This window comes from Rhinopithecus roxellana, chromosome 20 (assembly GCF_007565055.1).
Source record: "Rhinopithecus roxellana isolate Shanxi Qingling chromosome 20, ASM756505v1, whole genome shotgun sequence".
NCBI classification, from domain to species: Eukaryota; Metazoa; Chordata; class Mammalia; order Primates; family Cercopithecidae; genus Rhinopithecus; species Rhinopithecus roxellana.
In genome coordinates, this window is record NC_044568.1 from 73,576,729 (window position 1) to 73,865,086 (window position 288,358).

General features: G+C 46.0%; 4 protein-coding genes across 12 annotated transcripts in view; 3 read left to right on the forward strand and 1 right to left on the reverse strand.

The window, feature by feature from the left end:
• The first annotated feature begins 4,702 nt into the window (after positions 1 to 4,702).
• On the forward strand, positions 4,703 to 17,107 carry LOC104668287 (mpv17-like protein). Of its 2 annotated transcripts, XM_010370954.2 has the most exons (4): positions 4,703 to 5,126; positions 9,123 to 9,193; positions 16,122 to 16,151; positions 16,233 to 17,107. In XM_010370954.2, exons 1-4 carry the CDS (start codon positions 4,841 to 4,843, stop codon positions 16,410 to 16,412), a joined length of 567 nt encoding a protein of 188 aa, XP_010369256.2. In that variant the 5' UTR covers positions 4,703 to 4,840; the 3' UTR covers positions 16,413 to 17,107. The 2 variants fall into 2 exon arrangements, with proteins under 2 accessions (XP_010369256.2, XP_030780975.1); XM_030925115.1 differs by lacking the exon at positions 9,123 to 9,193.
• A 25,618-nt stretch (positions 17,108 to 42,725) lies between these two features.
• On the forward strand, positions 42,726 to 208,383 carry BMERB1 (bMERB domain containing 1). Its single transcript, XM_010370945.2, has 6 exons — positions 42,726 to 43,013; positions 136,165 to 136,288; positions 187,459 to 187,532; positions 202,209 to 202,323; positions 204,134 to 204,216; positions 207,028 to 208,383. Exons 1-6 carry the CDS (start codon positions 42,908 to 42,910, stop codon positions 207,138 to 207,140), a joined length of 615 nt encoding a protein of 204 aa, XP_010369247.1. The 5' UTR covers positions 42,726 to 42,907; the 3' UTR covers positions 207,141 to 208,383.
• Positions 208,384 to 224,966: 16,583 nt separating this feature from the next.
• On the reverse strand, positions 224,967 to 273,564 carry MARF1 (meiosis regulator and mRNA stability factor 1). Of its 6 annotated transcripts, none has more exons than XM_010370914.1 (27): positions 273,417 to 273,564; positions 269,449 to 269,650; positions 265,735 to 266,421; positions 264,812 to 264,986; positions 263,672 to 263,898; positions 261,465 to 261,582; positions 260,428 to 260,600; positions 256,160 to 256,588; positions 255,806 to 255,963; positions 255,559 to 255,717; positions 253,751 to 253,943; positions 252,547 to 252,725; positions 251,269 to 251,349; positions 248,138 to 248,374; positions 247,893 to 248,012; positions 246,673 to 246,848; positions 243,975 to 244,195; positions 243,012 to 243,154; positions 242,714 to 242,847; positions 241,243 to 241,445; positions 240,017 to 240,244; positions 235,927 to 236,157; positions 232,890 to 233,102; positions 231,522 to 231,582; positions 231,309 to 231,434; positions 229,415 to 229,585; positions 224,967 to 227,515 (listed from the first exon to the last, which is right to left on the reverse strand). In XM_010370914.1, the coding sequence occupies exons 2-27, from the start codon at positions 269,590 to 269,592 to the stop codon at positions 227,271 to 227,273; spliced, it is 5,232 nt and encodes a 1,743-aa protein (XP_010369216.1). In that variant the 5' UTR covers positions 269,593 to 269,650; positions 273,417 to 273,564; the 3' UTR covers positions 224,967 to 227,270. The 6 variants fall into 6 exon arrangements, with proteins under 6 accessions (XP_010369216.1, XP_030780403.1, XP_030780404.1 ...); XM_030924543.1 differs by lacking the exon at positions 273,417 to 273,564 and adding an exon at positions 272,838 to 272,963; XM_010370922.2 differs by having other exon boundaries at positions 224,976 to 227,515; positions 253,751 to 253,940.
• Positions 273,565 to 280,845: 7,281 nt separating this feature from the next.
• NDE1 (nudE neurodevelopment protein 1) overlaps positions 280,846 to 288,358 on the forward strand; it is an 83,769-nt gene continuing 76,256 nt past the window's right edge. Inside the window, exon 1 of one of the 3 annotated variants that reach the window (XM_030925659.1) lies at positions 280,846 to 280,927. The gene's annotated coding sequence lies outside the window, so the exon portion shown is untranslated. The other 2 variants (XM_030925660.1, XM_030925662.1) reach the window with 2 other exon arrangements.

Consider the following 288,358-nt stretch of genomic DNA (forward strand, 5'->3'; position numbering starts at 1 on the left):
TATGTTATAATGAATAGGCAATATTAATTTGGCCTGATGAGAATCGGAAAAACTAATTTAAAGTTCACGTGGAACCAAAAAAGAGCCCCCATCGCCAAGACAATCCTAAGCAAAATGAACAAAGCTGGAGGCAACACACTACCTGACTTCAAACTATACTACAAGGCTACAGTAACCAAAACAGCATGGTACTGGTACCAAAACAGAGATATAGACCAATGGAACAGAACAGAGCCCTCAGAAATAATACCACACATCTACAACCATCTGATCTTTGACAAACCTGACAAAAACAAGAAATAGGGAAAGGATTCCCTATTTAATAAATGGTGCTGGGAAAACTGGCTAGCCATATGTAGAAAGCTGAAACTGGATCCCTTCCTTACACCTTATACAAAAATTACTTCAAGATGGATTAGAGACTGAAATGTTAGATCTAAAACCATAAAAACCCTAGAAGAAAACCTAGGCAATACCATTTGGGACATAGGCATGGGCAAGGACTTCATGACTAAAGCACAAAATACAATGGTAACAAAAGCCAAAACTGACAAACGGGATCTAATTAAACTAAAGATCTTCTGCACAGCAAAACAAACTACCATCAGAGTGAACAGGCAACCTACAGAATCGGAGAAAACTTTTACAATCTACTCATCTGACAAAGGGCTAACATCCCGAATCTACAAAGAACTTAAACAAATTTACAAGAAAAAATCAAACAACCCCATCAAAAAGTGGGCAAAGGATATGAACAGATACTTCTCAAAAGAAGACATTTATGCAGTCAACAGACACATGAAAAAATGCTCATCATCACTGGCCATCAGAGAAATGCAAATCAAAACCACAATGAGATACCATCTCACACCAGTTAGAATGGCAATCATTAAAAAGTCAGGAAACAACAGGTGCTGGAGAGGATGTGGAGAAATAGGAACACTTTCACACTGTTCGTGGGACTGTAAACTAGTTCAACCATTGTGGAAGACAGTGTGGCAATTCATCAAGGATCTAGAACTAGAAATACCATTTGACCCAGGCATCTCATTACTGGGTATATACCCAAAGGATTATAAATCATGCTGCTATAAAGACACATGCACATGTATGTTTACTGTGGCACTATTCACAATAGCAAAGACTTGGAACCAACCCAAATATCCATCAATGATAGACTGGATTAAGAAAATGTGGCAAACATACACCATGGAACACTATGCAGCCATAAAAAAGGATGAGTTCATGTCCTTTGTAGGGACATGGATAAAGCTGGAAACCATCATTCTGAGCAAACTATTGCAAGGAAAGAAAACCAAACACCACACGTTGTCACTCATAGGTGGGAATTGAACAATGGGAACACTTGGACACAGGGCAGGGAACATCACACCCCAGGGGCCTATTGTGAGTTGGGAGGGAGGAGGGATAGCATTAGGAGATATCCTAATGTAAATGATGAATTAATGGGTGCAGCACACCAGCATGTCACATGTACATATATGTAACAAACCTGCACGTTGTATACATGTACCCTAGAACTTACAAGTATAATAAAAATAAATAAATAAATTGGGCAGATGAATCATATTACAGCAATCCAGTATTTCGCTTGTAAAGTTCCTGAGGTTTACAGAGGAAATCTTTTCTAATAACAAGAAGAGTGAGGCATGTGCTTCAGTCTTTGTTTCCTAGTTATACGATCTTGGGTAAGGAGCTCAACTTTTCTCTGCCAAAATTAAATGAGGATTAAATGAGATCATATATGTGAAGGTGTAAAGGACAGTGCCTGGCACATAGTAGGATCAATCAATGTTAGTATCTCTAAAATAGAGATTGATTCTGAAGATCCATAAAGTGGTAGAACCGATCTTAAGATTCCCAAATGATAGAATTGTTCTTTATTTGCCTAAGTAGTGGGGGCTTACTTATTTTGTATGTCCAAGGGATCCTTTTTTTTTTTTTAATAATTTTTGTTTATTTATTTTGAGACAGAGTCTCACTGTGTCCCCCAAGCTGGAGTGCAGTGGCACCATTTTGACTCACTGCAACCTCCATCTCCCTGGTTCAAGTAATTCTCCTGCCTCAGCCTCCTGAGTAGCTGGGATTACAGATGCGCACCACTATGCCGGGATAATTTTTGTATATTAAGTAGAGACAGGGTTTTGCCATGTTGGCCAGGCTAGTCTTAAACTTCTGACCTCAGGTGATACAGCTGCCTCAGCTTCCCAAAGTTCTGGGGATGCAGGTGTGAGCCACTGGGCCTGGCCTTTTTTTTTTTTGAGACAGGATCTCACTCTGTTGCCTAGGCTGGCATGCAGTGGCACTACCCTGCCTCACTGCAGCTTCGAACTCCCTGGCTCAAAATTCTCCCACCTCAGCCTCCTGAGTAGCTGGGATCACAGGTATGCACCACCACACCCCGTTAATTTTTTTTTTTTTTTTTTTTTTTGAGATGGAGTCTTGCTGCGTCACCCAGACTGGAGTGCAGTGGTGTGGTCTCAGCTCACTGCAACCTCCACCTCCCGGGTTTAAGCGATTCTCCTGCCTCAGCCTCCCAAGTAGCTAGGATACTACAGGTGAGTGCCACCATGCCTGGCTAATTTTTTGAATTTTTTTTTAGTAGAGACAGAGTTTCACCATGTTCACCAGGCTGGTCTCAATCCCCTGACCTCGTGATATGCCCACCTCGGCCTCCCTAAATGCTGGGATTACAGGTGTGAGCCACCACGCCTGGCCCTAATATTTTATTTTTTTGTAGAGATGAGGTCTTACTATGTGGCCCAGGCTGGTCTTGAATTCCTGGGCCCAAGTGATCCTCCCACCTTGACCTCCCGAAGTGTTGGGATTACAGGCTTGAGCCACCGTGCCCAGTTCCCTTCTTAAATAGTTTTAAGGGGGAGAAGCAAAAGACTGATTTTCTTCCCTTCCACTACCAACACAGGCAGAACACACCAGAACACTTTGCTTAGCATTTCTTTTCGGTTTTTTTTTTTTTTTTTTTTGAGATGGAGCCTTGCTCTGTCACCGAGTCTTGCTCTGTCCACCGAGGGTGGAGTGTAGTGGCGCGATCTCGGTTCAATGCAACCTCCACCTCTTGGTTCACGCTATTCTCCTGCCTCAGCCTCCCGAGTAGCTGGGACTACAGGCGCCTGCCACCACTTTCGGCTAATTTTTTATATTTTTAGTAGAGATGGGGTTTCACTGAGTTAGCCAGGATGGTCTCGATCTCCTGACCTCGTGATCTGCCCGCCTCGGCCTCCCAAAGTGCTGGGATTACAGGCGTGAGCGACCGTGCCCGGCCGTCCCTTCATTGTTTAAGATAAATTCACATACCATAAAATTCACCATTTTATTTATTCTCTCTCTGTCCCTCTCTTTTTTTATTTTTATTTTTTCCAGGCTGGAGTGCAGTGGCCCTATCGTGGCTCACTGCAACGTTGAATTCCTGGGCTCAAGTGATCCTTCCACCTCAGCCTCCCGAGTAGCAGTAGCTGAGACTATTCTCATGTTTCCATGTGAAGAGACCACCAAACAGGCTTTGTGTGAACAACATGGCTGTTTATTTCACCTGGATGCAGGTGGGCTGAGTCCGAAAAGAGAGTCAGCAAAGGGTGGTGGGATTATCATTAGTTCTTATAGGTTTTGGGATAGGTGGTGGAGTTAAGAGCAATGTTTTGGGGGCAGGGGGTGAATCTCACAAAGTACATTCTGAAGGGTGGGGGAGATTATAAGGAACCTTCTTAAGGGTGGGGGAGATTACATTGATCAGTTAGGGTGGGGCAGAAACGAATCACAATGGTGGAATGTCACCAGTTAAGGCTATTTTCACTTTTGTGGATCTTTAGTTGCTTCAGGCCATCTGGATGCATACGTGCAGGTCACTGTGGATATGATGGCTTAGCTTGGGCTCAGAGGCCTGACAACTATCAGTGCACACCACCAAGCCTGAGTAATTACAATACTTTTTTCTTTTCTTTCTTTCGTTTTTTTTTTCCTTTTTTTTCTTTTTCGTAGAGATGGAGTCTTGCTATGTTGTCCAGGCTGGTCTGGAACTCTTGCCCTCAAAGGATCCTCCTGTCTAATTCTCCCAAAGTGCTGGGATTACAAGCATATGCCACCGCGCCTGGCCAAATGCACCCCCTTTTTTTTTAACTGTGCAATTCAATCGTGTTTAATATATTCACAAAGTCATGGAACCATCACACCTATCTAATTTCAAAATGTTTTCATCACTCCAAAAAAATAACTCCATATGGGAGACCGAGGCGGGCAGTTCACTCGAGACCAGCCTGGCCAACATGTTGAAACTCTGTGTCCACTAAAAATACAAAAATTAGTCGGGCGTGATGGCGCATGCGTGTAGTCCCAGCTAATCCGGAGGCTGAGGCAGAAGAATCCCTTGAACCCGGGAGGTGGAGGTTGCAGTGAGCTCAGATCGCGCCATTGCACTCCAGCCTGGGCGACAGAGCGAGACTCCGTCTCAAAAATATCTAATTAACTAATAAAAATAAAAATAAACAAGTAAATAAATAACCCCACGCCTTCTGCCTCTGTGGCTTTGCCTGTTCTGTATATTTTGTGTGAATAGACCCACGCATGGGGGTGGGCCGGGCACCTTTCAAACGTTCACCCCCACGACGGCCCGTGACCTCCGGATTGGACGGCGGGAGCTGAATGTGCGGGTCGGGCGCCCAATCGCTCCGGAGCATCTGGAGGGGGCAGGTGCAGGTGCGGGCGGCGCCAGCTCAGGGGCTGCTGGAGGCCCAGGAGGCTCGGACACAGTGCAGGAAGCTGCTGACCACGCTGGCTCCTGATCGCGGGCGCCCACAGCGCGGACATGGCGGGCTGGTGGCCGGCATTGTCGCGCGCGGCCCGGCGCCACCCGTGGCCCACCAACGTGTTGCTCTACGGCTCGCTCTTCACGGCCGGGGACGCGCTGCAGCAGCGGCTGCAGGGCGGTGAGGCCGACTGGCGCCAGACGCGGCGCGTGGCCACGTTGGTGGTGACGTTCCACGCCAACTTCAACTACGTGTGGCTGGGCCTGCTGGAGCGCGCGCTCCCGGCCAAGTTGCTCTGCGACCAGGTGGTCGCTGCGCCCATCGTGATCTCGGCCTTCTATGCCGGTGAGGGGCCGGGAGGGGGCCTAGAGGGTGGGACCCGGTATTGGGGGACTGGAGGCAGGGACTCGGGATCAAGCGGCTGGAGGGAGGGCGCTGCAGGAGCCTGGGGTCCCGGGGAGCTGGGGCTCTGAGACCAGGGCTGCATCAGGGGCCTGGAAGGCCAGGGCAAAGGCTGGAGGCTGGGGTGTTTGATTGCGAGAAGTTGCGGGGGGCACTGGCTGGGCAGCCGGGAAATTGGGGAGCCAGAGGTCCACCGGGTCAGGGGCTAGGGTCGGGGCTGAGACTCGGGGGTTGGATGTAGGTCAAGGCTGGAGTAGGCAGGGCTGGGGAGGTCTTTTCCCCTGAAAACGGGTCCACGGGAAAATAAAGGAGATCCCAGTTCAAGGCCATAGCAGCTGCGTGACCATGAACCAGTCGTGGGCAGGGAAGGGACCGACCTGCTCTTCAGAAAATCCATGCCTGGGGCTCCGGGGCCAACACAGAAACAAAATGCAAGCGGACCCGTGACCCTGGGGGGCAGAGCAGGTGGAATCTGAGGTTGGGCCTGGATCTTCAGAAAATTCATCCCCAGGGGCCTAGTCCTGCTTTGGTGACAAGATTTTCCCCTGGGGGTCCCACGGAAGACATCAAGGGACCTTGGATCCTTGCCATGGAGGACTGTATACCTGTAAGGGTTCAGGGAACCCTCTCTTTAGAAAATCCGACCCAGGCCTGGGGCGTGGGGGAGGGGGGCTTGACTGTGGAAACCTTCTCTACTGCCTACAATAAGAGCAATGGAAATATTACCTGAAAAATACCGGGGTTCATTCCCCTAACGAGTCCCAGATGACTCCATCAAGAGGCAGGTTTTGGTCAATGGGAGTTTTCCTTGGCACAAGTAAGGAAGACACTGGGCGTGTTCTCCAAAGTAGTATGTGCCCCCGAGAAGGAGACAGGAGGGTTTTCTGGGGTGATGGAGAAGGGAGAGGGTGTGTGATTGCATGCAGAGTAGGAGTCCCAATGAGTCATGATGCTAGCACATAGATTGCATAGGTTACATAGGTTATAGTCATGAAGCTATAGCTTCTCCTGGGCTGAAGACTTTAGCATGGAAATGAGGAGAGTTAACTTGGGTTCATCTGTAAGTAACCTGGGGTCACTTCGGAGCTGGTTTAAACAAACAGGGTGACCTCATTCCACCCAGGGTTGGGGAAGAACAGGTTGAGGGCAGGAGGCTGTAAAACAGGCTGATTGCTCAAGCTGGTTAAATTCTTGTGATCTTTGGAGATCTTCCGTCTGCTTACAGAAGGGGCCCTGTGGCCTCTATCATCATTGCAATTTCTATAGCCTTGAAGGGGATGGGGTGGGTAACTGGGGAGAAAATCTCTATGGGTCTTAAGCCTGACCTTGGGATTGGGGAACACAGATTTTCCCCCAAATGGGAGGGAACTTCTCCTAAGGGCTGTTGGTGCTTTCTAAACCAGGTTGAGGTCAGATAAGCCACCATCTTGAAGAGAGCTCCCCTGCCCCCTGAACCTTATTTTGAAGAGTTGGATTCACTTCCTTTCTCTACAGACCCCACCAGAAACACAAACCACCTGATTGCCTGTTGCCATTGCGGCCAACTACATGGCTGATGGGATCAGTGTGTCAGGAGGACAGACAGCCTGAGAGCTAGGGCCTCATGTTTTATCAGAAGGTCTTTCCCTGGTCCCACGGTATGATTTCCAGACTAGATTTGCAAACAGCTTCCCAGCACCTGTTACAGAAGCCTTGTACACCGGTGACGGGGTAGGGGACTAGAATCCAATTTAATCCTGAAACAACTAGTGAGATTGTTCTCTTTTTCTTTTTCTTTTTCTTTTTGGAGACAGAGTCTCGCTTTATCGCCCAGGCTGAAGTGTGTAGTGGCTCAATTTCAGCTCACTGCAACCTCCATCTCCAGGTTCAAGTGATTCTCCTGCCTCAGCCTACCGAGGGGCTGGGATTATAGATGCACACCACCACGCCCAGCTAATTTTTGCATTTTTAATGAAGATGGGGTTTCACCATGTTGACCACACTGGTCTCGAACTCCTGTCCTCAAGTGATCTGCCCATCTCGGCCTCCCAAAGTGCTGGGATTACAGGCATGAGCCACCTCGCCCAGCCGGTTTTCAGTTTTTCTGGTTCAGTTTTGGTCACCTCAAATTTCCATGAAGGAGCAAGTGGAAGGGGATGGATTAGAAGTTTGCATGAGGCTCTACGTGGAAATTGCACCAATCAGATGATCTTTGTGCTGGGGTCACCTTGGGGAAACAGAGGTAACAGATTAACAACTCTCGGCTGGGAATCAGACACCTTGGTTGAACTCCGTCTGCTATTAACCTCTCTCTAAGCTCTTTTCCTCTTTGTAACTCTACCTACCTTAGCGAATTGTAAGGAGGGACACATGAAATGAGGCGCATAAAGTACTTAGCATTTAATTAATGCTAGGTAAGTGGAACATAGTATTACCAGTATTTTGCTAGGTCATGTAAGAATCTTCTGTAATTAACTAATAAGGCTCTTATTTCCCCTATCTCCTAATTGGGGATTGGAAAGAATTTTTAAAGTACTCTCAGTTTACAACCCTTCCTAAAATAGCAGAGCTTTGCCTTGCTACCTGAATTTCATTTTTCTTTTTTCCTTTCCTTTTTCTGAGACAGGGTCTCTCTCTATTCCCCAGGCTGAAGTGCAGTGATGTGATCACACGTCTTTGCAGTCTCGACCTCCTGGGCTCAAGCAATCCTCCCACTTCTGCCTCTGGAGTAGTTGGGACCACAGGCGCGCACCCCTACACCTGGCTGGTTTTTAAATTGTTTTGTGGAGAAAAGGTCTTGATATATAGCCCAGACTGTGAATTTCGCTTCAGGAATGTTGAAGATCAAAGTTTTCAAAGTGTTTTTAGGAAGGCTCAATTGGTGTTCCACTTTCAATTTTTGGATAGGGTAATACTGATGGGAAATTTGTAGTTGCCAGAGTATTTGGGTCCACTAGCCTTTTTTAATTTTTATATTTTGAGATGGAGTCTTGCTCTGTCACGCAGTCAGAAACTCAGTGGTGTGATCTCAGCTGACCACAACCTCCAAATCCTGGGTTCAAGCGATCCTTCTGCCTCAGCCTCACAAGAAGCTGGAATTACAGGCATGCACCACCACGCCCGGCTCATTTTTTATTTTTAGTAGAGACAGGGTTTCTCCATGTTGGTCAGACTGGTCTCGAACTCCCAACCTCAGGTGATCCATCCGCCTCAGCCTCCCAAAGTGCTGGGGTTACAGGCGTGAGCCACCACAACCAGTCCACTAGCTTTTTTTTAAAAGACAGAAATTAAAATGTCAAAATGTTCAAATGTTCGACATTTCACAAAATGTTTGGAAGGTGGAGAAAAGTAACCAATAGGCCCACTATTGTAACTTGATTCTTTTTGTGAATTGCCATAGTTTTTGAAAAAATAATTGTTCTGCTATAACTTTTATACTCTGCTATTCTCACTTCATATTTATCATTCCTTTAAAATTTATCTAGTTTTAGAGTGGAGATTATGTTCTATTTTCTTTTTTTTTTTTTTTTGAGACAGGGTCTTGCCGTGTTGCCCAGGCTGGAGTGCAGTGTCATGATCACAGCTCACTGCAGCCTCCACCTCCCAGGCTCAAGCAATCCTCCCACTTCAGCCCCCTGAGTAGCTATGACTACAGGCACGCCACCACACCTGGCTAATTTTTATATTTTTTGTAGAGATGGGGTTTTGCCCTGTTGCCCAGGCTGGTCTCTAAACTCCTGGACTCAAGCAATCTGCCTGCCTCGGCCTCCCAAACTGCTGGGATTACAGGCTTGAGCCACCGTGCCTGATTATGTTCTCTTTCCACTGTTGGATCAGAAGGGTCGTATCGATGGATGATAGTGATGGTTACTTTGCATTTTGGAATGGAAAACTGAAACCTGCACTGTTATACGGTACCCTACTGAATGTTTTAAAATTCTTTTGGTGTTTTGCAAATAGGTATGAGCATTCTCCAGGAAAAGGATGACATATTTTTGGACCTGAAACAGAAATTCTGGAATACCTATCTGGTAAGTCAGGCATTTGAAAATGTAATCAGTATCGTTTTCTGTATATATGTGTGTGTGTGTATATATATTTATATATATTTATTTATATTAATATATAAATATATTATATATATTTTTATATATAGTAAAGCCTCTCCTCATATATCTATCAAAATAACTTGATTTCTCTGTCAAAATATTGGACCGTTCTGCCAACCAAACTGGAGCTCTAATTTAGGAATAGTTTAATAGAAATGGACTTAATGTTGAGGTGGGAAAATTGCTGGAGCACAGGAGTTCGAGGAGTTGTGTATATATATATGTATACACACACAGAAAAATACTTTCTGTGTATATATTTATAAACATTAAAAAATCTTTGACACATATATGTACATATTTTCAGTATACGTGTGATAATTTGATACATTTGTATAATCATAAAAGGATTCTTTGTGTGTGTGTGTGTATGTGTGTGTATATATGTATATATATATATGTATTTTTTTTTTAATTAAAATTTTTTTGAGACAGGGTCTCATTCTGTCACCCAGGCTAGAATGCAGGGGCATGATCATGGCTCACTGCAGCCTGGACCTCCTGAGCTCAAGTGATCCTCCCACCTCAGCCGCCTGAGTAGCTGAGACTACAGGCATGTGCCACCACACCCAGTTAATTATTTTGAAATTTTTTGGTAGAGAGTGTCTCACTATGTCGCCCAGGCTGGCCTCGAACTCCTGTGCTCCAGCGGTTCTCCCACCTTAACATTAAGTCCATTTCTGTTAAACTATTCCTAAATTAGAGCTCCAGTTTGGTTGGCAGAAGGGTCCAATATTTTGACAGAGAAATCTTCAAGTTATTTTAATAGATGTATGAGGAGAGGGGCTAAGAGTATCTGTGCTTCTCATGAATTGGAAAGAAATAATGTCTCCGGGCCAGGCGCGCTGGCTCACGCCTGTAATCCCAACACTTGGGAGGCTGAGGCAGGCGGATCACTTGACGTTAGGAGTTTGAAACCAGCCTGGCCAATATGGTGAAACCCTATCTCTACTAAAAATACAAAAAATAGCCGGGCATGGTGGTGCATGTCTGTAATCCCAGCTACTCAGCAGGCTGAGGCAGGAGAATCACTTGAACCTAGAGACAGAGGTTGCAGTGAGCTGAGATCGCACCACTGCACTCCAGCCTGGGCAACACAGCAAGACTCCATCTCAAAAAAAAAAAAAAAGAAGAAAATAAATAATATCTCAATGTTGTCAATGATTTCTGACTTTATTAACTCTTACTAATGATCACAATTTATTTTGTGAATTTTGCAGCCCAAGACACAACAATTTATTCTGTAAATTAGGATTCTATTTGTAAAATAGGGACTACAGATTGTGAGTGGCTTAATGGAGTCATTCCCACATTCAGAGCCAGTGTTTTCAGGTGAGCTTTCTGCAGAGTCCTGGTGAAGAGAACTTTAACATCACAAAGGTATTGATAGCGAAGGAGAAGGTTTCCAAGGGTTATTCCAAGGTTTGAAGCAAATCAGCCGTTTTACTGTTTGCTCGGCACAAATATATACAGTTCAGTCCAACATGTATTTATTCACTGATTCAGTTAATATTTATTGAACAGTGTCCTTAAGGCCTGGCAAAGTCAGGGATACTTTTCATCTCTGCCCTAGAGCATGTTTGATTGTATTCATCACAAGGAGGTAAATCTTTGGGATTACAGAATGTTCACAGACTGGCCTAGGGCTTCACATGTTCTTCATTCCCTATCCAAAGCAGTGTTGAGCCACACCCAGCTATTCCCTCCACAGCTTCTAGCATCATCTGTTGGATGGTACCAATGGTACCAAGCCCCTGAACCAGCATTACTTGATGGCTAGAGACAGAGGATGGAGAGGTTTGAAGTCAGAGGCTTCCCCTGAGCCTCTATACTCGGGTATAGAGTATAGTAACTACAAGGAATGTGTTCAGAACTCTTGTGATTTCTCTTAGGGCAGAAATTGAGGACCCCATGATGATAACCAAATGTGATTTTCTTCTGTTTGTTATGTGTGTGTGTGTGTGTTTAGATGGAGTCTTGCTCTGTCCTCTAGTGGGGAGTGCAGTGGCACCATCTCTGCTCTCTGCAACCTCTGCCCCCTGAGTTCAAGCAGTTCTCCTGCCTCCAGCCTCCTGAGTAGCTGGAATTACAGACTTGCACCACCACATCCAGCTAATTTTTTGTATTTTTCAGTAGAGATAGGGTTTCACCATGTCGGCTAGGTTGGTCTTGAACTCCTGACCTCAGGTGATCCGCCTGCCTAAGCCTCCCAAAGTCCTCCCAAAAGAGCCCAGGAGTTTGAGACCAGCCTGGGCAACATAGTGAAATCCCATCTGTACAAAAATAAAATAAATTAGCTGGGCATAGTGGCATATGTCTGTGGTCCCAGCTGCTCAGGAGGCTGAGATGGGAGGATTGCAAGCCTGGGAGGTCGAGGCTGCAGTGAGCTGTGATTGTGATTGCATAGCTGCACACCAGCCTGAGTGACAGAGTGAGACCCTGTTTCAAAAAAAAAAGCAGGAAGTAGAATTGGGAAAGAAACAAGCTTCAGGCAGGGATTTGTATATGAACACAGGAATATTTGCATACTGTTTTAAAAAAAACAGTGGTTACAATGAGTGAGTCTCATCTACCTTCAGGAAAAGAAAGAGGGTAAACCAGCAGTCTGAAGCCCAGCCCATTTGGAGATTTTGTGGGAAGATTTCCTGTAATAAGAAACTGTTGACCAGGCAGGATGACTCAAGCCTGTAATCCCAGCACTTTGGTAGGCCGAGGCAGGTGGATCACGAGGTCAAGAGATCGAGACCATCCTGGCCAAGTTGGTGCAACCCCGTCTCTACTAAAAATATAAAAATTAGCTGGGTGTGGTGGAGGGCGCCTGTAATCCCAGCTACTCAGGAGGCTGAGGCCGGATCATTGTTGGAACCCGGGAGGTGGAGGTTTCAGTGAGCCAAGATCGTGCCACTGCACTCCAGCCTGGCGACAGAGGGAGACTCCCTTAAAAAAAAAAAAGAAAAAAAAAAGAAAGAAAAGTGTCTTCCAGGTGCTGTCTTAGGTGTGTCTTAGGTGTGTTAGTAGAAGATACCCAAAAAACTATATAAAACACAGATTCTGACCTAAAGGGATGGGATGGATAGATAAATAGACAAGTCATTAACTAGAGTTTGACGAGAAATGCTTTCAGATTCCATGGGTACTTAGCACAGTGAGGAGGTGTATGGGATCAAGGAAGTCTTGATGGGGCCAGGCACCAGTGGCTCATGCCTGTAATTCTAGCACTTTGGGAGGCCAAGGTGGGTGGATTGCTTGAGCTCAGGAGTCTGAGACCAGCCCGGGCAATATGATGACAAAACCTCATCTCCAGAAATACAAAAATGAGCTGGGCATGGTGTCTCGCACCCATAGTCCCAGCTACTCAGGAGGCTGAGGTGGGAGGATCTCCTGAGCCCAGGAGGTTGAGACTGCAGTAAGCTATGATTGTGCCACTGCACTCCAGCCTGGGCAACACAGCGAGGCCCTGCCTCAAAATAAAAAAGTAAATAAATAAATAAAAAGATCTGGAGTTATGTACATACTGGGGGACAGGGCACTCCAGGGGCAGAAGAGCTGAGTAGAGTTGACAATGTGTGAAGCACCATGGTATGCCTGGAGGGGAGAAACCACAGGCAGTTTGGTGTTCACAGAGTATTTGTTGAACAACTTGGAATGAGTTTGGATCCTGGAGACTGTTGAACGCCTGGAGCTGAGGATCTTGAACTTCACGGTTAGGTAATGGCAGCAAAGGAAACCAAAGGTGGGAGTTATGGTAACCAAGTTCACATAAGAAATAAGGAAGCACATCGGGTGTGGTGGCTCATGCCTGTAATCCTAACACTTTGGGAGGCTGAGGCAGGAGGATCCCTTGAGGTTAGGAGTTTGAGACCAGCTTGGGCAACACAGCAAGACCCTGTCTGTATTTAAAAAAATAAAACTGGCCTGGCATGGTGGCTCACGCCTGTAATCTCAGCACTTTGGGAGGCCGAGGCGAGCGGGTCACTTGCGGTCAGGAGTTCAAGACCAGCCTGACCAAAATGGTGAACCCCGTTCTCTCCTGAAAAATACAAAAAATTAGCTGGGTGTGGTGGCATGCACCTGTAATCTCAGCTACTTAGGAGGCTGAGGCAGGAGAATCACTTGAACCTGGGAGGCGGAGATTGTGGTGAGCCGAGATCGCACCACTGCACTCCAGCCGGGGTGACAGAGCAAGACTTTTGTCTCAACAACAACAAAAAAAAAAAAAAAAAAGAAAAGAAAAGAAATGAGGTGAGTTCAATTTGGGAAACGTTGAATGCCAGATGTCTTTGGGCTATTCAGAGGGAGATTGCCGAAGCACAGAGGAGAGTTCATGGCAGTGTTTAATTATCTTTAGTGCTCACATGTCCCAGATTTGGCCAGTGGGAGTCCCTCTAAGCTGGTTCCTGTGTCCTGTGACATCACCCATCTTCTTTCTCCTTTTCTTCTTTCGTAAGTCACTTCCTTTCTGGCATGACAGTATGTTCCAGAACCATCTTGTACCTTGCACCTGCCCTGCCCTGCCCTGGCCCTACAATCAGCCAATTCTCTGAGGCATCCTGATTTCTTTTGGTGAGAGAATGGTTTGAGAACAAAATATACTACTGCATGATACTACATTCTGACAAGAAAAAAACACAGCCATAAGAAATAAAGCCATGGACAGGTACAGTGGCTCACGCCTGTAATCCTAACACTTTGGGAGGCAGAGGCGGGAGGATTTCTTAGAGCCAGGAGTTCAAGACCAACCTGGCCCACATAGTGAGGCCTCGTCTCTATTAAGAAAAAAACCAAAGAAAGAAAGAAGGAAAGCCATGTTTGGATGAGTTTAGTCTTCTGATTATTTTTGCTAAAGTTTTAAATTCTTTTTTTTTTTTTTTTTTGAGATAGAGTCTTGTTCTGTTGCCCAGGCTGGAGTTCCACGATGTAGTCTTGGCTCACTGCAACCTCCGCCTCCCGGGTTCAAGCGATTCTCCTGCCTCAGCCTCTTGAGTAGCTGGGATTACAGGTTCCTGACATCATGCCCTGCTAATTTTTGTACTTTTAGTAGAGACGGGGTTTCTCCATGTTGGTCAGGCTGGTCTCAAACTCCCGACCTCATGTGATCCGCCCGCCTTGACCTCCCAAAGTGCTGGGATTATAGGGGTATATTTTATATTTAAAGTATATTTTAAAATTAAGGGCTAGGCTCTGTCTCACGCCTGTAATCTCAGCACTTTGGGAGGCAGAGGTGGGTGGATCACCTGAGGTCGGGAATTTGAGATTCCCAACAAGAGCAAAACTCCGTCTCAAAAAAAAATAAATAAATAAATATAAAATATACATTATGGCCAGGCGCGGTGGCTCAAGCCTGTAATCCCAGCACTTTGGGAGGCCGAGATGGGCGGATCACAAGGTCAGGAGATCGAGACCATCCTGGCTAACATGGTGAAACCCCGTCTCTACTAAAAAATACAAAAAACTAGCCGGGCGAGGTGGCGGGTGCCTGTAGTCCCAGCTACTCGGGAGGTTGAGGCAGGAGAATGGCGTGAACCCGGGAGGCGGAGCTTGCAGTGAGCTGAGATCCGGCCACTGCACTCCAGCCTGGGTGACAGAGCAAGACTCCGTCTCAAAAAAAAAAAAAAAAAAAAAAAAAAAAAAAAAAAAAAAAAAAATTAGCCGGGCATGGTGGCAGGCGCCTGTGATCCCAGCTACTCAGGAGGCTGAGGCAGGAGAATCGCTTGAACCTAGGAGGCAGAGGTTGCAGTGAGCCAAGATCTTGCCACTGCACTCTAGCCTAGGCAACAGAATGAGACTCCATCTCAAAATAAATACATAAATGAAATAATTCGGCCGGCTGCGGTGGCTCACGCCTGTAATCCCAGCACTTTGGGAGGCTGCGGTGGCTCATGCCTGTAATCCCAGCACTTTGGGAGGCTGCGGTGGCTCATGCCTGTAATCCCAGCACTTTGGGAGGCTGCGGTGGCTCATGCCTGTAATCCCACCACTTTGGGAGGCTGCGGTGGCTCATGCCTGTAATCCCAGCACTTTGGGAGGCTGCGGTGGGAATATTGCTTTTGCCTGGGAGTTGTAGACCAGCCTGGGCAACATAGAGAGGACATGTCTCAAAAAATAACAATAAATTAAAAAAAAATTAATTGATGATTTTGTATTTACAGATATATTTCTGCATCATTTTTTCATGGTATCCAGGAAACTGCAATGCATAAATATATGTTGTCATTTCCAAAGAGATTGTCTTCCAGAATTGGTACTGATTCTAGCAGACTTTTCATTCTGGTGTTAAAAATATAATTAATACAAATGTCTTGTACCTAATAGTCTTTTTCCCCACAACTCCCCAACCCCCTCACTCTAGAGGCCTTAAGTAGTCTAATTTAATCAGCTTAGTCTGAAATGTAATACTACCTCGGCATCTTTTTGGCCTAATATTTGTTACTCTTTTATGGAATGAACTGTGCAATTGTTTTGTGTGGTTAAAAGGTATGCTAGGCTAGGTATAGTGGCTCACACCTGTAAGCCCAGCACTTTGAGAGGCCGAGGTGGGCGGATCACCTGAGGTCTGGAGTTCGAGACCAGCCTGGCCAACATGGTAAAAACCCATCTCTACTAAAAATACAAAAATTAGCCAGGTCAGATGGTGTGCGCCTGTAATCGCAGATACTCAGGTGACAGAGGCATGAGAATTGCTTGAACCCAGAAGGCAGAGGTTGCAGTGAGCTAAGATTGCACCACTGTACTCCAGTCTGGGCAACAGAGTGAGACCGTGTCTCAAAAAATAAAAAATAAAATAAATAAAAAATAAAAGGCATTCATTCCAATAAAGTTGTTGCTTTTTTTTCTTTTTTTTAAATTCCAGAGCGGACTGGTGTACTGGCCCTTTGTACAGGTAAGTTCCGCCTACTCAGTAATATTAACTCAGGGCTTTGGTTTCCATGTGGCCCTAACGAACTCTCTCTCTCTGTTCCAGCTGACCAACTTCAGCCTTGTTCCTGTTCAATGGAGAACAGCTTACACCGGAGTCTGTGGTTTTCTCTGGGCCATCTTCATCTGTTTTTCCCAGCAGAGTGGTGACGGCACATTGAAGTCAGCTTTCACCATTTTTCGTACAAAGTGGACCAGTGCCATAGAAGGGTTCCCGGAGAAATGAGACGTCAAGGACTCTCTTAAAGAGACCACATATTTGACCTAAAATGCACAGAATTGCCTGCAGACAAAATACTTGATGTGCCAATTATGCATTTCATTTTGAGGAATTATTATTTATAAACCCACTCAAAAAAAATTATGATTATTTTTGAATTGTATTCAGATACTTTTTCCTGTTCTAGTCTGAAATATTAATTCTCTAATTTTTTGGTTGATATGAATAATAGTGGCAAAATGGCATTTCAGAATTATTAATATTTCTAATATTTTAACCCAAGTTTCGGGAAACTTGGTTTTGATGTTTACATTTCTATTCTAAAATCTCAGGTTTATCTCCTGAACACTTTTGGGCAGATGAACTTTTATACCAGAAAATAGTTCTCATAGTGAATTTTAATTTACATAGAACTCAATCGAAATGAAGATTTAAAAACAAGATTTCTTTCCCCAAAGCATACATAATTTGTTATTTTTTTACTAAAATTCAGTAAATGCTTTTTTTTTTCTTTTTGAGATGGAGTCTTGCTGTGTTGCCCAGGCTGGAGTGCAGTGGTGTGATCTCAGCTCACTGCAACCTCTGTCTCCAGGTTCAAGCAATTCTCCTGCCTCAGGCTCCTGAGTAGCTGGGATTACAGGCATGTGACACCACTACACCACGCCCCACCTGATTTTTGTATTTTGTTTGTTTGTTTTTGTTTTTGAGCTCTACCTCCCTGTTTCACGCCATTCTCCTGCCTCAGCCTCCCGAGTAGCTGGGAGTACAGGCATCCACCACCACGCCTGGATAACTTTTTGTGTTTTTGGTAGAGATGGGGTTTCACCATGTTAGCCAGGATGGTCCCCATCTCCTGACCTCGTGATCCAGCCGCCTCAGCTTCCCAAAGTGCTGGGATTACAGGCATGAGCCACCGTGCCCGGCCTAATTTTTGCATTTTTAGTAGAGACGGGTTTCACCATGTTGACCAGGATGGTCTCAATCTCCTGATCTCGTAAGTCGCCCGCCTCGGCGTCCCAAAGTGCTGGGATTACAGGAGTGAGCCACCGCAACCAACTTTTTTTTTTCCTTTTTTTGAGACAGAGACTCGCTCTGTCACCCAGGCAGGAGTGCAGTGGCATGATTTCCGCTCACTGCAACCTTCGCCTCCTGGGTTCAAACGATCCTACTGCCTCATCCTTCAGAGTAGCTGGGATTGCAGGCGTGTGCCACCATGCCTGGCTCATTTTTGTATTTTTAGTAGAGACAGCGTTTTGCCGTGTTGGCTAGGCTGGTCTCCAACTCCTGGCTTCAACTGATCCACTCAGCTTGGCCTCCCAAAGTGCTGGGATTATCGGCGTGAGCCACCACACCTGGCTCAATAAGTACGTTTTTTTATTATCAAAAAAAGAGTAGTGTATGATTGGTGTATTCTGTATAGAATGTATTTTGTTGATCTCTTCTATTTTTATAATTTCTGAGTTAAGTACTTTTTAATGAATGCTTTTTAGTTTGGGCAGATTCAGTTGACTAAAGCACCTCATTTCCCAGCTACATGAAATAAAATATTTGGCTTCTTTTCCAGTTTCACACGGATGTTATTTTGTGAAAATCAGTGCTTTAAGATAAACCTTTATACTTCAAGGTAAACATGAGAAACTTGATCTAATATTTAATATTTATTCAGTTCATCTAACTTCTAAACCATCAGATTTAAAAATTATGTACCTATCTCAAGAAGTTTCACTTGGATGTAGTCGTTCACGCTTGTAATCCCAGCACTTTGGGAGGCTGAGGTGGGAGGATCGCTTAAAGCAAGGAGTTCGAGACCAGCCTGGGCAATATTGCAAGATCCCATCTCTATTTAAAAAAAAAATTCACTTTGTGAGGCCGAGGCGGGCGGATCACGAGGTCAGGAGATTGAGACCATCCTGGCTAGCATGGTGAAACCCTATCTCTACTAAAAATACAAAAAATTAGCCGGACGTGGTGGCGGGTGCCTATAGTCCTGGCTACTCGGGAGGCTGAGGCAAGATAACAGCATGAACCTGGGAGGTGGAGGTTGCGGTGAGCGGAGATCGCGCCACTGCACTCCAGCCTGGGCGACAGAGCGAGACTCCGTCTCAAAAAAAAAAAAAAAAAAAAGTTTCAACAAATTCCACCTAAGAATTCCACCAGAGTTCTATTGTCTCCAATGTCATGTTCCACGGATTTCAAGTTGTGAAGGCCTGAACTGTTCATTTATCTTGAGAATTTATATTTAAGCTTAATTTAAGACTATATACCTAAAAATTGAGCATATAATTTGTATAATTTATGTAAGTTTCTATAAGTCATAAGCATGTAGTTTCCAAGTGTATAATTTATCTGAATGTAATAGGCATTAATATATTTTACATTATTGGGACCATAGTAAAGCAATTTCTAAATGGTTTGTCAAATAACTTGTTATTTGTATTGTTGTAAAAGTAGTTAATAAAATGGAAAAACTGTTTCATAATAATAAGATACATTTTAAAATCAAAATACACCAAAAAATGTACCCAAGGTAATTGTACGTACTACCTGGCAAACCTTTACAGAAGCTGTGGTATCACTTTTATGATGGAAGAATAGTGTTTGCATTTTGTATAAAAGTACTTGGGGCTGGGTGTGGTGGCTCATGTCTATAATCCCAGTGCTTTGGGAGGTGAAGGCAGGTGGATCGTCTGAGCTCAGGAGTTTGAGACCAGTCTAGGCAACATGGCAAGAACCTCTCTAAAACATACAAACATTAGCCAAGCATGGTGGTGTGAGCCTGTAGTCCCAGCTACTTGGGAGACTGAGGCAGGAGGATCTCGAACCCAGGAGGCCCAAGATGAATACATCAGTGGATGCAACTGAGTGAGGTGAGGTCTCTTGAAGGAGAGAGCAAAAGAGATTTAAATAATAACAATTATAATAAGGCTGGGTGCGGTGGTTCACGCTTGTAATCCCAGAACTTTGGGAGGCCAAGACAGGCGGATTGGTTGAGGTCAGGAGTTCAAGACCAGCATGGCCGACATGGTGAAACCTCGTCTCTATTAAAAATACAAAATTGGCCAGACATGGTAGTATGTGCATGTGGTCTCAGCTACTCAGGTGGCTGAGACAGGAGAATCGCTTGAACCTGGGAGGCATAGGTTGTAGTGAACCGATAAATACAAAAAGTATTAAAGTACTAACGGGAAAATTTCCACTGATCAGCCTTTAGCTTTAAATAATGCAGAAACATATGCCCAGTTTACTTGTAATTAAAAATCACGCATCATTCACAATTTATCAGTCTTGCTTATTTGTGCAAAAACTAATACAAGTCGACAGAGCGAGACTCCGTCTCAAAAAAAAAAAAAAGGCCGGGCGCGGTGGCTCAAGCCTGTAATCCCAGCACTTTGGGAGGCCGAGACGGGCGGATCACGAGGTCAGGAGATCGAGACCATCCCGGCTAACATGGTGAAACCCCGTCTCTACTAAAAATACAAAAAACTAGCCGGGCGACCTGGCGGGCGCCTGTAGTCCCAGCTACTCGGGAGGCTGAGGCAGGAGAATGGCGTGAACCCGGGAGGCGGAGCTTGCAGTGAGCTGAGATCCGGCCACTGCACTCCAGCCTGGGCGACAGAGCGAGACTCCGTCTCAAAAAAAAAAAAAAAAAAAAAAAAAAAAAAGCTAATACAAGTTATTCTCTTTTATCTGTATTGCGATTGGTTTGGTGAGAGGGAATTGGGCCACTTGAGAGTTTGTGCGTGTTTAAAATTTTCTGGCCAGGCATGGTGGCTCACGCCTGTAATCCCAGCATTTTGAGAGGCCAGGACGGGCGGATCACTTGAGCTCAGGAGTCAAGACCAACCTGGGCAACATGGTGAAACCCTATCTCTACCAAAAATACAAAAATTAGCTGGGTGTGGTGGCTTGCACCTGTACTCCCAGCTGCTTGAGGGGCTGAGGCAGGAGGATCGCTCAAGCCCAGGAGGCGGAGGTTGCAGTGAGCCGAGATCACGCCACTGCACTCCAGCTAAGGCAACAGAGCAAGACTGTCTAAAAAAAAAAAAGAAATAAAAGAAAATTAACTTTGGTATTTCAGGTTGAAATTAAATGGGGACTTCACATCAACTGTGTTCACTACAGTGGACCAAATTAAGTGTAGTCTCTTTAATAGAGAGATTATCTGGAACTGCAATTTCTAACTCATACATCATTGCTGTAAACCTTATCTGTTTAGTTTCTCTTCCAAGGACCGTCATTCATCCTTTACAATTCATCTGAAGCTATGAAAAGGTATTTTTTGTTATATGGGCAGTTTACTTTTAGTACAGTAAAATGTTATGTGAATTTCTACAGAATGTTTGCCAAAATGAACTATATCTAGAATATGCTTAACAATATATTCTGGAGGCAGCTTTCATTTGAAATTAGGTTCATCTTCTGAGAGTATTAAAAAGTTAATGGGTTTTTGTGCCTGAAGGTTCTGATGCTGCATTTGGCTACATTTAATCCACTTTTACCCATAAGGTTTAGCATCTAAAAAAATTAAATCACTGCTAATGCAATTAAAATGATTGAAAGTTTCTTTTTATGCTTTCAACAGCTGATACATAAAAAGGGAAATCTGGAATTTAAAGATAAAGTACGTACTGGAATTGAAAGGTTAGGAACACGTGAAGATCTGTGAAGCATAGCTAACCATGTGAATAGAAGGCAGTAATTACCGAGTCACATTTTTGGTATATATCAAGTAAAAGCTTGTCTTTTCCTAGTTCTCTTCTGCTTTGTAAGTGTATCCTTCTCTAACTACATCTTTATTCATCCACTTCTTCCTTCCTCTTTCTTTGTCCACAACCCAACCAAACCCACTGCTCTCTCCTCTCACCCCCTGCCCACGCCATGACCCAACCAAACCCACTGCTCTCTCCTCTCACCCCCTGCCCACGCCATGACCCAACCAAACCCACTGCTCTCTCCTCTCACCCCCTGCCCGCGCCACGACCACTTGAACATTCCAGGAGGGCAGAATAATTGTAATAAGGCGAAGGGCTTATTACACGTGTTACAGTTAAGGACTCGAGAGCCTTGCTTTAGAGAGGACGGTAGCGGAGGATCCTCTCTGTCCTCTGGGAGAAGAAAAGGAGAAAGGACCGTCCCAGGGATAATTTATTTTTATTTTTATTTGAGATGGCATCTCACTATGTTGCCCAGGCTGCAGTGCAATGGTGTGATCTTGGCTCACTGCAACCTCAGCCTCCTGAGTAGCTGGAACTACAGGTGTGTGCCACCATACCCAGCGAATTTGTGTATATTTAGTAGAGATGGGATTTCACCATGTTGCCCAGACTGGTCTTGAACTCCTGCCCTCAAGTGATCTGCTTATCTGTCTATGATATTTTAGATTGGCAGTTGCAAACTAGTGGTCCACAGTGTGCTTTCTATGACACCTCCAAGGTTTGAAGACTTTGATTTCATATTAAAAATCTGGGTTTCAGGCTGGGTGTGGTGGTGCACGCCTGTAATCCCAGCACTTTTGGAGGCCGAGGTGGGTGGATCACCTGAGGTCAGGAGTTCAAGACCAGCCTGGCCAGCATGGTGAAACCCCATCTCTACTAAAAATACAAAAATTAGCTAGGTGTGGTGGCATGTGTCCATAATCCCAGCTACTCGGGAGGCTGAGGCAGGAGAACTGCTTGAACCAGGGAAGTGGAGGTTGCAGTGAGCCAAGATCGTGCCACTGCACTCAAGCCTGGGCAACAGAGTGACTCCATCTCAAAAATAAACAAGTAAGTAAATAAATAAATAAAATCTGGGTTTCAGGCCAGATGTGGTGGTGCACTCCTGCAATCCCAGCACTTTGGGAGGCTAAGATAGGCAGACAGCTTGAGCTCCAGAATTCCAGACCAGCCTGGGTAACATGGCGAAACCCCATCTCTACAAATAATACAAAAATATTAGCTGGGTGTGGTGGAGTGCGCCTGTAATCCCAGCTACTTCGGGGCCTGAGGTGAGAAGATTGCTTGAGCCTGGGAGGCTGAGCCGAGATCACACTCCCACACTCCAACCTGGGCAACAGAGCCAGACTGTCTCAAAAAAAAAAATAAAATAAAATAAAATAAAATATGGTTTTCTGGCATCTCAAAAAAAAAAACAAAACAAAACAGGAAAGCTCTGGGCGCATGGCTGCTACAGTCCTCTATTAAGCAATGTGCTGCAGTACGGGTCCCTAACCTCTGGGCCATGGACCTGTACTGGTCGGTGGCCTGTTAGGAACTGGGCCACAGAGCAGGAGGTAAATAGCGGGTGGACGATTGAAGCTTCATCTCTATGTCTGGCCACTCACCATTGCTTGCATTACTGCCTGAGCTCTGCCTCCTGTCAGATCAGCAGTATCATTAGATTCTCACAGGAGCATGAACCCTGTTGTGAATTGCACACATGAGGAATCTAGGTTGCATATTCCTTATGCGAATCTAATTTCTGATGATTTGAGGTGGAACAGTTTCATCCCAAGACTATTACCTTCCAGCACCCCACCCCTTGCTGCCTGTGGAAAAGTTGTCTTCCACAAAGCAGGTCCCTGGTGCCAGAAATGTTGGGACCGCTGTGCTTTAGAATCTGCCATGAATCTGCAACCTCTGTTATATAGTTCCCTGTAGACTTCGCTTCCTACCGTCTTACTTTCTGCCTTACAGGCATTTGAGTTTGCAGTCCTCGTTTTTGTTAGTATGTTACGCTGGTAACATTGGCCAAATGACCACGCATTAATTACAAGCTTAGTTGATAATGACCTCAATGGAATAACGTGACATAAGTACTGTGACAATACTTCTTGCATGTATCTGCAGGTGGAATTGTAATCCTGGTGGCCCGAGATGATCTAATTCGATTTTCCTTTGTAGGTCGTTATATTAATAGTGGTAACATTTGAGGTGGTGATTCAGCCTTTCAATGCCTCTTTTCATGGCAACAACAAATGTTTTCCTTCTGAATCAGCATTAACCTAGATGTTACTGCGGATCAAAATTAGACTCTACATTTTCAACCACAGAAATACCGGGTAGTAAAAATTTTTCTTAATATTGATTGCCTACGTAGGTTATGTAATTAGCATATGTTTATAGTTCTGTGATTTATGCGTGGCTGCTACACAGCAGGGAGGGGGTAAAGCAACAGCGTTTTCTCAGTTGTGCGAGCAGCATTACATTATAATGAATAGGCAATATTAAATTGGGCTGATGAATCATATTACAGTAATCCAATATTTCGCTTGTAAAGTCCCTGAGGTTTACAGAAGGAAATCTTTTATAATAACAAGAAGAGTGAAGCATGTGCTTCAGTGTTTATTTCCTAGTTATATGATCCTGGGTAAGGAGTTCAACTTTTCTTTGCCAAAATTAAATGAGGATTAAATGAGATCATATGTGTGAAGGTGTGAAGGACAGTGCCTGGCACATAGTAGGATCAATCAATGTTAGTATCTCTAAAATAGAGATTGATTCTGAAGATCCATAAAGTGGTAGAACCGATCTTAAGATTCCCAAATGATAGAATTGTTCTTTATTTGCCTAAGCAGTAGGGGCTTACTTATTTTCTATGTCCAGGGGATCCTTTTTTTTTTTTTTTTTTAGTAATTTTTATTTATTTAAGACAGAGTCTCACTGTGCCCCCCAAGCTGGTGTGCATTGGCACCATTTTGGCTCACTGCAACCTCTACCTCCCTGGTTCAAGCAATTCTCCTGCCTCAGCCTCCTGAGTAGCTGGGATTACTGGTGCGCACCACCATGCCCAGATAATTTTTTTATATTTTTTATCTTTTTATTTTTTTTTGAGACGGAGTCTCGCTCTGTCTCCCAGGCTGGAGTGCAGTGGCATGTTCTTGGCTCACTGCAACCTCCACCTCCCTGGTTCAAGCAATTCTCGTGCCTCAGCTTCCTGAGTAGCTGGGATTACAGGTGCGCACCACCATGCCCGGATAATTTTTTTATTTATTTTATTTTTTTATTTTTTTTGAGACGGAGTCTCGCTCTGTCTCCCAGGCTGTAGTGCAGTGGCATGTTCTTGGCTCACTGCAACCTCCACCTCCCGGGTTCAAGCAATTCTCCTGCCTCAGCCTCCTGAGTAGCTGGGACTATAGGCGCATGCTCCCACATCTGGCTAATTTCTTTTGTATTTTTTAAGTATAGACAGGGTTTCACCGTGTTAGCCAGGATGGTCTGGATCTCCTGACCTGGTGATCCGCCCACCTCGGCCTCCCAAAGTGCTGGGATTACAAGTGTGAGCCACCACGTCCAGCCCTAGTATTTTTTTTTTTTTTTTTTTGTAGAGATGAGGTCTTACTATGTGGCCCAGGCTAGTCTTGAATTCCTGGAATGAAGTGATCCTCCCACCTTGACCTCCGGAAGTGTTGGGATTACAGGCATGAGCCACCGCACCCAGTTTCCTTCTTAAATAGTTTTAAGGGGAAGAAGAAAGAAAAAGACTGATTTTCTTCGCTTCCATTACCAAGACAGGCAAAACACACCAGAACACTTTGCTTAGCATTTCCTTTCTAAAGTGACCAAAATTTACAAGAGACACTTAAAATATGTACTGGAATATATCCCAATCATGTCCCCAGTCTATAACTCAGCTGTATGCAGCTCGTTTATCTTATTAATGCTATGGATCAGCAATAGTTTATGTTTTCATGTTACCTGAGGCCATGCAATCCTCTTTTTTGGTTGTTGAAATAATTTCTGTAACTTTATTTCACCATTTCAATTGCCAACATTAATTCAACAATATTTAAGCTATCTGTCCCAGACACTATGCTAGCCTTTGGAGATATCCAACGTGAATAAGATAGGACCCTGCTGTCTGTTTGCCTACGGTCTAGCAGACAGACCTTTTTTTAAATTTTATTTTTGAGAGGGAGTCTAGCTCAGTCACCCAGGCTGGGATGCAGTGGTGCAACCTAGGCTCACTGCAATCTCCACCTCCCGGGTTCACACCATTCTCCTGCCTCAGCCTCCCGAGTAGCTGGGACTACAGGTGTCCGCCACCACGCCCAGCTAATTTTTTGTGTTTTTAGTAGAGATGGGGTTACACTGTGTTAGCCAGGATGGTGTGGATCTCTTGACCTAATGATCCGCCCGCCTTGGCCTCTCAAAGTGCTGGGATTACAGGCATGAGCCACCGCGCCTGGGCACTTTTTTTTTTTGTTGAGGCGGAATCTCACCCTCTTGCTCAGGTTGGAGTCCAGTGGCGCGATCTTGGCTCACTGCAACCTCCGCCTCCCGGGTTCAAGCGATTCTCCTGCTTCAGTCTCTGGAGTAGCTTGGACTACCGGCGTGTGTCACCACGCCCAGCTAATTTTTGCATTTTTACTAGAGACACGGTTTCGCCATGTTGCCAGGCTGGTCTCGAAATCCTGACCTCAAGTGATCTTCCTGCCTCAGCCTCCCAAAGTGCCAGGATTACAGGCATGAGCCACCGCACCCGGCCAGCAGAGAGACTTCTAAGCAAATTACAGCTACCACTTCTTGAATGCTCACTAACTGTAGATAAGGGTCTATGCCACGCCCTTTACATCATGTGGTAATCGGCATGGTGTGTAGTTGAATGGCTTCTACCATCGATTTCCTCACCTCCCCAACTTCCCAACAGCTCCCAGTTCCTTTTTGGTGCTCTTCCCAGATGACTTTTCTTGGCTCAAGAGGTGGAACACATGACAGGTTAAGCCAATCAGGGCATTTCATGCCCCTGGCTACAGGGTTCAGACACAATCATGTTATCTGCAGCTGCCCAATTAGAGTGAATCTCATAACCTTTGTTGGAACACCAGGACAAAGGCATATTCTCTCATTGTGTCCTAGAGATGTTAATACAGATGTAAGGCCTGGGACTACTATAGCCATTTTTGTTACCATGAAAGACATGGAGACAAGAGGGTATCACTGAAAGAATCTCAGAGAAACCCTGATGATTTCATAACCTCTGATACAGCCTATGCCCAAAGCCTGCTCTGGGCTTTTCTGTTATAAGAGCTAGTAGATTCCCTTTATTGTTCAAATCACTGTGAATTAGGTTTTCTGTTACTCAAAGGAAAGCATCTTAAAGGATACACAGGACGTTTTTTATATTACAGTAGGTATCATTCTTATTTTATTTTTGGGTTTTTTTTTTTTTTTTTTTTTTTTTTTGAGACGGAGTCTCGCTCTGTCGCCCGGGCTGGAGTGCAGTGGCCGGATCTCAGCTCACTGCAAGCTCCGCCTCCCGGGTTTACGCCATTCTCCTGCCTCAGCCTCCCGAGTAGCTGGGACTACAGGCGTCCGCCACCTCGCCCGGCTAGTTTTTTTTGTGTGTGTTTTTAGTAGAGACGGGGTTTCACCGTGTTAGCCAGGATGGTCTCGATCTCCTGACCTCGTGATCCGCCCGTCTCGGCCTCCCAAAGTGCTGGGATTACAGGCTTGAGCCACCGCGCCCGGCCTTTTGTTTTGTTTTTTAAGACAGAGTCTTGCCATCTCGCCTCACTGCAACCTGCACCTCCTGGGTTCAAGCGATTCTCGTGCCTCAGCCTCCTGAGTAGCTGGGATTACAGGAGCACACCACCATGCTGAGCTAAATTTTTGTATTTTTAGTAGAAACAGGGTTTGGCCACGTTGGCCAGGCTGGTCTCGAACACCTGGCCTCAAATTATCCACCTGCCTTGGCCTCCCAAAGTGCTGGGATTACAGGTGTGAGCCACCATGCTCAGCTGATTCATTTATTTTATTTTTATTGTTTTGCCATACAAGCCAACAACTTGCAAACTCCCATTATAAACATTTCCAGAAATGTATGGGGTACAGGTGCAGTTTTGTTGCTTGCATAGATTTCATACTGGTGACGTCAGAGCTTTCAGGCTATCCTTCACCTACATGACATGTACTGTACTAAGTAACTTCTTGTCACCCACCCCCCTCCCACACCCTCACCCTTTTCAATCTCCATCGCCTATCATTCCACACTCTACATTTCTGTGTATACATTATTTAGCTCCCACTTATGAGAACATGCAATAGTTGTCTTTCTATGTCTGGCTGGTTTAAGCTAATGGCTTCCAGTTCTGTCCATATTGCTTCAAAGGACATGGTGTCATTCTTTTAATGGTTGAATAGTATTCTATTGCGTGTATGTACCACATTTTCTTTATCCACTCATCTGAAGATGGACACTTAGACTGAGTCCACATCTCTGCTATAGTGCATTCACTCTCATTGTTATAGCTGAGAAAACAAAGGTGCTTGCCCTTTGCCACTGAGCCAATACATGGCAGAGTCATGCAGTCTGGTTGATTTCCAAACCCACACTCTTATGATCATGCTTCTAGTAACTCCAGTACAGTATAAGATGTATATGAAAGATACAGTAGTGACAGCCAGGCATAGTGGCAGGCTCCTGTAATCCCAGCTACTTGGGAGACAGGAGAATCGCTTGATCCCGGGAGGTGGAGGCTGCAGTGAACCGAGATCGTGCCACTGCACTCCAGCCTGGTCAACACAGTGAGACTCCATCTCACAATAAATAAATAAAAGGGATACAGGCCGGGCGCGGTGGCTCAAGCCTGTAATCCCAGCACTTTGGGAGGCCGAGACGGGCGGATCACGATGTCAGGAGATCGAGACCATCCTGGCTAATACGGTGAAACCCCGTCTCTACTAAAAAATACAAAAAACTAGCCGGGCGACGAGGCGGGCGCCTGTAGTCCCAGCTACTCGGGAGGCTGAGACAGGAGAATGGCGTGAACCCGGGAGGCGGAGCTTGCAGTGAGCTGAGATCCGGCCACTGCACTCCAGCCTGGGCGACAGAGCGAGACTCCGTCTCAAAAATAAAATAAAATAAAATAAAATAAAAGGGATACAGTAGTGACACAAAAGAATGATCAGTTCATTTTGTGTGTGTGTGTGTATGTGTCTGGTGGCCGTGGAGATATTCCAGGGCACCAGACATAGACAAAAGTATGAAGTGAAGGGCTCATGGTATATGCTACATGTTTCTATTTCATTTTCCTTTGTGCTTCTGAGAAATTTGCTGTGCTAGGGGAATCTTAGTGGGAGGGTCCCAGTATCTCTAATGGGTCCTTGAAAATAACACAGGGGACTGAGAGTTACTTTCAAAAAGCTAGTCTTGTAAAACAGGGTTGTGCAGATGAATTCAGACTTTTTTTTTTTTTTTGAGACAGGGTCTCCTTCTGTTGCTCAGGCTGGAGTGAGGCAATGCGATTATAGTTCACTGTAGTCTTGACCTGCTGGGCTCAAGTGATCCTCCTACCTCGGTCTCTGGAATAGCTGGAACTGCAGGCCACCACACCTGGCTAATTTTTTTTTTTTTTTTTTTTTTAATGAGACAGAGTCTTACTCTGTTACCCAGGCTGCAGTGCAGTGGTTCAGTTTTGGCTCACTGCAACCCCTGCGTCCTGGGTTTAGGCAATTCTCCTGCCTCAGCCTCCCGAGTAGCTGGGATTACAGGTGCCCACTACCACACTCAGTGGTACATAATAATAATTTTTGTATTTTTAGTAGAGACAGGGTTTTGCCATGTTGGCCAGGATGGTCTCGAACTCCTGGCCTCAAGTGACCCACCCTACTTGGCCACCCAAAGTGCTGGAATTACAGGTGTGAGCCACTGCGCCTGGCCAAATTCTATCATTTTTATATTTGTTTAGTCCATCCCCCCTGTTTCCACTGCCATTGCTTATTTCAGACCATTGCTGTTTCTCATGGAGACCCCTGATACTCAGAGTGTGGTCCATGGATCAGAGTCTCAACATCACCTGGGAACATCTAGGAATCTCAGACACCCACCTTGGACTATCTGGATTAGAATGTGCATTTTAACACACTGAAATTTGACAAGCACTGATACATTTTTTCACTAGAGTCTTCCAATGAACTCCGCGACTCTAGTTTGGTTGTTTTTTTCAGAGATAGGGTATCTCTCTCTCTCTGTCTCACCCAGGCGAGAGTGCAGTGGTGCACTCCATAGCTCACTACAGCCTTCAGCTCCTGAGCTCAAGTGATCCTCTTGCCTCAGCCTTCTGAATAGCTAGGATTACACACGCATGCCACTACACGTGGCTATGTTCCTACTTTTTGTAGAGACAGGGTCTCACTATGTTTTCCAGGCTGGTCTTGAACTCCTGGCCTCAAGGGATCATTCCACCTTGGCTTCCCAAAGTGCTGAGATTAGAGGCATGAGCCACTTTGCTGGGCCCCTGCCTCTAGTTTTTGTTTGTTTGTTTGTTTGGAGACGGAGTCTCGCTCTGTCGCCAAGTCTAGAGTGCAGTGGCGCAATCCTGGCTCACTGCAAACTCTGCCTCTGGGGTTCAAGCAATTCTCCTGCCTCAGCCTCCTAAGTAGTTGTTCCAAGCATTTTGAGAGATGGAGGTGGGCAGATGGCTTCAGCCCAGGAATTCAAGACCAGCCTGGACAACATGGCGAAACCTCATCTCTACCAAAAATACAAAAATTTAGCTGGGCGTGGTGGTGCAGCTCAATGGTACCAGCTATACAAGAAACTGAGGTGGGAGGATCACTTGAGCCCAGGGGCGGAGGTTGCAGTGAGCCGAAATCCTGCAACTGCGCTCCAGCCTGGGTAACAGAGTGAGACCACAAACATTAAATAAAAATTCATTGTCTAGGGGAGAGAGAAGTTGAGACCAAAATAGTTCAGTGCTAGTAGAGAGTAAGGGACAGAGTACAGGTTAATAAATTTAGATTTACCTAGGTAGTATCAGGCAGATTTGTAGGTCAAAGTACAAATTTACAGCCAGGCATCATCCCAGCACTTTGGGAAGCCGAGGCGGGCAGATCACTTGAGGTCAGGAGTTCGAGACCAGCCTGGCCAACATGGTGAAACCCCGTCTCTACTAAAAATACAAAACAGAATTAGCCGGGTGTGGTGGTGCTACCTGTAGTCCCAGCTACTAGGCAGGCTGAGGAAGGAGAATTGCTTGAACCCAGGAGATGGAGGTTGCACTGAGCTGAGATTGTGCGACTGCACTCCAGCCTGGGTCACAGAGTGAGACTCCATCTCAAAAAAACAAAACAAAACAAAACAAAAACAAACAACAACAACAAAAAACAACAAAGCACAAATTTACTGGTTTGAATGACTAGCTGAAACAAAGGTGTCATCAGTTGTCATAGGAAATACAGAAGATAGGTTCTGGAGGAAGACACTAAATTTGAAGTGCTTCTGGGATATCTAGTCTAGTGGTGCTGCCCAACAGACAGTTGTGTATACACATCTGGAAATATGAATTTGTAAACTTTCAGCATGTCTTTACTCACTTTACTGTTTAGTTTAGGTGAACCTTTTTCCAGAAGGTAACTCCCCTGCATAGATGATGGTAAAAAATTGTAGAGACTAAGGTTGGGGTCATAAATACACAGTAAATATAGGTAGAATGCAAGGCTTTTCTTTCTTTCTTTCTTTCTTTCTTTTTGTAGAGACACGATCTCACCAAGTTCCCGGGGCTGGCCTTGAGCTCCTGGACTCAAGCAATCTTCCTGCCTTGACCTCCCACAGTGCTGGGATTACAGGCCTGGGGCACCACCTCTGGCCAGATGCAAGAATTTTATTTCCTGGATGGAGCAGCATTTTGGAGCATCCAGAAATATCAGCCCTGTATGAGGGGATGCTGTTGAATCAATTCCACATAAAATAGACAGGACATACTAACAGTTATGTTAGGATGTTATTATTTGAGCTATACACAAATCAGGGGGCACTTTAGAATTTTTCTTCTGCTTACTCAGTTCATTCATATACGTTCAACAAGCATTGGCTGGGTATCTGCCACATGCCTTTCAATATTTCAGCTCTGATGATCTGAAAGTAAATAGAGCACATTTCTACTTCATGGGTATCCTCATGTAAATATGTGATTTATAAACGAGTTGTAGTACTCACGCATATTTCTTTTCCTTTCTTTTTTTTTTTGAGACAGAGTCTCTGTTGCCCAGGCTGCAGTGGTGTGATCTCAGCTCACTGCAACCTCTGCCTCCCAGGCTCAAGCGATTCTCATGCCTCAGCCTCCCAAGCAGCTGAGTAGCTGGGATTACAGGCACACGCCACCACACCTTGCTAATTTTTGTATTTTTAGTAGAGATGGAATTTCACCATGTTGACCAGGCTGGTCTTGAACTCCTGGCCTCAAGTGATTTGCCTGCCTCGGCCTCTCAAAGTGCTGGGATTAGAGGCGTGAGCCACCATACCCAGTCCTCACACACACTTCTGGTGAGTATAACTTGGCACGACATTTTTGAAGGATGGCATGATAATATAAAATGCCTTTTAAAACGTGCTTATCCTTTGATTCAGCAATTTTACTTCAAGGAATTTTTCCCAAAAGAATAAGACATCTACAGAGTTTTAACCACAAGACTGCTCTCATATTTTAATGATAATCTCGAGAATTTAGGAAAACCTGTTTGTCCCCAGAACCGAGGAAATTGGTTATATATTCTATAGGTAGCGGGAAACCAGTGGATGATTTTTTTTTTTTAATGTTGTTTTCTTTTAGAGACAGGTTCTTGCTCTGTAGCCCAGCTGGAGTGCAGTGGTGTAATCATAGCTCATTGTAACCTTGAACTCCTAAGCTCAAGCGATCCTCCCACCTCAGCCTCCCAATGGAGGTTTTTAAGCAGGAGAGTGGCATTGGATGGATGTGTGTGTGTGTATCTAATTTTATTTTATTTTATCTTTTTTTTTTTTTTTGAGACGGAGTCTCGCTCTGTCGCCCAAACTGGAGGGCAGTGGCCGGATCTCAGCTCACTGCAAGCTCCGCCTTTCGGGTTCACCCCATTCTCCTGCCTCAGCCTCCCGAGTAGCTGGGACTACAGGCACCCGCCACCGCGCCTGGCTAGTTTTTTGTATTTTTTAGTAGAGACGGGGTTTCACCGTGTTAGCCAGGATGGTCTCAATCTCCTGACCTTGTGATCCGCCCGTCTCAGCCTCCCAAAGTGCTGGGATTACAGGCTTGAGCCACCGCGCCCGGCCTGTATCTACTTTTAGAAGCAGTGTGGAGAATGGTTTTCAGTAGGGAGAAAAAAACCCAGAAAAGATGGTTTTTGCCATAGTGTAGGTCAGAGATGATGCAAAATTGAGCTAACTTAGGCAGTAGGAATGAAGAGGAGGATTGGATTTGGGAGGCTATTTAAAAAATAGAATCAATAGGATTTGTTGACTGACTCTGGGGAAGAGTGTTGGGATACTGGAGAATAAGGGACCAAGGATACACTGAGATTTCCAACTCAGATGGAGCAGGTATGGGGGCTGATACGGTGAGTCTGACTTTGAATATGATCAGGTTGAGGTTATAAATCCCTCTTCATGGGCATTGCCATGCTGGTTTCTTTTTTTTTTTTGAGACGGAGTCTCGCTGTGTCGCCCAGGCTGGAGTGCAGTGGTGCGATCTCGGCTCACTACAAGTTCCGCCTCCTGGGTTCACGCCATTCTCCTGCCTCAGCCTCCCGTGTAGCTGGGTCTACAGGCGCCCGCCACCACACCCGGCTAATTTTTTGTATTTTTAGTAGAAACAGGGTTTCACCGTGTTAGCCAGGATGGTCTCGATCTCCTGACCTTGTGATCCGCCCACCTCGGCCTCCCAAAGTCCTGGGATTACAGGCTTGAGCCACCGCACCCGGCCAACCATGGTGGTTTCTTGAAACACCTTTGAGAAGTGATGTGGGATGTGGCGAAGTGTTTAGGCTTTGAGACTGGCTGGCAGAGTTTGAATGCTGGTTCTGCCATGTGTTAGCAAGTAATTTACTTACTCAAACTCTCTGAGCTACAGCCCCTGTCTCACAGGATACTAGAGCATAGAGTGAAGAAGGATAAGTCTAGTACAGTGCCTAGCACATAGTAACCACACGATAAACATCAGGTTTAGAAAAACAGACGATGGGGACTGGGCGCGGTGGCTCACGCCTATAATCCCAGCACTTTGGGAGGCCAAAGCAGGCAGATCACAAAGTCAAGAGATCGAGACTATCCTGGCCAACATAGTGAAACCCCGTCTTTACTAAAAATACAAAAATTAGCGGGGCATGGTGGTGGTCTGCGCCTGTAATCCCAGCTACTCAGGAGGCTGAGGCAGGACAATTGTTTGAACCTGAGAGGTGGAGGTTCTAGTGAGCTGAGACCACACCACCTACACTCTGGCCTGGCGACAAGGTGAGAAAGCGAGACTCCCTCTCAAACAAACAAACAAAAACCAGACAATGCTGCTTGTAATCCCAGCACTTTAGGAGGCTGAGGCGAGCAGATCACCTGAGGTCGGGAGTTCAAGACCAGCCTGGTCAAAAGGTGAAACCCTATCTCTACCAAAAATACAAAAAATTAGCCAGGCATGGTGGCACGTGCCTGTAATCCCAGCTACTTGGGAGGCTGAGGCAGGAGAATCGCTTGAACCTGGGAGGTGGAGGTTGCACTGAGCCAAGATCGTGCCATTGCGCTCCAGCCTGGGGGACAGATTAAGACTCCATCAAAAAAAGAAAAGAAAACCACACAAAAAACTCAGACAATTCTATAATAGAGGGAGAATACGCATGCACCCCAGGGATTTTTCTCAGATACCCTCCCCACTCTCAAATAGGCATGTGCTCTCAGCTTGTCTCCTAACAGATTCATGTCCCAGCAAAACTCACACACCTGATCCCACTCCTCAAGCACTTCCTCGAGAAGCAGCAGCTCCCAGCTCCATAACAGATACAGGATTTCAGGTCCTAAGTCTTGACAGCAATTATTTCTTCAACTTCTTTTTTTCTCTCAAGCCTCCTTTAAGAACAATACATACTATGCTTTCTGGAACTCTATTCTGTCTTCTAAGCCCATTTATATCTTTTACGATTTTTTTTCCCCAAGATTGCTGGATATTTTCTTTTTTGGAGACAGAGTCTCGCTCTGTTGCCCAGGCTGGAGTTCAGTGGCGTGATTTTGGCTCATTGCAACCTCCACCTCCCGTGAGGAACCTGCCAGACCATCTTCCAGAGTGGTTGCAACATTGTATATTCATAGTAGGAGAGTTCCTGTTTTTCTACTCAATGTCATTTCAATGCTGTGGTTTTTGTTTTTGTTTGAGACAGGATTTCACTCTGTCACCGAGGCTGGAGGGCAGTTATTCAGTCATAGCTCACTGCAGCCTCAGCTTCCTGGGTTCAAGCAAGCCTCCCACCTCAGCCCCCTGAGTTGCTGGGACCACAGGCACATGCCACCATGCCCAGCTAATTTTTAAATTATCACTTGTATAGACGGGGTCTCCCTATATTGCCCAAGCTGGTCTTGAACTCCTGGGCTCAAGCAATCCTTTTGCCTCAACCTCCCAAAGTGTCAGTGAGAGGTGAAGCCAGCTGGACTTTCTGGGTCGAGCGAGGACTTGGAGAACTTTTCTGCCTAGCTAAAGGTTTGTAAACGCACCAATCAGCACTCTGTAACAACGGGCCAATCCGCACTCTGTAAAGTGGACCAATCAGCAGAATGTGGGAGGGGTCAAATAATAAAATTTGGTAGCTCTAGCCAGCAGAGGCAAGCAGATGGGGTCCCATTACGTGCTGTGCCTGGTTTGTTCTTTCACTCTTCACAATAAAGCTTGCTGCTGCTCATTCTTTGGGTACGCACTACCTTTATGAGCTGTAACACTCACTACCAGGGTCTGTGGCTTCATTCCTCAAGTCAGGGAGACAACGAACCCACCGGGAGGAACAGACAACTCTGGACGCACCACATTTAAGAGCTGTAACACTTATTGCCAAGGTCTGCGGCTTCACTCCTGAAGCCAGCGAGACCACGAACCCACCGGAAAGAAGAAACTCCGGACACACCATCTTTAAGAACTGTAACACTGTGAGGGTCCGCAGCTTCATTGTTGAAGTCAGCGCGACCAAGAACCCACCGGAAGGAATAAATTCTGGACACATTAGGATTACAGGTCAATGTCATTTTAATAGGTTTTGGGTTTTGATTTGGAAACTTCATTTGATAAATTCTCAAAGAGTCAGAACTCGAAATATCAGCTAGCACATTGCTTCAACCCCAAAACGATGGTGATCATGATGATGACACTAACTTGTATTGAGGCCCTCCTATGGGCTGTCATGCTTTAGCTCATTAAATTATCATAATAGCCCCCTGGGGCTGGTTGTGGTGGCTCACGCCTATAATCCCAACACTTTGGGAGGCCTAGTTGGGTGGATCACCTGAGGTCAGCCTGGTCAAAATGGTGAAACCTCGTCTCTACTAAAAATACAAAAATTAGCCGGGTATGGTGATGTGTGCCTATAATTCCAGCTACCCAGGAGGCTGAGACAGGAGAATCACTTGAACCTGGGAGGTAGAGGTTGCAGTAAGCCAAGATCACACTACAGCCTGGGCAACAGAGTGAGACTCCGCATCAAAATAATACTAATAGTCCTCGGAATAGATAATAATGTCATTAGCATTTGAAAGAAAGTGAAGATTAAAGAAATTAAGGGACACAACACACAGGGTCACACAGCCAGCAGGTGGCAGAGTCAGGGCTCAAACTCAGATCCTCTGGATTTCACAGCCCGCATTTTTGAAAACCATGCGATTCTTATAAGCTCGGTGTCACGGACATTTGAAATTCTCAACATGTTGGATGAAGTATCAAATTACCAGAATGATACTGTATTATTTTCCCTTTCAATCAACCAAAATGACAGTTTTATAAAAGTGTCTTGCACTGGCCCCTGCTGCCTTGGCTCTTTATAATCACCCAGGATACCTCCAAGTCCTTGGCATTCCCAGCAAAGCCGAGGCACGGAGCCAGGACAAGCAGCCAGGGCTGGGCCCGAGGCGGGACGGGGGGTGGGGGGTGTTGCTGCTTAATACTTCCATGCAGATGGTGACCTCAGCCTGTTATTGAACTTGAAGCATTATCACCCTACACTAATGCAGACAGGGCTCTGGGCACTGTGGTGGCAGGGATAGTTTGTCCTCTAGGATTATGGAATCGTATTACACACTTTTAGAAATGAAATTTATTCGCTTTTGAATTCTAAAGCAATATGGGCTCAATATAGATGGTTGGAAAATTCAGAAAATAAAAAAAAAAAAAACTTTCCCAAATTTTAACTCTAGAAACAACCATGGTTAATATTCTCTTGTATTTACTCCTAGTCATTTTAGTTTTCATACATTAAAACCATTATTTATTTATATTTTAGAGACAGAGACTCCCTCTGTAGCCCAGGCAGGAGTGCAGCAGCATGATCATAGCTCACTCACTGCAGTCCCAACCTCCTGGGCTCAAGCAGTCCTCTCACCTCAACCTCCTGAGTAGCTGGGACTATAGGCGCATGCCACAACAGCTGGCTAATTCATTATTTTTTGTGGTAGAGACAGGGTCTTGCTGTATTCTTCAGGCTGATCTTGAACTCCTAGCCTCAGGCAATCCTCCTGCCTCGGCCTCCCAAATAATTTTACATATTACATAATAATATTACAAATAATACATATTTGTAAAAATATATATATATTGTGTCAATGTATTTTTAGTAATTCAAATACTCCTTAGGGTAGATTTCCAGGAGTTGAATTTTTAGATCCAACTAAAAATTGGATCTAAATTTTGAGACCAGCCTGGGCAACATGGCAAAATCCCTTCTCTACAAAAAATACAAAAATTAGCCAGGCTACCGCACCTGGCCTGGTTTCTTTTCTGATTATAAAAGTAATACAGGCCGGGCTCAGTGGTTCATGCCTGTAATCCCAGCACTTTGGGAGGTCAAGGTGGGCAGATCACTTGAGGTCAAGTGTTTGAGACCAGCCTGGCCAACATGGTGAAACCTCATCTCTACTAAAAATGCAAACATTAGCTGGGTATGGTGGCGGGTGCCTGTAATCCCACCTACTTGGGAGGCTGAAGTGGGAGGATTGCTTGAACCTGGTAGGTGGAGGTTACAATAAGCCGAGATCAAGATTGTGCCACTGCACTCCAGGGTGGGCAACAGAGTGACACTCCGTCTCAAATAAATAAAAGTAATACGTATACTTTGTAGAAACATTGGATAATACAAACAAAACATTATTAGGACATAAATAGGTAGTCACTATCAACATTTTGGTATATGACATTTTAGTGTTTTTTCACCCAGGATGTGTATACATGTGTGTATATATGTAAACAGGTAAAATTGGAATCACAGTAGCCAGGTGTGGTAGCTGACGCCTGTAATCCCAGCTCTTTGGGAGGCAGAGGCAAGAGATCACCTGAGGCCAGGAGTTCAAGACCCACCTAGGCAACATGGGAAAACTACATCTCCACTAAAAATACAAAAATTAGTTGGGCAAGGTGACGCACACCTGTAGTCCCAGCTACTAGGGAGGCCTGGGTGGGAGGATTGCTTGAGCCCAGGAGGTGGAAGCTGCAGTGAGCCGAGATCACGCTACTGCACTCTAGCCTAGGCGACAGAGCAAGACTGTCTCAAAAAAAAAAAAAAAAAAAGGAATCACAGTATTTTTAAATTTCTACCATTATCATTCTCTATAAAATGATTGAGATTAGAGTGCACACTTGATCTTAGCCAACAGATCCAGAACAACAGCTCACACTTTATATTACAATTTGTATTCTACTTTTCCTGATATTTTGATTAAATTGTGTTATGTTTTCCCTATGACATTTCAAACTCTTTTTTTTTTTGAGATGGAGTCTCATTCTGTCGCCCAGGCTGGAGTGCAGTGGCCGGATCTCAGCTCACTGCAAGCTCCGCCTCCCGGGTTTATGCCATTCTCCTGCCTCAGCCTCCGGAGTAGCTGGGGCTACAGGCGCCCGCCCTCTCGCCCGGCTAGTTTTTTTTTTTGTATTTTTTTAGTAGAGACGGGGTTTCACCATGTTCGCCAGGATGGTCTCGATCTCCTGACCTCGTGATCCGCCCGTCTCGGCCTCCCAAAGTGCTGGGATTACAGGCTTGAGCCACTGCGCCCAGCCGACATTTCAGACTCTTTGTAAACATCATTTTAAGTGTACAGTGTCACATTGCAGGCATACCATAAGTTGTTTAGCCATTTCCCTTTTGTAAGATACTGGCCCTTTTCTGATTTTTTTCTACAGTTTACATAAATTGTAAAACAATATATATTGTGTGAATGTATTTTTAGTAATCCAAATATTCCTTAGGGTAGATTTCCAGGAGTTGAATTTTTAGATCCAATAGATGTATTTTTTCTTTTTTAAATTATAAAATATTTTATGTAGAGATAATTACATGACAAAGATCCCTGAATGCACCAACCGTCTTTTAAGGGATACATACCCTTTTATTTATGTATTATGTCTGTAAGATTCATCCATTTTGTTGGTAGTAGTTTTTTGTTTTGTTTTGTTTTTCTGAGACAGGGTTTCACTCGGTGGCCTAGGCTAGAGTGCAGTGGGACGAACACGGCTCATTGCAGCCTGAACCTCCCACGTCCAAGTGATCCTCCCGCCTCAGCCTCCTGAGTAGCTAGGACTACAGGCACACACCACCTATGCCTGGCTAATTTTTGTATTTTTTTTGTAGAGAAGAGATTTTGCCATATTGCCCAGGCTGGTCTTGAACTCCTGGGCTCAAGCGATTTGCCCACCTCAGCCTCCTAAAGTGCTGAGCCACTGTGCTGGCCAGTAGTTTGGTCTTTTTCATTGTTGTGCAGTATTCAGTTCTATGAATATAGCGCAATTTTTCTCCATTCTATTGTTGATGGACATTTGAGTCGTTTTCATTACTTGTTACAAGTAAAGCTTTTAACATTGGTGGACACAAGTATTTATTTCTGTTAGGGATATATCCAGGAATAGAATTGCTACAAGATAGAAAAAATATATATATATTTGTAGCCTTAGAGGATATTGCCAGTTTTTTTTTCTTTCTTTCTTTTTTTATTTTGAGACAGTCTCACTCTGTCGCCCAGGCTGGAATGCAGCGGCGCAATCTCGGTTCACTGCAATCTCCACCTCCCGGGTGCAAGCGATTCTCCTGCCTCAGTCTCCTGAGTAGCTGGGATTATAGGCATGTGCTATCACGCCCAGCTAATTTTTCAATTTTTAAGTACAGACAAGGTTTTGCCATGTTGGGCTGGTCTCGAACCCCTGACCTCAGGTGATCTGCCCACCCCAGCCTCCTAAAGTGCTTGGATTACAGGCGTGAGTCACCACGCCCAGTCATTACCTCCCATTTTCTAAAGTGGTAGTACCATTTTCTACTCCCAACAGCAATAAATTGTAGTTGCATTCTTACTAACTGTTAACTCATTTATTTACTAGCATCTGGACTAACATTTGGTATTGTCAGTCTTTTTAATGTTAGTCATTCTGGTAAGGGTGTAATGCCCACCAGCCATCTCCAACAGATTTTAACATATATACTTCAGATCTCTTTTAGAAATATAAATTTAAATATTTGTTGGTGAATCTAGTAAAGGGTGTGTGTGTGTATATATATGCGTGTCTGTATATATATACACACATATACATAGACAAGAAAATAACATATACATTATATAATGTATATATACACGCATACTATATATACACACACACACAAATTATATATATGTGTGTATTTTAGAGACAGGGTTTCACTCTGTCATCTAGGTTGGAGTGGAGTGGTATGGTCTTGGCTCACTGTAGCCTCGACCTCCCAGGCCCAAGCAGTCCTCCTACCTCAGCCCCCTGAGTATCTGGGACTACAGGCGTGTGCCACCACACCTGGTTTTTGTAGAGACAGAAAACTGCTTTGTTGCCAAGGCTGGTCTCGAACTCCTGAGCTCAAGGATTCCTCCCACCTTAGCCTCCCAAAGTGCTGGGATTATAGGCATAAGCCTATAATCTGACCAAGGTCTGTATTTTTTTTATTGTACTAATCTTGCAGCTTTTCTGTAGATTTAAAAATTTTCAAAATACTGTAAAAAGTTTAAAAATACATAAACTTTAGATATAGCTGAAGCCAACTTCTTACCTCTTCCCAGCCTCCCAAAGTAATTACTATCCTGAATGTAATGTTTATTGTTTTGTTTTGTTTTTTTTGAGACAGCATCTCACTGTCACTGAGGCTGGAGTGCAGTGTCGTGATCTCGGCTCATTGCAACCTCTGTCCCCCAGGTTCAAGTGATTCTCCTGCCTCAGCCCCCTGAGTAGCTGGGATTACAGGTGTGTGCCACGAGGCCTGGCTAATTTTTAATTTTTTTTTTGTATTTTTAGTAGAGACGGGGTTTCACCAAGTTGGCCGGGCTGGTCTCGAACTCCTGACCTTAGACTAACCGCCTGCCTTGGCCTCCTAAAGTGCTGGGATTACAGGCGTGAGCCACTGCATCTGGCCTGGTACAACTAATTTTAAAAGTAGGTTGACACTCTAGTCCAGTTACAGATGTGCATACCCCATGCCATTGTAATTTTTTTCCCCTAGAAAAACTCCTATTTAGTCTTACAGGGAAATGAGTATAAAAATTTGCTGCTGCCATGTTTGTAATTGTGGACAATTGGGAATAACCTTTATACCTCATCAATGAAAAAATAGACCAATTATGGTTAATTCATGTAGTAGAATACTATACAGTAGACTGTGAACCAGAGTTACATGAATCAACATGCATATTTCTCAAAAGCATACTGTGGGCTGGGCACTGTGGCTCATGCCTGTAATCCAAGCACTTTGGCAGACTGAGGCAGGTGGATCACTTGAGCCCAGGAATTCAAGACCAGCCCGAGTAACACAGTGAAAACCTGTCTCTATCTTTTTGAAAGAAAGAAAAGCATATTATGGAACAACAACAACAAAAAAGCAATTTGCAGAATTATAAAGTATGATATCATTTGTATAAATTATAAGAAAATGTTAAATAGTGCTATTATATGTAATTTGTGGAGCTATACATATATATATCTGAGAACAATAAACGTTACATTCATACTATAGGCACAGTGGCTCATGCCTGTAGTCTCAGCACTTTAGGAGACTGAGGCGGGCAGATCACTTGAGCTCAGGAGTTCGAGACCAGCCTGGCCAACATGGTGAAACCCCATCTCCACTAAAAGTACAAAAAATGAGCCGGGCATGGTGGCATGCTTGTAGTCGCAGCTACTCAGCAGCTTGAACCTGGGAGGTGGAGGTTGCAGTAAGCTGAGACTGTGCCACTGCACTCCAGTCTGGGTGACAGAGAGAAAAAAAATTAGTTGTACCAATTTATACTCCCACTAGCGTTAGATAAGAGTTCAAATTATGCCAGGCATGGTGGGTCACGTCTGTAACCCCAGCATTTTTGGATTGTCTCAAAAAAAAAAAAAAAAACCACATCTTTTACAACACATGATTGTTAGATTTTTTTAGTTTTTGCCTATCGGATGATATATTCTTATTTACATTTTCCTTATTACTAAAGGGGTTGAACAGCTTCTCACCTTAGTCCTTCCTCCTCTGCCCACATGAAATGCCTGTTCTTATTCTTTCCCTGTTTCCTACTGGGATATCATTTCATTTTTTTTTTGTTTTTCTTTTTTTGAGATGGAGTTTTCCTCTTTTTGCCCAGGCTGGAGTGCAATGGCACGATCAAGCGATTTTCCTGCCTCAGCCTCCCAAGTAGTTGGAATTACAGGCCTTCACCACCACAAATGGCTAATTTTTGTATTTTCGGTAGAGACAGCGTTTCACCATGTTGGCCAGGCTAATCTCAAACTCCTGGCCCCAAGTGATCCACCCACCTTGGCCTCCCAAAGTGCTGGGATTACAGGCATGAGCCACTGTGCCCAGCCACTGCCATGGATTTTTTTGTTTGTTTTTTTAAGGATAAACCTCTGGGGTTTCTGGAAAGTAAAGCCCCATGCTCCAAACAGCTCTGCTATACCTGTGTCCAAAATATTTTCATATCTCTCTCTCTCTCCCCCAAGTGCATGCAAACACATATGGAACTGACATAGGCATCCACTGTCCCACTTCAAATTATATACACAGATGCACACGACAGAGATTCTCACAGAAACGCAATCAGCCAAGCCCAGAACCCATAGATCTAGGTCCACACTCACGCCCCTGCATACTCCCCAGAAAGACGGATCCATCGCCTACAGATAGAGACAGGCTCACCAATACCACTCAAAACCCGCAGCCCGCTGACAGCTTGCAAGCCGCCCACAGTGCCAGCTCCATGCCAAGCATCACTAGGGGCTCTGGAATAGGCCGGGGCCTTGTTCTCACTTCCTTTGGGTTGGTTTTATTTTAGTTGTTGTGTTTGTTGTTCTTCTTAGAGTTATCACCTGCCCCTCTGTCTCCCTACCCAGCCCCCAGGCCTCCCCACCAAGCCTCCACTGCGCATGTGCCTTGCATCCCTCCCCCTCCTGGGTACCAGTAGGCGCTCCCCGGAGCTGGCGGCGGAAGAGATGGAGCCGCGTCACGGGCGTCCAGCCCCTTAAAACGCTGCTGGCTGGAGCCACCTCCCTCCCTGCAGCCCGCAGCGGGGATGGAGTAAAGGGAGACCCGTAGACCTGGCCCCGGGGATCAGCGATGGAGTTAAAGCAATCTTTGTCCACCCATCTGGAAGCCGAGAAGCCTCTGAGGCGCTATGGGGCGGTGGAGGAGACTGCATGGAAAACGGAAGGACTGGGGAGAAGTGAGTACTGGGGCAGGGGGCCGGGGACAGCTGGGGATCCGCGCGCCTGAGAGGGTGGTCGCGGGAGCGCGAGGAACGCCAGCAGACCCAGGGAAGCGCCCCCGCAGCGGGGCTGGCAGCGGAGGGGGATACGCAGCTCTGCGCGGCGACGCGCTCTCCCCGCGAACAAAAGCGGGGACCCTCCTGACTGAGCCTCACTGGGAGGGTTGGGAGGTGGCCAGACAGCTAAGGCAGGAGCCTGGTCTGGACTTAGGAGTCCCGGATCCGTCAGCTCGCAGCTGGTCCTGGAAAGTCTGGTCTCTCCCAAAGCCCAGGAAGGAGGTTCCTCTCTCCGCCTGGGATGCGCCAGGGCGCTGGAGATGCAGGACCGTCCTGGAAAGCGCCCACGTCCCTGGTGAGGGGGGAGTGTCCGCTGGGTTTCTGCTTGCTTTCCTCCCCACTGCGTGAGGTTTCGGCGTGCACCTGAAATTCCCAGCTTTTCCTCCCCCCGCCTTCCTTGGGTCGGGGTGGAAGGCTTGCGGCGGTGAGAGGATCAGAAGAAGATGAACCATGCACACACCGTTCTCCTTTCTCTCTTGACTCAATTAAAGTCCGCTTGGGTACAACCCTAGAAGGCAGTTTCGAAATAGACCGGCCGTATTTATTTACTGGTTCTCTCTGCGGTGTTTGGATGTCAACATTTCTAAGTAAACGAAGGATTTTTGTTTTTCATTAATAGGATACAATAGTTCAAACTCCTGTCCTCAAAGTGTAGAGGCAGCGTCAGGGGTTCCAGGGTCACTGCAGGTCCCTGCAAACCCAGGGGCTCCCCAGAGCTGCTGCTCTCACATGGCTTGCCCACCAGGCTGGGAAGGAAAGGCCCTCTCGTCCTTCTCACGGACCCTGCAGGTTCCTGCCTCGGCTCTGGGTCACTGCTCCGCGCTCTGCCCCAGCACGGATCTCTGAGCCATGTAGGGCTAAAGTATTGTGAATGTGATCTTCTGTCCTCACCTGGTAGAAAATTGTGTGTGTGCGCTCCCTTTCTCTATACCTGTAATTATGAATTTAGAAAATCTTCCTAGAAGGGCTCAACTGTGTTCTGATTCTGACGGGTTGAAGTTGAAATCACAGTCGAATGTCTTAGAGGTTCATCTGCTAGGATGGATGTCATAGTGCTGCCGCCAACCTCTTTCCTTCTTTTCTTTTTTTTCTCCCTTTTTAACCTTGATCCTTCTTTCTAGTTCATCCTTTCAAGACCCAATGACTTGGTGTTTTGGCATAACATCAGGGCGTCAGGGCTGAGGGTCTGTTTCTTTTTTTAATTTTTAAGTGTACATAGTGAGTGTCCATATTTATGGGGTACATGAGATATTTTGATACAGGCATACAATGTGTAATAATCACATCAGGGTCAATGCGGCGCCCATCACCTCAAGCATTTATCCTTTTTTTGTGTTATAAACAATCCAATTACACTCCTTTTTAAAAAAAAAAGCCCAGGTGTGTGACTAATTTTACTCTTTTAGTTTAGTTTTTGTTGGTTTGTTTGTTTTTTTGAGATGGAGTTTCGCTCTTGTCGCCCAGGCTGGAGAGCAATGGCACAATCTCGGCTCACTGCAACCTCCACCTCCTGGGTTCAAGTGATTCTCCTGCCTCAGCCTACAGAGTAGCTGAGATTACAGGTGCTCGCCCCCATGCCCGGCTAACTTTTGTATTTTTAGTAGAGATGGGGTTTCACCATGTTGGCCAGGGTGGTCTCGAACTCCTGACCTCAGGTGATCTGCCTGCCTTGGCCTCCCAAAGTGCTGGGATTACAGGCATGAGCCACCACAACCGGCCTCTTTTAGTTATTTTTAAATGTACAGTACATTGTTGACTGTAGTCATCCTGTTGTGCCATCAGATACCAGATCTTATTCATTCTGTCTACCTATATTTTTGTACCCGTTAACCATCTCTGTCCCCACCTCCCAATGCCCTCCCCAGCCTCTGGTAATCATCATTCTACTCTGTATCTCCATGAGAGTCTCCATTTCTTACAAGCTCAAAATAATCTCAACAATGGCTGCCTTTTATTGCTAGATGACCATGTACTGAGAACTTTAAATGCATCATTTCATTTAGTCCCCACGACAACGTCCTGCTGTACTAAGACTCCCCTTGCATAGATAAAAAGAACAAAACAAAACTGGGACTTGTTAGGTGGCCTGACAGTTAAGTGGCAGAACCAGGATTTGAACCCACGTCTCTTGGACTGCAGAGCCTGCTTTTAACATAAAGGTTTATTGCTTTTGCTGTTTCAAAAAACTTCCTAAGTCTATTGAGATGGTCGCAGAACATGCTCAGTGGTTTTATAAATATGTGGCAGCCCTGTTAATCTCTGAAGTGCACAGAGGCCTTGAAAAAATGCTGGGTCCATGCAGAATAGAAGCTGTTCACAGGAGTGCTGCTTTAAATCCTCACTCTGTGCCTTGCTGGCTATGTGACTTTAGGAGTATTGCTGAGCCTCACTCTGCCTTCATTTTCTGAAAATAGAGATGATAATAGTACCTACCTTATGGTTTTATTGTGAATACTAAATAAGATGATACATATAGAACTCAAGGTTAAGTGCTCAATACATACTGTTCACTTCCATTCTGTTACTGCACCTTTATAGACAGAATCTGCTTTTACTCTGCAAGGAATTATGTAAATATTGGTCAGTTCTCTAATACTGCTCTTATAGCTTTTTATATTCTTACCATTTTATGAAAAAAAATTTGAAACATGCAGGAAAATTGCAGCAAGCACCCAATTTATAGCAGTTTCAACCCTGAAATTTTTGTACTTCTGAGTCCTATGTTGCACACTGTTAAAAGTCTGGTATAAGGCCACCTATGGTGGCTCACGCCTGTAATCCCAGCACTTTGGGAGGCCAAGGCGGGCGGATCACAAGGTCAGGAGATCGAGACCATCCTGGGTAACACGGTGAAACCCCATCTGTACTAAAAATATAAAAAATTAGCTGGGTGTGGCAGGTTGCACCTGTAGTCCCAGCTGCTGGGGAGGCTGAGGCAGGAGAATGGCGTGAACCTGGGAGGCGGAGCTTGCAGTGAGGCGAGATTGCACCACTGCACTCCAGCCTGGGTGACAGAGTGAGACTCCATCTCAAAAAAAAAAAATCTGGTATAAAGTCCTTCTCACCCTCTGAGTCTTGCTTCCTAGTCAAAGGCAAGAGGAACAGCTCTTGAGCTGCAGTTGTGTGGATCCTCAAATCTGGTTTTTCTTTCTTTTTTTTGAGATGGAGTCTCACTCTGTCCCCCAGGCTGGAGTGCAGTGGCATGATCTCAGCTCACTGCAACCTCCGCCTCCCAGGTTCAAGCGATTCTCCTGCCTCACCTCTGGAGTAGCTAGGACTACAGGCACCTGCCACCACGCTCAGCTAATTTTTGTAGTTTTAGTAGAGAGGGGTTTTCACTGTGTTGGCCAGGCTGATCTGGAACTCCTGACCTCAGCTGATCTGCCCACCTCAGCCTTCCAAAGTGCTAGGATTACACGCGTGAGCCACCATGCCTGGTGAAACTTGAAATTCTTAAAATACGGATCCAGAGTCTAACTTTTGAAACTTGAATCTGGCAAGTTTTATTTTCTAGACTTTTTTTTTTTTTTTTTTTTTTTTTGAGACAAGGTCTTGCTCTGTAGCCCAGGCTGGAGTGCAGTGGCACAATCTTAGCTCACTGCAACATCCACCTGCCGGGTTCAAGCAGTTCTCCTGCCTCAGCCTCCTGAGTAGCTGGGATTACAGGCATGCGCCACCATGCCTAATTTTTGTATTTTTAGTAGAGATGGGGTTTCACCATGTTGGCCAGGCTGGTCTCGAACTCCTGGCCTCAAGTGATCTGCCCTCCTCGGCCTCCCAAAGCGCCGAGATTACAGGTGTGAGCTACCATGCCCAGCCTGTTTTCTAGACTCCTGTTTGCAACCAGAGGGTGTTTGATTAAACCTTTTTTGGAACACTCTTTCAACTCTCAAGGTATGTATGTATCCATTCCATAAAGCCTGGGCCCTCCATTTATTTATTAACGAAGTGTGAAAATGAGTGCTTTTGTTTCTATGGCATAACAATTGCCAAGCCAATGTTGTAACGCATGAAATGCTGGAGAAAAGAAGAGGGCCCTTAGAAAGAAGCCGTGCTCTGTTTAACTTCCACACATTTTTAAATATTTTATGTTAAACACTGAGTAGGTGTAAATTAAACAGAATTGAAGAGGGTAGGGAGGCTGCAGAACTGGTCTTTTTTAGTTAAGGTTGTGTTGACTGCTATTTTAAATTTCAACTATAGTTTTTAGATAAAAGATATGTCATGTACTATAGCAGAGTAGCAAAGAAGGAATGTTTTGAAGTTAGGCTGAATGAGTTCAAACCAGCCTCATTCAGCTGTCACTCGGTAGATTTGTGACCCTGGGAAAATTGCTCAACGTCTCTGTGTGTCAGTTGCCTCATCTGTGAAATGAAGATAATTGTAGTAATGCGCACTTGGGACTCTTGGAAGATCAGATGAGATATGTATATAATGCATTTAGCATAGGGCCTCGGATGCTGAAAGCGCTCAATCAAGGCTGAATGGTTGTCATAGGAGGACAGAAGAGGATGGCCCCCAGCAGTATTTGCAGAGGTTATTCCAAGCTCGCCAGTTACAGCTTTTCATTGCTTCCATTTCTTAGTAAATTCTAGTTAATGATTTTGTACATATTGCCTTCCTCATGGGAACATGTGGGGAAAGGCTTCTGCACCCTTACAAACCATCTAGTATTTTCTCCTTTGAGAAAGATTCAAAGTAATTGCTCCCAACCACCTTCGACAGCGTTTTTCCACCAGCAGGAAGGTTTTTTTCCCCACTCAGTTGGAAAATGTATAGTGACATTTCAGTGTGGTTAGATATATAAAAATACTGCTTTCAACCAAGTGTAATTAATTGAGGGAGACATGCAGACAAGGTGCCTTTTAAAAAAGCGCAGAGCTTTTCAGAAACACAGTTGTCTGCTGCTGTGGCCATTTCTTGACAGATTTGAATGCGTCTTTAAGGATGATCAAGATTTTGGACAGGGGAAGTGGAGGAGATGGGGGCGGGAGAGGGTAATGCCAGGAGAGGTAATAGCATCAACTGGCTGGGTGTGGTGGCTCACGCCTGTAATCCCAGCACTTCAGGAGGTGAACGGATGGCTTGAGGTCAGGAGTTCGAGACCAGCCTGCCCAACACGGTGAAACCCTGTCTGCACTAAAAATACAAAAATTAGCCAGGCGTGATGATGGGCGCCTATAATCCCAGCTACTAGGGAGGGTGAGGTGAGAGAATTACTTGTACTCAGGAGGCAGAGGTTGCAGTGAGCTGAGATTGCACCGCTGCATTCCAGCCTGGGTGACAGAGCAAGACTTCATCTCAAAAAATAAAATAAAATAAAATAAATTTTTTAAAAAATCAACAAGGCATAGTGGTAGAAATAAATGCTCTGTGAGTAGGAGATTGGAATGAAGTAGAAAGCTCAAACTGCAATCTTTCCATAAGCCCAGGGGAGATGACTATTATTTTAAAGTTCAAGGTTGTGTACTGACTAACAAGCAGATTGTTAAACTGGCCAGCGTTTCAGGTTTCATAAACAGTGTGGAGACTGAAATAATGTAGATTGTTGGCAATCTATATAATAGACTCTTGGGGAAGGGTTTGAACTATTTTCTTCTGTTGGGTTACATATGCTCATTTTATTATTTTATTTTGGTTTTGCATTATTTCTTTTTTTCTGATTCTAGAAGTAATACATGTACTTTATAAAAATTTGAATTCATCTGAAATATGAAAATAAAAAGTGAAAAATGACCATCATTTGCTCCCCAAATCCCATTTATTCATTCCATAAATAGGTAGTGAGTGCCTTACAAGTGCCAGGCAGTGTTCTAGGGGCTGCAGGTACAGTCTTGAGATTTCTCAACAAAGTCCCTTCCCACGTAATTCTATTTAGGGGAAGTTAAGACCTAGGTTGAGAGTAAAGGTGTCAAATAATACACAAGCAAACAAGTAAGATGGTTTAGGTCATAATAAGTGTTACATGGGAATTAACGGGGAAGGGATACTTTTCATTTGGTGTTCAGGAAGTGCTTCTCTAAGGAGGTGACATTTTGCTGTATAAATAGCAGGAATGCAGGCAGTAAACGTAAAGGCCTTGGTGGGCTAGAGGAAGAGACAGAAAGCCAGGGTGGCTAGAACCCAGTGAGTCAGGGTGAAGGGCAGGTGAATCAGAAGGGAGCCAGACTAGGTAGGGCCTTTTAGGTCGTGATTAAAAAACAAACAAAAAGTCTCAAATTTATTCTCATTGCAGGAGAAACTGCTGACACATTTGAACCAAGAGACTAACATGAACTGTTATGTTTTTTGTTTTTGAGACAGGGTCTCGCTTGCCACCCAGGATGGAAGGCAGGGGTGAGATCTCGGCTCATTGCAGCTTCGACCTCCTGGGCTCAAGGGATTCTCCCACCTCAGCCTCCTGAGTAGCTGGAACTACAAGTGTGTGTGCCACTAGAGCCCGTTTAAAAAAAAATTAAGATGGAGTCTCATTCTGTTGCCCAGGCTAGAGTGCAATGGTGTGATCTCGGCTTCCTGCAACCTCTGCCTCCTGGGTCCAAGTGATTCTTCTGCCTCCCGAGTAGCTGGGATTTCCTGTGCCCACCGCCATGCCTGGTTAATTTTTGTATTTTTAGTAGAGATGGGGTTTTTCCATATTGGCCAGGTTGGTCTCGAACTCTTGACCTCAAGTGATCCGCCTGCCTCAGCCTCCCAAAATGCTGGGATTACAGCCGTGAGCCATGATGCCCGGCAGCCCTGTTAATTTTTGAATTTTTTGTCGAGATGCGGTTTTACTGTGTTTCCAGGCTGGTCTTAAACTCCTGGGCTCAAAAGCAATCTATCTGTCTCAGCTTCCCAAAGGGCTGAGACTACAGGCAAGAGCCACTGAGCTCAGCCTGGTTTTTGTTTTTAAAAGGTCACGTTTGTTGAGTACTAGATAAGTCCATAGCGGGGCAAGTGATGATCAATGCAAGCAGCATTTGATATAGTCCATGATTCCTTCCTAATCAATTTTATTTTGGAGAAGTGGTGGCAATTTCCTCGAGTGTGAAGGGTGTGACAAGGGCCCCATGGGCTGTCCTCTGGAAGATCAAGCACCGGCTTAAGACTTAGGAGAGGGAGGCCGGGCACAGTGGCTCGCGCCTGTAATCCCAGCACTTCGGGAGGCCCAGGTGGGTGGATAACCTGAGATGAGGAGTTCGAGACCAGCCTGGGCAACATGGTGAAACCCCGCATCTACCAAAAATACAAAAATGAGCAGGGCATGGTGGCGCATGCCTATAATCCTAGCTACTCGGGAGGCTGAGGCAGGAGAATCGCTTGAACCAGGAGGGTGGAGGTTGCAGTGAGCTGAGGTCACGCAATTGCACTCCAGCCTGGGTGATAAAGCAAGACACTGTCTCAAGAAAAAAAAAAAAAAAAAAAAAGGAGACTAGCCTGCCCAACATGGTGAAACCCTGTCTGTACTAAAAATACAAAAATTAGCCAGGCGTGGTAATGGGTGCCTATAATCCCAGCTACTAGGGAGGCTGAGGTGAGAGAATTGCTTGTACTCAGGAAGCAGAGATTGCAGTGAGCCGAGATTGCACCAGAGAGGTGCAGTAGATAGGAGAGGGATCGATTCTGCACTGTCTCGACAGGCAACTAGGTAAATTATTGCAAAACTATGATAGCAGGGATATAAATATTACGAATATGATAGTATCTAGAATGTACTTTGAACAAGCCCAATTATTTACACAGTTGGGTAATGTCTGCTCATAACCTTGTTCATAACATTATATTTTTGTAACAGTTTCCTTCTCATGTGTTAATTGAAGAAAAAAATTAATCATGCCTATTCTTGGACTGATTAGTTATTAAACATATATTAATAATAATATCCATTCAATGAGTTTTAGCTATGAACTTGAGCTCATTAAATTCTCATAACAGCCCTGTGACGTAGGGAGAGTTATTATTCCCATTTTAAACATGGGGAAACCAAGGTTTCAGGGGGTTAAGAAACTTGCTGAAAGGCATAAAGCTAGGTGGCAGGGCTGGAACCCGATTCTAAGCCCTCTCTACCTCTGGATGTTCCTGTCCACTGTCTGCTATTCCTGGTTCAGTGCTGGGTGCTGTAGAGATTAGAGATGGAGTACGACAGAATCCCAGGCTTCACTCTTAAAAGGTTTACAGATTTGGAGAGTGAGAGACACAGCTATAAAGAACACCACAGGCCCGGGTGTGGTCGCTCACACTTGTAATCCCAGCACTTTGGGTGGCCGAGGTGGGTGGATCACTTGAAGTCAGGAGTTCAAGACCGGCCTGAGCAACATGGTAAAACCCCATCTCTACCAAAAATACAGAAATTAGCCAGGCATACTGGCATGCATCTATAATCCCAGCTACTCTGGAGGCTGAGGCAGGAGGATCACTTTTGAACCGGGGAGGCGGAGGTTACAGTGAGCTGAGACTGCACCACTGGACTCCAGCCTGAGCGACAGAGCAAGACCTGAGACCCTGTCTCAAAAAAAAAAAAAAAAAAAAAAAACCCACAGGCCGGGCACAGTGGCTCTCACATGTAATCCCAGCACTTTGGTAGGCCTAGGAGGGGAGGACTACTTGAGCCCCAGAGTTTGAGACCAGCCTAGGCAATGTGGCGAAACTTTGTCGCTACCAAAAATACAAAAAATTAGATGAAGTGGTGGTGCGCTTGTGGGTGACCTTGGGAGGCTGAGGTGAGAGAATCGCTTGAGCCTGGCGGACGCGGAAGCTGCGGTGAGCCAAGATGGTGCCACTGCACTCCAGCCTGGGCGACAGTGAGGTCCTATCTCAAAAAATACACACACACAAACAAAAATCTACTGCAGCTTATAAAGCAGTAGAATGAAACACGTGCTAAAGGAAAAGTACAAGTGTGGACCGGGGGTGGTGGCTCAAGTCTGTAATCCCAGCACTTTGGGAGGCCGAGGCAGGAGAATCACCTAAGATCAGGAGCTTGAGACCAGCCTGGCCAACATGCTGAACCCCTGTGTTTACTAAAAATACAAAACATTAGCCAGATGTGGTGATACACACCTGTGATTCCAGCTACTCGGGAGGCTGAGGCACAAGAATTGCTTGCACCCAGGAGGTAGAGGTTGCAGAGATTGCACCACTGTACTCCAGCCAGGACAGCAGAGCGAGACTCTCTCTAAAAAAAAAAAAAAAAAGTGTGAAATTAGGGAAGGAATTGGCTCTGACTGGGGAGCTGCAGGCCAACAGCAAAGAGGGGTGTTTGCATTGGGCCTGAAGGATAAACAGGGTTCGAAAGGGGAAGAGAGTAGAGAAGGAGATTTCAGGTGAGCTGTCTGCCCTAGGCACAGAGGTGGAGATTCCCAAGGCCAGGGTCCATGCACCAGCCTTTTTTTTTTTTTTCCCCCCTGTTTCTTTCCCCTTGGCTTAATGGATCCTGGGACTGCCTGGTTCACTTAGGCGAATGGGCTTGGGGGTTGGGTGGAAGCCAGCACAGGTAAAGGCCCTCTTTTAGTACTTGACTCACAAGTTCCCCAAAAGATGCTTACCATACAATCCATTCATTTCTTCACTATTCAGTTGTTGTGAGCGCCTCCTGTTCACTCATTTTAGAGGAACAGAGCTGGAAGGGTCCTGACCCCACCCTTAAGAAATTCCCTGTCGTACTGTGGTCCATTTCTCCGTCTGCTGCTTGCTAGCACTGTGCTCTTGGACAATTGGCTAACTTCCCTAAGCCTTAGTTTCCTCATCTGTAAAATGGGTGTAGTGATTTCTTTAATCCCCTGAGAATTAAACAGAATAATGCCAGGAAAGCATGGTGATGAATACATGTCACTAAATGTTACTGATGATAGCAGTATGAAGGCTCAGCTCTGTTTAGCAGACGCTATTTGTTAAGAAATGCCTGCCAGGCTGGGTGGGAGGAGCTGGCCTCATAGTGTGAGTATTTGGTGGCCCTGCCATTAAAGAACAGATGGTTTCTAGTGTATTGGTTATAAATGTGGGCTTTCAAGAGAGCCTTTATTTTGAGGCCTGGCTCTGCCATGTCCTGGCTCTGGACTTCGAATGAATTATTTAACCATCTTTTCCCCCATCACAATCTTTTGCTATCTATATCTGTTCTCAGTGATAACCATGAGGAATTATATAGATCTGAGGAAGTTTCTCCAAGTCAGTTTTTGAGACAGAGTCTTGCTCCATTGCCCATACTGGAGTGCAGTGGCACAATCGCAGTTCTTGCAAGCTCCAACTTTCTGGGACCAAGTAAGTCTCCCACTTTGGCCTCCTAAGTAGCTGGAACTACAGGTGCACACCACCACGCCTGGCTAATTTAAAAAATTTTTTTGTAGAGATGGGGTCTTGGCATGTTGACCAGGCTGGTCTTCAACTCCTGGCCTCAAGCAGTCCTCCTGTCTTGGCCTCACAAAGTGCTGAGATTATAGGCATGAGCCACCACGCCTGGTTATTTCACCTCTTAAGTTTTGGTTTCTGCAACCTGTAGAACAGTGTAGTACAGTGGTTTCTGCAACCACTGTACAACAGTGACAGTAATAGTTTCTACTTAGGATAGCTGAGAATTCCTTGAGACACAGATTGGAAATTCAATACAGAGGCCAGTACATGGTATGTGTTTAGTAAATGTTAATTATTGTATTATTGGCTTTACAGCTATGGCAACAGGCAGATAAAAAGGTAAACTTGATTTAATAAAGGTGTGTGAGTAAGTAGGGGGTTGGGAGCAGGGCAGCTAAATGGAGCAAAGAGGAGGGGCTTAGCCAACCCTGGGGCTTCTGAAAACTTTCCCGAAGAGCTGAGCCTTAATAAGAAAGAGTAGAAGGAAATACATATATAGAATCACCATTAATTGTTAGGAAAAACCAAATTGGAACCTCACTGAGATATCACTATGCAGCCACTGGAAAGGCTAAACCTAAAAGGACTGATCATACTAAGTGCTGGAGAGGATATAGAGCAACTGGCACTCTCATGCCTTGCTGGTGGGAATGTCACATGGGGGGAAATGGCTTGGTCATTTCTTAAATATTTAAGCATACACCAATCATAGGACCCAGATGGTGCACTTCTGGGTATTTACCCAACAGAAATGAGAACATGTGTCTCTACAAATATTTGTACACAAATGTTCATAGCAGCTTTTTTAGGAATAGCCCCAAACTGGAAACAACCCAAATGTGGTATAACCATACAACAGAATGCTTCTCAACAGTAACAAGGAACGGACTAAAGATACACTATGTAAATGGATCACAAAATCATCATGCTGAGTGAAAGAAGTGAGAAAGAAAGAAAGAAAAGAGTGTATACTGTATGAGTCCACTAACATGAAATTATTTTAAAAATGCAAACTATTGTATAGAGACAGAAAGTAAGCAAGACCCTGACTCTACAAAAATAGAAAGAAGTTAGCTGGGCATAGTGGCCCATGCTTGTGATCCCAGCTTCTTGGGAGGCTGAGGCAGAAGAATGGCTTGAGCCCAGGAGTGCAAGACAGGCCTGGGCGACATAGCAAGACCTCGTCTCTACAAAATAAATACATAAATAAAAATTGGTTGAGTGTGATGATATGCACCTGTAGTCCTAGCTTCCCGGGAGCACTGAGGTGGGAGAATCGCTTGAGCCCAGGAGTTTGAGGCTGCAGTGAGCTATGACTGTACCACTGCACTCCAGCCTGGGCAACAAAGTGAGACCCTGTCTCTAAAAAAATAAAAATAAATGATTATAAGAAATAACACACGTGAAGTTCTTCCTATTAGCCACTCTGTGCATGTTTTACGTGCATCCTTCACTCCTTACAAAACATTCTGTGAGATGAGGCATAATATGGCCATTTATTGCTTTATTTACAGAGGAGGAAACTGAGGCTTAGAGAGGTTAAGCAATTAGCCCAGTGTCACTCCACTGATAAGTGGTAGGGCTGAGATTTGAACCCAGCACAGGTTGACTTAATTCTGCTGCCTTCCTAATTTCCCAGGATTAGTTGAAGCTGCCATTGATATAGATGCTTAATGTCAACTAGACATGTCTCTGTGTTTCTTAGAACTGATTCTGTTCTCTGGCTCATTAATTTCCCTTTCCATTACAAACATTCCTCCTGTAAGCCTGAGGACTACATCTCATCACTTCAAAGTGCCTTCAGGGTCAAACTGGAGTGGAAGTTGAAGACACTCACAAAAATGCAGCAGGAAGAGTCTTTCTGTTTTGAAGGCTTGTAGCTTCCCAGAGAAAGACTTTTTTTGAATGCTCAAGAAGGATTTCTAGGTCAATATAGGGGCATATTAATGTAATGTTGGAGAGCAGGAGCTCTGCCTGCATTTGAATTCTGGCTTTACCACTTCATAATAGTTGTGTGATCTTGGGCTGGTTACTTAACCTCTCTGAATTCCAGTTTTCTCATCTATAAAATGGGGATAGTAACAGGATCTGTCTCAAAGGATGTATTGGTCCGTTTTCACATTGCTATAAAGATACTGCCTGAAACTGGGTAATTTGTAAAGAAAAGAGACTTAATTGACTCACAGTTCCACCTGGCTGGGGAGTCAGGAAACGTACAATCATGGCAGAAGGCAAAGGAGAAGCAAGCATCTTCTTGACAAGGTGGCAGGAGAGAGTGACAGAGAAGAAGGAAGCACCAGACACTTATCAAACAACCAAATCTCGTGAGAACTCATTCAGTATCATGAGAACAGCGTGGGGGAAACCGCCCCCATGATCCAATTACCTCCCATCAGGTCCCTCCCTCCACATGTGGGGATTATAATTTGGATTACAATTCAAGATGAGATTTGGGTGGGGACACATCCAAACCATATCAAAGGCTAATTAAGAAGATTGAATGAAATAATATGTGAAAGCCCTTCACAGAGTCTGGTGCTGTCAGTAAATGGTGGCGATCATGTTAATAGAAGAGGATGTGAAGTGGGAATTGACCGAATAGTATCTGAATAGTTGGAGAGAAGGAAAAGAGAGAAGTTAAATTTAAGTGGGTGAACCAGCCTCAGGGAAGAATGGAGGTGACAATGAGCGTGGAGATTTCTGGAGGCATGCATGAGCTTGGCTGCATTGGAGGAGTCGTGAGATAAAAGGGATGGTTGAGCAGGACCACTAGACTTTGGTGGATTAAAAAAGGACTGGCAATATGGTGCCATTGCGGGACAAGGGATGGAGGGAAAGAAGTAACTTTTTTTTTTTTTTTTTTTTTTTGAGACGGAGTCTTGCTGTTGTCACCCAGGCTGGAGTGCAGTGGCATAATCACGGCTCACTTCAACCTCCGCCTCCCGGGTTCAAGCAATTCTCCTGCCTCAGCCTCCTGAGTAACTGGAATTACAGGTACCTGCCACCACGCCCGGCTAATTTTTGTACTTTTAGTAGAGATGGGGTTTCACCCTGTTGGCCTGGCTGTTCTCAAACTCCTGACCTCAGGTGATCCACCTGCCTCGGCCTCCCAACATGCTGGGATTATAGACATGAGCCACCGCACCCGGCCAGAAGTAGCGTTTTAGAAAGGCTTGTCTGGCAATGGTGGCCAACTGGATGCAAAGTCAGGGGCCCTGGGGATAAGAAGGTCTGCTAGGAGGGTTTGGAATTATCCCATCATGAGGCCTGGATGCCCAAATATCCATCACAGGGCTGGAGTCTACAGGAGCAGTGGGTTTGAAAGAAGGGGCTGATCAGAAATCTTGAAGGGAAAAAAACCATAGTAGTTGATTATGTCTCAGAAGGAAAGAAGGTCTTCTAAGTATTCTCAATGTGATAGGCAAGGAAAAACCCTGTCATTAGCCTAAGGTCTTAACCATTTAAAAGTATCAGCATCCAGGCGCGGTGGCTCACGCCTGTGATTGTAGCACTTTGGGAGGCCCATGCAGGGGGATCACTTGAGCTCAGGGGTTTAAGACCAGCCTGGGCAACGTGGCGAAATCCTGTCTACCAAAAATATAAAAATTAGCTGGGCATGGTGGTGCAAGCCTGTAATTCCAGCTACTCAGGAGGCTGAGGCATGAGAATCACTTGAGCCTGGGAGGCAGAGGTTGCAGTGAGCTGACATCGCACCACTGTTCTCAAGCCTGGGTGACAGAGCGAGATTCTGTCTCAAAAAAAAAGGATTTGTTCCCAATGCTGCCGTGAGATTAGCATCCTTGCCCTCTGCTTTCAGGGAAAGATGTGAGATTTTCAGATCAGATACAAAGTAACAGGAATAGGTACCATGAATGGGAACCGACAGCCAAGCGACAGCGTTGTGATGGGTACAGGCTGGGCTAGGTGCGTTACACACCTTAACTCTTTGATTCGCAGATGCCAGCATAGGTGAGGTGCAGCATTTCAGGGTAAGTCACATCTTTCTGAAACAACAGAAACAGAAAACGATAAGGCCCCATTAAATAGACTGGTCCGTTTAGCACTACTCACAACAGCAAAGACATGGAATCAACCTAGGTGCCCATCGACGGTGGAGTGGATAAAGAAAATGTGGTACATACACACCATACCACCAGCCATCAAAAGAACAAAATCATGGCCTTTGCAGCAACATGGATGCAGCTGGAGGCCATTATCCTAAGTGAATTAATGCGTGTTCTCATTTATAAGTGGAAGCTAAACATCGGGTACAGATGGACACAAAGACGGGAACGGCAGCCACTGGGGACTACAAGAGGGAGGAGGGATGGAGGGAAGGGTTGAAACACTACCTATTAGGTACTTTGCTCATCATCTGGCTGATGGTTTCACCCAGACCCCAAATCTCAGCATCATGAAATACACCCTTGTAACAAACCTGCACATGTACCTCCTGAATCTAAAATAAAAGTTGAATTTTTTTTTTTTTTTTTGAGACGGAATCTCGCTCTGTCGCCCAGGCTGGAGTGCAGTGGCGCAATCTCGGCTCACTGCAAGCTCCATTTCCCAGGTTCATGCCATTCTCCTGCCTCAGCCTCCGGAGTAGCTGGGACCACAGGCGCCCACCACCATGCCCATCTAATTTTTTGTATTTTTAGCAGAGACAGGGTTTCACCGTGTTAGCCAGGATGGTCTTGATCTGACCTCGTGATCTGCCTGCCTCGGCCGCCCAAAGTGCTGGAATTACAGGCGTGAGCCACTGTGCTTGGCCTTTTCTTTTCTTATTTTTCTTTTCTTTTTTTTTTTTTAAGAGAGGGAGTCTCGCTCTGTTGCCCAGGCTGGAGTGCAATGGTGTGATCTTGGCTCACTGCAACCTCCACCTCCCAGGTTCAAGTGATTCTCCTGCCTCAGCCTCCTGAGTAGCTGGGACTACAGGCACCCACCACCACACCCGGCTAAGTTTTGTGTTTTTACTAGAGATGCGCTTTCACCATATTAGTCAGACTGGTCTCCAACTCCTGACCTCAGGTGATCCACCCACCTCGGCCTCCCAAAGTGCTGGGATTACAGGCGTGAGCCACCGCACCTGGCCCCTCTCCTGGGATTCTATCCAATGGAAATAAAAACACCTATGTGCAAAAATACTGGCCACAAAGTGGAGGCTCATCAGGAGAAGAATGGTGGAATAAATTATCATTCATCTGCTGTGAAATACTATGCAGCTGTTAAGAATAAGAAACTAGAACAATAATAGTTGTTTTAGAGATACCATTGAAGGAGAAAAATGAGATCCAGGAAAATGTATGTAACAGGATCTCCATTCTCTCTCTTTTTTTTGAGACAGAGTCTCACTCTGTTGCCCAGGCTGGAGTGCAATGGCACAATCTCAGTTCACTGCAACCTCCAACTCCCAGGTTCGAGTAATTCTCCTGCCTCAGCCTCCCAAGTAGCTGGGATTCCAGGTGCGTGCCACCACACCCAACTAATTTTTTGTATTTTTAGTAGAGACGGGGTTTGACCATGTTGGCCAGGTTGGTCTCGAACTCCTGAACTTGTGATCTGCCTGCCTTGACCTCCCAAAGTGTTGGGATTGCAGGCGTAAGCCACCGTGCCCAGCCGGCAGTTGGCTCTTAAAAGTGGCCGTCATTTTGACAAGGAACAAAAGTTTGCATTTTGGTTCCGTTTGGTTCTTCCCACAGTGAGCATATTGGGGTAAGACCGCATCACCCACTCTGTGTTTGAAGTGCTGTCTTAGTGCTGGAGACCCGACAGCCGTCGCTGCAGGATTCATCCATCTTCATCTTGTTTAAATAGACACAGTGAAAGCGTCCCTAGAGCACATCCTGCTGGTTAAAACCAGTGCAAACGACGTCCTGAAGAGTGGCTCAGCTGGGACCCAGGAGGCTGGGCTGGCATCCAGGAGACGAGAGGGCCATTTTCCTAGAGATGGGCTCTGCCTCACACAGGGCTCTGTTATTTCTCATATGCTTATCCAGAGCTGGGACTAGGTAAGCTTTATATGTCATCTCTTCTGAGGGAGTTTTTTTTTTAAATTGAGGTACAATTTACATGATGTAAAATTTACCATTGGCTGGGCACGTTGACTCACGCCTGCAATTCCAGCACTTTGAGAGGTCGAGGCGAGTGGATCACCTGAGGTCAGGAGTTTGAGACCAGCCTGGTCAACATGGCAAAATCCTTTCTCTACTGAAAATACAAAAAATTAGCCGGGCGTGGTGGCAGGCATCTGCAATTCCAGCTACTCGGGAGGCGGAGGTGGGAGAATTGCTTGAACCTGGGAGCTGGAGGCTGCAGTGAGCCAAGATGGTGCCACTGCCCTCCAGCCTGGGTGAGAGAGAGAGACTCTGTCTCAAAAAAAAAAAAAAAAAAAAAGATAAATAAATAAATAAAATAAACCATTAAGGATTTCATAGTGAATGATCTACCATTCAATGTATTGACATTTAGTACATTCACAGTGTTGTATGATTATTATCTCTATCCAGTTCTGAGACATTTCTTCACCCCAAAAGGAAACCCTGTACCCATTAAGCAGTCCCTCCTCATGCTCCCACGACAGAGAAAAATATTTCTCTTCCTCACCCATCACTAGGTTCATGGCTGAGACTCTTATAATAAAAGATAGATTAACAAAAGAGAAGCATAATGAATTCATTTTATGTAAGTTTTACATGACACAGGAGTTTCAGGAGTGCAGACCCAGGCTGGGTATGGTGGCTCATGCCTGTAATCCCAGCACTTTGGGAGGCTGAGGCAGGAGGATTGCTTGAGGCCAGGAGTTTGAGACCAGTCTGGGCAACATAGTGAGATCCCATCTCTACAGAAAAATTTTAAAACGTTAGCTCCGGGTGGTGGTGTGTGCCTGTGGTCCTAGCTACTTCAGAGGCTGAGGCTGGAGGTTCACTTGAGCCTGGGAGGTGGAGGCTGCAGTGAGCTGTGATCATACCACTGCACTCCAGCCATGGTGACAGAGCGAGGCTGGTGACTGCCCCCGCAAAAAGAGAAAGAAAGACCCAGGCGTGGTGGGTCACTCCTGTAATCCCAGCACTTTGGGAGGCTGAGGCGGGCAGATCACTTGTGGCCAGGAGTTCGAGACTAGCCTGGCTAACGTGGCGAAAACTCGTCTCTACTTAAAATACAAATATTAGCCTGGTATGGTGACGAGTGCCTGTAATCCCATCTACTGGGGAGGTTGGGGCACAAGAATCGCTTGAACCTGGGAGATGGAGGTTGCAGTGAGCCAAGATCGTGCTATTGCACTCCAGATTGGGCAACAGAGGGAGACTCCATCTCAAAACAGACAAACAAAAACAAAAACACTGACAATAAAACTGTGTTGGATGTGGTGGAGATAAAGTCAAGAGGAACACCATTGCGAGCTTCCCAAAGCAAAAAGAAATCTCCCCATGCTAAATGGATTTGATTTTCCTTAAGGCATTCCTGCCCAGAAAGATTCCTACTTAGATTCCAAATCGAAGTGAATGAGAAAGTGTCACTTTCACTTATAACAAAGAAAATGCTCCAGGTGGATGACTAGAAATACCCTCCCAACAGCAACCCGCTACTCTGCTACCGAAATGCAGGGGATTTGTGTCACTGCAGAGAGCACTGATGGTAAGGTTTCTCTGAAAGGTGATCTGTTTCTAGGGGCTGGCTGTTTCCTCTTCATTATCACCTCAAAGAGTATACAGAAAATCATGAAAGGGACCAGCAGAGGAAAGAGACCAGCAGGTGACACATGGCATTTCCATTTTTGCAAATTGAAATGAGCACTTCTTGTGGTGCGGCAGGAGAGGAAAAATAATGCGTAGCTCTTCCTTTATTTGTTTCTATTTCAATTTAATTTAATTTAATTTAATTTTATGTTATTTTATTTTTGAGATGGAGTCTCGCTTTGTCACCCAGGCTGGAGTGCAGTGGCGCCATCTCGGCTCACTGCAAGCTCTGCCTCCTGGGTTCACGCCATTCTCCTGCCTCAGCTTCCTGAGTAGCTGGGACTACAGGCGTCCGCCACTACGCCTGGCTAATTTTTTTGTGTTTTTAGTAGAGACGGGGTTTCACCGTGTTAGCTAGGATGGTCTCGATCTCCTGACCTCGTGATCCACCCGCCTCGGCCTCCTAAAGTGCTAGGATTACAGGAGTCAGCCACCGCTCCCGGCCACATAGCTCCTTCTTTAATGGTCTTAGATAAATTTCTTAGTTTACAGGTGTACCACGAAATCAGGTGTTCCAGTGATTCAGGCGTGTCTTATACCCCGTAAGGAAGACAGTGTGTGTGTAGTCCAAGTTTCATTGCTTCAATTACTTCTATAGCACATAGAATAAAAATTGTTCTTGCTGTGGACAGTCTAGTCCTGGGTGATTCCCAACTCTGACTACACATTAGAATCCTCCAAGTAGATTTACATAAACCAGTCCAGGGCCTGGCTTGGCGGCTCATTCCTGTAATCCCAGCACTTTGGGAGGCCGAGGGGGGCAGATCACTTGAGGTCAGGAGTTTGAGACCAGCCTGGCCAACATGGTGAAACCCCATCTCTATTAAAAAAAAAAAAATACAAAATTAGCCAGGCATGTTGGTGCACGCCTGTAGTCCCAGCTACTTGGGAGGCTGAGGCGGGAGAATTGCTTGAACCTGGGAGGCGGAGGTTGCAGTGAGTTGAGATTGCGCCACTGCACTCCAGCCTGGACGACAGAGCGAAACTCCATCTAATATATATATATATATATATATGCACACACTTGGTCCATTCCTCCCCTTTCCTTTATTTTCCTTTAAGATGGAGTCTCGCTCTGTTGCCCAGGCTGGAGTGCAGGGGCACAATCTCTGTTCACTGCAACCTCCACCTCCCGGGCAGCTGGGAATACAGGCATTCATCACCACACCCCGCTAATTTTTGTATTTTTAGTAGAGGCAGGGTTTCACCACATTGGCCAGCCTGGTCTTGAACTCCTGGCCTCAAGTGATCTGCCCGCCAGGGTCTCCCAAAGTGCTGGGATTACAGGCGTGAGCCACCGCATCCAGCCCTCTCCTTTCCTTTAAAATGGATTAAAAATCCTTAGCCCAGCAGGAAGTGCTGAGCAGTAGTGTTACAGAAAGGAGTCCTGATTCAGACCCAAAAGAGGGTTCTTGAACCTCATGCAAGAAAAAACTGGGGCGAATCCACAAACTAGAGTGAACCAAGTTTATTCGAGAAGTAAGCAAAGGAAAGAACGGCCACTCCATAGGCAGGGCAGCTGCATGGGCTGCCTGACTCAGTATACTTATAGTTATTTCTTGATTATATGCTAAATGAGGGGCAAATTATTCATGAGTTTTCTGGGAAAGGGGCAGGCAATTCTGGAACTGAGGGCTCCTTCCTCTTTCAGACCATATAGAGTAACTTCTGAACGTTGCCATGGCATTTGTAAACTGTCTTGGCGCTGATGGGAGTGCGTTTTAGCATTCTAACACATTATAATGAGCATATAATGAGCAGTGAGGGCTACCAGAGGTCACTTTTGTTGCCATTTTGGATTTGATGGGTTTCGACCGACTTCTTTACTGGATCCTGTTTAATCAGCGGGGTCTCTTTGTGACCTGTATTTTGTGATACTAGTCCTGCTGACCTCATATGTCATCCTGTGACTAAGAATGCTTAACCTTCTGGGAACGACATCCAGTAGGTCTCAGCCTCATTTTACCCAGCCCTTGTTCAAGATGGAGTCACTCTGGTTCAAACACCTCTGACAGCAGCAGAAGTAGAACTCCATCCCATTTATCCTATATATTCAAAAGGAGCTAGGTGGCCGGGCGATGTGGCTCGCACCTATAATCCCAGCACTTTGGGAGGCCAAGGCAGGTAGATCACTTAAGGTCCGGTGTTCAAGACCATCCTGGCCAACATGGCGAAACCCCGTCTTTACTAAAAATACAAAAACTAGCCAGGGGAAGGGGCAGGTGCCTGTAATCCCAGCTACTTGGGAGGCTGAGGCAGGAGAATTGCTTGAACCAGGGAGGCAGAGGTTGCAGTGGGCTGAGACAGCCTGGGCGACAGAATGGACTCCATCTCAAAATAAATAAATAAATAAATAAATAAATAAATAAATAAATAAATAAATAAATAAACAAAAAAAATATATATTTTTTTTTTTAAAAAAGGAGCTAGGTAAAATAGCTATCTTCCTAATAAAGGCCTTTCTCTACCAGACCATGATTGCCAACACCTGAAAGCTCTCAGTAAACTAAATAATTGAATCCAAAATTGTACACTTGTCATCACCACTGGAAAAACATTTTAACCCATGTATTCTGTTGCCCTAGGTCAGCCAGGCTTTTTTGAATACAAAGGATACTATTGCTATTATTATTTGCAACTATTATTCAACAATTGTTCATGGGCAGAGAGATGTATAACCTGTATTTGGTGGGCTAGCCTTTCCATTAATTTAGTTCCTTTTCTGAAAAAGACAAGGAAGCACAATAAATTGTATTTAGAAAATATAATTATCCATTAGCTAATGCATTTTTCAAAGAAACAGCCTACTACAGGACACTGTGTCATTTGCAGTAGAAATCCACCCATAGTTCTAAAGGGGCATGGGGCAGGAGTCACAGGCATATTTGAGGAAATTCAGGAAAAAAAATTAGTACCTTCCCATGTTGCTGTTAAAAGACAATTTTCAGAATAAGGTAAAATCCTGACTCTTGAAAAGATATAAAAAATGAACACGTGTTGAAGATTGTATTCTACTCGATCAATAAGGGAACCAGGTAGGTCTTATTAACCAGTTTAAAAGAATCTGAAGAACAGATTGATGTATAAATCAGGAATTTGACATGATTGTGCAGAGGAAAGTAACTTTGATTTTTCCATGAGGGAAAGGCACGTCGATTGGACTTCTGTGAAATAGGACAGAGTTCGACGTGTGTAGGAATTATTTTTGCATTGTTGTCAGTTACTTACTACTTACAGAGTTGTAAAATAGCTCAAAGACAGCAAAAAAGCAAGTTCAGATAACCTGGAGAGGTAACCTTTAGACAATGCACAGTTTTCCATCCAAGCCCACTTTTTTTTTTTTCTAACATTATGCACTCTCCTGAAAGAAAGCAGTAAGAATTCACGTTTTTGTTTTGTTTTGTTTTGTTTTCCTTTTCGTGGAGAATGGGGTCTCGCTGTATTGCCCAGGCAGGTCTCGAACTCCTGGGCTCAAGCTATCCTCCTGCCTCTGCCTCCCTAAGAGCTGGGATTACAGGCGTGAGCCACCCCGCCTGGCGAGAATTCATCTTCTTAATTAACCACAGTTTTCGAGCATAAAGAAAGCTACTTGTTCTTATGAATTACGGTTCAGAAAATGACCCTTTAGAGTATAAAGTGATTTCAAATGAAACCTGGTCCAGTGAACGTCTGTGCTGGAAATGGAATTTACAGGTGTGCTGAAAAAATGGCTGAAAATTTGGTCAATTACGTATCCAGATGTTCGTTCTATCGCTTGATGCCAAATGTCTGATATTTTATTGACTTTTTGAAAGCATCAACCAGATGTTTGACTTGATTCAAACAGAGACAGGGCTGGTTGGAGAGCACTTGCTGGTTATTCAATTGCTGACTGCCCTGTGAACTGAAAATAACCAGTACATATATAGATTTTTAAGATCATTACCACGTCACCCTGTGGCTGATGACTACCAACCTGCCTGGTTAACAGATCTTCCTTTCAAAGAAGAGGCTGTGAACACAGGGAGTGGCACACAGTAGGAATTCAATGTGCATTTGCTAAATTCCACCCAGGTATTTGATTCCAAAGCAACTGAGGTGAATTGCTTCGCTTCCTAGGGAGGTAGATAGACATTTGGGGCAAAGAAGCTAACAAGCTTCTAAAAATGGCCTTGAAAGAGAAATTACTTTGACCCCTGGGGGGATTGGAATCAGGCATCTAGATTTACAATATTCACTCAGCTGCCATTTCTATTATCTAAAAATAAAGCAAAGCAGCTTGGAGTTGGCTAGTGAGTCTAAACCCCTTGGTGTTCGAGTATTTACTAGCTTGGCATACGCTGTTCTGTGTATAAAGATCTGGTGACTCCACGTATCAGAGGCAGGATTTAAAGATAGAAATCCCATGTAGCAATTTGCCTTTTTGCCACATTTATAAAATCAGCCATCTGGGTGCTCATTGTCCAAATAAAATGATTTCTCTCATGACTGTGGGCTTTTTCTCGAAGGCAGCATTTTCTAAACTATGTTTGGAGGCATAGCAGCTGTTAATAGGTTTTCCAGGAAAAACAGGCGAGACTGTGTGGTCAACAAGTTTGGAAATTGCTGGGTGAAATTGAGTGATGTAGGTTTCTTGGTTGTTGGAACCTTTAATAGGCTAATGCATAGCGTGACACTCCCATGAAACCTATATAGGATGTGCCTCCTGCCTTCAGCTCTGTTGACCAGTATTTTAATGACTCTTATTTCAGCCCATGTTCCTCTGGCTCAAAAACTTCCTGTTGCCTCTGATGCGAATCCCAAACTCTTCTACCGTATTATCTTATTTTTACTTTTTTTTAATACAAGGTCTCGCTCTGTTGTCCAGGCCGGAGTGCAATGGTGCAGTCATAGCTCACTGCCGCTTTGAACTCGGTTCAAGCAATCCTCTTGCCTCAGCCTCCTGAGTACCTCTTACAGGTGCACCACCATGCCTGGCTTATTTTTACTTTTTAATTGGAGTAAAGACACTGCCTGGACTTCCCCATCTTCCGTAATCCGCATCTTTCCTCTCTCCCACCCTAACCTTATTTCCTGCATGCTCTAAAATACATCCCTGATCCTGTTAGACTGATCTCCTCTTCTTTGTACACAGTGCCCTCATGTACTCATCTGTAAAATGGGATAATGTGTAGCTACCTTGCAACAGTTAGTGGAGACCATTAAACACGATGATGTATGTAGGGCTTTGATCACAGTGCCCAGCATGTGAGAAGGACCTGATAAATGTTAGCTGCTATTATTATTGGTGCTGTCATTGTCATCATACCCTGCTTTGTACTGTTCTGTCTTCTTTTTTTCTTCCTTTCTGCTTAAACTGGATACTACTTTTTTTTTTTTTTTTCTTTTTGAGACAGTGTATTGCTCTGTCACCTAGGCTGGAGTGCAGTGGTGCAATCACAGGTCACTGCAGCCTTGACTTCCTGAGCTCAAGCATCCTCCCACCTCAGCCTCCCAAGTAGCTGGGACTGCAGGCATGCGCTACCATGCCCAGCTACATTTTTTTTTTTTTTGTATTTTTGATAGAGACGGGGTCTCACCATGTTGGTCTCAAACGGTTGGTCTCAAACGATCCTCCTGCGTCAACCTCCCAAAGTGCTGGGATTACAGCAGTGAGCCACCACACCTGGCCTGGATACTATATTCTCTTTGTGGCAGTTCCATTTGTCTCCATCTTCCCCACTTCCTTATTTGATATGCACAGTTGATTCCATCCACCCTCTTATGTGAAGGGAAATGAAAATCCCCATTCGAATTACTGTTTCTGAGCCCCTTACATGTAGAAATTCAGGAATCCACAAAGATTCCAGCCTTAGCTCCTCTAGAAGCCCTCACGCCTTCCACCTCACCTCTTCTTTTGAAGGATTTCTCCCATTTCTGGCTTTTCTAACACAACCTCTCCCTCCCGTAGAGTCGAATGCTTAGTTGTCCTTGATTTGTTTCGGTTGCTTTGGGACTATTTCACGCATTTGGATTATAAGCTGCTTTAGAACAGGGACCAAGCTTTAACTTTATTTTTGTTTTTTTGAGACAGAGTCTCGCTCTGTCACCCAGGCTGGAGTGCAATGGCGCGATATCGGCTCACTGCAACCTCCACCTTTCAGGTTCAAGGTATTCTCCTGCCTCAGCCTCCTGAGTAGCTGGGATTACAGGCGCCCACCACCGTGCCCAGCTAATTTTTTGTATTTTTAGTAGAGATGGGGTTTCACCATATTGTTGCCCTATTGGCCAGGCTGGTTTCGAACTCCTGACCTCATGTGATTCACCCGCCTCGGCTTCCCAAAGTGCTGGGATTACAGACGTGAACCACTGTGCCCGGCCTACTTTATTTTTAATCTCCATCTAGTATTTAGACCAGAGATGGGCAAATTTTTCTTTTTTGTTGTTTTCTTTACTTTTTTTTTTTTTTTTTTTTTTTTGTAGAGATGGAGTCTCACTATGTTGCCTAGGCTGGTCTTGAACTCCTGGCCTCAAGTGATCTTCCTGCCTTGGCCTCCCAAAGTGCTGGCATTACAGGTGTGTGTCATCACACCCAGCCCTGATAAACTTTTTCTGTAGAAGGCTAGATACTATTTTAGAGTGTGCAGGTCATATGGCCTCTGTTGCAACCACTCAACTGTATCACTGTACTCCAAAGCTATAGCCTAAAGCTGCCATAGACAGGCACCTAAATGAATGGATGTGGCCATGTTTTATTTCAACTTGATTGGTGAGCACTGAAATTTGTATTTTATATAACTTTCCCATGTCATAAAATTTTATTATTCTTTTGATGTTTTCCCACAGCCATTTGAAAATGTAGAGGTTGTCTCCAAAAAAAAAAAAAAAAAAAAAAAAGAAAATGTAGAGGTCATTCTTAGCTCAAGGGCCATACAGCAACTGGCATTGGTCTGGGTTTGGTCTGAAGGCTCTTGGATCCCTAGCCTAGACAAATGACAGACATGTAAAAGTTAGTCACATCACAGCTGGCTTTTAAAAACAAAACAAAACAAAACAGAATGTTGCTGTATTGTCCAGGCTGGAGTGCAGTGGCGTGATCTTGGCTCACTGCAACCTCCACCTCCTGGGCTCAAGCAATCCTCCTGCCTGAGCCTCCCGAGTAGCTGGGATTACAGGCACAAGCCACCATGCCTGGCTAATTGTATTTTTAGTAGAGACGGGGTTTCAACACGTTGTTGAGGCTGATCTCGAACTCCTGCGTTCAAGGAATCCATCTGCCTCAGCCTCCCAAAGTGCTGGGATTACAGGCATGAGCCACCACGCCCCGCCACAGCTGGCTTTTTGGTTGCTATGGGAGGAGAAAGTTCTGGCTGCTTGACTTCGATGTTACGCTTGGCTCTTCCCAACCACCATTTGTGGCTTTTTGCTGCCAGAGCTTATCCTGCTGCTGGATAGAGTGCATTGCCCAAGAGAAAAAGTTTGTGAGGTTCCACGTTCTATTTATCGATGATCATTTTGAGACTTTCACACACAAGAGACAGGATTATTGCAAGCAACAGAAATGAACTTTGGAAAGCTCAGAGGTTTTCCAAGTGTGAGATTTAAAGCTTCATGCATGAAACTTTAAATTAGCTTAAGGGGGTGTAACCAGCATTAAAAAAAATGAAATAGAAGGAAATAGGAAATAGAAAGCTGCATCTGTGCTGCTAAAGGTAAGTATTATTTCATTCAACCTTTTGTTTGTTTTGTTTGTTTGTTTTCTGAGACAGAGTCTCACTCTCTGGAGCGAGTCTCACCCAGGCTGGAGTACAGTGGTGTGATCTCAGCTCACTGCAGTCCCTACCTCCCACGTTCAAACGATTCTCCTGTCTCAGCCTCCCGAGTAGCTGGGACCACAGGCGCATGCCACTATGCCCAGCTAAGTTTTGTATTTTTAGTAGAGATGGGGTTTCGCTGTATTGACCAAGCTGGTCTCGAACTCCTCACCTCAAGTGATTCACCCATCTCAGCCTCTCAAAGTGCTGTGATTACAGGCGTGAGCCACCATGCCCGGCCTATTTTATCCAACTTTTGTTTTACTTATGCCTATGTGTGTATGTACATACTGGGTCACTCTTAGTATTTCTTTTTTTTTTTTTTTTTTCCTTTTTTTTTGAGACAGGAGCTCACTCTGTTGCCCAGGCCAGAGTGCAGTGGTACAGTCGTGGCTCACTGAACCTTGAATTCCTGGGCTTAAGTGATTCTCCCACTTCAATCTCCTGAGAAGCTGGGACTACAGGTGGGTGCCACCACACCCAGCTAACTAATTTTTTTTTTTTTTTTTCATAGAGACAGAGTCTTGCTTTATTGTCCAGATTGGTCTTGGACTCCTGGGCTCAAGTGATCCTCCTGCCTCAGTGCCCAAAAGTGCTGGGATTAGAGGCATGAAGCACTGCTTCTGGCTGTCTTGAGTATTTCTTACTGTGATCCACAGTAAGTAAACTTATTTAAATAAGTTTGCGGCTGGGCGTGGTGGCTCACGCCTGTAATCCCAGCACTTTGGGAGGCCGAGGCGGGTGGATCACAAGGTCAGGAGATCGAGACCATGGTGAAACCCTGTCTCTACTAAAAATACAAAAAAAATTTAGCCGGGTGCAGTGGCGGGTGCCTGTAGTCCCAGCTACTCGGGAGGCTGAGGCAGGAGAATGGCGTGAACCCGGGAGGCGGAGCTTGCAGTGAGCTGAGATCCGGCCACTGCACTCCAGCCCGGGCGACAGAGCGAGACTCCGTCTCAAAACAACAACAACAACAACAACAAATAAGTTTGCAAAGTACGGGAACTTAAGGAAAAGGAATGTATCTGGAAATCCTTCCAGAATTTAAAACAAAAAATAGCTCTAGGCACAGTGGCTTACGCCTGAAATCCTAGCACTTTGGGAGGCTGAGGCGGAAGGATTGCAAGAGGCAAGAGTTTGAGACCAGCCTGGGCAACACAGGGAGATCCCATCTCTACAAAACAGTTCTAAAAATTATCCAGTCATGGGGCGTGCACCTGTAGTCCTGGCTACTTGAGAGGCTGAGGCAGGAGGATCGCTTGAACCCAGGAGTTTGAGGTTACAATGAGCCATGATTGGACCACCACACTCCAGTCTGGGAGACAGAGTAAGACCCTGGGAAAAAAAAAAAAAAAGGAAGGAAGGAAAGGAGGGAGGGAAGGAGGAAGGGAGGCAGGGAGGGAGGGAGGGCTAAATAGCTAGACCTTAGAGAGAAGAGGAACCTTGGCGACTAGGAAGTTCCAGATGGCAGAGAATTCAGGGCACGGTTGTCTGACTGAATCAGTCTCACTCTTTTGCATCTCTGAGCCACTGTGCCCAAGATTCAAGTACCTGGGAGAGAACACAGAGAAGATCTCTGTGTTAACCAGAGTCTGTTTCTGTTGCTGGCAAATCCCCATCTCCTGTGTGTGCAAACTCCTAAAATAAGCACTTTTAGAAGAAACGCTGACTCGTACAAACTTTCCTCGTGTCTTAAGGCCTCCTGCAAGCTTTGCAACTGCTACTCACAGGCAAGGGAACCTCTCCAGTCTCAGGACAATGGTGGTTGGGAGAAGCTAACCTAAGGTCAAAGCCAAACACAGCGAGAACTTAGCCTAAGTGTATCAGCCCAGCTAGGATCAAGACCCAACCCTTGGCTAGGAAGGAGGGCATCTTGAATGCCAGCTCCCTAAGACAGCATTTCATGGGTGAGGTGTATTCTCCCATGGCAAGACATTGGAGGTGCCATCGTGAAAGAAAGAACAATGGATGCTTGCAGAACAGATCCCACAGATGACCACTAAGGAATGAAATTGCTTTTCCTTCTCTAACAAAATACAACAACAAATAGCTGGGCGTGGTGGCAGGTTCCTGTAATCCCAGCTACTCGGGAGGCTGGGGCAGGAGAATCACTTGAACCCACGAGGCGGAGGTTGCAGTGAGCTGAGATTGCAGCACTGCACAACTACCTGGGCAACAGGGCGAGACTCGGTCTCAAAAACAACAACAACAAAAACAAAACCAAAACACCGTTGCTTTTATTCTGATAATAAAACAGGGTTAATGCTCGAAATTTTAAAACTAAAAAAGTACCAAAAGTTGTAAAAGAGGGCAAATGTCATTTAAAAGAATGCTGCAGCGAGGTGGTATCTCACACCTGTAATCTGAGGCAGAAGGCAGGAGCTTGAGCCCAGGAGTTCAAGACCAGCTTGGCCAACACAGCAAGACCCTGTCTCTACAAAAATAAAAAATAATAATAATAATAATAACTTGGGCATGGTGCTGTGCCTCTAATTCTATTATTAGCTACTTGGGAGGCCGAGGCAGGAGGATCACTTGACTCCAGGAGTACGAGGCTGCAGTGAGCCAAGATTATGCCACTGCACTCCAGCCTGGGTAACAGAGTGAGACCCTGTCTCTAAAACTAACTGGCTGGGTGAGGTGACTCACCAGCATTTTGGGAGGCTGAGGCAGGTGGATCACTTGAGGTCAGGAGGTGGAGACCAGCCTGGCCAACATGGTGAAACCCTGTCTCTACTAAAAATACAAAAAAATTAGCTGAGTGTGGTGGCATGTGCCTGTACACCCAGCTACACGGGAGGCTGAGGCTGAAGAATCCCTTGATCCTGGGAGGTAGAGGTTGTAGTGAGTCGAGATTTCGCCTCTGTACTCCAGCTTGGGTGACAGAGCTAACTCTGTCTCAAAAAAATAAAATAAAATAAAACAAACTAACAGAATGCCGCCAACCTCCAATAACCACTGAGAACATCCTTCAGACGTCCCTTCCTCCCTTCCCCTTTCCTTCCTCTCCTCCTCCTCTTCTTCCCGTTCTGAATCATGCTTCTCAAGGAGAGACAAATCGTACTTTGGGATCTGGTCTCTTTTCTCACACATCTCTGCTGTCTAGGGGGGCACCTCCCTACCTATGGATATCAGAGGGAGTTTTCTTCCTTTTAGAGTTTCAATGGAGGAAGACTTCAGACAGAACTGTACACAGCACAGAGCTGGGGAGAAGTGGAAGATTAAGAGAAAATAATGTTGGACAAATTAGATATAGCTTGCAAAATCTGGAGCTACAGTCATGAGAATAGGATGTAGCAGAAAGTCTAATGTGATTCAGCAACACGTTTTCATTCCTTTTGTGCAGATGGCTCTGCTAGGTGACGTGGAAGGGAAGGAAACCGAGGCAGAGCTGCTTCCTTGAAGGAACACAGAGTTGCTTCCTTTCCCCCCATCCACTGGGGAGAGAATTTCAAAGAGATCACAGCACAGACCAGCCTGTGGCAAATGCCTGAGCCAAGCGCGATGGGAACACAGAGGCGATTAAAACGCAGTCATTAGGGCCAGGCATGGTGGCTCATGCCAGTAATCCCAGCACTTTGGGAGGCCAAGGCAGGTGGATCACTTGAGATCAGGAGTTCGAGACCAGCCTGGCCAACATGGTGAAACCCCATCTCTACTAAAAATATAAAAATTAGCTGGTATGATGGTACATGCCTTTAGTCGCAGCTACTCAGGAGGCTGAGACAGAATTGCTTGAACCCAGGAGTGGAGGTTGCAGTGAGCCAAGATTGTGCCACTGCACTCCAGCCTGGATGACAGAGCGAGACTCCGTCTAAAAAAAAAAAAAAAGATTGCTGTTCTCCTTATGCTGTGAACATTGCCGAAAGATTAAACAGGAAAAATGGAGATCTATGCTCAGTAAGTTCCACCTGAAAGACCTCCTTTGAACATGGCAACTGTTCACTTGGTGGAATTTGGCTATACAGGTAATGAGTACTTTGTGAGAAATCACACTCCGTGTCTCCGAGTAGCATTAACAATCTCTTGCAACAAAGAAAGCTGAAATGAAGAGGGGAAGTGTCGAAAATGTCATCTGAGGTCATCCGTAGTGGCTCATGCCTATAATCCCAGCACTTCGGAAGGCAGGGGCAGGTGGATCACCTGAGGTCAGGAGTTTGAGACCAGCCTGGCCAACATGGCGAAATCCCGTCTCTACTGAAGATACAAACATTAGCCGGGCGTGGTGGTGGGCGCCTATAATAATCCCAGCTACTCAGGAGGCTGCGGCAGGAGAATCACTTGAACCCAGGAGGCGGAGGTTGCAGTGAGCTGAGATGGCGCAACTGCACTCAAGCCTGGGCAACAAATTGAGACTGTCTCAAAAAAAGAAAATGTCATACCCAACAGTGGCCACTACTAGTGTGGTCAGCCATCCTGGTTTGCCTGGGACTGTCCTATTTTTAGCACTGAAAAGTCTTTTTAAAATTTCATTTATTTATTTATTTTTGAGACGGAGTCTCATTTGACACCCAGGCTGGAGTGCAGTGGCGCGATCTTGGCTCACTGCAAGCTCCGCCTCCCAGGTTCACGCCATTCTCCTGCCTCAGCCTCCCGGGTAGCTGGGACTACAGGCGCCGCCACCTCGCCCAGCTAATTTTTTTGTATTTTTAGTAGAGATGGGGTTTCACCATGTTAGCCAGGATGGTCTCAATTTCCTGACCTGGTGATCCACCTGCCTTGGCCTCCCAAAGTGCTGGGATTACAGGCGTGAGCCCCCACACCCAGCAGCACTGAAAAGTCTTGCATCGCAGGAGACCACTGGTCCTGGGTAACAAAGTGTTGTGTGTGTTTTTTTTTTTTTTTTTTTTTTTTTTTTTTTTTTTTTACCTTACCACTACCTTGCTTTATGGAGAGTGCAAGGTTTGAGAAGGCATTTGCTGGTCAGTGGTAAGCAATAGAACTGGTATCTCCTCATCTGTAGCGTTAAAAGGCAGATACTGAAGAGTGATGGTAAAAGAACATGACTCACTTGGAGAAAAATATCTGTATAGAGTAAGTTGGTGTATTGGATGCATAATTACCAAATCAACAATGCAATGCTAATGTTAACTCTCTCTCTCTCTCTCTCTCTCTCTATATATATATATATATATATTTTTTTTTTTTTTTTGAGATGAAGTTTCACTCGTTGCCTAGGATGGAGTGCAATGGTGCAATCTCGGCTCACCACAACCTCCACTTCCCAGGTTCAAGCGATTCTCCTGCCTCAGCCTCCCAAGTAGATGGGTTTACAGACATGCGCCACCACGCCTGGCTAATTTTATACTTTTTTAGTAGAGACAGGGTTTCTCCATGTTGGTCAGGCTGGTCTCGAACTCTCAACCTCAGGAGATCCACCCACCTTGGCCTCCCAAAGTGCTGGGATTACCCGCATGAGCCACCGTGCCCGGCCATGTTAACTATATATTAAGACAGGCAACAGCTTTCTTTCAAGGAGTGCAGCTTTAAAACAGTCTTCAGTATGAAGACATTTAACCTGTACTCTGAAGCCAGGAAACCTTGGCCTGACTTGCCACTGTGTTCTTTGAAAGGTCCGTCGTTAATGTTTGACTATTCCTAATGACAATTTCTGGCTTATCAAGTTGACATTTTCCTTTCTTTTCAGGCGGCTGACACTTGAGGGAGCGAAGTAATTTGGTGGTATTCATTGCAGGGGCTGCATAGATACTGTCAGTACGCTTTAAAAGATCTTTTTAAAGTAATAGATGCTCATTATAAAAATTCAAACAATACAAAAGTGTAGAAAGTAGAAAGTACTTTCTACATTCGGAAGAAAATTTCCCACCCTCGAATTGTCATTCCATCACAAGTTTGATATGTATCTTCTCAGTGTTTTGTTGGACATATGTTAACACATGGATTTTAAAAAATAAATTGGATGATATGTGTACTAATCATAGTCTTCTTTTTTCATTCAAACTATATATCACTATAAATTCACTTTTTTTTCTCGATACAGAATCTCACTCTGTCGCCCAGGTTTGAGTGCAGTGGTGCAATCTCGGCTCGCTGCAACCTCCACCTCCTGGGTTCAGGCAATTCTCGTGCCTCAGCCTCCCGAGTAGCTAGGCTTACAGTCACGTGCCACTATGCTTGGCTAATTTTTGTATTTTTAGTAGAGACGGGGTTTCACCATGTTGGCCAGGCTGGTCTTGAACTCCTGACCTCAAGTTATCCACCCACCTTGGCCTCCCAAAATGCTGGGATTGTAGGCATGAGGCACTGTGCCCAGCCTCCTCTATATAAATTCTTAAAAGTAGAATTGCTGAGTTAAAAGCTTTCAACTAGGTTTAGAATGTGGAAGATATGCAAATCTGCATTCACTTTACGGGGTGCATATTTGAGGCTAAATTAAAACTTCTTGAGGAAGAAAGAAAATATCGTAATTCCAATGATAACGGTGGCAAAAGCAGAAGAGTAGGAGTTAGAATACTTTGGTTCTAGTGCTTGTTCACCTCCCAGCTAACTGGTTGACCTTTGACAAGCTTCTTAACCTTTTTGCACGTCTACCTCTTGCCTCCAGTTGTATCTGGTCTCATGGATCTTCCAAATAATTGACAGAGTCATTTCCTACAATGCGAATATGACCTTTGCTTAAGTCCATCAGGCACTCACCATTGCCTTCGGGATGAAGCTAAAACTCCTAGCTAACCATGCAGCAGTCTGTGTTTGCAGCTTCCTCTCCCTGCACGTGCCCAGCCAGGACCTTTGATCCAGCTGTTCTCAGCTCCTTTCATCGCCTTTAATGCTCACAGTTTGCTAAGCCTCCAGATGTTGGTTCAGGTTGTTTCCTCCTTCTGGAATACCTGGTCCCTTCTCTGACCACCTGACTTCTACTTATTCTTCAAGAAATAGCTTGGACTTTGTATTAGTCCGTTCTCACACTGCTATCAAGAAATACCCAAGACTGGGTAATTTATAAAGGAAAGAGGTTTAATTGACTCAGCGTTCCGCATGGCTGGGGAGGCCTCAAGAAACTTACAATCATGGTGGAAGGGAAAGCAAACACATCCTTCTTCACAGGGCAGTAAAAGAGAAAGAATGAGCAAAACAGGGAAAACTGCCTTATTTAACCATTAGATCTCTTGAGAATTCACTCACTGTCACAAGAATAGCATAGGGAAAACCACCCCCATGATCCAGTCACTTCTCACCAGTTCTCTCCCTCAACACCTGGGGATTACAATTCAAGATGAGATTTGGGTGGGGACACAAAGCCTAACCATATCAGACTTCTTACCTTCTCAGAAGACTTTCATGACACCTACAGGTTGAACTGACGCCTCTTCTCTTGGCTCTTGTGAATGCAGCATATTACTTCACACATCCTCTGTAAATAGCACACACTGTATTACAATGGCTGACTTTCTCATCTGGGTCACTTCATTCTTTTGAGGGCAGAAACCACGAACTGTTCATCTTTGAATTTCCAGCATCTACCACAGTGTCTTGACACATATAGAGGTTTGCTGAATCTTTGTGGAATAAAACAATTGATCTATAAAATAAGTGATTGGATTCAGTAATACAAAATTGTAGCCAAGTACAGTGGCTCACACCTGTAATCCCAGCACTTTGGGAGGCCGAGGTGGGTGGATCACTTGAGCTCGGGAGTTTGAGACCAGCCTGGGCAACATGGTGAAACCCCGTCTCTACTAACAATACAAAAAAATTAGCTAAGTGTGGTGGTGCACACCTGTAGTTCCAACTACTTGGAGGGCTGATGCTGGAGGATTGTTTGAGCCCAGAAGGTCAAGACTGCAGTGAGCTGTGTTGGCACCACTGCACTCCAGCCTGGGCAACAAAGTGAGACCCTGTGTCAAAAAAAAAAAAGAAAAATTGTAGAAGTTTATGAGAATTGAAAGTTGAAGGAAACCTCAGAACAACTACTAAGGAAACATCTCAAAGTAATACAGTAAAAAAAAAAAAAAAAAACAAAAAAACACAAGACCGGATGCGGTGGCTCACACCTGTAATCCCAGTACTTTGGGAGGCTGAGGTGGGTGGATCACTTGAGCTCGGGAGTTTGAGACCAGCCTGGGCAACATGGTGAAACCCCGTCTCTACTAACAATACAAAAAAATTAGCTAAGTGTGGTGGTGCACACCTGTAGTTCCAACTACTTGGAGGGCTGATGCTGGAGGATTGTTTGAGCCCAGAAGGTCAAGACTGCAGTGAGCTGTGTTGGCACCACTGCACTCCAGCCTGGGCAACAAAGTGAGACCCTGTGTCAAAAAAAAAAAAGAAAAATTGTAGAAGTTTATGAGAATTGAAAGTTGAAGGAAACCTCAGAACAACTACTAAGGAAACATCTCAAAGTAATACAGTAAAAAACAAAAACAAAAACAAAAAAAACACAAGACCGGATGCGGTGGCTCACACCTGTAATCCCAGTACTTTGGGAGGCTGAGGTGGGTGGATCACTTGAGCTCGGGAGTTTGAGACCAGCCTGGGCAACATGGTGAAACCCCGTCTCTACTAACAATACAAAAAAATTAGCTAAGTGTGGTGGTGCACACCTGTAGTTCCAACTACTTGGAGGGCTGATGCTGGAGGATTGTTTGAGCCCAGAAGGTCAAGACTGCAGTGAGCTGTGTTGGCACCACTGCACTCCAGCCTGGGCAACAAAGTGAGACCCTGTGTCAAAAAAAAAAAAAGAAAAATTGTAGAAGTTTATGAGAATTGAAAGTTGAAGGAAACCTCAGAACAACTACTAAGGAAACATCTCAAAGTAATACAGTAAAAAACAAAAACAAAAACAAAAAAAACACAAGACCGGATGCGGTGGCTCACACCTGTAATCCCAGTACTTTGGGAGGCTGAGGCGGGTGGATCACTTGAGCTCGGGAGTTTGAGACCAGCCTGGGCAACATGGTGAAACCCCGTCTCTACTAACAATACAAAAAAATTAGCTAAGTGTGGTGGTGCACACCTGTAGTTCCAACTACTTGGAGGGCTGATGCTGGAGGATTGTTTGAGCCCAGAAGGTCAAGACTGCAGTGAGCTGTGTTGGCACCACTGCACTCCAGCCTGGGCAACAAAGTGAGACCCTGTGTCAAAAAAAAAAAAGAAAAATTGTAGAAGTTTATGAGAATTGAAAGTTGAAGGAAACCTCAGAACAACTACTAAGGAAACATCTCAAAGTAATACAGTAAAAAACAAAAACAAAAACAAAAAAAACACAAGACCGGATGCGGTGGCTCACACCTGTAATCCCAGTACTTTGGGAGGCTGAAGCAGGCAGATCACGAGGTCAGGACTTCGAGACCAGCCTGGCCAGCATAGTGAAACCCCATGTCTACTAAAAATACAAAAAAAAATTAGCCAGGCATGGTGGCCGGTACCTGTAATCCCAGCTACTCTGGGGGCCGAGGCAAGGAGAATCGCTTGAACCTGGGAAGTGGAGGTTGCAGTGAGCTGAGATTGCGCCACTGCTCTTCAGCCCAGGTAACAATGCGAGACTCTCTCTCAAAAAACAAACAACACACACGCACAAACAAAGGAATTAAAATGGCACACTGGAAAATAACATAAAAGAAAACAAAAAGGAACAGAGTAACAAAAAAGACACGAGGGATATAAAAAACAAATAGCAAAAAATCAGGTGTAAATCCAACCACATCAACAATTACATAAATGCAAATGGGTTAAATACTCCAATCAACAGGCAAAGATTGTCAGACTGGATTAAAAAAAAAAAACACCAGGATCCAACTATATGTTGTCTATAAGAGACACACTTCAGATTCAAAGACACAAACAGGTTGAAAAGAAAGAGATGGAAAAATGTTGTAGCCTGCAAACATAAGAGAGTAGGAGTGGCTATATTAATATCAGACAGAAGAGACTTTAAGACAAAAAAAAGTTACTAGAGACAAAGAGGGACATTTTACAGTGATAAAAACATCAAAACAACAATTATAACCATATATGTGCCCAATAACAAAAGTAGAAGGGAATTGTAGAATGAATTACAGAACCTTTACAGTGTGGGTATTGTAACTTACAGTGTGTAAATTACAGGGTGTTTTCAGAACCATCCCTTGGAACCTCTCCAGATTCTTTACCTTGCGGCCTCCTGTCCACTCCATTCTAAGGTGTTATCATACTCAAGTGTACCATAGTGGTCTTGATGGGGAAAAGAAATCACAGTAGCACTAACAGGAAACATCCTGAGGGAAGAGGCACTGTCATTTTTAGGTATAGGGAAGATGTTTAAGAGCCCGTTTTAAGCATCTGAACTTCTGGTCTTTGGAATTTTGTCAGCCCAGAGTCAGTTTCTTCTCTTCTCAACTCTCTTTTCCTTTAATTGGTCTTCTTCTTGCCATACCTCATTCCTCAGTCATCCTGGTCTTGATCTCAGAAATCTCACATTCTCCTCACTGATTCAGCATGGTTTTCTACTCTAGTGCCAATTCTACTGTTGGATGGAAAGAACCATCTTCCTGGTGTGACAGGAAGCCTTAATTATTGATGTAAAATTCTTCTTCCCTTCTCCAACTTCTAAGGAAGTTAACCCAAGAATTACTGGAGTAGGTTGAAGATTCTCTGAGTGGGAGGAGGGGTGAGATTCAAATTAGAGAAGTACTATGAGGACTAAATGACCCCACCTAAAAAATACAATTTCCAAACTAAAGGTGTGGGAGTTGGGTATGTAGGTAGGGACTCTGGAACCATCTTGGCTGGAGAAGGGTCAGAGGAAAAATACAGAGGAAACTCATGGGAGAGAGTATCAGGGTGGATATATACGGAACAGATGCACACTTCAAGGGGACATTTAGACATTTTGCTCTGGGATGAGCAAAATCACCCTCTTTCTCATCTCCCAACAAATCATTTAATAAAAAGTAAGACATTACTCATTATTGGAGAGGGATCTGTTGATTTCGTTTTTTTATTTTTTTAATTCATTTGTGTTTGATGTGATGATGTGCCAAGACCAGCCTGAAGGTGGCTAAGGGCAAAAGCAGAGGCTGTTACTTGCAGGCTACATTGACGCCAGGCAGTCAACTTCACAGCTCAACACATCCATGCGTATTGGCTGAACGTTAATTAGTTCTGCTTAGTTACAGGGTTCCCAAAATGGATGAGACATTGTGCCTCCCCTCAAGGAATTTGTGGGCTGGTAAAGGAGACAGACACAGTAGCAGATTATTATGTAATATGCTAAGGGCTTTATCAGAGGAAAAAAGCTGGATGCAGGCTGAGCGCAGTGGCTCACGCCTATAATCCCAGCACTTTGGGAGGCCAAGATGGGCAGATCACCTGAGGTCAGGAGTTTGAGACCAGCCTGGCCAACATGGTGAAGCCCCATCTCTACTAAAAATAAGAAAAATTAAACAGGAGTGGTGGCACATGCCGGTAGTCCCAGCTATTCGGGAGGCTGAGGCAGGAGGATCGCTTGAACCTGGGAGGTGGAGGTTGCAGTGAGCCAAGATTGTGCCAGTGCACTCCAGCCTGGGCTATAGAGCAAGACTCTGTCTCAAAAAAAAAAAAAGCTAGGTGCATTGGGGCCTTTGAGGCTTCTGACCCAGCCTGGGAACAGGGAGAAGCACAATTCAAGGGGACAGTTAGACATTTTGCTCTGGGAGGAGCCAAATCACTCTCTGGCAGGAGTGACCCCTGGGCTCAGTTCACCAGGTGAAAGGAATAGGCAAAGCACACAAGTAGGAAGCAGTGTGGGGCTTCCTGGGACCAAAAAGCAATTCATTATCAATAAAACATACCCTGCGTTGGTTCCCATCTTACCTAACCTTCTTTCCTTTCTTTCTTCCCTGCTTCCTTCTCACACACCCTTCATTCACCTCTCAGAATTGATTCTATGTGATCTCTGGCCAAAGCACAGTGCTAAGAGCCAGGAACAAAACGGGCAAAACCAACCTAGCCATTGTCCTCATAGACTTAATCACACAAAGAAAAATATAATTTTAACCTGTGGCAAGTGCTCAGACGGAAACAATCCAGTTAGGACCGTCAGTAAAAATACGAGATGTGGCCGGACGTGGTGGCTTATGCCTGTAATTCCAGCACTTTGGGAGGACATGGCAGGTGGATTGCTTGAGCCCAGGAGTTTGAGACCAGCCTGGGCAACATGGCAAACCCAATTTTTACAAAAAACAAAAACAAAACACAAAAATTAGCCAGGTGTGGTTGTGTGCACCTGTAGTCCCAGCTACTCGGGAGGTTGAGGCAGGAGGATCACCTGAGCCCAGGAGGCTGAGGCTATAGTGAGCTGTGACTGGGCCACTGCACTCTAGCCTGGGTGACAGAGAAAGACCCTGTCTCACCAAAAACAACAACAACAACAACAACAACAACAACAAACAAAAAACTCCCCCAAACAGGTGCCTAGTTAACTTTGAATGTCAGATAAACAACATATACGATTTTTTTAGTATAAGCATGTCCTATGCAATATTTGGGAGATAGTTATCCTACACAAAAATTGTTTTTTGTGTGAAATTCAAAGTTCACTGGATGTCCTGCTTTTTTTTTTTTTTTTTTTTTTGAGACGGAGTGTCGCACTGTCGCCCAGGCTGGAGTGCAATGCTGCCATCTTTGCTCACTGCAACCTCTGCCTTCCGGGTTCACTAGATTCTCCTGCCTCAGCCTCCCGAGGAGCTGGGATTACAGGCACACACCACTACGCCCATATTTTTGGTAGGGACAGGGTTTCACTACGTTGGCCAGGGTGGTCTTGAACTCCTGACCTCGTGATCTGCCCACCTTGGTCTCCCAAAGTGCTGGGATTACAGGTGTGAGCCACCGCACCCGGCCTACATTTTTATTTATAAACCTGGCAGCCTTAAGACCAAGATCCCATGAGATGACCTGACTAGGTGACCTGAGTTAACCAGGGCTGCAATGGGAGAAGGTGATTGGAGAAAACCTGACATCTGCAGAACAGGGAGCTGCACCTGGGAGAGCAGGCCGGAGAGGGGAGTGACCTGAAGGAGGGAACAGCCTGAATGCAAACAGAAATCGGCCCCAACAGAGCATTCGAGAGTCTGTGAGAAGGCTCCTGGGGCTTGAGCTCAGACATTTAGTTTACTGGGATATGGAGAGGAGAAGCAACTGGAAAATGAATAAATATATCATGCTTTTAAGGAGGCATGCTGTACAAGTAAATGTCAGGTACAGTGACTCAGGTTATTGATTTGAAAGATTAGTCAGTGGAGACATGTGCTAGACTTACTCAGTCCCTCTGTTGTCAAGGAAGTCCAACACGGCCAGCACTAGATCCTTCAACAATGCAGAGTCCTCCCCCAAATGAATCTGACTTTGCCTGTAAACCGCAGAGAGTTTCAAAAACTGGAAAGCATTACAGGTAGCCAGTTGGTTTCAGTTTATGTAAAGTGCAGCACAAATGATCTGTCAGAGAGAGAACATAGGGATAAATTTCTTTCTTTCTTTTCTTTTTCTTTTTGTTTTTGTTTCTGGAGACAAGGTCTTGCTGTGTTGCCCAGGCTGGAGTGCAGTGGTGTGACCATAGCTCCCTGCAGCCTTGAACTCCTGATCTTAAGGGATCTCACCTCAGCCTCCTGAGTAGCTGGGACCACAGGGGTGCACCAGTATGCCTGGCCGATTTTTTTTTTTTTTTTTTTTTTTTGTAGAAGCAGGGATCTCACTATGTTACTCAGGCTGGTCTTGAACTCTTGGTCCCAAGCAATCCTCCTGCTTCTGCCTCCCAAAGCCCTGGGATTGCAGGCATAAGCTACATCACCTGGCCTGAAATACCCTTGAAGGCATCCTTTGAACCACTGTTAGCACAGAAGTGTAGCCAGGTTCAGTGTGAAGAATGAATGAGAAGCTAGGCGGGAGCCTGGGCGAGTTGGGGTTTGTGGAGACACACAGAAAGAGGCCCCCTATTTTAACCACCTTCCTTTGCGTCGTCATTTTGATCACTGAGGTCTTTTTTTTTTTTTTTTTTTTTTTTTTTTGAGACGGAGTCTCGCTCTGTCGCCCAGGCTGGAGTGCAGTGGCGCGATCTCGGCTCACTGCAAGCTCCGCCTCTCGGGTTCACGCCATTCTCCTGCCTCAGCCTCCTGAGTAGCTGGGACTACAGGCGCCCGCCACCGCGCCCGGCTAATTTTTTGTATTTTTAGTAGAGACGGGGTTTCACCATGGTCTCAATCTCCTGACCTTGTGATCCGCCCGTCTCGGCCTCCCAAAGTGCTGGGATTACAGGCGTGAGCCACCGCGCCCGGCCTATCACTGAGGTCTTATTCACATTCTGAGACTTTAGCTTTCACATGGCCTCCTCTAATATATTTTCAGTGTAGCCTTAACAATGAATCATAGTAACCTCTCACCTTTCGTGCTCCCCAAAAGATGTCACTTTGGGAGAACATATTCAAGGAACCCTCCCCAATTCTGACCCCTACCCCAGCTCCTGCTGCTGGTGACACAACTGCCTTACCTTTGAGGCTGTGCCATCCTAGAACTGGGACTTTCCAACGTTGGGATGCCTTAGCATCATCAAGCAAAATTGGGGTTCTTTTTGTGTGGGCTTAAAAAACAAAAAAAACTTGAGGCATAAAACTGTTACCGGAAAGGGGTCCTGATCCAGACCGCAAGAGAGGGCTCTTGGATCTTGTGCAAGAAGAAATTTGGGGCGACTCCATAGAGTCAAGTGAAAGTAGTTTATTAGGGAAGTAAAGAATCAAGGCCAGGCACGGTGGCTCATGCCTGTAATCCCATCACTTTGGGAGGCCAAGGTGGGCAGATCAGCTGAGGTCAGGAGTTTGAGACCAGCCTGGCCAACATGGCAAAAACCCATCTCTACTAAAAATACAAAAATTAGCCAGACATCGTGGCGAGCGACTGTAATCTCAGCTACTTGAGAGACTGAGGCAGGAGAATTGCTTGAACCCAGGAGACTGAAGTTTCAGGGAGCTGAGATTGGGCCACTGCACTTCAGTCTGGGTGACAGAGTGAGACTTCATCTCAAAAAAAAAAAAAAAGGATTCCAAAGAATGCCAGGCATGGTGGCTCATACCTCCCAGCACTTTGGGAGGCCAAGGCAGGAGGATTGGTTGAGGCCAGGAGTTCAAGACTACACTGGCCAACATAGAGAGACCCTGTCTCTAATTTTTTAAAAAAGAGGAAACAAAAAAATGACTTCTCTGTAGGTGGAGCAGTCCTGAGGGCTGCTGGTAGGCTATTCTTGTGGTTATGTCTTGATTGTATGGTAAACAAGGGGTGGATTGTTCATGAGTTTTCCTGAAATGGCACAGGGAATTCCTGAAACTGAGGATTCCTCTTCCCTTTAGACTATATTGGGTAACTTCCAGAAGTTACCATGGCATTTGTAAACTGTCATAGCGCCGGTGGGAGTGTTTTTTAGCATGCTAACGCATTATAATTAGCATATAATGAGCAGTGAGGATGACCAGCGGTCACTTTTTTTTAAATCATTTTTTTTTTGAGACGGAGTCTCGCTCTGTCGCCCAGGCTGGAGTGCAGTGGCCGGGTTTACGCCATTCTCCCGCCTAAGCCTCCTGAGTAGCTGGGACTACAGGCACCCGCCACCACGCCTGGCTAGTTTTTTTTGTATTTTTTTTAGTAGAGACGGGGTTTCACTGTGTTAGCCAGGATGGTCTTGATCTCCTGACCTCGTGATCCGCCCGTCTCGGCCTCCCAAAGTGCTGGGATTACAGGCTTGAGCCACCGCGCCCGGCCCAGTGGTCACTTTTGACACCATCGTGGATTGGGCTGGTTTTGGCTGGCTTCTTTATTGCACCCTGTTTTATCAGCGGGGTCTTTATGACCTGTATCTTGTGACCTCCTATCTCATCCTGGGACTAAGAATGCCTAAGTTCCTGGGGATGCAGCCTAGTAGGTCTCAGCCTTATTTTACCCTTATTCAAGATGGAGTCACTGGTTCAAATGCCTCTGACAAAACCAGCATAGATGAAGACATAACACTGTTGAGCAAATGAGAGATCTGTGTGATGGAACAGTTATGTGTCTTGACTGGGGTGGTTGGTTACCTGAATCTGTACACGTGATAAAATTGCACAGAACCAAACAGGCGTGCACGCGCGTGAGCACACACACACACACCCCAATGAATTGGATGTAAAACTGGTGAAATCTGAATAAGGTCAGTTATGCAAAATGTTATCACTGGGGAGCATTGGGTAAAGGTTTTTTAGGACTTCTCTGAATTATTTCATACAAATGGATGTAAATCAGCAATTCTCTCCAAATAAAAAGCTAAACAATAACAACAACAAAACCAACCCCAAACACAAATGCCTTGGATCCACCATCCAAATTTGGTCAATGCTAAGATCTTTTTTTTTTTTTTTTTTGAGACAGGGTCTCAATCTGTCACCCAGGATGGAGTGCCGTGGTATGATCTTAGCTTACTGCAAACTCTGCCTCCTAGGTTCAAGCGATTCTCATGCCTCAGCCTCCCAAGTAGCTGGGATTACAGGCGCCCGCCACCATGCCAGGCTAATTTTTGTATTTTTAGTAGAGACAGGGTTTCACCATGTTGACCAGGCTGGTCTCGAACTCCTGACCTCAGGTGATCTGCCTGCCTTGGGCTCCCAAAGTGCTGGGATTACAGCTGTGACCTACCGCACCCAGCCCTAAGCTCTTTGTATTAGTACTTTTTAGAAAAATAAAACAAAACCTTAAAGATTCAGCTGAAGACTCCTACTCAGTCCGTTTTCTTTCCAGAAGCAAACCTTGTCATGGAATTAATATGTATTTATCTTTTCCACGTTTGCTTTTACTGTATTATGTGCATATTCATAAACAGTCTGTGATATCCTGTTATACATTTCCTTTGATAGCTTATTTTGCCACCAAACATTATGTTTTCAGGATTTATGCATGTTGAAACATGTAGACCAATTCTTTTAATTTTTTAACTGCTCAAAGTATTTCCAATAGGTGAATATACCACAAATTCTTCAACCAATCTTCCACTGATCATAAGTTGTTTTCCATTTTTCACTGTTACCAGACATTGCTATCATGGCCATCCAGGTATAAATGCCTTTTTGGGTCCAGGAACAAGAGTTTCTGCAGGGTTTTTATCTAGAATTGGAAGTGCCAAGCAGACAGTATGCACATACTCAATTTCAGTAAACATTGAGAAATTGCTATCCAAATGTGACTCTACAAATTTATGACTGTCCCAGAGGAGGTAATAATCTCCATTTCCTAATATTTTCACCAACCAACCCTGATCTTTCCAGACTGTTAAAAGTTTGCCAATCTGATGGATGTAAAATAGTATTTCATTGTTATTTTATTTTTGTGTTTTCCTGATTACCAATGAGGTTAGACATCTCTTCATATGTTTATTAGTTGGAGTTTCCTCTTCTGTGAATCCTGAGTTCATACCCTTTTGCCCTTTTATTCTGTTGTTGTCATTGTCATAGGTATTTTTTGTATTTGGTTCCTGATTGTTTTGTACGCTTGTGTATTACAAATTTCAGCTTGTGGCCTGTCTTTAAAAAAAAAGACTTTTTATTTTGAGATTATTGTAGTTCGCATGCAGTTGTAAGAAATAATACAGAGATCTATGTATGCCTTTCACCCATTTTACCCCAGTGGTGACATTTTGGACAACTGAGTACAATATCAAAGACAGGAAATTGACATTGATACAATCCATTCATCCTACTCAGATTTCACAAGATTTATATGTGTATCAGTGTGTGTGTGTGTATTTAGTTCTATACAATTTTATCATATATTTAGATTTGCATGACTATCAACAAAGTCAAGATGCAGAACAGTTCCATCACAAAGGTTCCTCCTGCTACTCTTGTATAGTTATGGTTACCTTGCCCCATTCAACCACTAGTAACAACTAATTAGTTTTCTATTTCCATAATTTTGTCATTTCAAGAATGTTAAAGAAATGGAATCATGCAGTATATCACCTTTTTGAGATTGGCTTTTTCACTCACCATAATTCTCTCAAGATCCATCCAAGTTGCTGTGTGTATCAGCCATTCATTCCTTTTCATTGCCAAGTAATATTCCATTGTATGGATGTACCACGGTTTGTTTTACCCATTGAAGGACATCTGGATTATTTCCACTTACAGGCTATTATGCATAATGCTGCTATGAATACTCATACAAATTTTTGTATGAACATAAGTTTTCATTTCTCTGAGATGAATGCTCAGGGGTGCAGTTACTGAGTTGCATCAAATGCATATTTAGCCTTATAAGAAATTGCCAAACTATTTTCTAGAGTGGTTGTACCATTTTACATTCCCATTGGCAATGCACAAGGGATTCAGTTTCTTCCCATCCTCACCAGCATTTGGTGTTATTGTTTTTTACTTTAGCTAGTCTGATAGGTGTGTAGCGACATCTTGTGGTTTTAATTTGCATTTTCTTTATAGCTAATGCTGTTGCATATCTTTTTATGGGCTTATTTGTATGTCCATCTGTATATTCTCTTCAGTGAAATGCCTGTTCATGTCTTTTGTCCACTTACTAATTGGTTTATTTGGGGGTTTTCTGCTGTTGAGTTTTAAGAGTTCTGTATGTATTCTAAACACAGGTCCTTGTTGGATATGTGGTTTGCAAATATTTCCTCCTAGTCTGTAGCTTGTTTTTTCACTCTCTTGTCAATGAAGAGTCAAACTCTGTAAAATATCCGAAGAGATTTATTCTGAACCAAATGGGAGTGACTAATGGCCTGTGACACAGCCCTCAGGAGATCTTGAGAACACATGCTCAAGGTGGTTGGGCCACAACTTGGTTTTAAACATTTTAGGGAGATAGAAGGCATCAACCAATGTATGTAAGATGTACACTGGTTTGGTCCAGAAAGGCGGGACAACTGGAAGCGGGAACTTTCAAGTCATAGGGGGATTCAAAGATTTTCTGATTGGCAATTGATTGAAAGAGTTAAGTTATTGTCTAAAGACTGAGAATCAATAGAAAGGAATGTCTGGGTTAAGATAAGGGGTTGTGGAGACCAAGGTTTCATTCTGCAGTCAAAGCCTCTGTGTAGCAGGATTCAGAGAGAACATACTGTAAATGTTTCTTTTCTTTTTTTCCCTTTTTTCTTTTCTTTTCTTTTCTTTTTTTTTTTTTTTTTGAGGCAGGGTCTCAGTCTGTCACCCAGTCTGGAGTGCACTGGCACGATCACAGCTCACTACAATCTTTGTCTCCTGGGCTCAAGTGATCCTCCCACCTCAACCTCCAAAGTAACTGGTACTACAGGTGTGCACCTCCCCACCTGGCCATTTTTGTATTTTTTGCAGAGATGGGGTTTGTCTATGTTGGCCAGACTGGTCTCAAACTCCTGGCCTTAAGTGATCCACCCACTTGGCCTCCCAAAGTGCTGGGATTACAGGCATGAGCCACCACCCCTGGCCTGACTGTAAACAGACTTAAAGAGTCTGTTCTATTAATCATTCCAAAAGGAAGGCAGGTATAATGAGGCATGTCTGGCTCTCCCTTCCAATCATGTTCTGAAGGAGTTTTTCAGGCTGACTTTGAAATGCCCTTGGCTAGGAGGAGGGTTCCATTCAGATGGTTGGGGGCCTTAGAATTTTATTTTTGGTTCATACTCTTCACAGGCTCTTTTGCAGAACAAAGGTTTTTAATTTTGATGAGATTTAATTTATCAATTTTCCCTTTCATAGATTATAATTTGGTGTCAAATCTGGGAAATCTTTGCTCCCTTTTAGGTTCTAAAGGTTTTCTCCTGTTTCGTTCTGAAAGTATTACAGTTTTACATTTTACACTAAGTCTGTGAATCATTTTACTTTTTGTGTAAAGCGTGATAATTAGGTAGAGATTTATTTTTTTGGCCTGTGGCTATCCAATTTGTCCAGCATTATTTGCTGAAAAGGCTTGCCTTCCTCCATGAATTGTCTTCACACTTTTTCCTTTTTTTTCCCTTTTTTTTCTTTTCTTTTTCTTTTCTTCTTCTTCTTATTATTTTTTTGAGACAGATCCTTGCTCTGTTGCCCAGGCTGGAGTCCAGTGGTGCGATCTCAGCTCACTGCAACCTCCACCTCCTGGGTTCAAGTGATTCTTGTGCCTCAGCTAAGTAGCTGGGACTACAAGCGTGTGCCACCACACCTGGCTAATTTTTGTATTGTTTTGGTAGAGACAGGGTTTCACCATGTTGGCCAGGCTGGTCTTGAACTCCTGGACTCAAGCAATCCTCTCACCTCAGCATCCCAAAGTGCTGGGATTACAGGCATGAACCACTGCACCCAGCCTTCACACCTTTGTGAAAAATGATGTGGGCACGTTTGTTTGGGGCTATTTCTGGATTCTCTATTCTATTCCCTTGATCTATGTGTGTATTCTTCCACCAGTAACACAGTCTTGCTATAGTAAGCTGTAGGTATATGTAATCATTTGTGATTCCTTCCATTTTATTCGTATTTTTCAAATTATTTTAGCTCTCATAGGTCCTATGCCTTTATATATAAAATTTAGAGTAACATTGTTTATATCTTCAAAAATTACCTTGCAGGGGTATTGATAGGAATAGCATTAAACCTACAGGTCATTTTGAGGGTAACTGACATCTTTACTATGTGGAGTTTGCCAATCCATGAAGATAGCATGTCTCCCGATTTACTGAGGTATCCTTAATTCTTTCTTCAGAATTTTGTAAATTTCAGCATACATATCCTCTACATATTTTGATAAATTTATATCTAAGTATTTCATTTTCTTTGGCGTAATTATAAATGGTAATGTGTCTTTAATTTTGGTTTCCACATGTTAATTATTAGTATATATAGATGTAGTTCATATTTGTCTCTTGACATTGGATCTTGCAAACTTTCTAAACTCTTGTATTAGCTCTAATAGTTTTTTGGTAAGTTACTGGAGATTTTCTATGTTGACACTTACGTCATCTGCAAATAGGGACAGTTTTATTTCTTCCTTCCTAATCTGTATGCCTTTTATTTCTTTTTCTTGCTTTATTGCACTGGCTAGAACTTCAGTAGTATATTGAATGACAGTAGGGAGAGCAGACATTCTTGCCTTGTTCCCAATTTTAGGGAGAAAAAATTCAGGTTCTCACCATTAAGATGTTAGCTGTAGTTTTGTACAGATGCACTTTATTAAGTTGAGCATGTTCTCCCTTATTCCTACTTTCTGAGACTTTTTGTACTACATGAGTGTTGGATTTTGTCAAATGCTTTTTCTGCATCAGTTGATATGATTGTATGATTTTTTATCTTTAGCTTGTTAATATAGTGGATCACACATTGATTGATTTTCAAACTAGCTTTGCATACCTGGATTGTCCCACTTAGTTGTGGTGTATAATTCTTTCCATCCATTATTGGGCTTGATTTGCTAGTATTTTTAGTATTTTGTTTGAAAATTTTTGCTCTAAGTTCATGAGGAATATATTGGTCTGTAGTTTTCCTTTTTTGTATGGTCTCTCTCTGGTTGTGGTATAACAGTAATACTAGATTCATAAAATGAGTGATGGAGTGTTCCCTTTCCTTTCTTCTTTTTTTTTTTTTAGACAGAGTCTTGCTCGGTCGCAAGGCTGGAGTGCAGTGGCACGATCTCAGCTCACTGCAACCTCCGCCTCTCAGGTTCAATCGATTCCCCTGCCTCAGCCTCCTAGGTAACTGGGATTACAGGCACACACCACCACGCCTGGCTAATTTTTTGTATTTTAGTAGAGACGGGGTTTCACCATGTTAGCCAAGATGGTCTCAATCTCCTGACCTCATGATCCGCCCACGTCGGCCTCCCAAAGTGCTGGGATTATAGGCATGAGCCATTGCACCAGGCCTCTTCTTTTTTTTTTTGGAGATGGAGTCTTGCTTTGTCAGTCAGGCTGGAGGGCAGTGGCACAATCTTGGCCCACTGAAACCTCCACCTCCCAGGTTCAAGTGATTCTCTTGCCTTAGCCTCCTGAGAAGCTGGGACTACAGGCACCCACTGCCATGCCCAGCTATTTTTTTTTTTAATTTTAGTAGAGACGGGGTTTCATAGTGTTGGCCAGGCTGGTCTCAAACTCCTGACCTCAAGTCATCCTCCCGCCTTGGCCTCCCAAAGTTCTAGGATTACAGGCATGAGGTACCGTGCCTGGCCAAGTGTTCCCTTTTCTATTTTCCACAAAAGATTGTGTAAAATATGCATTAATTATTTAAAGGTTTGATGGAATTATTCAATGAAGAATTGATAGAGATTCAATTTTTTTTTGGCCTATGGATGTCCAATTTGTCCAGCATTGTATGTTAAAAAGGCATCATTTAAAAGCTTGCAAAAGAGAAATATCCAGGCAATTTCTGGAGATTTCTCCTGGAGATTTCTCTTTTGGGAGCTTTAAAATTATGCATTCATTTTCCTTAATGGTTTTAGAACTATGCAGATTTTCTAGTTCGTCTTGGATGAGTTTGGTAGGGTGTTGTTTTTGAGTAATTAGTCCATTTCTAATAAGTTGTCAAGTTTCTGAGTAAAAAGTTGTTTGTAGTACTCCCTTACTATCTATTCAGTGGCTGTAGAATCTGTAGGGATTATCACCTGTTTCATTTCTGATATTAGTGTTTTGTGTCCTCTTTCTCTCTCTGTCTCTCTCTTTTTAGAGAGAGGGGTCTTGCTGCATTACCTAGGTGAGACTTAACCTCCTGGGCTCAACAGATCCTCCTGTCTCAGCCTCCAAAGTAGCTGGAACCACAAGCATGCACCACCACACCTGGCTAATTTTTTGTAGAAATGGGATCTTGCTATGTTGCCCCAGCTGGTCTCAAACTTCTGAACTCAAGCAATTCTCCCACCTCAGCCTCCCAAAGTGCTAGGATTAAAGGCATGAGCCACTGAACCCAGCCCTTTTTCTTAATATAAGCATTTAGTGCTATAAATTTTACACTGAGCACTGTCTCCATATCACATATGTTTTGATATGTTGTATTTTCATTTTCATTTGGTCCTATTCTTTAAGTCTCCTTTTAGACTTCTTTGACCCAGAGATTATTTAGAAGTATGTTGTTTAATTTCCAAGTGTCAGGAGATTTTCTGTTATATTTCTGTGATTGATTTCTGGTTTGGTTCCGTTATGGTCAGGGAATACAACACATAATTTTAATTCTTTTGAATTTGTCAGGGATTGTGTTTTGGCCTGGGTATGGTCTATCTTGGCAAATGCTCTGTGAACACTTGGAAAAAAATATGTATTCCACTGTTGCTGGGTGAAGCGTTCCCAACTTAAATATCAATTAAGTTGAATTCGTTGACAGTGTTATGCAGTTATTCTGTATCCTTGCTGATTTTCTGTCTACTAAGTCTACCAGTTGCTCACAGTGGAGTGCTGAAGTGATCAATTGTAATTGTAGATTTGTGTACTTCTCCTTTCAGCTCTACGAGTCTTCGTTTCATGCATCTTCAGACTCTCTGTTGTTTGGTCCATACACAGGATTGCTATACCTTCTTGATAGGTTGACCCTTTTATCATGACGTAATGTCTCTCTGGTAATTTTCTTTGCTTTAAAGTCTTCTTTATCTGGTATTAGTAGAGCCATCCTTGCTTTCTTTTGATTAGTATTTGTGTATCTTTTTCTATCATTGTACTTTGAATCTGCCTATATCATTATATTTGAAGTGAGTCTCTTGTAGATAACATATTGCTGGTTAATGTTTTCATGTTCATTTTGCCAATCTGTCTTTTAACTGATATATTTAGACCATTTACATTTAAGGCAATTATTGATGTGGTAAGGTTTAAGTCTGCCATTTTATTGTTTGTTCCTCCTGTTTTTCCTTCTCTGCTTCTCTTTTCTTACTTTCCTATAGGTTACTTGACATTTTTTAGGATTCCATGTTTTTTTTTTTTGTTTTTGTTTCTTTTTTCCGACAGGGTCTTGCTTTGTTGCCCAGGCTGGAGTGCAGTGACATGATGGCTTGGCTCACTGCAGCCTTCACTTTCTGGGTTCAAGCAATTCTCAAGCCTCAGCCTCCCAAGTAGCTGAGATCACAGGCATGCGCCACTATGCCCAGCTAATTTTTGTATTTTCAGTAGAGATGAGGTTTCGCCATGTTGGCCAGGCTGGTCTCAAACTCCTGACCTCAAGTGATCCACCTGCCTCAGCCTCCCAAAGTGTCGGGATTACAGGCATGACCCACTGTGGCCAGCCAGATTCCATCTTAAAAAAACAATTATTACTGATTTTTGTGGGTACATAAGTACCCAAATAAGATAAAACTAAAACTAAAGTTCCAAGCCTTCTTCTGTTATCATTTCCTTTTTGTTTGGAGACTTTCCTTTAGCCATTTTTGTGTGTGTGTGTGTGAGTTAGAGCTTTGCTCTTGTGGCCCAGGCTGGAGTGGAGTGCAGTGGCGCCACCTCGGCTCCCTGCAACCTCGGCCTCCCAGGTTCAAGTGATTCTCATGCCTCAGCCTCCTGAGTAGCTGGGCTTATAGGCGCCTGCCACCATGCCCAGCTAATGTTTGTATTTTTAGTAGCGATGGGGTTTCATTATGTTGGCCAGGGTGGTCTCGAATGCCCAGCCTCAGGTAATCCACCCGCCTTGGCCTCCTAAAGTGCTGGGATTACAGGTGTGAGCCGCTGTGCCTGGACCCTTTAGCCATTCTTTAAGGGCAGGTTTACTAGCAACAAATTCTCTTACTGTTTTCTCGCCTGAGAATGTCTTTGTTTTCTCTTCATTCCTGACGTCTATTTTTGCCAGATATAGAATTCACAATTCATAATTCTTTTCTTTTAGTTCTTGAAAAATATTGAGTCACTTCCTTCTAGTTGCCATGGTTTCAAAGGAGAACTCCACTGTCATTTAAATTGATTTTCCCCTTCAAATAATGTTTTATGGCTGGGTGCAGTGGCTCACACCAGTAATCCCAGCACTTTGGGAGGTCGAGTCCGGCAGATCACAAGGTCAGGAGATCGAGACCATCCTGGTTAACATGGTGAAACCCCGTCTCTACTGAAAATGCAAAGAAATTAGCCAGGCATGGTGGCGGGTGCCTGTAGTCCCAGCTCCCCAGGAGGCTGAGGCAGGAGAATGCTGTAAACCCGGGAGGCGGAGCTTGCAGTGAGCTGAGATCGCGCCACTGCACTCCAGGCTGGGTGACAGAGAAAGACTCCATCTAAAAAAAAAAAAAGTTTTATTTCTTTCTGAATCCATTCAAGATTTTTCTTTTTCTTTTGTCAGAGTTTAAGGACATATCTTGGTATGGATTTCTTTAGTTTTATCTTATTTGGGATTTTCTCAGCTTCTTGAATCCATAGGTTATCTTTCTTCAAATTTGGGAAGTTTTCCGCTGTTGATTCTTCAAATACTTTTTGAGTACCGTCTTCTTTCTCTTCTTGTTCTAGGAATACAAATTTATTTTTAGTTTTATTTATTTATTTTGAGACAGGGTCTCACTCTGTTGCCCAGTCTGGAGTGCAGTGGCACAATCACAGCTCACTACAGCCTCAACCTCCTGGGCTCAAGTGATCTGCCTGCCTCAGTCTCCCGAGTTGAGTTGCCAGAACTACAGGCATGTGCCACCACACTCTGCTAAATCTTTTTTTTCTTTTTTTTTGTAGAGACAGGGTCTCACTATGTTGCTGGGCTGATCTTGAACTCCTGGCCTCAAACGTTCCTCCTGCATCAGCCTCCTAAAGCCCTGGGATTTCAGGCATGAGCCACTGTGTCTGGCCTTTCTCTTTTTTATTTATTTTTTATTTTTTTCAGATGGAGTCTTGCTCTGTCACCCAGGCTGGAATGCAATGGTGTGATCTCGGCTCACTGCAACCTCTGCCTCCCGGGTTTAAGCAATTCTCCTGCCTTAGCCTCCTGAGTAGCTGGGATACAGGCATGCGCCACCACGCCTGGCTAATTTTTGGGTTTTAAGTAGAGATGGGGTTTCACTATGTTGGCCAGACTGGTCTTGAACTCCTGACCTCAAGTGATCCACCCGCCTTGGCCTCCCAAAGCACTGAGATTTCAGGTATGAGCCACTGCACCCAGTCTTTCTCTTTTCTTTTTAAGCAGGTAGCCTTCCTGTTGAGCTATAGTATGAAGGGTGGCTGGGATGTATATTCACATTCCCCCTTGGTGCTGGTGCCACTTTCCTAGAAAACAGGAGGAACAAACCAACACTGCTGCATTGCTTGCTGGTAAGGGGTGTACACTGAGTTCCTTACTGGGCTCTACTGCTGCTGGGGGGTGAGAAATGATGAGCTGACTCATACCACTTTGTTGATGCAGGGTGAGGGCAGAACCTTAGCTCCCCAATGGGTCCCACTGACACCAGCGGGTGGGCGAGTGAGATAGGAGTACAGACTAGCCTTGCACAAAGTCAGAGCACAGTCCAAAAGACCACTCTCACTTCTGACACCAGCTGTGAGTTTGGGGACCCCCAAAACTATCCTCAACTTTCATGATTCACTAGAGGGACTTACAGAATTCCCTGAAAGCTGTTGTACTCACAGTTACAGTTTATTACAGGGAAAGAGTTCAGGTTAAAATCAGGCAAGGGAAGAAGCCTGAGGGGCAGAGTATAGGTAAGTTCCAAACACAGAGATGACAGTGGAGTAATGCGCACCTTTAATGTCCTGGCAATAACGTGACAAAATGAATGCAGCATGCCAACCAGGGAAGCTCACTCAAGCCTTGGTGTCACTGCCAGACTTTCCTGATACTTCTTTGGTAAAGAAATCAGAGTGCCACCTCCTTCCACTGGATGGGGGATGGAGAATCAGCTCTCAATTCATTCCCACCCACGCTACCCCAGCAGGGGAATCAGACTGTTACCACCTGCTTCTGCCACATGGGAGCTGGAAAATCAGCTTTAATCTCCTGTCAATGATGTGTGAAAATACACACAAAGTATTGCCAAGCAGAGAAGCTCTCCCAAGCCTTGATGTCCAGAGTTTTTATTGGGGCTCAGTCATGTAGACCTGGTTAGCTGCCCACATTGCTGACCTCATTCTCCAGCCCCTCTGAAGGTGGAGCTGATGTCATGTGACCCAAAGCTCCCATCCTAAATCACATGACTTGACTTTCTGATGTGGGCTAAAGCCCCCCCACCACCTGTGAACAAACACACTTTTATTAAGCAGGACATTCCAAGGGCTGAGAGATGACCTCTCAGGAGCTGAAGGTTAAATTCATTACTGCATACCCTACTTCATACCCTGCTTCATAACATCTCATTCACTTTTTTTTTTTTTTTTTTGAGATGGAGTCTCGCTCCGTTGCCCAAACTGGAGTGCAGTGGCGTGATCTTGGCCTATTGCAGCCTCTGTCTCCCAGGTTCAAGCGATTCTCCTGCCTCAGCCTTCTGAGTAGCTGGTATTACTGGCGCCCACCACCATGCCCGGCTAATTTTTGTAGTTTTAGTAGAGACAGAGCTTCACCATGTTGGCCAGGCTGGTCTCGAACTCCTGATCTCAGGCAATTCACCCGCCTCAGCCTCCCAAAGTGCTGGGATTACATGTGTGAGACCCTGTGCCAAGCCAACATCTCATTCACTTTTATTGCTGCAAGATGGGTGTGGAGGTTCAGCTTCACAGTGAGTCTTGTTGACACCAGTATAGGTGGAAAATGCAGGGCTGGCTGGCCATGACTTGTGCCACTTGTCCCATCTTGGTGATGTTGATTGGGATGGAGACTCAGGTTCTGGCTGGGCTCTGCCAACACCAGGGTGAGAAGGAAAGAAGAGTCATGCTGAGTAGCCTCACCTTGCACCAGCTCATTAAGTCTGCTGAAGGGGAAGGGAGAGAGACAGGGGAGACCCATCACCGCACCCTGATGACATGGCTGTGGCAGGAAAATCAGGGTACCAGCTTCTTCCACTGGGTGGGGGATAGAGGATCAGCTTCCCACTCATTCCCATCTATGTACCCGAGCAGGGGAATCAGCGCATCGCCACCTGCTTCTGCCAAGTGGAAGCTACAAGACCAGATCCCCAGTTGGCCCTGCTGGAATGACAGAGAAGGGGTTGCAAATTTTCCATCAGTCTTTGGCTGGCAGGGCAGATACGGTTAAAAAAAATTTCTCTATAATCTCAGCATTTTGAGAGGCCAATGTGGGAGGATTGCTTGAGACTAGTAATTCAAGACCAGCCTGGGCAACTGTGTTAGTCTGTTCTCATGCTGCTATGAAGAAATACCTGAGACTGGGTAATTTATAAAGAAAAGAGGTTCAATTGACTCACACTTCCGTATGTCTGGGGAGGCCTCAGGAAACTTAGGATTGTGGTGAAAGGCACCGCTTCACAGGGTGGCAGGGGAGAGAATGAGTGCAAGCAGGGGAAACACCAGACGCATATAAAACCATCAGATCTCATGAGACTCACTCATTATCACGAGAACAGCATGGGGGAAACCACCGCCATGATTGAATTACCTCCACCTGGTCCCACCCTTGACACGTGGAGATTATGGGAATTACAATTCAAGGTGAGATTTGGGTGGGGACATAGCCAAACCATATCAGCAACATAGCGAGACCTCCTGCTCTACAAAAAATACAATAATTAGCCAGTTGTGTTGATGCACACCTGTAGTCCCAGCTGCTCAGGAGGCTGAGGCAAGAAGATTACTTGAGCCTGGGAGGTCGAGGCTGCAGTGAGCCATGATTGTGCCACTCCACTCCAGCCTAGGCAACAGAGTGAGACCATGGCTTAAAAATAAAAATAAATTAAAAATCCTATTGTTGGTTTTCTTTCTTTTCTTTTCATTCAAGGGAACTGGCTTTTTCTTTTCTTTTTTTTCTTTCTTTCTTTTTTTTTTTTTTTTGACAGAGTCGTGCTCTTGTCACCCAGGCTGGAGTGCAGTGGCACAATCTCAGCTCACTGCAAGCTCCACCTCCCGGGTTCACGCCATTCTCCTGCCTCAGTTTCCTGAGTAGCTGGGACTACAGGCACCTGCCACTATGCCCGGCTAATTTGTTTTGTATTTTTAGTAGAGACGGGGTTTCACCGTGTTAGCCAGGATGGTCTCGATCTCCTGACCTCGTGATCCACCCACCTCGGCCTCCCAAAGTGCTGGGATTACAGGCGTGACCCACCGCGCCCGGCCGATCTGATTTTATTTTCTTTTTCTCATGTGAATAACCAGTTTCCCCAGTACTGTGAAGTAATCTATCCTGTCTCTACTAATTTGTAATATAACCTCTTGCCATTAGTATGTTTTCATATTCATGTGGTTGTGTGCCTAGACTCTTTTTCTATTACATATATTTATTTGTCCATCCATATGTCAATTCCACACTGTCTTTTTTTTTTTTTTTTTTGAGATGGAGTCTTGCTCTGTCACCTGGGCTGGAGTGCAGTGGCGCCATCTCAGCTCACTGCAACCTCCGCCTCCCAGGTTCAAGTGATTCTCCAGCCTCAACCTCCCCAGTAGCTGGGACTACAGTTGTGTGCCACCATGCCCAGCTAATTTTTGTATTTTTAGTAGAGACGGGGTTTCACCATGTTGGCCAGGATGGTTTCGATTTCTTGACATCAAAATCCACCGACCTCAGCCTCTTAAAGTGCTGGGATTACAAGCATGAGCTACCGCGCCCGGCCAGGAATTACACTTTCAGAAATTTGTATCATACAAATATTTGCAGGAACGCATGAAGATCTGTACAAAAGAATTTCATTAGGGCATTGTATCTAATAATAAAAAATTGGAATCAGTCTAAGAGTCCATCCATTGAGAAGTGGCTAAACTATGGTAGAGCCTTAGAGCAAAATATTATGTAGCTATTTGAAAAAGAATGCAGAAGATCTAATTGTATCATCATGAAATGGTCTTCAAGACATTAAGCAGAAAGTCACCAAGTAGAAAAACAAATCACAGAATATGTGGAGCATGTTCCCATTTCTGCCAAAAAAAAAAAAAAAAAAAAAAAAAAAATACAAAAACTCGGCCGGGTGCGGTGGCTCACGCCTGTAATCCCAGCACTTTGGGAGACCAAGGTGGGTGGATCACCCGAGGTCAGGAGATCAAGATCATCCTGGATAACACGGTGAAACCCTGTCTTTATTAAAAATACAAAAAACTTAGCTGGGTGTGGTGGTGGGTGCCTGTAGTCCCAGCTACTCGGGAGGTTGAGGCAGGAGAATGGCGTGAACCTGAGAGGTGGAGCTTGCAGTGAGCCGAGGTTGTGCCACTGCACTCCAGCCTGGGTGAGAGAGTGAGACTCCGTCTCAAAAAAATAAATAAATAAATAAATAATAAATAAATACAAAAACTCACCCATGTGCATACCCAACTACTACCAGTGATTTGTCACCTCTGGGAAGAGGAGTGGGACTGGAAGAGAGATGTCAAGGGAACTCTTTTCCTTCCTTTTAAAAACATACTTCTAGATTGTTGGCATTTTCTATAATGAGAATTAATTCACATATTGCTTATGTACTTCTTTTTTATTTTTGTTTTTATTTATTTATTTTTGAGTTGGAGTCTTTCTCTGTCCCCCAGGCTGGAGGGCAATAGCGTGATCTCAGGTCACCGCAACCTCCAACTCCCAAGTTCAAGCAACTCTCCTACTGCGGCCTCCCAAGTTGGGATTACAGGCGACTGCCACCATGTCTGGCTAATTGTATTTCTTTTTTTAGTAGAGACGGGGTTTCACTATGTTGACTAGCCTGGTCTTGAACTCCTGACCTCAAATGATCCGCCCACCTTGGCCTCCCAAAGTGCTGGGATTACAGGCATGAGCCACTGAGCCCGGCCTGCTGTGTAATTCTAAACAATCATCAGGACCATGAACCTGACCATCTGTGAAAGACAGAGATGTTTCCTGGCAGGATAGGGTCCGTCGCCATAGATATTGCCTGCTGCTCCTTAGCCTGCTCTAGGTACCAGATTGACCTTGAGTAGAACCAGCCTTGAGAGAAGAGGAAAGGAGAGCCAGGCCCTAATCTTAATAGGGATCCCCAGGGGTGTAGACGATGCTAAGGCAACATCTTCTCTGTCTCTGAGAGAGAAAGACTCTGCCCTGAGTATGAACTGACTTGTGTGCTTTGATGTCAGTGCCCTAAACAGGAAGCCATGAGGTGAACAGAGACACTTCCCTGCTGCCTGGGGCTGGGAGTTGGGAAGTGAGAAGACATCCTAGTGGCCACCAGAACCATCCAGTGGGTGGCTCTGAATCTTCCATTGATTTGTTGGGGGCCTCTGGAGGAGGAGCCTGGTGTGGAGGGTTGAGCCTGGTGAGTTGGAGGAAGCAGCTGGTTACTTTCCATGCAGAGCAGCTTGGAGTTGAGTCACTCGACAATCCAAGGGCACCTGTGGAAGCAGCCGTGACTCATGCTACCTTCAGTTTCACATCTGGAGGAGGAAATCACTGACAGAGGAAAGCAAGGCGACTTCTGGGGGCTGCCGTGTAGGATTCTCCCATGTTTAAAAAAGAAAAAAAGATTGTACGGGATTTAAATATAGCATTTATTGCCTATGTTCCTAGTTACAAAATTAATACATGTACATAATAATTGTTGTAGTTACAATTATTTTATTCAGCATTTATCCTATGTCAGGTACTGATGCATCAAGCTTTACATGTGCTATCTCACTTAGAGTTTCTGACCATTCATTGGGGGAGATCTGTTATTATACCCATTTTACAGACATGGAAACTGAGTCTATACACACACACACACACACACACACACACACACACATGAGTAAAACACATAGAAAACAATCACCCACAGTTCTACCTGCCAAAGTCAACCATCATTCTGATGTGTGCTTTTCTAGTAACCTTTTCATATTTTTCCTGTGTAGCTAATATCCAACTATTTTACTTTCCCATATCCTGCCTTTTTCACTCAGCACTAAATCGTGGTCATCGTCCCAAATCATCACATATTCTTCAATAACTTAACTAGTCCGTATGGCCAAACATTGTATGTTTCCAATTTTTCCACTGTTACAAAGGTTGCTGTTGTGAGTATACACCTTAGTGGCTAAACTCTTCCTCAAGGAAGAACATGGAATAATGCATTCTTCTAAAGAAATGTTCTGTGTTTCTATGCTCTTCCCTCTACTAGGAGGCACTTGAGCAGAGTGGTTGAGAGTTGTAAAAACCTATTTTTATTTATTTATTTATTTTTGAGACAGAGTTTCTCTCTGAAGCCCAGGCTGGAGTGCAATGGCACGATCTCAGCTCACTGCAACCTCTGCCTCCTGGGTTCAAGCGATTCTCCTGCTTCAGCCTCTCAAGTAGCTGGGATTACAGGTGCCCACCACCATACCTGGCTGATTTTTGTATTTTTAGTAGAGATGAGGTTTCCTTATGTTGGCCAGGCTGGTCTCGAACTCTTGACCTCAGGTGATCCACTTGCCTCGGCCTCCCAAAGTGCTAGGATTACAGGCATGAGTCACTGCGCCCGGCCAGAAAAATCTATGTTTGAGTCCCAGCTCTCTACTAATCTACAACTATGTAAACTTGGGCAAGTTATGTCCCCTTTCTGACCCTTGCATACTTACCTATAAAACAAGGCTAAAGTAATATTTACTATCTCAAGCGTTGCTCTGAGGATTAATGATGTAATTACTGCACATAGAGGTATCTTAGTCCATTTCGTGTTGCTGTAAAAGAATACCGGAGGTTGGGCAATTTGTAAATAAAAGAGATTTATTTGGCTCATAGTTCTGCAGGTTATACAAGAAACATGGTGCCAGCATCTGATTCTGGTGAGGGGCCCAGGAATCTTACAATCACCTCCAATCACTGTGGAAGGTGAAGGGGAACAGACATCACATGTCCAAGAGAGAGGAAGAGAAAGGAGGGAGGTGCCAGATTCTTTAACAACCAGATCTCTTGGGAATTAAGTGTGAGAACTCACTCAATCCTGCAAACATGGCACCAAGCCATTCACGAGGGATCTGCTCCCGTCATCCAACCACCTCTCAACAGGCCTCACTTCCAACACTGGGGATCAAATTTTAACACAAGATTTGGAGGGAACAGATACTCAGACCATATCAAAAGGGCTTAGCACTTTGTTATTAGGCCTAGAAAGCTTCTCACCCTTCTCCTGCCTCTTGACCACCGTATCTAGCTTCAGTGACACTCCTTTTGTGAAATCTCTGATATCTGCATGGTTAAAATTATGCTCTTCCCCCAACCTCCTTTTTTTTGAGACAGAATCTTGCTCTGCTGCCCAGGCAGAAGTGCAGTGGTGCAATCTCAACTCACTGCAACCTTTGCCTCCTAGGTTCAAGCGGTTCTCCTGCCTTAGCCTCCCAAATAGCTGGGACTACAGGCACACACCGCCACAACTTGCTAATTTTTGTATTTTAGTAGAGACAGGGATTCACCATGTTGGCCAGGCTGGTCTCGAGCTCCTGACCTCAGGTGATCTGCCCACCTTGGCCTCCCAAAGTGCTGGGATTACAGGCGTGAGCCACCACACCTGGCCTCTTTCCCCTCTTTTTAAAGAACGAAGGCGAAATTCACATAACATAGCATTCATCATTTTAAAGTGTACCCTTCAGTGGCATTATGTACATTCACAATCTTGTGCAACCATCACCTCTAGTTCCCAAACATTTTCATCATCCCCTTACCCATTGACGCCTTATCCATAGTAGTCACTGTACTTCAAGGTTTCCCATATCCCATATCCAGCGTGGCTGGATCCAAAGGATCAAATGCCATCAGTAGGACTCAGTTTTTCCGTCTTCTCTTGATTCTGCATCTACTTGTGTTGGCTTCACACTCAGGCAGATGCTTTCCATATGGCGACCCCAGTGGCTCCAAGCTTACATTAGCCATCAGGTAGCAATCCCAACAGAGAGAGATCATTTCGTTAGAAGTTTCATTGGAAGTCACGGGACTGAGTATTATTGCTTCAACTTGGATACTTTGCCCACGGCTGAACTGATTACTGTGGTGGGGGAGACGGGAAGAGGTGGTGGTAGAATATTCTGGTTGGCCAGGTTCTGGGTCATACGTCCATTCCTCCAAATTGCAATCGGAAAATGGGTGTTGGATGGGGCAAAAAACCGGTGTCATTCAAAGGTCACTAGGCTTGGGGAGCTGGGCTCAGAGACCAGAGGCCTGATCTTGACCTTGTCATCACTTAGCAAATCTCCTGGCCATTCAGGTCTTCACACTTCCTGTCTGTAAATGGGTTAATCACTACTCATTCAAGTCCCAATTATTACCAGCGCTGAGAAACCAATGCTTTATTTTTCCATCTTGCTTGTGTAATTTCTTCAGAGAAGCATTTGGATGGTCTCTGAACCATTTGTACCTTGAGAAATGGGACCTAGGAAATTATGCAGCCGCATTTTATATCCATTTTGGTCATTTCAGTAATTGGTTCTGAGACACTATTTATTTCCCCGAGCGCCATCCCAAGTATAAACTGCCATTTCCGTCTGTGTTATTGGAGGAAAATAGGGAAAGACATTTGTGGGTTTTTTTACCCCAGGCCAAAAAAAAAAAAAAAAAAAAAAAAGCAAACAAACAACAATAAGAAAAACTAAAGTAGAGACCAAAACTGATTTGTTGGTTCCCAGGTTGGCTCAGGCACCATTTTAAGCATATTCCTCTAGTCCTTCCACCTGCAAAATAGTCATTCTTGGGAACTGACCTAGTTAGTGCACAATGAAGGAAATAAACAGAAATCCAGCAAGTCCATCATTTGAGAGGCCCATGCTGATGATTCAGAGAATATATAAAATGGCAGGTTGGCCAGGCGTGGTGGCTCACACCTGTAATCCTAGCACTTTGGGAGACCGAGATGGGTGGATCACCTGAGGTCAGGAGTTCGAGACCAGGCTGGCCAACATGGTGAAACCCCGTCTACTAAAAATACAAAAATTAACTGTGTGTGGTGGCACAATTGCTGGAACCTGGGAGGCAGAGGCTGCAGTGAGCCGAGATCGTGCCACTGCACTCCAGCCTGGGCGACAGAGCAAGACTCTCAAAAAAAAAAAAAGGCAGATTGTTTTGCTCTTAATCAGGTTACATTTGAGACCAAAACCCACTCGGTTCAGCCAAAAATGGATGTTGCTGAAGGATTCTAGGGTGTCTCACAGAACACAGGGCCATGGTTCCACTGGAATTCAGGAAGGCGATAGAGCCCATTGTGGATCAAGGAGGTCCCTCCCACCACCTCTACCTCTTGAATGTGTTTCTCTCTTCATGTCTCCTCTATTCTTCTAACTCATGGAAGTGTGACAGAAGTCAGGTTGAGACTGGAATCTTAATCTCAGCACCAAAATCTCAGGGAAGGAGCCTATTGGTCCAGCTTGGGCCAGATGTCCACAGCTGATCCAATCAAATATGGAGAGGAGATGTGAGTTCCATTGTATCAATATGATCATGTTAATGGTCCAGAGAAAAGATACTTCTGAGGGAAAAAAGGCATATGTTACACGGTGATATGAATTAAATTCTAAACTACAGTGAAATATCATTGTCATTTCCACCTCTTTTAAATAAATCTGAGATGGTCTAACCCCTAGCATAGTTCAGTTTCTGGGTCTAGATTACTGGGGTTTGAATCCTGGCCCCAATAGTCGCTGTGTGATCTTAGGCGAATTACTTAACCCGTCTCTGTGCCTTAGTTTTGTCATCTACAAAATGGGTATAATAATATTACCTACCTGACAGGGTGGTTGGGGCCATTAAATGTGTTAATATAAGTAAAATGCTCAGAACTCTGCCTGGTAAATAGTAAGGTTTAACAAATAGCTATTATTATTACTGTAAAGTTCATTTCATTATGACAGATTATTTTTCAGATTATTCAAAATATATAAGATGTTTAAAAGGGAATTTCTATGACAATGGGAAAATAGGGCTAAATAACCCTTACTAAAATTGACTATATCATTGCTATTGCCCTTGAATTCTATTATTTGAATTCATATTATCTGAATTCTAGACGGTACTTTTGGCTTATAACCTTAAAAGCTTTAGTAAGGGTTTCTTCTAAACAGCCTTGTACAAAATAATAGCAATTCTTGCCATCTTACCTAGCCAGAAAAACCAATTGTTTTATCAAGTTTGCCAGCATAAGATTGGAATTTAAAGCCTTTAATATCTTAGTTTATAAAAGACAAGTTACAGAATGTCTCTTTGCTGGATGTCTCAGAGTTACAGTATCCTTTAGGGCAGGAGTCTGTGAACCTTTGCTTAAAGGGCTGATGGTAAATATTTTTGTCTTTGAAGGCCCTATTGTTACCGGAAAGGGGTCCCGATCCAGACCCCAAGAGAGGATTCTTGGATATTGTGCAAGAAAGAACTCAAGGAGAATCCAGAGAGTAAAATGAAAGCAAGTTTATTTATAAAGTTTCTTAAGTTATTAAGAAAGTAAAAAAATAGCTGGGCGCGGTGGCTCACGCCTGTAATCCCAGCACTTTGGGAGGCCGAGGTGGGCGGATCACAAGGTCAGGAGATCGAGACCATGGTGAAACCCCGTCTCTACTAAAAATACAAAAAAAAATTAGCCGGGCGCGGTGGCGGGCGCCTGTAGTCCCAGCTACTCGGGAGGCTGAGGCAGGAGAATGGCGTGAACCCGGGAGGCGGAGCTTGCAGTGAGCCGAGATCGCGCCACTGCACTCCAGCCTGGGCGACAGAGCGAGACTCCGCCTCAAAAAAAAAAAAAAAAAAAAAAAGAAAGTAAAAAAAATAAAAGAATGGCTACTCCACAGCCAGAGCAGCAGCTTGGTCTGCTCGACTGATAATACTTAACAGTTATTTCTAAATTATATGCTAAACAAGGGGCGAATTATTCATGAGTTTTTTGGGAAGGAGGTGGGCAATTCCCACAGCTGAGGGTTCCTCCCCTTTTAAGACCTTATAGGGTAAGTGACATTCCCATGGCATTTGTAAACTGTCCTGGCGCTGGTGGGCGGGTCCTTTAGCATGCTAATGCATTATAATGAGCGTAGAATGAGCAGTGAGGATGACCAGAGGTCACTTGCATTTGCCATCTCGGTTTTGGTGGCTTTTGGCCAGCTTCTTTACCGCAACCTGTTTTATCGGCTAGGTCTTTGTGACCTGTATCTTGTGCCGGCCTCCTATCTCGTCCATGACTTAGAGTGTCTAACCTCCTGGGAATGTGCCCCAGTAGGTCTCAGCCTCATTTTACCCAGCCCCTATTCAAGATGGTGTTGTTCTGGTTCAAACGCCTCTGACAGTGTGGTCTCTGTCCCAGCTACTCAGCCCCGCTATAGCACAAAAGCAGTCATCCACAGTACATAAACAAATGGGCATGGATGTGTTCTAATAAAACTTTATTTATAGATGCTGAAATCTGAATTTTTTGCAGTTTTCATGTCATGATCTATTCTCTTTCTTTTGATTCCACGCTGAACCCCTTGGCCCCCGTCCAGATATTTAAAAACGTAAAAGCCATTCTTGGCTCACAGGCTGCACAAAAAGAAGTGATGGGCTGGGGATGACCTTGGGGCCATATTTTTCAGACCCTGCTTTAGGAGGCAGTACGTTAGCATTCTGACAGCAGGCAGGGGAGGTACAAGATGACTGTCCACTGCCTCTTGGGTTCTAACACCCCAGATGCATGTTCACCCCCTGCTGCTTCTCATCATGCATTTCTCTTAAAAGATACATAGTATTTGTGGGGCCGGGCGCAGTGGCTCAAGTCTGTAATTCCAGCACTTTGGGAGGCCAAGACAGGCGGATCACCAGGTTAGGAGATCAAGACCATCCCGGCTAACACGGGGAAATCCTGTCTTTACTTAAAAAAAAAAAAAAAAAATTAGCCCGGCGTGGTGGCGGGTGTCTGTGGTCCCAGCTACTCGGGAGGCTTGAGGCAGGAGAATGGTGTGAACTGAGATTGCGTCACTGCACTCCAGCCTGGGCAATAGAGCGAGACTCTGTCTCAAAAAAAAAAAAAAAAAAAAAAAAAAGATATATAGTATTTGTGTGACTCTCTTGGTTTTGTGTAACAGAAAACTCAACCCAAACTGCATATGCAAAAAAAAAAAAAAAAAAAAGGAAAGTACTGGTTTCTACATTCTAGGGGTGGTTGAGGCAGGAGTCCAAAGTCTATCATCTGTTTGTCCCCCTGCTTTTATCCCTTCCATGGGGGCTTTGTTCTTAGGATTTAGGGTTTGTTTTCCCCCAGGGGGTTCACAGCAAAGTTCTGGGTCTGACTGCTTCTGGTGTGTATCCGATCCTACATCCATCTGAATCTGAACGGGAAGGGAACACAGTGAGCGCCTTAGGCCACACCTGGGTAGGGTAAGCCCCATTAAATTTGCAAGTCCTGGGAGTCGTGTGCCTGTTGGTTCCCCAGAGGAAACAGGGGTCCTGTTACCTAAGAAAGGTGAATGGATGCTGGGAGGCAAATCAACAAATGTCCATTGCACAGGAGGACATCACACTGTGACATTTAGAATCTACACGCCCTGAACAAAATGTATGGGGGACCTGCCAGGAACGGGAAATTGCTGTTCCTACCCCCTCTTCTTGGAGAAATTGCTGTCCTCCCGTTGGCAAAATCCCCCTTGCAGGTTCCAGCTTCTTTCTCTTAGAACAGGCCTTCTGGTTTGGCAAGCCCAGTCCCACATCAAGGTTTAGTTTTGGCCTTCTGTGCAGGGTTATGGCACTCGCTTGGTTGAAATTTTGTTTGGGGAAGCGATGACTTGAAGAGCTTACAGCCTGGGTCAACCACTCACCACTCTCAGGAAAAGCAGACACAGCCACACTTTCTAGCTGGGCTCAAAATAGCTATTTTCTGACGTGGGTCCTCCATGACTCATGGTGAAGTTTTCCAGGCTCGAGGGCACTGTTGACATTTACTCTGCTCCTCCCACGCCACAGAGTCTAACTTTTTCTATCTTCCTCCAGACATAACTCATTACCTCCAGTTTATCCCAGGTACACTTCTTTTTCACCCCATTTTTCTTTTATTTTTAGTGATCCATTCCAGATACAATATCTATTTGTTTATTTATTTATTTATTTAGTTTTGAGGTGGAGTCTCGCTCTGTCACCCAGGCTGGAGTGCAGTGGCACGATCTCGGCTTGCTGCAAGCTACACCTCCTGGGTTCACGCCATTCTCCTACCTCAGCCTCCCGAGTAGCTGGGACTACAGGCGCCTGTCACCTCACCTGGCTAATTTTTTGTATTTTTAGTAGAGACGGGGTTTCACCATGTGAGCCAGGATGGTCTCGATCTCCTGACCTTGTGATCCACCTGCCTCAGCCCCCCAAAGTGCTGGGATTACAGGTGTGAGCCACCGCGCCCGGCCTTCCAGATCCAGTATCTTTTTCCTCCATCCTTTGCCAAACCAAGACTTCAGCTTCTGGTTACTGGTGCCCACTTGAAGAGAGGCCAGGCAGGGAACTCTCAGGACACATACCAGGCCTGGACTGGCATATGTATTTTTTGGAGACAGGACCTCTCTCTGTCACCCAAAATAGCATGCAGTGGCACGATCATGGCTCACTGCAATCTTTAACTCCTGGGCTCAAGTGATACTCTTACCTCAGCCTTCCAAGTATCTGGGACCACAGGCATATGCCACTACACCCAGCTAATTTTTCAAAGTTTTGTAGAGATGGGATCTTGCTATGTTGCCCAGGCTGATCTTCAACTCTTGGTCTCAAGCAACCCTCCTGCCTCGACCTCCCAAAGTTTTGGGATTACAGGCGTGAGCCACTGCGCCCAGCCTCGGACTGCTATTTTAGACCCCACTTTCTCAACCAGGTGTGATTCTGGGTGCATGTGCCCAGAGATGCCCTGGCTCCCTGGGATTCATCCACCAAACACCTGGTCACTCAGCCAATTCTGTGCGAACAGCACCTTCCCGGCTGTCCCACCCTCTGCAAATAACTATGATGCTGCAAAGTTGTCTGTGGCTAAGTCGGAAGAAGTGAAGGTCATTTGCATAAGTGCAGTAGTGTATTTATTGATTTTTATTCTTATTTTTTATTTTTATTTATTTATTTATTTTGAGACAGGATCTTGCTCTGTCACCCAGGCTGTGGTGTAGTGGCATGATCTCAGCTCACTGCAACCTCCACCACCTCCTGGGCTCAAGCAATCCTCCCACCTCAGCCTCCCGAGTAGCTGGGACCACAGGCACAGGTCACCATGCCCGGCTATTTTGGTTTTTGTGTTTTTTGTAGAGATGAGGTCTTGAGGCCGGGCGCGGTGGCTCAGGCCTGTGATCCCAGCACTTTGCGAGGCCGAGACAGGCGGATCACGAGGTCAGCAGATCGAGACCGTCCTGGCTAACACGGTGAAACCACGTCTCTACTAAAAAATGCAAGGAACTAGCCGGGCGAGGTGGCGGGCGCCTGTAGTCCCAGCCACTCGGGAGGCTGAGGCAGGAGAATGGCGTGAACCCGGGAGGCGGAGCTTGCAGTGAGCCGAGATCCGGACACTGCACTCCAGCCTGGGTGACAGAGTGAGACTCCGTCTCAAATAATAATAATAATAATAATAATACCCATTTAAAAAAAAAAAAAAAAAAAAAAGATGAGGTCTTGATATATTGCCCAGGCTGGTCTTGAACTCCTGAGATCAAATAATCCTCCTGCCTTGGCCTCCCAAAGTGTTGGGATTACAGGCGTGAGACACCATGCGCAGTCCAGTAGAGCATTTGCTGATAGCACTTATTGCAGCTATTTTCTTTTATTGCATTTACTGCACTCCTGCTATGTCCCAGGCTTTGCACACATTAGCAGGCGTTCAATCCTTTAACAATTCTTTGAGACAGTAGCAGGTCTTCCTATTTCTTTCCTTTTTTTTTTTTTTGAGACGGAGTCTCACTCTGTCACCCAGGCTGGAGTGCAGTGGCCGGATCTCAGCTCACTGCAAGCTCCGCCTCCCGGGTTTACACCATTCTCCTGCCTCAGCCTCCCGAGTAGCTGGGACTACAGGTGCCCGCCACCTCGCCCGGCTAGTTTTTTGTATTTTTTTAGTAGAGACGGGGTTTCACCATGTTAGCCAGGATGGTCTCTATCTCCTGACCTCGTGATCCGCCCGTCTCGGCCTCCCAAAGTGCTGGGATTACAGGCTTGAGTCACCGCGCCCGGCCAGGTCTTCCTATTTCTATACTTGCTCCCTTAGTAGAACACGCTGTCACAGGAAACACAGCGACTTTTTCTTTCTTTCTTTATTTTTTTCAGACAGAGCTTCCCTCTTGTTGCCCAGGCTGGAGTGCAATGGCGAGATCTTGGCTCACCGCAGTCTCCAACTCCTGGGTTCAAGCAATTCTCCTGCCTCAGCCTCCAGAGTAGCTGGGATTACCTGCCACCACGCCCAGCCTGATTGCATTTTTTAAAATTAAAATTAAAATACCATCAATAGGTTGACCACTAGGACTAAACTCCAAACTTTTCAGTGTGGCCTGCAGGCCCGGCATCATGGGGCCACTTCCTATCTCTCCATCCTGTAACACCCCGTCCCTTCCTCATTTTGCTCCACCCACATCTGCCTTCTCTCTTTCTTTTAGTAACAGGATCTCGCTGTGTTGCCGCCTCTCACGGCTTCTGCGCTTGTGGATCCTCTATGGGAAGCATTCTTCCCCCTCCGTCTTCCCAGGCCAGCTTCTGCTGATCATTCAGTGTGAGCTCAAATGCCACTTTCTCAGAGAGTTCTTCTGTGACCCCACTATCTGGAGGAGTCCCCGGGATCAATCACTGTCTACCCCAGTCATGGCATTTTACTCTCTTCCTAGCCCTGTTCACCTAAATGATGTTGTTTGCTTATCTTTTGGCTTGCTGTCTGTCTTCATCAGGAGGAAGGATGTTTCATTTCTGCATGCCTAGCTCCTAGAATATTGCCTGGTGTGTGGCGGGTATGTTGAATAAACGAAGAGCCCCCAAATGACATAGGAGGCCATGCCATGCGCCCCAGGCCCTGCAGAGGAGGGACCACCTACCAGCAGAGTCCTGTGTCTTTGAAAGGAATGCCGGAGAGAATAAAAATCAGTGTCTGTGAAAAGTATCCCAGCTGGCTGCACCATTGCCTAACTTTCGTGCTCAGTTTTTTGTTTGTTTGTTTGTTTGTTTGTTTTGACATCATTGGTTTTAAATCCATGTCAACCTTTGGACCTGAAACCTCAGGTTGCATCTCTCGCTGCATTGCTGGGCAGTTGACCCTTCCCAAACCACCAGTTCTAGCTGAGACACACACGAGGTTCTGGATTTCTGCTCCACTGGCAGGTGACCCTCTTCACCTTCCAATGTGGACATCTTTTTCTTTAATTATAAAAATAATACCATACTCCATTCTCAAGGAAGCACTCATAACTCCCTACCCTGATAAGTGTGGGCTGTGTGTAGTGACTTCCTTCCAAAGAGGAAGTGAAAGGACGAACTTTACAATGGAGAAATCTGGCAGACACTCCCTCAGCCAGGTGCTCAAGGTCAGCATCAACAGTGCCAACCCATCTTGATGGGATGTACTACAGGTGTAAAGTGATGAGAATGGTGGCCAGGCACCGTGGCTCACACCTGTGTTCCCAGCACTTTGGGAGGCCAAGGCAGGCAGATCACCTGAGGTTAGGAGTTTGAGACCAGCCTCACCAACAGGACGAAAACTTGTCTCTACTAAAAATACAAAAACTAGCCAGGCATGGTGGCACGCACCTGTAGTCCCAGCTACTTGGGAGGCTAAGGCAGGAGAATTGCTTGAACCCAGGAGGCAGAGGTTGCAGTGAGCTGAGATCACACCGCTGCAGTCCAGCCTGGGTGTCAGTGTGAGATTCCATCTCAAAAAAAAAAAAAAAAAAAAAAAAGAAAGAAAGAAAGAAAAAAGAAAGAAAAAAAGTGATGAGAATGGTGACTTACCTCTGCAGTCTTCTCTTCAAACTCATAGCTTGCCTCACAATCAGAAAAACTCAAAATTAAAGGGCGTTCCACTACAAAATACCTGTCTAGTACCCCTTAAAACTGTCAAGGGCAGGCTGGGCATGGTGGCTCATGCCTGTAATCCCAGCACTTTGGGAGGCCGAGGCAGCCAGATCACTTGAGGTTGGGAGTTCAAGACCAGCCTGACCACAACATAGAGAAACCCTGTCTTCACTAAAAATACAAAATTAGCCAGGAGTGGTGGCGCATGCTTGTAATCCCACCTACTCGGGAGGCTAAGGCAGGAGAATCACTTGAACCCAGGAGGTGGAGGTTGCAGTGAGCTGAGATCACACTACTGCACTCCAGCCTGGGCGATGGAGTGATATTCCAGCTAAAAAAAAAAAAAAAGCAAGGAAAACCTGAGAAACTGTCACAGTCTACAAGAGTCTAAGAAGACAGAGGACTGAATGTCATGCAGTGTCCTTGATAGGATCCTGGAATGGAAAAAGAACATTCGGGAGAAAAAAACAAGGAAATCTGGACAGAGTATGGATTTTATTTTATTTTTTAAATACTGATGCTTGGCCTTTGTGGTTGAGATCCCTGTTAAGGCCTCATCTCCCTTCTGGTGTGGATTTTCAGTCCAACATCAACGCTTCCAGGTTCACTTCCTTCCTTCTTCTGCCATGATCTGACTCTCTGACTTCACATTGAACTTGACCTGTTCACGCCTACACGCATCCTGTTTTTCCCCTGGCTGTTCTTCCAAGGGTCCCCCCACAGACCACCCGCGTTCAAATGAGGATATATCCCACCCTATTTCTTGGGCTTACCTTTCTGAATGAAAATAATGTTCCTGGTGCGATTTATCTCTCCTGTCAAATTTCCAGCCTGCAAGGAATTAAATGAGGCACATGATTTTCTGGCTAAGCAGTTTTTAAAAACTGAAATATTACTTTAGACAGTCCCAATTTATTTTCCTCTGGATTCCCATCATTTTAACCCCACCAAGCATGGTTTTAAGCAGCTCCATCTGCTTCTCTAACCATCCTTGTGTGACCTGGGTCCTTGACTGACTTCTGAATTGGTTTGTAAATTGGAAGAATTAGGGAGTCAGTTAAGATACGGGCGACAGAGCGAGACTCCGTCTCAAAAAAAAAAAAAAAAAAAAAAAAAAAAAAGATGCATGAATCATGGCTCAGGACAGATTTATAATTGTCTGTTTTCATGAACTGGTTCTGAGATTGCAGGGCTGGGGGATATTTCAGAACAAAAGGAGCTTGAGTAACACAATGAACCTACAGAAGTGCTGAGAAAGGTTTGTTGCTTATACAATTTTAACCGGGCGATTATTGCTATTACTAGTTTATCAATTTCCACAATTTTAATTCCACAGCCCTAATGATTTGCTTTGAATTAGGAAGTATACTTTATTCTCTCATATGGTTCCAAAGGGCCTTAGAAAGCATTCAGAACCCTTCAGCTCGACATTGGAAGAAATATGACAGCATAGTTTGGTGATTCGTTGAAAGTCACTCTGAAGTGTTGGGGAGAGGACACTGATTAATGTAAAATGACATTACAATTTGCTAAATAATTTGCCAGAACTCTTGTGTCATCTCTTTCAAATTCTCACCCTGGAAACAACAGACACGTAATTCAAATGCAAACCTTTCTGGAAGTCCCGCCTGGGAACTGCAATCCCAATCTGTGGTAAAGTCTTGTGAATATCCTTAATGGTGATAAACCTTTATCTTAGAGGGAGTTTGCTTTTTGGAATAACCAAAGTCATTCTGGGCCAAGGTGTTCCAATAAAGTGGTTGATCAAATGAAATTTAATATAAAGGTATTTTAACTGCTTTTCTTGAGTAACGCATAAACTGATTTGAAAGCAACAAAGAATTTGTTTATTCATACCTTATTCCAGAAAGGATTTAATAATCTTATTGGAGCCTTAAAAAAGTTTTAAAAGGCTCAAGAAATGTTGGTAAATTTCCTTTTTTTTTCTCTTTCTTTTCTTTTTCTTTTTTTTTTTTTTTGAGACGGAGTCTTGCTCTGTCACCCAGACTGGAGTGCAGTGGCTCAATCTCAGCTCACTGCAATCTCTGCCTCCTGGGTTTAAGTGATTCTCGTGCCTCAGCCTCCAGAGTAGCTGGGATTACAGGCACACACCACCATGCCTGGCTAATTTTTGTATTTTTAGTAAAGATGGGGTTTCACCATGTTGGCCAGGCTGGTCTCGAATGCCTGACCTCAAGTGATCCACCCACCTCGGCCTCCCAAAGTGCTGGGATTACAGGTGTGAGCTACCATGCCCGGCCTAATTTACTTTTATTATCTTTTGGTTTTGAGATGAGGTTTCACTCTGTTGCCAGGCTGGAGTGCAGCGGCATGATCTCCACCTCCCGGGTTCAAGCGACTCTCCTGCCTCAGCCTCCTGAGGAGCTGGGACTACAGGCACGCACCACCACGCCCAGCTAATTTTTTCTTTTTTTTTGAGATGGAGTCTCACTCTGTCACCCAGGCTGGAGTGCAGTGGTGCGATCTCGGCTCACTGCAAGCTCCGTCTCCCGGGTTCATGCCATTCTCCTCCTGCCTCAGCCTCCCAAGTATCTGGGACTACAGGCACCCGCAACCACAGCCGGCTAATTTTTTGTATTTTTTAGTAGAGACGGGGTTTCACCATGTTAGCCAGGATGGTCTCAATCTCCTGACCTCATGATCTGCGGGCCTCAGCCTCCCAAAGTGTTGGGATTACAGGCGTGAGCCATCACGCCCGGCTTGCTTTTATTATCTTAATATCACTCTTCTCATTTCTCTTCTCCAAGCCTAATATTGGTTTTTGTGGACATTGCAGGTGGGACACATGACCTTTGGTGCCTCTCATCTTCCATGAGGGCACAGAATGGGATGGTGTATGAGGTGGGATATTCCCAGTCAAGGGAGTTCTGGGAGGGAGGTGAAGTTGAGGCAAGGAATTCCCAGCGGCTGATGTCCTCTGTGCTTCCCCAAACACAGTTCCAGCTGATGTGGAATTCTGAGTTTGGCTGCTTTTTCTTTTGTTGATGGTGGTGATGGCAGTGGTGGTAATGATGATGATGATAGCGATGTTGATGGTGGTGATGGTGATGATGGTGATAGTGGTGATGGTGGTGATGGTAGAGACAGTGATGATGGTGATGTTGACAGTGATTGTGGTGGTGGTGGTGGTGATGATGATGATGGTGGTGATAGTGGTAGTGGTGATGGTGATGATGGTGATAGTGGTGATGGTGATGATGACAGATAAGGACGGTAATGATGGTGATGTTGACAGTGATTGTGATGGTGGTGGTGGTGGTGGTGATGGTGGTGTTAGTGGTAGTGGCGATGGTGATGATGATAGGGACAGTAATGATGGTGATGATGGTGATGTTGACAGTGATTGTGATGATGGTGGTGGTAATGATGATGATGATGGCAATGATAGTGGTAGTGGTGATGGTAATGATGGTGATAGTGGTGATGGTGATGATGATAGGGACAGTAATGATGGTGATGATGGTGATGTTGACAGTGATCATGATGGTGGTGGTGGTGATGATGATGATGATGGTGATAGTCATAGTGGTGATGGAGATGATGGTGGTAGTGGCGATGGTGATGATGATAGGGATGGTAATGATGATGGTGATGGTAATGATGGTGATTGTGGTGATGGTGATGATAGGGGTGGTAATGATGGTGATATTGACAGTGATCGTGATGGTGGTGGTGGTGATGATGGTGGTGGTGATAGTGATAGTGGTGATGGTGATGATAGTGATAGTGGTGATGATGGTGGTGGTGGTGATAGTGGTAGTAGTGATGGTGATGATGGTGATAGTGGTGATGGTGATGATGATAGGGATGGTAATGATGGTGATGATGGTGATGTTGACAGTGATTGTGATGGTGGTGGTGGTGATGATGATGATGGTAGTGATAGTGGTAGTGGTGATGGTGATGATGGTGATAGTGGTGATGGTGCTGATGATAGGGACGGTAATGATGGTGATGATGGTGATCTTGACAGTGATTGTGATGGTGGTGCTGGAAATGGTGGTGATGGCGGTGTTAGTGATAGTGGTGATGGTGATAATGGTGATAGTGGTGATGGTGATGATGATAGGGATGGTAATGATGGTGATGGTGATATTGACAGTGATTGTGATGGTGGTGACAGTGGTGGTGATGGTGATGGTGGTGATAGTGATAGTGGTGATGGAGATGATGGTGACAGTGGTGATGGTGATGACAGGGATGGTATTGATGATGACGGTGATGTTGGCAGTGATCGTGATGGTGGTGGTGGTGATGATGGTGGTGATAGTGATAGTGGTGATGGTGATGATAGTAATAGTGGTGATGATGGTGGTGGTGGTGATAGTGGTAGTGGTGATGGTGATTATGGTGATAGTGGTGATGGTGATGATGATAGGGATGGTAATGATGGTGATGTTGACAGTGATTGTGATGGTGGTGGTGGTGATGATGAAGATGGTAGTGATAGTGGTAGTGGTGATGGTGATGATGGTGATAGTGGTGATGGTGATGATGATAGGGACGGTAATGATGGTGATGATGGTGATGTTGACAGTGATTGTGATGGTGGTGGTGGAGATGATGATGGTGATGGTGGTGTTAGTGATAGTGGTGATGGTGATAATGGTGATAGTGGTGATGGTGATGATGATAGGGATGGTAATAATGGTGATGGTGATATTGACAGTGATTGTGATGGTGGTGACAGTGGTGGTGATGGTGATGGTGGTGATAGTGATAGTGGTGATGGAGATGATGGTGACAGTGGTGATGGTGATGATAGGGATGGTATTGATGATGATGGTGATGTTGGCAGTGATCGTGATGGTGGTGGTGGTAATGATGGTGGTGGTGATAGTGATAGTGGTGATGGTGATGATAGTGATAGTGATGATGGTGATAGTGGTGATGGTGATGATGATAGGGACAGTAATGATGGTGATGATGGTGATGTTGACAGTGATTGTGACAGTGGTGGTGGTGATGATGATGGTAGTGATAGTGGTAGTGGTGATGGTGATGATGGTGATAGTGGTGATGGTGATGATGATAGGGACGGTAATGATGGTAATGATGGTGATGTTGACAGTGATTGTGATGGTGATGGTGGAGATGATGGTGATGGTGGTGATAGTGATAGTGGTGATGGTGATAATGGTGATAGTGGTGATAGTGATGATGATAGGAATGGTGATGGTGATGGTGATGATGACAGTGATCATGATGATGGTGCTGGTGATAGTGATAATGATGGTGATGGTGGTGATAGTGATAGTGGCAATGGTAATGGTAAAGATAATTGTGATAGTGGTGATGATTATGGTGAGGACAGTGACAGTGATTGTGATAACTGACACTCACCAAGTCCCCACTGTGTCCTTATGATGTACTGGGCACCAGATTAAGAGCCTTATACATGATCTATCATTCAACTCTCACTGCATCCAAGGGTACCCTCTATTATTATCCCCGGTTAACAGGTAATGAACACTGAGGATTGGGAAAGTAGCATAACTCACTAGCCACACAACTAGCTATTATGAAACGAACAAATATTGCAAGCCAAGGATTAATAGACCCACTTTACGAGGGAAATTTGTTAAAGTGGAAACTCAGAGAATTTAAATAACTTGTCCAGGGGCACAAAGCCGGGCAGGGGCAGAGCCAGCCTTTAGACTTGAGTCACACTGTCAGCCATGTGATGCTGTGCCGTGGCTGCTGGCCCTGAGCTGAGTGGTGTGGATGACGCTCAGTGAGCAAGAAGGTAGTCTCACTGTTTGGTTGCCCCACTTTCATACTGAATTTAGGTCCCTCCCTATAAACCACAGTTTCTACCCTTGAAGATGATAATGACCCTATCCTGGGCCCCTCCACTGTAGGATTATGTGGATTCCTGTATAATGCAGAATGTGACAGGCTGAATCATGGCCCCTCAAAGATGTCCATGGCCAAATCCCTAGGATCTGGGAATCCAATCTTGTGTGATGTCTTAGCTTGGGCTGCTGTAACAAAATACCGTACACAAAGTGGCTTAAACCTTATTTATCACAGTTCTAGAGGCCAGAACTCTAAGATCAGGGTGCCAGCATGGTCTGGTTCATGGTGAAAGCTTTCTTCCTGGCTTGTAGAAGGCCACCTTCTTGCTGTGTCCTCACATGGCAGCATGGCAGGGAGAAGTAGCTCTAGTCCCTTTTTCTCTTTTTTTTTTTTTCCTTAAGACAGGTTCTTGCTCTGTCACCTAGGCTAGAGTGCAGTGGCATGATCATAGCTTATCACAGCCTCAAACTCCTATGCTCAAATGATCGTCTCACCTCAGCTTCACAGGTAGTTAGGACTGCAGGTGCATGCCACCAAAGCTGACTTGGTTTTTTATTTTTATTTTTTGTAGAGGTGGGGTCTTGCTATGTTACCCAGGCTGGTCTTGAACTCCTGGCCTCAGAAGGTTCTCCCATTTTGGCCTCCTGAAATGCTGGGATTGGAGGCTTGAGCTTGACCACTTCCTCTTACAAGGGCACTAATTCTAGGTTGAAGGCTCTACCCTCATTTCCTCATTCAATCCTAATCACCTCCCAAAGGCTCTACCTCCAAATCCCATCACACTAGGGGTTAGAGCTTCCACATATGCATTTTGGCAGGACACAAACATTCAGTCCATTAAGATATGGCAAACAGGAAAGAAAGTTACAGATGGAATTAAGGGTACGGACCTTGAGATAGAAAACTATACTAGATTATCTGGGTGGGTCCAATCTAATCACAAGAGCGCTTAAACTCAAGAGAAACTTCCCTGGCTGGGTCAGAGAGAAAGATGTGGGGATTTAAGAAGGGTCAGAGGCTGGGCACGGTGGCTCAGGCCTGTAATCCCAGAACTTTGGAAGGCCGAGGTGGGTGGATCACCTGAGGTCAGGAGTTCATGACCAGCCTGGCCAACATGGTAAAACCCCGTCTCTACTAAAAGTACAAACAAAAAATTAACCAGGCATGTCGCAGGCGTCTGTAGTCCCAGCTACTCGGGAGACTGAGGCTGGAGAATCGCTTGAACCCAGGAGGCAGAGGTTGCAGTGAGCCAAGATCACACCATTGCACTCCAGCCTGGGCGACAAGAGTGAAATTCAGTCTCCAAACAAAAGAAAACAAGGCCGGGCGCGGTGGCTCAAGCCTGTAATCCCAGCACTTTGGGAGGCCGAGACGGGCGGATCACGAGGTCAGGAGATCGAGACCATCCTGGCTAACACGGTGAAACCCCGCCTCTACTAAAAATACAAAAACTAGCTGGGCGAGGTGGCGGGCGCCTGTAGTCCCAGCTACTCGGGAGGCTGAGGCAGGAGAATGGCGTAAACCCGGGAGGCGGAGCTTGCAGTGAGCTGAGATCCGGCCATTGCACTCCAGTCCCGGCGACAGGGCGAGACTCCGCCTCAAAAAAAAAAAAAAAAAAAAAAAAAAAAAAAAAAAAAAAAAAAAAAAAGAAAACAAAACAAAAAGCCTCCATTCACCATTGCTGGCTTTGAACATGAAGAAAGGGGCCATGAGCCAAGGAATGTAGGTGGCCAAGGAATGTGAAAGCTAGAAAAGGCAAGTAAAATTCTTCCCTAGAGCCCCAAGAAAGACACACAATCCTGCTGACACTGTTACCAAAACACCAGGGGATTGGTCTAGGTCCTGCTGCTCACTGCACAGAAAGCCAATCGCTGAGACGATGATTATTGCTAAGGAAGGAGGCTTTACTTTGGTGTTGCAGCCAAGGAGACAGGAATTCAATCTCAAATCCATCTCCCTGACCAACTAAAATCAAAGGTTTATATAGCAGGGAAGAAATGTAACAATGTGTAAGAAAACAGGAACTTGGGAGGGACAAGGAAGCAATCCCAATGAATGAGGGGGGTCTGACATCTTATTGTCTCCATGCTGTAATCTGGTGAGTTTCAGTTCTTTGATACTTGAGAGGCAAGGGATTCCTTCCAGAGGAAGGAACTCAGATAAAACAAATGTAAGTTTCAAGCGTTAAGACCAGAAGAGTTGGCCGGGCACGGTGGCTCAAGCCTGTAATCCCAGCACTTTGGGAGGCCAAGACGGGCGGATCACGAGGTCAGGAGATCGAGACCATCCTGGCTAACACGGTGAAACCCTGTCTTTACTAAAAAGAAAAATACAAAAAAACTAACCGGGTGAGGTGGCGGGCGCCTGTAGTCCCAGCTACTCGGGAGGCTGAGGCAGGAGAATGGCGTAAACCCGGGAGGTTGAGCTTGCAGTGAGCTGAGATTGCATCACTGCACTCCAGCCTGGGCGACAGAGCGAGAGTCCGTCTCAAAAAAAAAAAAAAAAAAAAAAAAAAAAGAAAAAGACCAGAAGAGTTGATTTCTATGCTTATCAAAAAAGAAAAAAACTGTCTATGGGACTACTGGGTTGGTTTCAACACCTTGATTTTCACGTCCATTGGACCTCTGTCCTCCAGAACTATAACAAATGTGTGTTGTTTTAAGCCACTAAGTTTGTGTTCATTTGTAACTGAGACACAGATAGGCATTTATTTTCCATTGTCACCCCTCTTGCCTTGTATCATCAGTTGCCAGTACTTGTTTTAGCTGGAGAGGCAGCTGGAGCATGAAGTCACCAGGAACGATGATGATCTGCAGGGAGGAAAGCCCTAGGATGGCGGGATGATCCCCATTCTGCCCCCTCATCATTAGCCACAGCACTTGGCTGGCATTTGAGCAGAGTGGTTATCACAGCAGCGTTCACTCTCCTGCCCCCGGGTTCCTGTTCTTCCCTCTCTTCGAGAGCACTCATTGCATCTCTCTCCAAACCAGTGCTTCTCCACCTTTAATGCGAGTGATAATGGCTAATATTTAGCACACTGTGCTCAATGTGTGAGTCCCCTCACTTAATCTCCATAACAACCCTTGAGATAGATATTATCATTATCCTTCCCATGTCAGGAAACTAAGGCATAGAGTGTTTCATGAAGAATCACCTTCTTGAAGGGCAGCTTGCTGGGACTCCTCCAGGGAGATTTTGATTCAGTAGGTCCAGGAGAAGCCCAGGGAGATGGATTTTTTTTTCCACACCTAGGTGAGTCTCACACCTGTGTCCTAGGAGCACAATAAAAAACTCTGGGTTTAGGCTGGGTGTGGTGGTTCATGCTTGTAAACCCATTATTTTGGGGGGCTGAGGTGGGAGGATCGCTTGAGGGCAGTTTAAGATCAGCCTGGGTGACATAGGGAGACTCCATCTCTACAATTTTTTTTTTTTTGAGATGGAGTCTCACTCCGTTGCCCAGGTTGGAGTTCAGTGGCGCGATCTCAGCTCACTGCAAGCTCTGCCTCCCGTGTTTATGCCATTCTCCTGCCTCAGCCTCCCCAGTAGCTGGGACTACAGGTGCCTGCCACCACTATGCCTAGCTAATATTTTGTACTTTTAGTAGAGACAGAGTTTCACTGTATTAGCCAGGATGGTCTCGATCTCCTGACCTCGTGATCCGCAAGCCTCGGCCTCCCAAAGTGCTGGGATTACAGGCGTGAGCCACCACATCTCTACAAAATTAAAAGGACATGGTGGCACACACCAGTAGTCCCACCTATTCAGGAGGCTGAAGTGGGAGGATTGCTTGAGCCCAAAAGTTTGAGGATGCAGTGAGCTATGATCACACCACTGAACTCCAGCCTTGGTAATAGAGTGAGACCTTGCTTCAGAAAAAAAGAGGAAAGGAAAGAAAGGAAAAAGGAAAGGAGAAAAGGAAAGGGGAAAAAAGAGATGGGAAGGGAAGGGAGAAAGGCAGGAAGGAAAAAAGAAAGAGAAAGGAAGGAAGGAAAGAAGGAAGGAAGGAAAGAGGAAAGAAAGAAAAAGGAAGGAAAAGAGAATGGAAAGAAGGAGAAAGACCCTGAGTCTAAACGTATAGTTCTCACAAAGGGTGATTTTGCCCCCAGGGGATACTTGCCAGTGTCTGAAGACATTTTGGATTGGGAGAGGCAGCCAGTGGGCAGAGGCCAGGGTTGCTGCTGCACACCCTATGGTGCTTAGCACAGCCCCCAGCACAAAGAAGGATCCAACTCCAAATGTCAAAGCGCTCACAGGCTGTGGAGCAGTGGTGAGATGAAGCTCTTGCTCTAGCCTTGGCTCCTGCACTCAGAATGAGTCTTCAGATGTTCTCAGATTACACGTCCACAGGATTAGCCTGGAGTTTATCTTTCTTGTGAAAGAAACTGTTTGTCTCAAATCTTGGGTCCTCCCAGGATTCCTCCCCAAATGGGCTATCTTAGTCTCTCCTCTACTCCTCAACCTCACCTCTTCACTTCCACCCTTATTTCCTATTTCACTGCAAAAGTCAAGGGCCCAGCCCGGCCAACATGGTGAAAATCCATCTCTACCAAAAATACAAAAATTAGCCGGGTGAAGTGGCAGGTGCCTGTAATCCCAGCTACTCGGGAGGCTGAGGCAGGAGAATCACTTGAACCCGGGAGGTGGAGGTTGCAGTGAGCTGAGGTCTCGCCACTGCACTCTAGCCCGGGAGACAGAATGAGACACCGTCTCTAAAAAAAAAAAAAAAAAAGGTCTAAGACATCAAATGCTCTCCTCTGCCCACTTTGTCGTTTCTTTATACCTGAACCTCTTGTATCTGGGCCTTCTTGGAGGGATGGTGTTTGATTTCTGAGGCCCTGGACATTTCTTCCAGCTCATCATTCAGGTTGTTCAGAGCATCTGAAAGATGAGCTTTTCTCTTGCGAACGCTGACCGCCTCTTGCAGGAAGATGTCGCGGCATTATTATTTAATAAGCCGTGTCTTTCTTCAGCTCACCAAAGACCTTCCAGTTCCAGGCAAGGAGTCAGGGTAGGGAGTGAGGAAACAAAGGGATGAGGGTACAGGAAAATCCCACCCGCCCCTTATCACTCAATCAATATAGTTAATAGCAACGCGCCAAAGTCAGTTTCTTGGTAATGTTAACAAATAGTAGAAATTGAGTGAGGGGTAGAGGGGAATTTTGTATGCTCTTTGCAACTCGTCACTGCCCATCTCCAGTTTTCTGGTGCCTTTGTTCAGACGTTGCTGTGGAGTCCCCTCCACAGAGATACCTGTGTCCTTACCGCCACCTTCCTGGCTCCTGACAGACCGCACTGCCTAAGAGAGCTGACGTCAGGCATTCATTCTGCAGGGGATTCTGAGTCACAGCTGAGCCAGTCCTATTAGGATTTAGGGGGCAGCCGACCTGTGGGGCCTGCACCCCACACGCTCCTTCTAAGGGTTTCCTCACAGTCCCTGCTGAAGGGGAGGGTTCTGTGTGACCTGTGGATCCACCCAGGTTGAAGCTGCTGAGCCCCTGACCAACGGTAGGGCCACCCGTAGGCTGCCAGGGGCTGGAGGTGGGGATGAGAGGGTCCATCACAAGCCTTTTCATGAGAGTGGTTAAGAGGGAAAGCAGAAGAATCCTGAAATGGAGAAACACCTCAGGGAGACAGAATCTTTGAGGAAGGGGAAGGTATCAGGGAGAAAAGAAGGAAGGAGAGGAATGAAGTGTCCCAGGATGGTGAATAAGAACTTGGGACTCGGCAACACTTGAAATGTGGCCATTCCAAATTGAGATCTATTCTTTATTTAGTTTTGAGATGAAGTCTCACTGTGTCACCCAAGCTGGTGTGCAGCGGCGCAATCTTGGCTAACTGCAACCTGCATCCCTCAGGTTCACACGATCCTCCTGCCTCAGCCTCCCAAGTAGCTGGGATGACAGGTGTGTGCCACCAGTCCTGGCTAATTTTTGTATTTTTAGTAGAGATGGGGTTTTACCATGTTGGCCAGGCTGGTCTTGAGGTCCTGACCTCAAGTGATATGCCCACCCCCCTTGGCCTCTCAAAGTGCTGGGATTACAGGCATGTGCCTCCGCATCCAGCTCTTTTTATTTTTTAGAATGCGGTTCCTGGAATGTTCAAAATTACATGTGTGGCTAGTGTTCTATTCCAATTGGTCCGCGCTGACCTATACATTCTCTCTTTTCTGACCCCCGATTTACAGATAAGGAAACTCAGAGAGGTTAGGGCATTTGCCAAGGTCGGTCGTTAGAAAGATGCCGGACCTTCCTTTGGGAGGCCGAGACGGGCAGATCACGAGGTCAGGAGATCGAGACCATCCTGGCTAACACGGTGAAACCCCGTCTCTACTAAAAAAATACAAAAAACTAGCCGGGCGAGGTGGCGGACGCCTGTAGTCCCAGCTACTAGGGAGGCTGAGGCAGGAGAATGGCGTAAACCCGGGAGGCGGAGCTTGCAGTGAGCTGAGATCCGGCCACTGCACTCCAGCCTGGGTGACAGAGCGAGACTCCGTCTCAAAAAAAAAAAAAAAAAAAAAAAAGAAAGATGCCGGACCTTCAACTCGTGTCTGCTTGACGCCAGTGCCTGCGTCTTCGCCCGCTGGTGGTGCATCCTCCCTCATTACTTTTGTGTCCTTTGACATGTCAGATGTGGCTGGGAAAATAGAAACTCGCAGAAGTTAAAAAAATGTGCTTGAGGTACCACTGGAGAATAACAATCATAGCCAGGATCTGAAGCCTGTCAGTTTCCTCAGCCACAAAATCTTCCTTGTGGGGGGACATCACAGAGAGGGGATGTGTGGGGCGGCAGAGTGCAAGGAAAGGTACGACCGCTCTCGGGGGCCCAGTGGCATCCTCTCCACGAGGCAGGCTGGGGGAAACGGAGCAGCCAGGAGCTTCTGAGTTAAAAGCAGTGACTTCATCTCTTTGGGAAATGGTGACTCATTAAAAGCAACGGGCGGCTTCCCATTACATTCACGTTATAGCAAAAGGCGAGATGCTTGGTGCATCCCATAATAGGATGCTTGGGGGTTGGAATGAGCTTCTTTCCTACATGAATGATTGATAACAACGAAGTCTGGAGTGCCACCAGGAGCCTTTGAAATGCATTCAGATATCGGCTCCCTGGTCATAGGGCGCAGATCTATTCCCTTGGGTTTCAAGACTCTTGGGTCAATACCAGGAACTGACTCCTCGACAAAAGGCTGGAGGGGGCCCCTTCTAGATTCTCCTCTCAGGGCAGGCATGGGTCTGTTGGAGCTGCAGGGCTGTGGTCTTACCTAGAGGGGCCAAGAGATGGTCCCCATGACCATGAGTCTGTGTTCTTCAAATCCGGTGGTGGCTCTGGTTTCATTTTCTCCCCGGTGTTGGTCTGGCTTCTTCTGGGGAAAGGCACTGTGATGGCAGGACTAATGCTACTGACTGCTCTTTGTGATGGCCAGGCACTACACCAAACACATGATGTATATACAGTTGGTCCTCTGTATCTGTGGGTTCCACATTCTTAGATTCAACTGATTATGGATGGAAAATGTTCAGAAAAAGATCCACAAATTACCAAGAAGCAAAACTTTTAGTACTATGCTGAATCTATGTAAACAAAGTGATGTGTAGGCATCGTATTAGGGATTATAAGTAATCTAGATATGATTTAAAGTCTACAGGAGGATGTATGGGGGTTCTACGCAAATATTCCACTCTGTTATATCGGGGACTTGAACATCCAAGGATTTTGGTATCCAAAGGGAGGCCTGGAACCAATCCCACATGGATACTGAGGGAAAAGTGTATTATCCCATTTCTTCCCTACAGCAGCGGCTTCATAAGGCAGGAGTTATTAGTCCCATTTTACAGAAGAGGAAACAGAGCTAGGGAGATCAAGTAATTTGCCCAGGTCACACAATTAGTGGTAGAGCCAAGGCTTGAAGCGACATCTGTCTTGAGCCAATGACCCCTGCAGGTTATTAGAGCAACTTTTCTCCACAACAGTGTAAACCTCTTGCTAGAAGCTCAGGTCCACAAGGTCCCTCAGCAAACAGTTCTCATTCAAAATTCAATGAGAACTCAAGATGGAAGGACAATTCTCAGCCATGGGTTAAGTCTTACCCAAAGAGGAATCAGCCATTTTGAGCGATTATTTCAACCCAGCTCATATAACACAGGCAATTAAACGAAAGGCTGGGGGGCTATTCATTTCAGTCATTGGAATATACTTAGGTCACACAATATATTTAGGGAAGGACATGAGGGACTGGGGTAGGGGGAGTCAGTGTTGAGGGAGAATCAACTTTCACCTAATATGTCCTTTTCTCTTGTTCGGGTTTTTAAATATACTTTTTATTTTGGAATAACTACATCCTGTCCAACATAGGTATGAGGCTGACCAAAACAACCTTTAAGACCTTTCCAATGCAAAGGACTGGAATTCTACTCTATAACAGGGGATGGGATAGGTACCCCCAGTGGCACTCTCATGCTTGTAGCATCAAACAGCAATGGATTACCCTTCAGGAAAGCTACTCATTTTCTCTCCAATTATCAAGCTTTCTGATTACCTAAAGGAGAAAGCCACGATTTGGTGCTAGCTTTGTCTTTAACGTCCCTAGTACTTGCTGATTCACCTTGTTAAGAAAGAAGATTCAAGCTTTGATCTGAACCTTAAGCAGGCTACAGGATTTAGCCAGAATTTAACAGCATTGCTTTGTTTCATGAGGTTTATTTTTATGGCTATTTTCTAATTATGCCAAGTAAGAGTCACTTATTGTTTGACATTTCCTTTAGGGAGTTTGAGTGAAAAAAAGTCAATGTCGGCTGGGCACGGTGGCTCATGCTTGTAATCCCAGCACTTTGGGAGGCCAAGGCGGGCGGATCACAAGGTCAGTAGATCAAGACCATCCTGGCTAATACCGTGAAACCCCGTCTCTACTAAAAATATAAAAAATTAGCTGGGCATGGTGGTAGGCGCCTGTAGTCCCAGCTACTTGGGAGGCTGAGGCAGGAGAATGGCGTGAACCCGAGAGGAAAAGTTTGCAGTGAGCCGAGATTGCTCCACTGCACTCTAGCCTGGGTGGGACAGAGCGGGACTCCATCTAAAAAAAAAAAAAAAGTCAATGTCATGACATACGGAGTAATACATGGTAGAGTACAGAATATGTAGCTGGGGTAAATTCTATGCAGTGCTGAGAGTTTTGGAAACACTGTTCTGTAGCTCTTTTGACCTTAGAGCATGGGCATTGGGATCAGAGAGATCTGGGTTTGACTTTCATTTCCACCACTCATTATAGCACTGCCCCAATTGCCCCTTAGAACTGATGTCTATGGTTTTTTTTTTTTTTTCAATAAACACAAAAATTGACCCCCTAATCTTAAAATTTGAGAAAGTGACATTCGTTTTACCTGAGTTCCTTTCCCAAGAAACTGACCTCTGGGCCTCCCAGATAGTATTAAGGAATTAAAATTTACCATCACTATATGGGGACAATGAGATGCCAGACTCCTTAACCATCACGATTGCCTAACCAACCACCTGCATCCTGTTGACCAGATTCTCTTCCTTACCCCTTCCTAATCCTTTCCCAGAAAAAAAAAAAAAAAAAAAAAAAGGAATAGGGATGTATCACAATGTATAACATGGTTACATTTCTTCCTTGCTACCTCTAATTTTAGTGGGTTGAGGAGATGGATTTGAGGCTCTTTCCATCTCCTCTGCTGCAGCACCCAATTAAAGCCTTCTTCTCTGGCAATACTCGTTGCCTCAGTGATTGGCTTTCTGTGCAGCGAGTGGCAAGATCTAGACAGAACCCTTGGTGTTTCTGTAACAATTGAGTGAGTGAGTTTGACCAATCATTTATGACCTCTCTAAGGCTCATTTCATCAATCTAGAAAGAGAGGCTGATATGAGCTAGATCATGGCTCGTGGTAAATGCCCAAAATGAGCAAGCTCTGGGGCCAGTACTAGGCACATAAAGTTACGAAGCAGAAGTAAAAGCAGGGGATATATAGGGCACCCAGGGCTTAAATTCCTACCATGACCACTGATTGGAAAAGATGGGCTAGGGAAGGTATCTCTCTGGTCCCCAGCAGTTTAACCCTCCAAGCTTATATTTAAATTAGAAGTTTCTAGATCACCAGTCCTCCTCCTCCATCACCTCCACCACTCCTCTCCCTGGGTAGCCTTACTTTTTGTTTTGTTTTAAGATCAGTGATTAAACCTGCTGGCGCATACCAGGGCTGCCCGGGTGCTCAGCTCTTGTTTGCTGGTGCCACCGCTCAGGAAGCATTCATCTCCCTAGGGTGGCATTTGGGAATGGGAAGATGGATTTAGCTGCCTCTTCCCCCAGAAGTGACTCAGCTCCTGGAAGCTCGGTGACAGCAATGGCAGTTGGAGCCCTGGAGATGTCTGTGCCTTTATGCTTTGCTGTCTCCACACAGCCAGCAAGCTCTTGCTTGGAAGTGTGCATGAGAGGCTCGTGGCGACCGTCGTCTCTAGCCAGCTTGAAAAGCTCCTCCCGTTTCTTCCCGTGATTTGTCCTCCTCGTGGAGACATTCCTTGGCAGCTGTTGGATGCCTGCCTTCTAGTTGGAAAATGTGATCAAGAAAGGAACAGCCTATCAGGCTAATTTCTATCACACAAGTTCAGAATGGAAAGAAACTGACTGTGTGTGATATTCATTTATTCAGGTCCTGTATCAGCATTTTTCACTCTGATCTGAAGACCTCTTTCATGAAGGTCCCCAGACACGGCACCCCAACACAGGTTTATCCTAATCCCTGGAGGTGGAGGCAGGGAATTGTTTCTTAAACAACCTCCCTAGATATTCACCATGCCCACTAATGTCTGGGAATAACTACTCGCTCTGTGTCTAAAGCAGTCCAATCTACTCAGTTTTGTTACGATGATGATGGTACTTACATAGGGAGGCAGTTCTTACATGAATATGGTTCATTACAACAAGAGCTTTGGAGTAGGACAGATCTTGTTTTAAATCTCACCTCCATCACTTACTCCCTTTCCTGAGCCTCGACCTCCCCATCTATGAAATGGGATGACAGCACTGACCACCCAGGGCTGTTTTGAGAATCAGGTAAGGTAATGCACAGGTCCTGGCATGTGATAAATGCTCGACAAATGTTAGTTATTATCGTTACTGGGTAAACCTGGCTTTCATAACTTTCAAACTGGAGAAATTACACTATACCACCCAGGGAAGAGGTTGGCCAACTTTTTCTTTTTTTTTTTTTGAGACGGAGTCTTGCTCTGTCACCCAGGCTGGAGTGCAGTGGCCGGATCTCAGCTCACTGCAAGCTCCGCCTCCCAGGTTTACGCCATTCTCCTGCCTCAGCCTCCCATGTAGCTGGGACTACAGGCGCCCGCCACCTCGCCCAGCTAGTTTTTTGTATTTTTTAGTAGAGACGGGGTTTCACCGTGTTAGCCAGGATGGTCTCGATCTCCTGACCTCGTGATCCGCCCGTCTCGGCCTCCCAAAGTGCTGGGATTACAGGCTTGAGCCACCGCGCCCGGCCCAACTTTTTCTATAAAGAGCCAGGTGGTAAATATTTGAGGCTTCGTGGGCCAGGGAGTCTCTGTGGCAACTACTCAGTTTTTGCAATGCAAAAGCAGCCATAAATGACATATAAATGAATGAGTGTGATCAGTGTTTCAGAACAACTCTACTTATAACATCAAGCATGGGGCTGTACTTGGTCCCCTGGCCATAGGGTATCAACCCTTGGCCTAAGGCCTTGTGCAGATGAAATGAGATGAGATTCATTCCTGTAATCCCAGCGCTTTGGGAGGCTGAGCTGGGCAGATCACTTGAGCTTAGGAGTTGGAGACTAGCCTGGGCAACATTGCAAAACCCTATCTCTACAAATAATACAACAAAATTCACTGGGTGTGGTGGAGCGAACCTGTAATTTCAGCTACTCAGGAGGCTGAAGTGAGAGGATTGCTTGAGCCCAGGAGGTTGAGGCTGCAGTGAGCCCAGATTATGCCACTGCACTCCAGCCTGGGAGATAGAGCAAAACCCTGCCTCACCCAAAAAACAAAAAAAAAAAAAAAAAAAAAGAGAGATGAGGTTTACAATGAGCCCAACACAGTGCCTAGTGCAGAGACACAGCTCATGGCAAGAAAGGATTCTAAGAATTTGTATATGGTTCAAGCTTTAGGCTTCATTCCTTTCTCTTGGGGAAGAAAAACATGCTTGAGCAAGACTTTTCAACATAGGTCTTGTTCCATTCTTTGCCCCAAATCCAAGCTAAGCACCTGGAGCCTGGCAGCCACCGCCTCCGTCCTCCCCCGGGGATGGAGGTAAAATGCCAATTCCTGGGGTGTGATTAATTCTCTTCGTCCCACGCCTCGCCCCAGGGTGTGTTGCCGTTTTCAGCATGTGTCCCATGGAAATCAGGTTGCCCATCTGAACTGTGATGAGAAAAACAAGAATACTCATATCGTGGGGTGGTTAACTACGCACTTTCGCAGCCACAAATGCATTCAGCCCTCACCAGGAGGCTGGATTACGTCGTCGTTAAGGTCATGTGGTTGTGGATTGGAGGGGAGAGAGGGAGAAGAGAGAGAGAGAGAGAGAGCGAGAGAGCGAGAGAGCAAGCTGGGTTTGAATACTATCTCTGCAATGATCTGGCTGTGTGGTATTGAGCAAGTCACTTTCCTTCTCTAAGCCTCAGAGTCATCTCTGTAAAATAGGGATTAAATGAGATAATACACAGAAAGTCTCTGGCACAGGTAACTATTGAACTCTTGTGTAGAGGAGGAAAATGATGCAAAGACATAAAAGGACTCATTCGAGGTCTTGCGGCTGATGATTAGTGTCCAATGAGGATTTCTGACACGGTTCCTGCCCAGCTGATTTGCGCCAGACCCCACTTCTCCCACGTACTTCCCTCACCCCCTGGCCACCTCCTGGGACTCCTGCTGCTTCCAGCCAAGGCTGTGTTCCGTGTGCGGGGTCTAAAGCCCCCGGAGAGAGTGACATTATTGTCAGGAAGCTTTTAAGGCTGTGGTCATTCATTCTTGTGGCTTTGTGGCCTCCTGAAGTTCATGTGCATCTTAGAACATCAGAATGTGACCTTATTTGGAAATAAGGTCTTTGCAGGGGTAATTCAGATAAGGATCCAGATGAGCTCACGTTGAATTAGGGTGGGCCCTAAATCTAATGAGACAGAAAGGGACACACAGAGCTACCCGGAGGAAGACCCTAGGAAAACAGAGGCAGAGGTTGAAGTGATGCTATTACTTTCAGCGGCAAAAACTGTAATTACTTTTGCAACAACCTAATACTACAAACTAAGGAGCCACCAGGGGCTGCAAGGGCCAAGAAAGGATCCATCCCTAGAGCCTTTGGAGAGCGCATGACCCTGCCAACACCTTGGTTTCAGACTTCCGGCTTCCCGAACTCCAAGAGATTAAATTCCTCTTGTTTTAAGCCTCCCCATTGGCCATGACTTGTTACGGGCCCACGCTTGACTCTGAGATGGGAACGAAAGGGACGTGTCGGACTTAGAACAGCTGCCTGGACCAGAGGCACCTGTGAGGGTCAAAGAGCATGAATTTGAAGCCAGACCTGGACTCAGCTCTTTGCCTTGCCAGGGTTGAGCCTTTGTTTTTTTGTTTGTGAAAATGAGAACCTACTGAACCTACTGGCTTATGGCGAGGATTAAAAGAGGTGATAGGCAGAGCAGGTGCGACAGTCATAAGGAGGGCAATTGCAAGTGTATATTAAACGTGACGTGCCAGGATAATTCATCCCTCATGTCTGTTTTGGGTGGTGGGGTCTCTTACTATCCTCATCTTACAGGAGAAACAGAGCTGCTGACAGGTTAACGAACTCCCCAGGGCCACACAGACAGGGAGGGGCAGAACTGGACCTGAAACCCAGGCCATCTGATTCGGTGAGGCTGGTCTTCCAGTTTGGTAGCATCACAGCACATAGTAGTACTCAATATTAATATCTTCTTTTTTTTTTTTTTAAGACGGAGTCTCACTCTGACCCTCAGGCTAGAGTGTAGTGGTGCAATCTCGGTTCACTGCAGCCTCCGCCTCCCAGGTTCACGCGATTCTCGTGCCTCAGCCTCCCAATATGCTGGGATTACAGGCACCTGCCACTATGCCAGGGTAATTTTAGTATTTTTAGTAGAAACTGGATTTCGCTGTCTTGATCACACTGGTCTCAAACCCCTGACCTCAGGTGATCCGCCTGCTTCGGCCTCTCAAAGTGCCGGGATTACAGGTGTCAGCCACCGTGCCCAGCCAATATTAATATTTTGATCCATCCCTCCCTCTTTCCCTCCTTCCTCAAGCCTGTCCTCGCTGCTTCAATCCCAGGAACCACCACAGCATGGTGTCAGGGACAGTAGTAGGACCCAAAATTGGATTCCAGGGGCCTTGAAGCATAACCAGATGACCCCAGGAGATCTTCAGCCAGCCCAGCACATGAGACATTCCCTATAAATCCTCTGCAGACAGACATCGCTCCCTCTCCCCAAGCCACAGCCTGAGACAGCTCCTCTGACCTGTCTCCTTCCTGCTTCTCTTTGACACTCCCTCCTCTCCCTCCACTGTGTCTCCCTTTTCACCCTTCCCTGGCACAGGCTTGGCCAGGTGGCCAGATAATCTTCGGGACCCACCATCTTTAGAAGGCAGGGAGGACGTGATTGTGAATCTCTCCAATTTCACGTTTTTCCCATTCACCCACCTCTGCTGTCTTCCTCCCACTTTTACAGTTGTTCGGTGATCCCCTCTCCAACCCAACAGCAGGTTCTGCACTATTTGTGTTCTGCACTTATCTATTTTATGAAATACTGGAGCTCCCTGAAAATATAAAAGAAGCAGACATTGCTCTGAGATGCTGAACGCAAAGAGGAGAAAATCTTCAATAGGCCAGTGATGATCAGATTAAATTTTTTCCTCTTCCCATATAATTGCTTGGCCTTTTCCATTGCCTTTGTTATTGTTTCTCTTGAAAACTGAGAGTTGTCAGGCTGGGCACGGTGGCTCATGCCTGTAATCCCAGCACTTTGGGAGGCCAAGGCTGGCAGATTACCTGAGGTCAGGAGTTCAAGTCTAGCATGGCCAAAACGGCGAAACCCTGTCTCTACTAAAAATACAAAAAATTAGCTGGGCATGGTGGCATGTGCCTGTAGACCCAGCTACTCGGGAGGCTGAGACAGGAGAATTGCTGGAGCCCGGGAGGCAGAGGTTGCAGTGAGCCGAGATTGCATCACCACATTCCAGCATGGGCAACAGAGCAAGACTTGGTCTTAAAAAACAAACAAACAAACAAACAAACAAACAAAAAACAAAAAACAGGGAATTGTCTTGTCTCAGAGAGAATGAAGAGAGGCCATTCATTTCAATGTGAGAATCAACTCCAGAGAATTACCTTCTTCCGGTCTCCCAGAAAAATAAGGTGTTTTGATTGGTGGAGGGGAGACAGATAAGTTTGGCACATGGAATGACCACATTAGGGAGTAGGTGATGGAAAGGAACGCCAGTTTACCGAGAATCCAATGTCTGTCTGCTGAAAAACTCAGGACTAGGAGAGTCCCACAGGTGGACAAATGCATCAGGTGGGCTCCTGAAGAGGGCGCTATTCTATCCAGAGATCCAAGCAGGCAGGGACTGACTTCAAGGAAGCCTGCAAATCACAGCGCCCTAAGCCCTGTGCAGGTGTGCAAGGGCCAGGGCCCCAGGATATAGGAGGCAGATGGATAGGCAGAAACAGGACAACTTTCACTGGGCACAGTGGCTCACACCTGTAAGTAATCCCAGCATTTTGGGAGGTTGAGGCAGGAGGATTGCTTGAGGCCAGAAGTTCCAGACCTGTCTGGGCCACATAGCGAGACCTCGTCTCTACAAAAAGAAAAAAGAAGACTGGGTGTGGTGGCTCACGCCTGTAATCCCAGCACTATGGGAGGCCAAGGCAGGCTGATCACTTGAGGTCAGGAGTTCAAGACCAGCCTGGCCAACATGGTGAAACCCCAACTCTACTAAAAATACAAAAATTAACTGGGCGTGGTGGCACGAGCCTATAATCCAAGCTACTCAGGAGGCTGAGGCAGGAGAATCGCTTGAACCCAGGAGGTGGAGGTTGCAGTGAGCCAAGATCGTGCCACTGCACTCCAGCCTGGGCAACGGAGGGATACTCCGTCTCAGAAGAAAAAAAAAAAAGGGAAAAGGAAAAAGAGAACGACTTTCCAAATCATGGGTACAAGGTATACCAACTTTTATTATTCCTTGAGTATAAGGAAAAAGACAGATGCCCTTGTAGAACTGAGGTGTGGGGTGGGCTCCATCTTAGGGGTGGGTGTGGAACGAATTAGCAGATACAGGTGATGTCATGGTGTCTCAGGGTACACCAAGGAACATCTCCTGCCCCGAGTCTCCGCCACTACCGATCAAAGGCCTTGAATAGCACATTCCTTATATCTCAGCCATTCACCCTAGAAACGTAGCACGAAGGAACCCCATAGATGTGTGCGAAGATTTCACTTTGAGAATGTTCCTCACTGGGACATTCTTACAGTGAAAATAATTCTTACATTTTTTTCCCCATGATTACAGTGGGGAAAAAATAGGAAACAACCTACATGTCTGTGGATTGCTTAAGTGCTTCGTGATGCAGCCACAAATAGAAAACCGCCCCGCCTTCCACGCTGCTGCCGAGGAAGACCATCCAAGGACAGGCAGGAGCGCTCATGGCATGTTGCTAGGTGAAAAGAACACGTAATGAAATAGTGAGATCCTAACTTTATATTAGAAAAATAAGACCTCTATCACAGTGGATATATGTATATGTACATAATAGTATATATATTCACATGCATATGTATTAACATTTTAACTGCTAACATTTTAGTGTACTTTTTCAGTCTTTAAAAAAGTGTGTCTGGCCAGGCGCGATGGCTCATGCCTGTAATCCTAGCACTTTGGGAGGCTGAGGTGGGCGGATCACAAGGCCAGGAGTTAGAGATCAGCCTGGCCAACATGGTGAAACCCCATCTCAACTAGAAATACAAAAATTAGCCGGGTGTGGTGGTACACACCTGTTATCCCGGCTACTCAGGAGGCTGAGGCAGGAAAATCACTCGAACCCGGGAGGTGAAGGTTGCACTGAGTCAAGATTGTGCCACTGCACTCCAGCCTGGGCGACAGGGCGAGACTCTGTCTCAAAAAAGAAAAAAAGAAAGTGTATCTGTGTATATTATACATATTATATATATATAACCATATATATTCATATATATACACACACATATATATGTATATATATGTATGCTCACGCTTGTAATCCCAGCACTTCAGGAGGCCAAGTTGGGAGGATCGCCTGAGGCCAGGAGTTTGAGACCAGCCTGGGCAACAGAGTGACACCCTATCTCTACAAAAAATAAAAATTAAAAAATTACCTAGGTGGGCCTGTAGTCCCAGCTACTTGGGAGACTGAGGCAGAAGGGTTCCTTGAGCCCAGGGTTCGAGGCGGCAGTGAGCTATGATTGCACCACTGCACCGCAGCTTGGATGACAGACTGAGTCCTAGTCTCAAAAACAAACGAAAAAATACTTACACTACTTATTAGTAGTATTACTATAAGATAATTATGATAAAACTTTCTTCGGCCTAGAGTTGGCTGGTCTTAGTGGCTTAGACCACAGGGCAAAGTGGTCATGGTCAGGGGGAGCAGAGGCTCAGAATTTGGGACCAGGCAGTGGTTGACAAGGCCTTAATCAGGCTTTTGTGAGCCTCCACCAGCCATCATAACAAAGTTCCCAGCCAGGCGTGGTGGCCTCACGACTGTAATCCCCGCACTTTGGGAGGCCCAGGCGGGCGGATCACTTGACCTCAGCCTGGTCAACACAGCAAAACCCCATCTCTACTAAACATAGAAAAATTAGCCGGGCCTGGTGATGTGCACTTGTAATCCCCGCTACTTATAATATAGGCTGAGATGGGAGAATCGCCTGAACCTCCGAGGCAAAGGCTGCAGTGAGCCGAGATTGAGATCAGGCCACTGCACTCCAGCCTGGGCAACAGAGCATGGCTGTGTCTCAAAAAAACAAAAACAAGGCCAGGCGCGGTGGCTGACGCTTGTAATCCCAGCACTTTGGGAAGCTGAGGCGGGGGGATCACAAGGTCAGGAGATCGAGACCATCTTGGCTAACACAGTGAAATCCCGTCTCTACTAAAAATACAAAAAAAAAAAAAAAAAAAAAAAAAATTAGCTGGGCGTGGTGGCGGGCGCTTGTAGTCCCAGCCACTCGGGAGGCTGAGGCAGGAGAATGGCGTGAACCGGGAGGCGGAGCTTGCAGTGAGCTGAGATCCGGCCACTGCACTCCAGCCTGGGCGACAGAGCGAGACTCCGTCTCAAAACAAAACAAAAAAGCAAACAAACAAAGTTCCTGTGGAAAACACGTTTTCTGGTTTCCAAAGGGCGTGCTCACGAATACACATTTGCGGCACAGGCCGAAGTCTGTGTGCCCTCAAGGCGTATGACCTTAGCGGAGCAAGGCTGTGCCCTGAAACCATGTCAGGGTCGGTCCCACGGTGCAGCCTCGGGGTCCTGATGCTTGCGTTTGTGTCTCCTGCACAGATCAGCTGGACATCATCTCCATGGCGGAGACAACCATGATGCCGGAGGAGATTGAGCTGGAGATGGCAAAAATTCAGCGTCTCCGGGAAGTCTTGGTCCGCCGGGAGTCTGAGCTCAGGTTCATGTGAGTGTTTTGGGGATGTGCCGAGGAAAGAAGAGTGTGGAGGAGAGAGGAAAACCTAATCTTTATTGATCGCCAACTGTGTGCCGGGCCCTGAGATAAAGGCATTATGCACGTTTTTAAAAGCCTCATTTGATTCTTGCCACCACCCAGGGAAGTGGGTATTGTCATCTCCTGTTTTAAGCAAGACCCTGAAGTTGGAATTGAATTCAGGCCAATCTGACTCCAAAACCTTTGCTCTATCACCCACGGGGAAGAAAGACCCTATGCTGGGGTATTTTACGAGCACACACTCTGCTCTCAGGCCTGAGTTTGTTTGTTTGTTTGTTTTTTAAGCCTGTCAGCTTGGGCAGGTTACTTGCACTCTCTGAATTTCAGTTCCCTCATTTCTAAAATGGGGGGAAAGAACGAGATGGGGTCTCTAGCAACATCAAAGTCATGTGGGTTGAACGTTCATTGGCTACAGAGTAGGGCATTCGTGAGGAGTTGCAGATAGCCTTTCAAGACAAACTCTCATTTAAAAAGTTGGGCTGTGAGTGTGTGGTGGTGCGCACCTGTGGTCCCAGCTACTCAGGAGGCTGAGGTGGGAGGACTGCTGGAGTCCTGGAGTCCAACGCTGCAGTGAGCTATGATTGCATCACTGCACTCCACCTTAGGTGACAGAGAGAGACCCTGTCTCTAAAAAGTACAAATTAAGGCCAGGCACAGTGGCTCACACCTGTAATCATAGCACCTTGGAAGGCTGAGGCAGGATGATTGCTTGAGCCCAGGAGTTCAAGACCAGACAGGGCAATGTAGCCAGACCCTGTCCCTACAAAAAATAAAATTAGCTGTGTGTGGCTGGTGTACGGCTGTGCATGCCTTTGTCCCAGCTACTCAGGAGGCTGAGGTGGGGGGATCGGTTGAGCCCAGGGGCTCAAGACTGCAGTGAGCTATGATCATACCATTGCACTCCAACCTCGGAGACAGAGCAAGACCCTGTCACTGAAAGAAAAAATTTAAAAATACAAAAAATATAAAAATACATCAAATTAAAATGGAAAAATTGGGCTTTTGCAGACAAACAGTGAGAGGTCACAAGCAAAACCAAACCAAGCCAGATGTTAAGAGGCAACCTGGCTGGAAAATTCCCTGTGCTGCCTGTCAGCTCCCCACCCACACTCCACTGGAAGCAGCAGGAACATCAAACCTTCTAGGCAGGTGCTAAGCCCCGCCCCTATTCTTTCACTGATTTTTCAGTCAAGTGGCTGAGTTTGTGATCATCCCATTTTGCAGATGAGGAGACTGAGGCTTGAAGAAATCAAACAACCTGCCCAAGGCCTCCCAGCTAGTAAATGGGGAGTTAGGGTTCAGACCCAGCTCTTTCTGCCTTTAAAACACGTATTCTCTATAAATTTTCACTTATTTAGAGAGAGGGTCTTGGTCTGTCGCCCAGGGTGGAACGCAGTGAGGCCATCATAGCTCATTGCAGCCTCGAACTCCTGAAAGCCCATCCTCTCACTAGGACATTATATGACCTTCCCTCTCCCTGCATAACATGAATTGCAGTATTCACAGCTGTCATTTATCCAGCCCTTTGCATGTACCCGACCCTGAGCTAAATGCTTCCCATGCATAATTCCTTCTCAGAGACATCTCTGAGGAAGGTTCTAGAACATTTGCACTTTATGGCTAAGAAGTATCTTCCCTTTTGTCTGGAAATAAACTAAAATGATACGTGAGCATTCAGAAACAATCCCTTCCTCCCTGTATTTTGAAAGGAAGACAGAGGCCAGGTGTGGTGGCTTACATCTATAATCCCAGCACTTTGAGAGGCCGAGGCAGGTAGTAGATCACTTGAGGCCAGGAGTTTGAGACCAGCCTAGCCAACAGGGCAAAACCCCATCTCTAGTAAAAATACAAAAAATTTAGCCACGTGTGGTGGCGTGCGCCTATAATCCCAGCTACTTGGGAGGCTGAGGCACGAGAATCATTTGAACCTGGGAGGCGGAGGCTACAGCAAGCCGATATTGTACCACTTCACTCCAGCCTGGGCAACAGAGTGAGAAACTATCTCAAAATAATAATAATAAAATAAAAGGAAGACAGAGAACATGAGTCTTGCTTTTAAGTACTCAAGATCCTCTTGTTTAAAAAAAAAACTACAAAAATACAAAAAATGTAAAAATACAAATACTAACTAAAAATTTTTTAAATATATATTTATTTTTATTTGCCTAATGGTGCTGCTGTGGGAACAATGGTTACCACTGTGCATTTACTGACCTTTACTGTGTGTATGTGTGTGTGTGGGTGTGTGGATGTGCATGTGTGGATGTGTGTGTGGATATTTGTGTGGATGTGTGTGTGGATGTTTGTGTGTGGGTGTCTGGATGTGTGTATGTGTGTGTGGGTGTGGGTGTGGATCTGTGCGTGTGTTTGTGTGTGAGGATATGTGTGTGCATGTGTGTGTGTGTATGTATGGGTGTGTGGATGTGTGTATTTGTGGATGTGTGTGTGGGGGATATGTGTGTGCGTGTGTGGATGCGTGTGTGACTGTTGATGTGTGCGTGTGTGGATGTGTGTGTGAATGTGTGGATATGTGGATGTGTGTATGTGTGGATATGTGTGTGGATTTGTGGATGTGTGTGTGTGTGTGTGTGGATGGATGTGCACATGCCTGTCACTTAGCACGGGCTTAAGGACAAGAATAACTAGCATTTTTTAAGTGGCAGCTCTGCAGTAAGCCCTTGACTTGTGATCTCACTGAATGTCCTCATCAAGCGCATAAATCTGACCACTTAGGGACAAATGTCAACAGTAGACCCTTGGATAAATCAAATTATCTAAAGGATACAGAAAGACCTGAGTATTGTTAGGACATAGATCAGAGATTCTGTGACATTCTCCAGGGGAGGAACCCCCTTCCAGGCCCCCAGATGTCTTGCTGGAATGGAGTCCTACAGACAGTATTGGATGATGATGATGCTCCCCAACCAAGGTCAGCCTTGTATGGTGTGTAGCCTGCCGGGTGGTGCACCTGCCTCATCAATCTCAGAGATACATGATGGACCCTAAGGCAGCCAGGACAAAGGACACAGCACGTTCAGATCTGCACAAACTCCTCATCCATCATACTCAGCCCTCCAGGTCAACAGGCTTTGGGCCAAGGCCCTGCTTGAATTCAGTTTCTCGGCTGTTTCTCAGAGCTGGTTTTTCCCGAAGTTGTGGGACTTATCCTGTGAGTGTGTCCTGTTCTTATCTCCATGTTGGATGGGAAGGAATGGGAGGTTAAGAAATTTCCCCAATGCTGCATTAGCTAATAAGAAGCCAAGCTAGGATGCAGTCTGACTCCAGAATGTTTATTAAAGTGTATCAGTGAATGAAGGAAGGAGGGAAGGGAGGGGGAGGGGAGAGGAAGGGAGGGGAAGGGAGGGAAGAAAGCAGAAAGGAAGGAAGCTTTGACTATAACTACCAAGATAATTCCTTCAAGTTTATAAGCTCCATGAGGGCAGAGACCTCATCCAGTTTCCTCACAATGTCTTCCCAGCATTTTGAACAGTGCCTGGCACTTAGGGTCATGAATATTTGTCATATGTGCAATAAATTATTCTTTCTCACTCCATCCTTACCCCAATGATCCTCTTACACACACACACACACACACGCACACACGCACACGTGAGACACTCTTGGCACAGAGTAGGAGAGAGAGAAAAAGGTTTCAGACCCTACTAATCATTTTCAGGCTTAGGCGAGGAAGCTTTAAGTGACAGGAATGTGACAGCCTCGGCTGAAAGACTCCCAGTGACCGTAGTGTAATAGCCGCGGTGAGATTGGTTTTGTCACCCCTGCTGTGAGGTCATCACCTTAAAACTCATCAGCTGCTGCGGAGACCATGTGAGTCAGCCCCTATTTCATGGCTGAGAATGTGTCTCACTTCTGTAGCTTCTTGCTGCCTTGACTCTTTTAGTTTTATTTCTTGCGACAGAGTCTTGCTCTGTCGCCCAGGCTGGAGTGCAGTGGTGGGATCTCGGCTCACTGCAACCTCCGCCTCCTGGGTTCAAGCGATTCTTGTGCCTCGACCTTCCAAGTAGCTGGGACTACAGGTGCCCACCACCACGCCTGGCTAATTTTTGTACTTTTAGTAGAGACAAGGTTTCACCATGTTGGCCAGGCTGGTCTTGAACTCCTGGCCTCAAGTGATCTGCCCTCCTTGGCCTCCTTGGGATTGCAGGCGTGAGCCACTGCACCCAGCCTGCATTGACTCTTTTAAACATGAGTCCAGGGGTGGGCTGCCTGCCCCACCCTCAAAGCCCTGGCACCCTGACATTTAGATTATTTCATGGGCTTCCTTTTTCTCAGCTGATTTACCTCGTCCTTTCCCCCAAGATCCACAACCTCTGCCTGTTCTCCCTCTTTTCCTGCCACGACAGTGAGGAAGAAGAAGAGAGAGATTCCCCCACACCCAGGGAACTGGTGAGAACTCGGGAGATGGGGGATCAGAGGTCATCATCCTGGCTCTTTCACGTGCTTGATCTGTGACCTTGGACACATGACGGTGCACACAGAGTTGCTGTTTCCCTCAGGCACTGACATGCCACCTGAGCGCTATGTCCCTTGCTGGCATTCACCCCTTAATTTTAGCTTCTTAGAGTCCTCACGAGAACACCAAGAGTGAGTTCTAGCTCTTCTATTTTATGAATGAGCAAATTGAGGTGGCAGAGGCAAAGTGACTCGTTCAAGGTCCCAGCTAGGGATGAAGTAGTGCCAGGATTTGAACCCAAGGTGTCTGTCTCCTGGGGGCAGAGCCCTCAACCTTAAGCTGTTCTGTTAGCTTTATTCTCAATGCCAGGCCTCCCTTTCTCTTTGCCTTACTCTCTTGCAATGCAAGGACAAACCCCTGATTGGATGCCCCCAGTCCCACACTGAGTCTTGTCTTGTTCCACCATCTTGAATGTGTGTGGTGGAACTTGGACAGATTTTGCTAAGTCAGGCTTTGAGCCTTCTTTTCTGTACCACTGAAACTGACCCAATAGTCTCATCATGGATTTTTTTTTTTTGGAGACGGAATCTCACTCTGTGGCCCAGGCTGGAGTGCAGTGGTGCGATCTGGGCTGGCTGCAAGCTCCGCCCTCCCAGGTTCACGCCATTCTCCTGCCTCAGCCTCCCGAGTAGCTGGGACTACAGGCATCCACCACCATGCCCAGCTAATTTTTTTCTTTTTGTATTTTTTAGTAGAGACGGGGTTTCACTGTGTTAGCCAGGATGGTCTTGATCTCCTGACCTTGTGATCCACCTGCCTCGTCCTCCCAAAGTGCTGGGATTACAGGCGTGAGCCACCGCGCCCTGCGCATAGATATTCTTTTGGATAAACACAGAAGCTGACCTTTCTGATCTTAAAGCTTGAAGCCCTCATTTGTCTTATCTGAGTTCCTTCCTCAGGAAAGGGCCACCAGGCCTCTCAAAAAAAGTATCAAAGAACTGAGTCACCAGATTACCACATCCAATAAGATGCCAGACCCCTCATTCATCATGATAGCTTTCTTGCTCCCCCCTAGTTCTTGTTTTCCTATACATTGTTACATTTCTTCCCTGTTATATAAACTCCTAGTTTTAGTTGGTCAGGGAGATGGATTTGAGACTGAGCTCCCATCTCCTTGGCTGCAGCACGTGATTAAAATCTTCCTTGGCAATACTCATCTTCTCAGTGATGGGCTTTCCGTGCTGCGAGCAGCAGGACCTAGACCAGACCCCTGGTGTTTCGGTATCACTATTTCTCTGCACATAAACTATTAATTTCAGAGACCAAAACGATGAGCTCAAATGTAGACAGTCAAAGTTTGTGAAGTCAGTCTGCTGGGAATGTGTGTAGAAAAAGAACCCTGTTCCCGTAAGAACTCTGAAGGACCACAACAGTTGGCATGTACAGAGCCCTTATCGTGGACCTAGGCTTAGGCTAAGCCCTTCACCCGCGTGCTCACATAACCCACATCAAATGCTTACTAACAGAAAGATGCATCAGGAACCACCCCAACCCAGGACACCCACTTGCCCTGAATCAGGGCAAGTGAATCTATCAAGTTCATAGACCAGCTATGCGTGAGCTCCCAGCAGGTAAGTGTGAACTCTGAGTGTGCTCCTCACTCTGAATTTCCAGTGTGGCTTCTCTTGCTGACTTCCCTTTGCTTGTTGCCTGGTTTCCAGTGTGCAAAATGGCATTTAGAGATCTCTCTGTTGAGGCTTGGCAATTTTATCAACTTCACTGGAACGGGGCAATGACACAAAACCGCCTCCAGAAAACAGACAGCAAACATCTGGGAGACAATGCTTGAAACGCCTGTGTTTACCCCCTTCTTGACCCTATGTTCCACCCACCTCCTAGTCCCTGCCACTGCTACCCCATCTCCCTACCCATCCTGCCCCCATCTTACTGCAGGCAAGAACTCTTAGAGGCTGTCAACCTCAGACTCATTTTCTCGCCTTCCTTCCAGCATTGAATCACATCATTAGTTTTTAATAATTCTTCTTGCAGCCCCTCTGGCTCGCTTCAGCTCTTCCACGTCTAGTCTACCATCCCACTCCTGCTGTTTATCTGGGTTTCAGATAATTATGTATCTTCGGCCTCCAAAGGGGGCGGGGGTGTGGTTATCTTCCTTTTACACCTGCTCGCTGGATTTTCATAAAAAGGGATAGCGAGCCCTGCTGCTCAGCTTGCTCTGGGCAAAAGCAGGTTTTAATCAGCCAGAGACAGAACTGTAGCAGGCAGGGAAGGTAGGCGTGCGAAGGACATATTTCAAGAGCATAGCCTTTGAGTTCCAATATTTCCAGAGCCTGGGCTTGAAATCCAGTAACTTCGCTTTATTAAGAGGTACCAAGTGTGGTAAAAAGGTCAGGCCCTGGGAACCTGGCAGAGACTCAAAATGGGGTAGTAGAAAGTGCATGCATTGTGTTGAAACCACCCCCAACCAACACACACACACACACACACACAGGAAGTGTATGCATTGTAGACAGCAGTTCTTTTAAAACATTTTTTTTTTTTTTTTTTTTTTGAGACGGAGTCTCGCTCTGTCGCCCAGGCTGGAGTGCAGTGGCGTGATCTCGGCTCACTGCAAGCTCTGACTCCCGGGTTTACGCCATTCTCCTGCCTCAGCCTCCCGAGTAGCTGGGACTACAGGCGCCCGCCATCTCGCCTGGCTAGTTTTTTTGTATTTTTTAGTAGAGACGGGGTTTCGCCGTGTAGACCAGGATGGTCTCGATCTCCTGACCTCGTGATCCGCCCGTCTCGGCCTCCCAAAGTGCTGGGATTACAGGCTTGAGCCACCGCGCCCGGCCTTTTAAAACATTTTCTATGCTGGCTAATTTTCTAGTGTTTTACTGTTTTGAGCCATATAATCCTTACTACCACCACCCAGGCAGAAAATATCACGTAGCCTTTATTTTATTTATTTATTTATTTATTTATTTATTTATTTATTTATTTAGAGATGGAGTCTCGTTGTGTCACCCAGGCTGGAGTGCAGTGGCACAATCTCGGCTCACTGCAAACTCCGCCTCCTGACATAGCCCTTATTTTATAGATGAGGAAACCGAGGCACTGAGAGGTCAAGTGTCTTGCCCAGGATTGTACAGTTTCCATGAAATAGCATTCTGGGTCCAGATGAAATGGGAAAAGTTCCCTTGTCCCCCTTGCAGCATGTGTGATGGGGAAGTGGCTCGCTTCTTCAGCAGCCCACTGCTCTAACCTGTAGGGGAGCATACAGATGGGCCCATTGTGGGGATCCGATCCCACGGCAGTGTCTAGGGGTGGATGTTTACAGCTCCTGAAGCCCCAGTGGCTGTGTGTTACAGGGTGCTCTTTTAGTTTTGCCATCTATAGGCGGCTTGTGTTAACCAGCTCAATTAGACCCTCTCCATTGTCCCAAGGACAGAGGGCTTTCTGTATCCTGGGTTCTTGCCTCAGTGCACCAGAAGAATCAGATCACACGTGGACTTGGAGAATGAGTGCGAGGCTTTATTGAGTGGAGGTAGCTCTCAGCAGATGGGAGAAGCCAGAAGGGGACGGAGTGGGAAGGTTTCCCCCTGCAGTCAGGCCGCCGAGTGGCCCAGGCCCTCCTCCGACTGCCCAGGCCAAACTCCACCTCGTTCCGCCAGTTGATGGCCTGCCAGCATCTGTCATGTGTTCTTCTGCCAGCGTGCTCCTCTTGACGTCTTCTTGACATCCAGCCACTTGTGTCTTCTTCACCGATCTGCAGCTCTTGACGTCCAGCAACTTGTGTGTCTGCCTGCTAGGGTCTTGGGGTTTTTATAGGCACAGGATGGGGGTGTGGAAGGCCAGGGTGGTCTTGGGCCTTCAACATTTGGGCGGGAAAACAAAAATGCCTGTCCTCACCTAGGACCATGGGCACAGGTGTAGGGGTGGAGCCCTCTCCAGGGACCATGCCCTCCTCTACCCAGCACTTCCCTTCCCTCCTTCTGTAGCATTTAAAGTGGCCACACCCTTCCCTTCCCACCACTTCCCTTCCATATCACAGAGTCCATGGTCTCAGTCGTCAAGCTGGGGGGTCTCTCAACTAGCTTTGAATTCTACTTCTTACCAACTGTGTGCCCTGGAGCAAATATTTTGTCCTGTTTCAACCTCAGCTTCCCCTGATGTACAAGGGGGACAGCATCATAGCAAGGGATGAAAACAGACACAGGTATGAAATTGGGGGGCCCTTCCTAGGTAGTAGGCAATTCAAAATTCCCTTCCTTCCTTTCATTGTTAGCACTGTGCTTCGTGGGACAGTAGGGCATCAGGGCTGCTTATAGTTGTCTCCCGAGAATTCCCAGAAAATATTGCTCTCCCCAAGAGAAGATGGGATTCACCGTGGTTTCCTTGAGACCCTGTTGGGAGGTGCCAACTCTCTGAGAGTGGCTCTCAACCATTATGTGCAACTCTACCCTGGGGCCTTGATTTTATTATTATGATTATTTAAATTTTTTTTAATAAACCTGCATTCTTTCCCCTTTAATGAGCTGATAATTCTGAAGTCTGTTAGGAAGAGCTTCAAGCCAAGGGCAAAATGAAGCATGTGCGTTTATGTAACTTGACACATTTCAGCCACATTCAGGAGCTCTGCGTCACTCTGGTTGCACTCGGGGTTTTAAATAGCATCTTCCAGGAACAGGTCACCGTTGCCCGGGGCCACTGTACATATTGGGTGGGAAGAGATGCCCTTAATTGCAGAAGATCTAAGAAGCAATTCTTCTTGGACAAAATATACAAGAAGTTGGGGTTTAGGGGAGGGAAAGGAAGGAAGAAGAAACGGAGAGACTAAAGGGAGGAGAGAGGAGGGAGAATGTTCTCAGCTAGACTTCTGAATGGAAGGACCCTCCTCCTGAATTTCTAAATGTACTAGGAGGTGGGGAGGAAGGTGGGAATCTGTGTTGACTGAATGGAGAAATAAATGTTAGTCCGGGCGCAGTGGCTCATGCCTGTAATCCCAGCACTTTGGGAGGCCGAGGCAGGTGGATCACCTGAAAGCAGGAGTCCAGACCAGCCTGGCCAACATGGCAAAACCCCATCTCTACTAAAAATACAAAAAAAAAGTAGCTAGGCATGGTGGTGTGCACCTGAAATCCCAGCTACTCGGGAGGCTTGAGGCATAGTAGTCGCTTGAACCTGGGAGGCAGAGGTTTCCGTGAGCCAAGATTGTGCCACTGCACTCCAGCCTGGGTGACAGAATGAGACTCTGTCTCAAAGAAAATAAATCAAATAAATATTCTGCACTTGACAAACTCTTGCTGCTACAAGTTGTCTTTCATGGTCACAACAAGTTTCCAGAAAGAAAATAGTCTCTAGAAGTTCCATCTTCCTAGAACTGCATTACATGCTGCTCAGAGGACCACCTCTGAACCACCTAGACTCCACTGGGTTGGGAGGGAGATTACCATGTAAGACCCTGGTGATTGTCAATTTTATGCATCAACTTGACAGGCCCACAGGGTTCCCAGATGTTTGGCCAAAGATTCTTTGAGGTGTGTGTCTGCGAGAGCATTGGTGGATGAAATTAACATTTGAATTGGTAGACTGAGTAAAGCAGACTGCCCTCCCTAATGCAGAGGTGGGTGGGCCCCGTGCTATCAGTTGAAGGCCTGACTACAACAGAAAGGCTGAGTCGGAGGAAACTCTTGCTGCCTGACTGCTTGGGCTGGGACATCAGTCTTTTCTGGTCTTTGAACGCAAACTGAAACATCAGCCTTTCTTGGGTCTTGAGCCTGCCAGCCTTTGGACTGGAACTTACACCATCAGCTCTCCTGGGTCTTCAGCTTGCCACCTATGGATCTTGGGACTTCTTGGCCTCCAAAATCCCATGAGTCAATTCCTTATCATAAATCTCTTTCCAGGCCAGGTGCAGTGGTTCACGCCTATAATTCCAGCACTTTGGGAGGCTGAGGTGGGCAGATCATTTGAGGTCAGGAGTTTGAGACCAGCCTGGCCAATGTGGTGAAACCCTGCCTCTACTAAAAATACAAAAAATAGCGGGGCATGGTGGCGTGTGCTTTTAGTTCCAGCTACTCGGGAGGCTGAGGCAAGAGAATCGCATGAACTTGGGAGGTGGAGGTTGCAGTGAGCCAAGATTGCGCCACTGCACTCCAGCCTGGGCGACAGAGTGAGACCCCATCTCAAAAAAAAAAAGAAAAGAAAAGAATAAAGAAAAAACAAATAAATAAAATAAAATAAACCTCTTCAATCCTATTGGTTCTGTTTCTCTGGAGAACCCTGACTAATAGAGCCCTTTTTATTCTCAGAAATTTTCATTTGGATAATTTATCCGGTTAGCAAAGATCTAGGAAGTTGGATAAAATGAAAACATAGGGAAATTGGCTCTACCTCTTTGGAAAACAGTTCAGTGTTACCTAGTAAAGATGAACAGGTGATTATAACCTGCAGTTTTGCTCCTGGGTCTACCCCTGGTTAGCCACTAGCTTCATGTGGCTATTTCAATTTAAATTAATTAAAATTAAATAGCATTTAAAATTCAGTCTCTCGGTAGCCTGAACCATGTTTCAAGTGTTCACTAGTAAATAACGGCTAGTGGGTACCCTATTGGAAAGCATACATTTGTACAGAACGTTTCTATTGTTGTAGAACATTCTATTCACCAGCACTGCCCTAGAGAAACTACACATGAACATCAGGAGGCATGTTCCAGAATGTTCATAACTGCCTTGTTTGTGGTCTAGTTGTACCACAGAATACTATACAGCAGTGAAAAATGAATGAGCAACAGGTATGAACATGAAAGCATCTCAAAAACAAGATGTTGAACAACAGGTTTATATAAAGTGTATAAAAGTAAAAAATATAGGCCAGGTATGGTGGCTCATGCCTGTAATCTCAGCACTTTGGGAAGCCAAGGTGAGTGGATCACGAAGTCAAGAGATCAAGAAGATCCTGCCCAACATGGTGACACCTTATCTCTACTAAAAATACAAAAAGTAGCTGGGTGTGGTGGCGCATGCCTGTAGTCCCAGCTATTTGGGAGGCTAAGGCGGGAGAATCCCTTGAACCTGGGAGGCAGAGTTAGTGATCACGCCGAGATCATGCCACTGCAGAGCCAAGATCACGCCATTGCACTCCAGCCTGGGCAACAGAGTGAGACTCCATCTCAAAAAAAAAAAAAAAAACACCTAAAAAATATCATTGTGCTGGCATTCATATATGGGTGCCAAATGATAAAAATAAAAAGCATTGGCCGGGTGCAGTGGCTCACACCTGTAATCCCAGCATTTTGAGAGGCCGAGGCAGGCAGATCACGAGGTCAGGAGATGGAGACCATCCTGGCTAACACTGTGAAACCCTGTGTCTACTAAAAAAAAAAAAAAAAAAAAATTAGCCAGGTGTGGTGGCGGGCACCTGTAGTTCCAGCTACTCAGGAGGCTGAGGCAGGAGAATAGTGTGAACCCAGGAGGCGGAGCTTGCAGTGAGCCGAGATGGCGCCACTGCACTCCCACCTGGGCGACAAAGCGAGACTCCATCTCAAAAAAAAAAAAAAAAAAAATAAATAATAATTTAAAAAAAACATTAGCACAAGTTTGTGATAGTGCCTACCTCTGAGGGAGTGAGAAAAATATGAGGGAAGGGGGCACATGGGGCTGTCTTAAGAGTCACACACGGTTATTACTTAAGCAGGATGTTGGGAACATAACTGCTTTATTATTCCATAAAAATAATATAATAATAATTCCATAAAGTATGAAATACTAGTAAACAATAAAATACAATAAATATTTTATTATATTATTTAATTTATTATGTTTATTATAGTATATTTTATTATAATATAAAGATTACTATAAAAATAAAGCATTTTATGCACATTTTTATATATAGTTCACACACACTTCTATTTTTTAAATTGTGGCAAAATATATATAATAACATTTACTGTCTGAAACCATTTCTAAGTGTACATTTCTGTGTCATTAAGAACATTCATACTGTTGTGTAACCGTCACCACCATCCCTCTCCAGAATTTTTTTCATCTTCCCAAACTGAAACTCTGTACCATTCAACACTCACTCCCCATTCTCGCTTTCCCCTGGTTCCTGGTAACCAGCATTCTGCTTTCTGTCTCTGATTTTGATGACTCCACATACTTCATAAAAGTGGAATCAGGCCAGGCGCCATGGCTCATGCCAGTAATCCCAGCACTTTTGGGAGGCCAAGGCAGGCGGATTGCCTGAGCTCAGGAGTTCCAGACCACCCTGGGCAACGTGGTGAAACTCTGTCTGTACTAAAATAACCAAAAATTAGCCAGGCGTGGTTGCACGCACCTTGTAGTCCCAGCTACTCATGAGGCTGAGGGATGAGAATCACTTGATACCTGGAGGCGGAGGTTGCAGTGAGCCGAGATCATGCCACGGCACTCCAGCTTGGGCTACAGAGTGAGAATCTGTCTCAAAAAATAAATAAATGTTTAAAAAAAGAAGTGGAATCACACAGTATTTGTCTTTTTGGACACACACATTTCGAAGGGGAAAATGCTGAGAAAGACAGGCAGGGGAAGGTACAGTATCTGAAATCTCCACTTAAATGTCTCAAAGATACCTGTAACTCAATCTGTCCAAGTCAAACTGATGTTCCTCCCCATCTAGCCCCAATACCCACCAGCCCTAGCTCAGCGAATGGCCCAGCACCACCATCTATCCATGGAAATCTCAAATTCCAAAATCGGACATCATCCTTGACCCCTGCCAATCCTCCACCTTATATATTCAGTTCATCACCAGCTGGTGTTTGTTTTACCTCCTAAAATAATTTTCAGCTGTCCACCTTTCTCCGTCTCCATGGCCACCACCCAGGTTCACATGCCCATCTCTGTCCTGCAGTCAGAGGGATTTTTTCAACATACAAATCTGAATATAGCTCTCAGATTTAAACACTGACTTAGTCCATTCCTGTTGCTGTAACAAAATTCCTTAGCCTGGGTAATTTATAAATAGACACTTAATTCTCACAGTTCTGGAGGCTGGCTGGGAAGTCCAAGATCAAGACGCCAGCAGATTCCATACCTAGAAGGGCTCATTCTCTGCTTCCAAGATGGCGCCTTGTTTCTGTGATCTCCAGAGAGGAAGAGCACAGTCTTCTCACAAGCAGAATGGACGTAAGGGCAAAAAGCAGTGAATTTTGCTCTCTTGAACACTTTTGTAAGGGCACTGAGCCCACCTCCTACAGGCCCTCACCTCTTAATACTGTTGCACTGGAAATTAAGTTTCAATATGAATTTTCAAGAGTCACAAACATTTACACCATAGTAAACACCTTCCATAATTTGTTAGCATGATAAAGGCTACGAGATCCTGCTGGATCTGCTCACACCTCTTCTCCAACCTCTTCTTTTTTTCATCCATTCCTCACCCCCAGCTCCCTCCCTTATACACATACACCACTCCCTTGGACCTCCTTTTAGTCTCTGCCCTGCCCGTCCCCCCCTCACACACACACACCAGGTCCCCTCCTGCCATGGGGACCTTTTTGTTTGTGGTGTTCCCTCTGCGTGGATCCCTCTCCTCTCGCCCCCCTCTCCTTCCCTGGAGCTATGATTTGAATGTTTGTACCACCCCAAATACATATGTCAACATCTAATTCCCAATGTAATAGTATTCAGAGGTGGGGCTTTTAGGAGGTGATTAGGTCATGAGGGCAGAGCCTCATGAATGGAATTAGTGCCCTTGTAAAAGAGGCCCAGGGTAGCTTGTTTCTCCCTTTCACTGTGTGAGGACACAGCGAGAACTCACTGTCTCTGAGAACGAGTCCTCACCGGACACTGAGTCTGCTGACGCCTTGATCTTGGACTTCCCAGCCTCTATTACCATGAGAAATAAGTCTTTTTTTTTGTTTTTTTGTTTTTGTTTTTTTTTTTTTTTTTGACGGAGTCTTGCTCTGTCACCCAGGCTGGAGTGCAATGGCACGATCTCGGCTCACTGCAAGCTCCGCCTCCTGGGTTCATGCCATTCTCCTGCCTCAACCTCCCAAGTAGCTGGGACTACAGGTGCCTGCCACCACACCCGGCTAATTTTTTGGTATTTTTTGGTAGACACGGGGTTTTGCTGTGTTAGCCAGGATGGTCTCAATCTCCTGACATCGTGATCTGCCTGCCTCAGCCTCCCAAAGTGCTGGGATTACAGGCTTGAGCCACCGCGCCCGGCCGTGTTTGTTGTTTATAAGCCACCTATGCTAAGGTATTTCATTATGGCAGCCCAAATGGACTAAGGCACCTGACAAACTCTCTATCTCCCACCAGGAGTGAGACCCAGTGCATTTCTGGAGGGACACCTTCCCAGCACTTCCCCCGTCTCATTACCACCCCTGTGATCCTTTCCTTAGAAGCCTTTTGTAAATCTGTGTTCATTGGTGTGAGTGTATGTTCAATATCTGACTCTCCTCCTAGATGCTGACCTACATGAGGGCAGAGGCTGAGCTATTTTCACTCCCGACAATGTTGATGGCACCCAGCACACAGCCAGACTCAGAATAGGCACTCAGTGAAGACTGATGGAATGAATTCATGAGGGCTCATCTTCCTGCTTCTCCCCGGGTCAGATCATCTCAAGGGTTCCCCTCCATGTGGCAGGTCTGGGTGGTGAGAGCTGCCTGGCTCTCTGATGGTTAGAGTGAACAGTGGGTTCATTCATAGGAAGGAACAGAGTGATAATGCAGCTAAGTGCATTATTTTCCTGTGGCTGCTGTAACAAACAGCGGCAAACGTGGTCTTAAAACGACACACCCTTCTTTTATCTTACAGTTCTGGAGGCTGGAAGTCTGAAATCGATTTCACTGAGCTGAAGTCAAGGTGTCGGCAGAGCTGTGCTCTTTCTGGAGGCTCTAGAGGAGAAGGCTCTTCCTTACTCATTCCAACTTCTAGAATCATATTCTTTGCATTTCTTGGTTTGTGTTTCCCTCCTCCATCTCCGAAGCCAGCAGCATGGCATATCCCAATCCCTCTCCATCGAGGTCATCCTGTCACGTTTGCTCTTCCACGTCAAATCTTCCTCTGTCTTTCTCTTAAATGTGTGCTGAGGCAGTTATTGGAACACTGAGCATGTGGTAGTTATTTATATTCTTCTCAAGGTCATCACCAGGTTTGATTTTTCATATTCAAAAAATTGAAACCTCAGGCATAAATGAGTAGGGACACTTGGATTGACATTGAGGGGCCACATGGATAACCCAGGATGATCTCCCCATCTCAGAATCCCTTAATTTAGTCACATCTGCAAATTTCCTTTTCAACATTATATATTTTTCAGAGACGAGGTCTTGCTCTGTTGTCCAGGCTGGAGTGCAGTGACACAGTCATAGCTCATTGCTGCCTTTAATTCCTGGGCTCAAACAATCTTACTGCCTCAGCCTCCCCAGAAGCTGGGACCACAGGCACATGCCACCACATACAGCTAATTTTTGAATTTTGTAGAGATGGTGATATGGTTTGGCTGTGTCCCCACCCAAATCTTATCCTGAATTGTAATCCTGTAATCCCCACGCATCGTGAGAGGGACCCGGCGGGAGGTAATTCAGTCATATGGATGGTTCCACCATGCTGTTATTGTGATAGTGAGTTCTCATGAGATCTGATGGTTTTATAAGCATCTGGCATTTCCCCTGCTGGCATTCATTCTCTCTCCTGCCGCCCTGTGAAGAGGAACCTTCTGCCATGATTATAAGTTTCCTGAGGCCTTCCCAGCTATGTGGAACTGTGAGTCAATTAAACCTCTTTTCTTCTTCTTCTTCTTTTTTTTTTGTTTTTTTTGAGACAGAGTCTCACACTGTCACCTAGGCTGGATTGCAGTGGCTCAATTTTGGCTCACTACAACCTCTGCCTCCTGGGTTCAAGCAATTCTCCTGCCTCAGCCTCCCAAGTAGCTGGGATTATAGGCACCTGCCGCCATGCCCAGCTAATTCTTTTCTTTGTATTTTTAGTAGAGACGGGGTTTCACTATGTTGGCCAGGCTGGTCTCAAACTCTTGACCTCGTGATCTGCCTGCCTCAGCCTCCCAAAGTGCTGGGATTACAGGCGTGAGCTACCGCACCCGGCCTTAAACCTCTTTTCTTTACAAATTACTCAGTCTTGGGTATTTCTTCATAGCATCATGAGAATGAACTAATACAGTTGGGATCTCATCATCTTGCCCAGGCTGGTCTTGAACTCCTAGGTTCAAGTGATCCTCCCACCTAGGCTTCCTAAAGTCCTGGGATTACAGGCATGAGCTACCATGCCTGGCCCAAAATCCCTTTTGCCGTGTAAGGTAACAGATTCATAGGTTCATTAGGACATGGATATCTTCAGGGACCCTTCTTCAGTCTACCACATTAAGTGACCACAGCAATTCATATAAGGGCCAAAGTCCAGAGCAGGAGCCACAGTGTGGCAGCAACAATGATAGAGACGGCCCTGGTGAGGCTGGGGAAAGGGGAAGACACACTACGTGGGGCACCCTCGTAGCTTCATCCTGTGCAGGGTTCTCATGATTTTTTAAAAATCTCCCAGAAAAGAAGCTTCTTAGAAAGACAGGGCAATAGATACCAGTAAATTGCATGTACCGTGGCCTGGCGATTAAGGGTTTTCCATTCCCTTTGCTTATTTCTGGAAAGCTGCTGATGTGAGTGGCAGCAGAAATTGAGAAGGGCTTGTCCCTATCCCTTGATGATCTGAATTGAATTGGATAATGCTTGGCTGAGCCTCCTTCCCACATTTTCCTTCAAATAAAATACCAACCCTTTCTTGACAGTTCTAGGACAGGATGCCCATAGAGAAATGGGGGGGATTAAAACTGCAAGTGATTTAGCAGAGCTGCCTTGGTGTTTTGGGTCTTCACAAGGAGATCCCCAGGTACCCCCTTAAGGCAATATCCTGACTTACGTCTTTAATATTACATAATTGGCTGCTGTTCATTGAGCCATCAGTTACCTAGATCTTGTTTTCTCCTGGAATTCCAGTCTGCTGTGTCTGTCCTCAGTCCCCTAAACTCCTCAGGGATCTCAAGTTATATTAGATTAATCCAAGACATTCCTGGTTGGGTTCTTTCAAAGGTGGTAGGATCCCTGTTTTTTCATTACTACATCTCCTGGTCTTGGACGGGGTTGCTTTCCGATAAGCAGAGAGATCTCGTGCCTGGTAAGTGTGTTTACTTGCTCCGGATTAAATTACACCTAGATTTAAATTCTACCTCTGCCATTTATAGGCTGTGCAATCTGCCACAAATATCTTACCTTCTCTGAGCCTCAGTGGCCTCATCTGTTAAATGGCCATGCATCCAATATCTTGCAGGATGGTCATGAGGAGTAAAAGAGATCAAGTGTGTTACGTGGTCAATCCAGTGCCTGCTACCACATAACTGCTCATTAAATGTTACTTTCCTTCACCACCAGGAAGAAATTGAGTTTGGAAATGAATAGATACAGGCATAAGTGTAGACACTGGTTTCTTTGTTTGGAAGAGGAGGCACAAGAGAAGGGGGAGATTGGAGGGTGGAATGATGATCTTTTCCATGTCAAGGTTGTTGAAACAAGGAGAGAAAGCTCAAGGGGCACCTAAGATTTGTCTCAAAATAACTGAAGGATGTCACATGGAAGAAAGTTTGTTTCTTTTTTTTTTTTTTTTTCTGAGATGGAGTCTCACTGTGTTGCCCAGGCTGGAGTGCAGTGGTGTGATCTTGGTTCACTGCAACCTCTGCCTCCCAGGTTCAAACAATCCTCCTGCCTCAGCCTTCTGAGTAGCTGGAACCAAGTAGCAGCCTCAGGTGTGGGGCTTGAGCCTCTCCTCACTCCTCTCTGATTGATCCGAATTGGCTCAGTCTGGGCCAATCAGTCTTTCTCCTGGGATGCAGAGAGATTAGCCCACGTGGATGACACGGGGGAGTGACAAACCGAAGTCTATGCATAAGCAGAGAAAGTCAGTCTTTGGAGGGAAAGAGGACAGAGCGTCTGCCTCAAGAATAACAAACGAAAGACAGTGTCCTTTGAAAGCAAAGAATGAACTCAGCCATGACATTCCTATTGCAGTCCAGATGAACTGGGCAGTCCATAAGATTTTGCACCTTGTTCGATCCTGAGCGTACCCTCTCCAGACCCTTGGAGAAATGCCTCCCTCCCCGTGTTGCCACCGCCTAGGGAAATCCAAAATCCAGCTGCACAATGTCTGTACATTTCCAGGGGCTTCCATCCTCAAGTCTTCTCTGCTCCTATGCTTGGTTCCTTGAGTCCTGTACCTCCATCCATCTGAACACGAAACTCAGATGCTTCACTAGTTTCCATAACAACAGAATAAAACAATGCCCTATCCTACTCCCACAGGTCATTTGAAGAGCAGTACAATGAGGATCACAAAAAGGGTGTCATTGATCTCTTCACAGCAGACAGCTTAAAAACCATAACCAGTGACAGTCGTCTCCTGGCTCACTATGCAACTGGCCCTCCAACCCCAGAGGACTAGCCCCAGCCACAGCCCTGCAAAGACCTTGATTTTTTTTTAATTGCAAAAAAAAAAAAAAAAAAAAAAAGGCCGGGCGTGATGGCTCACGTCTGTAATCCTAGCACTTTGGGAGGCCAAGGCAGGAAGATCACCTGAGGTTAGGAGTTCGAGACCAGCCTGGCCAACATGGCGAAACCCTGTCTCTACTAAGAAATACAAAAATTAGCTGGGTGTGGTGGTGCACACCTGTAATCCCAGCTACTCAGGAGGATGAGGCTAGAGAATCACTTGAACCCGGGAGGCAGAGGTTGCAGTGAGCCGAGATTGGGCCACTGCACTCCAGCCTGGGCGATAGAGCAAGACTCCGTCTAAAAAAAAAAAAACAAAAACAAAAGTCAATGTTCCAGTAAAGGGCATCGTGGTATCCATATGGCCATAACTAGGAGAATTAGAAATCCACATTTGACATTCCTGGTTAACAAGATCTTTTTTACCACCCTCTGCCATCAGGCAGTGGGGTGGTTTCCTTTTTCTTGGCCTTTTCCACACACGGGGTCCAGTTTCATCACCTCTTTTTCTCTTCTCCTTTATCTCAGCTCCCTCCATTCCAGGGAAGACACTTACTTCTCCCGTCTTATCCACAGCAGCTTTGCCCTCTTCTAAGAAGCCATGGCACCAGTTTATGCTTGGGCTCGTGCAAGTACCACCCCAGGTGTTTCTCAAGCTATAATTCCAAGCAAAAACCATTATCTCCCCAAGATAGATATGGGTACCATCTGTCAAGATGCCAGCATTTCCTCCATTTTCTTACACCTTTACTAAACTATGTTTTTCTCAAGTGAGCTTGAATGGATTTCTGTTCCTTCTAGTCTGTGCTGCAATATTCTATTAAAAACTTAGGCTGAGTGCAGTGGCTCGCACCTGTAATCCCTGCACTTTGAGAGGCTGAGGTGGGAGGATCACTTGAGCATAGAAGTTCAAGACCAGCTTGGGCAACATAGCAAGACCCCATCTCTACAAAAAAAAGGTAAATAATTAGCTGGCATAGTGGTGCATGCCTGTAGCTTCAGCTGTTCTAGAGGCTGAGGTGGGAGGATTGCTTGAGCCCAGGAGTCTAAGGCTGCAGTTAGCTATGCTTGTGCCACTGCACTCCAGTCTGGGCAACAGAGTGAGACTCTGTCTCAAAAAGAAGAAAGAGGGGCTGGGTGCGGTGGCTCAAGCCTGTAATCCCAGCACTTTGAGAGGCCGAGGCGGGTGGATCACGAGGTCAAGAGATGGACACCATCCTGGCCAACATGGTGAAACCCCGTCTCTACTAAAAATACAAAAATATTAGGTGGGTGTGGTGGTGTATCCCTGTAGTCTCAGCTACTCAGGAGGCTGAGGCAGGAGAATCACTTGAACCCAGGAGGCGGAGGTTGCAGTGAGCTGAGATTGCGTCACAGTACTCCAGCCCAGTGACAGAATGAGACTCCATCTCAAAAAAAAAAAAGAAAAAAGAAAAAGGAAAGCTTAGCTGTGCTGAGAACTTTATTTCCAAAATCCCTTTTTGTGTTAGTCCATTTTCACACCGCTATTAAAAAAAAACACCAAAGACTGGGTAATTTATAAAATAGGTTCAATTGACTCACAGTTTCAGTTTCGCAGGGCTGGGGAGGCCTCAGGAAACTTACAATCATGGCAGAAGGGGAAGCAGGCACCTTCTTCACAAGGCAGCAGGAGGGAATGAGAGCCAGCAGGGGAAATGCCAGACACTTACGAAGTGCTCAGATCTCATGGGAACTCACGCTTTATCACGAGAACAGCATGGGGGAAACTGCCCCCATGATGCAATCACTTCCCTCCCTCTACACGTGGGGATTACAATTTGGGATGAGATTTAGGTGGGGACGCAGAGCCAAACCATATCCTTTTTCCTGTAGGGTTGTGGGTTAAAAGTAGGCAGAAGAGGATGGGGTAGGACATTTGGGAAGTGGGAGGAAGGTGACATCAGTGTTTACTCTTTGAAGACTGTCATGATGAGACAAGGAGGTGATCTGACAGAGGGACCACAGAGGTTCCAGCTTGTCCTCACCCTCCCATGTGTCCCTTGCAGCTTGTCTTCCTGACCACTGGCCCTGCTGACCAACAGCAGCCTTACCGCCTCTGGATGCTTGGCAGATGAGGCAGCAGCCCGCTAGTGACCCCTCCACCTGCTTCCCCTCTTCCACCCCATCTTGACAGCTGGACGCGTCTGACTCCTCACCTCAGCTGTCATGACTTCTCTCACCCTCTCCACCCCTCCCAGACCGCCATCTCCCCAGCTCCCTGCACGATTATAGGTCTAATTCCTATAACGTATCCCTTGCCCCAGAGCACATAGTGGCCCTGCTTTCCCGGTTGAGCACTGACTGATACTCATGAACAGCCTTTACAGAAGCAGCCAGAAGTTGGAGGCAATGTGTCCATCTTGCACCAGGCCAACATCCCCCCATATGTCCGCTTCTCAGCCTTGACTGCCTATTGCATCTTCTTAATCCTTTCTTGAAGAAAACTTGCCTCAGATGTTGACAAAAAGTACAAAATCTGCCGCATGTTAGTTTGACTCCTTGGCACAGCAGTGGGGGCCTCTCTCTCTCCTCTATAGCCTAGGATCGTGATCGGAATCATAATGAAATGTGTGTTTGTGGTCTCCCGTGGCATCAGATAATGCCGGTGCCATCTGCCGTCTTCATCATCATATCCGTTATTGAAATCCATTGACTATGCCTTTGATTGAACCTGGTGCTATATTTATCAAGAAAATTATAAGCACAGGCTTTGTGACAGTTTCCCACCAAACAGAATTTGTCATCATTCAGTGACTGTTGGTTCCCATTTGTTCCTGTTTTGGACTTCTGAAAACCAACACAGGATCTCCTTTTACTTTTATTTTTTAAAAGAAATCAAGTGAGCTGGCCAAGAGCAGAGCAGAAGATAGATTTTTTTATTATTTTTTTTTGAGACGGCATCTCGCTCTGTCGCCTAGGCTGGAGTGCAGTGGCACAATCTTGGCTCACTGCAACCTCATCTCCCAGGCTCAAGCAATTCTCCTGCCTTAGCCTCTCGAGTATCTGGGATTACAGGTGCCGGCCACCATGCCTGGCTAATTTTTGTATTTTTTGTCGAGATGGGGTTTCACCATGTTAGCCAGGCTGGTCTCGAACTCCTGCCCTCAAATGATCCACCCACGTAGGCGTCCCAAAATGCTGGGATTACAGGCATGAGCCACCACGCCCAGTCGAGAAATATATATGTGTGTGTGTATATATATGTGTGTGTGTATATATATATATTTTTTTGAGACAGAGTCTTGCTCTGTCGCCCAGGCTGGAGTGCAGTGGCGTGATCTTGGTTCACTGCAAGCTCTGCCTCCCGGGTTCACACCATTCTTCTGCCTCAACGTCCCAAGTAGCTGGGACTACAGGCACCCACCACCATGCCCGGCTAATTTTTTGTATTTTTAGTAGAGACGGGGTTTCACTATGTTAGGCAGGATAGTTTTGATCTCCTGACCTTGTGATCTGTCCGCCTTAGCCTCCCAAAGTGCTGGGATTACAGGCGTGAGCCAGCGGACCTGGCCGAAGTATATATGTACTTTTAAGAGCCAGGATTTCACTCTGTTGTCCAGGCTGGAGCGCAGTGATGAATCATGGCTCACTGCAGCCTCAAACTCCTGGGCTCTAGTGATCCTCCTGCCTCAGCTTCTTGAGTAGTGGGGACTACAGGCATATGCCACCATGCCTGGCCAATTAAAAAAGTTTTTTTGTAGAAATGGGGTCTTGCTATGTTGCCCAGGCTGTTGTCAAACTCCTGGCCTCAAGAGATTCTCCCACTTCAGTCTCCCAAAATGATGGGATTACAGGTATGAGCCACCATGCCTGGCTGAAAATTCATAAGTCTCTGCCTCCTATGAAAACATTTTGGAGCTATAGTTTGACCCAAGACAAAAACTGCTCATTTAGATAATGAAATTTAGTTTAACTTTGAAAGCAACACTTTGAGAAATGCCTGAATAAACTGACATCTTGACTTGATAGGAGGCTTCCCCATACAGAGTTTGGTAAGCTATACCAGGTCATTTAAAAGCCCTTAGATGGGCCGGGTGCAGTGACTCATGCCTGTAATTCCAGCACTTTGGGAGCCCAAGGTGGGTGGATCACTTGAGGTCAGGAGTTCGAGACCAGCCTGGCCAACATGGCGAAACACCATCTCTTACTAAAAATACAAAAATTAGCCGGGCATGGTGGTGTGCACCTGTAATTCCAGCTACTTGGGAGGCTGAGGCACGAGGATCACTTGAACCCGAGAGGTGGAGGTTGTAGTGAGCCGAGATGTGCCACTGTACTCCAGCCTCGGTGACAGAGCAAGACTCTGTCTCAAAGAAAAAAAAAAGGCTCTTAGATTGGAAGTCAGTGACTTCATTCCCCCTTGAAGTTGGTGACTATTTACTATTGTTCCATGTCTTCAGTTCTCTTCAGTGCTCATGCTGCTGCTTAGACCTGTTAGAACTGACCTTGAGTTATTCCAGAGGAAAGTTCCATTGGATCATAGAACAATCAGAGTATGCTTCAGTCCAGAATCGCTCTAGTGATTAAATTCCGAAAGCTTGCCCAGGGCATCATCAACTGCCTGGAGAAGTGAGCCCTCTCACCATCTGTTGTCTGCCATCACTGTTTGGTTTTTCTCTTTGGTCTCTTTTAGAGCCAAGTTGAGCAACTTCCAGTTCCTTTCCACTTGCTGCCCGACATAGTTAACCAGAAACACGACGTGGTGAAGGGGCCCATGTTGTAACTAAAAGAGCCCTAGACTTGGAGGCAGGAGCCTGGGTTGCTATCTTGGCTGTTTGATGTTACAGCAGCGATCCCCGACCTCTTTGGCACCTAGTATTTTGGAAGGCCAAAGGGGAGGATCACTTGAGTCTAGGAGTTTGAGTCCAGCCTGGGCAACATGACAAAACTCCATCTCTACAAAAAATTAGCCCAGTGTGCTGGTGTGCACCTGTAGTCCCCCTAGCTACCCAGGAGGCTGAGGAGGGAGGATTGTGGGAACCCAGGTTGCAGTGGGCTGATATCACGTCACTGCACTCCAGTTTGGACGACAGAGTGAGACCCTGCTCAAAAAAAAAAAATTATTTTCATGTCTTTTAGGAAAAATATTAGGTTTCCATTTATGGTAATATAGAAAAGAGAATCAACATAAAGAAAAGTATTAAATAAACAATAAAAGAGAACACGCCTGTAATCCCAGCACTTTGGGAGGCTGAGGTGGGGAGATCACTTGAGGCCAGGAGTTCAACACCAGCCTGGTCAACATGGCAAATCCCCGTCTCTACTAAAAATACAAAAATTAGCGGCGCTTGTCGGCACACACCTGTAATCCGAGCTACTCAGGAGGCTGAAGCATGAGAATCGCTTGAACCTGAGAGGTGGAGGTTGCCGTGAGCTGAGATTGTGCCACTGCATTCCAGCCTGGGTGACAGAGTGAGACCCTGTCTCAAATAATAATAATAATAGAGAGGGCTTGAGGCATAGCAACCGTTGCCATGGTAACGGGCAAGCGACTGATGTTCAGGAAACACTGGCTTTGCCACCCTGAGCCACACTTTTCCTTCTTGCCTGCAAGGCCATATGGATGTTGCACCTGGTGGCTGGTGTGAGGAGGTCAGGCGCAGCAAGAGGCAGCACACGTAGCAGTTACAGTCACAGGTTTTCCTGCGCCAGGGTCTGTGTCCCGGCGGAGATGCTTACCAGCTGTGTGATCTTGAGCAAACTGCTCGACTTCTGTGTTACTCTGTGTGGTGTTTTCTGACGCCACTTCTGACACCAAATGTGTTTTTTTCTGATACCAAATATGTGCCATTTTTCTACACGAAGTCTCTGATTGTTGGATGCCAACTGGGTGACCAAGCAATTCAATTCAATTCTCACACTATGTCCTGCAGTTTGCATCAGATCCTGCAAGTTAAAAGGCCCATCCCACCAGACTGCCCCCATCTCACATGCCAGTCACAAGTCCGGAGTCACCCACCCTTCTGCCTGGCCAACTACAAACTTGGGGGTTCCCATGACCACCGCCTTGGGTTTGATATTTTGCTGGAATGACTCACAGAACTCAGGAAAAGCCCTTTACTTATGTTTACTGGTTTATTACAAAAGACAGAACTTGGGAATAGTCAAATGGAAGAGAGACGCATTGGACAAGGTGTGGAGAGGGAGCTGTGCAGAGCTTCCATGATGCCCTCTCTGGGTGCACCGCCCTCCCAGCACACCAATGTGTCCACCAACCCAGAGGCTCCCTGGATCTCACTGTTCAAAAGCTTTTACAATTCAATTGCCAGCCTCCTCCTCTTCCTGGCAGGTCAGCGAGTGGGACTGAAAGTTGCCCACAGAATTTTTTTTTTTTTTTTTGAGACAGGTTCTCACTCTGTCACCCAGGCTGGAGTGCAGTGGTGCCATCATAGCTCACTACAGCCTTGACCTCCTAAGAGTGAGCCTCTTGCTTCAGCCTCACAAGTAGCTGAGACTACAGGTGGGTGCCAACATGCCTGGCTAATTTTAAATTTTTTTTTTTTTTGGGGGGTAGAGATGGAGTCTTGCTATATTGTGCAGGCTGGTCTCAAACTCCTGGGCTCAAGTGATCCTCCTGCCTCGGCCACCCGAGTAGCTGGGACTACAGGCGTGAGCCATCGCATCTGGCAGTACCCCTGACCCTCCCCTGTCTTTTTTTTTTTTTTTTTTTTTTGAGATGGAGTCTCACTCTGTAGCCTAGGCTGGAATGCAGTGGCATGATCTCTACTCACTGCAACCTCCGCCTCCCGGGTTCACGCCATTCTCCTGCCTCAGCCTCCCAAGTATCTGGGACTACAGGTGTGTGCCACCACGCCCGGCTAATTTTTGTATTTTTAGTACAGATGGGATTTCACCATGTTGGCCAGGCTGGTCTCGAACTCCTGACCTCATGATCTGCCCGCCTCGGCCTCCCAAAGTGCTGTGATTACAGGCGTGAGCCATCGTGCCCTGCCCACCCCCTCCCCTGTCTTTATCACACATTTGCTCTTCTGGTGACCAGGCCCAAACCTGAAGACAACTCTCTAGGGGCCTCAGCCTGCGTGCCCTCATTAACATACACTCAGATGTAGTACAGTGGGGATCGCTATGGATAACACAAGACACTCCTCTCGCTCAGGAAATTCCAGGGGGTTTAGGAGCTCTGTGCTGGGAACCAGGGATGAAGACCAAATAGATATTTTATTAAGCCACACTTGTGGCTTAATGAATTACCTCTTAGGGATTTTCTTTTGTCAGGAGCAGATGAGATATGAGACATAAAAAAGATATTACAGTACCTAACCACTCAGTAAATGTTAGCAGTGAAACGGGGGAGCTTCCTTGACCCCTATGCGGGACCTGCGACAGGGGTGTGGCTCGCTTACTTGGCTGCCACTGCACTCAAACCCCTTGCAGGAGGAGGAGTATGCAGGTGAACGGATTGGGATTGGGGAGAGTGCTTTTGGACTCTTGTCCCATGGCAGCATCTAGGGATGTGTTACAGTTAATACTCTTTTAGCAGTTGCTGTCCACAGATGACTAAGTGTTAACCAGTTCAGTGGAGATTCAGGGTGACAGCCTTTTACACCCTGCCCTCTTGAGACCTGGGTTCTTGTCTGGTGTCTAGGAAGAATCATGTCACATAGACTTGAAGGATGGTGAATACAAATTTTTTATTAATGGTGGAAGTGGCTCTCAATGGAAGGGGAGCTGGAAAGGGGACGGAGTGGGAAGATAATCTTCCCCTGGAGTTCGGCCATCCTCAGCTGATCTCCTCTCCGACTGTCCCCAGCTGAACTCCTCTCGATGTTCAGACACTTCTTCTCTTCTCTGCCATGCCACTCTGGTGCTATTCTGATTGTGGAGCCTGGGGTTTGGGGTTCATAAGGCCATAGGATAGGGGCAGGGTGGGCCATAGCAGTTTTGGAAAAGGCAATATTTGGGTGCGAAAACAGAAATGCCTGTTCTCATTTAGGGCTGCAGGTCCAGGCTTGAGGGTGGAGCCCTCACCCAGGACCCTGTCCTCCTGCCTCCTGTCCGTATCAGCAGGATGCTACTGCTGCTGCTGATACCTGGGGAATTGCCAGATGTGAAGTGGGCATTAGAAAAATTTCAGGCTGGGCACAGTGGCTCAATCCTATAATCCCAACACTGTGGGAGGTTGAAGCAGGAGGACTACTTGAGCCCAGGAGTTTGAGACCAGACTGGGCAACATCACAAGAACTCCTCTCTACAAAAAATTTTGAAATGAGCTGGGCATGGTAGTATGTACCCATAATCCCAGCTACTCAGGAGGCTGAGGTGGGAGGATTGCTCAAACCTGAGAGGTCAAGGCTGCAGTGAGTTCTCACTGCACCACTGCACTCCAGGCTGGACAACAGAGCAAGACCCTGTCTCTGAAACACAATTCAAAAAAATTTCAGTTGAATGTGTTCCTAAGAAGTCACAAAAGAGTCTTTTGTCATGATTCTTAAATAAAAATTGGAAATAAGGAAGAATGTCCTTTCATACTGAGGCATTGCTTAATGACCTGCCCACGGATGATTAATTATCTTGGAGAGAGTACATGTATCTGACTTTGTTATTTATTATTTGATTAGAGCACTGACATAGTGAAATTACACGTTAACTTGTAGATTTCTGTCCAGTAGAAAAAAGAGGACATTGAAGATTATGGTTTTATTGATCTTATAGCATGTTAACCACATTTGTCTCGAATTTAGCAATCTTATGCTAAGATTCTTATTGAAGATGCTGATGAATCCACTTTTTAAATGCCCTTGGAGCGAGCTTTACTATTTTACTGGTTCTCTCATTAATGGGTTAAATAAATTTTTTTGACAAGTGCTCATTCCACATTTGTATGAGTCACGTTTTAAATTTTGAAAATATACTTCAGCATGATCATAATAATGCCAAGTCCCAGAGGGTTCTCTGTGCCCATAATTTAGTTCACTGGGCACATTCCCAGAGCACATTCAGTATGCAAAGCATCATGGTGGGCCCCGCAGGGAAGACTCAAGTGGGTAGGACTGGTCCCTATAGTTGCAGATTTCATAATTACTTATGGGCAGACAGGAAGTATATAAATTACTTCCTACACTTTGAGAAAGATAAAAGCAGCCCCTGGCAGCCAGGAGCTGGCTTGACACTCACAGCTTGGCCAAAATGTTCTCCTGTTGAACGTAAACAATTTTGCAGATCACCGGCATCAGACAAGGTCATCCTGACACCGTGATAAGTCAAGGCAAAATCACACTACTCCTGAAGGCAGATAAAGACATGAACATTGTCCCAACCACAAAAATCACCCGACAGCCCCATTTCCTAGCTCATATGAGCGACTACTAGTTCTCCATCAATCACGGTTTAAGTCTCACTCTGTTCTTCTCCCCTTAAAGGAAAGAATGATGAAGACACTCTATCAGAGAATTACCTCCACTTCCTGACAACATCCAATCCAGAGTAAATGTCCGCTTCCTTTAAACTGTCCCCCAAAGCATCTAACACAAGCCCAAAATTTCTTTTCTTTTCTTTTTCTTTTTTTTTTTTTTGAGACAGAGTCTTGCTCTGTCACCCAGGCTGGAGTGAAGTGGTGCAATCTCGGCTCACTGCAACCTCTGTCCCCGGGTTCAAGTGATTCTCCTGCCTCAGCCTCCCGAGTAGCTGGGATTATAGGCACCTGCCAGCACACCCAGCTAATTTTTGTATTTTTAGTAGAGATGGGGTTTCACCATGTTGGCCAGGCTGGTCTCGAACTCCTGACCTCAAGTGATCCACCTGCCTCAGCCTCCCAAAGTGCTAGGATTAGAGGTGTGAGCCACCGCGCCTGGCCCCAAATTTTCTAATAAGTCCTTTCTAACACCCTCTTACTGATATCCGCCCACAGCTGATTAGGTGCAAGCTAGCCCAGTAACAATCGATAGAATATGCTACAGACTCACTACGGTGATACGTGATGGTGAAAATTGTCCCCATCGGACTTCCCTTAAAGAGAAGACTTGGTGTGGTTGGTGGGAACGCTCTGATGCTTCTTTTGGTTAGGGTTGTTGGCCACAAGCAACAGAAATCAACTCTGCCTGACTCAGCCAAAAAATGGAAATGTAGAAGGCTCTGAGTGGGGATGGGGGCTCGGGAGTCAGAAGGAACAGGCTTGGAAATGAGTATGGATCAAGAAAACCCCAGAGACTGGCCACAGGACCAACCTGGCCAGGAAGCCGCTGTTGCTGGTCAGCACGAGTCTAATCCCTCCATCCTTTCATCTTTGTCATTTGCTCTGTGGTCAAAGTCTTGGACATGAGCTTCTGATTGGCTGAGTCTGAGGAAGTGGGGGTGCTCCCTTGTTGAACTTCTCTAATAATGACTGACAAGAGTGAATGCTTTCCCTAAAACTAGGGTTTGGAGGTTGAGCAGCCAAAAATTCCAACTTTTTTCCACTACAGGAGGGAGACACAACCCCACCCAAGACCGTGTGTAAGTAACAATAGGTGGTCTCTAGACAGCCTTCCATGGCTGGGAATGGTGGTCAAAGAAGAGGGTGGGGGCCTGGTACAGGGGCTCATGCCTGTAATCCCAACAATTTGGGAAGCCGAGATGAGAGTATCGCTTGAGGCCAGGAGTTTGAAACCAGACTGGGCAACATGGTGGAACTCCCTCTCTATAAAAAATATAAAAATTAGCCAAGCTTATGCTAGGACACACCTGTATTTCCAGCTACTCAGGAGGCTGAGTCAGGAGGATGTCTTGAGCCTGGGAGATTGAGGCTGTGGTGAGCTGTGATCAAGCAACTGCTCTGCAGCCTGCATGACAGAGCAAGACCCCGTTTCCCTGTCTCAAACAAACAAACAAAAACACATACACATAAACCCCGTCCTTCTAAGCAAAGTGAGTCCTGCTATCTGCAGGATTTTGATTTTTTTCCAGAGCGTTATGCTGAACGGGTATTAGAGTTAAATTGCTTGGAACAATTGTTCCCAGATCAAACTGAGGGTCAGGCTGCTTATTCCAGTGGCCCAATCATGAGATGCAAATAAACTGGGAAAGGACGGAGTTTCTATTTCTGTTACCAGTTACAGGGAGAAAGCCTGGAAAATACCACCAGACCAACTTAAAATGACAAAGTTTCCCAGGGCTTACATACCTTCTAAGCTATATGCCCACGTGTAAATGTAAATGTGCATTCATCTAAAGACCTAAGTAATTAGCTTCTTCTAGTCTAAGCTGAGTCCTGAAGACCTTCCTCTGGAGCTTCAGTAAATTTACTTAATCTAAATGGGTCCAGGTGCTGGGGTGATTACCCTTATCTTGTCTCCTGCTAAATCATGGAGGTTTAGGGAGTCCCTTCAGACCCCCAATAAACTTGTTTGTGGAGGCCTTTGGACTTTCTTCACACCCCCAATAAAACTTTAATCCTAAACGGGTCCTGTTAAGAATTCCTTCGTTATCTTGTCATGCTTCAAGGCCCAGGAAAGGCCTGGGCAAAACTCTTGGAGGGTTTCTGTTACATTCCAGCCTTTGTATAAAAGGGCACTGCCTCTCCTAGCTTTTTTTTTTTTTTTTTTTTTGAGACAGAGTCTCGCTCTGTTGCCCAGGCTGGGGTGCAGTGGTGTGATCTCTGCTCACTACAACCTCCGCCTCCCAGGTGCAAGCGATTCTCCTGCCTCAGCCTCCCGAGTAGTTGGAATTACAGGCATGCACCACCACGACCAGCTAATTTTTGTATTTTTTTTGTAGACATGGTTTCACTATGTTGGCCAGGCTGGTCTCAAACTCCTGACATCAGGTGATTCACTTGCCTCTGCCTTCTAAAGTGCTGGGATTACAGGCGTGAGCCACCATGACCAGTCGGCTCCTTCAGTTTTTTTGTTTTCTTGAGACAGAGTTTTGCTCTTGTCGCCCAGGCTGGAGTGTGATGGTGGGATCTCAGCTCACAGCAACATCCGCCTCCCAGGTTCAAGCGATTCTCCTGCCGCAGCCTCCCAAAGTAGCTGGGATTACAGGCGCCTGTCATCACACGCAGCTAATTTTTTTTGTATTTTTAGTTGAGATGGGGTTTCACCATCTTGGCCAGGCTGGTCTTGAACTCCTGACCAAGGTGATCCACCCGCCTTGGGCTCCCGAAGTGCTGGGATTACAGGCATAAGCCACTGCATGCCCAGCCACTTTCAGCTTTTAATATTTAATTTAACCACACAATCCCTGCTGAAACAGCTGTTCTGGAGGCCTGCGTTGGTGAGACCTGACCCGCCACACAATGAAGGAGGTGTTCTTCATTGAGATAATGTGGGCATCCGAATCAGGCTACACAGGTCAGCGTCCCAGATTCAGCACTGACTAGTTGTGTGATTCTGTTGGAGCCACTTAACCTCTCTGAGCTGCGGGATCTTCATGTATAAAAGAGACAATCACACAGTGCCTACCTCAAACAGTGGTTATCAGGATTGAGATAATCTATGTAAAGCATTTAGTGCCTATGAAGCACTTCTTAGTACGGCCGGATGTAGTGGCTCATGCCTGTATAAAGTATATAAAGCACTTAGGGTGTAAAATGCGCATGGTAAATTCTGTTTGTCGCCCAGGCTGGAGTGCAGTGGCATGATCTTTGTTCGCTGCAACTTCTGCCTCCCGGGTTCAAGTGATTCTCCTGCCTCAGCCTCCAAGTAGCTGGGATTACAGCTGTGCGCCAGCACGCCTGGCTAATTTTTGTATTTTTAGTAGAGACGGGGTTTCACCAGGTTGGCCAGGCTGGTCTTGAACTCCTGATCTCAAATGATCTGCTCGTCTTGGCCTTTCAAAGTGCTAGGATTACAGATGTAAGCCACTGCACCTGCCCTGTGCATGGTGAATTCTGAGTAAATGGTAGCCAAAATCATTGTCATCATCATTGCCACAGGTAACCTTTTCCCCAAATAGTTGTAAGTTTCTTTTCTAAGTAACTTCACTTCTAAGTAAATGTTGAGTAAATATTTTAAAGAGTGTTGAAGAGGCATCCCCAAATCTGCCCACTTGTTGATTCTAGCCAGTGATGTTAAATTTTTAGGAATCTGGAGAACCAATTGTTCAACTGTGGGTAGCTCAAAATCTGCAGTAGTGGGAGTATTTACACCGTGGAAATTGGCAAATGATTCACAACAGGGCTTCTACCTCCCTCCCCTGCTCCCAGCCAGTTAAACATTTGCCAGCACATGACTCGTTCTAGTCCTAGCCTGCCCTGCTTTGGGGCATCCAACAGAGATTACTTGCCTTTTCTTTGTGGTTCTTCAAGCCCCAGGGTCTCGCTTCCCTACGAAGGAGACCACTAATCACTAGTGTGCTGAATAAACATGAAGTTGACTTAAACATTAATTTACTTATCATCAAAAGCTTATCTGCTTCTGCTGGTGCAGTGACTCTAATGGGAATTGCGAGTGGTGATGGTCCATAGCTGATGGCTTCAGAGAAGTGTGCTCTGTGCTTTGGCAGGAGCAGAGCTAAGCTGAGACTGTGGTCACAGTGGCCCAGTCCATGGGCTAAGCAGGAACAGGTGGGAAGAGGGCAGGGGAGGCTTCCCCGGGGACTGCAGATTGTATTTCTAAGATTTTTTTCCTTTAGTCCTTAGATGCTCAGTTGAAAGGAATGACTGCAGCCGGATGTAGTGGCTCATGCCTATAATCCCAGCACTTAGGGAGGCCGAGGTGGGCAGATCACCTGAGGTCAGGAATTCGAGACCAGCCTGGCCAAACTGGTAAAACCCTGACTCTACTAAAAATACAAAAATTAGCTGAGCATGGTGGCCAGTGCCTGTAATCCCAGCTACTTGGGAGGCTGAGCCAGAGGAATCGCTTGAACCCAGGAGGTGGAGGTTGCAGTGAGCCAAGATCAAGATCGTGCCATTGCATTCCAGCCTGGACAGCAAGCAAGACTCCATCTCAAAAAAAAAAAAAAAAAAAAAAGGAGTGACTGCTTTAAAATTCTTCAACAGGGCCAGGCACAGTGGCTCATGTAATGCCAGCACTTTGGGAGGCCAAGGCAGGCAGATCACTAGGTCAAGAGATGGAGTCCTTCCTGGCCAACATGGTAAAACCCCGTCTCTACTAAAAATACAAAAATTAGCTGGGCATGGTGGTGTACACCTGTAGTCCCAGCTACTCAGGAGGCTGAGGCAGAATTCCTTGAACACAGGAGGCAGAGGTTGCAGAGATCACACCACTGCACTCCAGCCTGGTGACAGAGCAAGACTTTGTCTGAAAAAAAAAAAAAAAAAAAAAAAAAATTCCTAAACAGGAGGGTCTTAGGGCCAGCCAGTTGGTAACATGAAACAATCCGGGGACTTACCTTACAGCTTCCTTCGCAGTAGCAAGTCCATGGTTTTTAGTGAGATTTGTGTCGTACAAATTAATTAAAATTGAATAGTTTCTATCAAGTTTTTTTCTTACACTTTGTACAAAATTGGGGGAAATGTCTATTTCCCATTTCTTTAATTTGTTTTCTCTTACCGCTTCTATCCTACCTGATATTTTCTATTTCAAAAACACTTTTTTTGTTTTTGTTTTTGCTTTTTTTTTTGAGACAGAGCCTCGCTCTGTCTCCCGGGCTGGAGTGCAGAGGCAGGATCTCGGCTCACTGCAAGCTCCGCCTCCCGGGTTCATGCCATTCTCCTGCCTCAGCCTCCCAAGTAGCTGGGACTACAGGCGCCCGCCAACGCGCCTGGCTAATTTTTAGTAGAGACGGGGTTTCACTGTGTTAGCCAGGATGGTCTCGATCTCCTGACCTCATGATCCACCCACCTCGGCCTCCCAAAGTGCTGGGTTTACAGGCCTGAGCCACCACACCCGGCCTAAAAGCACTTTTTAAATGTTGAGGTAGTTTGAAGGCTAATGGAAATTACGAGGTGGGACTAAAACCATTTCTGCCATCCCCAAGAAAGCCTACCCCTTGGAACTGCCACTGGTTGAAAGCGTTTTTTTTTTTGTTTTGAGACAGAGTCTCATTCTGTCACCAAGGCCAGATTGTGCAGTGGCACAATCTCAGCTCACTGCAGCCTCTGCCTCCCAGGTTCAAGCGATCCTCCCACCTCAGCCAGCCCCCCAAGGTGCTGGGACTACAAGTGCCCGCCCACCACCATGCCTGGCTGTTTTTTTTTTTTTTTAGTAGAGACAGGGTTTCACCGTGTTGCCCAAGCTCATCTCAAACTCCTGAGCTCAAGTGATCCGCCTGCCTCAGCCTCCCAAAGTGCTGGGATTACAGGCATAAGCTACCACACCCGGCCTGAAAGCATTTTAGAAGGCTCCTGACTGCAAGAACGGGATAAAGTAAGGGGGTAGGGGAACGGAAGATGACAGTCTGGTATATCTGGGTGACATACGTAGGCAGTCTATTGTAGTGGCAATTGTCAGGGCTCTGGAGTCAGACTGTCTTCTTTGAAATCTTGCAAGCTGTTTGATCTTGGGTGATTTACTTAACCTCTCGGAGACTTCTATAAAGTGGAGAAGAAGAATTCCACCCTACAGATAATGAGGATTCAGGGAGACTGGGCTGGATGCAAATCAGCTTTTGTTGGCATCAGCTTGAGAGGAGAGATGGACTTGGGAGTGGAGAGGGTGGATTTGGGAGAGGGGACGCCACACAGTGGCAGGAACTCGTAGCAGGTGACTGAGAATGGAAGGCACAAAGAGCTCAGATGCCGAGCCAGCTCAGAATAGAAACAGTATTGATAGCAGAATGCAAAGCAGTATCACTTGAATGACGGATGTTTAATTGGATTTCTCCAGGGCTGACTCACCGCCTTTGATAGATACTATTGCCCTCATGGCGTCTATCATGAGACTTGAAATTTTTCCACCTGCACCTGCAGTCTTTAGGCCTTGTTTCAACAAAATGCAGGACTGTGTGTACCCTCCCTGCCTGCCAGCTTTCCTTCCTTCCTTGTGTATTTACTGCAATGTGTCAGGCACGGGGTGGTGTGCTAGAACCATGAAGGAAAAAGGCAAAGTCCCTTAAAGGAGGCGCAGTCTGTTGAGGCAGAAACACAAAGAAATGCCTAGATGGTTCTGGAATGCCTAGATGTCAGTGAGATAACGAGGGGCTATGGCTGCAGGAAGGAAGAGGCCCTGATGTAGCTGAGGGCATCAGGAAGATTCCAGAAGGAGAAGGGATTAGTGAAGCTGCAGAGGAATTAGTTTGAGACAAAGATGTTCTGAGCTGGGGGAGGAGTTGGGCAGAGGCTTGAGTGCAGGAATTCAAGAGAACTCATTGGGGCCAGACTTTACACAGCGATGCACATGGGCTATGTACCAGTCTGTTCAGACACTGCTGTAAAGATACTACTCGAGACTGGGTCATCTATAAAGGAAAGAGATTTAATTGACTCAACAGTTCTGCATGGCTGGGGAGGCCTCGGGAAACTTACAGTCATGGCAGAAGGCGAAGGGAAAGGAAGCACACTGGCAGCAGGAGAGAGAGAGAGCACAAGAGAAAAAGAGTGAAGAAGTGCCACATTTAAAACCAGCAGCTCTGTTGAACTCCTGCACTCAAGCGATCCTCCTGCCTCAGCCTCACAAAGTGCTGGGATAACAGGCAGGAGCTGCTGTGCCCACCCTGGAGCTTAATCTCTGTTCACATCTTTAATTATTCTGGGGCAGATTAGCCAAGGGCCTTAGGGGTAGGGTTAGGGACACCAAGGACCAGTCTTCTACCCACTTCACAGCTCGCTGGGCCCTCCAAAGGAAGGACGATGTGTCTTGTTCTAGGCACTGGTAAGAGTCTGGGGGAAAAAAAATAGAAAATAATAAATGGGCGTGGCGGCTCACACCTGTAGTCCCAGCACTTTGGGAGGCCGAGGTGGGCAGATCACTTGAGGTCAGGAGTTCAAGACCAGCCTGGTCAACATGGTGAAACCCCATTGCTACTGAAAATACAAAAATTAGCCGGGCATGGTGGTGTGCACCTGTAATCCCAGCTACTCAGGAGGCTGAGGCACGAGGATTGCTTGAACCTGGGAGGCAGAGGTTGCAGTGAGCTGAGAGATTGCACCACTGCACTCCAGCCTGGGCGACAGAGTGAGATTCCATCTTAAAAAAGAAGACGATGACGAAGAAGAAAGAGGAGGAGAAGGAGGAGGAGGAGGGGGAGGAGAGGAAGAGGAAGAAAAGGAAGAGAAAGAGGAGGAGGGGGAGGAAGAGGAGGAGAAGGAGAAGAAGGAGGAGGAGGAAGAGGAGGAGGAGGAGGAAGAGGAGGAGGAGGAGAAATAATGAACTCACAACACTTACTGTCTCCTTCAAAGGAGCGAAGGATGTGCAGAGGGCTAAGTGCAGTCACAGAAACTGCCAGGTAGCATTAGTGAGCATGTGTGGGAAGTCTGCTGACCAACCTTACATGTGCTGGGCACAGCCCGGTTCCCCGCCAGAGCCCAGAGAAGAAAACAAGCTCTGGTTTCTCAGTCGAAGCAGTGGGGTGGGAAGAGCCCTGCTGTCTTGCCACATGGCCTTGGTAGCTGGCCTATGTCTCAGTGTCTCTCAAAAGTGAAAATAGATCAGGAGGGCTGACACACAGTAGGCACTCAAGAACTGTTTTCTGGAAGAGTCAGTGAATCGGTGAACAGCATTCACCTCTCTGGGCATTGATTTCTTCATTCATGTAAGGTGAGAGCTGGAAATTTCTTTAGGGCCAGGCACAGTGGCTCACACTTGTTATCTCAGGACTCTGGGAGGCCAAGGCAGGAGAATGGCTTGAGCCCAGGAGTTTGAGACCAGCCTGAGCAACACAGTGAGACCCCCATCTCTACCAGACATTTTTTTTTTTTTTTTTTTTTTTTTTTGAGATGGAGTCTCACTCTGTGGCCCAGGCTGGAGTGCAGTGGCGCGATCTCAGCTCACTGAAACCTCCATCTCCCAGGTTCAAGCAATTCTCCTGCCTCAGCCTCCCGAGTAACTGGGATCACAGGCATGCACCACCATGCCCGGCTAATTTTTGTATTTTTAGTAGAGATGGAGTTTCACCATGTTGGCCAGGCTGGTCTCGAACTTGTGACCTCAATTGGTCCACTTGCCTCGGCCTCCCAAAATGCTGTGATTATAGGCATGAGCCACCGTGCCTGGCCCAAAACATTTTTAAAAAATTATCCAGGCGTGGTGGCATGCGCCTGTAGTCCCAACTGCTTGGGAGGCTGAGGCAAGAGGATTGCTTGAGCCCAGGAGACCAAGGCTTCAGGGAGCTATGATTACATTCCTGTACTCCATCCAGCTTAGGCAAGACAGAGAGAGACCTTGTCTCAAAAAAAGAAAAAGAAAAGAAGAGAAACTTCTTCAGTCTCTAAATACTTACCAAGGTTCTTTCTGAAGACCAGAGGTCAGCAAACTATTTCTGTAAAGGGCCAAGTACTAAATAGCTTAGGCTCTACACAGTGTACAGTCTCTGTCATGATTACTCACCTCTGCCACTGTCGTGAAAAGCAGCCACAGACAATGCCGAAATGAATGGACGTGACTTTGTTCCAATAGCACGTTATTTACAGACGCTGATCTTTAAATTTCACATAATTTTCGTATATCAGAAAATGTTACTCTTTTGATTTTCCCCAACTATTTAAAAATGAAAATTAAACTATTCTTAGTTCATGAGTTGTACCAAAACAGGCAGTGGGCCGGATTTTGACCGTGGGCTGTAGTTTGCCAACCCCAGCTAAAGATTGATGAGGAATCTTCCAGGAACTCCTTGGATCATCTTAGACAGAAGTTCAAAGGGAGAGTGTGCTCTGTCCTTGGTGTGGAAATACTGATCACCATGTCTTCCAAACTGGGTTTCATAGACACATCTCCATGCCATGCTCTCACTCTAGAACCTAAGATGGCTCCCATGTTAAGGTTCTTTACAACCCAGACATATATGTCCCTGATATGTCCTAATTGGGCAAACTCCTCACTGTCACCTACCCTGGCATACCACACCCATTCCTAATATTTGTCTCAGCTCCCTCCTCTCTCTGAGTGCCTGGAATCTCTTCTTGACCCCTGCAAGTCGTGCGCCCCCTGTAAGGTGCACCTCGATTTGAGCAGCCTTCTCCCAGACTATCCTGATCTCTGTCTTCATTGAACTCTAGTCACTGTCTGGAGCGGTCACAGTCCCAGCCGAGAGCATGGGTTCTGAGATCAGACTGCACGGGTCCAAGTTCCTATCACTTACTCTGTGACGTTGAACAAGTTCTTTATCCTGTCTAAGAGAGAATAATAATAGTCCTTACCTCGTAAGAGTTGCTGCAAGAGTTCACTGAGATGATTTGTGTAAAATGCTTAATCCAGAGAATGACACCAATCATATGAAAGCATTCAATAAGTGCTAGCAATTATACTTCTGTATTGTTTGATGTTTTTATAGTGAGACCATATTTACGTAATAGTTGTTTAATTTTTTAAATAGACCAAACTGGGTGTGGTGGTATATGCCTGTGTTCCCAGCTACTTGGGAGACTGAAGCAGGAGAATTCCTTAAGCCCAGGAGTTCAAGCCAGCCTGGGCAATATAGTAAGACCCTGCCTCTAAAACAGAAAAAACAATAAAAGGACCAAGTATTCTTTTAGGTCTAAAACAAAAGTAACTAAGCAATACTGGTGTGTGTTTTTTGTTTGTTTTGAGACAGGGTTTCACTCTGTCAAGGCAGACAGCTGGTCACCCACGTCAAGAAAATTGACTATTTTTAGAAGTCAATCCTTGGCTCCCAGGTTGGAGTACAGCGGCGTGATCATGGCTCACCCAGGAGCTCAACCTCCTGGGCTCAAGTGATCCTCCCACCTCAGCCTCCCTGGTAGCTGGAACCACAGGCACATGCCACTAGGCATAGCTAACTTTTTGATTGTGTAGAGACAGGGTCTTGCTATGTTCCCTAGGCTGATCTCGAACTCCTGGGCTCTATCGATCCTCCCATCTCATCCTCAAAGTGCTGGGATTACAGGCATGAGCCACTGTGCCTGTCCGTAATTTTTTTATATGATACATACACAAAAGAGCAGTATTAGTAGTTGTTATTGTAAGAAAAATCAAAACGAAGGCAGTCTAGAAAGCCCTTGGAAGAGAGAAGAATAAACGGCGCTTGAGGAAGTTGACATTTGTTTGGGAACAGTGGGAACAAGGGTCTTGAAGAAGGTGACATTTGTTTGGGAACGAGTATCTGATTGCAATCAAAGGAGAGGCCAGTGTGACAGATGGATGTTCATCCACAGACCATTAAAACAGCCACGGAGAGAAAACAGGCATATTAACCTTCCAGGGTGAAACATGAGGACATTCCCTTCCTATGTATGTCACCCAAGCCCACTGGGAGGCACCTCTCTGGTCCCTTGGTCCCCAGCAAGATGCTGAGAAATGGCTGAGGCAGGGGCTCCCTGGAGACTTCTCAACACTTATCCTTCCCCAGGGATAGCGTTTAAGCTCATGAATCCCACGAAAGCTGAACCAATGCACATGTTTATCATCTTGGAACCATTTGACTCGAGGAGATTGAAATAGCACATGCTGGCTGGGTGTGGTGGTTCATGCCTGTAATCCCAGCACTTTGGGCAGCTGAGGTAGGTGGATCACCTGAGGTCAGGAGTTCGAGACCAGCCTGGCCAACATAGTGAAATCCCATCTCTACTAAAATACAAACATTTGCTGGGCTTGGTGGCATATGCCTGTTATGCCAGTTAGTTGGGAGGCTGAGGCAGGAGAATCGCTTGAACCTGGGAGGTGGAGGTTGCAGTGAGCCGAGATCCCACCATTGCACTCCAGCCTGGGTGAAAAGAGTGAAACTCCATCTCAAAAAAGAAAAGACAAGACAAGACAGGGGAAGGGGAGGGGAGGAAAGGGGAGGAGAGAAATAGCATGTGATGGTGAGATACACGTTTTGCACAGAAATGTTGGCTAGGAGAGTCCAGGAGAGTCTCTGGGAGCTAACTTCTTACCTAGGGTGGAGGGGTGGATGAAAGTGGCTGTTCCTACACACCCATGCTGCCTGTGCGAAACCGTGGGCTACCAGCACCACACACACAAGCCTGTTTAATTCTCATACAACCCCAAGACAAAGGTGTAATCCCTTTTCAACAGTGACAGCACTGAGGCTGAGAGCAGTAAAGGAGGTCATAGCCAGTCATTGGGGGTACTGAGATCTACAGTGAGATCTGGCTGGGTCTAAAGCGGGTTGCATCCTCTTTGTGCTCACAGAATGGGGCTCGAGGGCTCATCTAAACCCCTCTTTATTTATTTATTTATTTATTTATTTATTTATTTATTTATTGAGACAGAGTCTCTCTCTGTTGCCAGACTGGAGTGCAGTGGTGCAATCTTGGCTCACTGCAACCTCTGCCTCCCAGGTTTAAGCGATTCTCCTGCCTCAGCTTCCCGAGTAGCTGGGACTACAAGCACATGCCACCAAGCTCAGCTAATTTTTGTATTTTTAGTAGAAGACGGGGTTTCACCATATTGGCCAGGATGGTCTCGATTTCTTACCTCGTGATCCGCTCTCCTCAGCCTCCCAAAGTGCTGGGATTACAGGCGTGAACCACCGTGCCCGGCCCAGACATTACTTCTTTTTCTCACCTGTCTTAAGACGCCCACAGCCTCCGTAACTTATTTTTAAAAGGAGACAATAAAGACTATTTTTAAAAGTCAATCCTTGCCTCTGGAAGCCTGCCTCTGCTTTTGTCGTCGTCTCTGCTGGGTTTCCATTAGGCTGCCACTCAAGCTGAAGCCTCCGTTTCGTGTCGTTTTCACAAAAGTTTGGTAAAGCAGCAGCTCTGTTATTCCAGCAGGGCCTGATCACCTCTCCCCACCCAACACTGATGAAAAATGACCCACTTTCCCCTATCGTCCCAGCGTGAAAGGCCAAGATGCTGAATGACACGGGTTGGGTTTCTTTTCCTTCTGAACGTTCATCAGGTTACTGAAGATAACATCTCTCTTTAGAACGCGCCGGCAGCAGCAGAGTTTGATTTCCAGGTTCAGCCCTAACGGTACAGAGACCTGGACTAATGTGGCTTATTCACAGTTCCAGCTATGCTTTTAAAGCACTTTGCATGAACTATTCACATGTCTTTTGAACAATATGATTTAATGGCATTGGAAAATCATCACGATGTCATGCTTGCAATGAGCGGGACAGCTGTAGGTATGTCTTGATCCAATACGCATTAAAAATGCATCTATCCACATACATGTATCTGTGAAAATGTCTTCAGCTCCAAGTAACAGAGCATTCGTTGACTAGTGTCTTAAATCTTGGATGACCAGCTGTCTCTGTTTGCCCGGGACTGAGAGGTTTCCAAGGATCTGGAAATTGCAGTGCAGAAACTGAGACAGCCCCAGGCAAACCAAGTCAGTTGTTCACACTACTTAAGTCATAAGGACATTTAATATTTACTTGAGGCTGGGCGTAGTGGCTCACATCTGTAATCCCAACACTTTGGGAGGCTGAGGCGGGTGGATCACAAGGTCAGGAATTCAAGACCAGCCTGGCCAAGATGGTGAAACCCCGTCTCTCCTAAAAATACAAAAATTAGTTGGGCATGGTGGCGGATGCCTGTAATCCCAGCTACTCGGGAGGCTGAGGCAGAGAATTGCTTGAACCCGTGAGACAGAGGTTGCAGTGAGCCGAGATCATGCCACTGCACTCCAGCCTGGGCGACAGAGCTAGACTCTGTCTCAAAAAAAAAAATTGACTTGATAAGCAATCCAAATGCAGGTGGCCCAAGGGTCAATAGGGTGGCCCCAGGATGCTATCAAGGGTTTCCTCTCCTCCCTTCTGCCATAGACAGCGAACCTGTCCCATTCTGCCCATGCGTAGTAAGCCAATCGCTGTTATGATGGATCTGGCAAAAGAAAAGAATTTATTCACACCAATGCAGCCAAGCAAGGAGGCAGGAGAAAAGGTCTCATACTTGACTCCTTGAAGATGGAATTTAGGGGTCTTTATGGAATAAAGGAGCAGGGTGTTCTAAAGTGTGGGGAAAGGTGACTGCAGGCAGGGGAAGTGAGGTCATTGGCAATCTGCACATACATAGCCAAGCTCCTGGCTCTTCATAGGATGCGTGTTTAGAAAATGGCAGCATTACCATGATCTCAGGGAGTTTTTGGGCCCTCTGACGTCAAAAGGTCACTTCTCCAGCATTTGCAGAGGTTCATTTGAAGGGTCATTGATCTCAACGGGTTCGAACTGGACAAGAGCTGCCCTCATAGTCCTGAAAAACAACTTTAAGCAACCATTACCATAGTTACATATGTGTCACAGTGACATACATGTGACATATGACATACATGTACCATAATGACATACAGTGACATATATAAGGAAGCCAGTGGGGGGGGTTAGGTATGTATCGTTTGGCTGCTTGACTTTTAGCTATGTACGTTTTAAGATCAGCTAGAAGTAAGTGGTTAAAAGCAAGCAAGGCAAGCTAAGTTTGGTGGGCTTAATCAGGTTAGCATTCAGTTTCACCATCCTCATGTGAGTGGCTGTAGGAGCTTAGGACCAGGACGGGGGAGAACCCAAGGCCCTAATTATCCTTCCCAGGAGCCTGCCCAAGCAGACTTTCTCTTAAGGGCTTTCTCTAAGCCCACCAAACTTAACTTGCCTTGCTTGCTTTTAACCACTTACTTCTAGCTGGTCTTAAAACTTATATAGCTAAAAGTCAAGCAGCCAAACGATGTGTAACTAAACCCCCCAGTAGCTTCCTTATATATGTCACTATATGTCATTATGGTACATATATGTCACTATGACAGATATGTGACTATGGTAATGGTTGCTTAAAGTTGTGCTCTTATATTGCATTGGCCCAGAGTAGATGTCATAGCTACCTCTAGTTGCAAGAGAACCTGGAAAAGTGCGTGTCTGGCCAAAGCAAATGGGATTCTGTGGCTGGCTTCCATCAAGGCTGGGCAGGTTGCCTCCTGGACAAATCAGAGCTCTGGGAGAAAGGGGGAGGGGAAGGTCTGCAACGGATCATGCCAGCTGCAACTCATGTAGCCACATGGAGAGGAGACACCACGGTGAAACTGTCAAGAGCAGGAGCTAGGGCTGAATCTAGAAGGCCACTTACCAGTACAGAACACTGGGTGTGGTGCTTAACCTCCATGTACTCATCTGCAAAATGGAGCTCAAAACAATGTTTCTCTTGCTTCTCTTCCTGGACTGCTGTGAGGGTCTAGAGTTTATGCACAGAAAGTGCTGAGCATTTGCATAGTAAAGGCTCCGTAAATGCTGACTTCTTGTTTGCCTTAATGGCAGAACCCATTCTTCCATATTCCAGAAAAAGATTTGATTTTTAGTTACGTGAATGGACACCTAACTCTGATGGACAGCTTGGGGCGGGGGGACAAGCTTCTTTCTTCTTTCATGTTCAAAGGACCATGAAGCTTTTGGTTTTGCCAACTGGGGTTTATAAGTTGAAGAACAGAGCTGAATGATTTAGGACAGGGGTGTCCAATCTTTTGTCTTCCCTGGGCCACATTGGAAGAATTATCTTGGGCCACACATAAAATACACTTACAGTAACAATAGCTGATGAACTTTAAAAAAAAAATCACACAAAACAATCTCATGTTTTAAGAAAGTTTACAAATTTGTGTTGGGTCGCCTTCAGAAGCCATCCCGGGTCAGATTTGGACAAGCTTGATTTAGGATCTGATGGTCCTCCTTTGATGGGAGGTGTGTGGAGGAGGGAGAGAGAGAGAGAGAAGAGATGAGGCATGAGGAAAACAGAGCTATTGCATAGGGACACTGAGGGACAGCGTGACTCCCGTGAGCAATTCTGTAGAATTCCACCTCGCTTGTCAATGTTTGTGGGCTTGGATCTCTTGGGAGGATCCAATCACATGCTAAGGGCAGCCTAGAGATGGACAGAGGACCAGGGAAGAGGCCCCTGGGCAAGCCCGCCACCCTTACGTTACATGGAGGAAAAAGACAGCTGTGAAATTACACCAGAACCCCCGGAGTAGAGGTGGCCTCTGCTACATGTAGGTCAAGGTTTTGCATACGTTTAGCTTCCTTCTTTGTACTTGTTTGTATTTTCCAAAATTTCTACAATGATTAGGGATCCACTCTACAATCAGATAAAAATGCCATTTACAAACTTTTATTGGCCAGGCATAGTGGCTCATGCCCGTAATCCCAGCACTTTGGGAGGGTGAGGTGGGTGGATCACTTGAGCCCAGGAGTTTGAGACCAACCTGGGCAACATGGCAAAACCCCATCTCTACCAAAAATACAAAAAATTATCCGGGCGTAGTGGCGCCTCCCTGTAGTCCGAGCTACTCTGGAGGCTGAGGAGGGAGGATGGCTTGAGCCTAGGAGGCAGAGATTGCAGTGAGCTGAGATTGTGCCACTGTACTACAGCATGGGAGTACAGCTAGACTCCATCTCAAAATAAAATAAAATAAAATAAAATAAAATAAAATAAAATAAAATAAAAACTTTTACAAAGAAGAGTATAAGCACTGAAAGTTATTTTTAAAAAGGTTTTACATGTTAGCTCCATTCCTCAGAAATAGTGCTTCTTCTACATCATTTTCTCTTTTCTTTTTTCTCTGCTTCTTTTTTTTTGTTTTTTGAGATGGAGTCTCGCTCTGTCGCCGGGCTGGAGTGCAGTGGCACAATCTCGGCTCACTGCAACCTCTGACTCCCAGGTTCAAGTATTCTCCTGCCTCAGCCTCCTGAGTAGCTGGGATTACAGGCGCCCACTACCAACCACGCCCAGCTAAGTTTTGTATTTTTAGTAGAGACGGGATTTCACCAAGTTGACCAGGATGGTCTTGATCTCTTGACCTTGTGACCTGGATGCCTCGGCCTCCCAAAGTGCTGGGATTATAGGCGTGTGAGCCACCACGCCTGGTCTTTTTTTTTTTTTTTTTTTTTTTAGATGAAGTCTCACTCTGTTGCCCAGGCTGGAGTGCAGTGGCATGATCTTGGCTCACTGCAACCTCTGCCTCCCAGGTTCAAGCAATTGTGCTGCCTCAGCCTCCTGAGAACTGGGGATTACAGGCATGCGCCACCACGCCTGGCTAATTTTTATATTTTTAGTAGAGAAAGGGTTCCACCATGTTGGTCAGGCTGGTCTTGAACTCCTGACTTCAAGTGATCCTTCCATCTCGGCCTCCCAAAGTGCTAGAATTACAGGTGTGAGCCACTGCACCCAGCCATTCTCTGCTTCTTTCTCACAGCTAATGATAATAATAGTAAAGGCCAAGGGTGGTGCCTCATACCTATAATCCCAGTGCTTTGGGAGGCTGAGGTGGGAGGATCACTTGAGGCTAGAAGTTCAAGACCATCTTGGCCAACATAGCAAGAGTCTGTCTTTACAAAAAATTTAAAAATTAGCTGAGTGTAGGGGCATATGCCTGAAGTCCTAGCTACTTGGAAGGCTGAGGCAGGCAAATCCTTTGAGCCCTGGAGTTTGAAGCTGCAGTGAGCTATGATTGCACTGCTGAACTCCAGCCTGGGTGATAGAGCTAGACCCTATCTCTAAACAACATAATAATAGTAGATGGCATTTATCTGGGCATTTGACTGTGTAGGTCCCAGGCACTGTGCTCAACGCTTGACGTGCGTAATAAACCCAGCAAATAGTACTGCCATAATTCCTATTTAAAACATGATGGCCAGGTGCGATGGCTTACGCCTGTCATCCCAGCACTTTGGAAGGCTGAGGCGGGTGGATCACCTGCGGTCAGGAGTTCGAGACCAGCCTGACCAACATGGTGAAATCCCGTCCAAAAAAATAAACAAATAAATTAGCTGGGCCTGGTGGTGCATGCCTGTAATCTCAGCTACTTGGAAGGCTTAGGCAGGATAATCACTTGAACCTGGGAGGCAGAGGTTGCAATGAGCCAAGATTGTGCCATTGCACTCCAGCCTAGGCAACAAGAGCAAAACTCTGTTTCAAAAAATAAATAAATAAATAAGGCCGAGATGGGCGGATCATGAGGTCAGGAGATCGAGACCATCCTGGCTAACACGGTGAAACCCATCTCTACTAAAAAATACAAAAAACTAGCCGAGTGAGGTGGCGGGCACCTGTAGTCCCAGCTACTCCAGAGGCTGAGGCAAGAGAATGGCATAAACCCGGGAGGCGGAGCTGGCAGTGAGCTGAGATCCGGCCACTGCACTCCAGCCTGGGCGACAGAGCGAGACTCCGTCTCAAAAAAAAAAAAAAAAAGATAAATAAATAATTAAAAATGAGTTAGGTAAGTGAGGCAGAGAAGGAAGTCACTGCACCATGGCCCCTTTGAGCCAGAGTTGTTCGGTGCCAAAACTCTGCCTCCTAATCACTACCTGTCTCTCCTTTTGTCCTTTCTCCATCTTCTCCTCTCTTAGCTCTCAAAAATTATCAATAATTTGATAATTCTGTGGTTAGAATCCAAGATTCCTCAACTTCCGTGTGATTGACATGGTGGCTGGCTTGCTGTCTGTTGTGGGAGCTGTTCTGTGCACAGTAGGATGTTTAGCAGTGTCCCTGGTCTCTACCCACTAGATGCCAATAGCAATCACACCCCTCCCCAGCACACACTCAATTATAATAACCAAATATGTCTCCAGGCATTGCCAAATGTTCCTGGGGACCAAGATTGCCCTGATGTAGCCTGATCTCTGCAAAAGCATCCGGAGTCCCTCCAGTTGAACGATCGCTGATAGAAACCCACGGGAACAGTCTGTGCCCTCCCGGCAAGTCCACACTCATTTGAGGCAGCTGTCACCTGCTAGCACATTCCAGGGCAGGGCTTGAAAAATGCTTGGCGTGCCTCTGGCAACAAGAGATGCAGGCTGAAGCAAGGCATTCCTGCCTCTTGTCCTGAAACTAGGATGCTGAGATTAGAATGGACAGCATGAGTTGTTCTTGAGTGGCAAAAGGCAAGGGGTCCTGCAGTGGTTTGTATGTTTGTCCCCTCCAAATCTCATGTTGAAATTAGTCTGTTCTCGCATTTCTATAAAGAACTACCTGAGGCCAGGCGCGGTGGCTCACGCCTGTAATCCCAGCACTTTGGGAGGCTGAAGTGGGTGGATTGCTTGACTCAAGGAGTTGGCAACCAGCTTGGACAACATGGTGTAACTTTATCTCTATTTTAAGGAAAAAATTTTTCAAACTACCTGAGATCGGGTAATTTATACAGAAAAGAAGTTTAATTGACTTGCAGTTCCACTGGCTGTACAGGAAGCGTGGCTGGGGAAGTCTCAGGAAACTTACAATCACGGTGGAAGGCGAAGGGGAAGCAGGGAAGTCTTACACGGCTGGAGGAGAAAGAGAGCAAAGCGGGAGGTGCTACACACACTTAAACAACCAGATCTCGTGAGAACTCACTATCACGAGAACAGCAAGGGAGATATCCGTCCCCATGATCCAATCACCTCCCCCCAGGCCCCTCCTCCAACACTGGGGATTACGATTTGGGCGGGGACACAGATCCAAACTCTATCATAGGGCCCAGTAGGAGGTGTTTGGGTCATGGGGGTGGATCTCACATGAACAGATTAAGCTCTCCCTGGGAGGTGGGAGTGAGTGAGTTCTTGCTCTTTTAGTTCCTGGACAGCTGGTTGTTAAAAAAAGCCTGGCACCTCCCGCTCTCTCTTGCTTCCCCTCTTGCTCTGTGACCTCTGCACACATGAGCTCCCTTTCGCCTTCTATGAGTGTAGCCAGCCTGAGGCCCACGCCAGATGTCCCACCTTCCAGCCAGCAGATTCGTGAGCCAAATAAACCTCTTGTCTTTATAAAGTACTCAGCCACAGGCATTCCTTGATAGCAATACTCAACAGACTAAGACAGGGCCCCATGCCGGTCTACAGATGGCACTGCCGAAAGGAGTCAGCAGCCCCAGCCCTTGATGGAGACGCTGAGGAATGAGGCAGAAAGATCAGTGGACTCAGACTCTGAAAGGTCGATTTCTGTCCTGCCCCTATGAGCTGTGTGTACTCAGTTGAGCCTCTTTACCTGTTTCCGCATGAGTAAAATGAAAATATGATTTCTGTCCTCTGGCTTTTCCTAGGATAGTTGTCAGGAGCAAAGTAAGCTATTGGCTCCAAGCTGACTCACTACATCCCTTACCTGCTTCAGTCTTCTTCATAACATCTGAAATATTGTATTTGTGTTTAGCTTCTGTTTCTGCTAGCAAAATGTCATCTTCGTGAGGGCTTGGTCTTCTTTGCTGCTGCAAGCCTCAGAGATGACAACAGTGCCCAACATAGTAGATGTTCAATAAAGACGTGCAGGCTAGGTGCAGTGGCTCACGCCTGCAATGCCAGCACTTTGGAAGGGCAAGACGGGAGGATCACTTGAGGTCAAGAGTTTAAGACCAACCTGGTGAACAGCAAGACTCCATTTCTATGAAGTTTAAAACTTAAAAAAAAAAAATGAGCTGGGCATGGTGGCTGCACAGCTGTAGTGCCAGCTACTTCGGAGGCTGAGGTGGGAAGATCACTTGAGACCAGGAGTATGTGAACCTATATATCGCGTGCTTTGAAGATAGATCTCAACAGCTATGGAAATATCAAACCCTTTGTACACAGTGGTTCCACTTCTGAGAATCTAAACCCCAAATAATCCAGCATGGAGAAAAGGCCTTAGAGGAAATGATGTTCATCCTACAGTGGCCAAAATTGCTCAAACCTGAAAAGCCAGCCTTAGTAATCAAGAGGAGGGCGTAATTAGCACAATCCCGATGAATCTCATTTGTGAAATTGCAGACAGCCATTACAAATATTGTAATTGCAAGACGAGTTCATTTTTGTAGCACACACAAAAAACCATAATGCGTAAGGCAAAACTATAACGTGTAATGTGAAACTGGGTTGCAAAAGCAACCCAATTACTGAGACGACAGGAGCCAGCACCCACTGTTCCCCCGCCGCCATACTGTTGGGAATGTCATGCCCAGTCTCTCTGGAGGGCAATTTGGAAATTCCTACTACAAAGTAAGTGTTCATGTCACTAGACCCAGCAATTTCATTTCTAGGAATCTGTCCTAGAAATGTATTAGGAAACAACCCAGATGTCTATGAATAGGGGAATAGTTAAATAAATTATAGTTAAATAGATCACTGTATTATCAGTTGAGTGCAGTGGCTCATGCCTGTAATCCCAGCTACTCTGGAGGCTGAAGCCAGAAAAATCACTTGAACCTGGGAGGCGGAGTTGTGGTAAGCCAAGATCGCACCACTGCACTCCAGCCTGGGCGATACAGTGAGACTCTGTCTAAAAAAAATAAAATAAAGATAAATTTAAAAAATGAAAATAAAAGACATCACTGTGTATCAATATAATGGTATACTATGCAGCTACTAAAAATATGGAGATTTGCATATACCGATAAGGAAGGATGCTCAAGACTATTAAAGATTATTAAATTGAACAAAGCAAATTACAAAAAAATTTTTGTACAATAACAATGGTGTCATATATGATATTATAAGCATGTGCATTTTTTTAAAATCTGGAGGAGGCTGGGTGCAATAGGTCATACCTATATCCCAGCACTTTGAGAGGCTGAGGTGGTAGGATTGCTTGAAGCCAGGAATCCAAGGCCAGCCTGGGCAACATATCTAGGTCCCTGTCTCTACAAAAAATACTGTTTAAAAATTAGCCTGTAGTCCCAGCTACTTGGCATGGGGCGGGGGTTGGGAGGGGTTGTGCAGAGGTGGAAGGACCCCTTGAGCCCAGGAGTTCAAGTTTGCAGTAAGCTGTGATCACGCCACTACACTCCATCCTGGGCAACATAGTGACGCTCTATCTCCAAAAATAAAAAAAAAAAAAAATTTAAACATTTGCAGAATAAAAATAATGTTTTTTTTGTTTGTTTGTTTTGTTTTTTTTTTTTTGAGACAGAGTCTTGCTCTGTCGCCCAGGCTGGAGTGCAGTGGCCGGATCTCGGCTCACTGCAAGCTCTGCCTCCCGGGTTCACGCCATTCTCCCACCTCAGCCTCCCAAGTAGCTGGGACTACAGGCGCCCGCCACCTCGCCCGGCTAGTTTTTTTTGTATTTTTAGTAGAGATGGGGTTTCACCGTGTTAGCCAAGATGGTCTCGATCTCCTGACCTTGTAATCTGCCCGTCTCAGCCTCCCAAAGTGCTGGGATTACAGGCGTGAGAAAAACAATGTTTTTAAAAATCCAGAGGAATACATACTAAACTGTTGACAATGATTCTCTCTGAAGGACAGAGGAAGACTCTCCTCTATGTTGTCAATTTCTGTAATGTTTAAAAAACGTAAACATTAGCTGAAAAACAAAACTGAGTATGCCACGTGAACCCACTCATACAAGCAAACCAAAGCCAGGCACATGAAGACTGGAAGGAGCTCTATCGAGGTGTTATTAACAGTGGCTGATGGCCAGGCATGGTGGCTCATGCCTGTAATCTCAGCACTTTGGGAGGCGGAGGTGGGCAGATCACTTGAGGCTAGGAGTTCAAGACCAGCCTGGCCAACATGGTGAAACCCCGTCTCTACTAAAAATACTACTAAAACCTGTAATCCCAGCACTTTGGGAGGCCGAGACGGGCGGATCACGAGGTCAGGAGATCGAGACCAACCTGGCTAACACGGTCTCTACTAAAACCCCGTTTACTGAAACCCTGTCTCTACTAAAAAAAAAATACAAAAAAACTAGCCGGGCGAGGTGGCAGGTGCCTGTAGTCCCAGCTACTCGGGAGGCTGAGGCAGGAGAATGGCGTAAACCCTGGAGGCGGAGCTTGCAGTGAGCTAAGGTCCGGCCACTGCGCTCCAGCCTGGGCGACAGAGCAAGACTCCGTCTCAAAAAAAAAAAAAAAAAAAAAAAAAAAAAACTACTAAAAATACAAAAAAAATTAGCTGGGCATGGTGGCAGGCACCTATAATCCCAGCTACTTGGGAGGCTGAGACAGGAGAATCGTTTGAACCTGGAAGGCAGAGGTTGCGGTGAGCCGAGATCATGCCACTGCATTCCAGCCTGGGCAACAGAGCGAGACTCTGTCTCAAACAAACAAACAAACAAAAAACAGTGATTGATCATTTCCAGGTGGTGGGAAAATTGAGCAGTGTTTGGCTTTTTCCTTTTGAGGGAAAACCTCTACAACGAGCATGTATGGTCTCTTCAAAAGATAACCCACCTTTATCCGCTTCTTTGTGTTAACCGGGTGATGCTCAGGGTGTGATGCTCTGCTGGTGTAACCTGCTGTTGGTGGTGTTCTGTTTCCCCAGGATGGATGACATCCAGCTCTGCAAGGACATCATGGACTTGAAGCAGGAGCTGCAGAACTTGGTCGCCATCCCAGGTAACCATTTGCAACTTCACCTTGTGCTAAGCAGATGCTTGGGGGCCCCCAGCCTGGCCCATCTGTACCCCTGGGTCTGGAAGACAGAGTCTCATTCTTGCAATGCAGTGCTCCCTGACTGCATGTGTCAAACATGACTTCGAGTCAGGCCAACCTGGGTTCAAGTCCTAGTGAATTCTGGTCACCTTCTTGTCCTTGGGCAAGTCACTGTACTTCTCTGAGACTCAATTTCTCCTCCTCTGAAAATTGGGTAGTAATAGTAAGAGGACCTAATTCATTGAGTATCAATATCATAAAGAGGCCGAGCACAGTGGCTCACGCCTGTAATCCCAGCACTTTGGGAGGCTGAGGTGGATGGCTCACTTAATGTCAGGAGTTTCAGGCCAGCCTGGCCAACATGGCAAAACCCCATCTCTACTAAAAATACAAAAATTAGCTGGGTGTGGTGGCGGGCACCTGTCATCCCAGCTAGCCGGGAGGCTGAGGCTGGAGAATCACTTGAACTTGGGAGGTGGAGGTTGCAGTGAGCTGAGATTATGCCACTGCACTCCAGCCTAGGCAACACAGTGAGACACTGTCAAAAAACATATAATTAAATTAAATTAAATATCATAAAAATTAATGAGATGATGCAAACTAAGTGCTTAGCTTGATGTTTGGCCTCGAGAGTCCAGTAAATATTAGCAATTATGACCATTATGATCCTACTTGGGAACAGATGAAGTGGGTACAAACTCTAACTTTGAAGTCACCCCAGATTTGGTAGTTATTAATGCCTGACTTATTTGGCGTCTTCTCCAAAGAATTTTCCCTTGTCCATCAGGCTGGGTCAGTTGCCCTCTGTAGGGCTTACCCTCATCAGAAGACTAGTCCCAGGCTGGGCGCGGTGGCTCACACCTGTAATCCCAGCACTTTGGGAGGCGGGCAGATCACCTGAGGTCAGGAGTTTGAGACCAGCCTGACCAACATGGTGAAACTCCAACTCTACTAAAAATACGAAAATTAGCCAGGGGTGGTGGCAGGTGCCTGTAATCCCAGCTACTCTGGAGGCTGAGGTGGGAGAATGGCTTGAACCCAGGAGGTGGAGGTTGCAGTGAGGTGAGATCACACCACTGCACTTCAGCCTGGGTGACAGAGCAAGACTCCAACTCATAAAAAAAAGAAAGAAATAAAGAAATACCTAAGTAATTTATAAAGAAAATAAGTTTAGTTGGCTCACAGTTCTGCAGGCTGTACCAGAAGCACGATACTGGTGTCGGCTCAGCTGCTGGAAGGCCTCAGGAAACATAATCATGGTGGAAGACAAGGGAGCAGACATGTCACATGCCCAGAGCAGGAGCAAGAGAGTGGGGGGGAGGTGCCACACAGTTTTAAATGACCAAATCTCATGAGAACTCACTCACTATCACGAGGACAGTACCAAGGAGGATGGTGCTAAACCATCATGAGAAACCTCCATTATGATCCAATCACCTCTCATCAGGCCACGCCTCCAACACTGGGGATTACATTTCAATATGAGATTTGGGTGGAGACACATATCCAAACTATATCAGAAAGGGTGCTGCTGATTGGTTGGAGATGCAATCATAGGGGTGTGAAAATGGTTCTCAAGGGTGCTAAGTCCACTTCTGGGTGGCAGGTCCAGGTAGATCATCATTCACCAGAAATGCAAAACCTAAAAAGATATCTCAAAAGGCTGATCTTAGGTTCTGCAATTGTGATGTTATCTGCAGGAGTAATTGGGGAAGTTGCGAATCTTGTGACCTCTGGAATAATGGCTGTAGTCATTTATGTCTACGCCTTAGCAGAATTCAACCTCCTCCCATTCTTCTAACATGGGGGCCTTTTATTAGCTTTACAAAGGCAGTTTAGTTGGGGGGAAGGGTTATAATCATTTAAACTATAAGCTAAATGTCTCCCATAGCTAGCGTGGCCTAAGCCTGGGAATGATTAAGGGCAGTTTGAAGGTTAAAGGCAAGATGGGGGTTGGTTAGATCAGATCCCCTTCACTGTCCTCATTTTCTCACTGTTATCATTTTTGCAAAGGCATTTTCCAACAGGCCAGATAAGCACCCACCACTGCCCTTGACTTGAATGTTTTTGCCATCCTGTCAGTTCAATAAGTATGTCCCAAGAGGCCGTTCCGCAGGAAGCCCTGAACCTAGGTGCCAGATGTGCAGTGATGAACAGAGAACGGTTCTCCACTCTCAAGGAGCCCCCAAGTTAGTAGAAAGAGACCGGGCCCAGCACACAGTGGGTGCCCATAAGTGGCAGTTATTACTGAGCTACAAGTGCAGCATGAAGAGCCTTAGAGTTTACCCAACCTTCAACTATTGACATTTGGGGTTGCCAAAAGTCAATATCTTCCTTTGGGGTTGATCATTTTTTGTTGGGTGTACAGGGCTCTGTGTTGTGTCTTGTGGGATGTTAAGTTTCATCCCTGGCCTCTACCCACTACAGGCCATTAGCACAACCTACCTGCCCACTACCCCGCTTTGGTGATGTTACCAGAAAGCGATCCTGATCCAGACCCCAAAGTTCTTGGACCAAGAGCAAGAAAGAATTTAGGGTGAGTCCGAAAGTGAAAGCAAGTTTATTAAAAAAGCAAAGGAATAAAAGAATGGCTACTCCATAGGCAGAGTGGCAGCTTGGGCTGCTTGATTGATTATACTATAGTTATTTATTATATGCTAAACAAGGGGTGGATGATTCATGAGTTTTCTGGGAAAGGGGTGGGCAAGTCCCAGAACTGAGGGTTCCTCCCCTTTTTAGACCATATACGGTAACTTCCTGACGTTGCCATGGCATTTGTAAACTGTCATGGCGCTGGTGGGAGTGCCTCTTTGCATGCTAACACATTATAATTAGCATATAATGAGTAGTGAGGACGACCAGAGGTCACTTTCATGGCTATCTTGGTTTTGGTGGGATTTGGCAGGCTTCTCTACTGATGCTGTTTTATCGGGAAGGTCTTTGTGACCTGTATCTTGTGCCGACCTCCTATCTCATCCTGTGACTTAGAATACCTAACTTCCTGGGCATGCAGCCCAGTAGGTCTCAGCCTCATTTTACCCAGCCCCTATTCAAGATGGAGTCGCTCTAGTTCAAACCCTTCTGACAGTGACAACCAAAAACGTCTATAGATGTACAAATGTTGCTGAATGTACCCCGAAGTTAGGTCAGGGAGGCGTGTAACATTGCCCTGTGAAAGGAAAATAAAGTCCCAGGACCCCAAATTCACTATACCAAAAGGAAAGATTAAGCTTGGGAACTATGAGTCATACAAAAAACTGCCTTTTTTTTTTTTTTTGATACGGAGTCTCGCTCTATGTCACCCGGGCTGGAATACAGTGGTACGATCTCTGCTCACTGCAAGCTCTGCCTCCTGGGTTCATGCCATTCTCCTGCCTCAGCCTCCCGAGTAACTGGGAGCCTGTAGGCGCCCGCCACCACGTCTGGCTAATTTTTTGTATTTTTACTAGAGATGGGGTTTCACCATGTTAGCCAGGATGGTCTGGATCTCCTGACCTCGTGATCCACCTACCTCAGCCTCCCAAAGTGCTTGGATTACAGGCGTGAGTCACCGCGCCTAGCCAAAACTACCTTTCTTTTTTTCCTAAACAGATAGCTGCAAGATAGAAGGCCAGCTATCTTCCCAGGGGCCTCCCTCACCCTGTCAATGTAAATTAACAGCCTATCCTCACAGGTAGGGTACAAAGACAAGACTAGAAATCATCGACCCTCGCCCACCCGGACTCCGCGTTTCCTTTATCCTATGTAAAATGCAGATTCACTGAGGGCCAGAGAATGCAATCCTCCCCTTCCTGCCCTCTCTTTCCCCTTTAAATATTGAAGTCCTTAAGATCCTCTGCAGGAAAAAGCACATGCCAGGGGTCCTACTGCTGCCTGTGTCTCTTCTTCCCAGGTGCCTCCTCGAATTTGGCAAAATAAACCTCCAGATTGATTGAGACCTTCTCAGACACTTTCACATAAGAACTACTATTTTAGTCATTAGGGTGCAGCAATCTGGGTTTTAATTCAGTCTTAGCAGGTAGGTGAACTTCGTGAAAGTTCATGACTTAATTTCTCTGAGCCTGGGATTCCTTGTTTGAACAATGAGGCCAATAATACTACCCCCGCATGGTTGTTGTGAATATCCCATAAACAACAAAGGCAAGGTGTAGGAGTGTTCGACACAGTCTTGTTGTAAGGGTAGTGTGCACCATGACAGTAGAACTGAATCCTCTAGCTTTCATGAGCATCACTAGGTGCCCAGAACTGTGCAGGCCCTAAGACTGAATGAGTGAATAGACTCTCATAATTGAAAGAGAGTGACAGCTAGTGGGTATGGGGTTTCTTTTGGGGGTGATTAAAATGTTCTAAAATGGATTTGGTGATGGTTGCACAACTCTGCAAATACACTTGGAACAGATGAACTGCATGATATGTGAATCATATTGCAATAAAGCTGTTACCAAAAAAAAGTAAAATGTCAAACATAAAACAACAAAGGAATGAGAGAAAAGTACCAAAGTCTATTCACCACCCACTAGAAACCCCAATGCAATTCATCTGGCATTGTTGGCTTTGGACTCTGGCATTGTAATAGAACTCAACTAGTGATATGGTTTGGCTGTGTCCCCACCCAAATCTTATCTTGAATTGTAGCTCCCATAATCCCGATGTGTTGTGGGACGGACCTGGTGGGCGATGACTGAATCATGGGGGTGGTTTCCCCCATACTGGTCTCGTGATAGTGAATAAGTCTCACGAGATCTGATGGTTTTATAAGGCGTTTCCCCTTTCACTTGGTTCTCATTTTCTCTTTGCCTGCTGCCATCTAAGATGTGCCTTTTGCTCTTCTGCCATGATTGTAAGGCCTCCCCAGCCACGTGGAACTGTGAGTCCATTAAACCTCTTTTTCTTTATAAATTACTGAGTCTCGGGTATGTTTTTATCAGCAGCGTGAATATGGACTAATACAACTAGGGTCTACTCACCTGGCACAGTAAGACCAGCTATCTCCCCAGAGGTTTTGCAGTGGTGAAAAGGAAGAAGTTTATTTGCAAGGCTCCAAGCAAGGAGGACTGGGCAGCTAATGCTCCAAGCCTGACCTCCTCAATGGCTTATAGGTAATGTAACTGTCCAACAGGTTCACCTTGCCCTCTGCCTAGACAAAGCCGATTTATCAAGACTGGGGAATTACAATAAAGAGTAATTCATGCAGAGCCGGCTGTGAGGGAGACTGGAGTTTTCTTATTACTCAAATCAGTCTCCCTGAGCATTCCAGGATCAGAGTTTTTAAAGATGATTGGGTGGATGGCGGTCGGGGGGCTGTGAGTATGGAGTGCTGATTGGTCGGGTGGGAGATGAAATCATAGGGAACCGAAGCTGTCCTCTTGCATTGAGTCAATTCTTGGGTGGGGGCCACAAGATCGGATGAGCTAGTTCATCAATCTGGGTTGTGCCTGCTGACCCATCAAGGGCAGGGTCTGCAAAATATCTCAAGCACTGATCTCAGGTTTTACAATGGTGGTGTTATCTTCAGGAGTAATTTGGGGAGGGTCAGCATCTTGTAGCCTCCAGCTGCATGACTCCTAAACCATAATTTCTAATCTTGCGGTTAATTTGTTAAGTCCATTTTCACACTGCCATAAAGAACTGCCCAAGACTGGGTACAAAGGAAAGAGGTTTCATTGACTGACAGTTCGGCATGGCTGGGGAAGCCTCAGGAAACTTACAATCATGGTGGAAAGTGAAGGAGAAGCAAGGCACTTTCTTCACAAGGTGGCAGGAAGGAGAATGAACGCAGGAGGAACTACCCAACCCTTATAAAACCATCAGATCGGCCGGGCGCGGTGGCTCAAGCCTGTAATCCCAGCACTTTGGGAGGCCAAGACGGGCGGATCACGAGGTCAGGAGATCGAGACCATCCTGGCTAACATGGTGAAACCCCATCTGTACTAAAAAAATACAAAAAACGAGCCGTGCGCAGTGGCGGGCGCCTGTAGTCCCAGCTACTCGGGAGGCTGAGGCAGGTGAATGGCTTGAACCCGGGAGGCGGAGCTTGCAGTCAGTGGATATCGCGCCACTGCACTCTAGCACTCCAGCCTGGGTGACTGCGCGAGACTCCATCTCAAAAAAAAAAAAAAAACCATCAGGTCTCATGGGAACTCACTCACTATCACCAGAACAGCATGAGGAAACTGCCCACGTGATTCAGTCACCTCCACCTGGTCTCTCCTTTGACACGTGGGGATTATAATTCAAGATGAGTTTTCAGTGGGGACACAAAGCCTAACCATATCACCTACAAATGCAGTCTAGTTCCCAGGCAAGAAGGGAGTTTGTTTGGAAAAGGGCTGTTACCGTCTTTGTTTTAAAATGATAAACTAAGTTCCTCCCAAAGTTACTTCAGCCTATGCCCAGGAATGAACAAGGACAGCTTGGAGGTTAGAAGCAAGATGGAGTTGATTAGGTCAGAGCTCTTTCACTGTCTGTTATAATTTTGCAATGGCGATTTCAGTGGGGGTTTTTAAAGGCAGAGATAAATTTCAGTCAAGCAGAAGTTACAGGCAAAATTGTAAAGCAGGCCGGGCGCGGTGGCTCAAGCCTGTAATCCCAGCACTTTGGGAGGCCGAGACGGGCAGATCACGAGGTCAGGAGATCGAGACCATCCTGGCGAACATGGTGAAACCTCGTCTCTACTAAAAAATACAAAAAACTAGCCGGGCGAGATGGCGGGCGCCTGTAGTCCCAGCTACTCGGGAGGCTGAGGCGGGAGAATGGCGTAAACCCGGGAGGCGGAGCTTGCAGTGAGCTGAGATCCGGGCACTGCACTCCAGCCTGGGCGACAGAGCGAGACTCCGTCTCAAAAAAAAAAAAAAAAAAAAAAAAATTGTAAAGCAATACATTGAGATTACACATTGGTTTTGGCCTAAAGGGGCTATATACATTGAAGCTAGGGCTCACAGGTCATAGGTAGATTGAAAGATTTTCTAATTTGCAATTGGTTAAGGAAGAGAAGCTTTGTTTAAAATCAGGGGTCAAGGCCAGGCGCAGTGGCTCACGCGTGTAATCCGAGCACCTTGGAAGGCCGAGGTGGGCAGATTGCTTGAGGCCAAGAGTTCAAGACCAGCCTGGCCAACATGGCGAGACCCCAGTCTCTTCTAAAATTACAAAAATTAGCCGAGCGTGGTGGTGCCTGCCTGTACTTCCAGCACTCGGGAGGCTGAGGCAGAAGAATTACTTGAATTCGGGAGAGGGAGGTTGCAGTGAGCCAAGACTGTGCCACTGCACTCCAGCTTGGGTGACAGAGCAAGACTCTGCCTCAAATAAATAAATAAATAATAAAAATAATAAAAATTGGGGATCAGCAGAAAATATGGCAGCCTTGACCCATAGGTGTGACTCCCTCCAGGCCTCTCTGGAAGACATGTAGAACAAGGAAAGATGGTCAGAATGCAGTCCTTAGTCTTCCCTTATCTGACGTCTATATGCCAATGGATCCATTTGGTAGGGCCCTGGGTTTCTGAAAAACAATTCAGACACATATGTTAAGATGATTATCTTTAGATTCTATAGAGAACAAAACATCTCCAGATTCTAACTTCCTTGGCTATTGTTTTAGGCTACTATCACCTTCTTGCTGATAAGTTGCTTATTGACTTTTCAAGGCTAGCTAGGTGCCTAGCATTTCCTTTGAGGGGACTCAAGATTTTCCTTTATTTCCATGCTTGGGGTTGGGGGGCTCCCACAGGCCCCAAAAGGGAGTCCCTGTATTACTGGGGGGTGTCCGGGTTCTTGGTGTTTTTAACAAAGAATTGGACAAAATGCACCAAAAAAAAGCGAGGAAAGAATGAAATAACAAAAACAGAGATTTATTGAAAATGAAAGTACATTCCACAGGGTGGGAGTGTGCCTGAGCATAGGGGCTCCAGAGCCACATTACAGAATTTTCTGAGGTTTAAATACCCTCTAGAGGTTTTCCATTGGTTACTTGGCATACACCCAATGTAAGTGAAGTAGTGGCTCACAATTAGTCTGATTGGTTGCAGAAAGCTTTTGCAGTAGCTTTCTGCAACCAATCAGAGATACTTTCAATTTCTCATCTGCCACACAGAAAAGGAGGGGGGTTTGCAAAGGGAGTAGCCTCCAGTCCTTTCGTTACTTAGGTGTGGAAATTTGGGGTTTTTCTTTTGATTTAGTTCTAGGAAGTTGGCCCTAGGTTCCCTGCCTCCAGACTGTATTCTCCTGCCTCACTTGCTCTCTCAGCATTAGTAATTTTTTTTTTTTTTTGAGACAGAGTCTTGCTCTGTCCCCAGGCTGGAGAGCAGTGGTGAGATCTTGGCTCACTGCAAATTCCACCTCCTGGGTTCAAGTGATTCTTGCCTCAACCTCCTGAGTAGCTGGGATTACAAGTGTGCACCACCACCATGCCTGGCTAATTTTTTTTTTTTTTTTTTTTTTTTTGAGACAGAGTCTTCCTCTGTCACCCAGGCTGGAGTGCCGTGACGCAATCTTGGCTCACTGCAAGTTCTGCCTCCCAGTTTCAAGCCATTCTCCTGCCTCAGCCTCCCGAGCAGCTGGGACCACAGGCGCCCGCCACCATGCCCGCTATTTATTTATCTTTTTATTTTTGTATTTTTAGTAGAGACAGGCTTTCACCGTGTTAGCCAGGATGGTCTCGATCTCCTGACCTCGTGATCTACCCGCCTCGGCCTCCCAAAGTGCTGGGATTACAGGCATGAGCCACCGGGCCTGGCCTCATGCCTGGCTAATTTTTGTATTTTTAGTAGAGACAGTGTTTCGCCATGTTGACTAGGCTGGTCTTGAACTCCTGAGCTCAGGTGATCTGCCTGCCTCAGCCTCCCAAAGTGCTGGGATTACAGGCATGAGCCACCATGCCCAGCTGAGCACTGGTAATTTTTAAAGCTTGGCACATGACTGTGATGAGCAGCGAGGGTTAGGAACCACCAGGCCTGTTCCACTCTCTCATTTCACAGCTCTCCAAGGAATAGCCTGGTTGAAAGGTACAGAAACCCATCCAAGTTTATGTAAGCACAAAACAGGCAATTACTGGAAGGACAGTGGAGTTTCCTGAAGCCCTAGGGCACTGCATTCATTTCCTAGAGCTGCCTAACAAATTGGTGCAAACTGGATGGCTTAAACAACAGAAATGTGTTCTCTCTCGGTTCTGGATGTATTCTGGATGCATTCTCTTTCTGTTCTGGAGGCCAGACATCCAAAACCGAGGTGTCAATAGGGCCATGTTCCCTCCTAAGGTTCTATTGGAGACTCCTTTGCCTCTTCCTAGCTTCTGGTAGTGTTAGTGAAGCAGCGTCGTTGACTGGGGTAAATACCCAAGTTTTGTCGTCTCTCTCCAAGAAGATTAAGGACCCGGACACACAGGAGGAGTGAGTTTAGGAATGGAGGTTTAATAGACAAAAGAAAGAGAAAGGAGAACAGCTTTCTCTGTCTCTCTGGTGAGGCCCCTGAATGGGAATTCCGGCCTGTGGCGGAGTGCACCAAATTTTATAGACAAGCTTGAGGAGGTGGTGTCTGATTTAGGTAGGGCCCACAGATTGGCTGGAGCAGGTGTGATATTTACATAGCACGTGGGGAAGGCTGGCCACTCCACCCTAATCTTATTATGCAAATGGACTTTCCACTTGGGCGGCTCCACATTGTCTCCTTACTGTACACGTGGCTGGCAAAGAGAAGGGAGCATGGAGCCGCCATTTTGAATGTACCTACACCAGGTAGCCTTTTCTTATGGGCACAGCCGCCAGCATTCACCCGTGTAAGCTTCCAGCTCCCTTGACTATGTCTACAGCTCGATTTTACCGGCTGCTCCTTGCTAGAAAAGAAAATGATTTGGGGGCTACTTTTCATTAAAAGGAAAACCTTACCAAGGACTTCCTTACCCCTGTCTGCCTAAATAATTTCTCAACTCCTGTCTCCTTAGCAGTAGCAAATCCATACAAGTCTGAAGCAACTTGATTCTTGCCTCCTCGGAGGAAATAATTCCACCAGCAGGCATAAGGCAGAGTGAGAGACACAGGCAAGTTTTAGAGAAGGAGCAAAAGTTTATTAACACGTTTTAGAGCAGGAACGAAAGGCAGTACACTTGGAAGATGGCCAAGTGGGTGATGTGAGAGCTCCAAGTGCACCGCTTGACCTTTGATTTGGGTTTTTTTTTTTTTTTTTTTTTTTTTTTTTTTTTTTTTTTTGAGACGGAGTCTTGCTCTGCCGCCCAGGCTGGAGTGCTGTGGCCGGCTCTCAGCTCACTGCAAGCTCCGCCTCCCGGGTTCACGCCATTCTCCTGTCTCAGCCTCCCGAGTAGCTGGGACTACAGGCGCCCGCCTCGTCGCCCGGCTAGTTTTTTTGTATTTTTTTAGTAGAGACGGGGTTTCAGCGTATTAGCCAGGATGGTCTCGATCTCCTGACCTCGTGATCCGCCCGTCTCGGCCTCCCAAAGTGCTGGGATTACAGGCTTGAGCCACCGCGCCCGGCAATTTGGGGTTTTATATGTTGGCATGTTACAGGGTTTTATGTCTCTCCATTTTTCCTCAGGGCAGGTCGTGCGCATGCGCAGTGGCCGGCCCCATTTGGGAGAGGCCGCATGCAGGGTGTATTTACAGAAGTCATGCACCTGATCATTTGAGATGCTTTTCCCTTACCAGCTGAGTGTTCCTAGAGGAAGGTCATATGCCAGTTACACTCCGCCGTTTTGCCTCTTAGTGTGCGTGCTTGAGCCCAATCACGCAACCCCTGAGGTCTCATCGGGAAGCGGCTCATCACTTCAGGTGTTTTCTATCTGTTGGGAGATGGCCTTTCCCTGGCACCAGCTGCAACCAATTATTATTTTAGAGAGACAGTTTTAACAACTACCTGACTTCACCTGATGGCTGCCTGGCATTCCTCTCCTTTCTTGCTCATGGCTGCCTGGCTGCCTACTCTAACAGTAGCACACACAATCCTTGGCATTGCTTGGCTTGTAGTTGCACCACTTCAATCTCTGCCTCCGTCTTCACATGACCGTGTGTGTGTCTGTATGTCCTCTCCTTTTTTTTTTCTCTAAAAGACAGTGTCTAGCTGTGTTGCCCAGGCTGGTCTAGAACTCCCAGGCTTAAGTGATCCTCCTGCCTCAGCCTCCCAAGTAGCTGGGATTACAGGTGCAGGCCACCGTGCTTGGGTCTCTTTCCTCTTCTTATAAGGAAACAAGTCACTGGGTTTAGGGTCCATGCTAATAAGTATGACCTCATTTTAGCTTAACTATTATAGTTCCATGTGCAAAGCAACTTCCAAATTACTTTGGAAATAGAGTATTTCCAAATAGAAGAGACATACATGGGGGAGAACTATTTCCAAATAGGGCACACACGAACTTTGGGGGTGCCGTAGTCCCTGTGGCTTACTCTAGACTGGGGGCTTGTAAACAACATTTATTACTCACAGTTCTGGAGGCTGGAAGTGCAAGATCAAGGTGCTGGCAGATGCAGTGCCTGGTCTGTTCCTTATAGATGGTACCTTCTCACTGTATCCTTGTGTGTGGAAGGAGCAAACAAGCTCCCTTGGGCCTGTTTTATAAGGGCACTAATTCCATTCATGAGGGTTCTACCCTCATAATCTACTCGCTTCCCAAAGGCTTCATTTCTTTTTTTTTTTTTCTTGAGACGGAGTCTCGCTCTGTTGCCCAGGCTGGAGTGCAGTGGCCGCATCTCAGCTCACTGCAAGCTGCGCCTCCCGGGTTTACGCCGTTCTCCTGCCTCAGCCTCCCAAGTAGCTGGCACTACAGGCGCCCGCCACCTCGCCTGGCTAGTTTTTTGTATTTTTTAGTAGAGACGGGGTTTCACCGTGTTAGGCAGGATGGTCTGGATCTCCTGACCTCATGATCCGCCCGTCTCGGCCTCCCAAAGTGCTGGGATTACAGGCTTGAGCCACTGTGCCCAGCCAAGGCCTCATTTCTTAATACTATGACCATAGAAGTTAGGATTTCAGCGGGTGGCACCTGTGGGCAAGTGGGAGCTGATGAGAAAGTTATGTAGCACACACGCACGTGAGCAGCATTGGCCAATGACTTGGAGACTTGGGCTAGTCATAGGTCTGTGAGCTGACGCAGGCCACTCGTGTGAGTAGGTGGTTTCTCCTGGGCGTTGCTGCAGCTGAGGCTGGGGAATGCCTCTACTGGCGAGTGACAGAAGACGTGGATGAATGGCTTGGAGACAGAGATTTGCAGGTGCTGGGGGCCCAGCTAGTTGTTGGGTGATTCTGGCTAAGATCTAGAGAGCAGTGGAGAGCACTTGGGAATGTCAGAGTGCTGTCAATGGTTATTTGGAAGGTAAAGTCACACCACCAGCTCCTAAGACAGCCTGAGTGAGCAGGGGTCCTGGTGAGTCCATGGGTGTTGATGCTGCTTGGAGAGGGCAGGGAGCAGCTCTGTGGTGCTGATGAGTGATTTGGGGAATCAGATCCAACCCACAAGACTTACCGCGGCAGGAGCAATGACACCACCATCCAATGCAGCGATGGCTGGGAATGGGGAGCGGCTGGCAAGCCCATTACCCTTCTTCTTGCAGTGGTGGCATCCTGGTTAATGAGAGAAGCCAACTTTCTCTCCTATCCAAATGTTATGTTCTCCTTACCCCTGGTTCTACTTCCAGAGCCAGAAGAAATGATCAACATCAGTCCTGGGCAAACAGACAAGCTGCCCCCATTTTTTATTCTGAAGGGATTTGAGCAGAAGGAGCCCAAGTGGGTTTAAGTTTTTGCCTCCTAATTTTGTCAAACCTCATCTTCAGCCCTCTCTCTCTCTTTTTTTTTTTTTTTTTTCTCTTTGGCATCCTAGCACTTGGTGTTTGGGACAGGGTTAATGTCGTTGGCATGGATGATTTTCTTCTGGTAAATTGGTTTACCCTCACCAAAGGAAAAAAAAAAAACTAGTTCCCTCCCAGCACCCCTATCTGAGCCTCTTCTCACGCCCCGCCTTTGCAGAAGCCCCTGGCTTTGTTGGGACCATTTACTGAAGGCTCTCAGCCAAGGCCAAGCGTGCCACTAAGCCATTTACTAACATTACTGCATTTCAAAATTGTATTGTATTTATACGTCCAGGGTACCTATGCAGGATGTGCAGGTTTGTTACACAGGTAAACGTGGGCCATGGTGGCTTGCTGCACCTATCAGCCCAACACATAATATTAAGCCCAGCATGCATTCGTTATTTTTCCTAATGCTCTGCCTTCTCAAGCTCACCCCGCAATTTTTTTTTTTTTTTTTTGAGACGGAGTCTCACTCTGTCACCCAGGCTGGAGTGCAGTGGCACCATCTCGGCTCACTGCAAGCTCCACCTCCCGGGTTTACACCATTCTCCTGCCTCAGCCTCCCGAGTAGCTGGGACTACAGGCGCCCGCCACCTCGCCCGGCTAGTTTTTTGTATTTTTTAGTAGAGACGAGGTTTCACTGTGTTAGCCAGGATGGTCTCGATCTCCTGACCTCATGATCTGCCCGTCTCGGCCTCCCAAAGTTCTGGGATTACAGGCTTGAGCCACCGCGCCCGGCCTTTTTTTTTAAAGAGGGTCTTTCTCTGTTACCCAGGCTAGAGTGCAGCAGCACAATCATAGCTCACTGCAACCTTGAACTCCTGGGCTCAAGAGATCCTCCCACCTCAGCCTCCCAAGTAGCTGAGACTACAGGAACACTCCACCACACGTGGCTAATTTACAAAGAAAGTTTTTGTAGACATAGGAGGGTCTCACTATGTTGCCCAGGCTGGTCTTGAACTCCTCGCCTCAAGTGATCCTCCTGCCTTGGCCTCCCAAAGTGCTGGGATTACAGGCGGCAAGCACTATGCCCAGCCCATTACTCCCATTTTAAGCCTCACTGTGTATTTTACAGATGAGAAAACTGAGACTTGAAGAGGTCAAGTTGCTTCTCCAAGTTCATCCAGAGAGGGCAGAGTCAGGACTCCAATCCTGGCCGCTCAGCTCAAGTGTTTTTTTGTTTTGTTTTGTTTTGTTTTTTTGAGACAGAGTCTCGCTCTGTCGCCCAGGCTGGAGTGCAGTGGCGCAGTCTCAGCTCACTGCAAGCTCCGCCTCCCGGGTTCATGCCATTCTCCTGTCTCAGCCTCCCAGGTAGCTGGGACTACAGGCGCCCACCACCACACCCGGCTAATTTTTGTATTTTTGGTAGAGTCCACCAGGGGTTTCACTGTGTTAGTGAGGATGGTCTCGATCTTCTGACCTCGTGATCCGCCTGCCTCAGCCTCCCACCACAGTGTTGGGATTACAGGTGTGAGCCACCGTGCCCGGCCAGCTCAAGTGCTTTTAGTAGCCACCCTCTCATCTGTCTATCTGTAGTTATTTTTTTTTTTGAAATGAAGTCTCATTCTGTTGCCCAGGCTGGGGTGCTGTGGCTCAATCTCAGTTCACTGCAACCTCCACCTCCCAGGTTCAAGCAATTCTCCTGCCTCCTGAGGTGGTGGCTGACAGCCTCCCGAGTAGCTGGGATTACGGCTGTGCTCCACAACGCCTGGCTAATTTTTGTATTTTTGGTAGAGATGGGGTTGTTTCACCATGTTGGCCAGGCTGGTCTCAAACTCCTGACCTCAAGTGATCCTCCCACCTTGGCCTCCCAAAATGCTCATCTGTCTCCTTGTTGATGTCTTCTTTCCAGAAAAAGAAAAAACCAAACTGCAGAAGCAGAGAGAGGATGAGCTAATCCAGAAGATCCACAAACTGGTGCAGAAGAGAGACTTCCTGGTGGATGATGCTGAGGTCGAGCGGTTAAGGTGAGTGCACTGCGGGTACCCGAGGAATGGGCTGCAGGACAGCAACCTTCTGCTTCCTTCCAGAACCCATCTTCTGCTCCTGGGACTCCTAACAGGTATGGCCTTGGCCCACAGTCTCTGGACGCTGAATCCTTAGGAACCCCAGCCTTTTGGCTTGAGAACTCATTTCATATTCAAGAGAATTTCAAATCTGTGCCTCTTGAGGGAATATTGTTCCAGGAAGTGACCAGGGAGGAGTCACATCCCATAATACATGACAGAGCTTCCAACACATCCTGCCACTCATCAAGGCAATGTCTCGAAACTTCTGCTGTCAGCTTCTACAGAAACTCTGCCACCTGAACTGACTTGCTCCCCACTCCTGCCCTCCCAACCTCCCAGCTTTGTTCTCTCCCTTTCCCTTCCCCTTAGTGGCACCAATGCCCTTTCTAAGTATCAGGGTCTTCTCTTTGCATCTGCCACCTTGACCTGGACAACCACAGCCCTGGAGCTGCAGTGTAAAAATATGTTGTAAATGTAGAAAATGTGGAAAGCTGTACATGTTGGTTCTTGATTTTTGTTTTCTTGCACCAGAGCAACGATTTTAGGGCCTTCCACAAGGAAGAGGCCTTTCCAACCCAGAGGGCAACTTGCTGTTTATTCTCTGTGTCCTCAGAGACCTTTCTTCAAGACCCCTGGGACTAGCAATTCCACTGCCCTTCTTCATGCTGCAGTGGACTTCTGGTTAATGAGATAAACCAACTTTCCTTCCTATCCGAATATTATATTCTATGGCTGGATGCAGTGGCTGACGCCTGTAATCCCAGCACTTTGGGAGGCCAAGGTGGGTGGATCACCTGAGGTCAGGAGTTCAAGACCAGCCTGGGCAACATGGTGAAACCCCGTCTCTACTAAAAATACAAAAATTAGCCACCGGGTATGGTGGTGCATGCCTGTAATCCCAGCTACTTGGGAGGCTGAGGCAGGAGAATCATTTGAACCTGGGAGGCAGAGGTTGCAGTGAGCCAAGATTGCATCAATGCACTCTAGCCTGGGTGACAGAGTGAGATTCCATCTCAAAAACAAAACAAAACAAAATAAAACAAAAACACAAAAAAACTACAACAACAATTATATTCTCCTTACCTCCAGTTCTGCTTCCAGATCTAGAAGAAATTATCAATGCCCCAGACAAGCTGCCCCAACATAATGAGACGCCCCCGCCATCTCTACCATTTTTTAAAATTAGCTGGGAGTGGTGGAGTGCTCCTGTAGTCTCAGCTACTTGGGAGGCTTAGATGGGAGGATCTCTTGAGCCCAGGAGTTCAAGGCTTCTGTGAGTTATGATTGTACCATTGCAGTCCAGCCTGGGTGGCAAAGAAAGACCCTGTCTCTTCAAGGTAGTTCAGCAAGTCTGCACCACCTACTTTATCTTAGTGATCCTTGGAAGAGCTAGGGTGACTTGCTTTCTGAGACCTGCCTCATACTTTGTGGAAGCACAGGTGAATAGGGTGGCTTCAAAATACAAGGTCAGGAGAGGTGCTGCCTCACTCACTGACCCCCCAGCAGGGTCCTGTAATGTCCCTGCCTCTGACCTGGGATCTCTTACCTACCTCTGGGTAAGCATTTACTCCATCTTTGATACGTGTCTCTGGTTCAGAGCAGGTTCATCAGATACAACATACACATACTGTATACACATAACACACAACAACATACATGCACCACCCACAAAGCCTGTTTCTTAACTTAGTGGTTTATTTTGTTGGTTCCTTGATGCTTTCCTTGCTTGCTATATATCTTGTTTTCTTTTACCCATCTACTTTCACAGGGAGCAAGAAGAAGACAAGGAAATGGCTGATTTCCTGAGAATCAAGTTAAAACCTCTAGACAAAGTAACCAAATCTCCAGCCAGTGAGTATATTCATTATTCATTCCCCTCCCCCACAAAAGAGAAAAGGATCTTTCAGGCCAGGCTCACAGTGGATCATGCCTGTAATCCAGGCACTTATGGAGGCGGGTGGATCACCTGAGGTCAGGAGTTCGAGACCAACCTGGCCAACATGGTGAAACCCCGCCTCTACTAAAAAATACAAAAATTAGCTCGGCATGGTGGCACATACTTGGAATCCCAACTACTCAGGAGGCTGAGGCAGGAGAATTGCCTGAACCCGGGAGATGGAGGTTGTAGTGAGCCGAGGTTGGGCCACTGCACTCCAGCCTGGGTGACAGGGTGAGACTCTGTCTCAAAAAAAAAAAAAAAAAAAAAAAAAAAAAAAAAAGGCCGGGCGCGGTGGCTCACATCTGTAATCCCAGCACTTTGGGAGGCCAAGGCAGACAGATCACGAGGTCAGGAGATCAAGACCATTCTGGCTAACACAGTGAAACCCCATCTCTACTGAAAATATAAAAAATTAGCCAGACGTGGTGGCGGGCACCTGTAGTCCCAGCTACTTGGGAGGCTGAGGCAGGAGAATGGCATGAACTGGGGAGGCGGAGCTTGCAGTGAGCTGAGATTGCGCCACTACATTCCAGCCTGGGTGACAGAGCGAGACTCCATCTCAAAAAAAATAAAAATTAAAATTAAAATTAAAAATAAAGAAATTATGCCCAATTCAAACTGGTCTAAGCAAAAAAAGGAATTTGTTGGAGAAAGAGCAACAAGAACTAGGGCCTCAAGGACTGAACACTATTACCTCCCCTGCTTTTCTTCTTTTTCTCATCTCTGCCTCTCTTTGCATGTAAGCATCATTTTTTTCCTACTACACAGGCCTTCTCCATGGGACCAGAACCCTAGAACCATAGCTTAGCAACTCTGAGGCAATGCCACAGATTCTTTTTCTTGGTGTCGAAATATATAAGTCTCAGGGAAAGATTCTGATCAGCCCTTCTTGGATTATGTTCCAACCTCTTAGATCCATTACCATCACCAAAATAATGGGGGTACTGGGATTGGCCAGGAATGTATAACATGCCAACTCCTGCAGTCACAGGGACATGAGCTGTTAGAGGAAGAGGGACTTGAAATCTTGCTGGGAAGACAAAAACCAAAAGCTGCCACTGTCTGTAAAACTACAAACCCAGTTTTCATTAACATCCTGTGAAACACGGTTGGAGGGAGTAAGGAAAGAGAAGGGCAATGATCTCTTCTGCTGGCTCCTGTAACCACAAGGCATGTGATCACTGCCTAAGGCCAACATTCTCCTCAATGGACCCTTTCATGAAAGGCAAAGTAGAAAAACTCCACCTAGCAGCATGGAGGAGGAGCAAGGAAACTTGCCTTCTCTATTGGGTTATGGGTGGAAAAAAGAAATGATTCTGGCAAGAAATCAAAACACCAAGCCTGCACCACATGCAAGGGGCCAGCTTTTACTACTCATCTGGTACGGGAATTCCAAGTTGAAAAATAAAAACTCTTGTAAAACCAGTGAAATCTCTGGGATCCTAGCAGATTTAGCAAATGCAAAACTGCTCAGTGGGGATTCTTCTGGATCCCATGGTATACAGTATTCTCACAGGAAAAAAACAATCCCCTTGAAGATGAGCCCTCAATAAAAATGAAAAACCCGACTGGGCACAGTGGCTCATGCCTGTAATCCCAGCACTTTGGGAGGCCGAGGTAGGCAGATCACGAGATCAGGAGCTCAAGACCAGGAGCCTGACCAACATGGTAAAACCTTGTCTCTACTAAAAGTACAAAAATTAGCCAGGCATGGTGGCACGTGCCTGTAATCCCAGCTACTCAGGAGGCTGAGGCAGGAAAATTGCTTGAACTTGGGAGGCGGAGGTTGCAGCGAGCTGAGATCATACCACCGCACTCTGGCCTGGGCGACAGAGCGAGACTCCATCTCAAAAAAAGAAAAGAAAAGAAAAACCCATGAAGAACCGAATCACTGTGAGGAGAATCAGTAGATGCACCAAAGAGAATGTCCTCCCAAGAACCAAAAATAATAGAACTATTTAAAAAGGAAAATGAACTAAGTACTTTTAAATTATCAAAGAGCTAAGAGAAGGACTAAAACCCAAAATGAAATAGTAAGATGCTATGAAAAAAGAATAAGTAGACATGCAAAAAATTGGCCTTCTGAAATTTTTTTTTATCAATAAAGTAAAAACTCAAAGGATTAAATACAGAGACACAGCTGAAGGGAGAATTTGTAAATTGAAAGGCAGCCCTGAGAAAATTACACAGAATGCAGCACAAAGATAAAAAGAGATGGGAAATATGAAAGAGAAGTTTTAAAACCGAGAGGATAGATTGAGAAGGTCCAACTTACATGTGATAGGCATTCTAGGAGATAAAACAGAGAATGGGAGGTGGAGGTGTCTGAAAAGACATATGAGCATTTTCAAAAATTGAAAAATATGAGCCCTCAGATTGAAGTGACTTGAACAAAATTTCCCATTTATCTATTTACCAGATACTTCTTGGATGTCAGGCCCTGTGCTAGGCTTGGCAGGTACAATGATGATAAGAGCTGACTAGGAGAAGGACTGAAAGTTAGGGTTGGAAGCTGAGCATTGAGGACCATATAAAATGAGGACCATAAAATGAGGACCAGCTGAGGATCATATAAAATGTGCATCAGCTCTCCATACCACCTGAACAAGGCCTGGAACAAGACCTGGCCAGGGGTGGGCTGCAGATGGTCAGGGTTCCCCTTACCTCACTTCTCTCTCTCTGTTCTGTTCTCCCCCTCTCCCTGTGCCCACATCTTGCTGCAGGCTCCCGGGCAGAGAAGAAAGCGGAGCCCCCACCTAGCAAGCCCACGGTGGCCAAGACGGGGCTGGCACTCATCAAGGATTGTTGCGGGGCCACCCAGTGCAACATAATGTAGCCCCCATGTGGGGTGCCCTGGGGCCATGGGGCCCCCCCCACCCTCTTGTCTTTATAGCCCCCATTTCACCGGGGCCCAAGAGCTCTCCAAGGCAGAAGGGGTTGAAGGCAAGCCCGTGACTGTCGCCAGAGGCCATGGGCGCGGCAGGCGGGCCCGGCCACCCTGTACAGAGTGTAGCAGTAGGGAGTCCCTCACCGTCGCATGGCCCTCCCCAGAGCATGCCGAACCCAGGAGTCTGTCTCACTGTTTATCCAACCACCAGGAAAGGTCCTCCCTCAAAAAAGCGTATCTTCACTTCTCTCTAGCTGTATCTAACCCACCGTGTGAATGAACTGGGAGAGGGGCATGCTCCCCAGCTGTGTGTAGTTGTGACTTCTCAACAATCTAGCACCATGTCAGACACATCCCCCATCCACCCTCCTAGCTCCGCTCTCAGGCCTGCCCCACATGGGCACAGGTCCCCTCCCCTGTCTGTCCTCTCCCAACAACTGCGCCCTGGAGGGCTCCACACGGCCCCTGTGTCTCTCCACCACCTCCTATATAGCATTCCCAGAGACCCAGGGGGCCCATCTGTAAAGATCAAGCTTGTGTGTGGTGTCGTGGTCACATCTCCCGCTTCCCCCCATCCTGTGTCTGGGCACAGTTCACATCAGGACAGTGTCCACTGTGCTCTCAGTCTGCCCCAGGTGTGTGCCTGGAGGGGGCCTGGACTGGCACAGATCCAGCATGCAGAAGAGCCAGCAGGGAACTGGAAGCTCTGATGTCAAGGCCAGGGCAGTTGAGAATGGGACCCAGAGTAGATGCTGACCTGGGCACTCCACCACTCCGGGGCCACCACAGAGATGCCAGCAGGACGCCACTTCACCAGCCCGACACACAGACCTCTGTAAAGAATGGCGACGGGCGGGAGAGGCAGCGGGTGACCAGATTGTGTCCCGTCATTGGGTGGCGTATATTAACTAGCAGCCAAACACTTCAACCTGTGTAACTCCATGTACATTTGCGACAGCCAGCCCGGTACAGCCTGTGTGACTTCTCTGTATGTGTGTGTGTGTCGTGACCGGCCTAAGTAGTTAGCATAACTCAAGATTCGCTGATGTGCAGTCACCCATCAGAGAAAATAAAAATGGAAACCACGTTCACGGCATTTTAAAAGTTTTTACTTTTTTTCTTGATTATGGAAGTAATCCATGTACATAGTAAATCATTTTAAAAGTATAAAAAGTATGAAAAAGTTTTTTTTTTTTAAAAAAAACCACTATTCCTCCAACTAGAGACCACTTTGACATTTCAGCGTTTAAAAAAAGTCTTTTTTGTGCATTTTTTTCATTGTTGACATCATATTGTGATATCATTTATAACCAGTTTTTTCCCACTTATTATACCACCACCATCTTCCATATCATTAAAAGCTCTTTGTAAACATTAAACACTCTTCATAAATCATACCAATGTCTGTTTAGTAATCTATCTTTTGGTGTACTGTAATTCACCTAACCATTTCCTCACTATTGGACGTGTAGACTGGTGCTAGGTTTTCCTTTTTTTTCTTTTCTTTTTTTTTTTTTTTTTTTTTGAGACGGAGTCTCGCTCTGTTGCCCAGGCTGGAGTGCAGTGGCGCAATCTCGGCTCACTGCAAGCTCCACCTCCTGGGTTCACGCCATTCTCCTGCCTCAGCCTCCTCACCAGCTGGGACTACCGGTGCCTGCCACCACGCCTGGCTAATTTTTTTGTATTTTTAGTAGAGATGGGGTTTCACCGTGTTAGCCAGGATGGTCTTGATCTCCTAACCTCGTGATCTACCTGCCTCGGCCTCCCAAAGTGCTGGGATTACAGGGGTGAGCCACTGCGCCTGGCCTAATTTTTCTTATAAATAGTGTCTTGGATTAGCCGGGCATGGTGTGGGTGCCTGTAATCCCAGCTACTTGAGAGGCTGAAGCAGGAGAATTGCTTGAACCCAGGAGGCAGAGGTTGCAGTGAGCTGAGATCGTGCCATTGCACTCCAGCCTGGGTGACAGAGCAAGACTCCGTCTCAAAAAAAAAAAAAAAGAACCAAGTGTCTTAGGCTGGGTGCAGCAGCTCATGCCTGTAATCCCAGTACTTTGGGAGGTCAAGGCAGGAGGATTGCTTGAGTCCAGGAGTTCGAGACCAGCCTGGGCAACATGGCGAAACCCTGTCTCTACTAAAAATGCAAACAGCCGGGCATGGTGGCACAGGCCTGTGGTCCCAGCTACTTGGGAGGTGTGAGGATTGCTGGAGCCTGGGAGCTCCCAGCTGCAGTGAGCCATGATCACACCACTGTATTCCAACCTGGGTGACAGAGCAAGATCGCACCCCCTTTAAAAAAAAAAAAACAAAAAACAAAAAACATAGTGTCTTGATAAACATCTAGGGGGATAAGGTTTCATCTGAATTTTTTATTTTTTCCTTAAGATAAACTGCTAGAAGTGAAATTCTTGGGCCGTTCATAAGCAGTATTTTCAAAACATTTGTAAATCGGTTGGGTGCGGTGGCTCACACTTGTAATCCCAGCACTTTGGGAGGCAGAGGCAGACTGATCACTTGATGCCAGGAGTTTGCGACCAGCCTGGCCAATACAGAGAAACCCCATCTCTACCAAAAAATACAAAAATTAGCTGGGTGTGGTGACATGTGCCTGTAATCCCAGCTACTCAAGAGCTGAGGCAGGAGAATCGCTTGAACACGGGAGGCAGAGGTTACGGTGAGCTGAGATTGCGCCACTGCACTCCAGCCTGGGTGACACGGTGAGATTTTGTCTCAGAAAAAAAAAAAAAAAAAAAATTGTAGATCAAAAGGTCTGGTTGGACAGGACCTCCCAGCAGGCCACCAGACCCCAGTCCTCCCACTCTGCGTGTTCGAGGCTTTGGTCTGCACACCACTTCCCACCATTCTGATGCTGAAAAGGGTCCCTTGGTCTACTCAGTGCCACCACAATGGCTTCAGAGGACTGCGTGTCCTCCTTCACCAACCCAGACCAAGCATGAAGCCAGACTGTATTCGTGTCCTGGGGATGCCATAATGAATGACCTTCTGCTGGGTGGCTTAAAACAGTGGAACTGTCTCCTTTCACAGTCCTAAAGGCCAGAAGCCTGAAATCAAGGTGTCTGCGGTGCTCTGCTCCCTCTGTGGAGAAGAATCTTTTGCTGCCTCTTGCAGCTCCTGGGGGCTCCTGGCACCTTGGCAATTCCCTGGTTGTACCACTCCAGTCTTCACCTCTGTCTCCACGTGGCCTTCTCCGCTGTATATGTGCCTCTGTGCACCCTTTCATAAAGACACTAGACATTGGACTGAGGGCCACCCGAATGCAGTGATCTCATTTGGACCCTTTCCTTAATTACTTCTGCAAAAACCCTCTTTCCAACCAAGGTCACATTCTGAGGCTCCAGGTAGACATGCATTTGGGGAGGACCCAATTCCACCCACCACAGACCCTTCCCGCTCCAATGTGCAGTGGAAACTCAGGCTGCAAAGGGCCCACCACTCTCTGTTCCCCATAAAAAATGTGGGTCAAGGCTGGGCGCTGTGGCTCATGCCTGTAATCCTTGCACTTTGGGAGGCCGAGGTGGGAGGATCACTTGAGGTCAGGAGCTCAAGACCAACCTGGCCAAATTGTGAAACTCCGTGTCTGCTAAAAATACAAAACTTTGCAAGCATGGTGGCACATGCTTGTAATCCCAGCTACTCGGGAGGCTAAGGCAGGAGAATCGCTTGAACCAAGGAAGTGGAGGTTGCAGTGAGCCGAGATCAAACCATTGCACTCCAGCCTGGGCAACACAGTGAGACTCCATCTCGAGAAAAAAAAAAAAAAAGGGGGGGTCGGAGAGGTCTGGCCCCAGACCAATTATACAGCAGTCACTCACATATCCCACGAACCAGAGGAGCTCAAACCCTCATCGAAATCCTGCCTCTGGTACTTCCACTAAGCTCTGGGTTTTACACCTACCTTATGTTCCTGTTATTGCTATTGATTTTTTTAAAAAAACAAAACATTAAAAAATCCAATTTATTTAGGCTGTCACAGAAGAGCAGAAGAAAGTATTAATAATAATTCCAGATGCTTCCAGATCACCAGGGCCACCTTCCAAGCTGGGAAACCTTGCAGACAGTGGCGTCCTGCACACCTAGACTTGCTCCTTTTAGAAGCCATGGGGGAGGCTGATCATGGGAATAACATTTATGGTATCTTATCTCTATGCCCTGAGCAATGTGCACACACTGGCTGGTTCCCTCCTCACATCAGCCCAGTGAGTCAGATCCTGTTATTATTTCCACTTTACAGATGAGGAAGTGGCAGTAAATCCATTACCCATGGTCCCAGGGGTTGTTAGTGACAGCGTCATCATTCATCTCCCTCCCTCCCCACCACTGTAGCCCCAGTTGTTCTTTCTCTTCCCATCAGAGGGATTTAAACACATCTCTCCCATTTAAAAACAAACAGGACTGGGCGCGGTGGCTCACGCCTATAATCCCAGCACTTTGGGAGGCCAAGGCGGGCAAATCACGAGGTCAGGAGATCAAGACCATCCTGGCTAACACGGTGAAATCCCATCTCTACTCAAAATACAAAAAAAAATTAGCCGAGCGTGGTGGTGGGCGCCTGTAGTCCCAGCTACTCGGGAGGCTGAGGCAGGAGAATGGTGTGAACCCGGGAGGCAGAGGTTGCAGTGAGCCGAGATCATACCACTGCACTCCAGCCTGGGCGACAGAGCGAGACTCTGTCTCAAAAAAAAAAAAAAAAAAAAAAAAAAAAAAAAAAAAAAAAAAAATAGGGCCATGGGGCGCAATGGCTGGCTGACGCCTGTAATCCCAGCACTTTGGGAGGCCGAGGCAGGCAGATCATGAGGTCAGGAGATCGAGACCATCCTGGCTAACACGGTGAAACCCCAGTCTCTACTAAAAATACAAAAAAATTAGCTGAGCGTGGTGGCACATGCCAGTAGTCCCAGCTACTCGGGACACTGAGGCAGAAGAAACGCTTGAACCCAGGGGGTGGAGATTGCAGAGAGCCGAGATGGCACCACTGCACTCCAGCCTGGGCGGCAGAATGTGACTCCGTCTCAAACAACAACAACCACAAGAACCAGCACTTTGGGAGGCTGGGGTGGGCGGACCACTTGAGGTCAGGAGTTTGAGAACAGCCTGGCCACCATGGCGAAACCCCTTCTCACTAAAAATACAAAAATTACCCTGGCATGGTGGCGCACGTCTGTAATCCCAGCTACTGCGGAGGCTGAGGCAGGAGAAAAGATTGAGCCTAGGAGGTGGAGGTTGCAGTGAGCCAAGATCGCATCACTTTACTCTGACTTGGGTGACAGAGACTCCGTCTCAAAGAAAAAATAAAAAATTTAAAAGCAACAAACCAGCCTGGGCAACATGGCAAAACCCCATCTCTACTAAAAATATAAAAAACCAGCTGGGCATGGTAGCACACACCTATAGTCCCAGCTACTCAGGAGGCTGAAGTGGGGAAATCGCTGGAGTCCAGAAGTTCAAGACCAGCCTGGGCAACATGGCAGAAGCTTGTCTCTACTAAAATTACAAAAAAAATTAGCCAGGCATGGAACCATAGACCTATAGTCCCAGATACTCAGGAGTCTGAGGCAGGAGGATCGCCTGAGCTTGGGAGGTCGAGGCTGCAGGGAACCGAGATGCACCACTGCACTCCAGCCTGGGCGACAGGACTGAAACCCTGTCTGAAAAATTAAAAATAGAAAAAAAATCCCTCTATTTCATCTTTCCTTGTGGCCACCACCTTTCTTTTCACCTTTTCCAACCTTTCTACTTCCACATTGGCCATAGTCTCTCTTTCTTTCTTTCTTCCCCCCCTTTCTTTCTTTCTTTTCCTTCTTTCTTTCTCTCCTTCCTTCCTTCCTTCCTTCCTTCCTTCCTTCCTTCCTTCCTTCCTTCCTTGCTTTCTTTCTTTCATTTTTGAGACAGAATCTTGCTCTGCCACCCAGGCTGGAGTGCTGTGGTGCGATCTCGGCTCACTGCAACCTCTGCCTCCCAGGTTTAAGCAATTCTCCTGTCTCAGCCTTCCAACTAGCTGGGACTTACAGGCACCCACCACCATGCCTGGCTAATTTTTGATTTTTAGTAGTGATGAGGTTTCACCATATTGGCCAGGCTGGTCTTAAACTCCTGACCTCAGGTCATCCACCTGCCTTGGCCTCCCAAAGTGCTGGGATTATAGGCGTGAGCCACCATGCCCGGCCTAAATCTTGGAATCTTTAAGAAAAGCTGGCCGATTATTGACCTAAACTGCACTCAACTTCTCTGGTGTTTTCCATCTCAGGAAATGATATCACCAGGTTGTCTAAGGTCATCCTAGGACTTGCCCTAGACTCTGTTTCTCCTCTATCCATTCAGTTGCCAAGTCGTTAGCATCTACCTCATCAATTTCTCTAGAATCTGGCCACATCCCCAAAGTAGACCCGTTAACTTTTATAAAAAATTCAATTACTATTTTTTGTCTTTTTATTTTTATTTTTTTATTATTATTATTATTTTGAGACGGAGTCCTGCTCTGTTGCCCAGGCTGGAGTACAGTGGTGTAATCTTGGCTCACTGCCAGTTCCACCTCCTGGGTTCACACCATTCTCCTGCCTCAGCCTCCCGGGTCGCTGGGACTATGGGTGCCTGCCACCACACCTGGCTAATTTTTTTGTATTTTTAGTAGAGATGGGGTTTCACTGTGTTAGCCAGGTTGGTCTCAACCTCCTGACCTCTTGATCTGCCCACCTCGGCCTCCTAATATTCTTAAAAATTATTTGTAGAGATGAGGTTCTCCCTATGTTGCCTAAGCTGGTCTCGAACCCCTGACCTCAATCAATTATCTTACCTCAGCCTCCCAAATTGCTGGAATTACAGGCGTGAGCCACCTCACCTGGCCTAATTATTATTATTATTTTTAAAATAGAGATAGGGTCTTGCTATGTTGCTCAGGCTGGTCTTGAACCGTTGGCCTCCACTGATCCTTCCACCTTGACCTCCCAAAGTGCTGGGATTACAGGTGTGAGTCACTGCACCCGGCCCCATTATCTTTTGCTTGGTCAACAGCAGTGGCTTCTTGACTCCTTAGCACTCGTCTTTCTCCTCTTAAATTCGTTCATATTATTTCCTGCTTTATTGTATTTTTTTATTTATTTTTAGACGAAGTCTTGCTCTGTCGCCCAGTCTAGAGTGCAGTGGTGCGATCTCTGCTCACTGCAACCTCCACCTCCCGTGTTCAAGCCATTCTCCTGCCTCAGCCTCCCAAGTAGCTGGGACTACAGGCGCCTGCCACCACGCTCGGCTAATTTTTTGTATTTTTAGTAGAGATGGGATTTCACCGTGTCAGCCAGGATGGAATTTCTCTCTTTAAAACCATTCCCCTGGCTTCAGGATAAAATAACTCCACAATCTTTCATGTGGTTTAAAGCCCTCTCCAATCTGGCCTCTTCTTCACTCTTAGCGTCATCTCATCCCCTCTCCTGGACCCCTCATTAAGCTGGGACCTCAGAGCTTCCCTGGGTTCTTGGGTTCTTCTTGCCATTCTCTCTGTTGGCATCTCTCCCGGACTTTCATACTTTATTAGTTCGTTTTCATGCTGCTGATAAAGACATACCCGAGACTGGGTAATTTATAAAGAAAAAGAGGTTGAATGGACTCACACTTCCACGTGGCTGGGGAGGCCTCGCGATCATGGCAGAAGGTGAAAGACACGTCTTACATGGCGGCAGACAAGAGAGAATGGGAACCAAGTGAAAGGGGAAACCCCTTTTAAAGCCATCAGATCTCGTGAGACTTACTCACTATCATGAGAACAGTATGGGGGAACCACCCCCATGATTCAGTTACCTCCCACTGGGTCCCTCCCACAACACGTGGGACTTATGGGAGCTACAATTCAAGATGAGATTTGGGTGGGGACACAGCCAATCCGTATCACACACGTTATTCCCCCTGCCCAGTCCATCTCAGATTCCCTGCCAGGCCTTCCTCTATTGCCGTCTACCTAGTCTGCTCTGAAACCAAAATGGCCCTCCTAAAGCACAGGTGTACCCAGGTGTGTTTTAACAGCTTCCTGGTTTAAAACTCTCTGGTGCTTTCCACAATCCTCACGGTACAATCTCAGATCTTGGGTCTAGTTTCCAAAGCCCCTGATTGCCTTTTGCACCTCCCTTCTCTCTGCTCCATCAGCTCACACCAACATTTAAGGGAACAGAAGACAAACCCAGAGGTCATGTGGTCTTAAGGACTGTATGAGAAGTGCATGAAGAATTTGCAGTAGGCTGCAACTGGCATGATCAATTTCAGCAAAGCACTGGTCACGGAAGCCAGGTGCACCAGGCAGAGGATCCCCCTCATCCACTGTCTCATTGCGGGGGGAGTACGGTTCATCACCTTCATACAGCAGATGGGGAAACTGAGGTTCAGAGAGAGGAAGTGATTAGCTCAAAGTCACACAGCGTGTAAGCGGTCAAGCCCGGCCTGGGAAACAGAGGCCCTGGCCTGTCTGCAGAACAGAGTCAGCCGGGCCTGGGCATTGATTTCACATGTGTAATCCCAGGAAACCATCACCGCACTGGTTCCCTGTTGAGCTGTGATGGATTAGAGGTGACTTCATAAAGACCCAAGCAGCAGCTGGGCGTCTTATAAACCTCTGAGTCCCGTGGTGGCTGGATGGCCCTGAGCTGCAGGAGTGCAACAACTCGGCTTGACAGGCTGCAGTGACAATATGCCCGGAGCCACTAGCCAGGACCCAGATGACTGTCATCATCAGGGCAGCAGGGCAGGCCTCATGGCTGGGGCAACACGCTCAGGAAGGCTGGCTTGAGCAACATACATCAGTTTACATTCCCATTTATGCACGTGCTAGTTAATTCTACTAGTTAATGCAGGACTTGGCAGGTACCAGGGAACGCAGAGATTCCTGCCTTCATGCAACTTACATTTTAGAGAGGGAGACAGAGCTCAAAGAAAAGAGCAGGGGCTGGGTACAGGGGCTCACGCCTGTCATTCCAGCATTTTGGGAGGTGGAGGCAAGAGGATCACTTGAGACCAGCTTGGGCAACATAGCAAGATCCTGTCTCTACAAAATAAAAAATTAGCTGGTCTTGGTGGTGCATGCCTGAGTCCCAACTACTCGAGAGGCTGAGGTGGAAGGATCACTTGAGCTCAGGAGTTCAAGGCTGCAGTGAGCTGTGATCGTGCCATTGCACTCCAGCCTGGGCAAAAGAGTGAGACCCTGTCCCTAAAATAAAATAAGAAAATGAAGAAGAAGAGGATTGGAGGAGATCTCCTTAGCAGTGTTAAATCTGCACCAACCCCACTGACCAGCAGGACTAGCAAAAGGGACTGCATTGTAAAAGGTGATTAATGGCTTCAGCTTGGAACCAGAAAGCCTGGGTTGAAATCCTAAGTGGATGGAGCCTTCCCTGTGTGAGCCTGAGCCATGTTCTTCACCTCTTTGCACCCCAGAGTCCAGACCTGTGTGATGGAGAGAGCGACAGGAGGATGAAGTGAGACAAGGCAGGAGAAGAGTAGGGAACAAGCACATGCTGAAGTCGACTCTTATTGGCTAAGTCTGAAGGCAGGAAGATGATGTGAAATGGGAAGGCTGCCCAAGTTCGCAGCAGGGCTGGAGGCTGGGGGCTGGGGATGAAAGAGAGACTCAGACTGACCCAGTCCTGCCCTCACAGAGCTGACAGTGAGACATGGCAGTGTGACAAAAGTTGGTGTCACCCAATACCAGCTGAAGGCCCAGCCCATGTGCTTCTGCAAGACTTCTGCACCTTCTCGTGGTCTTCAGGACCCATGGTTACATTTGACCCTATCCGCCTGCCCTCGCTGGCCTTTCCCCATGTCTCATGGTTCCCTCCCCACCGTCATTCCCCCACCACTACTCCTGCCAAGTTCAACATGGAGTTTGGGCCCTTCTTTTCCACTAAGCACAGACACCACGCAGCACATGACTCTGAGACCCTCCAGAACGATTTTGGAGGTGGGAGAGGCTTTGTATCACAGCCACGCAAGCATATGAGAATCGAACGCTGAATTTCCGGCTTCCACCAGCGCTGCCACCACCACCACGCTGCCCACAGTATACATTTTCAGTATACATTTCCTTTCTGCTTTTTTTTTTTTTTTTTTTTTGATACGGAGTCTTGCTCTGTTGCCCAGGCTGGAGTGTAGTGGCCGGATCCTGGCTCACTGAAAGCTCTGTCTCCTGGGTTCACGCGCTCCCGAGAGGCGCCCGCCACTTCGCCCGGCTAGTTTTTTGTATTTTTTAGTAGAGACGGGGTTTCACCATGTTAGCCAGGATGGTCTCGATCTCCTGACCTTGTGATCCGCCCGTCTCAGCCTCCCAAAGTGCTGGGATTACAGGCTTGAGCCACCGTGCCCGGCCTGTTTTTTTTTTTTTTTTTTTTTTTGAGACAGAGTCTCAGTCTGTCACCCAGGCTGGAGTTCAGTGGCACAATCTCAGCTTACAGCAACCTCCGCCTCCCATGTTCAAGGGATTCTCCTGCCTCAGCCTCCTGAGTAGCTGGGATTACAGGGGTGCACCACCATGCCCGGCTAATTTTTGTATTTTTAGTAGAGACGGAGGTTTCACCGTGTTGGTCAGGCTGGTCTCGAACTCCTGACCTCATGATCCACCCGCCTTGGCCTCCCAAAGTGCTGGGATTACAGGTGTGAGCCACCGTGCGTGGCTTTTTTTTTTTTTTTTTTTTTTTTTTTTTGACAGAGTCTCTCTCTGTCGCCCATGCTGGAGTGCTGTGGTGTGATCTTGGCTTACTGAAACCTTGTGGGTTCAAGCAATTCACTTGCCTCGGCCACTTGAGTAGCTGGGATTACAGGCACATGCTACCATGCCCAGCTATTTGTTTTATTACTATTTTTAATAGAGATGGGTTTTCACCAGTTTTGCCAGGCTAGTCTCAAACTCCTGACTTCAAGTGATCTGTTCTCCTTGGCCTCCAAAAGTGCTGAGATTACAGGCATGAACCACTGCACCCGGCCCCCATTCTGCTTTATTAGAACGATTCAGCTTCCTCAGCCTTAGTGGGCAGCTGCTCCAGGTGCCTTTGTGGGTTGACAGAAGCCTCCTCCACTCCTGTAGCCGCCCAGCTCCGGACCTCGCCTCCCTCCTACCCCCGCTTAGGCTCGCAGGGGAAGGGAGAGGAGGAAGATGGATTTCCCTGCTGATTAGAGATGTGTGGCTCATCGCTTTTCCTCCCACAGGAAAGCTGGCGCGTCAGGCGTGGGTTACAATGAACCATCGCTTTTCCCTCTGTCCCACTGAGACCTCAGTAGACACAGAGGTTATGGGAGCATGGCAGGGGCACCTAAGGGAGTCTGGGGCTCAGGGAAGCTTTTCTAGGGGAGGACACATCTCATGATGAGATGCTGGCAAGAACTGGAGTTGGCCAGATGAAGCTGGGGGTGGTCTGGGGACAGGAGGGCCGCCTGGCCAGGAGGGCTCTCCCGGGCTGCAGGTTGACAACGTGAACCTCTCAGTATGGGGGCAATAGCTCTCTGCATTAGGGTCCTTTTGGTTGTAAGTGACCGAAACTGAAGGCAAACAGGCAAAAAATAAAGAGCATTTCCTGGCTCCTGGGCTGGGATGTTCAATGATTGCGGGTACCATTGGGCCCAGGGGTTCAAATGATGTCATCTGGACATGGCATCTCCCTGCCTGTCTGTCCTACTTCCCTCACGCTAGCTCTGTCCTCCGGGAGTCTCTTTGTAGGGCCCACGACAAACAACCCTGGCTTACTTCCTCCCAGGGCTTACAGAGGAACAATCCGGCAATTCTAATACAAATCCCAGCGTGGAGTATCCCAGGCTCTGGCTTGGATCATATACCAGCCCCAGGTCACTTGCTGGGCCACTGGAGTGCAGTTCTCTGCTTAGCCTTGCTGGGGTCCTCAGGCCGACCCTATGGAACCTCTTGTGCCAGTAGGGGAGAGAATGGATTTTGGGTGGTTAAAGACAAGTGTCCTCGGCTGGGCGTAGTGGCTCATGCCTGAAATCCCAGCACTTTGGGAGGCCGAGGTAGATGGATCACGAGGTCAAGAGATCAAGACCATCCTGGCAAACATGGTAAAACCTCTGTCTCTACTACAAATGCAAAAATTAGCCCAGCGTGGTGGTGCGTACCTGTAGTCCCAGCTACTCGGGAGGCTGAGGCAGGGGAATCGCTTGAACTGGGGAGACAGAGGTTGCAGTGAGCCAAGATTGCACCACTGCACTCCAGCCTGGAGACAGAGCGAGACTTTGTCTCAAAACACACACACACACACACACACACACACACACACACACACACACACACATACGTCCTCTTCCTTTTAGATAATTTTAAAAACAGGGTTTCAGGCCAGGTGCGGTGGCTCACGCCTATAATCCCGCACTTTGAGAGGCTGAGGCAGGCGGATCACGAGGTAAGGAGATCCAGACCGTCCTGGCTAACACAGTGAAACCCCGTCTCTACTAAAAATACAAGAAATTAGCCAGGCATTGTGGTGGGCGCCTGTACTCCCAGCTACTCTTGAGGCTGAGGCAGGAGAATGGCGTGAACCTGGGAGGCGGAGCTTGCAGTGAGCTGAGATGGCGCCACTGCACTCCAGCCTGGGAGACAAAGCGAGACTCTGTCTCAAAAACAAACAAACAAACAAAAACAAGGTTTCAGAGAGAGCCAGGGACTTGCCTAAGGTCACACAGTGAGCTCACCAAAGCCAGGACAGAACTCAGACCCCCCAGTGCCCTGCAACCACTTCTCTCTCTGACACCTAGCCTGGTCCCTACCGGCACCTCCACCTGAAAGAAATGGAGCCAGAGCACAAACCGCCGGTTTCCTGTGGGTCCCTCCCATACTCATGACTTGGTTCACCCAAGAGCTGTTTGCGCAGGTTCCAATGAGAAATGTTTACTCAACGTGAGCCGCAAGCTAGCAGCGTTTGTCAAAGTGTGACCCTGGGCCAGCCAGCTCTGATCCCAACTGCCCCAGCATCTGGTGTCCATCTCCATGGTGAGCCCAGGAGCCTGCTTAACAACCTTCTCCTGCCTCAGCCCCGGAGTAGCTGGGATTACAGCCACCCACCACTATTCCTGGCTAATTTTTGTATTTTTAGTAGAAATGAGGTTTTGTCCTGTTGGCTAGGCTGGTCTTGAACTCCTGACCTCAGGTGATCCGCCCACCTCGGCCTCCGAAAGTGCTGGGATTACAGGTATGAGCCACCACACCCGGCCAAAAGCCTGCATTTTAAACTCGTTCCCCTTGTGCCTCTGATGCCCTCTTTAATTTGAGAACCACTCCCTCAGAGGGCAGCTTCTTGTCTTAGCTGTCCGCAGAGAGCCCGGGGTCCTGCTGCTCTCAGAGAGGCAGAAAAGTACCCAGCTCTTACTCATCTGGCTGCCAACCCCTGGTTCATGCCTAACACCCCATAGGGCTCATAGCTGGACTGGACTTGGGAGCTGCCTAGACCAAGGCTTCCAGCCTGCTGTGCCACCAAGTGACTTGGGCAATGGTTTAACCTCTCCATCTTCACCTCTCCAGCATCTGTAAACCGTGGTGTAGGGGTGGAGGGTGGGTTGGACCAGTGGGTCTGTAAGGTCCCTTGCAGCTTTGAAGCTCCATTATTGACCCTCAAAATAGTTAGCCTGGGACCTCTTTCCTCCCATCCCTGGGGCTAGATCGGATGTCTTAGGCCTTCTAAGTCGATCAGTTACTCATTCATCAAACACTAATGAAGCCAGAGGTGGTGACATGTGCCTGTAGTCCCAGCTACTTGGGAGGCTGAAGTGGGAAAATTCCCTGAGCCCAGGAGTTTGAGTCTAGCCTGGGCAATAGAGTGAGGGCCCTGTCTCAAAAAAAAAAAAAAAAAAAAGAAAACTACGGATTATCTATGAGATGGAACCTATGACTTGCTTCTAACTAATGGAAGATGGCAAAGATGAAGGGAGGTCACTCCTTGCTTAGATTACTTTATATAAAGCTTCCTCTTAGCAGACTGGAGAGAGAGGCTCCTTGTGGCTTCATGAACTAAGCAGCCATTGAGGAAGCCACATGGGGAGCTTGCAGCTGACAGCCAGTGGGGTCCACAGTCCAACATCCTCAAGGAACTGAATTCCGCCAACACCTGCGTGAGCTTGGCTGTGAGTTCTGCCCTGGTCAAGCCTCCACATAAGAACACAGCCCACCCACTATCCGGATTGCAGCCTTCTGAGATGCTCAAGTTTTGGACCTGGGTAAGTCACGCCTGGACTTCTGATCCACAAAACTGATGAGATAATAATTGCATGTTGTTTGTAGCAATTTGTTACATGACATTGGAAAACTAACTCAATCTATTAACACTTTAAGCCAGGCCCTAGGTCCTGGGGATATGTGACTGAATAAAAAAATCAGACCACTTCTGCCCTCATGAACTTTATTGCCTTGTGGAGGGAAACAATTGAAGAATCACACACATTCATATTCAATGGTAAACTGTGATTATTTTTTTTTTACCTGCTATGAAAAAAGTCATACTCTTTGACACCCCCAAAGAGTGGAGTTAGGCAAAGCTAGCGCTGAAAAGTGGGGGAATTTGCCTAGTCTAGGGGTAGAAGAGGGATGAGTCTGGGAAAGTTTCCTGGAGAAAATAATGTTTGAGCTAAGATCTGAGTGACTAAGGGATAATTACTTAGGTAAAGATTTGGGTAAATAACAACCCTGGCCAGGCGTGGTAGCTCACACCTGTAATCCCAGCATTTTGGGAGGCTGAAGTGGGAGGATCACTTGAGCCCAGGAGTTTGAGACCAGCCTGGACAACATGGCGAAACCCTGTCTCTACCAAAATATTCAAAAATTAGCTGGGTGCAGTGGTGCATGCCTATAGTCCCAGCTACTCGGGAGGCTGAGGTGGGAGAATCGCTTGAGCCCAGGAGGTGCAAGTTGCAGCAAGCCGAGATCGTACCACTGCACTCCAGCCTGGGTAATGGAGCAAGACCTTGTCTCAAAAAATAATAATAACAGTAATAATAACTCTCACAGCTAGTATTTACTAAACACGCAGGGCCTTCTCTGGGTGTTTCACTTACAGTAGCTCCTTGAGGACATAGAATACTACTCTGAGGTTATTATTCCATTATCTTCTCCCCATTTACAGATGGGGAAGGAGGCATCCCTTAGTTAAGTAACTTGCCCCAAGTCTCAGCGTCAGTAAGCAGCGAGGGGAAGAGATTCCCACCCAGGCCTCTGACTTCAGAGCCTGCAGGGTTTTTTAATTTTTGTTTTTGTTTTTGTTTTTTTTTTGAGATGGAGTCTTGCTCTGTCGCCCAGGAGTGCAATGGCGCAATCTCGGCTCCTGCAACCTCCACCTTGTGGGTTCAAGTGATTCTCCTGCCTCAGCCTCCTGAGTAGCTGGGACTACAAGCGTCCACCACCACGCCTGGCTAAGAGCCTGCGTCCTTGGCCTCTGCCTGGCCTCCCAGGCCCGGGGACGGCAGGTGTGAGGCTTCCTGGGAGAAAGGAGTGGAGCACAGTCGAGGAGCTGCACGAAGGCCGCTGGGGCAGAAGTCAGGCCAGAGGAGGGGCACGCAGGGAGATGGGGAGCCCCCAGCAGGAGTCAGGCCTCAGAGCCCACATGCACAACATCATCAGCCTCCCCACGCACACAGCAAAATAGGGATTCCACCTTCGGAACAGGGATTTCTTCCCCAAAATGTATTTCCTGGCTGGGCGCTGTGGCTCACGCCTGTAATCCCAGCACTTTGGGAGGCCAAGGCAAGTGAACCACTTGAGGTCAGGAGTTTGAGACCAGCCAGAGCAACATGGCAAAACCCCATCTCAAAGCACATTAGCCAGGTGTGGTGGAAGGCACCTGTAATCCCAGCTGTTCAGAGGCTGAGGCACAAGAATCGCTTGAACCGGGTAGAAGGAGGTTGCAGTGAGCCAAGATCGTGCCACTGCACCCCAGTCTGGGTGACAGAGTGAGACTCTGTCTCAAAAAAAAAAAAAAAAAAAAAGTATTTCCTGATTCTTGCCACGCCTGACCTTGATGCATCAGACTCTGGCTGCTGAAATACCGAGGACGGTGACCCTGCAACCCTCGTGTGGATTTGTCTGCCCCTGCTGTGATACCAGAAACTGCAAGGGGGGTTGGTGGGTGGTAGGAGTGGGGGTTCCCCCATGCCCACGCCCTGCACCTGGGAAGCCTTTCAAGGCCATCACATGAGCTGCCTGAGGTGGATGGAGGAGATGGTGCCAAGCAGGCCCAAGAGATTCCCTGCTGGCCCTGGTACTGCTCCCCTGCGGATGCTCCTGGTTGGTTCACCACCTCATTGTGGAGCGAGGAGTTGAGCAGCCCAGCCACTGTGCAGGATTTCTCTCCAAGCACGGCCCCTTCCACCCTGCAATGCCTTCCTTCTCTGCACCCTAGGTCCCCCACTTCCAAGTCATTCCTTTCCAGAATGTGTCCATTCTTCTCTTCATCTTGCTAAGGAAAGTTCTGGCTCTTGGTGCTCTGGCTTGGCACCTTCTAAGCTCTGTAGTCCAGGTACCCCCCTCCCCCACCAAAAAAAAGCGTTCTCAGCCAGGCGTGGTGGCTCACGCCTGTAATTCCAGCACTTTCAGAGGCCGAGCCCGGAGGATCACTTGAGCTCAGGAGTTCAAAACTAGCCTGGCCAACATGGTGAAACCTTGTCTCTACTAAAAATACAAAAATTCGCCAGAGTGATGGTGTGCACTGTAATCCCAGCTACTCGGGAGGCTGAGACAGGAGAATCGCTCGAACCTGGGAGGTGGAGGTTGCAGTGAGAAGAGATCATGCCACTGCACTCCAGCCTGGGTGACAGAGTGAGACTGTCTCAAGAAAACAAAAGTCAGGGCTTCTGTGCCATGACTCACCCTCTGCTCATGGAAGCAGCTAGAAAGTGAAGGTGAATCCCAAAGCACAACACTCCTTCAGGCAAAGGGAACAGAGAGGGAACAGATCTTCTCCGATCAGCACAACCCCCTCTGCTACGGACAGGTCTGCTCTCCCCAACAGCCGTCTTCTAAGCTACTACCTCTGAATCATCTTCCCAGGTGGGAAACGAACAAAGATAAATGCAAAGCCACCGTTCCAGCCCCACTCCAGACCTAGCAAGACCTCCTTACCCCTCTCAAAAGGGGCACGATGGCTACACAACTTTTTCTGCACAAATTTGCCATCGTGAAATATGTTTGGAAAGGACTTCAGCAGCTTTTAACATTGCTGAACTTGAAAAAAATTGCATCAAGCAGCAATTCACTCAAGGCTCTTCTGGGTCCTTTTAAATTCTTGCCAGATGATGCAGGTGGCAGGGGTGACAGAGGGTAATGGCAGTCTCGGGGGTTGGGAGGGCTTCACAACTGTGTCTGTGGAAGAAGTCTTTTCCAAATTGGCTTATTCAAAAAGCATGCTTAGCAGTGACCAAAAATGACACAGTTGGCACGGTGGATTTCTTTCACAAGAAGAAACAGCCTAGGAATTAACGGAGTTTTCTAACTGGAAGGTTTTTGTGGTTACTGTATTTTCCCACATGTAATTACAAGCTGGAACAAAGGCTGAAAAACTTGGAGGATCCTGACCACGAAGGGCCCACCATCCAGCCACCTGCTTCGGTGTGTACTGAATTTAAAAGACCTCTAAGATGCAGACCGATTTGCTCTCCACCTCACAGTTCTATTTTCAGAAGAGTCAAGAAGTTGGGGAGACCCAAAATGAATGATGGCAGAACTGGATTGGTTTATAATTCCTCCCCACAGACAGACAAGACAGATAGACAGACAGACAAAACCACTTGGAAAACTCAAAATAGATGCTTGCTTGTAAAGTTTATTGACAACTGTTTGGTCCCAACACACAAAACAGCACTTGAACCACAACAAAAGTGTTCAAACAAAGTAGACAATTAAGAAAAACATCTCTTTCCCCCAAACCCAATCCAAAACAAACAGTGCAAGATGGGAAAGGGGGTTTTGGTGAAAACTTTTGTCATTTTTTTTAAACAGATAAATTTAATCCGGTACATCTTTCCACCCAGAAATAAAGAATTACATTGTCTTAATGCTCAAACATCATTTTACCACATCATTTAATTAAGCCTCTGGATAAAAAAATAGATAGCAATTGGACTGGCCATTGTGGAGTACATTATGAACACAACGTGCTTCCGACGTCTTCTCTCTCATTTTCAGACAGCGATTGTTAAGAGCCACACACACGTCCCAGACTAAGCAGCAACTCCAGTGAATGGTACTCAGACACACTCACGGGACGGCACAGAACTCGATTCTTCTTTGTCTGCTGCCCAAAGAACCTGTTCTTTGAGTCTGTTCCAGGTGACTTGTAATGATACCTCTCATGGTTTTAAAGTCCACCATTCTTTACATGCTAGCACAACTGAAGTCCAAGCGTGCAAACTCAGCCTTATGAAATCTTAGAACAAGGCAACTGATGTTCTCAACACCAACTATTACATTGTTTAAAAGCTCCTTTAAAAAAATTGCACATTTGCATTTAACTTCCTGTAACACTATGTCTGTAGAGGAAATGCCTTCAGGAGGATTCGGAGAGCGCCATAATACTTAAGAGGGTTTTTCCATGGTGTTCTGTCTTGACTGGGGCCATGTGTTGAGAACTGGGAATCACTGGCTTCATTTAAAAGATTTGGGGAACAAAAAATCTGACTTGTAAAAATCTCTCTACAGCCCTTATTTTGTGGCATTTTATCAAAATGCTGGCTATGAAATCAGAGTCCATTTTCTGGCTTTCTAGAAGTTACCAAATATAAACATTTCCCCAAAAGAAACCATCTAACTAGTGGAAGACCTTACGCCAACAGGTTCTTTCTGCTCCATGAATGAATCCGCCTTTTTTGCCCGACAAATACAATCCATTGTAAATGTCAGGTTTCTCTAGGGGGGGTGAGAGGCCACCCGTCAGAGGACACCTCAGGCACCTAGAGAGGAAGGCCGTTCCACACCAGACGCCACAAAAAACCCAGACATGCTTCCAACAGCGAGAAGTAACGAGAGTAAAATCAGACACGATTAAAAGATGCTGAGCTGACATACACACACATAAAGCTTCCCAGCTACCGATACCAGCTTTAAAATTATAATAACAAGGTTAAGCGGATCAACCTTGGCCTTCCTATGTGTAGGTAGAATTCCTGTCTCTTCCCAGTGGAAATCGTATTGATCCCGCTGCTGCTGAAGCACCTCCCCACTCAGCTCTGATTTGTAATTTATGCACTTGATGCATATTTTCAAAAATCAGACTCTTTCCAATGCTGCCTCTCGACACACAATAATGTGTGTTGTAATCCGAATGCTGACTTTAAATCCATGACATCGAGACCATCTCCTTTTCCTTAACCTAACCCATATCAAACTGGAACACAGATGGGAAGCTTAAAACATCCTCAACTTTCTAGAAAGCTCCTAAATGGAACCCCAAAGTAGAAACGTTTAAAAAAATTTGTGATGAAGCCACATTTGTCAACTACAGACATAGTTTAAATAAAAAACAAGGCACACTTACAAGTCACATGGAAGCCAGGAACCTTCACATTCCAACCTGAAAATACACTCCCAACCCCTCGCCTACCCTTCTCCTTCAGTGTGTGAACACACAGGCTTGCGGGACAGGCTTTGCTTCAAAGACATGCCACGCACTGGGTTAATACTGTCGGAAACACCAGTAAGCAAAGGCTGAGAGACTATATTATGCTACATGTAGGATGACACCACTGGCGTGGCTCAATGGAAGCAAAGCCGCTTCCTGCTAGTTGAGCTCTTAGTGCTGTCTTCTTCTGGAACACCATTATATTTCATAATAGTTAGGGAAGTTTGGTAAAATATATTAAGGATTCTTTAACAAATGCCACAAGTTCTTCAAATAATTGAAAAAAGAAAAAGGAAGAATAAAGAAAAGAAAGACTTCAGCTCAAAGCTGTGTTCAATGTAAAAGAAAAACATGATGGAATACAGGTAAGATGAAGTAAATGGCTTCAGGGGCTTTTCATGACACAGAAAAGGATGTATTTTTGAAACCCACTTTTGTGTGCAGAATCAGACAGTGTTTTCCCATCCTAATTCTATATTGGAAATGGGAGTTAAAGCTTGGTTATGGGTGCTAAGGAAAAGTTGGCTGCCAATTTGACTCTATTTTTGGGTTGCTTTTTGGCCGGGCTTTCCGCAGGGTCCTTGATAAGCTGTGACTCGGAGGTTTCCGAGGAGGGGCAGGGAGGCAGGGGGACAGCTGCTGAGATGCAGGAAGAGCTGGAGTCGGAGGTCAGAGTTTTGCTCTTTCCTGGTATTGGAATCTCCATTTTTCCTTCTTGGTTTAAAATCATCATTTCTGGAAACACAGAAAAGCAAACAGATTCAGTTCCAGGATCTGTAAAAAGTGCGGGTTTTCTTTCTTGCTCATATTTGCTCAAAAGATAATAATAAAAAGCCTCGAAATGCTACATCTATGCCACAGTTCACATATGAGTTGTGTGGCCAGTGTACTTGGCACAGAAGTCAAGTATCTATTAACTGCATCCCACCTCTCCAACTGGATTACCAAGTTGCAAAGATCTCTATTTTGAGCTATAAATTATTGAGCAAAGGTTAACACTTTTTTTTTTTTTTTCCATTTTGAATTCTCTGCTCATTCATTCTCCCTGCCAGATATTAAGGACCCATAAGCTAACCACGACTTAGAGACTTCCTGAGGCAGGAGGCGGGGGGTGGGGTCGGAGCGTCTCAGTGTCAGGGAGCTCCAAGCCCGTTCCATTTAGAGAGGACCTAGCTCCCCATGGGTCTATTACCGGGGTAAGAAAGGACCACGCCAAGTCAAAATCACCCTCAGAACCAGGAGGTGAAGCACAGCCAGCTCTCCCGCAGTGCTTCCAGACTGCCATTTCTGGGGCTGAGCCACATGTCATTCACATGCTCGACACACAGGGCCATGCTGCTTGAAACAGATGCATCATTATGCCTTAGGCTCCCACTGCATAGGGCACAGGGCTCCAGATCCCAAAGGCCCACGGAAGGTGAGAGTGGCAGAGGGGACGGCAGAGCCAGCTCCCTGCCCAGGCTGACCCTCAAGAGGAGAGAGACTGACAAAACTGCCCACACTGTTTTAATTACTTTCCTCTCTCATCCTGTGCATGCAGCCAAACTTGCCCAGAATAAAGGCACAAAGGCCACAATCCCACAAACGAGCTAACGTCAATCTGCCACCAACCCTAGCGAGGCACTGCACAGGAGCATGGCGTGCGTCTAGGCCTGCCTGCACAGGCTGGTTCAATCCGCAGGCAGTTACTTCCCCATCTCCTATTTTCCAAGTCAACAGCCTCAGTTCTTTTCCTGGGCAACAGTGCTGAACACTGCTGAGGACAACAGTGCTGAACACATGCCAAGATGGTAAAAGCCAAGCCAGGAGTCCGCGGGGTTGTTCCTGGTGACCTGGAAAGCAGCATCAGCAGTGGGGAGGAGCTGGGTTCCAACAGATGAAGAGCAGGGAAGGACCTGTGCGGGGCAGATGTGCTGTCCCCTCCAGAGGCCAGGCGACACCACAGGACAAGAGGGCTTGGGTTCCAATCCCGGCTCTGCCCTTGCTAGCCCAGCAGCCCAGGGCCACTGCCTCTCTAGTGACAGCACCAGCTGTGCCTTAGTCACGCAGCCTGTGAAATAAAGCGGCCGCCCCACACCTGGAGCGTGGTGAGAGCTCAATGTGATGGTGTCCGTCAGCCCTGAGCACAGGGTCAGCACCAACGCCTGCACGAGGCTGGGACTCAGTGTGCTCAGCTTCCTGTCTGTTCTCAGATCATTGGATAGAGTCCAGGGGCTCCAGCCACATGCACCTCTCTCCATTCACCCGTTTATGAAGCTCTGGGCCCTGCGGCCACCATGGGTAATGCGCACGCCTGGTGACAGGCATACCTGAGAGCAGCTGAGCCTCCACAGAGTCTGGGACAGTGAAGCCCAAAAGGCCCCCAACCCATCCCTGTGGACTCGTCCACAGCCCGAAGCCACCAGCCCCCAGAGGTGCCAAATCGCCCTTGCCTGACGCTCACCAGGCAACCTGGGGCTGTATCCAATTCTGCAGGAACCCAGGTGGGGAAAGAAGGTCGAATAATCAGCGCAGTGTTTTTCACCTGAAAAGGGGGAGTCCCTTCCCACCTCCGTCATTTACTGTATCAGCATCTCATCGTGGTTTTGTTTTCAACCCCAAAGAAAACCCCCACGACAACACGGAGTCACCCACCAGAAGGCTCCTGAGGGTGCTCCTCAAACTGAATGAGATCAGCAGATTGGAGGATGACGGGGTCTGGTCTCAGCTGAGGGGACGGCAGGCACGAGGGGACGGGTGCACACAGGAGGTCAACGGGGGAGTCGTCGGTCAGGCGGAGAAGCTCCGGCTCCATGTGACTGGGCCCTGGACAAAGAAGGCGGGCTGGGGCGCTACAGGACCTCCACGCCCACCCCCAGCACACACCCCGGGCTCACACGTGAAGTTTTCCTTCTAAGCCTTAAAGATTAAGAGAGTCAAGAAGTATTTAAGGTATTAAAAAAACAAACCAACCCAAAACCCACTAACAGGAAGATCCTGGTAATGGAATGCCTTAATAAGCTAGTTCTCCCGAAGATCTGTGTTCTCAGGAACACCGGCCCCTAAAAGGCCCAACCAGATAAAAGGGTCCTGTAGTCAGTTTCCAAAGAGAGGGGACAGCCTGAGACGGGGTGTACGTGGTTATCAGCAAGCGGAAGCCCAGAATCCGAAGCCCTGGGCTTGGTTCTGCGGCTTCCTAGCTGCCGACTGTGGGTGAGCTGTGGAATACGTGACTGCCCGAGAACTGCGCGCCTCCGCTGCAGAACGGAGGTCAGCACTGCTGAAGGCTGTGGGGCAGCTTCGGCAGCTGATTCCCAGGAGGGCACCTCATAAAACGTCAAATGCCATGTAACTCAGTTATCCTAAGGGCACAGGGGACGGTAACGTGCTATCTATCTCACCACATCTTTTGAAGACAAAATTCTCACCTATAACGATGAATTCAAAAGTCCTTCAGAAAAGTTAGAACTGCTGTAACATTCATGAGAACTGGCCTCTATCTACTACAGAGGTGGATCTACCTGAACTCTATGTGACTCGGTGTAATTTTGGGTAATATTAAGCATTAGTATATCAAGTCCTGCCTAGGGCTGTCCTGTGACAAACACGCCTTGACCAGCCTTGAGTCAGGCGCCCTGAGCCCACTTCTGGATCAGGCCTTGACCTTGGCCTTCCATCTGGATTGGGCCTTGACCTTAGCCTTCCGTGTCTGTTGCTGAACTTGCCGGGTCCAGTCTTAGCTTGAGCCATTTTAGTGAGAATCCCGTCGCCCTTGAGACCTCATCACCCTTCATAGCTGATGTCTGGATCCTTGGTCAGCCGGCCTGCCTGCCCGTAGCAGGAATCCTCTTCGTAATTTCCCACCCCGAGCCCTCACTCTGCTCCTAGGCTATGTATTGGGAGTTGGCTCTCTCCCCACTGTTGCAAGTGTCATGAATTTCCATTATAACAAGTGTCAGAATAATTTTTTTCTTCAACACCTGAATTGGGGTAAGACGATCATTATTGGGTTGCCAACATCTTTCAGGGACATTTTTTTTTTTTTTTTGAGACGGAATCTCGCTTTGTCACCCAGGCTGGAGTGCGGTGGTGCGATCTCAGCTCACTGCAAGCTCCGCCTCCCGGGTTCACGCCATTCTCCTGCCTCAGCCTCCCGTACAGCTGGGACTACAGGCGCCCGCCACCACACCCGGCTAATCTTTTGTATTTTTAGTAGAGACGGGGTTTCACCATGTTAGCCAGGATGGTCTCGATCTCCTGACCTCGTGATCCGCCCGTCTCAGCCTCCCAAAGTGCTGGGATTACAGGCGTGAGCCACCGCGCCCGGCCCTCAGTGACTTTAACCAGTCAGCCAAACAATGCTAACAAATAAAGGTCAATTTTTCCCTCTGCTACTAATTAAATACCAAAACTGCTTTGAAAACTGTGTGGCTATTTAACTTCAGCGGATGGGATGACTTGCTGGAGTCCTTTCCCTCGCTCTGCCCGACCCCAAGCCATTTCTCCTAGAATTTCACAAGCTCTTATGTCTCTGCTTGTCCTCTCTTACCACTGCCACCAGCTCCAAGCTTGAGTTCCGAGGCTGTGTGCGGTTCGGGCACCTCCAGGATGCGCTCGCCCTCCGAGGGCTGGTTTTCATGATTGGCAGGGGAGAGACCGAGTGAACTCAAACGACCTGCAGGACAAACAGCACCCGTCAGAGAGAAATGTCAGTGAGAGAACCATGATTTTTTAAGGGGGGAGAGAATGGGTGCTTACTTACTTTTCATGTCATTTTTTAACACTACAATTCTCTTATGACCATGTCCTTTTATCCAGACCACCTGCACACAAGACATACTACTGGTTAAGCAGTGGAAAAGGAGGGGACAGAAGCCCTAACATTCAGGAAGAGTGTGACCTACGGTGCCTGCCTTAGGCCAGAATTTAGGAGCTGAGTTACTGCCAAGAAGCATGTTTCTCTACTCTCTCCTTAGCTTTTAAAGCAACAGAAGCAGCTGACAGAAACATGCCCCCATAAAAAGCAGAGTAGTTCAAAAACCATGAGACACAGTTTCAGAAATATTCTTTATAATTCTTAAAAAGACTGTCTTCCAAACACTAGTCTTGGCATATAAATTAAGGTAGTTCTCCCATGAGAGTTCTTGCCATTTTTTTTGCAGAAACACCACCTAAAAGAATTAAGAGCAATCTCTCAGACCCTTTAAACTAAGTTCATGATCAGAATCATAAAGTCCTCTCCCTGATGGTGCCACTCTCCATCTCAGCCAAGCAGAGTGGTAGTAGTAGAGCTGGGCTCCCAGGCCCCCGACATGTGCACCCCGTGGCCAGGTCACTGATGGCAGCTCCCAGGCGAGTTTTGCCTGGGTCCTTGCTACTTGCTCTATTCTACTATTTTCACTTGGCTCAATCCCTCCATCCAGCACTGACCCAGACCTCTGCAGTGGCCAGGATCCTAGCCCAGTTCCCTCCTCCATGCCTGCTTCTCTCTGCTCTACCATGGACAGCGCCACTGGGTGCTTTTCAAACGCAAACCTGGGCTCCAGCTCTCTCCAACACAGTCCTCCCTCCTTACCTGGAGGAGCCACATCCTCCCTAACCGAGCTCTCGGCTCCCTGTTAGGCTCTCCACACTCCATGCCACTTGTCACATCCCTGCATCTGCTCATGCCATCATCCCCTCTGCCCAGAATGCTCTCTCCCCTCCTTGTCACGTGGTTCCCTTAGGCACATCCTTGTAGGTTCCGTACCAGACTCCCCAGGCTTGGGAAGTGGGCCCTGACACGGCCTTCCTCAACGCGCCCACTGAGTAGGGGGCTCCTGGCCATCACTGCGCTGACCACCCTGACTAGCTGCCCGCTTGGGGATCCTGACTCTCCCATTACCCAACACCTTTCTGAGGTTAGAGCCTGAAACTTACTCACCTGGCATACAGGGATTTAATAAAGGTTTACAGAAAGAATCAAGGAGAAATGCTAAAATCATTTACTTTAGACCAACAGTATGTTTTGAAAGGATCAATTCAAAATGCCTGCCGTTCCGTTATTCTGGCAGCATTTTATTTTTCTGTTCAGGAGAGTTAGCCTGTGGCTCAGCTCTTCAGAAGATGCTCTCCCAGAAGTTGTGCCCACCTGTGGAATTGCTCCCAAGAGCTCCTCCACGCTGTTGTGGCCATAGGTCTTGGGCTGCAGAGTTTCTCCGACATACTTGGTATAGGCCATGGAAAACTCATGAAGGAAAATCTGCTGGTAGTGGTAAGTATGAAGTAAAGAGCGCACGTTCTTTGCAAACAAATACAGACTTGTGAGCTTCACACATTCTTCCATCTTATCATTAGTGAAAACCTGGGTAAAAAGAAAAAGTAGCATTAGAAATGTCAGTGACTGGCCCTGCCCCCTGGAAAGTGAGGGCCTCCCACTGAGGGAAAAGGCCCAGAGGTGAAGACGAAGAAGAAGGCAAAGAAGAAGATGAAGATGAAGAAGGAGACGACAAAGACGAAGACGACAATGAAGACGACGAAGACAAACACGACAAAGACAAAAAAGACAAAGATGAAGACGACACAGGCAACAAAGATGAAGACAAAGACTAAGAAGATGAAGACAAAGACAACGAAGATGACGAATTAGACACAGATGAACAAGATGAAGAGACACAAAAGATGAAGAAGAAAGGAGGAGGAGGAAGGAGAACGGAAGGAAGGAAGGAGGGAGGGAAGGAGGGAGAGAGGAAAAAAGGAAGTGGGGAAGGAAAAGGAGGAGCGTCAAGGATTTCCTCCAAGAGAAGGCTATAGCCTCCAGCAAACTTCAGTTCTATTTGTAAGTCGAAGGCTGCAGTGGTCTGAAGAGATTGTGTGAGCAGGGAAGAAATCAGGGGAGGCAAACCATGGCGGCAAATCACTGTACACACAGTGGACACTGAGGCCATTAAACCACCTCTCAAACCAGTTTTCCAAGAAACACTGTGATGGAGGATGATGCTAGCATTATTTAAGAACACATCAAACGTAACAAGAAACAAAAACAAAACCCTTGTGTATGCAGGGTAAGGAAGCAGATTTCTTTACCATAAACCTTTTCAGAGTGTTTAACATGCTCTGGAGTCGCCAAGAGAAAGGATATTCCCAATCTTAGCTAGCCAGGGAAAGTCCTTTGTCCTGGAACATCCATTAACACCTATCCAGAACTGGTGTTCTTAGGATAGATATTAACAGAGTTTAGAAAACGTTGGATGTATATCCTTTCATTATTTAATGATCAGTCCCGTAGTTAGATGATGATGGCATAACATTCTTCTTTTAAATTGCTGGGGCTCATTTGTTAGTATCTTATTTAGGATCATTTTCTCTTCAGGGACTATCTTATGTTTTTGGTATTAAACTTATTTTGGCTTCATAAAAATAAGTGGTAAGCTTTCCTTTTTTTTCTTTTTCAGCAACCTAGCACAGTATTTTTTTTTTTCTAGGAGATGGGTTCTTGCTATGTTGCCCAGGCTGGCCTCAAACTCCTACTCCTGGGCTCAACTGATTCTCTAGTCTCAGCCTCCTTAGTAGCTGGCATTATAGATGTGTACCACCTCGCCTGGTCCAGAATGATTTTTTTTTTTTTTTTTTTTTTGAGACGGAGTCTCACTCTGTCGCCCAGGCTGGAGTGCAGTGGCCAGATCTCGGCTCACTGCAAGCTCCGCCTCCCAAGTTTACGCCATTCTCCTGCCTCAGCCTCCCGAGTAGCTGGGACTACAGGCGCCCGCCACCTCGCCCGGCTAGTTTTTTTGTATTTTTTTAGTAGAGACGGGGTTTCACCGTGTTAGCCAGGATGGTCTTGATCTCCTGACCTCATGATCCGCCCGTCTCAGCCTCCCAAAGTGCTGGGATTACAGGCTTGAGCCACCACGCCCGGCTCAGAATGATTTTTTAAAAGGTAGATTTATCTGTTCTTCCAGGGTTGGTTAAAATTCCACTGTTGGCCGGGCGCGGTGGCTCAAGCCTGTAATCCCAGCACTTTGGGAGGCCGAGACGGGCGGATCACGAGGTCAGGAGATCGAGACCATCCTGGCTAACACGGTGAAACCCCGTCTCTACTAAAAATACAAAAACTAGCCGGGCGAGGTGGCGGGCGCCTGTAGTCCCAGCTACTCGGGAGGCTGAGGCAGGAGAATGGCGTAAACCCGGGAGGCGGAGCTTGCAGTGAGCTGAGATCTGGCCACTGCACTCCAGTCTGGGCGACAGAGCGAGACTCCACCTCAAAAAAAAAAAAAAAATTCCACTGTTATCTCACTTGGTCCTGATGCCTTTTTCAGTGGTAAATTTCAGGGATCTTTTATAGTCTCTTTTATGGTAACTGGTCTAATTTTTAACTTCTTGAGCGAGTTTTGGCGACTAATTTTTTCCAGAATTTCATTTATTTACTCTAGGTTTTTGTATCTGTTGCCTGAGAATTGCATGCAGTAGTCTCTTAAGATTCTCCCAATCTTGGAGCACCATTCTTGAAAGGCTGCCTGCGGACTGGCTGGGCAACCTTCCTTTCTGCCCTTGCCTCACTCAACTCTCACTTCAAGTCACCACATAAACCATCTCACTCAGAAAGATAAACAGTAGCAAAATCCATCCTGGAACAGGACAAACACACGCTAGTGCCAGGATGAGGAGACCAGGCTTTCAATGGCTTTTGCCACCCATTTAGGCAGGGCTGCTTCACTGCCTGAGGTCTCAGCGTGTTCATCTATGAAATGGTCTCTCAGGTCCCTTCCAGCTCCACACACTCTAATCTAGACCAGCAGGTAATCCGGAAATGGACAATCGATAGTTTACAATATTTCTTTTTTTTTTTTTTTTTTTTTTTTTTGAGACGGAGTCTTGCTCTGCCACCCAGGCTGGAGTGCAGTGGCCGGATCTCAGCTCACTGCAAGCTCCACCTCCCGGGTTTACGCCATTCTCCTGCCTCAGCCTCCCGAGTAGCTGGGACTACAGGCGCCCGCCTCATCGCCCGGCTAGTTTTTTTTTTTGTATTTTTAAGTAGAGACAGGGTTTCACCGTATTAGCCAGGATGGTCTTGATCTCCTGACCTCGTGATCCGCCCGTCTCGGCCTCCCAAAGTGCTGGGATTACAGGCTTGAGCCACCGCGCCCGGCCAGTTTACAATATTTCTAAAGAGCCATTAACGTGCGTACCTCAACCAAGTATGGCAGGCTCTTGAGCAGTTCAGTCAAGGTCATGAATCCATATTCACAGGGGTTAAGGGGAGTGTTGTGGGTACTTTCGTAATGTCTCTTGAGCTCCTCAACAGAAAGATGGGTGGTTCCTTCCCAAGACATCAACAATACCAGCAACTGGGCAGTGAGAGATCGTAGAGACTTTCGGTTGATCAGCTGAATCTGTCTGCCAGATTCTATATCGGCAACCTGGGGAAAATGAGAATTCATGCTTTCAGAACTCCAGAGAGATAACCTTGGTTATACCCAACTCGGCTCACTTCATTTTGGTTAAGGAGACCAACAGATGAAAAATCTGATTTTTTTTCTCCTACACTGAAATAAAGCAAGTGGGTTTGTTTTTAGCTTCTTTGGGACACCAGACCAACACAGAAGCAGAAATTGTCCTCCCCCTGCTGGTCCATAAGTGAAAACTCTCATCAAGGTAATAATGGAGGAGGAAATTGCATCATTCTCTTTATTTTTCATTCATTCTTTCCAAATCCCACTGTAAGAAGGAGACAGGCTGGCCAGCTGACGGCCAGTGGTCCAAGCTTGTGAAGTGTGGGTTGCTGTGCTCGAAGGCGGAGTAGGGGATGGGGAGGCTAAACTACAAGCAACACTCACATGGCTTCTGTGCAGACCCAACTTGCCCATGTGCGTCCCCAGGGCAGGCTGGGGAGGTGAGAGAGGGTCTACTTTCACTACAAGGTAAGTTGCATTTTTCTAGTCTGCTATTACTAACCACAAAGCTGGTATTTTCATCTGACTAGTACCTGTCCACTCCTCAATTATTTCAGATTCTCAAGGAGATAAAGGGTTTAAGTGGCTAAATGCATTGACAGGGAAACCTCACAAAACAGAGACTGTCATGTGGGAACCAAACACCATGTGAAGAAACACGCATCTGGTGACTGAGCCAGCAGGCCTTGGGTGGCGGGGGTGAGTCGGTGGACTGAGCCTTTCCTGGCAAAAAAACCAGGCAGAGCTTTGGCACGCGTGCGGCTCCGGCACTGCTCTCACAAACCAGCGCTCATCCAGACAGCCTGTTTACCCCCTTTATCTGGTTTTCCTGCCAGGGCCAAAGGTCTCGGCAGGGCTAAGTCATCGTAAGTTGGCACTCTTTGGACCGTGGATTCTGAGAGGCAGAGAGAGGTGGGTGGCATTGAGGAGCCATCCCAAGGTCAGGACATCTTTATCTGGTTCTGCCATGTGCCCAGAGCAAAGGCAGGAGGGAGGCTGGCAGGCTCCCACCCCACTTACCATGGTTATGGGACCGTACAGATTTCCTGCTCAGAAGCGAGTTTCATCAACCGACACCATTCTAGGGAATCCCAGTCATGGTAGCTACCCGGACCCCCACCACCACTACGGCCGCTTAGGAAAGAAAGCAAACCAGAGCCTGCTCCTCTGGTACGACTTTGATCCCTCCCTTGATTCTCAATCCCAGCCATGCATTAGAATCCCCCGGGGAGCTTTGACAAACACCAACGCTCACAGTGCACCTGGACTAATTCTGTGAGAATCTCAGAGGGAGGGTTGGAGAAGCTCCCAGGAGATGCAGTGGGCAGCCAGGGAGGCATCACGGAGCCTCTCTCAGCTCTCCCCATCCTTGTTGCTCACACCCCAGCTGCCCGCCCATCACACTCACCCAGCAAAGCCCTGGGGTCTTCCTATCCACCTGAGCCCACCCCTTTCATCATCCTGCCAACTGAACACCAAGGGACCTGTCCCACACCACAGCCTTATGGCCTTTCAATGCCTTGCGTGTCATCTCCAACGACATCCTCTTCTGTTCAATTTCACTGCAGACACCCGTCTCCAGGGTCACAGTGCAAACCTGTCATTACCCCATCCAACATAAATCACTCAAACCTCCTGAGCATCCCACTTGTAAAAGCAAGTCGGGAGCTGCTGTTGGGGTGAGAGTGCAGAAAGAGACTCTACCCGCTCAACTCCTCCCCTTCTCAAACCTCAGCAGTAATACTGCCTCCTATCTGCTGACAATTCGCCAGCCCCCTCCCTTGCTTCACTCTCCTCTTTTGTCATCCTGCCACTGACATTCTTGTCAATGTTTAAATTCCCTCATCCCATGCCTTTTCCTGGCGCCCACTGGTAAACTCCCACCTTGAATCCGACCACCTGCTTTCCCTGAGCCGACACCTGCACAGCCACACCCCAACTGCTGCTCTCTGAGAGTCTACGGTGCCAATGTGCACGGAGCTCGCGATACCCCTGCAGCCCACATGACATCCAGATCAAGCCATTCTCCAATCACCATGACAACTGCGGACCTTCTCCCCGCTCCTACCTCCTGAGCCCTGCCTCTCCTCTCTCTCTAAGCACAGATCAGTCCCTCTCTCTGGTGGAAAATCACTCTTGGAAGAAGACTCCCTTCTATTCCTGATGACAAACATCAGACCTGCCCAGGCCTGCCCCCAGCCTATTGCCCTGTATGCTTCCTTCTTCCTCTGTGTGCTAGTTTCCCAGTCTCCCACACCTCAAGGCCCTCCCGTCTTAGCCCTTCTCACCCTTGTATGTTCATCTTCTCTCTCTAGACAGATCCACATCAATGGCTTTCAGACTTGCTCAAGTTTTTCCAGGTAGGAAAACCAACAGCCCAAATCCTCCCTTGCTCCCTCAGCCCCACAGCCTCTAGCTGCTGCCCCAGCCCTCCATCTTCACAAGCAGACAAACCAGGTTGCTGTGCAGATGACCTGGGCCATTTTCTCACCTCTCCTCACTCCTCACCCCACTCCCAGGTGGGTTCTGTCTGCACAATCGACGCTGCCACTGACCTGGCCGGCGGCACCGACTCTCCCCACTGAGCTAAACCCGGAGGTCAGGCAGTCCCTCTCTGACCTGCCTTCCTATGATGCTGCTGGCCATTCCTCTGTCTTGGCTCAGGGATGTTCCGCTCTCCTGGTGTGCTTCCTGCTCTCTCACCTCCTCCTCTAACCAACCAGTACCTAAGGAGAGCTCTGAGCCGTCCTACCTCTGCCAAGGTAAGGACTTCTTCTTCCCTGCAGTCCAATACATTCAGAAACATAGTGGGGGCCAGGTGCGGTGGCTCATGCCTGTAATCCCAGCACTCTGGGAGGCTGAGGCGGGCGGATTATCTGAGGCCAGGAGTTCGAGACCAGACTGGTCAGCATGGTGAAACCCTGTCTCTACTAAAAATACAACAACTAGTTGGGCATGGTGGCGGGCGCCTGTAATCCCAGCTACTCGGAAGGCTGAGGCAGGAGAATCGCTTGAACCTGGGAGGTGGAGGTTGCAGTGAGCCAAGATCGCACTATTGCGCTCCAGCTTGGGCCACAGAGCAAGATTCCATCTCCAAAAAACACCTCACAGTGGGAAGGAAAAGGAGAATGAACCCATTCTGGCTGTTTACGGAATTACATGACACAGAAATGTGTGCAGCTAGTAATGGGACTGTAACTGAGGGTGCCGTCCTTCATGCTTCCCTTTCCATTCCTTCCTCCTGGCAGTGACTTCTCCTGGTCCTGTGGGGGAGGGGGCGGAAAACTGGCAGCTGCTCTGCCTAGGATGGGGAGGGTCAGTGCAGTCCAGGGCAGGAAACAGGATGAGCTGCCCTTTCTACTACAGCTCTGCCAGCGACAAAGGCCACTCTGCACCCGCGCTGGCTCCTAAGCCTACTCCTAAATGGGTGAGAATGTGGAGAGACAAGACACTGTGTGATTACAGCTCCCAAGAACATCACAGGCAAAGCTCTCACTGGAAGGAGTTGAGCTCAGGCCAGCAGTGCTGAGGCGGCTGCACCTGATGACCGAACCCTGGGGTGAAGAGTGACCTCATCAGTTCACAAAGGCGTAGCTTTGGCAAGACCATTCAGAAACACACAAGAGGAAGACCAAAACTAAACTTCCAAACCAAGGCTTCTCCTATTACGTAATTAGCACTAATGACACAAAATAAGTTGTAAGGCTGTGACAATTAAGTAGTTCAAGGTGTAAATACAGAAACGCTACAGCACATGCAAATGTACTAATGAGAATTAGGACACTACAAGCTTTATCCCATGACGAGGGGGAAAAAAAACATTTACCTTCACGACATGGCAGAGTTTCTGAGTTAAAGCCGAAATGGAACTGACATCATAGTCTTGGAGACGAAATGTATAACCAAAAGTTTTAGCATATTCTGTAAGGAGATCTGTCATCATAAGGCAGTTATCTTTTTGGGACCGAAGGAGTTTAACAAACTGGGCAGCTAGAGCTTTGAACCGCTCTACCTCTGTCAAAGTAAGGATCTTTTCTTCTCCACATTCCAATACCTTCGAAAACACACAGCGGGAGGAAAGGGAGAATAAACAAATCACAGTCGTTTACAGAATAGCAAAAAAATGTGTGCAACTAGTAATGAAGAAACAAGTTAGCATTACTGAATGGGTATAGAGTTTCAGTTCTGTGAGATGAAAAAGTTCAGAAGATTGCTTGCACAACAATGTGAATGTGCTGACCACTACTGGACAATAAATAAAAAAACAGTTACAATGCTAACTTCTGTGTTATGTGTATTTTGCCACAATAAAACAATTTTTAAAAAGCATTTTAGTAAAAAAAAAAAATTAATAAAATCAACAGAAATTTGGTTTAACTTAGCAACAGCTTAACAGCTTAGCACTGATGTTACCTCATGTACTCAGCCCTACCTTCAACATGAAGGTTTTGAGAAGTATAAAACTAATGAACAAATATTCAGTGTAAGAAATCAGCCAGGTGTGGTGGCTCACGCCTGTAATCCCAGCACTTTGGGAGGCTGAGGCTGGCGGATCAACTGAGGTCAGGAGCTCAAGACCAGCCTGGCCAATATGGTGAAATCCCTCTCTACTAAAAATACAAAAATTAGCTGGACACAGTGGTGGGCACCTGTAATCCCAGCTACTTGGGAGGCTGAGGCAAGTGAATTGCTTGAACCCGCAGGCGGAGGTTATAGTGAGCTGAGATAGCGCCACTGCACTACAGCCTGGGCGACAAGAGAGAAACTCCGTCTCAAAACAAAAAAACAAAAAAAACCAAATCAACCTACTTAACCCTTTTTTCAATAATTACCCTAAGACAAGTTTGAATAATTCTTTATTGAAGGAAAAAGCCAAATTTATCTAAAAATACTAATGAGTCAGTAATATGGCTTCTCTGATTGGAACAGCTTAGATTTTCATCCTCTTTCATAACTCCCTACTTCCCAGGAAAACAGGTCTTGAATGTGAAAAAAAATTTCCAATATGTTGTCCAGAAAAACACTTTATAAAATTAGAATTTCTTCACTCACTTGTAAAGTATCAGGTATGGCTTCAAAAAGCTCAAGTAGTTTGGTAAACCCATAGTATGCAAGTTTGCACTGCCGGCCGAAGTGGTGATGGTAAGAGGGAATAAATTTATTAAAGGGCATCCGGAAATGGGGTTGGTGACGCAGCAAATCAACGACATCCTTGGAGAACTGTTTTGTCCTTTCTATTTCATCCTGAGTGCGTTCTTTAAAAAAAACAAAAAACATAAAATCAGTTTTTTTCTACCCATTTGTGTTCAACATCCATACTAGAGTAAATCCTTTTGGGAATTTATAAGTGATATCATTCTTGCATTCCAAACATACACAACCTAAAACACATACACTCTTCCGTCTTTGCAAGTGGTTCTCAAACATGTTCCAGGGTAGAAGACCAGGAAGTCATGATACTATTTTATTATGAAATGCATATATATTCATCTTATAAGCTAGAAACAGGTCATCTTACAAGCTAGAAACAATTTTCTAGCCCCTGCCCCGTATCTATTAAAATGACACACACTCAGGTCCCTGTACTTAAGCAAGTACTCTAGAAATTATTCCTATGAAATCACACTTCTGAATATCCCCATTATTTTTTGTTTACTCATCTGATCTTCAGTTAAAACTTGCTAGCAGAAAAGAGAATCAGGCTTCAAAAGTTGAACAAAAAGATGAGGAAAAGCTTAAGCTGAGATTGTTTCTATTAATTTTTAAGTGAGAACTGGAAAAATACTGGCATTACTAACTTTGGCCCTGGAATTCTATGATTTCGTGGACATCAGTGTTCTGCAGGAGCACAGTTTAAGAACCAGATAACAGAAGGAGTATATGACCATACAGTCACCCCTTGGTGTTCTCAAGGGATTGGTTCCAGGACCCTGCTTGGATACCAAAATCCGCCACCTACTCAAGTCCTGCGGTCCGACCCGCGGAACCTGCAGACATGAAGAGTTGGCCCTTGGTATCCATGGGCTTCGCATCCCTCAATCACTGTACTTTCTACCCGTAAGTGGACCTGTGCAGTTCTGATCTCAACTGTAACTATTAAAATTTGAAAGGCAAAACAAAACATCCATTTGAGTTGTCTTCCCTTCTCAAGTGTGCACAGTAAATAAAGTAGCTCAGAGTTCAACAGAAGAGCGAAGCAACAGGCACGGTGACAGGTTCTCAACTGGATGACTACGGCTCACACAGCCACAGCCGGGCTGCAGGAGGCATTTGAGCAAAGTGCTGATGATGTCTGTTTTTCCCCTTAGAGTCAATTCTAAAAAGCCAGCCTGCTCTTCTTCTTGAGAATAGCTTCATCTGCTTTGAAGAACACAGAATCCAAACAGCAGCAGTTTTCACACTGTGCTTTCTGCGGAATCTTCAGGAAGCATCGAGAGGGAGGGAAAACCACATCTTCCATGCCACACTATTTTAAAATAACAGGAGGTAGACAATATCCTTCTAGCAATTGTAAGTCACATACCTCTTTTGGGAATACAAATCACCATTTCATTATCTTGTTGGGACAAGCAGATGGTTGTGTCTGGAATCTCTGATACGATGTCAATCAACTCACAAACACCATATTCAGTGACATCCCAGTCCTTTGAGAAACACCTAGGTTTTAACAACAGAAGTGGATACGGAATGAGTAGTATCATCGGTAAAAGTACTACACGTTTTCCAAAAGAATGCTTAATAGAAATATTAGATAACGATTTAGAATTTGGGAGAAGATAAAAGTGTCTTAAAATATTTGCTTTCACTTCTGTTCAACTCACCAGTGATAAGCCTGTGAGAATTCTCTCACAATGACCTGTTTGCTGGCCTGGGATTTCAGAAGTTTCAGTAAATCCTGAGTAAAGCGTTTCACCTGGGCCCTGTGGGTAAGGGTCAGCAGACGTTTGGAGCCCATTCCAAGAATCTGCAAAGCAAATGGTTTATTTATACACATAAGACCTCAGCAGACAGCGACTTCCTTGCTGCTGGCTCACCCTCTCTTGGTAATAGCCTCAGAGAATGACTCCCTTCATGTAGAATGTGTGCAATTTGAAATACATCTGAATGAACAAAATGTAGTTGGTCAAAAGGAACAAACGTCCAACCTCCTGAAACTCATTGTTTTTGGCCTGGCACACCCTCTCCCAAATAGTCGCTGAGTATAGAAATGAAAAGTGTAATCTTTTGAAAAGAAAAGTCGTGAGTACAGAAATGAAAACTGTATTGGTTGTCCAGACAAATTGGTCTGCAAGTTTTTCAAGCCATTTTTAGTGAGTGGGAAGCTGTTAAAACGCTGTGAGTTAACTGCAAAGTCCTCATAGGATCCAGTGCTACACTCTAGCCCAGTAACTAGTCTCCAAGTAGTTACATTTAGAAGAAAGGTTAAGCCCTTGACTCTCACATAGGCACCAACATACAACTACGTGGCTATTCACGGCAGCTTCCTCGTAATCATGAACAATTCTGGAGAAAGCTGTGCTGGGATGAAGGTGTACAGAACTTAGAGGGAAAATCCTCCTCAGTCCTCCAAGGAGTTCCTCTAAAACCGGAAACTAGTAGCTTTCTGAAAAATTGAGAAGCCGCCTTTGTGTGTTACTCCTTCCCTCTAAAGAAAGCTTTTAGAGGATGTTCTGCCCAGAACTGACTTCTTAGGAATTAACTATTACTGTTTCTTTGATGGAGGCAGCCAAAGCCATGGAGGAATATTCCTGCCTGTAAACAAGTAATCCTGTGACACGTCTTACCTGCAACACATGAGGCACTGCTTCTAATAATTCAATCAGCTTGGAGTATCCGTAGTCTGACACTCGGCACTGCTTTGCAAAATGATGGTGATAGGATGGGATGAAATGACTGATGGGTATGACACAAGATGGCTGGCTTTTCAGCAAGTCAATCACTTCTCTACTGAACTGGATCAGCTGGGGGTTACCTACAGGACTCTTCGAACGCAGAAGCCAAGGGTCTAGAGGAAAAACAACATGTATTAGACAGAAAGCACGGATTTCACCAGCTGAAAGGAAGGGAAATGGCCCTGTAGTCCTTGGCTTGAGTTCGATCACGGGGAAGCAGACGAAACCAAGTACAGTAGCTGCTTTACATCTCAGTTTCTATATTCAGGTCTCACAGTCCAATAACTAGCTAGCCTAACTTATTCATGGGCTGTCAAATGCTATCCCACTACTCCTCAAAGTTAAGTACCAAAGTAAAGCAGAGTCTACTATAGTTTTATAGAAGTGAAAGTACACAAGAAGCTCCCAGTTTAGAAACTAGTAATATTTTCAAGATCCATCTGAAACTTGGTCATGGGGAACACACTTTCCCACAAAGTTATAAATGATCATCAGGTAGGTAGCCCAGAAGAGCAAAATTAATCCACAGTGGAGCTGAAAATGTTACCCAGAAAACCACAGAAAGTAACAATGTTGTAAAATTAGCATGACATAAAAGGGTGTAAGAAACAGGTTTTTGTATCATCTTGACTGCTTATACCTATTAAAAATGTATAAGTAATCAGATGGAAATCTTTATAGAAAGGTGGAGAGGCTTGCTGGGTATGGTGGCTCACGCCTGTCATCCCAGCACTTTGGGAGGCTGAGGCGGGCGGATCACGAGGTCAGGAGATCGAGACCATCCTGGCTAACACAATGAAACCCTGTTTCTACTAAAAATACAAAAAATCAGCTGGGCATGGTGGTGAGCACCTGTAATCCCAGCTACTCAGGAGGCTGAGGAAGGAGAATGGCGTGAACCCGGGAGGCGGAGCTTGCAGTGAGCCGAGATCATGCCACTGCACTCCAGCCTGGGCGACAGAGCGAGGTTCCGTCTCAAAAAAAACAAATAAATAAAAATTTTTAAAAAGGTGGAGGCTTGTGGGCTCATGGCTTAGAAGTAAGGAGGAGCAGCATAATCTATGGCCCCTGAGGAGTCTAAGACAGAAGGAAACGAAAGGAGGTGTCCCATAAGAAACCCGAGTAGAAACATTCCTAAGAGCAGGCTGACTCAGAGAGAATTCCTTGGTTATCCTCACCTTTTTTCCTGTAGGGTAAGGGAGGTGAGAGAAGGAAAAGAAGTGTTGGGGACAAAGAGAAGGAAGTGTGTGTGTATATACAGGAAAGCAACAATGTTAAATATTGTTCACAGGCAGCAGCCTTAGACATCTGCAACTCAGGACATGCCCGTAACTCTGACAGTCACCCAAGTCTAGGTCCAAATAGTTTGGTCTTTTACATTTAAATTTATTTTCACATTTATCAAAGTCCAAAATGTGGACCAAAATGACTTTCAAAGGTAAATCTGCATTAAGTGGTATTTCCTTCAAATACCTGAAACTTTTTTTGTTTTTTTTTGAGACGGAGTCTCGCTCTGTCGCCCAGGCTGGAGTGCAGTGGCCGGATCTCAGCTCACTGCAAGCTCCGCCTCCCGGGTTTATGCCATTCTCCTGCCTCAGCCTCCCGAGTAGCTGGGACTACAGGCGCCCGCCACCTCGCCCGGCTAATTTTTTGTATTTTTTAGTAGAGACGAGGTTTCACCGGGTTAGCCAGGATGGTCTCGATCTCCTGACCTCGTGATCTGCCCGTCTCGGCCTCCCAAAGTGCTGGGATTACAGGCTTGAGCCACCGCGCCCGGCCTTTTTTTTTTTTTTTGAAGACAGAGTTTCAGCTGGGCGTGGGGGTTCACGTCTGTAATCCCAGCACTTTGAGAGGCCAAAGCAGGCAGATCACGAGGTCAGGAGATCGAGACCATCCTGGCTAACATGGTGAAATCCCGTCTCTACTAAAAATACAAAAAAATTAGCCAGTCATGGTGGTAGGCACCTGTAGTTCCAGCTACTCGGGAGGCTGAGGCAGGAGAATGGTGTGAACCTGGGAGGCAGAGGTTGCAGTGAGTCGAGATCGCACCACTACACTCCAGCCTGGGTGAGAGTGAGACTCCATCTCAAACAAAGAGAAGGCTGGGCGCAGTGGCTCACGCCTGTAATCCCAGCACTTTGGGAGGCTAAGGTGGGCGGATCATGAGGTCAGGAGATCGAGACCATCCTGGCTAACAAGGTGAAACCCCATCTCTACTAAAAATACAGAAAAAAAAAGTTCGTCGGGCGTGGTGGCAGGCAACTATAGTCCCAGCTACTCAGGAGGCTGAGGCAGGAGAATCACCTGAACCCGGGAGGCGGAGGTGGCAGTGAGCCGAGATCACACCACTGCACTCCAGTCAGGCGACAAAGCAAGACTCCGTCTCAAAAAAATAAATAAAAAATAAAACAAAGTCTAGTTCTGCCAACCCCTCAAGCATTTTAGAAGGAGTTTTCAAAAGATCAAAGGACACATCCACGGTGTTTTTACACTTGGCAAACTGTGCTGCTGTTTAAAATAAAAGCCAATAGCCTCCTCTGGTCTCACAGTGGACAGGTGGTAGCTCTAGGATAAAATACCTGACACCTACCAGTGTTGGGAGGTGGGGGCTTGTTGTGAATCCATTTAACCACTTTGATGCCATTCTGAGCAGTGGCAATGTTTACACCTGGAACACAGGTGATGAAGTGTTCTAAGGGAACACCTCCTTGGTTTTCTTGCACTACTTCTAGATCGCCAAACTCTGCAGTGTAACAATCTGGAAAGCTGAAACAGGAAAAAACGAAAAAACAAAAAGGAAAGGTTAAATTAAACTAACAGAAAAGGAAGCGCTTGCTAAACAGAAGGCTTTGGTTTAATGTACGTGTTAATCATTTGTCTATTCGAATGCCCACCACCAGGTTTGAAGGTTAAAATTAAGGACCCAGGGAGGCAGGCATTGTGGCACTGGCCTCTTTGATGCAGTCTGATGGCATTTTCTGGGTACTTTTCCACGAGGGGGGTTAAAAATAAGGCAACTGGGCTCCAAGTCAGTTAGCACGTCTACTTCCACATCAGCAGGGGCATGCAGGCCACTAAGTCCTGTGTCGGCCTTTGTATTAAGTCTACTGTTGTGGCTCATGGAGTGGTTAAATGAACTTCTGAGGAATCCTCTTGTCTCACAAGTCTTGAAATGTATGCATATTTGAAGCTGTGTACTCTCAACACTTGTGGAGATTTCGACGGCAGCACTTATGATACATCTCCCCGCTGTGGGAAGAAACTGCTCTTCTCACGTTTACGTTTCTAAAATGTAGCGCAAACACATATTTTCTTGTTGAAGTACTGAGTGAATGGATCCCATTTCAGATATAGAGTCACGTGTTGCTTCGTGACGGGGGGATGTACTAAAGAATGTGTTGCTGGGCGATTCTGTCATCTGAGATCATCAGGTGCACTCACAAGCCTAGATGCTGCGGCCCACTGCATACCTAGGCTGGTGCAGCCCACGGTTCCTGAGCTACACATCTGGACAGGCTGATACTGTACTGCACACTGAACAATTATAACACAATGGTATTCGTGTATCTAATCATCGAAAGGTATGGTGAAAATATGTGATTATAATCTTATGGGACCACTGTCCTACATACAGTCCATGGTTGGCCCAAAGGTCGTTGTGTGGTGCATGACTGTACTTTGAAGGCTAAACACATGAGGATGAAGCATCGTATAGTACCTATTTGCAAAGAGGTGTGGGCAGAAAGGGCAGGCTTCCTATAAAAAGGAGAACTAGGGCATTATATCAACAAAGGCTTTGAGATGGTTCACCTCAATAAAGGCACGGTGCCCTCGTGGGTCTGGAGAAGACTGTGAACCTGGGGCGCAAATGTCTTCAAAGAAAGAATCACAAAAGGAATCTTGTAAGAGTCTGGATCAAATTCATGTTCGCTGAAGAAAAGAGAACACAATAGGAAGCTGACATTCCGCAGGGGTCTAAGATGTTCACAAGGTCATCCGAGCATTCCACAATCTTATAGAAAAGAATTATTTCTAAAGGAAAACGAATGGCATACCTGAAATCCTTATTGGAACAATGCTGTCTACAGACAGGCTCGTGATATTCTAACTCTTCAAATATAATTGGGCTGCAATTCGTGGAGGAGCCGTCGTGTGACTGGGAAGACCCTAAGGGGCTCTGGCGGGCCTGACTACTGGGTAGGAGACACACCAGCCGTCCGTTTCCTTGTTCACGGATTGCAACCGTGTCTGTTAATTTATATAGATCTGACACATTCAACTTGTGTCCAAATCTAAAAGCAAGAAAAGAGAGATGCTGACTTAGAAGGTTTTTCTTTGATTATACAGAAACACCCATCCTGTTTAAATAAAGAGCAATAACCAAGGATGGTTCCTCCATCTCTTCAAAGGTAAAACTGGAATAATTCCACTACAAATTCATTCACTAGCGAACCAGTGATGCTTGGTACTCCTGAGTCATCTCTGGCTCCGTCCATGACAATGCTCACATCATTTGGAAGCCACCCCTAGCCCCTGCCCAGTTTCTGTAAGTAACCTCACCGAATTCTCTGAGTTGGAAACCTCTCTCCATGCAGCTCCCCTCACTTCCAATTCTCTGTATTACTTCTCACCATCCCCACTCTCCTCTCTCAGAAGAATACGTGCTTTCTGTGACCCTCTCACCTCTCCTATGCCTCAACTGCGTGACCCACACACCCTGTGACACTGGACTCCCCAGTTTTCCTCCTGACCTGTATCTTTCCTACTTGGAACTTAAAGGCACTGGCCCTGGAGGCTGGCAGATTTGAGTTCACATCCTGACTCCACTTCAACCTGTGTGACCTTAGTTAAGTTCCATAACCAATCAGGGCCTCACTTTCTCCATCTGTAAAATGGGGTGATGACAGCGCCTATCTCACAGGGTCGATGTGAGGATTAAGTGTGGTTACGCCTGGACAGAACCTGGCTCATAGTAAGTGCTCAGTAAGTGTTCCCTGGTCTTCTCACTGCCTGACGAGTGGTTTCTTCCCAGTGTCCTACATGTACTCAGATTCCCATCTACCAAACCAGCCCCTGGTCCTCTTCCACCTCCCAGAGAGACACACTCGCCCTTGTACTCTCACTCTCAGTCTTGCACTCTCCTCTGTCCCTGTAATGGAAACATCCAGCTGCTCAGGAGCTGCTTCTGCTGTGTTACCCGCAAGTCTCTCAGCCCCTTCCCTCCTGAATTTTAGCCACAAGACTCTGTAGCAATGACTCAAAAGTGATCAGTGGCCTCTGCCTCATCCCCACACCTCATGCACTTCCTCATGGCCTTGGATCCCCCCATTCCTGATGTGCTCTCTGGGCACACATCCTGGGTGCTCGTCCACATCCCTGGCCCTGGTGGCACTCCATCCATTCCTGCCCTCTATTTCTCCTTCCCCCTCCCAACCTTATCTGCCCTCCAGTCTGTCCCAATCATCTTAAAGGCAAATGACTGCTCTATCTTCAGAGCCTGCTTCTCTCCCAAAGAAGCCCCTCGATGTGCAGAAGACTACGTGAACTCTCTACCCAGCTACTCCAACGGCCCCCTAAAACCTGCATGTCCAAAACCAAGACCAAAAACTTGCTGTACCTCCTGGCCATGCTTTATTTCCCTATTTCCAGTTTAACTGTGCAACCATCATCCCAGTCACACAAAGCGAAACACTCAGAATCAAAACGATCCCTTCCTTTTACCTTGCTGGCTACGTAAAACTAGTTACTCTGGCCACATGTGGCGGCTTGTGCCTGTAATTCCAGCACTTTGGGAGGCCGAGGTGGGAGAACCGCTTGAGGCCAGGAGTTCAAGACCAGCTTGGGCAACGTAGCAAAACCCCCTCACTACAAAAATAAAAAAATATTAACTGGGCAGGATGGCGGGTGCCTGTGGTCCCACCTACTCAAAAGGCTGAGATGGGAGGATCATCTGAGTCCAGGAGTTTGAGGCTGTAGTGAGCTAGGGTCGTGCCACTGCACTATAGCCTGGGTGACAGAGTGAGACCCTGTCCCAAAAAAAATTTTTTTAATAAAAAGAAATTAGTTACCCACTCCAGTTTCAATGACATTTGACATTTCTGTAACATCGAGTTCTGTCCCAACAGTGTCTGCTCCGAATTTGGACTGATGTAGCCCTTTCCTCTCTGCCTCCTTCTCTCCCCTGTCCGTGCCCTCTCAGACACCACTGCTATGAGAAGAGTCTTCCTGCAGCATGGTTCCCGTCACCACACCTTTCCCCTCCCCTCCTTCCTCCAGCACTTCAGTGGCTCCCTATTACCCATGGGATAATGGTCAAGTTCCTTGTTCTTCCCCTCCTCAGTGTTCTCAAAGCCTTTCTTCCTCCTTTCCAATCAGTTTTCTTCACTGTCCATGAGGATTCATGGGCATTTTCTCTTACCACTAGACATAAGCTCCTCAGGTACAAGACCTAAGTCTTGTCCAGTTTTGCTTTCTCTGCAGTGCCTAGGTCTTGCACTCACTAGTCCTTGCTAAGCATCTACTATGGGCTGGGTGCTTAGGATACAGTATGAGGGCAGAGCCAGTCCCTGCTGTCCTGGAGCTCATAGTCTAGTGCTTAAAAATGTTCATCCAATAAATACTAAAACTTGGCCAGGCACAGTGGCTCACACCTGTAATCCTAGCACTTTGGGAGGCTGAAGTGGGCAGATCACTTGAGGTCAGGAGTTTAAGACCAGCCTGGCTAACATGGCAAAACCCTGTCTCTACTAAAAATACAAACACTCAGCAAGGCTTGGTGGCACATGCCTGTAGTCCTGGCTACTCGGGAGGCTGAGGCACAAGAATCACTTGAACTTGGGAGGCAGAGGTTGCAGTGAGCTGACACTGCGCCACTGCACTCTAGCCTGGGCAACAGAGCGAGCGAGACTCTGTCTCCAAAAAAATTGAAAAAAAAAAAAAACCTAACACTAGTCAATTAGGGGAAAAATAAGCACAGCATTGAGGACCAAAAGTCTAACTTTGCTAAAAATAAAAGACGTTTTAAAACTGTCTGCTAAACATTCATTGACGTGTAAATCTGAATGCTAGTGTCTCTGTCTCCTCTCCTCTACCAGGCTGAAGCTCCTCAAGACTCATTACCATGGTTTTGTGCGCATAAGTCACCCATCAGTACTGACTGGACAAGGGAAAAATATACTTAACTTACTTTTTTTCATAGATATCTGTAAATTTAAACAGAGGCAGGCAACAGGCAGGGGCATCCTGAAGAACAGACATTGTTTCTGCACTGTAAGACAGAAGTTTGATTAGGGAACAGACCATTGCCTCCGTATTACAAGTTGTATAAACAGAGTTCATAAAATTAACACAGTGCATATGCAAAATAAATTTACCGACTGCTGGTATGTCAGAATTTATTTTCCAGAAAAATCTAAAGAAAGGATTTTAGGGACAAGGCAATGAAAGAAGATAACGTTACACACTAGAATTGGTATCAATCACAAGGTTTTCCACACCAGTGGAGCAGAAAGGCATGATTAACTCAGAGCAAAAGGGAGAAGAGCTTAAATATCTCCTGCCATACTGCAGTTTGTTAGATACATGCGACTGACGTTCCCATAGATAAGGATACACAACTGAATACAACATAATCTCAACTATGGTTTTAAAACACCAAGAGGTACCAAAAAACACTCAAAAGGAAAAAACCCAAATAAAACAAAAAGAAAATGCCAAACTGTTAAGCGCAATTGACTTTGAGCCATACGACTGTGGATGTTTTTTTTTTCCCGTGCTTCTTTTATGTTTCTAAACTTTCCAAATTTTCTTCAATAAGCATCATTTTTTATTCTAAGAACAACAATAATAAAAAACCATAACTTGTAATTTAAGTAACAGTGAAGTACAAGTTAGAGAAAAGATCTCTGATCATCCAAGGAGACATTCAGGAGTGGGTCCTGTTTTACCAGTCTCCCCGAAACAGGGAGACCCAAAGAAGTATCACGTCTTACTATGAGTAAAACCATCACCAGATGCTTGAGACCGATACAGTCTTAAGGCAGACTTACGGGGCTGGGTATCTATTTGACACTAAGGACATGTCTGCAAATGGAGAGCTTGAAGATTTGTAATCTAGTCTTTAGACACAAATCTACCTTCTACTAAGATCTGAAGGTAACACTTCAGACTTTTCAGGTTTATAAACTTTTATTGTAGGGGCCTACTATTTTTAGAACCTGTTTAAACATGCTGCATATTATTTTACTTCCAAGTGCCTGTCAAATTTAAGCTGTATTCCACCTTTGATTAATGACTTAGACAAGAGTCAAATGGCTTGTTTTTAACTCTATCAATCTAGAATAAGCATTATTCCACATGCAGTCATCACAAGAGGGGTGGGAATGTGAGCGAATCTATTTTTATTATTTCTAAAACTGTTTCTGGGTCAAATGTTATTTCCTGAAATAAACAGCTTGTTTCTTACCTCAGTAAAGAGAGTGATTTGCTGGCAGCCCCGGTGGCAAGTGAGACCAGGATCTTTTTGCTGCCAATTTTGTATCTGTGGAGGCTATTCACTGCACCAATCGCATCTTGTAAGTTTTCCATTTGCACAACAGCTTTGAGCTGATAATCTGTATGGGGACTGAGCTCAACACTTTTCACCTACAACAGGAAAAGGGAAAACTGAACGCTATTCCCGCCCAGAACCCTGTCGTCTTAAAACTGAAGGTGAACCATGAAGGAACACGTTTGTGGACTGCAGTGCTTCCATGAAGGAATATGTCTGAACTCTGCTCTTCTGCTGACCAGGATGTAAGTAAGCGAGCATGGGATGACCTTCAGAGATGTCACACTGGCCCGGCCTGTGTGCTCTGGCACACACAGGTTTCCAAGGCAGGCTCAGAGGCCAACACATGGGAAGAGTCTCTGGGGTCTTTTCCAGACTCTACAAAACCCAGGGCATGGCCATTTTTAAGAATCTACTAAAAAGGTGCATTTTTAGCAAAACTGCACCTAAAAATGGTGTCAAATATAATAAGACATAAACAAGACCAGCCAACATTTTAGAATCCTACCTGTATTTCAGCAGGAAGAGCTAACTAAAATCCATCAATGTTTTACTTATCAAATTGCCTTTTTTTTTTTTTTCCTTCTGAGACAGTCTCACTCTGTCGCCCAGGCCAGAAAGCAGTGGCATGATCTCAGCTCAATGCAACCTCTGCTTCCCGTGTTTAAGTGATTCTCCTGCCTCAGCCTCCTAAGTAGCTGCGACTACAGGCATGCACCACCACGCCCGGCTAAGTTTTTTTTTTTTTTTTAAGTAGAGACGGGGTTTCACTCGCCAGGCTGATCTGAAACTCCTGATCTCAGGTGATCTGCCCACCTCAGCCTCCCAAAGTGCTGGGATTACAGGCATGAGCCACCACACCTGGCCACAAATTGCCATTTCAATTTCTGCTTAAGACAGGAGCTTCTCACTGTTAGGTGTCTTGCTCTCTGGGGCTATACTGTAAAAACTGGATTTATAGCACCACTCTGAGCAGACCAAAGGGAAAAGGAAGGAGGAGTTCAAACTTGTTCAGTCACACTTCTATCCTGGCTGTGGTTATGTATATCAAATTAGGTCCTCTTGACTAGAAACTCCATCAAAGAGTATAACAAAGCAAGCACAAGAGGGAAAAAGTTACCTTGCCATGCCTGGCAAATGCTTCCTGCAGCAGCTGCTGCAGCTCCTTCCGGGATAATCTGTAGTCTATGTTGCTGACTTGGACATCAGCACCATTTGCAAATGGGTCTGGGCAGTTGGCTCCGCTGCTTGAATTTGCAATGTTGAAAGCAAGCGGGGATGCTCTGTTTAAAAGGTTTGGAGACATACTCCTGCTTAAAACACACACATTGAGATTATTTTAAAAACTGTTCTGTATATTTAGATTTCATCATTTACGCTTTGTCTGAAACTATATACAGAAGCAGCTTTCCCACAATACAACCAAACCAAACATTTGGTTTTCAAATGTGTTTTTAATCTTTTTTTTTTTTCTGAGACAGAGTCTCGCTCTGTCACCCAGACTGGAGTGCAAAGGCACCATCTTGGCTTATTGCAACCTCCACCTCCTGGGTTCAAGCAATTCTCCTGTCTCCGCCTCCCCAACAGCTGGGACTACAGGCATGCACCACTACACCTAGCTAATTTTTTGAATTTTTGGTAGAGATGGGGTTTCCCCATGTTAGCCAGGCTGGTCTTAAACTCCTGACCTCAAGTGATCCACCTGCCTCAGCCTCCCAAAGGGCTGGGATTACAGGGATGAGCCACTGTGCCCAGCTGTGTTTTTAATCCTAAATACACACTGACTTCAGACATTGTCAAAAGTACTATCTACTGACCCCTAATTACCGCCAATCAACATCAAATATTCTTCCTTTGGGTTAAAGCTAAAGGCAGGAATTAGAGGCAGTCCTGATGAATTAACCCTCTGCTTTGTGCATTATCCTTAGAAAATCAGCCTGTGATACCAATTTAAGGTGTTTAACTTTCTCGGTGGCTCTGAAAGAGTTCAAAGTTCTTGCTCGCATGTTGCAGTTCTTTCTGCACATAAGGAAAACTTTTATGTGGCTTTTTAGAAGTAATTTTATATATCCATAGTCACTTTTTCTTTTTTTTTGAGACGGAGTCTCGCTCTGTCACCCAGGCTGGAGTGCAGTCATGCGATCTCAGCTCACTGCAAGCTCTACCTCCCGGGTTTGCACCATTCTCCTGCCTCAGCCTCCTGAGTAGCTGGGACTACAGGAGCTCGCCACCACATCTGGCTAATTTTTTTGTATTTTTAGTACAGATAGGGTTTCACCATGTTAGCCAGGATGGTCTTGATCTCCTGACCTTGTGATCCGCCTGCCTTGGCCTCCCAAAATGCTGGGATTACAGGAGTGAGCCACTGTGCTCGGCTGATCCACAGTCACTTTCTACAGTGATCTGCCACCAACTCAGCAGAACAAACACAATGCTAAAAAGAGCTCATGGGAATGCAACACACCCTTATGGCTTCTCTGTCTCCCAAGCCTCAAGAATTCCTTAGTGTGAGAGATAGTGATAGATAATTACCATAGTTTACAGAAAACTTTGCTTCTCAAACAGCTTCCTATACAGTACCATAGTAATAAGAACCACCAATGCATGGCTCTTTTGGGCTTTTTTCTCAACACAGTGAACATAGGGACATCTTAACATGCCTCCCAGCACTGGCCAGGGACTCTCCAATAGGCTTCTCTTTCTGACCTCTGTTTACCACAATTTCCAGATGGAGGAAGAAGAAATCGTGAAAGTATTGCCCCTAAATGTTAACGATGATTACCTGAGGAGAGGGGAACTGGCAGAAGAGGGATGGGAGACTTACTTTGTGCATTTCAGTACTATCTGAATTCTTTTCAACAAACATACTATTTCATAATCCTTCCTATTACATGTAACCACCCCCATGGGTCAAGAAGCCAGACTCACCTAGAAGACCAAGACTGAGATGCGAGCAGAGGACTGACTTGCCTGGATGCAACTAACTTGCTAAAAGCAGACGGGTAACTCACTTGGAATACAGTCTCCTCTTTATCTTTTTTCTCTACAGGAGAACTGGTAACACTTCGGGCACTGAGGTTCTCTTTTCTAACAGAAGAGGAAAATTGAACGGAAAAGGTCACATGTCTTCCTTCATATTCAAGAAGCAGCTATGAGAAAGAGTAGTTTCACATACTTCTGACTGGTTTTGTAAACAGGTTCTGCCACCCCTGAGTTTTTCAGCGTCGGCACTGCAGCACTTGAGTTACCGTGAGCGGGGACTACCAGCCTCAGATGACCTTGCTGCTGCTCACTGTTTCTATGACCAGTTTTTGACTCCATGCGGCACAGCTCCTTCAAAGACACAAGCACAGTGGGGTTTAAATTTTAAGTACCCAAGATTTGTTAGAGCCTTTACAGAAAACGATTGAGTCTGAGTATCATTTGAAACACTGAAATCAAAAACGGACACGCCAAAAGCAAGCGGGCACGTAAAACACAGAAACCAAACCTACCATAAACTTCAGAAAGCAAGAGGTATCAAAATTACCTGTAAACTTTTAACATTTGTATTTTTTGTAGTAGATCCAGAATTTGCCTGTGACCCTTTTCCAGGCGTGGCTTTGGCACTGGAAGATTGTTCACTTGCATCTTTGATGAGGCACAATTTTGGATTCTTAAGTTTTTTGGGAGACTTCACTTTATCAGCAATTGCATTTGAACTCTTTGTTTCACAGAGTTCTCTATTTTTTGGAGTAAACGACACAATGATCCTATTACCAAAGACATCTTCGTTTTCCATTCGCTTCTGAGCGCGCTCTGCACTATCTTGGTTTATGAAGCGGAGAATTGCACTGCAGCCTGTGATACTCAGCACTTTCCCACCACAATTATCGGACAGGCGTCTGAGCCTGTTGCTGACGCTCTTGCCATCTTTATTTGCTGGTAGGTTATAAACATAGAGCAGAGTGTGGCACTGCTAATACAGAGGAAAGAAGTGTTACATCAGGTTAACTCAAGGGCACACATTCAATTTCAAAATAAGAACAATGGGTGACCTCGAAACTTCAGTTAACAACTTTGGAGAGGAGGTGACAGTGATTTAGAGGGGAGAGGGTATATCATTTAGTGTTGACAAAGTAGCTGAATACTGTTTTCAATAACATGCTTTAGCTGGGCATGGTGGTGCATGCCTGCAGTCCCAGCTATTCTGGTGGGAGAATTAACCTGAGCCCAGGAAGACTGAGGCTGGAGTGACTGTGCCACTGCACTCCACTCTGACTGGCAGAGTGAGACACTGTCTCAAAAAATAAAAATAAAAAATAATATGCTAGGCACAGAAGTCTGTATACTGTATGATTCCACTTCTATAAAGTGTCCAGAAAATACAAATCTACAGAGACAGAAAGATTAGTAGTGCCTGGGAGTGGGGAAGGGGATTAACTATAAATTAGCATAACAGATCTTACTGAGGTGATGAAAATATTCTAAAACTGTACAATTCAATTTACTAAAACTTACTGTACACTTAAAAGAGCTGAATTTTGTACTATGTAAATCGTATCTTGATGAAGTTGTTTTTAAATGTCTATTTATTCTGCAGGTCCACTGAATAAGAATTTATAAAGTTAGAGCCAGAAGCTAAGCAGGGTTGGTCCTGGTTAGTTTTTGCATAGGAGAATGCCTGAGAATACTGGGTGCTATAGGCTTAAGTAAAAAAAAAAAATTTTTTTTAATACCCAACAACTTAGAGCCTGTTCAGCTACAACAGCAGGTTGCCAGTAGTCAGGCTGGAAGTTCTATTTGGCAGTGGGTAGTCATAATTCTTCCAGATAAATTGAAATTTATGTATTAAGAAGTAGAACTTTGCCTGGCACGGTGGCTTACGCCTGTTATCTCAGCACTCTGGGAGGCCAAAGCGGGTGATCACCTGAGGTCAGAAGTTCGAGGCGAGCCTGGCCAACGTAGTGAAACCCCCTCTCTACTAAAAACACAAAATTAGCCAGGTGTGGTGGCGGGCACCTGTAATCCCAGCTACTCGGGAGGCTGAGAAAGGAGGAGCAATTGAACCCAGGAGGCGGAAGCTGCAGTAAGCTGAGATCACGCCACAGCACTCCAGCCTGAGTGACAGAGTCTCAAAAAAAATTTTTTAAAAATAAGAATAAGAATAATATCTTAAAAAGCAGAACCATTAAAGCACCAGGAGAAAACTTAAGATAATTATATAAAGGGTTAAATCCAGAAACAATAAGAGAAATCACTAACAACAGGCAAAGGATGTGAACAATTTACAGAAGAAATGAAGAGCAAACAACAATAATCATAAAACGATATTTTGCACTGTGTTACATTTTAATTTAAAAGCCAATTATAAGATAATGCCGTTTTTCACTTACTGGCCTGGCAAACATTTAAAACAGATACTTTCATGACTGTAAATTAGTACCACCTTCCTGGAGGATGACACGTATCTTGATAGTAAAATTCTAACCCGGAACTTTTAAGCCTTGGAAATTACCCTATAGTATGTCAGCCCAGGAGCCTAAAGATATAAATTACCTTGCTGGAAATGGTAAAACAAAACACAAAACTGGGTATAAACAAAATGTCCACTAACAGGTAGACTGGTTAAATAAAGACCAGCCATACAAGTACTTTTCAAACCAAAATTCTGGTTTTTAAAATGTGGCAGATTGATATTAATATACATTAACACGAAAAGACATCCAAGCTCTGACATAAGTTTTTTTCCAAAAGCCACAGAACACCATATATGTGACACATTTTTAAAATCTGGAGGGTAATACCAAAATATTAACAGTGGTTACTTCTGGAGGGTAGAATTGCGGGGTTTTCACTTTCCACATTTCTAAATATTGTGTTTTGTTTTTACAATGATCATACCATACTTTTTTTTTATTTTTTGAGACAGAGTCTACTCTGTCACCCAGGCTGGAGTGCAGTGGTGCAATCTCGGCTTACTGCAACCTCCACTTTCCAGGTTCAAGTGATTCTCCTGCCTCAGCCTCCCAAGTAGCTGGGATTACCAGTGCCCGCCACCACACCTGGCTAATTTTTGTATTTTTAGTAGAGATGGTGTTTCGCCATGTTGGCCAGGCTGGTCTCGAACTCCTGACTTCAGGTGATTTGTGATCTGCCCACCTCAGCTTCCCAAAGTACTGGGATTGCAGGCGTGAGTCACCTTACTCAGCCCACACCATACTTTTCTAATCAGAGGCTTTTCTTTTTATTTGCAGGGTACTGACCAATTACCAACAAAATCTACACTTTTCCTATTATACCTGGGACTCAAAACCCAGGCAGTACCAATGTATGTTTAATTTATTAAAATTAAAGGAACAGACTAAAGAACATAAAAATAAATGTACCTTAAATTATCACTTTAGTGGATGGGAAAAAACATCCAGCAAGACTAAATGTTTTGAACTATCGAAACTTTTTTTTTTTTTTTAACCATAAGGAATAAGAATCTCCAAAGTAGGCAAGTTCTTATCTAAAACACTACATTTACTTTTTTTTTTTTTTTTTTTTTTTTTTGAGACAGCATCTTGCTCTGTCGACCAGGCTGGAGTGCAGTGGCGCGATCTCAGCTCACTGCAACCTTCACCTCCCGGGAAAAAAAACACTGTATTTACTTAAGGCCTTCAAAGCTAGAAAAGTGAGCATCAAACAGAAGCAGAAGGGAAGAAATATAACTACAGCCAAGTGACTAAAAACAAATAATGAGAAAGGTGAGTTAGGAAAGAGCCTCAAAAGATGAAGGTAAGGCCTGTGTATGTTTACTCCCTGGGTAAGCCTCTGGTATCCACAACTCTGAACTGTCCATAGCATGAGTTTCATCTTAGACCAGACATAGGGCTTCTTGGGTATCAGGGGACACGGGGGACTAGCAGGCAAGTGCCGGAATCAGGACACCCGGGGCCCACTCTCTTAACTGCTGCAATCACCGATGACCCGTTTACTTTTTCTAAGAGCTGATTTCTTCCTCCATTAAATGAGGACTTTGGATGAGATCATTTCTAACGTAGTTCTGTAACTCTCGGTTATTAAGACTGCATTTAATGTAGGGGATTGCCCACTCTCCTGGATCACCCACACCATGGCTACTTCTCCATTATCATTATTTCTTTCAGAGTTACGCACATATTCGCCAAACAGCTTAAACACAGCTCAGCACTGCAATAAGCATTCTTATCCCAAGTCAAGTCTATCAGAAATGCTAGTCCTGGAAGTGTGCTCACACCCTCCCAGTATATGGCTTAAACAGACTACACACGGGTGGAGCAATAACCACTCCTGCTAATTGTGTCCATGTACCACAGGGAATGCACAATAGAAAGCACAGTCTCAGAGGCCTGCTGAAGCTTAAGGATTAAATACCGAAAAAAATGCACAATGACTCCACTTATTTGGCGCCAACCACACAAGTATGTGAGAACCCTCGCCATATTCTCTACCCATAATACTTGCAAGCAAAAAGAATAATGACTTTTAATCCGTTATTTCTATCCACCTGACACAAAACACTGCTAGCTTTGAAGACACTGGCAAGTTGGGAAGGTAAATCTACAAGTCAATTTCATATGATATTTTGAAATAAATAAAAGTAAACTTCATACATACCAATTCTCTGTATATTTGTAAGAGAAGAACTCAAGGTTTCTAAGCCTTACTTCAAAATCTAACCCACCTCTTACAAAGAACAGCCCCATCTGGGCCTGGCAACCCCCTCATTATGGGCTTTCAGCCTCCACAATGTAATATTGGAAAATGGCAAAATAACGCAAACCCACTTACTGGCATTTTTAGTGGTAACCTGGGGGGCAAGTCGGAAATGAACTCTTCAAATCTGATCAGCTCGTTAGCATGATGCAGCAGTGCTTCTGAGGCCTGGTTTTTATGGACCAAAATAATGTGGAAACCATGCCTGTGTCTCAGGTCACTAAGTTCCAATGCAAAATTGACATCAGCTGAAAGAAAAGGTACAGACCAACCCCATCCCCAAACATTAGAAACACTTGACAAAGACAGACAACTCTTCTGACACTCACTGAGAAGAAAGGAAAGGCTGGACTATATTCAAAATTTCTTCCCCCATTTCTTAGGAAAGAAACACGTTTCACAGCAGAAGAATGTAAGACAATCTTACTAAAAGAATTCCAAGACACATTAGTTACTTTCAGTATTAAAAGGGAGCAAAATAAGATAAATTTGAAATTCATCTTAAACTTTAAAAATTAGTAATACTGAGCACAAGGTAAAAAAAAAAGAAAAAAAAATCACATTTTTCTTTAATAAACCTGGTCCCAGCCAGGCGCAGTGGCTCACACCTGTAATTCCAGCACTTTGGGAGGCCAAGGAGGGTGGATCACCTGAGGTCGGGAGTTCGAGACCAGCCTGACCAATATGGAGAAACCCCATCTCTACTAAAAATACAAAATTAGCTGGGCGTGGTGGTGCACGCCTGTAATCCTAGCTACTCGGGAGGCTGAGGCAGAAGAATCGCTTGAATCTGGGAGGCGGAGGTAGCGGTGAGCCAAGATTGCACCACTGCACTCCAGCCTGGGCAACAAGAGCGAAACTCCATCTCAAAATAAATAAATAAAATAAAAATAAAAAACCTGGTCCCACAATAACTCAAGTTCCAAGGAGGAAACACAGAAATCTACCTAGACCCAATTTTTTTTCTAAACAATTCTCAACAATAATCATAAACATGTCTCATGCACTTCAGCCTCTTTGGGGATACGTTTTACTTTCGCATGTTTCTGGCTTCTGTGATAATTTCCCATGCAGTGAGTTTAGCTGAAATTAGCAGATGTTTCTGTACTTACTTGACACAAGAACCACTGTGGCTGGAGCAGTGTGGGTATTTGCAAACCTGCGGAGACTCTGCCGCAGTTTATCATCAGCGGCATTCTTTGCAGTCGCATTGATGTGGGCAACGGTTACCTGCATTAATTTATAATAAGGGTGAATAAGCAGGAGCTGAGGCTAGAAAACTGCTACACATTCTGCCCATATTTTTTATTTTTTTTTAAATTTTATTATACTTTAAGTTCTGGGGTACGTGTACAGAATGCGCAGGTTTGTTACATAGGTATACATGTGCCTGGTGGTTTGCTGCACCTATCAACCCATCATCTAGGTTTTATGCCCCACATGTATTAGGTATTTGTTCTAATGCTCTTCCTCCCCTTGCCCTAACCCCCTGACAGACACCAGTGTGTGTTGTTCCCCTCCCCATGTTCATGTGTTCTCATTGTTTAACTCCCACTTATAAGGTGAGAACATGCACTGTTTGGTTTTCTGCTCCTGCATTAGTTTGCTGAGAATAATGACTTTGAGCTTCATCCATGTCCCTACAAAGGACATTATCTCATTCTTTTATATGGCTGCATAGTATTCCATAGTGCATATGTGCCACATTTTCCTTATCCAGTCTATCATTGATGTCTGCCCATATTTTAATAAGTAATTCTTGATAAAAAAAATTCTTACTACTATTAGGAATGGTAAAAAATCACAACCAGATCTCAGTAATCTCAACACTGGTCCTCGATATGAACTAACCGGGTCTGTGACTAACCCAGCTCTCATCTCCAATCTTCTGTTTTTGCATTTCTTTCATCCTCCTTTCAGAAAGTAAGTAGAAAATAGGAAGTGAAATTTGAACTCAGTTAAATTTGCTCTAATAGCTTCTGCCAACAATTTGGAAGTGGCAGAGATCAGATAAATGACTAAAATAATACTTAAGGCTGTGTTTTATGTCAACTGTCTATGGTACCCATGCAAGCTTGTACAACCCGCCTTCTTGTTGTTTTCTGTTTTGTTTTGTTTTAGGCTTTTAGTAGCCTGAAGCCATGGTTTTTAGTTTCTGTCTCTACTGATAAGCAGAAAAGAGAAATAAGGAAGGTGCTTTACTAGCCCAACCAGAAACAGAAACTGAAAATCCATGATTGTATTCTCTCCCTTGGACACCTCTGGATGGCTTTCAGAATCTGGGGCTAGGTGGTGGAGACAGGAGGGAGGATATCCCCTAAGGGAGCTAAAATGCATTTATTTCTGTTAAAACTATCAGGTTCACATATAAGTCTCCAAAGGAAGGAAAGGTTAATTTTGAGAAAGGTGCCTCAGGCACCTGCAATACACAATAATAACTTGCTGGTTTTTGTAAAGAACATGGGTATATCATTTTAGACAAGCAATATGGACTATCAATAGAATTAACTATCTAAGAGTCAAAAGACCTGATTTTTAGTTTCAGCTTAAAAACACAGACTCTTGGGGTCAGACAAATCTAGATTCACATCCTTGCTCTTCCTGGCCAAGTGATCTTAAAGAAGTTTCTTCACCTCTCAGGGCCTTAGTTTAATTTGTAAATTGTAAATAATATATTCTACATGCCTGGTTCAAAGAGCAGTAATGAAAATCAAAGGAAATAATACATATATAACCATTATACCAGTATAGAACTAAAGTATAAATTAGGGAGCATAACTGAAAGATAAGAATGATTATTTCTAGTACTTTGGAAGTGGTCTTTTGCTAATTTATTTGAAAACTTGGTACAAATGCATTATCATTAAACAAACTTTCAATCAGAATTCCAAAAATAACCACAAAAACCCACACATGTACAGCACTTTGAGAGGCCAAGGCAAGAGGACTGCTTGATCCCAGGAGTTTGAGACGAGTCTCCACCACCTAACTCCAGATCCTGAAAGCCACCCAGGGGTGTTCAAGGGAGAGAATACAGTCATCAGTTCTCAGTTTGTTTCTGGTTGGAACATAGGGAGACCTTGTCTCTACAAAAAATAAAAAATGAGCCAAGCATGACAGCGTGCATCTGTGATCCCAGCTACTTGGGAGGCTGAGGTGGGAGGATCACTGGGGTCCCAGGGTTCGAGGCTGCAGTGAGCCATGACTGCATCACTGCACTCCAGCCTGGGTGACACTTAGACTCTGTCTCAAAACAAACAAACAAACATCTGCTTATTCCTCTACTATAGATTAAAATTATTACTTTTTTTTTTTTTACCTGGCAATTATTCAGCTCTTGAATAACTTCCTTGTTTTCTTTACTGATGTCACACACACAGATGAATTCTGCTTCTCTGTGGCCTTTAAAAAACTTCTCACGGATTCTTTGCACAACAGCAGTTGCTGACCGGCCAGAGGGAACGGAGCAGTTTTCAATATCCCAAAAAACTCCAATGGGAGGTAAGTTTTCTAGCACCTGTCCAGCTACTGCAACTTCTGGTGACCCTTAAGAAATGTCAACATTTTCCATCACTTGTAGTGGAAAATAAATGGCAAATTAAAATAAGATAATAAACTACCTATCATTCTTAGTGGCAGAAAAACTAAATTATTAATTAATGCTAAGTTTTAAGGCTACCAACCTCACTGGTTGACCTAATAAGCAATCAAGCTGTCAAAGTATCACTCTAAGAGATTATTCCTGTGTTTCAGGAGAAGACAAATCTAAAAGTCAAGTGACTTTAAGCCCACAATAAATCCATCTCAAAGCATGAGCCATTCTGACATTAAGCAGTGATGCTTCCCTAAACACGAGCACATTAACTGGCCGGATTCTGCAGCTCCAAGACCCAACTTTCAAGATTAGCCCACACTTATCTACCTACTTGGTATTAACCAACACTGAGGAGCTGACAAAGGGTGAAGCTGTTACTGTCGTTGATTTTGAGCTAACGCTGCATTAACATCTGATTTAACATTTTAAAAATGTTTTCAAAACATATCACATTAACTACTTTTCAGGGAAATTATTTTTACTGAGAACTCTTTGGTTTTCAAATACTGTTTTTAATCAGCCATTACTAAATTATTCTGAACACTTCTAGGGAGTATACCATCAACAAGTGTGATTTCCAACCTAAGGTGACACCAAATCTTTTCCAGCACTTTTATTTCTCCTGATATACTACCAATTTTTCTATACACAGCTTCTGTGTACAGCCTCAGCCCAACATAAAGGGCAAATGACTTCCTGGTCTGTAATAAAGAAAAGATTTCTACCAAGATATGGAAACGGAGACTCACACACACAGTAGCTTTAGAACCATAAGGAATCCTTCAAAGGTGATTAAATGCAATGTTAGTATCAGATATTGAAAGCTATTTAAATATGCACATTTTATGCCATACTGTCATTTACCAAATTTTGAAGCAGCTTTGCCTAGACTGGTCGCCAATAACAACGTGGTCTCCTTCCCTGTTCCTTTGGTTCCACAGCCATTACACAGAGGGACAGCAAGAGGTGCAGGTTGAGTATTTGGAGGTGGTATATTTGGCCAAACTTTAGCCGCATCGATTATGCTATTTCTTGCTGGCTGTTTTAAATTTTTTTTAAAAAGGAGGAGGTGTCAGATACATCATTTCAGAAGCTGGAGTTATATACAACAACTGAAAACACACTAAGTGTTTTACCTTTCCACTTGCTAGCCTGTAAGAAAACATACTTTCAAATCATCTTTCCAAGAACCATTAGCTATCGATTCGTAAATTCATTTCCAGAAGTGACTTGACATGATCAAGAAAGATATTCACGTGGTCAGGTCTTTACATTTTGGGGCATGAGTCTGCTGCAACGAAGACCTCATACATATTTTACATAAAGGGTAGTAAAGTCTCACTTGAACACCAATGTGACTGAGGCCAACTTTCAGGTTTCCCACATCATTGCAAAAAGACAATATGCAGTTATCTACATTACATGAACGGGCTTATGTGTAAGTTGAATGTAAGTTATAAGAAATCCATTGTGCTTTAGCCTTTAAAGATAGAACACGAAGGCTTTGCCAACTAGTCTCACATATAGGAAATAGATTTACTGCAACAAGAGCCTCTAAAAGTATAAACTACAAAAATAATGACTCTCTACTTTTCTGAATGCTCTCCCATTTTACCCTTTGTTTCTTTCAGAACCAGCAAAAATTATGCTGATGGGGAGACTCCCCTATACCATAGGAGAATCTTCAACCCCGTGTATAATAAAGACTTTTCAAGATAAATCCACTTCAAAAAAGTCATTCCTCAATCCTCAGCTGCACCCAACGTAAGAAATAAAAAGATACGAACCTTGTTTAGACAGTCTTCGCAGTAAAGTGAGCCCTTTAAACAAACCGGAGGTACCACATTAAGGTGCAAAGAGTTGGTGCACAAGTGAGGCGTTAGCTCCGACTGTGAAATGTGCTCTTCCAAATGCCCCGGAGCCCCACTTGTGAAATCAGAACAGGGGAAATAGCCAGCGGAGGTGCAGCCCTGCAGAGTCGGAAACTGATGTAGCTTGTGCACATTACCATGACATGATTGGAAGTGGAGTTTTCCACAACAGGGCAGGTGTTTGCAGGAAGACAGGTTACTCTCTAGACACATGCTGGGAAAGTCACTTGCAATGCCTGCCAAATTGTTCCTAGCTGAGGCATTCTGGAGTGAAGATGCAGACTGGAAAGCAAACCCTGACCCTACCTGACACGTGATTGTCCTGGTGCTTTGCGAGTCTAACAGTGCGCCCGGGTGAATCAAGCTACTGGTACCTCCACTACCGCCACCACCACCACCAAAACGCATTGGCGAAGTGGAGGGTTCATTAGGGCAATGAGCACAGCAGCTTACTTTGGGGACAGATGAAAGCTGTATTTTAGGCTGCTGAAGAGAACGAATATCAGGAAGTGGGACTGCTGGAAAAAGCTTAGAGCCAGCATGAAGGGGAGATGGTACATCCTTTAGTTCCACAGCAACTTTCTTGTTCTCCATGTACTCTTTCTGAGAAAAGAAAATCAAAACATAAATTAATTTTATGAGGCCCATGGTTTTTTTGGTTACTCATATCTTACTGCATTCACAAACAGAAAAAGTGTTCAATTCTGTTACATCACTAAATCATAACTGAACAAAATGGAATCACAGCTAGTTAAAATCAGGAACATTCTTCAAAGAGGTCTGCAGGAAGTGAACATTGGAACACACAACTAAAATGAAGACTACATGCTTCCTGAATCGAAACAGACTGGGATGGGCGGGCCTGTTTACATCTTTAGCAGCCGCCATGCCTCAGTAACTTCCTTTTGATAATTTCCCCTTGCTTCATAGAATCCTCTGAAGACAAAATAGGTGGTATGAAAACAACACAGTCACACAAACATCATTCAATAAAGGCCGCTAACACACACAGTGGTTTGAGGACAATACTTAATAGTTCCTGTGGTCAGTCCCTAAGGGATTTCAGTAAGATCCCCCAAGGAAAGGAGTAAAGTTTCAAACACAGATGAGATCAGCCATCTACCCAGATGGCCCACCCATGTTGCTGATGACATTTCATAAACCCTAAGATATAATGACCTAAAGCCATAATGACAATTATACTGTAGCCAGTGAAAAGATTTAGAGAAATTAGAAAACTATCCAAGAAAAAGATCCAAGACAAACAGTTTGCCACATGACTCCAACATAGACACAGGAAGCCAGTATACTACAAAGGTTCTAAGCAGAGCATCATTGGCAGAGACCTGGGTTAGAATCTGATAATCAACAGTTGTATGACTTTGGATAAGTTATTAACCTACACTTTGGTTTCCTCATCCATAAATTGGGAACAATACAATATACCTCCTAGAGTTGCTAGGAGGATAAAATAAGATACAGCACATAGAGCACCTGGCACAGCACCTAGCCACTGAAAGGGGACTAAACTCATCAGCCTTCGCAGGCTCACTGCAAGAGCCACTAAGATGAAGAGACTGCCCTGCTACAGTGACTTGAGACGTGTTCACCCTTCACCGCACACGAGGGTCCATCTGACACCTGCAATTCCACTCCTTTTGCTGTGATTCTACACTCACCTGGGAGCATATGCTCATCTGGAAGAAATGTGAATTTTCAGCTAAACTTTCCCTAAAAGGGAGGTAACAGCAATGGGCTGACCAGCCAATGAACTGCTCTTTTGGTAATTATAGTTCAGACTGAAATTAACACAATGGTATTCTGATTTATAAAGATCAGGCTCATACAGGCAGGCTTATTATGAGTTGATCCCCTGAACCTACTCCATTCTGCATGCCACTGACAAAATTGAGTTTTAAGATCTGTAAAGTTGACTGAGTGATTCTGAATTGTGTGACTCCATGAGGACGAGATCTACCATCCCATCCCAGGAAGCCTTGCTTTTGATGCCAACCCTCATCGTCAACTGTCCTGAAAATAAAACACTCCTAAAATGACTCAAATTACTTGATGCCTTGCAACAAAGACAACCATATAGTGAAAACCTAGAAAAAATAGACAATTAAATTGGTTTTTAAAAAGTTATTAATACCAGGCCAGGCGCGGCAGCTCACGCCTGTAATCCCAGCACTTGGGAGGCCAAGGCGGGTGGATCACCTAAGGTCAGTAGTTCAAGACCAGCCTGGCCAACATGGTGTAACCCCATCTCTACTAAAATGCAAAAATTAGCCAGGCATGATGGCGGGTGCCTGTAATCCCAGCTACTAGGGAGGCGGAGACGGGAGACTCCCTTGAACCCTGGGGACAGTGGTTGCAGTGAGCTGACATCGTGCCACTGCACTCCAGCCTAGGAGGCTGAGTGAGACTCCATCTCAAAAAATAATTAAAAAAAAAGTTACTTTGGGAGGCCGAGACGGGCGGATCACGAGGTCAGGAGATCGAGACCATCCTGGCTAACACGGTGAAACCCCGTCTCTACTAAAAATACAAAAACTAGCCGGGCGAGGTGGCGGGCGCCTGTAGTCCCAGCTACTCGGGAGGCTGAGGCAGGAGAATGGCATAAACCTGGGAGGCGGAGCTTGCAGTGAGCTGAGATCTGGCCACTGCACTCCAGTCTGGGCGACAGAGTGAGACTCCGCCTCAAAAAAAAAAAAAAAGTTATTAATACCCTTATATAAAATTATAGTATAATCTCGCTTGAATCCCAAGTACAATAGAAAATAAGAAATAGAAAGCTGGTAACATGAGTGCATGAAATGAAATCAGGAAATGTCAAAATTGGCCGGGTGCGGTGGCTCATGCCTGTAATCCCAGCACTTTGGGAGGCTGAGGCAGGAGGATCACTTGAGGTCAGGAGGTCAAGACCAAGCCTGGCCAACACGGCGAAACCCCATCTTCACTAAAAATACAAAAATTAGCCAGGTGTGGTGGCACAGGCCTGTAATCCCAGCTACTCAGGAGGCTGAGGCAGGAGAACTGCTTAAACCAGGGAGGCAGAGGTTGCAATGAGCCGAGATCGTACCACTGCACTCCAGCCTGGGCAACAGAGCAAGACTCCATCTCAAAAAAAAAAAAAAAAGAAAATGTTAAAATCACAATGAGTAAGCAAGAAGTTAGAGACATAAATTTATACTGAGAAATAAATATTCAAGAGAAATCTCAAAGAAAAAAAACAGGCAGTGATAAGCTCTTCCCAACCCTTCCTAGATTATAGACTCAAAACTCAGAGAGCTACAGTAAAATACAACATATTTTGTACTTTCTTCTGATTTTACTCCACAATGTGGACTTTTAATCTTTGTTACCTGTGACTTTAATGAGAAAGAAATCTTTCCCAAATTTTACCATTAAATATTTAAGGCATCTGCTGGTACTCAGAGTGAAATAGAGGAGTTAAAAAATCGTGCTGTGTTCTCACATTATCATGTGGTATAAGGGGCAATACAGGCAAGATCTACAGAAAAATGTGGCAGAGACTCCAGGATGAGAGACTGTATCCCAGACCAAATGGACCTCTCTCATCTATTTGGATGAGGAACCCGCTACGTCCTTAGACTTGCATATAGTTACCGTTTGGGGACTACGTGGCAGCGTCTGCTCAGGACGAGAAAAGCAATTAGAGAATTTCCAAAGCCATGGCTTAGCATCATTATCTTGTTGAAGCCATCCACGTGTTCTACTGCAGGAGTTCTCAGTTCCCTTTCCTTCCATCATACAGCCATGCAAAGTGATTCAACATTCTTTCATCTTTCTTTTCTTTCATTCTTCCACCCTGTTGGGAACGAGTAAGATGTCAGTGTTATTTCCTTGCATAAGTACAAATTTTGCAACACTGCAGCTATATTTACAGTACAATGGCTCTCAACAACTCAAATCTTTGTTTCGAGAGGGAGTCTCGCTCTGTTGCCCAGGCTGGCATGCGGTGGCATGATCTCAGCTCATTGCAACCTCCGCCTCCCAGGTTCAAGTGATTTTCTTGCCTCAGCCTCCCGAGTAGCTGGGACTACAGGAGCCTGCCACCATGCCTGGCTAAATTTTATATTTTTAGTAGAGTTGGGGTTTCACCAAGTTGGCCAGGCTGGTCCTGAACTCCTGATCTCAAGTGATCCACCCTCCTCGGCCTCCCAAAGTGCTGGGATTACAGGCATTAGCCACTGCGCCTGGCCAACAGTTCAAATCTTAAACAAAATAATAATAATAAAAGGAAGAAAGAAAAAACCACGAAAGTATAAGTATCAGAGCAAATCACAGGTTAATAAAATTTGGCAAACTTGGTTGACTCTGTTTATGCTTAAAATCTAACTCTATCAATCTGATTTTTAAAAAAATCTATAATCTGCAATTCTTCACGTTCCATAGCTCTTCAAATGAAAAATGAACTCTCCATGAGTCCCGTTTCCTTTCTACACATAACCATGCTTGAGATAAGTAACCTTATCTTGGAAACTTGCATACTCCAGAGTGAGACTTTACCTCCTCACTTGGGTGGGATCAATTTTTTCTAGTTTTTCTGAATTCTTTTCGGCTCTCTCTCCCTAAAGGCTCTGCTCAAGAAAGTCAAAAGTTAACAGAAGAGAGCATCTAACCTGAGTAAAAGAGCCACCACCACATCCTCATTAACAACTATGTGTAAGATTTTAAAACTAATTTAAGATGTCTTGCACTGTTTCTTTGATCTGAGCATGGAAGGTCCAAACTAAGTGGCCTCTGTGAACTTCGAATCTGATTTGCTACAGAACAAATTGAACCAATTTCTTAGTTTACTAAGGATGAAAGTGCAATCTGATATACCACTGAAAATCTAACTGATAGAAAAATCTCAAGTCGCAGATGTGTCGTATCTATGCCAGGGCAACAACACTCTTACAGGTCTTAACAATAAATGCAAGCGAGCCACCCTACCGTGGCTCAGGCCTATAATCCCAGTGCTTTGGGAGGCCAAGGTGGGTGGATCGCTTGAACCCAGGAGTTCCCGACCAGCCTGGGCAACACAGCAAAACCCCATCTCTACAAAAAATACAAAAAAATTAGCCGAGCATGGTGGTGCAAGCCTGTAGTCCCAGCTACTTGGGAGGCTGAGGTGTGAGGATCGCTTGAGCCCAGGAGGTCGAGGCTGCAGTGAGCTGTGATTGTGCCACTGCACTGCAGCCTGGGCGACAGAGTGAGACCCTATCTCAAAAACAAACAAAATTACATGAATTCAAATTTCAGTGTCCATAAATAAAGTTTTACTGGGACACAGACACACGCATTCATTTAAATACTGCCTATGGCTGCTTTTGCATTCCAATTGCAGAGCTGCCAAGAGAGTCTCTGTAAAGAGACTGTATGGCCCACAAAGCCTCTATTTACTATGTGGCTCTTTTGTCAGCCTGGGCAACACAGCAAGATCACAGCTCTAAAATAAAATAAAGTTTAAAAAATTAGCATGGTGTGGCAGTGTGCACCTAGTCCCAGCTACTGGAGAGACTGAGGTGGGAGGATCTCTTGAGCCCAAGAATTTGAGGCTGTAGTGAACTATGATTGGGCCACTGCCCTTCAGCGTGGGCAACAGAGTGAGATTCCATCTCTAAAAAAATTTTCGTTTTGAAGTTTCTGTTTCCTCCTATGTAAAATGTGGCTAATTTCTCCCCTGCCACTGCATTACACAGAAAAAGAAAAAAAATTAGATAAATGAACCCCACTGTCTATTTTCACCACTGCATCTCTTGTGCCAACCAAAATGCCCTCTATTCTGTAAATACAAGGTAAACATTAGTTGAATGAGGAATTTAATTAATAAAGCACACCATTTACCCACTACACACTATTGGGAGTGGTTAATTTGGAGACAGGGATGGATTTAACTGCTACTACTGATAGTAAATTATGATTCTTGCTTTTCCTACTAGATACAGGTTTTATGTCCCCCAAAAAGCTCCCCTCAAAATCCTAAGCATCTGTGATATTCACGGTGTACATAAACATTTTCTCAAAGTTCTTCAAAGCCAAATCCTGAAAGTGAGCTGACGTTTACAGTGTAATCTAGTTTACAAGGTATTTCATTTAACATTACTTATGTCTTCATTCAGCAAATATTTACTTAGTATCTACTATGCAGCAGGTCTGTGCTTGGCATAAGGAATATAATGATGAAAAAAACCCAGACGGTGGGAACCACTTATATAATTTTCGCAATAATTCTGTGAGGTAGACAGGGGAGAAATTAGCTACATTTTTGCAGAGGGGGAAACACAAACTTAATGAAGTTTTGTAGTGAGCCTGACACAAAATTAGGTTTGCTCACCCCTTTCCACTACACCAAGGTGTCTTCAATACTGCACAATACAAGCGATTAAAAGTAAAAACTTTCAGGTGCCTGCACCCTGAAAATTTCCCAAATATTATCCACGAAGCAACTTAGGTAGCCAAAAGCAGGTTCTGTTTGACTTGAGTGACGGTCTCCTTTCTGTCATTCTCTCCAACTCTTTTGAGCAATTCAGTCGACTCTGTCGACTGTCTGCATTTTGGTCTCCAGTTCTACCGTGGTGCAGCTTTGGACAACTCACAACCTCTCTGAACCTCAGATCCCATCTCTAAAATGGGTGTGACAATAATAGAAACCACCTTACAAGACCATTGTTTGGATAATCACAGGGAACATTTAGCAAACGGTGTTTCCTTAGCACCCAATCTAGTCCTTGACCCCACACCACCCCATCCCATTACCGTTTTCTCCCCCATAGCTCTGTGTTTAAAGTGGCCTTTTTAGCTTATTTTATTATCTTTCTCCCCCATTTAGAATATAAACTCCATGACAGCAGAGACTACGTTTTCTTATTCACTATTCCGTCTCCTGCCCTTAGTACAATGCCTGGCACATTTCAAAAAATAACTGTTGAACGAATAAAGCTTAATAAATATCTAGGAAGACAGTTTAGGTTTCAATACACCGATATGCAAAACACAAGAATATTTACCGCTCAGAGATTTACCGCTCAGAGAAGTCCAAAAGATACAAATGCAATTGGACAGCTCTTGGAATTACCGGAAAGGTGCTTGAGAAACTCTAAAAGGTGTATCAAGAGGTCGCGTTACAACTACTAGTGAGAGTGGCTGAAGCCCTAGACACTATCTGTCAACCCTGAGGCTACACCCTACGGGTTGCTAAAAGGCCGAGGAGAAAGCAAAACGGCCGGGGAGGGGGGAGGGTGTTGCAAAAACACCCGCCCCTTTCCTTCTCTCTTAACCTTCCAGCTGTGCACTTCACTCCTGGAGGGCCCCTCCGGGGTTCAGACAGGGGCGGGCGGGGAGCCAAATACCCTCGAAGGGGAACAGCGGCGCCAACAGTGACAGCAGTGAATGGACCCGAAAGGGAGACAAGCCAACTCTTTCTTGGGGGGGGCCGACTGGCGCGTCCCAGTTAGCCAACCAGCCCCCTCCACCACCATCCCACCAGCAATAGGCGGGGAAAGAGGGGGTACTGTCCTCCGTCCCGCCCCGCTGGCCCCGGAACAGAGCCTCCCGGGGTCTGGTCGCAGCGCTGTCTGCAAACTCACCTCTCCCGCCGGCTCCACCTCCGCTCACATTCCGGCCCCGCCGCCTTCCCCCCGCCCCCCCAGGCCCTTTGTTTTGATTCCCGACTCCGCAGCTCCCGCCGCCGCCGCCAAGCGCACCCTCCACTTCCGCTTCCGCACCGCACCGCCCCTGTCGCAAAACCGACGCCCTTCTCTCCCCTTCGCCCCGCCCCCTTCTCGCCCCGCCTCCTCCGCCGCGTCCTGTCCGCGCGGGGCATGCTGGGAACCCCGGGGGGGGCGGGGCCTCGCGGCCCTGCAGCCTCGTCAGGCTCAGTCCCCTCCCGATAAAACCCTAAATAGGGACTTTCCCGGGGGGTGACTCTGGCTTTTTTGGCGAAAACCCCCAGTTTAAGGAGGCATTCCCCCTGGCTTCACGTTGTGGAGTCGAAAGGAACCTTGAAGCGGAGAATGAGAGAGCTCGTGAGTGGATCCGAGGAAAAAGCCTGCCAACCAGGATTTAATAGAATTCGGCTCTTTCAGGCTTCGGAGGGAAGGCGGTTTGAACGGAATTTCAATGAAAAACCCGATCGTTTCTGCCTTTTTTTTTCCCCCCTCGCTCAGGTCTCGTCACGTGATGGTCCTACTTTATTTTTAAAAATTAAATGGCGCATATTCCCCAGCATCCTAAATCTAGTGCAACCTAGTGGCAAGTGAAGAAAAAAAATAACTGCCAACCCGGCTTCCTGCGAGGTCCCCCGGGGTTCTCGCAAAGTTGCGACCCAACTGGCAAAAATAAAGGGTGTGCAAAGACTCAACTGGACATTGCCACCAAGAAGCAAGAGATTTTGGGGGGACTTTGGCAAGAAAACGTTATCTTTAAAAGCCCTCCTCCAAAGCTGGTTACAAATGAATACTGCGTTCCCAGTGACAGGTTGGGCGAGCAGAAAGGAGACCTTATGGTTAGTTTCAAACACTTTTATGTCTTAGGTGGCCAGATATGCCGTGTGGTTTGCTTTTTTTTTTTTTTTTTTTTTTTTTAAATAGCGTCCCACAATCTTCACGTTTCCCTGGAATGAAAAAATTTTAAGACTCAGCAAGAGGGTGATTTCTGAAACTACCAGCTGCTTACTATTTTCTGTTGCAAATTAGGAGAAAAACAAAGCACATATTGTGTAAATTAAATCTAGACACAATTTAGGATGTGCTGCTAGCTGAATGCTACCTTAGAAGTTTATTTTTAAAGTTTGCCCAGAAACAAGTTAACTTTGCAAAAGAATCAGTAAGTTGAAATTGCCAAACGAGAACATTTTCCCCCAAAAAAATCCTCACTAGGAGGTTATTTCAATAGGCAACCCCCATTACGTGGGGATTAACACGTCCCTGTAAGCATCCTTGTAGACGGGTATTGTGGAGGGCAAGATCAGACATGTAGCTGAAGAATCCTTTGTGCCTGTATTTAATTTTCCAGAAGGCAGATGACAAGCACACATCCTCTCCCTGCGTAGGTATTTATTACTGCTGACTAAATCTTGACTGTGGGCTGGGCGCAGTGGCTCAGGCCTGTAATCCCAATACTTTTCGAGACTACGGAGGGAGGATCTGTTGAGCCTATAAATTTGAGACTAGACTGGGAAACAGTGAAACTCTATCGCTATTTAGAAAAAAAAGAAAAAGAAAAAAATCTGCATTGTGTCTGTGTATAGGTAGTATTTTCCAAGTGGAGATTAGATGAAAAACATGTTTCTAGCATTTTGTTTTTTTCAGAGTACCAAGCAAATATGCTACTCTTCAGAGGTGTTTTTGCCCCTATTTTATTTCAGTTGAGCATGTCTCAACACAAGCCGTATTAACTAAAAATCTTAAAAAAGAAACAAGGTAATCGTGGGTTTCTAATTTGTTTTTTTAAAAAATAGTTTTTAGCCAGAAAACATAAAAGAATGCAGACACATTTCCTTTTTAGTTTTTTTTTTTTTTTTTTTTGAGACAAAGTCTTGCTTCATTGCCCAGGCTGGAGTACAGTGGTAGGATCTTGGCTCACTGCAGCCTCCTCCTGCCGGGTTCAACCGATTCTCATGCCTCAGCCTCCCGAGTAGCTAGGATTACAGGCGCCCACCACCATGCCCGGCTAATTTTTGTGTTTTTAGCAGAGACGGGATATTGCCATGTTGGCCAGGCTGGTCTCGAACTCCTAGCTTCAAGTGATCCTCCTTCCTCGGCCTCTTTAGGATTACAAGGCTGAGCCAGCGAGCCTGACCACATTTTCTTTATATGTATATTTTTATTTTAGATTCCTTTTTACCAAGCAGACACATTTTGTTTGACTTAGCTGGGCATTCTCTTGAGTCCAGAGCTGTAACTAGTCACAACGCATAAATGTAGTGATTAAAAATGCCCAGGGCATGGTGACTCATGCCCATGATCCCAGCACTTTGGGAGGCTGAGACAGGAGGATCCCTTGAGGCTTGGTGTTTAAAACCAGCCTGAGGAACATGGCGTGACACTTGTGTCTATTTTAAAAATTTTTTTAAACAAAATAGACGTATTAAGTGGAAGTCTGAATAAAAGTCTGAATTAGTGGCCGGGTGCGGTGGCTCAAGCCTGTAATCCCAGCACTTTGGGAGGCCGAGACGGGTGGATCACGAGGTCAGGAGATTGAGACCATCCTGGCTAACACGGTGAAACCCCGTCTCTACTAAAAAAAAAAAAACTACAAAAAACTAGCCGGGCGAGGTGGCGGCGCCTGTAGTCCCAGCTACTCGGGAGGCTGAGGCAGGAGAATGGCGTGAACCCGGGAGATGGAGCTTGCAGTGAGCTGAGATCCCGCCACAGCACTCCAGCCTGGGTGACAGAGCGAGACTCCGTCTCAAAAAAAAAAAAAGTCTGAATTACAAATCCTTTTAAAAGAAATGTAATTTTATTGCTGCTTTCTAAAGACTACCAGCCTAAGCAAAGAATAGTAGCCCTTAAAAGGAGACAATTATGAATCAAAATACATAAATTTTGTCTTAAGATACGTTTTATGTATATACCCTCTATTAATTGTATTCCTATTTCTTTGCTGGGAAAACTTTAGAGAGTACAAGTAACTGTTTTTCCCCTGTCCAAATTATAATCTTCACATTTATTAAAACCGAAAGACTTTTTTGTGTGCTATTTAAGTAGCTACTTTACATGCAATTCAGCTTTTCAACTAACCAAGCTGTTATTAAAGGAGTTTCTCCCCAGAAACCAATCTTCTGCCTGTGTTAGGTTCAGTGGTTTGAATTAGTAAATGATCATGGAAGTACCTAAGGAAGTTAAATTGAGTTATCTGCTCAGCCATATTCCAAAGCTACAAGGAAAACAAATTTAATTTAAAAAGAACAAGAGAAACATTTTAAAGTACACCAAAAATTTCCTTTCATTTTTAAGGTTTTACCCAATGACAAACCTATTTCTCTAAATGTTGTTCCCAAATAAGACTTTAATGATTATCATTTCAATGTCCTCTCTTTTTTCTTTATGGAAAACTTGGGAAATTGAGAACCAACTAGTTTAAATGCCTTGATCAAAGCCATTTAGGCAACACCAGTACCTCATCAGTTTGTGCTTCAGTTTTTCTGTAAGCTGAGGTGATTCGTTCCTGTCCAGAAACCTCACAGAGTGGTTAGGGCCAAATAAAATTCCAAGGGGGTCCAGACCCAGTGGCTCACACCTATAATCCCGGCACTTTGGGAGAGCCGAGGCGAGTGGATCAGTTGAGGTCAGGAGTTCGAGACCAGCCTGGCCAACATGGTGAAACCCTGTCTCTACTAAAAATACAAAATTAGCTGCGTGTGGTGGTGCACACCTGTAATCTCAGCTACTCAGGAATCTGAGGCAGGAGAATCGCTTGAACCCAGGAGGAAGGGGTTGCGGTGAGCTGAGATCGCACCACTGCACTCCAGTCTGGGTGACAGAGTGAGACTCTGTCAAAAAAAAAAAAAAAAAAAAAAAAAATCCAAGGGGGGATAATTCCAGCTACTTGGGAGGCTGAGGCAGGAGAATCACTTGAACTGGGAGGTGGAGGTTACAATAAGCTGAGATCGCACCACTGCACTCTAGCCTGGGTGACAGAGTGAAACTCCATCTCAATAAGTAAATAATAAAATTCCTAAGGGGAGGCTTGGTGTGGTGGTTCACACCTGTAATCCCAGCACTTTGGGAGGCTGAGGCAGGTAGAGCACTTGAGGTCAGGAGTTTGAAACCAACCTGGTCAACATGATGAAACCCTATCTCTACTAAAATAGAAAAATTAGCTGGGCATGGTGGTGAACACCTGTAATCCCAGCTACTCGAGAGGCTGAGGCAGGAGAATCTTCTTGAACCCAGGAGTCGAAGGTTGCAGTGAGCCTAGATTGCAGCACTGCACTCCAGCCTGGGCAACAGAGTGAGACTGTGTCTCAAAATAAAATAAAATAAAATTCCAAGGGGGAAGGCATCAGAGGTAGTAAAGTGTGAAGCAGGATGTAAATGATTCATTTATGTTTGGGAAGTTTCCTGAAAGACATTTGGTACTTTCCTTAAACCTGTTGATAGGTGGTGGGGTTCCCCTTTGTGCCTCTAAGCAGTTTTTAGGAATTAGCAAGGAGTCCAAAGTAGAATTTGAGAAAGGCTATTCTAAGGACAGCAGGAAGGCAGGAGTGGGGTGGGAGACCCTGTAATGGCTAAGATCTTTTTCCCTCCAGCATAGTACTAAAGAAGGTGGGTTTAGGAGTCAGAGCCAGCTCTGAAGCCTGATTTGTTAATTACTAGTTGTAAGACCTCAGGCAACTCAATTAACTTCCTGCACCTTTATTTCCTCATCTTTAACATGGATACAATAAAATGCTTTCCTATGGTTCATCATCTGTGGTTCAATTGCATGGTCGCCTCTCTACTGTGGCCTTCCCTGACTATAGTATCTGAAGTGACCCCTCCCAGCCCTTTTCTATCAAATGAGCTTGCCTTAGTCATAGCACTTATCAAGATCTGAAATGTTACTTTTTCTGCTTCTGGATTTAGTGTGCTTCTCTCAACAATATAAGCCCTTTGAGGACAAGTACCTTGTCTGATGTATTCACTGTGCTGTAAGGGTGCATTGTACAGAAGAATGCTCATAATGCCGGGTGCTGTGGTTCAGCCTATAATCCCAGCACTTTGGGAGGGAGGCTGAGGTGGGAGGATCACTTGACCCCAGGAGTTCGAGACCAGTCTGGGTAACATAGTGAGATCCATGTCCCTACAAAAAAAAAAAAAGTAAAAAATTAGCTGGGTGTGGTGGTGCACACCTGTGGTCCTAGCTACTTGGGAAGTCCAGTATGCAGTGAGCAGTGATTGTGCCACTGCACTCCAGCCTATGTCACAGGGTGAGACTGTCTCAAAAAAAAAAAAAAAAAAAGCTGGATAATAATATACATATTTTTAGTTTGTATGAGCACACAGTAGGTGTTTATATTTATGGGGTAATGAGATATTTTGATACAGGCATACAATGCATCATAATCACAGCAGGGTAAATGGGTGTCCATCACCTCAAGCATTTATTCTTTCTTTGTGTTACAAGCACTCCACTTACACTCCTTTAGTTATTTAAAAATGTACAATACATTGTTGTGGACTGTAGTCACCCTATTGTGCTCCCATATACTATATCTTATTCATTCTAACTCTATTTTTGTACCCACTAACCAGAATGCTCCATGTTTGTTAATGAACATGTTATGACAGGATGTTTTGGAAGAAAATTAAAAAAAAAAAAAATTCCAGCCAAGCATGGTGGCTCATGCCTGTAATCCCAGCACTTTGGGAGGCTGAGGCAGGTGTATCGCCTGAGGTTAGGAGTTCGAGACCAGCCTGGCCAACATAGTGAAACTGTGCCTCTACTAAAAATACAAAAAATTAGCTGGGCATGGTGGTGGGCGCCTGTAATCCCAGCTACTAGGGAGACTGAGGCAAGAGAATCACTCAAACCTGGGAAGCGGAGGTTGCAGTGAGCCGAGATCGCGCCATTGCACTCCAGCCTGGGCAACGAGAGGGAAACTCTGTCTCAAAAAAAAAAAAGAAAAGAAAAAAAATTCTTTTTAAATTTGTTAGTAAACAATTAGGGTTGCTGTGAGAATTGTGCCTGGCAGACACAGACATTTAAAAATCATGATCATCAGGCAGGGTGCAGTGGCTCACGCCTGTAATCCCAGCAGTTTGGGAGGCTGAGGTGAGTGGATCACCTGAGGTCAGGGATTCGAGACCAGCCTGGCCAACATGGTGAAACCCTGCCTCTACTGAAAATACAAAAATTAGCCAGGTGTGGTGATGTGGGCCTGTAATCCCAGCTACTCGGGAGGCTGAAGCAGGAGAATTGTTTGAACTCAGAAGGTGGAGGTTGTAGTGAGTGGAGATCAGGCCACTGCACTCCAGCCTGGGAGACAGAGGGAGACTTTATCTCAAAATAAATAAATAAAATCAAGATCATTTAACAAATACATATATTGTACTTACTATGTTCAAATTTCTGTTGTAAACATTTTTACAAATGCTGTTAACTCATTTAGTCCTCTGCATAATGTCGTTTTTTTGTTTGTCTTTTGTTTGTTCTTTAAGACGGAGTCTTGCCCTGTTGCCTAGGCTAGAGTGCAGTGGTGTGATCTCGGTTCACTGTAACCTCCACCTCCCGGGTTCCCGCGATTCTCCTGCCTCAGCCTCCTGAGTAGCTGGGATTACAGGCGTGCGCCACCACATCCGGCTAATTTTTTGTATCTTTAGTAGAGATGAGGTTTCACCATGTCGGCCAGGGGGGTCTCGAACTCCTGATCTCGTGATCCACCTGCCTCAGCCTCCCAAAGTGCTGGGGTTAGAGGCGTTACCACCGCGCCAGACCCATAATGGCGTTTTATAGATGAGGAAACGGAGTCACAGGCGAGGAAACGGAATCATAGAGGCTAAACAACTTTACCAAGATCACAGTTTGTAAGGGGCAGAGCTAGGACTCAAAGCCAAGCTTATGACCAAATTCTTGCACTAAGTTCTCTTGCCTCTGGAGAAGATAATGATGCTGAAGATTCTACTTTGGGTGTAAAGGAGTAGGAAGGGCACGGGGCACTGCTAGCTTCAGTGGGCCTGAATCTTTGTCTTTCCTTCTGATTTGGGGAAAGTGCAAAAATGGGGAAACGCAATCGGAGTGAAGAAGAGGCCGGCTTATTTTCCTGAAATACACGGCCCGCAAGCCCAAACCCATTTCCTGGGTGTCCAGGCAGCGTCCTGCAGCATCTCCAAGGCCCGCCCGCCCCAGCCCAGCGCCCGGCAGCCGGCGCCTCCCAAGCCCCCCTCCGGCCAGGAGCCTCCGCCGCGTGGCCCCGCCGCGCCCGGCCTGGGAAAAAAGTTTCCAAACGACGCTGCTCTGCGCTGATTGGCCGAGGCGGACGCGGTACCGTGGAGCAGCAGCCAATGGGCGGCGCCGGCCGCGGGCTCCGGGGCGGGGGCGGGGTCCGGGGGGCCGGGGCAGCACCGCCCCTCACAGCCGCCGCCGTCGCCGCCTTGTCTTCGCTGCGCCTGCTCCGGTAAGTGCGGGGCTGCGCGGGGCTGGGGTCGGGGTGGCTGCCCGGTGACCTCCTCCGCGACTGGGAAGGCTCCTCTGCCCCGCCCCAGGACCCTGGAACCCCGGGCCACCGCCTGGCAGGTACCCCCACGCCCCTCGCTTGCGGGTCGCTTCCCGGCCGCCTGGACTCCCCTGGTCCCCGGGCTCCAAAATCCCGCCTCCCTGGAGCCTCCGGTCCTAAAAAGTTAGGCACTGAGTGCCTTGCCACCCGTGCGTCCCTCGCGCCCGCCCCTCGCCCTTGGCAACTTTGTTTCTCTTTCTGCGCTGGTCTCTCTTCCACCCGGTTGCCCTCTCCTCCTTCCGGGACTTCCTGGGTGGTTCAGCCTTGCCCTTCCCCAAACTCCCACTGCCAGGCTCCATCCTCTTTCTCCTCTTACTCCCTCCCCATACTCCTTTCCTAGATGCCCCTCCTTTCTTTTCTCTTTCTCTCTCCTACCCCTCCATCCTGCCACCCCCTTCCCTGCGACCCTAGACCCCCCGATTGCAGCGCTACCCCTGCCCTCACACCCACTGTCCCGCCCCTGCAGGCCTCTTTCCAAAAACCTCCCCCTGCTCCCTCCCTCCGGGAACATGTTTGGGGGAGTCTCCTCTCCGCTTTGCTCCCGTCTCTGCCGCAGGACGGTTCTGGTTTCTTCTGACAGCACATTGGGGACGGATTGGGTAAAGGACGAAAATGCTTATTCCGCAGATTGAGTGATGGCTGGGCTCACCTGCCTCTCTGAGGTCCTGGGAAACCCCGCTTGTCACCTTGACGCCTATTTTGGGGAGGCGACTTTATCTTTTCCCAGCCGTCTCAGGCTTTCTGCCTCCTGAGGGCCTGAGCTTCCTGGATGGCTTTGTCCGTGGTTAGTACCAGGTTGTGCCTCTTAATTTCTACTTTGAGCCCGAGGCCCCTTTTAACGTTTTAAAGAAAAGGCCTTTGGAGCACGACCTGGGCAGGTTCATCATTTTTAGTTTTGTTATAGTGTATTCTAGAACAGGATGGTATTTTAGGTAATGGGTTGGGTGTTTTGAAGATTAATTAGATCCCAGCTATTCCCGAAGCCTCTTGTTACCCGACCACCCAAGCCTCCATCACCTCATTGGTATACAACCCCCCCCTTTTGTTTTTTTTTTTTTGTTTTTTTTTTTTTTTTTTTTTTTTGAGACAGTGTCTCACTCTGTCACCCAGGTTGGAGTGCAGTGGCTTTTTTATCTTGGCTCACTGCAAGCTCCGCTTCCTGGGTTCAAGCGATTCTCCTGCCTCAGCCTCTGGAGTAGCTGGGACTACAGGTGCGTGCCACCACACCCAGCTAATTTTTTCTATTTTCAGTAGAGATGGGGTTTCACCGTGTTAGCCAGGATGGTCTCGATTTCCTGACCTCGTGATCTGCCCACCTCAGCCTCCCAAAGTGCTGGGATTACAGGCGTGAGCCACCGTTCCCGGCCTACAACCCGTTTTGAGCCTTTCCTTTTAGTGTGTGTTTTGTGTAGGATTAAATGCAGATGATGTGTGCCGCTGAAGTCTCAGGGGCCTTTGATTCATATATTTTATCCCATGTTGGATAACAGTTTATTAACTTGACTTATTCTGTTAGGATGTTATTTTTGTTTCCAAAGTGTGTTCTTTTATTTTATTTATTTATTTATTTAGAGACGGAGTCTTGCTCTGTTGCCCGGGGTGGAGTGCAGTGGCGCGATCTCGGCTCACTGCAACCTCAGCCTCCCAGCAATCTCAGCCTCCCGGGTTCAAGTGATTCTTCTGCCTCACCCTCCTGAATAGCTGGGATTACAGGTGTGTGCCACCATGCCCGGCTAATTTTTAGTAGAGATGGGGTTTCACCGTTTTGGCCAGGCTGGTCTTGTACTTCTGACCTCGTGATCTGCCCGCCTTGGCCTCCCAAAGTGCTGGGATTACAGGCATGAGCCACTGCACCTGACCCTATCATTATTCTTTTTTTTTTTTTATGTAGAGGCAGAATCTTGCTTTGTTGCCCAGGCTGGTCTCAAATTCCTGGGCTCAAGCAGTCCTCCTGCCTCGGCCTCCCACAATGCTGAAGTTACTTACAGGCATGAGCCACTGCACCCAGCCCAAAGTGTGTTCTTTTGCCTTAGAATGTGTGAACCGAGAAATGACACTCCTTTTCCTCACAAGGTAATTTCCTAACATGAGCATGCCCGTGTACAGGAAGTTTGTGCCTGCAGCTAGTACTATGTGTGCACCTCGTGCAATGGATGTAGGTGCTTTTTGTCTGCCCCCTTAAGCAGTGCCCAGCACTTAGCATGTGTTCAAGAAATGTTTGAAAAGGGATGGAGGAGACAAAACCACAGTAGGAAAAATTCTTTCCCTGGAACTTGGTTCAGTAGAATAAAATTATCCTGGAACAATAGCTATTTTATTTTTTGTCCAAGTTTTTGTTTGTTTGTTTTTTGAGACAGGGTCTCACTCTGTCGCCCAAGCCGGAGCACAGTGATGCAGTCACAGCTCACTGCAGTCTCAACCTCTCAGGCTCAAGCAATCCTCTTGCCTGAGCCTCCCAACTATTTGGGACTAAAGGCACATGCCACCATACCTGGCTAATTTTTAAAATTTTTTGTAGAGATAGGGGTCTCACTATGTTGCCCAGGCTGGTCTCGAACTCCTGGGCTCAAGCGATCCTTCTGCCTCAGCCTCCCAAAGTGCCGGGGTGGGAGAGAGCCACGGTGCCTGGCCTAAGCTTTTTAAAATCTCTAAAGCAATCTATACTTACTGTATATATGTGTATATAGTGTATCTTAAAGCAATGTATCAGGTACATATCCACAGGGCTTGCTTTACCCCCATTCTGGTGCATCCTCCAGACCCTTTTCTATTCTATGTGCAGAGAGAGGGAAGTAAACAAAAATGGGCACCCATTTTTAACATATCGTGAGCTTTCTTCCATATTAGTACATACAGTTCTTAACAACTGCATCGTTTTCCATTCAGTCCTCTGTTGACATTGAGGTTTCCAGTTTTCCACATTAGTGAATGATGGTGTGCATCTTTGAACATGGATCCTTGCCGGCCTAAGTATTTTTGTAGGCTGATCATTATAAACTTGGAAAGCACAAAGACAGAAGCCAGGCTTGCTGACTCTTGACTGATGTTACCCTAGTGATGTCACTTCTGCAAAATGCAAAGCCTGCGTCCTGGCTGTTGGAGCATGTGCGGACATTTGGCAGCTTCTTTCCCTTCCCTCCCGCTCTTCTGTTTGTTTTGATTAGGAAGGATACAGAGTGGGGATGGAGAAGGGTGATGAGTTAATTATTGATGGTTTCTTTATGTTTATTGCTCCTGACTAGCTGTGCTGGCTTTCTTCTCTCAGAGGAAGGCTGAAAGAGATTGCTTTGCTTTTTTTCCAGAGTTTTAAAATCAGAGGTGTGTGTCTCAAGTGTATTTTCAGACTTTTTTCTTAGCTTTAATCATGTAAAACATGCAAAAAAAAAAAGCATGTGGAAACAATTTTTTTTTTCTTTTTTGAGATGGGTTCTCACTCTGTCACCCAGGCTGGAGTGCCGTGGGGCGATCTCAACTCACTGCAACCTCCGCCTCCCAGGCTCAAGTGATCCTCTCACCTCAGCCTCCTGACTAGCTGGGGCCACAGGCGTGCATCACCGCACCCAGCTAATTTTTTGTATTTTTGGTAGAGATGGGGTTTCACCATGTTGCCCAGGCTAGTCTCGAACTCCTGAGCTCAAGTGATCTGCCTGCCTCACCCTCCCAAAGTGCTGGGATTACAGGTGTGAGCCACCACACCTGCCCAGAAACAAATTTTTGAAGGAGGCATAGATCTCAGTTGTGCAAAATAGATACTTTTTGTCCCACTGGGTCCTAGTTTGTCATTGTTTCTTGCATGCTCCCATCAGATTTGTCCACAGAGATGCTGGGGCAGAGCTGATGGTGTGATGGTGTATTGAGAACGCAGGTTAGTGGCACACAGATGAAATAAATGCATGTGGGATCCATTTTTAAGATAGCAGGTGCAAAGTTGTATATACTGAGACCAAGTATTAACACCTGTCTATTAAAGTGCCTTTTAAAACACTGTGTGAGGGCCGGGCACGATGGCTCACACCTGTAATCCCAGCACTTTGGGAGCCCTAGGCGGGCAGATCACCTGAGGTCAGGAGTTTGAGACCAGCCTGGCCAACATGGCGAAACCCCGTCTCTCCTAAAAATATAAAAAGTTAGCTAGGTGTGGTGGCGTGCACCTGTAATCACAGCTACTAGGGAGGCTGAGGTAGGAGAATCGCTTGAACCTGGGAGGCGGAGGTTGCAGTGAGCTGAGATCATGCCACTGTACTCCAGCCTGGGCAACAGAGTAAGATTCTGACTCAAAAAAAAAAAAAAAAAGACTGTGTGGGCCAAATGAAACAAGTGAATCTGATCTCCAGTCAGTCATTTTGCAACACCTGGGAAGCCTTGGACCTGAATGCAAAGACCCCTTGAACTTGGATCTAGTTCGTTTCTGCTGCTCACATGCACATTTAGGGATGACCAAGGCATACAGTGTTTCTGCTTCCAAGAAACAGAGCGGTTGTCCTGTTTAGCCATCTCTTACAGTTGCACAGCTTAGAGAGGATAATGTTTGCAAACAATTTTTGAAATGTCTAGCACACAGCAAACAGAAGGCAAATTTAGTACTTAATGCTGATAAAATAAGGCAACCCTTGCAAGTCATCTTGCCTGCTTTCTGCTGCAGAGAGTAGTGCAATAGAACTTTCTGACGTTTTCATGTTGTTTGTTTGTTTATTTATTTATTTATTTATTTATTGAGACAGAGTCTCGCTCTGTTGCCCAGGCTGGAGTGCAGTGGTGCAATCTCCGCTCACTGCAACCTCTGCCTCCGGGTTCAAGCAATTCTCTTGCCTCAGCCACCCAAGTAGCTGGGATTATAGGCACACTCCACCACGCCTGGCTAATTTTTGTGTTTCTAGTAGAGACGGGGTTTCACCATGTTGCCCAGGCTGGTCTCGAATTCCTGGGCTCAGGCGATCCACCCGCTTCGGCCTCCCAAAGTGCTGGGACTACAGACGTGCATCATGATGCCCGGCTGATTTGTGTATTTTTAGTAGAGACGGGGTTTCACCTTGTGCTAGTTTCAAACTCCTGTATTCAAGCAATCTGCCCACCTCAGTCTCCCAAAGTGCTGGGATTATAGGCGTGAGCCATTGTGCCCTGCCCCTCTCTGACATTTTTAAATGACAAAGGCAAAAATCTTATACTTTTTTTTTTTTTTTTTTTGAGACGGAGTCTAGCTCTGTCGCCCAGGCTGGAGTGCAGTGGCGCGATCTCGGCTCACTGCAACCTCCGCCTCCTGGGTTTACGCCATTCTCTTGCCTCAGCCTCCTGAGTAGCTGGGACTACAGGCGCCCGCCATCTCGCCTGGCTAGTTTTTTGTAGTTTTTTGTAGAGATGGGTTTTCACCGTGTAGACCAGGATGGTCTCGATCTCCTGACCTCGTGATCCACCCGTCTCGGCCAAAAATCTTACACTTTTAAGATTGCTGTTTTATGATAAAGTGAAGTGCAGCTGTTACTTCTTCCTTCTTCGCCTCCAGCATCTCTCTTCCTTAAGGATAGCTTTTAAAATGTAAGGGTTTTTGGTTGAAATGCCGTACCTGTGGTTTTTGTCTCTTGGTTGGGGTGAAAGATTTTGCAGGCTGTGATATAAATCCAGTTCTGTGCTTAGTTTCTCTGCAGTCCTTGAAATCCAAAACCAGATCCCTCGTATCAGCCCGTTATAATTAGAACCTGCCCCACAATAGCTGTACCTCCTAAAACATCTCAGATTCATTTCTTTCCTGAGGATTAAGTTTTTAAACCTTACTGGCCAAGATAACAGTGTTTTAAGAAGCTCTTTTATTATCATTATTACTATTATTACTCTTTTCTTTTTTTGAGATGGAGTCTTGCTTTGTCACCCAGGCTGGAGTGCGATGGCAGGATCTCGGCTCACTGCAACCTCCGCCTCCCGGGTTCAAGAGATTCTTCTGTTTCAGCCTCCCGAGTAGCTGGGATTACAGGCATGTGCCACTACGCCCAGCTAATTTTTGTATTTTTAGCAGAGATGGGGTTTCACCATGTTGGCCAGGGTGGTCTTGAACTCCTGACTTCAAGTGATCTACCGACCGTGGCCTCCCAAAGTACTGGGATTACAGGCATGAGCCACCGCACCCTGCCAGGCTTGGGTGTTCAAGGAAGAGAAAGAAGGCAGTGTGGCTGGGACATGAATGAGAGGTGGTAGGGTAGGAAATATGTAGAAAACTATGCAGGGGCCTGATCACATTGAATCTTGCACATCTTTTTCCTAACTTCAGGAGGAGTCAGTGCTTTTGTTGTTCCTGGTTCCTCACTTCTTCACTTTATTGTATGCTGACGACCTTCCATGCTGTGGACTGAGACTGCCCTCAGTAGGATCACCAATGTCTTTTTTTTTTTTTTTTTGAGGCAGAGTTTCACTCTTATCCAGGTTGGGGTGCAATGGCGCGATCTTGGTTCACTGCAACCTCCGCCTCCTGGGTTCAAGCGATTCTTCTGCCTCAGCCTCCCGAGTAGCTGGGATTACAGGTGACTGCCACTACACCTGGCTAATTTCTTGTATTTTTAGTAGAGATGGGGTTTCACCATGTTGGCCAGGCTGGTCTCGAACTCCTGACCTCAGGTGAATCACCCGCTGTGGCTTCCCAGAGTGTCGAGATTACAGGCGTGAGCCACTGCACGGAGCCACCGGTGTCTTAATGGCCACACAGTGCTCATTGATAGATGCCTTGGCCCTGGGCTATTGTTGCTATAGAATTGGTTTGATGACAACATATTACATGAGATCTGGGCTCATTAGAGCTTATGGCTTGAGCAGCGAGTCATTGGCCTAGGTTTATGCTGCTCCTGGCCTCGTTAATGACTGCTATTAACACTCTACCCCCTTTTTAATTTTTTTGAGTGGGGTCTTGTTCTGTTGCCCAGGCTGGAAGGCTGGAGTGCAGTGATCTTGGCTCACTGCAGCTTCCGCCTCTCAGGCTTAAGTGATTTTTCCTGCTTCAGCCTTCTGAGTAGCTGGGACTATAGGCGCGCACCGCTGTGCCTGTTTAATTTTTATTTTTGTATTTTTAGTGGAGATGGGGTTTTACCATGTTGGCTAGGCTGGTCTCAAACTTCTGACCTCAAGTGATCCGTTTGCCTCGACCTCACAAAGGGTTGGGATTACAGGCATGAGCCACTGCTCCAGGCACCACTCTACCCTTTTGACTTTGAGCAAGTAAGGTCATTGACGACATACATTCATTAGGATTCCTGCGTGGCAGAAATCTAACCCCAACTGGTGTAACCAAGACAGGGAATTGATTATCTCATAACCTTAAATCAGGTGTGGCTGCATCCAGGTGTTCAAATG

Bases quoted from the DNA above. Each gene is read 5' to 3' on its own strand.
- LOC104668287 (XM_010370954.2), top strand. From the start codon at position 4,841: ATGGCGGGCTGGTGGCCGGCATTGTCGCGCGCGGCCCGGCGCCACCCG. The intron at 9,194-16,121 runs GTAAGTCAGGCA...TTTAAATTCCAG, and splicing joins AATTCTGGAATACCTATCTG to AGCGGACTGGTGTACTGGCC. The intron at 16,152-16,232 runs GTAAGTTCCGCC...TCTCTGTTCCAG, and splicing joins TGTACTGGCCCTTTGTACAG to CTGACCAACTTCAGCCTTGT.
- BMERB1 (XM_010370945.2), top strand. From the start codon at position 42,908: ATGGAGTTAAAGCAATCTTTGTCCACCCATCTGGAAGCCGAGAAGCCT. The intron at 136,289-187,458 runs GTGAGTGTTTTG...CTGTTTCCCCAG, and splicing joins GAGTCTGAGCTCAGGTTCAT to GATGGATGACATCCAGCTCT. The intron at 187,533-202,208 runs GTAACCATTTGC...TCTTCTTTCCAG, and splicing joins GAACTTGGTCGCCATCCCAG to AAAAAGAAAAAACCAAACTG.
- MARF1 (XM_010370914.1), bottom strand. From the start codon at position 269,592: ATGATGGAAGGAAAGGGAACTGAGAACTCCTGCAGTAGAACACGTGGA. The intron at 246,849-247,892 runs GTGAACCATCTC...TTCCTGTTTCAG, and splicing joins GGCACCGTGCCTTTATTGAG to CTTTCCAGATTGTTACACTG. The intron at 231,583-232,889 runs GTGGGCACAACT...TCTTGTGTGCAG, and splicing joins TCTTGGGAGCAATTCCACAG to GTGGTCTGGATAAAAGGACA.